We start from the raw sequence: 234716 nt of genomic DNA on the forward strand, positions 1-234716 counted from the left end.
GTTGTGCAGTCCCGTGAAGAAGTTTGTGCTGTTAATGCGTAAGTTACATCAAACGATGTGTAGAAAGCGTCAGCGAACAGATGGTTATGTTTCTTTCTTTCTGCAAATTTCAATGTCCAGGACACTCCTCACAGTGGGCGACTACAACAAAATGGTTGATATTCTGCAAGTGTCGAGTAAGGTCAGCCTGTAAGCAGTTATGGTGTCGACACCACTTAAAACAAACATCCATCACATAACAGTACTAAACCATTTTAAGAAAGCTGGATCCAAATAAAATCTAGAGGTTTGTGTGTCCACAATCACATTGAGAATTATTTACTCTATCAAATATCTGTCCGCGAATCTTTACTCTAAAACGTAGCGGATTCAAGTCATTTTTCAAAGGGTTTAGCACGATTAATTAAAAGTGGATAATTTATTACAACAATTCGCTAAAAAGATTGTAAAAGCAAGAAGAAGCTCCACAGTCTGTGATAAAGCGCACATTGACACACAGGAATCTTACGCTGTACGATCGGTCAGATCAAAATGGAATTAAAATTCAGAAAATGCAGCTGCTGTGCAGAATGACAAACTCGGGTCTGTACTATTGTGGTCAATTAGTGCAAACCTTAGCCCTATGTCAACAGAAAGATTATCGCGTGCCACACTAGCAACGTCAGATCGCATACATTTTTAACGATTGTTCAGAAATTGAGAGGATTTGCCTGGAAGGTTTAATTACACCCACTGTACGTTCTACGCCTGTACGTACTGTCACACTATCATTTGTTTCGATCTCTACAGAACTTATATAAATAATTTTAAGGTTGTTCCAAACGAATCTTGTGGAAACCACGTGTCGTTACTTTTGATCAGAAACCGCAGAAGTTTTTTTAGACACAGAGCTATCCTGCTGCCGAAAGAATAGTAAAGCGTCATCGAAAAATTGTATATACGTGGTTTTAAAATTAAATTATTGTATCATAAATATATTTTTAATTTTGTCCTCCAGGGGTTCAATATGTTTTAGATAAATATAAAATTATGTACCTAGGTATATACTGTAGTTTTCACTGTGTACTTCATTCGAGATCAACGTTCTATTTCAGTACGAAAGCTCTGCGAGACGAATTTCATTATTTGCGAGTTTGACACACATCAATTAATGATGATGTTACTGTAAACTTACTGCAACTTTTTCGTTCTGCAGGGGAAGGCATCCTTCATTCCAAAATTTAAGCTTCTTAACCCAGTATAATTTCATATATTATTCATTGGCTGTTATGCTTCTGAACTCAAAGTTTGGATCATCCTGAACTCTTATTTGCAGGTGGCTATACATCTAAACCCAGTGGTTTCTTTATAAAATATATGTGAAATTTCTAATTTCACATAGCACAATTATGTGTCACTAGCAGAATATCCGTTCTTTGCGTGGGGAAAATAAGTTTCACTTTGAATATTAAGTACTAATGGGGCTGAATTTGTACTTAAAAGGGGAGGGGAAGCTTCACTGTTCGTCTCAGTGACCCCGAAAACTATGGATTTGACACAAATATTTGTCATTTTAGATCATTTTTATATACTTCCCTTCCCCTCTGTCAAGTTGCGGGGTTATATTTGGATTTGAATGGCACCGAAATTGTCACTGTGCATCTCAGGGACCGCAGAAACTACGGAGTAGGCACTAATATAGGTCATTTTCGATCATTTCTAAATATCTACCCGCCTCCCCTAACCAAAGTTACGCCGTTAAAGTAAAATAATGAAAAACGTCCCCGACCTGGATCTCATCCATGTTGAAAATTTGATCGTGATTGATATGGTGCTTCAAGAGTTATGAAATCACGAACATAGTCACGTTCATTTTATATATCTCTCCCTCACCTTCCCCTAAGTTGTACCGTCAAAGGGAAATGAGAAGAACCATCCCAGACGTAAACTTCATCTATGTAGAAAATTTGATCGAGATTGGTTGAGTGGTTCAAGAGTTATTAAGTTTTATTTATCTCCCCGTAAGACAGAACTTAAGTTCTACCACCAAAGTGAAATGATAAAAAATCATCCCAGGCCCGAAACTCAACTATGTTGAAAATTTGATCAACATCGGTGGTTCGAGTGTTATGAAGTCACAGACATACTTACTTTCAATTTTATATATTAGATTGGAATGCTGGAGAAAACAGGAGTGTCAGGAGAAGACCCACGGGTCTATCATAAACTTGCCTTACCAAGAATCAAACTAGGGATCTCTCTCACGACAGATAAAATTTGTCTATTGTTACAACTTACAGATGATCCTGTTGATAGAAGTTTGAAAGAAAGGAACAAATCTTGCTACAATTTATTTCATCTTTGGTTCATTTACTAGATATTTCCTGTGTGATAGACCAATTTCGATTACAAAAATCAAGGATTCATTGCCATCTGTCCTCCAGGATGACTTCACGTACTTTAACGGTTGATTCCTTCACACTAGATATTTTCGAATTCGCAAACACAGAGTACGATGTGTAACGAAACCAGCAAAAACTACGCAAAACGCGTGACTTACACCGCGGGCACACTATTCGAATAGTGCCATTTTCTGAAAAGTTGGAAGTAGGAGGCATTTGTAGTAAAAAGCAGGTAAAGTGTTTTTTTGCAATTGATTTTGGTGTGTTCATCTAGAATATGTTGTTCACCACGCTGCTGTGTGCCGTTTTCATACTGTGGTGAGAAAAACAAAATGACAGCTAAAATGTGAGAAATTTTATTATGTGCGCATATGAAGAACTTAATTACTTTTGATTTACCCAAACAACGTTGTTGCGTTAATTATGTAGTTATTTCTTACATTGTAATAAATATGGAAATAAGGTTTTCCAATATACAAAGTTCTCGGAGTAGATATGAGTATCCTGCAGATACATTTTAGGTTATGAAGATGTAAACAGTTACAACCATGAACTGTTAATAAGTTGTTTAATTCCCAAGCAATTTCATTACGTCTTCTTAACACTTTCAATCCATAACCATCATTGCAGATTAATTTAGTGTTCGAAGATTTACATTAATCATTCATACAATCGCTTTCAGTTATTCTACATTTACATATTAAGATAAACTTCAATTTTCCTTTCTTGCAACTGCAATTATAAGATTTACATCCAGTAGACCAACCACATGCAATTATTTCTACAGAGGAACTTGGTATTGAAGGTAAGTACAGTAATCTTGGCCCAAGTTTTCCACTTTCCTTGGTCCAGCCCATTTCTTTAGGTGAAGCCAAGTTGAGGATGTTGGATGTCGCCTGTCTCCAAACCATAACTTTGTAATGTGCTCTTTGTATGTGGAATGTTATGGCGTCAATTGTTGGAGAAAGGGCTTCAGGAGCTTGGTATTCATGAAACGAAGTTACTATTGCCTCATCTCAAGTCTCTTCTTTTTTAAGGCTACAAATTCTACATACAAACTTTTCAGTTGATTTGATTGTTTTTGCTTCAAGTGCAGCTTTGGCAAGTTTTTTCAGAAGCTGGTAAATTTAACAGAATGTTATCCACGTTTTCTTCTTACCATGACCAACTATATGGGAGACAGTAATGCTATGAAATGGCATGAAGTGAAATTATAAAACACAAATCTTTTACTACAATAGATAACTTCTCACAAAATGTAAGATTAGGTATGTATTTTGGTGTTGCTGCTCTGCCCATTTTCAGCCATAGTTCTTCGCAATCTAGTTGACTTAATGTGCTATTAAAAGTAACAGAACATCAGCATCTCGTGCTAAAACAAGAACATTATCAGCTTGAGTATGTAAACAATGTAATTCTCGTATCTGCTTCTTCATGTTTGGTAACTAAGGAACTTTGTATCCGAACACGTGTCTGAAGATCTCATCATGCCTTCTTTCTCGAATCCTCCAGAAACAATAATGGTTTGTTTCCATAAGTTTGTATAATTAGCTCCTCTGAAAGCAAGCGGACAAGGTTTTCTTTATTTTCTGAAAGCGCAAATAATCTTCCCCAATAATTTGGTAAACGAACGCCTTTGTTTTCAACGTTCTTTGAAACGTTTCTATCCTGTTTTTTCTTTTATGGATTGTGATCTATGAAATTATCTCTCATTTGCTTTGCTTTAGTCAATTCGTTTGTAGTCACTTCATCATCAAGTCCAAGAGAAAACATTTCTCTTGTCTGAGATGCAATTTGTGCACGTAAATTATACGATAGAAACCAACTTAAACTGTGCTGAATACACTGAGGTGTCGTACTCATGGCGTACTTCGGTGGCGTACTTAAAAGGTAGGTCACACGCGTAATTCCTGTAGTTTTTGGACTTAACGTACAGTAGACGTATAACTGAAAACGCATGTTGTATAATACTTTCCGTATAACTGTTCCATCTATACGTACTTTCCGTATGTAACAATGTAGGCAGTCAGGATTTCACATACAAATGGACGTACATAACATATAGCTGAGGAATGTAACATAAGTATAAGCATGTGATATACGGAAAACTGTTAGATGTCCGACATCCTGCAACGACATGATGTAACACCTAACGGCAGTGCGTATGTAGCATATGGATAACGTATGCTTCATATTGATTTCTGTAGTACGCAAGAGGATTCTGTATATTTGTGCAATATACCGCTGTCCATAGAACGGATTTTTCTCAGTATATGATTTTGTGATTCCAATAATGCCTCCTCCACTCTTCCCTGTTGCATTAAGCCATTTTTTGCTTGATCTGGATCCACTTCATTGAAGATTCCATTTGAACCTTTAATGACCCAATTTCTAAGTTTAAAGTCTTGCAATACATCAGGAGGAAGATTATCCATCTCTGTAAAATATATGGCACCCCACCTTGCATAGTTAGTGTGGTCGTATCTGAAGAAATATGGTAATCTGTTCTTAAATGCATATATGTGCAAATCCCATATTCCATAAGATGCAGCTCTTATAAAAAGTTCAAGACTACAAACCATGTTGAAATATTTACACCAGAAACGAAAGATCGGTTTCTCACTTGTGAAGAATTTAAACAGTATGGTTTGAACATTTATTGTTCCTAATGATTTTATAAAAGTAAGACTATTACAATCATGATGCATGCAATTTAAGAAATACTGACCGATCTCGTTCTCATGTTCTTTGATGTAACTAAGAAGTTTAGTAAGGAGGAGTTTCCATCAGCTTGCAATTTAACTTTGTAAGCTCTAATTGCTTTGGCATAATCTTTTGCCAGTAGCACATTTCTAGCTATTAATTTCACTAGAAATATTGCTTTCTACCCACACTAGGGACAATCCAGAATCACGCATATGCTGTCCTATCCCTTTCAAGAAGTTCATACAAATATGCAAGCCTTCTAGTTGGAGAATTTATATATTTCTGCATTCCTCCTTCTCTTACTTCAATTCCATAAGATGAGCAAGAAGTGCTTGAACAACAGTAAATACTATATATTTCTGTTGTTCGACGGAAAGAAAATGAATGTCTTCGAGACTGTCATCAATCATCTTAGCAACCCCGAAAACTGTGGATTTGATACTAACATCAGTCGATGTATATTATTTGTACTTGTCACCCCTTCCCCCTGCTTCTCTCACCACCCTAGAAGATGCAGGTTGAACTTAAACTTGAAAGGCATAGGGAGTTTCACTATTTATCTCAACGATCTCGAAAACTATGGGTTCGACACTAAATGTCAATTCTTTCACTTATTTTTACTTGAAACCCCCTTCTTTTACAACCCATCGGGGTGCTAGGATCTTACTAGGTGTCTTACAGTATATGTTTTCAGATTGTAAGTCACTTTTGTATCAATTGTAGTTGTAATTACACCATGTGTTCCATAGTTAAGTTGGAACATACAAACTCTTCCTGCTGTTTTATTACCATTATAATAGCATTGTTTTCTCCTTCCACCCATTCTTCTGTAGGAAGGGAATTAGGTAGGGATGACTAAACCATACAGGATTCATTGCCTGGTAGTAATGAATTCTTATGCAAATTTTAATCAAAATTGGTCCTGTAGTTTAGGGAGAAATGTAGAACATACACACATACATATATCTAACATTGATTTCATGTTTGTTACCCATTTATCTGAACCTTTTAAATACAATTTACAGGGTGGCCACCAAGTCCCGTTTTCCATTGTTTCAGATTGTGAACGATGACTGATATTTCCAGTTGCAGTATTGATGAACTTGTTATCCAAACTCTTGGGTGCATGGGAGAAACCACATAGTAAGACACAGGCAGAAGTGCGTGCATATTTTCGGACAAGGTTTGAACGAGATCCTCCTCCGAAACAAACACTTTTACAATGGGAACAGAAACTGTTCGCCACAGAAAGCAAAGAAATAGCAGACCGTTCACACAGCAGTAGAAACATGTCGTTTTCTTGCGGTGTCCGTGGAGAGCTAGCCGTAGCATTCGATGCGTAAGCGAACTGGGTACAGCCCATTCAATCATGGAAAAGCACATGAAACAAGACTTAGGCCTGTACCCATACCGACCTACCCCCCTGCAAGAATTATTGGACGTAGATATGGATCAGAGAGTGAGGCATGTGCGGCACTCCCTCAGACGTTCGACACAATACCAAAACGCGGCAAAGTGATCGTTGCCGCTGAGTGTGCAATTTACAGAGGTTCTCGCACACGTAGTATGGTCTTTTGGTTCAAAAACAATCTACTTTTTTATGAAGACTTTGGACCAGAATCCCCCGAATGTGATGATGTGGGCAGGCATGGAAAGCAGACTCGTGTTTGGGCCTTTCTTTTTCGACAGTGTTGTGAATCACCAGCAGTACCTGGACATGTTGCAAAACTAGTTTGTTCCTCTCTGGATGAGCACGAAATCAAACAGATATGTTGGTGTCAGCATGATGGTGCGCCTGCTCATTATGCCCTAAACCGTACACGAATACCTTACGGAGGTCTTTCCTGAGCGTTGGATTGGCCGTGGTAGTCCGGATCTGCCAGCATCACATGCCTAACCACCATGAAGCCCAGACCTCACCGTCTGTGATAATGTACTATGAGGGTTCATAACGTGCATAGTTGTACAAAACCGTTACAATACCACTGCCGAACTGACAGAAGCTGTGAAACAAGCTTTCATTCAAGATACACCTGCAATACTCCGCAAAACGTAGCACAGAACCTGGAGGCGTATTATCCATTGTCATGTGAATGACGGTCGACACGTCTTGAAAGCATTGCTATTCATATCATTCAGTTCTTTCCATGTAGTTATTTACGTGCGTTTAGTGGTTTGTGTTTGGGAGGTAACGGAACTTTGTGGCTACCCTGTAGAAGGTTTCAGATTAAAATTTCAGCTTGGTAAACAAACTATTTGAATTCATCATGTGCAATTATGTTTTTTTTTTAAAAAAAACTATTTACCTGCTTTTCACCAAAAATGCCTCTTGGTCGATTAATATGCATCATTTTGAAAAATGACACGAGTCTCTATGCATAGTAATACGCAACGAGGAAAAATAATAACCCAAGATTTCTGGTAGATATGATCCAACCACTTGTCTTTGTATTCAAGAAAAGTACTAGGAAATTCAGCAAAAACAAGAATAGGGTGAGTGTTTGATTATAATTAATAACTGTTGGCATTGTCCGAAATGAAATTAATTTAAATCTTTTAGATTAACGTGTCACGTTCTATGGCATTTACGCTAAACGACACGAGTGTTTAAGACGAGTGAATGATGATGGAAGAATTAGTAGAATATTCGAATAGCCATGACTCCACCAGCAATAACAATGAAATATCAATTACACTTTTGATTTCTGATTTTTTAAAAATCACCTCTGCTTTCGTCACGTATAGCTAAGTTGTTGTATGTGCCACGTATATTGCTTATCGACTATACTAAGAATAAGGTAAGCAAACATGTTGAAAGAAATTAAAATGAAAAGCTGTCACTAAATGACTAAATAGATATATTTAGTAAGAAAAAATTTGACACTGAAAGATATTATAACCACCTGTGTTGTAACTACAATGGAACAAGTAAAGCAGTTGCTCCAGGGTGCACAGTAAAAGGGTACAAGGGCGAAAAAAGGTGTACGGAAATGTGTTCCTTATGCAAAGAACACTTGAAAACACTTCAAAAGGTACGCTATGACTATTAGCAGTTAATTGGCATCAACTGATACCGGGGCAGTTCCAGGAACTTTTTAGCGGGGATGCAAGTCTGAAAAATAAACTTGAGACATTTTTCTATGTTTTGGTTCGCTAACTAAATATGTGTACTACAGTGCTTACTAATACGTATTTATTTCCGCCCTTCTGAAGGCGGCATTGAGGAAAGCCATGTTGTTCAACGCGAGAGAATCTAAGATTACCATGAACTGCAAACGCATACATTATCTTCAATGAGTGGAGAATGTACTCAGAATCTTCCTTTTGAGAGAAACTTTCAAACATTTTTCCACAGCCTTTGAACAAGGGCTTCATTAGGGACTAATTTATATATTTGAGTCCTCTTGGAGGGACGCGCGACCATTTTTATTTAATTTCCTATGATCATAATTCATATTAAGCATGTCGTGATAATTTAGGAAAACGATAAAAAAAACTTCAGGTTTCTTAATAAAAATAACTTTCTGTACTGTTAGTGTATAGATAGATAGATAGATAGATAGATAGATAGATAGATAGATAGATAGATAGATAGATAGATAGATAGATAGATAGATAGATAGATAGATAGATAGATAGATAACGCAGCAGCTGTAATACGTGGAGCAGGGGGCCGGTATGAGAAAATCGATCTACGGCACAGTACAACTAGTTACGCCACTCATCGCCACTTCATTGAAAGAGATCTTGCAATCTATGGAAGACTTTGGAGCTGGTTATTTGTTGAAACTAAAATATATCGCTGTTAATTAAATAAAGACAAAGCAAAAGGATTTTGGATGGACTTTAAGACAGTAATATAGATTTCTTTTGCACAGAAATACAAAACAAATGGTAGTGTATCATTCTTTCACGTATTTCATAATTGCTGAATGTACTTCCCATCAAAGCAAAAGAGTGCTTATATTCATACAACTCAATTTTGCCGCAGGCATGTGGTCCCAACCTTACCAATATTTCGTCATATTATTTCAACAACAAGGAAAGCCATGTTGTTCAACACGAGCGAATCCAGGATTACCATGAACGTGCGATATTACTGGTTTGACATAGATCCGGTATTTACTCATCGGAAAATAACATCATGATTGTGTTAAGGGTCTACAACATTATATAAAGGAACGCGGAAATACAAGCAACCTCCTAATCATTGTTCATTGAACAAACTCTGTGTTGTTAGCTAAATTCGAGTTCGTGTGGTGAATGTAAGACATTATGGCCGTGTCTAACGTTTTGAGCTGAGATCATCAGTCTCTATATAATAACATACTGGACATTTTTCCAAAATATTATGAAAACTATTTGTCTTACGCAGTTCAAACTTTCTCCAGATGTTAACCTACCCCAATACTACACGTTCACTTTTTTATTTTTAAACTAGTTCTTATAGTTCATTAATATTACTTTTTACAAGGAAATGTGACAAAGCTGTACCACTATTTATAACTATTATCAAGCCAAACCCTTCACTTTTAGGAACAAAAATTAAAAAAGTACATAATGACCTCAAATCATATGTACCAAATAAATACAATTTTATTACCATATTTAACGTTTACATTAGTTTACACGAATCTCAGAAATATCTAAATGACTGAGCCTGAAAATTTCTATATTTTGCATGTATCTTTAACTTTAAGCAAAACTTTACGCGGCATATTTTGTACTTACACTAAGTAATGAACGTTTTATATTTTCAGTATTCTTTTACGTAATACTTTTGAAAGTATATGACTTTCGTAGCTAATCAGAGGTCGAGTTAGCCCAACTGTACCCAATACTAATACACAATCGTGCTGCCGCCTCGGCTAAAATACAGTCTCTGATGAATATCTGACGAAGACACTATGTTGTTGAAACTGTTACGCATCATTTCAGTTATAAGAAATAAATGTAACAGTCAGGTCAGAAAGATTTATTTAAGAAGCCCCATCTCGACGAAATTAAAATACCGCTAATTTTACAGAAAATATGTGATATTTTCAAATAGATAAATGATAATCGAAATGTGGAACAAGATCGTCCTAGACAATATTATTTTACATGAGATAACATTATCATCACTCATTTATCTTCATTCAATTTCCAGTCTTTTAGAAAATCGGCATTTATTTTCGCGTTTCTAAATGACTGCAAAGGGAAAGCTACTAGGTGACTCGTGATAACGGGACCTCATGCAAAATAAAATTGTCTAGTTCGATCTTGTTCCACATTTCGATTATCTTTTATCTATTTGAAGATATCAAATAATTACTGTAAAATTAGCGGTATTTTAATTTCACAGTGATTAGACCTCTTAATAATCGTGTAGGTTACAGAGTCATAATGGATAGTGTTAAACATTGCTAAGGTAACCACTTTGATAATCAATTCATTTCAACATAAGCTAGCAACCTGCGATATCAATTCCAAACGCAGAGAAAACAGATTAGAAAACAGTTCGTTTCTTACCAAAAAGTAATTTTAGTGCTTATATAAACGTTTTCATTTACACGGAACGAAGACTTCGATACATAGTTATTAAAACAAAATATTAACTTAGTTGTTTTTTTTTTTTTTTTTTTGCCTACTTTTCTGGCAAAGAAAACGTGTATTACTCTTTAACTGTTATCTTTGATCCTAATTTTATGCACCGTGTGAACAGTTGAAAAGGTAAACTGCATAATTATAAAGTTGTTGGTGGTAATAAAAATCTTTGAAAATCGGTTATGCAAAGTTGTTTTAGTGCTAATGGGATAAATGTACTATGAATTTTGAACCATATCGTGTTTTGTTTGTGAAAAAGAATTGTTAGGTGCGTTCAATTGGAATTGTCGCCTATTTATAAAATAGAAAAAATAACACAGTAAGTATCTTAAAACAAACAAGTAACCACTTGTATTGTCTAATGTTAATGTTTTCTTGTGAATACAATGGATATGCTTTTTACTAAAGTGTTATTTATTTAAGGCTGCTACTTACGTATAACGTATAAATAATACGTTATTTATTGAAATACTAAAAACTTGGCTAACTTCAAAATATACTAAGTAATTTTATTGGTAATGATGGTTTCTTCAAGAATATAGCATGCAGCCAATACATTTTCTGTGCTGCGTTCTGTTTACGCAGGTAAAACATATTTTGGTTTAGTTTATTTACGCTGTAATAGCTAGGTTTAACCTAAACTGCTTGTACTTCGTGTGCAACCCATTTTCATTTCGTTTTGCTATTATTACACTTCTGAAAACAAGCTATAAATGCATATGAAGTACTTTATTTTTTAAAAAGAGAATAAGTGTCTTTTAGTAACATGATTTAAATATTACAAAACAAGTATTAACTATGCGTTCTGAACGACAGCTCATTTGTACATGCATAATGGATGTTTCGAATATGATTAACTCGAGTCCAAACTTAAAAAAAAAATATCGAAGTACTGACCCTGCTAAAAGTACAAATGGTTATTTGTGCAAAGTAATTCTATTACTATGAGTTGATATCGTTATATAGTGTTGCTTGTGTATTTGTTTGGAAAAATTTAGCACCCCTTCAGCACCGAGATTATGTAAGACATTGATCTAAAATTTAAGAGACAATTGAAACCACTGAAATGCGTTCAAATTTCTTCCTCTTCCACAAGAATTTGAATATGAGATCCCGTTCACCAAAAACGCGGTGAATAGCTATTGGAGCTCTCCCGTTTCTTCCCACTTTATTCCTTCCACCATTGCATTCATTTCTCGTCATCACCGTCTCCTTTAACTTAGCCGGCATAAACGTGGGACGTAAAACTTAAAATATTTCATTTCAATATTAAACTGATTTAACATTTACAGTATAATGGAAGCTGATCCCTAAATACTGATTGCATAATGCTCGTTGAAAACTTTTAAGTCTCTCCAAGGATGAGGAAGACTGCAAGTTAGGCTAATCGTGTGGACAATACAAAATCAAAAACAAAAGTATACGAAGTGATCATTTGTTTGCGTAGAAAACAATTTATATACACATCGGTTTAGATTTGCATCTGTTTATCTGCCTATTTGCATATTTTAGTTTTCTACTTTTACTTTCTAATTTGTAGAAACAAGCTTGGGTGCCTTTTCTTTTAGATACTAAAGAACACATTTACACTAAAAGTGTAAAATTTAATATAAAGTTTTAATGTTCATCACACTATATATACACTGACTTCGATGAACTTCAATTTATAATAATGTTTACACTGTTAGGGTTATTATCTTCAGTATAAGGAGCATATTTGTCATTGTTAAGAATATGTGTATCAGTCTTACAAGGTACATTCGCGAAGTGTCCCGTCGGGATTCATGTAAAACTGATTTAAATGCAAAGTTCTCTATGGCTCAATGTGTGTTGTAGTAATTTTAGCGGCCCGGCTCATAATTTGTATATTTATGAGCCTTCATACACCCGGAATTCAATCATACACTACTATAACGCTCGGTCACAAAATTGATTTTAGTTTCTTTAGATGTAACTGAACATGAATGTGGGCATATGCAAAACAAATTGAATCAAGTACTGCTTCTCTGACACGTGTTATCCACACCGGCCGCCATCTTGGATCCGCCATATTGGATTCAAATTTCGGTTGTTCAAATGGAAATAGGTGCAAGTGATACATCAAATTCATTGGTGTAGGGAGTTTTACGGTAGCTTGTACCATTTGCGAGATATTACATGTTAAATCCCTCTAGACACTTTGCGAATAGACATTGCACAATAATATCAGTTACGCTTACGTTTTTGATGTTGACAAATCAAAACAATTTCTAACTGGAAAAGTATTGTAGGTATAAACAAATTCTCTACAACATTAGTGTCATAATCTACATTTCTGTGAGTGATTGTTATTACTTCCATGTTATACTATAACAAGGAAGTATTGTATTACAAAACAAAATGCCTAATGTAAATCTAGGTACGACCAGATTTTGGTGAAGATCTACCATATCCTATTTACGTCTGTGTGTCTTTACGTATGTACCTTCAGAAAACATTTCTTCAACAATAAATCACTACAATATACTTTGAGCCCTAGAGAACTTCGCATTTAAATCAATTTCAGACGAATTCCGAGGGAACACTTCGCGAATGTACCTTGTTAGATAAACCAAAAGCAATAAATACAAACAAATGAATCGGGTTGCAAATAAACGCAATAGCATCCTTCTGTCACCACAAAAATTCGTTTTTCTCGATTTTGTCAATGAGCTACCCTTCATAAATTATTCTCTATTTCGTTGTGTGTGATTACAATATTCAGGGTGTTTCAAAACAACACCGACAACGTTTGGGAGGTGATTCCTGACACCAAAGATAAGACTAAAAGTACAGATCAACCTGGGTGCACAAATTCTTCCTTTCAGAGTTATAGGCTGTCGAAAATGTGAATAAATGAACTTTAAAGGTCCATAGCTCCAAAACTACAAGACCTACCGTGGTCGGATCAAGACTTCATTTAGGAACTGATATGTGCTCTATCCAAAAATACATGCTTCAGAATCCTGCAGTACTTCCGCAACAATTTTTATGGAGGCAGTTAGTGAGTACTTCAGATTATATGCCCGAAACCAAACTACCTGTACAAAAATTGTTGCATGAGTACCTTAGGATTCTAAAACATGTATTTTTGGATAGAGTACATATTTGTTCCTAAGTAAAATCTTGACCCGACTACGGTAGGTCTTATAGTTTTGGAGTTATTAACCTTTAAAGTTCGTTTTTTTTTTCATGTTTTCAGCAGCCAGGTGTGAAATTTGTGAAAGAATTTGTGCACCCAGGAAGCACTTGTACACCCAGGAACTCTGAAAGGAAGCATTTGTGCACCCAGATTGGTCTATACTTTTCGTCCTATTTTGGTGTCAGGAATCACTTCCCAAAAGTTGGTGTTGATTTGAAATATCCTGTATATACAATATTATCAATCCAATATATCAACTTGCGGAAACAATGTATCAATATTTCAACTTTCGGCAATATTATAATCAATTGTCTTTAAAGTTCAAGTGCTAATCACAATTATATATATATATATATATATATATATATATATATATATATATATATATATATATATATATATATATCATTAACCATACAGAGTACGGTCATCATCTAAGTGTCATAATGAAAACCTTGATAGGGGTATACTTTAGTATTAACTTCATTTTATACTTAGCTTGGATATTGTATATCATTACTTTTACGTTTACAAAAAAAATCTTTAATGTTCTATAAAACAACATATGATTGATACTCACCAGTATCATAAACTCAACAATATTACAGAACCTTAAAATGTTTACAGTTGCTCTGACTTAGGACATCTTAACTTCCTACTGGTATGCCATATGAGTTCATTCTGTCCTAGTTTAAAAACTTGTATTCTGCCATTACTCGAAGCTCTAATGATGCTACAAATCATAAACTTCAGCCTAGAGGTATTTTAATTGTATATATCATCTACCATAAACTAATTGTATATTTAATTGATTTTATTAATTATCAATCAAATTTTAACCTAAAATTTGAGTGAAAATTTAATAGGTCTTAGAGCACCAACACGTATTAAGATAGGGTGTCATATTTAAATTCATAGCCTTGTCATAAGAATATTAAATTTTGGGTTTTATATCAGTTTTGCAGCAGTTATTTTTGTATTTTAATATATTCCTTTTTAAATTTTATTTAAGGCAGCCTGTGTTTTTGAGCAGTTATCGTAGTGGGACAAATGCTGACGTCACAATTAAAACTCAACCAATCAAACTAATAAATATCGTAACCGGTACAAACAATCTTGAAGTTGATATCCCAATGAAAATTCAACCAATAAATTAAATTTTGTTCCTAAATTTTGGAAAGTGGTACATTAGCCTTATGTGTATGAAGGACACAAACCCTGTTGATAATATTATAGCTCTCACAGTTATGTTTCAAGATTATTTCAATGAGGTAAATTGTCTTCCAATTGAAGACCTGAATTGCAGAACATCCCAAGTTTATCGGAGTACTTTTTTCATTTTAGAAGGAAGACAAGAAGGTTATACTTGGCATGCTATTCTGTTTAGCTGAAATTATTTTGTATTTTTTAAAGTTTTGATTTGGACTTACCTATTATGCAAGTGTCATCATCATCATAGGTATTCTGCCTTTATTGGCAGGTCACTTGCCGCAGCTGAGAAGCTTCCATGCTCCACGGTCCTCCGCTAACCTCTTCGTCTTCGCGTATGATCTTTCTGTTTTAATATCATCCATTAATTGTAGTCTCCTTCGCCCCCTCCCTCTCTTTCCTGCCACCATACCTTCTAGGACGTCCCTCATGATACAATCTCTTCTTAGACAATGTCCCAACCAGTTTCTCTTCCTCTTCCTAATAATATCTAAATGTGTTCTATTCTCATCCACCATTTCTAACACTCTCTCATTCGTTTTCCGCTCGACCCAACTAAATCTTTCCATTCTTCTCCACACCCACATTTCGAAGGCTTCCAGTCGATTTTCGTCAACTTTACGTAATGTCCACGTTTCCGCCCCATACAGTACAACACTCCACACGAAGCATTTTATGAGACTTTTTTCTCAACTCTTTATTCAAGGTCCCACAAAACAGATTTTTCTTCCTCCTAAAAGCTTCTTTCGCCATTCCTATCCTTGCTTTTATTTCACGTTCGGACTTCATGTCATTACTTAGAATACTACCCAAATATCGAAAACTATTCACTTGTTCTATTTTCTCCCCTCCTACTTTTATATTTGACACAGACCCCTTCGTTCCAATCACCATGGCTTTTGTCTTTCTAACATTTATTTTCATCCCATATTCTTCAAAGCCCTTTCTCATTTTTTCTAACATTTTATTGATTTTCTTTTCAGATTCTGCAAGAAGCGCCATATTTTCTGCAAATCTTATGCATCTAATCATTTTACCTCCTACCGAAACGCCATCATCATCATGTAGGCTCTTTTTCACTATCTTTTCTAGATAGACATTAAATAGTGTTTGCGAGAGGCAGCATCCATGTCGAATTTCCATGCCAATTGCACTCTCTTCCGTCAGTTCTTCCCCTATTCTAACACTTACTTGTTGGTTCATGTATAAGTTTCTTATGAGTTTTCTATCTTTCCATTCCAACCATATCTTCGTTAGAACTCCCAACAAAAGCAAGTGAATAGCCCTTAAAACATATATGCCAACATGAAAAAAAAAAACACAAAATACGAAAAAAGAATGAACTTAGGATGTTTAGCAATTCCGGGTTTTAATTTCAAATTCATATTTACCAATTTTTGTTCCTAAATTTTGAAAGTTTACGATAGCCTAAAGCTCCAACCATGAATTTGATGAAGTTTTCGAACTTCATATATTCCAGGGATTTAAAACTTCACCTATTATACGCTAAACTACATATCCTAATTATGAAGTAAATCATAATAATTTTGTTCAAATGTAATTTTCAACGGGTTTCTACTCTGGTACGAACTCGCATTGAATATTTTAAAATAAAACAAAATATTTTAAATATTTTAAAATAAAAAGAAATTTGTTAAAAAGGTTTTGTCTTCAAATACTCACACTTAATCAAATATAACTTTCCACAAATGACATTTAACTATAAATCATGACTGGAAAATCTATGATTTAAAGTGTTTGTTGATGAACAATCAAATTTTGCCAAAAATACTGTATGTGATCATGTTCCCAAAACTAGCTAAATTCCACAAATTGCCTAAAAAAAGATTTGAAAGTGATTAGCCAATAATATTGCACGAGCATAGCGTTCTACCAATGCCTTGCCTGTGAGTTATGACTAAAGTTCAAATTGCGAAATTATTGTTGTAGCATATCAATAGGTTTCAATAGTTACATACCGGTTTTCAGTTCAATATTTGAAGATAATCAGAACCTGGGATAAGCCAATCAGATTTCACCAAAAATTATTTTCCATCCATGAAATTAAACTTTGTATGAATCATGGCTACAAGACGTTAAATTCAAAGTGTAAAAATTATTGTTGTGTATTCATTTGGTTAATTATTTCCTACCGTGTTTCGTACTCTAAATTTCGAATTCAAGTCCAAATTTTGGAGATAATCAAAGGTAGTTACTTTAGTCAATGTGATTGCAAAAAGAGTACAACTTCCAACTAATGACTTACTGTTAGACTATTATCCCTAATGCTCGAAGTGTTAATCAGAGGCAGGGGGATCAATCAATTGTATTGCGCAAATAACCATAGACTACGAGATATCCCTAAGGTTCAAAGTTTTAAGATGACAACTTAGGTAAAAATCTTACAATTTGAATGTCTTATGGGTATTTTTTAACCATGGAAGGACATGTTGAACCATCCAAAGTTATAAGAAGTGTGGACTGGAGTTCAAGAGAACATTTACCATTTTTTTTAGTTTTCGATAATAGCGAAATTCAAGAGTGATCAAAATGTGCCCCTTTTAAAATTTAAATAAGCCCATTCGCCTATTCATAAGACAATATAAGTATAAAAAGTATCATCATAAAATGTAAACAAAAATGAAATGAAATATTTAAGTTTTACGTCCCACAATAATGCCAGGCAGTCTAAAGCAGACGGTGGTGATGAGAAATGAGTAAAATGGTGGAATGAAGAAAGTGGGAGGAAACGGGAAACTCTGTCAACACCCATGCACATAGTGTTTGTTTACCACAAAGTTCACTTGGCACGAACAGGGATCAAACCAGGGATCCTATGTACCAGAGGTGAACGCTCTACCACTAAGCCTACGCGGATCACAAACAGTTTTCAAAAGATTATGAATATATTTAACTGGAATACCTTCTTTACTCAGAAATTCAATGACGATTCTTTCTTACAACTTCACATTCATGGTTCTAATCAATTAGTAAAAGAAATTACACTAGTACAGTAAGATTACCTCTATAATATCACGCATAGACAGTTCAGTAGCTGTAATAAAAACCAAATTGTTCGATTCCCGAAGGGAGCTCATCTGGTTCGGATTCCACCTTAATCAGTAGGTCCGGTCTCATATAGTCTCGCTGCTGAAAGGGCTATTAAATTCAAAATCAACTCAAAAAACGAAATTGTAGCGAGAGTCGTATTACTTTTCTCATCCACTGTCGTATAATACATTAAAAAGTATATGTTAGATATTTTCATTTTCTATTAATAACATGAGTACTTCCATGTACGTTTTGTCTAGTATACAATAAAATATCCTAATTACACTAGAAATATATTTTCTTTGCAGTCGTATGCACTATTTGTGATAGACACAAGATCCAATAGCAGAAATGTTACATCGGGGAACAATTTTATTGTCGACGATCCATTATTTGCGGCTCATAAAGGAATCCAAACAACCGACGGTTAGTATTTTTTATATATTTAATAGTTTCATTTTTATTAATAAATAAGAAACATATTTACTTGTTGACAAAGATTTACTCATTCCGAGTATAGCTCAAAAGGAACCCTTAGAGATATCACACATATCTGCCTATTTGTGTCCTTAATTTGTTTTCTCTGGGAAATCAAAAACACAATATATCGTACAAATTCAACCGAACAATTCAAGATTAAGCATTGAGTGACGATAGGCTTTTACGTACTATATTAACATATTAAATATATTGTTCTTTAGGCTTTTGATTTTCGAGTAACGGATGCTTAATATTAGTGGCATATTCTTGAAAATCGGAAAAACATACACCGAATGCAACGGATTGGAATCAAGTTTCATAATGTGGTAGGACTTGACTTGCTATAAACTGATCACCAGTTGAACTAGAGACAGCAGGACAGCTGCAGAAACCGCCCTACAGTGGCTCTACAAGTGCATGTGAATGAAACGCATCGCGCGCGTACTGCTGTCGTGTGCTTCCTCTCTCGGTATCCGTGTCAGCCAACAAAGGACCTGAGTGCATTTGATCATGGTCAAATCGTAAGAGCCAGACGACTGGGTGGCTCGATTTCGGAAGTGGCTTCGGCACTCGAATGTTTAATGGCAATTGTCTCAAGGGTGTATCGTGGGTACCTGGCTTCCGGTAAAACCTCACCCGCAACGACAATCTGCCGCAGTCAGAGGCGTGTCGACGACAGGGGTAGACGCTGACTGGTTTGCATCGTAACAGCCGATAGACGGGCCACAGTGCGTTAAGTCACAGACAGCTTCGATGCAGGACAGTAACGCCGTGTTAGCAACCACACAATCCAAAATCACCTTCTCGTCATGAAGTACAGAAGACATCGGCCCACGCGAGTACCACTTCTAACCGCACAACACAGGAAACAACATCTAGCATGAGCAAAGGAATAAAGCCAGTGGAGCATGAAAATGTGCAAAAGGTTACCTGGAGAGAAGAGTCACGTTTCACGTTGGTGCATGCCAATGGACGGGTACGAATGCGGCGCCAACTGCACGGAGCAATAGATCCATCGTGTCAGCAGCGGTTTTTCTAGGGTTCTGATGGCAAAGAAGTAGCAAACTGTGATCCACACGTAACGGAATCTCATACTCAACTACATTCGTGGTGTTATCTGATAACCTTAAAACTACTTCCAGCATGTCCTATACTGACTTAGAAGTAATCTTTCTCATAAGGTGTCTATTATGCTAGGACTTTCAAGCAAAGATCAATATGTCTACTACTCTCAACGAGACAGAACTTTTTTCAATTTGCATGATGTGTACCATTTATTCCAAGATGCATTTTCGTCAGTGTATATTACTTTCTCAGCACTCGTAGAGACGTGTAGCATTTATTCAGCCTCGGAACACCAAAATGGTGCCAAAGTGACTATTATTCTTTAAAAAAAACCCTTATGTTTTATGTGTCATTCACATGTCTGAAATCCTATGAATCCTTAAGAATATTTAAGAATAATACATGCGGTCTGTTACTATTAGTAGAGAACTATCATATGTTTCATGAAATATTCATAGGATAAAATGACAACCTCGGTATTCCGTAGGATGTAAACTATGTTTTCTTTCCGAGAATTTATAATGTCTTAAACGAATAGCGCAAATAACTAAAAAACTATTTTTTCTCTTAGGTTGGAATGTAATTAAAAGAATTTTACATTTCTACTCGCTATTTCTTAAAAATGTTTCTGCACATTTACTGAAAATAACTTACCACACACTGTCAACTAGAATTAATTTACATAAAATATTATGATGTTCAGTGGCGTATTTAGGATTTTGTTTCGGGTGGGAGCTATGCACACACATGAACAAGCGTTTATATTTTTCCTTTTAGGTACAGTAAATTTTAATGAAGTTTTGCATATAACAAATTTATTTCGAGAGGAGCTTAAGCCCGATAGCCACCCCCTTAAATACTACACTGATGAAATAACTAGTTGTTTTAAAGTGGATGTTAATACTTCACCATCTCTGACTGTCACTGTCGTACGCAAGGATTGGTTAACAGATTCTAACCTACTTTTCCTCTACAATACATAAATACATAAATAAGGAACAGTGTAACGTTTACACCGCGTGTAACAGTATGGCTTGTGCTTCGCTTAGTGCATACTTTTACTTAGTTAGGGCATAAACACATCTTTTACTACTAATGCTTTAATATTAGTATGTAGATGTCGAAAATGTAGGCGTCGAATTTGTACGTGAAACAAAGAAAATGTGAATGCAATCAACTGTTTCAATTATGATTAACCCTTTCCCCTCGAATGCGGCGAGAGCCCCGACATTCGAAATTTTCCTTTCCGCTCGTATGTCGGGGCTATCCTGCACTATTTTGACGCTTTAATTGCTCACATGTTGACAGAGCCCCGATTATATGATTTAGTTGACAACTTCTGCCATCTTTTGGCCGTCTATTCCACTTCTTACTCGGCCGTTCCTTAGTCAACAACTGCTGCCAGTTTTATGCGTAAATCGGTGAAATGGTGGAGAAAGTTATTCAACACACAGAGACAAATGAATCAAAATTCAAGAGTTGTCCATATTGACTACAGAAAAAAGTTGATTACTCAGCTGGTAGGCAATGTCCGAAATACACAACGCAAGCGAGGGAGGCTGTCGTCTACAGATACGGAAGAAAGACTGAATGGTGCACCACATTTTATATATTCCAATCCAAAGAGCAATTCCAAAGACTATGTGCAGTGTGCAGTGATAGAATAGTAAAAGCTGGGAGGGGAGAGACTGTGTATTTTTGTAATACGTGCTCCAGAAAACCTGGATTGCATCCAGGTGAATGTTTCGAAAAATATCACACACAGCGCAAATATAGGTAACAGATATGTAAAAGGGCAGTTTATGCTTAATTTCTGATGTATTTTTAAATAAAACAAAGGTATTGTCTGTAATGTGGTTGTTTATTTGTATTGAAATGGTATTAAGCAGAAATCACTGAAATTATCTCAAAATAAATCCGAGCAGTACAGCTTGCTGTGTCAAAACAAATTCGAGGGAAAAGGGTTAAGGTTTGGTTGGGAAACATAAGCTGGTCATAAATTACTGTGTAGTAATGTTTATTTATGAATAAGATTTTTGAAAAAATAAATTCTACTAGACGAAGCAAAATTTATTAGAGAAATAATAAGAGAAAAGTAAAATGATTTTACATCTTTCATTTTAACATCTCCCCATTATGTCCTTTAGCCTAAGAAACACTATGATTAAAGCAAACAAATTATGGTGGAGAAATTGGTGGAATAAGAAAGTGGGAGGAAACGGAAGTACCCCGTGAAAACCCACGGATAAGATGTTGTTCAATACAAACTTATTTTTGACAGGAAATCGAACCAGGGGCCCCAGACACCGGAGGCAAGCTTCCTTCCACTGAGCCACTCTGCCCCTAATAAGAGAAGAAAAGTTTCAGCTGCTGTGGCTCAGTGGTAGAGCATTCACCTCTGGTACATGGGGTCCCTGGTTCGATTCCAGCTCGCGCCAAGTGAACTTTGTTGTGGACAAACACGTGTGCGTGGGTTTTCTCGTGGTTTTTCCGTTTACTCTCACTTTCTTCATTCCTTTTTATTCATTTCTCATCACCACTGTCTCCTTTAACCTAGTCGGTATAACTGTGGGATGTAAAACTCAAAAGATGTTAAGAGAAAAGTAGCTTATTAGAAACATTTAGTAAATAATATGTTTAGTAGAACATTTAACCTAAGTAAAGTAACGTATGCTTATCTAACATTACTTAACTAATTCCTAAGCATGTAGAACAAATTAACATTGGTGTATGTTCTCATTTCTTGCCACAACCTAGATAAAACTTTATTTATTTGATGACGTTACTTACTTATCCCACTCTAACGTTAACGTAACAGTTTGATCTTTGGCGTGCGAAGGTTAAACACTCCTGTAATCTAAAGCACCTTCTCCTTGCCAATGGATGGAATATTCTCTGCATGTACCGCAAAGCAACTACTCATTATTGGAAAATACATTAGGTAGCATTGTATAAAAGTACTCTCAAATTTTGTGTTCAGTCAGTGTTACGCCTGCTTTGGGTCGCTGTTGCAAAAAAGAGAAAGTGTATGTCAATTTCAGATTACTTAAGACAAATTCGATAATAATGTTCAAGAACCATTTCTTCTTCCACTTTTTTCTCGATAATGCATCCAGGTTGAAAGAATATCTGCCGTAGGCACAGACAGTTTGAAGAGATCGGTACTGAGGTATCTTGAATGAGTATCTGTCTTTCCACTGATGGTACTGTTGACAATAATGAACCATATTGAAATGGCTACGTAAGCCATCGGATATTACCCTGAAGATATTCTCTATTGTGGGAAGTAAATGATGTTATCTTTTTAACACCAATGACGAAAATGTACGAGTTAAACTATATAACACGTCACTCAATAGGTTCGTAAGATGACTAACAAAACAACTTTTAGACAACTAACCAGACTTTGTTCATCAAGACAGTCCCCATCAAGACCGATACATTTACCCCAATGCTTCTCTAGCATTTTGATGTCTCTTTATAGAATTACTTATCTTTGGCTTCAAAATAGATTTCAGTTCCGGCAATCAATTTTTTATCCGACCATGTCTCTTTCCCTGCACTATTTGTTTTAGGCGCGCAAATAGGAAGTGGTCGCTGGGAGCCAGATCCTAAGAGTACGGTGCATTGGAAAGCAATTCAAAGTGCAATTTGTTCAATTTTGCCATTGTTGCGTTTGACATGTGGCAAGGTGCATTGGCTTGGTCCAAAAACACTTTTTTCTTCTTCATTTGAGATCGTTTTTTCGCAAATCCTTCGTTCATACGCACCAATAGCGCCATGTAATATTAGGTATTGATACTTCTTCATTTTGCACAGTGCGAATCCCAAGATACGAAAGTCAAAACCTTTGTGTTTTTGGTCGCTTTTGGGCAGCATTCACCGGTTTATCCATTTAGTTGACTGACGATTTTACTTGATAGTACAGTGATGAATCCATGTTTTATTCATTGTTACATACCATTCGAAAATCTTTTCTTATTGCGCTGAAACAGCACTAAACAGCGCTCTGAATCGTCGATGAATTGTAGCCTTTTTCAACTGTAAGCAAACGCTGTACCCACTTCGAACGGAACTTTCTCGTGGACACATGTTCATCCAAAATGTTCTGCACTGTTGGAATTGAAGAGTGGCACGAAGTGCTTATTAATGTAACAGTAACCGTTGTTAGAAAAGGAGACGTTGGTGTGTGAATACAAAAAGAGAATTGTTACGATTATGTTTAGATTATAGATTGACTTTAATCAAGATTTCAAGGAATAGTATGAGATTATGAAAATGAGATTCAGTTGGTGAACTTGTTATACAATGGAGTTATATGCTGATAAATAGTAATAAAGAAAGAGACAAGTCCATGCATAGATTGATAATAAGCTATTCAGGGAGATATGTTGTGTTAATGTCAACATAACTCTGAAGTTACCTAGTTTCACACGCTCTTGTGGGAAAGTCAAATAAAACAATTTGACTGACATAATCTTTTGATTAACAAACGCACTGCCTTCTGATATCGTTAAGGTGTCAGCTATCTCACAAAAGTTCAAGTCACGATTGTCGAAAACTATTTACTGGCCATCTTTATGTTTTCTGGAACAACTGCAGAATTTGGGCGACCAGAGCCTTCAGCCTCATCGGCGTTTGTAGCTCCGTGTTCAAAATCAGCAAACCATTTCTCTACCATTCAGTGGCGGCGATTGGACGATGGAAGTGGGGGGGGCAAGATATGATCTGAATATTTGTATATCAATATTAGTTTTCCTGGTTGTTTCTAACACTTTGTTTGACGAAAGGTTCTATAACTGATAGGATACTATCTTTTTCAGTTAAAATACCGTATAACGTGTTTCATATTTAATTAAGTAAATTGATAAGAGCAACGCATATTAGGTACTAACCCTTGATTCCTTGCTCATGAACATCATAAAATTCTGTCTGGAAAATTGTGTGATCAGATTATTTAATAACTTCTTTGCAAAACAAATAAATAGAAAGGATAATATTAATCATACTACTGAATAATGAGGCTTGTTTTGTAGAAGTTAAATTCAAACTTACGATTAATGAACAACTTATATTTTTAATTCCACACTTGCCACTAAATGTATGTCATTACTTTTAGAAAATGAAAGACAGTGAATACTACAGGCATATGCTACGACCCAATTGTAATATTAATTCCTTTGAATTGCAATTAAAACGCAATTCCTGTAGCTGTCTTAACTCCACGGGAAGAAAAATAACCAATATCCACTTACGCAACGACAAATATTATGTGGTACAATTTTTTTTAATTAACCAGTAATATCTTTACATTTCCAAATTAAACTATATACATTAACCATTTTAAATTATAGCTTTTTAAAGCTAAATTATTGAATTTCAGTCAATCAGCTACAGCATCATCCCTATTTATCCTAGGATCATAGTCAGTACCTCATTGTCTTCAGAATAGAACAACCTTTCAAACGGTTCCATTTACGTTTTCCTATCACGTCCCTAAGGCGGGAAATTTTGAGGGAAATATGGATTTTTGTGATTTTTCTCAAGCTTTGATCCCCTCTGGACCCCCTATGTTAACGCACGGATCTAAAAATCAACTGAAAAATTTGAAGGGGTGTACTAAATGTGTATAAAAAATTTCAAGCTTCTATCTTGAAAACTAAGTGCGGGAAAATGTTTACCAATGAGCTAAGAACATTCCCACAATGCCCCAGATGACCCAGATGTAATATAAAATTTTCCTGAGACATCCCTATTTATCCTAGGATCATTGCTCGTACATCACTCCCTTCAGAATACAACATACTTTCAAACGGTACCACTCACATGTCTCCATCTTGTACCTGAGGTGGGAAAATCATGAAAAAATGGATTATTCGTTTTAAAACTATTCCTTCTTTGTATTTTTTTGCCCCTCTGTACCCCCTGTTTTAACGCAGAGATCTGAAACAAATCTGAAAAATACTAAATGGTGTACTAAATGTGTGTGCAAAATTTAAATCTTCGAGGTGCAAAAGTAAGCCCGCCAAAAATAATATCTCCACAATACTCCAGATTCTCGTATAAAAAGGGATGTCAGGTAAAAATTCCCTGAGACATCCCTATTTATACTAGGATCGTGGTTCGTACATCATTCTTTTTAGAAGAGAACAGCCTTCCAAACGGTACCACTCACATGTCTTCATCATGTATCTGAGGAGGAAAAATCGCGAAAAAAAGGGATCTTTGTTAAAAAGATAACTTTTTTTTTACCTTTTTGCCCCTCTGGATCCCCCTATTTTACCGCAGAAATCTGAAAAGAACGTGGAAAATATTAAGGGGTGCACTGAATGTGTGTGCAAAATTTCAATCTTTTAGGTGCAAAAGTAAGCCCTGCAAAAAGTAATAAAAAAGTCATAATAAAAATATTTTTTAAGTTATGACGTCATCACACTACATCTCGACGCAGAAAGGCGAGAAAAGATATGTAACGTGTTTTCAATGCCTCCAGGCTTGAGAAAAACAGAAGTAAAAAGCTTTTTTGGAACTTTTTAAATCGAATAATGAAGATTCTAGCCTATCACAGAAAAATAGATGATATAATTTAAAAGACTTAAGTGGTCACTTCAAAAAAGTGGAGGGGGGCAACTGCCCCCTCTTGCCCCCCCTAATCGCCGCCCATGCTACCATTTGTCCCGATGGAGTAGAGTTCAAATAACACTTGTCAGGCCATTGCTTGCTTGAACGGTACTTTCTCCCATTAAAAAGAAATACTTTATGAACACATTAAATTCAAATTTTCCTATTGTTTCAAAAATTACACAAGTAGCGTCACTTAAACCACTAGAATTTCTGAATTAAACGTCAGATTGTTACGAACTTTTGACACATATCATTTGAATGTTAATACTTCCTAAACATCATATGGATTTGTAAATAGTAGTGACATCTATATGTCATCCTTCGAACTTATTTGAGTGATGTGTCAGCTCTGCCATTGAATTCCAGGATCCTAAAATCATGGCCCGTGTGTAGGAATAATTCCTTGGTTGGATTAGAGTTTATAATTCCTTTCAGTATTGATACTCTTAGAGAGAGGATTCTACAGTTTAATGTGAGATCCGAACTACATGAGGTCTCCTGATAGCCTAGGGAACCTGGTTTTGCCGCATTAACATTAGTCCTGGTAGAGTTCATCAGGAATAACTTTAGCCTCGTCTATATTAATGTCACGATTGAATGTTTGTGATTTGTTGTAATGTATGCAAACGTGAGAGTTGTCCTTGCTATTGGGTGTCTTTTACATATTTCGAAGATAAATTATTTCCTTATAGCCGATGATCAAAAATTATTCGTTTCATTGTTATTACCGTGTAGATTACTGTAAACTTACATTTGACACTTTTTTAATATTTATATTATCTCTGTTAACTAGTGTTCTAAATCATTTTTTTTTTAAATTCTAGATCTGGCATGGAAAGACCTAAATCAAAACTCCTTGCTAGAAATACCTAAATCGCTTCCGAATCAAGATGCAAATCAATACATTTACAATCTTCTTGGGAAAAACTACTTTGTTCCGCAGAAACTGCAACCCTTACCTGAGGAGGGTAGAAACGAAAAGGTGAAGATGCTTTTGAAATACTTGAGTGATTTCAATATTAATCCAAATCTGCAGGATTCTCTTAAATCAAATAAGCATGGATTGGAAGGTTCGTCTCAGAATCGAATCAAAAGAAGCACTTCGCTAAGTGATTTGACAGAAAATGGTTATTCTGAGCCTGTAACAAATGCTAGGATAAGAAGAAGTAATAGTGAAGATCAAGGACAGAATGAGTCGAGCAGCTCAAAGAAGAGGACACGACGAAGTATCAATGCGTTGCCGAGCGACTTAACTAATGTAGACAATGCTGATGTAATAATTGCAAACGATAATTCCCGTGTCAGTGAAAAGAAAAGATCTCGGCGAAGCATTGTACCCAATAACGCCAATCAACTCGGATTTAGCCCTAATAACCGTTATATTAGTAATTCCAGACCTTCATATAATAGTCCTTACAGAGGATCATACAATGGTAGATCTTTTGTAAAGTATGATTCTAACCCAATCCAAAGGCGCCCAAGAATTCAGGGAGGCTACGTAAATCCCTTGGCCCAGGATGGGACTTCAGAGAGGATCAGAAAAAGATATCAAAACACAGGAGGCTACTGGGTACCTCCAGGATATGGGGCAGGCGTGGGAGCTGCACAAGGAACGTCTGCTGGGCTTGGAGCTGGTTGGGGCGCTTCTGCTCCTGGTGCTGGTTCATTTGCTGGTGCTGGAGCAGGAGTCGGAGCATCTGCAGCAGGAGCAGGGAAAGGTGCTGGGGCAGGAGCAGGCGCTGGCGCTGGCGTAGATGAAGGGGCAGACTATAGTGCAGAGAACGAAGGGCATACTGCTTCAACCTCTTATGGTGCCAGTAACGTAAACTTCGTGAATCCAGGTAAGGATTTACATTAATTTTTAATGTATTTTAATGGCATTTTAGTAAGACGTTAATATTTTCTAAGAGAACGTGTCTCTAAAACAGCGATGCTGGTTTTGTTTGCACTGGTAATTGAAGTAACGTAAGTTAAGATGAAAAAGATGGTAGTAATAGAGTAAGAAAGGAAAATTTAATGAAGTCAATGACATATAAATTTTTTAGCAAAATAAAGAGAGAAAGGATTTGTTTCGTTTCAGAAGGGGTAGGTTTTAGAGGATTAATTGTACGTTGACAATAATATTTTGCTTTTGAAGCAGAGTAGTTTTTGTTTTCTTACTCGGTTTGGATTGGTATAAATTATTGGCTACAATTATTTCTCTTAGAAAAATATTACAACCAACCATCGGCCAAAATACTGAAGGATTGGTTCTAGATTAGCGGTTAGCGTTTCGTTCAGCTGCGAGGCTATATAGGACGTTGATCTATTTTGTTTATGCTCACTCGTATGATGAAGCTATCTATAAGTATACTACCCCATACTTTACGAATTATTGTGAATGTAGTTGTCTCAGCATGTGGCTCGCATGCTTTTCTCGCATAAGAAATGACATAACTACGCATATATCCATATAACTCAAATGTATATATGCCACTTATAAGAACAAAAAATTGAAACACTTTTTCGGCCTCCAAGGGAAAAGAATATTTAAATGAGTTGTGTTTACCTTGATTTACTTTAACATATGAATAATTTAGCTTTATTCCTTCAACACTAACTCAGTATTAGCGATTGAAACTATTACTGATCCATACGAAAATATTTTTAAAAAATTCTTCATTCACATCACAACGAAACCGCCATTTTAATTTCTAAATGGCTTAATTTGCATTGTAACACTAAATGTGAGAAAGCAACTCTAAAGATTGACGCATTTTCCACTTGTTAAAATATAAATTATGCTTTATTTCTGATAGGCTACGAGCATTAATGTTTACCTGCAGTGTTAACACTTATTATCGATTAAATCAGTTTCGTTCTGTCCGTTTTTTAGAACTGCCGTTTTCTACTTGACGAAGATCTTGTGATAGATTATTGGTTACAACATGGTGTGATCAAAAAAATGGTGAATGATTTTTTGCAGCAACTACTGACGCTACAATCTCTTGATTGTAACTTGTCCGATAGCCTGATTCGTTGAGACAGGTAGCGTGCAGAGCCGCTAGAGTGAGGTTGTGTGTACCGTGTCTGTTGCGCATAAACAACGTGTGAACATTAAGTTCTGTTTCAAAGAAAGTAAGAAACTAATGAAATATTGAAATTATTGTATGGCGATAACGCTGTAACTCTGAAGACTGCATACAAGTGGTATGAGCGATTTTAAAGCGGAAATGAAATAAAAAATGAAATGAAATCTTTGGGTTTTACGTCCCGTGGTCATGCCGGTTAGGCTAAAGGAGACGATGATGATGAGTAATGAATGAAATGGTGGAATGAAGAAAGTTGGAGGAAACGGGAGAACCCCGAGAAAACCCACGCACACGGTGTTTGTCCACACAAAGTTCACTTGGCGGGAACTGGGATTGAACCCGGGACCTCAAGTACCAGAGGTGAACGCTCTACCACTGAGCCACCGCGGCCCCAGAAATGAGTTGGTAGAAGACAAGCAACGTAAGGGACGTCCACGAACATCAAAAAACTGAAGAAAACGTGGTAAAAGGCGAATTGTACGAGCCTGCAAAAATTGTACGTTCAAACAGGCGAATTACTAACTATTTGAAAGCTTACCCAAGAACTTACTATCTCGTACAGGACCGTGCAAAGCATTTTAACCGCCGATTTGCAAATGAGAAGAGTGGATGCCAAATTCCTTCCCCGACTTTTGACTGATGAATACAAGTTTTTAGTCGATAAAAATATTGGTGTTTGTCCGCATCCACAGTATTCTCCGAATATAGCACCATCCAACATCTGGCTTTTACTCAAAATTAAAACTGAGTTTAAATGGGGATGTTTTGACAATATTCCTGACATTGAAAGGGGAACAACTGAATATCTGAACGCCATTCCAAAAGATGCCTTTCACAAGTGCTTCCAGTCATGGAGTCAACGTTCGGATAAGAGCACTGTTAGCCAAGGACTAAATCAGTGAAGGAGATTAAATCAAACTCTATGTAATCTTATTACTTTGGAGTAGATAGTTAGAGAAAGAGATAGCTACTTTGAAGGAGATTAAATCAGACTCTATGTAATCTTATTACTTTGGAGGAGATAGTTAGAGAAAGAGATAGTTACTTTGAAGGAGACTACATCAAACTCCATGTAATCTTATTACTTTGGAGTAGATAGTTAGAGAAAGAGATAGTTACTTTGAAGGAGATTAAAACAAACTCTATGTAATCTTATTATTTTGGAGTAGATAGTTAGAGAAAGAGATAGCTACTTTGAAGAAGATTAAATCAAACTCTATGTAATCTTATTACTTTGAAGTAGATAGCTAGAGAAAGAGATAGCTACTTTGAAGGAGATTAAATCAAACTCTATGTAATATTATTACTTTGGAGGAGATAGTTAGAGAAAGAGATAGTTACTTTGAAGAAGATTAAATCAAACTCTATGTAGTATTATTACTTTGGAGGAGATAGTTAGAGAAAGAGATAGTTACTTTGAAGAAGATTAAATCAAACTCTATGTAATCTTATTACTTTGGAGGAGATAGTTAGAGAAAGAGATAGTTACTTTGAAGAAGATTAAATCAAACTCTATGTAATCTTATTACTTTGGAGGAGATAGCTAGAGAAAGAGATAGCTACTTTGAAGGAGATTAAATCAAACTCTATGTAATCTTATTACTTTGAAGTAGATAGCTAGAGAAAGAGATAGTTACTTTGAAGAAGATTAAATCAAACTCTATGTAATCTTATTACTTTGGAGGAGATAGTTAGAGAAAGAGATAGTTACTTTGAAGAAGATTAAATCAAACTCTATGTAATCTTATTACTTTGGAGGAGATAGTTAGAGAAAGAGATAGTTACCTTCAAGTAGATTAAATCAAACTCCATGTAATCATAATACTTTGTTTTTAATAAAATTAATCACCGTATTTTTTGGTCACACTTCGTGTATTCTAAATGTAGGTTAAAATAAAGTATTCGACTTAATGTACGTTAATATAAATCATTCCACATCCGTTGCCAAGTCATATTATCATTAACATTGTCATTTTGTTCTTTTCTCAGCACGATACAACATGCTTCACCCCGATCTGTATGCGTCGCAAATGAGAGGTCCGTTCAAAGGTACGTTTTGATTGTTATGTCCAAAACTTGTTGCTCAACATGATTTATAATACATGATGATTGATGCTCTACATGATTCATGAATGAACAAAACTAATTTTAAATTCTGAGCGATTTGTCAGAATCTTTGTCAGAATGCGTTTTTCGTTCATAAACGCATATTACCAGCAATTAAACGGGTTGAATTTGTTACTGACAGACTTTCTCTTATTACTCTTAAGGGTCGGTGGTGTGATATTATTGTTTTAAATGTACATGCTCCAACTGAAGATAAGGGTGACGATATAAAAGATAGTTTTTACGAAGAAGTGGAACGGATATTTGACCAACTCCCGCGATACCATATGAAAATTCTATTAGGGGATTTCAATGCGAAGGTAGGACGAGAGGATGTTTTCAAACCGATTATAGGGAATGAAAGTCTGCATAAGGAAAGTAATGACAACGGTGTCAGACTCGTGAACTTTGCAACATCCAAAAACCTAATCGTGAAAGAGTACAAAATTCCCACATCGCGACGTTTATAACGACTCACCAAAGGTAGTCGTCAACCTTGGTTCGGCTAATAATATCAGTAAATCTTGAATGGTATTATTTGTTTACACATTAAAATATCTTCCGTGATTACATTTACTAGTATTCTCACCTTTTATATTGAAATTACAAAACGATGATACGTTTTAAACAATTTTATTCGTTGATTCTTGTTGAACGAATATGCACATAGACTGTATTACAATCGTACATGTTAGTTAGGTATTTATCAACAACAACATAGCAACCAACTATATAATAATGTCTATATCTTATATATTAAAAACATTCTTCTTTTGTTATTTTTAAATTAACATTATATCTGGTATAGTGCTTATGTAGAAGCACTTTCTGCCCAAAAATACAAGTAATTATCAATTTATACAAAGTATCTCGTTGTATAAAAATGTCGCCCGACGATGGGACTGAATATAAAAGTTACAAGGGAGCTTGGTTTTTATGTTTAAGAACCACTGGTCCGTTTATAAGAACAATATTCCATTAATTATATTCTATACATTTTGATCGACCCTCGTATGTATATATAATATTATTTATTTTCATTCATATAAATATATTTATAATAAATCTTTCATTTCATTATCATTTATCTTTTATTACAATAATATATATATTTTATTATTAAAACGTCGTCGCTTATTTATATAATTAACGAAGGGTACGAATTCAAAATAGTAAGAAGCAATTACATTTAAAACATGAGTCATCATGATCAAGGGCGTATTATATATTAATTACTTTAGATGCTATTCAACAGTATGCATTGTATCAATTAGGCGTCAGAATATAGAAGAATCTTATTCAAGTAACATATAAGATGGTACATGAAGACAGTCGTCGAATAATTAGCTTAATAGAATGAATCATATACTTAACATAATCTTTGACAAGTAAGTTTCAACACACAATCAAATATACTATAAATAACCTTTGCTTTTAATGAATCGAACTATAACTCTTTCATATTAACAAGAAAGAATTAAAATCATTTGAAAATTATCATTTGTTGAAACAAATGTGATAAAATATTTATGAGTTCATTAACTAATCCTATCAAGTATAGTGCTTGTATATCGAAGTCATAAAAATTGTTTTCATTATTGATATTAATACATAAACTTAAAAATAAATGTTCACAAGAATCTATAGTTGGTATGGGTTTAACCCTTACTTCATTAACTAGAGTCAGTTTAAATTTGTACTAGCATATGATTCTAATAGAGTACATTGTACTGCACTATCCTGATTAGGTTCCGCAATATTTTGTACATGTATTGCGTCGTGAATCTGATTTTGATATGAAGTGCCATCTCTTGAACAACGATTATGTCTATACATAGAATTTGTAGCGTTTCTAGAATTTTGCCATGTATTTCGATTGCTTTTATGCCTACTTCGGTTGAGTGATCTGACATAATTATTGTCACGATTGGTTAGGTTAGGCGGATTCACAACATAGCTTTGCCTATTTTGCTCATTCTGCTGGCTTGAATTTACTCGGTTTAGGTTGTGTTCCGTATCGTTCACACTACGGATATTTAGATTCCGAACAGGTACAAAATGATCTGAATTATTTTTACTTTTACCTACTCCAGCTTGTTGATTCAGAGCTTGGTATTGAGTTTCATAGCATTGAACAAGCATTAATAAATGGTTAAAACTCATACATTGGGTAGAAAACAGGATCTGTTGTAACTTAAACGGTAGCAAATTTCGAATTGATGCTATGATTCTAGAGTCTGATTGCAATGGATTTACGACTTTTAATTCATTGTATGTATTTACAACAAACTCGACAACAGATTTGTGTAAACGAGGATTGAAATGTTGATTTCTAATCGTGGCATCTCTATTTGCGAGCAAAAAGTCATTTTCGTAATTTGCGATTAGCGCTGCTTTGAACTCGTCATACGTATTGACGTGATCTCGCACTGCTTTAAACCATAACGAACATGGTGGGAGTAATAAATGAGGGATTAATTTCATATATTGTGATTTATCTATACACATTATATTGCACTCATCCTGAAATTTTTCTAGGAAAGAAGTAGCATTCTCATTACATTTACCACTGAACTTACTCATAGCACGTATTTCACTCATCTTTACGCTTAACTTTACCTTCCGTTTATCATTCCGTGTTCTTGTTGAGTGACAATTCCTACCTATGGCGTGATGTGTAGTTGCACCATCTCTTTTCTGCACATCGGTACTCCTCGGATGAATTTCTTCCAAAATAATGTCCTCATCAGATACGGGTGAAGGCGAAATCATCTCTTGTGAACAAGGGAATTCTACACGATCGTTAACCATGTTGTTACAGTATGTGTTGTCCTTGATCTGTAGTGTCCTGATTTTCTCTTGTAAGGTAGCTATCAACTGAGTATTCGCGCGTATCTGGTTGGAGTTATCCGTGACCTGAATCTTTTGTTGCTGTACAGTAGATTCTATTACTTCCAAATCCCTTTTTACACCACTGACTTCTTGGATTAGATGGTTTTGATTATCCTGGCAATCCTCAGATATTCTTTTTAACTTTTCATCAAACTGCGCGGTGATGTCATTCATCGCCTGTATAATAAATTGTTTCGTCTCTTCTGACTTCTGCTCCAATCGTCTGTTGGATTCCTCGGACTTCTGCTCCATCGTCTGCTTTAATTCTTCATATTGTCTGTTGGATTCCTCGGACTTCTGCTCCATCGTCTGCTTTAATTCTTCATATTGTCTGTTGGATTCCTTGGACATCTGAACCAAATTTTGTTCTAATCGCTTCATGGCTTCCGAATCATCTTTTCGACATTGTTCTTGCCGCTGTAAGGCTAGCAAAATTCGGTCTTCTAATGTCATTCCTGGTGCTGCACTTTGTTCACCGTTATCACAATCACTGGTTTCTTTCTCCATGGCCTCACCGTTCATTTTTCGTGTGATTATTCTACCACTTCTAAGTCTTGTCAAGTTCGTAATCATTAACCTTATTACAGAAGTAAATTCACCCTTACTTTACTTCGGGATATGAATTTACAAGATCCCGAGTTCCGGCACCAAAATTTTTATAACGCCTCACCAAAGGTAGTCGTCAACCCTGGTTCGGCTAATAATATCAGTAAATCTTGAATGGTATTATTTGTTTACACATTAAAATATCTTCCGTGATTACATTTACTAGTATTCTCACCTTTTATATTGAAATTACAAAACGATGATACGTTTTAAACAATTTTATTCGTTGATTCTTGTTGAACGAATATGCACATAGACTGTGTTACAATCGTACATGTTAGTTAGGTATTTATCAACAACAACATAGCAACCAACTATATAATAATGTCTATATCTTATATATTAAAAACATTCTTCTTTTGTTATTTTTAAATTAACATTATATCTGGTATAGTGCTTATGTAGAAGCACTTTCTGCCCAAAAATACAAGTAATTATCAATTTATACAAAGTATCTCGTTGTACGTTCATTACTACACTTGGACATCACCAGACGGAAAAACACATAATCAAATTGATCACGTTTTAGTAGATAGAAGAAGGCAATCTAGCATAATTGATGTCCGATGGTTTAGAGGGGCTGATTGTGACACTGACCACTACCTGGTAGCAGCGATAATACGAGAGAGGTTATCGTTGAATAAAGGTAATATTCATTGTCCGTAAACGGAGAGATTTAATTTAAAGAAATTAGAAGAGAGCCAGGTAAGAGAGGAATACCAGATTGAAGTTTCGAATAGATTCGCGGTTTTAGAAGACTCGGAGTGCACTAGTGTTGAGGATACCTGGATTGAAATTAGAGATAGCATTAAAATTTCAGCAAAAGAAAAATTGGGACATGCGGAAATACGTAGGAACAAACCATGGTTCGACCAGGAATGCATAAAACTAGCAGAGAAGAAAAAACAGGCAAAATTACGCTGGCTACAAAATCCAAATGAAATGACTACACAAAATTTCGCAGATATCAGGCGGGAAACTTCCAAAACTTTTAGAACAAAGAAACGCGATTTTCTGAAAGCTAAAATTAAGGCACTTGAAGATAATAGTAAAAATAAAAACATACGGGACATGTATAAGGGAATCAACGAATTTAAGAAAGGCTATCAACCTCGTGCTTATATATTAAAGAAATCTGACGGTACAGTTCTCACTGACGGATAGCATCTTAAATAGATGGTAAGATTTCTTGGACGATTTGCTTAACACGCAACCAAAAACTAGTGTTCGTGGAGAAAAGGAGATACACACCGCAGAACCGTATATTCCAGAACCCAACCGAATAGAAGTAGAAACCGCTATAAAGAAATTAAAGAAACATAAGTCTCCGGGTGTAGATGAAATTCCGGCTGAGTTAATTTTAGCTGGAGGCGAAAAATTGTGGAACAAGATACACAAACTCATTCTCCTTATCTGGAACAAGGAAGAATTGCCACAAGAGTGGAAAGAATAAATCATTGTTCCAATCCACAAGAAAGGCGACAACTGTAATAATTATCGAGGCATTTCTATTCTGTCAACATCCTATAAAATCCTTTCAAATATTCTGTTAGCAAGATTGACCCCATACGCAGATGAAATTATTGGAGATTATCAGTGCGAATTTAGACGAAATCGATCAACTATCGACCAAATATTTACCATTCGCCAAATACTCGAAAAAAAGTGGGAATATAATACCACGGTACATCAACTATTTATTGATTTTAGAAAGGCGTACGACTCGGTTAGGAGAGAAACATTATACAACGTTCTTGCAGAACTTGGAATACCGAGAAAGCTAATTAGATTAATTAAGATATGTTTAAATGAATCTCAAAGTAAAGTCCGGGAAGGAAAATTTTTGTCCACGAGCTTTCACGTCGAAAATGGCCTGAAACAAGGAGATGTGTTGTCGCCATTATTATTTAACATCGTTCTGGAATACGCTATAAGGAAAATCAAAGATAGCAACCAGGGCTTACAGTTGAACGGTATTCACGAGGTTATGGCATATGCTGATGATGTAAATTTAATAGGAGATGATAGGAGAACAATAGAAAGAAATGCAGACATCTTATTAAACGCTTGCAGGGACATGGGTTTAGAAGTAAATGCAGAGAAAACTAAATACATGGAAGTGCGTCGGGAACGGAATACAGCAAATTATGGATCCGTTAAAATACTAAATAATACTTTTGATAAAGTGAATACTTTCAAATATCTAGGATCAATACTAGCAGGGAATTCTTGTTACTATTCGGTTCAAAATCTCTTGTCGTCGCGAATTCTGTCGAGGAATTTAAAACTTAAAATATACAAAACGATAATCATGCCTGTTGTCCTGTATGGCTGAGAAACATGGTCACTTACTCTGAGGGAAGAACTAGACTGAAAGTATTTGAGAACAAAATCCTGAGAAGAATATTCGGATCCAAGAGGAACGGGAATATGAAATGGCGGAAACTTCATAACGAGGAACTACATAATTTATATGGTTTACCCAACATTGTTAGGGTCGTCAAGTCTAGGAGGCTTAGATGGGCGAGTCATGTAGCTAGAAGGGAAGAAAGTAGAGACGCTTTCAAAGTCTTGACTGGAAGACCAATCGGAAAACGACCATTAGGAAGACCTAGGCGCAGATGGGAGGACAATATTAAGATGGATCTCGCATAGATTGGAATACAGAGTAGAAACTGGATGCAGTTAGCTAAGGATAGAAGTCAGTGGAGAGCTTTTGTGAACGCGGCATTGAACCTCCGGGTTTCATAGGCCATAGAGTTAGTTAGTTGGTTTTAGTTAGAGCGATTTGTCAGAAATATATATGTACGGAATAAGGCCGTTAATTTGTATCAGGCCTCTGACTTGGTTCGTATTCAGTAAAGAAAGGAAACAAGAATGTCATTATATTCGACAATGGTATTGTTCAAAGCAATAAAGAGTAATATCTGTATATCTAACTAAACTAACTAACTCCTTTGCCTATGGAACCCGGAGGTTCAATGCCGTATTCACAAAAGCTGTCCACCGACTTCTACCCTTAGCCATCGGATCCAGTTTCTTCCTTGTATTCCTATTTTTGTAAGACCCATCTTAATATTGCCCTCCTATCTGCACCTAGGTCTTCCTAATGGTCGTTTTCCGATTGGATGTCCAGTAAAGACTTCGAAAGCGTTCCTACTTTCCTCAATACTGGCTACATGATTTCGCCACTTGAGCCTCCTAATAATGTTCTTCGTTATGAAGTTTCCGCTATTATCCATTTCGGTTCCTCTTGGGTCAGAATATTCGTCATAGGATCGTGTTCTCAAATAATTTCAGCCTATGTTCTTTCCCCAAAGTAAGCGAACATATGTCACAACTATATAGAACAGCAGGCATGATTTTTGTTTTATATATTTTAACATTCAAATCCCTCGACAGAATTCGCGTCGGCAAGAAATTTTGAACTGAATAATAACACGAATTCCCTGCCTTTAGTTCGTATTTACATTTCACTATCCTTTGACACCAAATCCCGTTAAGTTTTTTCATGTACCTTATAACGTAATTTTTAGCCCTTTGTTTTAAAACAAATCTTGTCTTAAGGGAGTTTGGCCCCACTTTTTTTGACTAACGAAGTGTTTTGGTGATAGGTACATGGAAAGAAACAAGACGGTGAAAGAAATTTTCTTGTACTTTATGGCGTAATTTTTGGCTCTTTTTCGAATATTGAATTTTGTCTTATGGGGCTAAAGTTCCCGAAAATCTCTTTTACGAACCACTTTTTAGTTTTGAGCATCCTTCCACACCAAACATCGTTAAGTTTCTTCTTGTGCCATAAGACGTAATTTCTAGCCTTTTTTTAAAAATCTTGTCTTAAGGGGATTTGAACCATAATTATTTTGTCTTTCGAAGTGTCTTGGTGATTGGCACACGGAAAGGAACAAAATGATGAAAGAATTTTCTGGTACCTTATGGCGTAAATTTTGATCCTTTTTCGAATTTTGAATTTTGTCCTATGGGACTAAAGCCCCCGAAAATCTTCTTACGGACCAGTTTTTAGTTTTAGGCATCCTTCCGCACCAAATCCCGTTAAGTTTCTTCTTGTACCTTATGACGTAAATGTTGTCTCTTTTTCAAAAATTCGGGGCTTACTGTAGCCAAACGCCCCCGGTTTGGCGCGCAAGACAAAGTTTTTCTTACGTTTCCGGCCGAGCCGCACAAGATGTGGGGGTGAAACAATTTGTACCTTATGACGTGATTTTTCAGGTGCTAGTTCCCTCTCAATATATATATATATATATATATATATATATATATATATGTGTGTGTGTGTGTGTGTGTGTGTGTGTGTGTGTGTGTGTGTGTGTGTAGTTCTTTCATGAGTGTGTAAGCGATTACTATTTCAATGATCAAGAACTTCTCCAATGGGTATCAGGGGGAAATAGAAGCAGCAGTAAAGAACTTAGTCTGGTCGTATGAGTCAGTTGTGAAGCGTGAGAGAGTGAGTTCGCATAGTACAGGAAGGTCAAGAAACATATATAATGTGTTTTCACCGTATTACACAGCATTGTCTGCATTTTGATGGGCCTTGAAATGGGACCAAATGGTGGAGTTGCGCCAGACCAGCTTGAGGTTTCGTACGATTGCCAGACACTTCACCGATTCACTTTAACCCGATGTTAGGGCGTGTATATGAGAATGCACCAACGCACGGAGTGAAGGTTCCGGTCTATTACGGCAGCCCACAATACTGGATGACCGTCTCATTGTTGGTTAAATATTACATAACTGTGACGTATGCATCTGCCATCCATACTCATGTAGTGGACTCTTTACAACATCCTATATCGTCTCGCACAGTGTCTCGACTAGTATCAGCTGGATTGCGGATGCACTGTCTCCTGCATAGCTTGCCGTTATAAAGATGTATAAGCGACAGTTTGTGGTCTCGTGTTCCACTCCAGTAGCATGAAGTCATCATGAACGGCAACGGATCGTGTTAAGTAATGGAGTCTCGAGACTACATAACGGCAGATAAACACCTTGAGCATGATTGGTGGTGTCGCGAGGTAGACCATATACAGCCAATATTGTTGAATGAAACACCGGCGTTAGTCCAGGCTTAATGATGTGGGAAGCCATTGCCTATAACTTTCCGTTAACTCTAGTAGCAATGTCAGGGACCTTGATGGCACAGCGATACGTAGGTAAGATTCTGTGTTCTCATGTTGTATTGCTCCTAAAGAGCACTGATACAGTCAGCCACAAAACTTGAAGCCCAGACTGCTATAACTCCATTAGCACTTCTGCTAGCATCACAAACACCTAGACAGATGAAACCCAACCCTCACGTAAGTTTTCAAGCAATTGATAATACTATAGAGCACTAAAACCGTATTCATTTTGTTCTGTTCGATGAAGTGTTAAGATGGATGTTCTAGTGCAATGGAAATAAGGATCAAAAACGAAATTCATTCTTCAGAACTACGTTGTGTGGACAAAAGGAAACGTAATTTCACAACTGGATTATTACTGAAAATGTAGTATGACAGCAAATGGTATTACGAACATGTGTTGGACACTACTACAGCCACAAATTCTTTGCAAAAGTCGTGTGAACCAGAATCCCAAGGCAGTTTAAGTTCGTAATTATCTGCAGATGATCTTCCATTGATTCTAACTAAAGCTCTCTAATGTAGTGATGCGTTTCTGTTTCCACATCAAGGAAAGGATTAAGAAAGCCCAACAACATGTTCAAAACTCTGTACGTTATCAACAGTTGTTACTACATCTGAGTCTCAGTTAGCTGCTATTTCAAGGAGTTGTTGTAACCCTAGAAATATAACACGAAAACTTTACAGAAAAGAAATCGGAAGCATATGAAGATAGTTGGTGTGAAACTGGTGATGATGAATATAAAGACCAATCTTAAATTTGAACTTGTAGTGCGAAAATGTGCGATGAAGATGCTGTAGGCACCTGCTAGCAGAGTAAAAACATGTTTGCCACTTACATCTACAGAGAAGCTTTGCCCTCCACTTCAATCAATCACCTATAAAGCTCACAAAACAAATCCAAAAAGAACAAGCAAATGTACCAAGAAGAGATCAGAATCATTGGGATCAACTTCTACTCAAGTATCAGCAGTATTTAGAACGAGTACTTCGTTGAAGGTTCACCCTGAAAAAAAAACAAAAGGAGAACAAGAAGACGGTAAATAATTAATTGCTAAGCAATGCAGATTAACTGGGAAACCATTCATAAAACTAATACAATGAATTTAGTGCCGTCATGCATAGTTGGCACTCCATGCATTGGAACATTTTTCCAGAGAAGTGGGACTAGATGTTCTGCTTTCAGTGATAAAGAAACACAGGAATACATCATTTTAGTGTCTGGAGAATCTCTAACTTCAAAGGGAATGCATCGCCAGACATGTTTCTTCTAATCTCAAACGGAAGAGAACAAAACATGAAACTTAACGGCAAATGGAAAAGTAATCCCTTTTATCGTCTTGTTTTGTGATCTGATGCAGTGCACAAAATAAAATTCAATTGTAGCTGGAATGCTTTTCTACGCATTGCAAAACTTCACCAATGTGGAGGAAATTACTCTTCATTTTTTGAGGCGTTCCATGGACAGAACGAGGAAGATTCAGCACACAGTACTATTTCAACGGCTATTAAAAAGTCGGACGTCCTCTTTGTACCTTCACAGTTTGTCCCTATCTTCAGACTATCTACACGTAAACAGCCATACAATGTTAAGTCTATAGAGTACAATGATTTCATGGACTTCAAGCGCTTGTTGTTCCAAAGACATGCGAATCCTTGTGAGCAGGAAGGACGACGAAGAAGATGTTAACTGGACTGAAATAGTGGAATTACATTTTTCATAAGGAGGCAACTGAAAATATCTCATTCAAGACTAGTCCAATGAAGGTGTCTTACAAAACGATTACTTTGAAACGCCGACAGGTTCCAGGTGAAAGCAGTAGGATCAACCTTCAACATCTTAATAATGAAGTTCCGAAGATATCAGAAGCAAAATATCAAGACTTACTCTCACTGTTTTCGGGTCCAGTATCTATTATCACGTCACCAGAATTTGTAGTATTTTACCTGTCTCTTCATTCCTAGAAAATTAGTTGGAGACATTATTGAGGTTTCAATATTTCTTATAAATTGAGACACTTTGCTTTATAACATCAGAGTATAACTGTTTTTACTTGCATAAGTAAAGTATGTAGCTAAGGCAAATTTTCTTTCCATGTTAAATTCTTGTATTAAAAAGCATTATCAAAGCTGTACTTTTGAATTTCTGTAGTGTGAAATTATAGATTACTGTAAAATAATAATAATAATAATAATAATAATAATAATAATAATAATAATAATAATAAGAGGAAGAAGAAGAAGAAGAAGAATATGATACTTTAACCGCGTACACCGTGGACGTGTGGCTTTTTCTGGGGACTTCCTTTTCCTTCCACTCTGCTCATATCATCAATTATCAATCATCTCATTATCCATCCATCCTGGCAGTTTTCAATCCTTTAAAAGATTAAATTTTAAATTCAAAAAATCTAAAATAAAAGTTGTCGTTAATTTCTGTGAGCAAAGTTAGATAATTACATCAATATTTGTGCATTCTTCATTATCTTACGCTACATAAATCACACAAAATTAAATGTATATTGTCTCGTATGTAAGTGTATTCTATGGAAACTCCGTGCTTTACTTAGGCGTAACTTGATAATGCGTAAACTGAGTTAGGATTAAGAAGTTTACAAATGGGCGTATCTCAAATAAAAGCCATTTTTTCAGAAAGCTGAATAATTATAATGAAAAGTATATTGTAGTATTGAGGGGATTATTTCTTAAGTATCCAAGCCAATTTTGGACGAAAAAAGTGGGATAAGGAATTAATGAGAAACTTTTGAATTACCGCAAAAAATTTTCTCGTGCTCTCCTGAATAAGTGCTAAAACTGAGTTACGCTCTTTCGTGATCTTGACGACGATATGAGAAGAACGGAAGATCTAATAAACTAAATATAAGATAGACTAAAAATATTAAATTCGAAACAATTGATGAAGTAATATTTTAATTCTTTGTCTCCATTCATGGTTCAAATCAAATTTCATGGCATTCTCGTTATTCCAACTTCTCTTTTCCTCTCTACAGACGAGCACCTTGCTTGTCACACTGAGCATAAATCCAAATTGAAATCGAATCATGTTAAAAAGTTTCGGGCCTGCTGGGATGAAAAACCGGTTCTGCTTGCAAATCCATTGCCCTAACCAATCACATATGCTGATCAATTCCTTGAAATTACATAAAAATTCTTAGCTAGTTAATATCCTTTCATGTAAATTTAGATAAGCCACTAAAAGTCTATGAAGACGTGGACACTAGTTGAGGTAATAAACTTTTCTCATCAAGTTTTGTTGTTTAACGAATTGTTATTGCAATTATATTTTTGCTTTATTAACGATCATTGCAACCCCTATCTTTTCACAGATTATACATGTTTTACATCGGGAATTCAAGCGTGAAACGAGATGTGACTTGCGTGATTTCCAATTAATCGACGAAAACTCAGTCGCATCTGAATGTAATCAAGCCTAATGTGGAACAGGAAACGATTTTACAGTACACAAGTTTGAAGTATCGTACGAAATAGTAGAGCAGTTTGGGTGAATATTTTTAATCATGTATTCGTGTGTTCAAATTCTGTAGTAGTTCAATTTCTCTTTTTGACCTTAACCTAATGATCTAATTCTGGTAGGTTTAGGGAAGGAAATATATCTAATGGCACAATTCTTTTATAAGCCAAGGAAGGAAAACTTACCCAATGTCGTAATTGTTTTATGCAAAAGGAAAACACTTAACTAATTGCACAATTCTTATAAACTAAAGGAGGAAAGCTTAACCAATACTATAATTATTGTATGCTGATGATAAAAAAAACTACCTAATGATCTAAGTTGTGTAAATAAAGGGAAGAACTTACTAATGATTTAATTCTTGCAAGAAAAGAAGAAAAAATTTACATATTGCCCAAATTCTTTTAACTTGAGGTAATAAAATTTGTGTCCCATTTCTTGTAAGCTAAGGGAAGAGAATTTAAGTAAATAATTAATTGTAGTAAGATAAGAGAAATAAAATTGCCTAATATCAAAATTATTGTATGCTAAGAGAAGAAAACTTGCCTAATGTCCAGATTCATCTAAGATAAGGGTAGGAAACTGACCTAATATCCTAATTATGTAAGTTAATAAAAGAAAACTTTATAACATCTAATTTTTGTAATTTTTTATACCCGCCCATACCGTCGCGGCCCGTATAGGAGACGGAGCGCGGATCTATGGTTACCATCCATAGTTCTTACCGGGATGGGGCTTTAACGCGAAGTGAGGGCCCCCTTATCCCACTCCGACACGTCGAATCGGCTTCCCAAAAGACAGCATCATACTAATAAAACTTCTGAATATCCTTACCGAGCCACGGAGAGCGAGGATGGTAATGCGGGACGAATGAGAACGGACAGCTCGGTTAAGGCGCGAGCAGACCATATATCCCTACACGAAAGCGTACAAGTCGTCACCCGGGGCCAGTGTCCTGAAAAGTCTCTTACATACTCCCAGATCTGAGCGTTCCGAGAGTATTTGAGACGTTTCTAATGGTGTCGCCAGTGATGATGCATCCAGGCCAGTGGCTCCGGAGACGACCTGCACGTCAATAAGTGTCGCTTGAGACGGAGTAAAAGCGACTATAACAGGCTTCCGCAATCCTCTGAGGTTGGTATGTGGGGCTCCCGTACTACAGTCCATCCCTGCCCCTTAAGATCTTCGCACACTGCATCACAGATGACATCGTGATGCCTGATTTGAACTCCGTGAGTCCTGCCACAATTCTGGATGATGTGGGTGGCTGTATCACTGATACCACAACTGGTTCGGCAGTCAGTGCTCCGAGATCCATAGGAAGTTCGAACCCTACTTGGTAAAAAGTTGACTCTCGTATGGATAAAGTCCAGATAGTCCGCACCGGAAAGGCTTAATGCACCTCTCAGTGAGAGGGGGCAGATGACTCACCCGCTCGGGAACACTCCCAAAGCTCATAACCGTCGGTCGAACCATGCAGCTTAATAGCCATATGTTTACTAATTGTACGAGTATCACTCACGCCCTGGCTGATAGCCTCAACTCGGGCACGTGTCCACTCAACTTCCCTCTGGATGGAAGGAGAGAAGAAGGCGGCATGGTAAACATCCAGCAATGAGTTTTGGAGCTTACTGAAACGCCTCAACTTCAGAACCTTGATGGTCAACCTCAAAGAGGGAATACCAAGTCCACCCTCTCTTACTGGTGCATGGAAGAAGGCCTTCGAGACATCATGAGGCAGACGAAACCAACGGCGTACCGCAGCACGCACTTGTCGATGAAGTGCTTCTAATCGACCTGTTGTCGTATGGCCCAACACCAGTGCCTAGTAAGCCCTCTTCAACAAGAAATGGACCAACAACAACGGACTCTGCTGCGGCTTCCAATGGTGCTTTCCTAACGCGTTCTAAATGAAGCGCCAGAGAAGTCTTGGTCGTCTATCGTCCCCGAGCTGTAAATTGTACTCCTAAATAGCGCCAATGAGAGATAACTCCCGTTTGGGGAAGAGGGTCGGATCCCACGTGAAACCGTGGCTCCGTCATGTTCTTCATCTTCTTCCCTTTACCATCTGGCATTATCGAGAATACTGAGGTTTTCTTAAGTTGAGGTCAAGGTCATTCCTCCTAAGCACCTCCACTGTAGGGTCGAGCAGTAGTTGCATGCATGGTGCTGTAGATGGAATTAGTACCAAATCATCCGCAAATGCTAGGGAGTTAACACTTGCGAATGCATCAAGGTCAAAGTCAACCTTGGAAGGCAGAGCATGCAGCACACTATCACCAGATTGAAAAGCAGTGGAGAGAGAGGATCACCCTCTCGAACACCTCGAATGACCAAAACAGTTTCAGTGGCCTCCCGAAGCACCAAGATGCTCTCAGAGTTGGTGTATAGCCCATCGACGTTATCCACAAAAGGCAGTGGAGTGCCGATGCGTTCAATAGCGGCTAGGATAGCGTGCCTCGACACAGAGTCAAAAGCCTTGGAGACGTCCAATATGGCAAGGTAACATTGCCGTAGACGCTGGTTTGCAGTAGAAATCACTGCGTCGATGACTGAGACGTTCTCCAAGATGCTATCCACGGGCAAAAGCGCTCTTTGCCGACTATCGAATACTGGGGACTTCACTAGCCGGGCAGCTAGTATTTTATGAAACTGTCTGGTAATTACAGACCCGATGGAAATTGGTCTGTAGTCGGACGGCGCCAAAGGTCGCTCTGTATTCGGAAAGACCGTCCGCGACAACCTGAGGTGATCAGGCAGAGTTCCAACCAAGAGGAACAAGTTATACAGCTTCAGGGGGTGTCGGACCGGAAATTCTAACAAATCGTTCACGGTCAAACCGTCAGGTCCAGGGTCAGTGCCAAGACTAAGCCGAACTCCAGTAACTTTCTCGCCAGTTACAGGAGACCAAAAGTGGCTTAGAAGGGGGCTGTCTGGAGAAGCCGGCTCCTCAGGATAAGGAACCGACTCCTTACCGAACAAACCACGCCAAAAGAAAACCTCATGGCTTCCGGTAAGGGACATCTTGAGGGGTCTTTGGGGCCGTCCAACACCTTCTTAGCGGCCAGGTGTCGTCGCTCACGAAAGATTCTGAACCCGCGTGTACCCATGCCTGCGCTGCTTTCTCCTGGATAGGACTTGGTCATGAGAATCGTCACCGCAGCCAAAGTTCGTTGGAGACCTGGATGATTAAAGAAGCTTTAAGATATGAGAAAAGTCTAAGCAAAACTTCCTCATCACCCAGGGCCGCTTCTGTGATGTCATCGAGGCGACGCTTCTGGTTCTTCTCTACATCAAGCCGTTGCGGCTGGGTGGTCTTCCCAAGCACCCCTCTTAACTTTCCCTTAACCACCTCCCTCCAACCAAGAGAATCCCCTGTCGAACGGGATGAAGGTGCTGGAGGGGAGGGAGAGGTAAAGAAGAATCGGATATAGGCACATCATCGCCGGACATCATCGCGGCGCCCGAAGAGACGGGAGATGGGCTACGTGCAGTACAAGGGCTCAGCTGGGAACCCTCGATATATTCCTCACGGACAGCGGGTAGACCTGAATAATCAGGCACCTCTATCCGGAGGATGGCTTCTTCAGGGGCCGTTTCGAGCATCTCGCGGACGAGCCGTTGATAAGCCTGTGGATTGCGATGGCTCTTGATGGAATCAAACGAGCGCCCTGAGATGACATCAGCCAAGGTTTGATTAAGGAATCGGCATCCGGCTCGGATAAGGCGAACCTCCTCACGAGCCATAAGCCGTTCCTCACTTGGTGTCCACCTTGCTTTGACACGTTCGGTGCCGACTCTCCGGTTATCCTCTTCCGGGTGCGCATGTCTAACGTGCACACCCAGGCCTGTTGTGGTGGAGAAGGTTTTCGTACATCCCAACACAGTGCATCGATATTTAGAAGCAGGGGGCTCCGTGTATTTTTGCCGGCCCTCATCGGCTGCGGCCGATAAGTGGGGGCCTTACGCTTTTTTTCTTCAGGAGCGGCTGATGTTTCAGTGACAAGGGGTGATAGCCCCTGCCCCGGATCTCTAATACGTTAGCTACCCGAATACAGCGGCGGACACCGCCCGTCGCCGCGTAAGGTCAGCGAGCGCACCATGGCAAAGAATTGTAGCAAGCTACGTAAAAGAAATCCGTTGAGCGTGCATGCAGGTTTGGTCACCGAGAAGGGTAGTTGGGGTCAGCAGATGTTCCCTGAATATGGGGAGCACAGCAAGGTCGGCACGTCTCCCATCTGCCAAAGGGGCGGCTACCTGGCTTCAGAGCAACGAAGTTTCAACCAAGAATGTGCCACCATTCGCCCACCAAAGTGTCCCGGCAAAAGAAGAAGCATTACACTTGCACTAGCTGTGCTGGGGCGTCAAATGTTCAATAGTTTTTACAGGAGAGCTAAGGAGCGCCCAACGCCGGAACCACACCTGGATTACCCCAATAATCCAGGAGCGGTCCTAGGGCCGAACACGCCTCAGCCCGCTACTAGCGATATCTTAGCTTCAACCCTCGCCCAAACGGGCAAGCGGGAAAACAGTAGCTCCTGGGGGACTGGTCTGGGAGACAACGAGGCATCCAGCCACCGCTGCTCCTACGAGTTCAGCTACACCCTCATGAGAAAAACTCGGCGGAGGGTTGCTATCGCACGCCACTCACCCGAGGCCCTGATTAGGGGACCACTATCCACCTGCTGCCTGACCTGCTGGATACTTAACCTGCCCCTCTATGTCGAATCCCACATCCTCCCCTAGATGTTTACACCAACTAGGCACGAGGAAAGAACCCTGCACGCACGCTCAAAGGGTTAGATTATCAACCCACGGTATGCACTGCACTAGCCCGTCGCGGGGACGGGCGGAGCTCCGCCGATGTGATCGGAGTATCCCGCCTGTCACCACGTGGAGGTGTACATAGGGCACTTGCCGCGTCTTGTCCTACCCACCCCGATGACTCCCTCGCCCCCAAACGGGGGTTAAGGCGCCAGCGGGGCAAATAGTAGAAGAGCGCAGCTTCGACTGGCAATTTAACGTCCTAATTTTTGTAAATTAAGGAAGGAAGATTTACTATCAGTCTTAATTCTAATAAGGTACAAGAAGAAGATTTACTTAGTTTACCACTTCTTGTAATCTATGAATAGGAGACTTACGTACGGTCTTAATTCTTATAAAGGAAGAAAATTTCATTAATGGACTAATTCTTGTTAAATAACACAAGGAAACTTAAATAATATCCTAATTCCTATAAGATAAGTGAATTCATTATTCTTGTAAGATAAAGGAGAAAAACTTATCAATGTTCTAATATTCCTAACTTAAGGGGAGAATTTTGTACTCTAATTTACCTTAAGTCCTAATTCTAGTAAGAGAAAGGAAGAAAATTTATTTATTTTCTTAATTCTTGGAGCCTAAGAGAAAAGACTTAAGTAATGTCCTAATTCCATGAATATAAGAGAAGGAAACTTACCTTATGCCTTAATTCTTTAACTTAATGAATGAAAATTACCTAATATCCTAATTCTTGTATGCTAAGAAAAAGAAACTTACGTAATGCACTAATTTTTTGAGCACTAAGGAAAAAATTTACTAAATATCCTAACCTTAATAAGATAAGGGACGAATATTTAATAAATACCCTCATTCTTGGAATCTAAGAGAAAGAAACAACATATTGTGGTTCTAATACGATAACAGAAGAAAACGTGCCTAATATCCTAACTGATGTAAGATAATGGAATGATACCTACCTGGTGTCCTAATTGTTGTAAGATAATGCATAATTCTTTTCATCTAAAGAGAACACTTATTTTATATCCTTATTGTAGTAAGATAAGGGAAAATAATGTACTTAGTATCCTAATTCTTGGAAGTTAAGAAAAGAAAATTTTCCTAATTATATAATTCTAGTAAGTGAAGAGAAAATCTTGCCTAATGATCTATTTCTTGAAACTAAAGGAAGGAATTACCTCATGTTTTACTTCTTGTAGGCTGATGAAGGAAAATTTACCTCATGATACAATTCTTTTAAGTTAAGGGGGAAATTTTCAGGTGGCTAATTCTTATAACATAAGGGAAAAACTAACCTAATGTTCTCAATCTTGTAAGTTATGGGAAGAATTTTTCCTAATGTTCTATCGTTGTAAGGTAAAGGAAGAAAAGTTACCTAATGTTCTAGCTAATTATATAATTATTATAAGGTTAAATAAACATTTACCTCATGTCTTGATTCCTTATGCTAAGGCAAAATAAGCTAAGGCAAAATATCCTAATTTTTTAATCTAATGTAAAGAAAATTTGCGAAATATCCTAATTCATCCTAATAGGAAAGGTCTTATTCCTTGCAAACAAAGGAAATAAAACTTCTATGTTCTAATTGTATAAAGTTAAGGGAAAGAAATTCACTTAATGTCCCACTTTTTGTAAGCAAAGAAAAGAAAACTTACCAAATGTTCTAATTTTTGAAGGATAAGTGAATAATATTAAACCTAATGTTCTAATTAGTGTAAGATAAGGGAACAAACTTACCTATTCTAATTCTTGTATAATAAAGGAATAAACTAACCTAATATCCTAATTTTTGTAAGATAAGGGTATAAACTTACCTAATGTTCTAGTTCTTGTAAGATAAGTGAATACTTACCTCAGGCCCTAATTCTTCCACGATAAGGGAATAAACTTACCTAATGCTCTAATTATTGTAATCTAAGGGGGAAATGAACCGTATTTCCTAATTCTAGTAAAGTAAATGAAAATAATGAACTTAGTATCCTAGTTCTTGGAAACTAAAGAAAAAGAATTTACTTAATTACCTAAATCTAGTGAGATAAGAGAAGACAAGTTACCTACTGATCTAATTCTTGTAAGATAAAGGAATAAGCTTACCTAATGTTCTAATTCTTGTAATCTAAGAGGGAAATTTAGCATATTTACTAATTGTAGAAAGATAAGTGAAAATTATGACCTTAGTATCCCAATTCTTGGAAGCTAAAGGAAGGAAATTTACTTAATTACCTAACTCTAAAGGGGAAGAAACTTACCTACTGATCTAATTCTTGTAAGATAAGGGAATAAATTTACCTAATGTTATAATTCTTTTATTCTAATGGGAGAAATTATCATATTTACTAATTCTAGTAATTAACTTAGTTTTCTAGTTCTTTTAAGATAAAGAAACATAATTTACATAATTACCTAAATTATAGTAAGAAAACAGAAGGAAACTTACCTAATGATCTAATTCTTGCAAGATAAGAGAATAAGCTTACCTGATGTTTTAATTCTTGTAAAATAAAGGAATAAACTTATCTAATGCTCTAATTCTTTAAAAGATAAGGAATATACATATCTAATGTTTTAATTCTTCTAATCTAAGGGGGAAATTTACCTTATTTCCTAATTCTAGTAATAAGGGAAAATAATAAATTTAGTATCCTAATTCTTGGAAGTTAAAGAAAGATAATATACTTATTTAAGATTAAAGTATTAAAGATAATTACGTAATTATAGTAAGGGAAGAGAAGAGAACTTACCTAATGTTCTAATTCTTCAGAGATAAGGGAATAAACTAACCTAATGTTATAATTCTTGTGAGAAAAAGTGTAAACTTACTCTATTTCCTCACTCTAGTAAGACAAGGGAAGATAATGAGCTTAGTATCCTAGTTATTGGAAGCTATAGAAAGAGAATATACTTAATTACCTAATTCAGGTAATAGAAGAGAAGAACACTTACCTAGTGATCTAATTCTCTGTGTCAGGGGAAGAAAACATACCTAATGCCCTAAACCTTTCTAAAGTAAGGGAAGACACTCTACTTAGTGTCTTAATTCTTGTATCAAAGGGAGGACAAATTACTCATGTGCCTCTTCGTTTAAGCCAATTAAAGAAATCCTACCTAATGTTCTCATTCTAGTTGAATAAAGGAAGAAAATTTCCTTTGTGTGTTAATTCTTGGAGGTTAAGGTAAGGCAATTTATCTAGTGTCCTAATTCTAATAAAATAAGAAAAAAATACCTAATAATCTAATTCCTTTAAGCTATGGTTGGAAATAGGAAATCTTACCTGATATCAATTGTTACATACGTGAAGTAGAATACATTAGGTTAGTTCTCTGTCCCAGTTTGTAGCGATAAGATTGTAATATTTATCACCATAACTACTCTCAAGTCTCCCATTAGTTTTGTGGCAATAAATGTAATAGTAAGTAAATAAATAAAAGGTTGTTAGCAGCGTGAGATGTTCGCGAAACTGCAATCTTTAGTGCCAATTTAAAAAGATTGTTAAATGTAACTGTGCATGCAAAAAGTTCAAAGCAAGCAAATGAGAACCTACCACTTTTTTTAATGCTCATCTCATTTTCAGCAGTTCCGGACTACGAAAGCCCGGACTATAACGAGGTAGAATATTACGCCTACCCAGAAACTACTGCGATGGACTACGCGCCCTACTATTCTCAACCCAGCTATCAACCATCTCTAGGATATCAGCAAAAATCATATCGGCGAAATAATCAAGGAACCTTCAACTCCATGGCAGCAGTGAAAGACCCAAACATCCTTTACAAAGGTGGGAATGAGGTGGATAAGCGACTACTTTTTCCAAGAAAGAAGTCATATGTTAGGATGGGTGGAAGGAGAGCTGCTAAATCTCGATACTTTTAGAGGGGCTTTCAAAAGTTTTCAAACCCGTAACTTTGAAACACTATAATACTAAATAATGCAATATTACGTATGTCGTAGTTCAATTTTGAATTGGTAATTACTTATAAAATTTAAAAACTGGGATTCGATTCAATTTTCATATTAATAATTTATCAAACATTTTATATTAATTGTTAAAGTAAGATGTTAAAGCAAAAATTAAAAAACTGACACACAAAAGATTCTACAAATGTACAATCATGTCTAAAATGATTGTTTCATATCTATAACTGTCTTGTTGTGGGAATATAATTTCATAATGATTTTGCAGTGTTTTTTTTAATACTGTTACTGTGTGTATAATCGGGAAATGTATATTTGTGATAAATTTCATAGGAAAAGAATTGTAAATACGAAAATTAGAATGAGTAAAACAAAATGTTGCTAAACAAACAAGAAGGGTTTTTTTCGTAATATTGTTCTTATTTACTGCTCTTTTAACATGAAATTTTCCTCATACATATCTTTGTTTATTATATGCATACTAACATTATAAGAAATGCCGGGCAAAAATGTTATCAAATTATAATCCTACAACAATCTTTTTATAGACATGGGACAATCATTTTTGGACATGTCCGCACCTATCTATAGGAAAATTCCGCGAGTCAAACCAGGCAATACTTTAGAACTGTTTAACTTTAGACTCCTACAGATGAAAAATGAGATTCTAGTTTTCAGGAAATATTGTTCAAAATACGATACGGTCCATATTAAGTGATGCCCCACTACAGGGATTTTACAGTGTAAATGATAATTTGACTCTAATAAAATTACAATTTACAAGTTCCCCATAGTTTTATATAAAAAAGATCCATTAAAGTATTTCAAATAAGTATGTATCACTTTTTGAGGAACCTTTTAAAAGATTGAAATTAATAGAATTTTCAAAGTATATTTCTGTTAGTTTCCGACAATATTAGATAACAATTTCACTTAAAGAGATTCACATATAATTTAATTTATTCCCAATACATGGAATTTATTGAAGTAATTAGTTAGTTTTTTAATATTTACTCAATTTTCATCATTTAAAAAATACGAGATTTGAAATATTTAAATGATATGTTAATAATACAAAACTTCTTTCTAAATGTTATGCTTACACTATGAGAATCTTTTGAGTAATTTCTTATTACTTTATAAAAAAAATTAATTATCATTGAACGAAGAACATAAATTTTTCACGTATTTTGAAAGTTTATCATGTGGTGTAAATTTAATTTAGATGTTAAGATAATCTCAGCAAATTCTCTAAGTTGGTTAGTAAAGATTTTACCTAATTTAGAAAGCTTAATTTTCGAAACTATTTTTAAATAATTATTTTGGGTATATAGTACAAACAAAATGTCAGATGACAAGTCCTCAAAATTAATTGTTTCTTTAAGTAAATTTCATAATTTTTGTTATTAACAGTCATACATTTTGAGAAATTTCATAACTTTCTAATAAATCTCGATCCAATTTTGGTTAACAAAACTCCAAATGATCTTTGAAAAAATACACTTAAGAATATATATACACAAAAAAGTCAATTTTATTTCTTCCAAATTTAGGAAAGTTTAACTTACGTTGTACTGTTTATTCAGAAAATTGTAAATATTCTAATTCTAATTCTAACTAATTGTAAATATTTCTGAAAACTTTGCTACAACGTTAAAATTTATCCCTATTTTCTGATACAATTTAACGTCATTTTGAACGGTACTGACAGTATACATTGTATAGAGTCCATTTTGGCTGGTTATTAAGGAAACTTGTATATTTACGATCTATCCAAAATATGTTATAGATATTTTTTTTTTTATAAATTCAAGTTGGTTTCGATGAAATTTTGTTCCAGGTTGGAGGGTTTCCACATGAACTGCTTACTGCAGAAAGGAAACATGTCCAACATTTACACGTATCCTTTTGTGTAACGATAATGGTTTGTAATAGGTCAATGAATTGGTTAGCACAGAAATGACAATTATCCACTCAATAACAATGGGCATAGCGACGCCTACAATTTTCCATGTTATGGTAGAAATAACGTAAACACAGTTTTATTCTTTTTTTTTTTTTTTTGCCTCTCCTGCAACATTACGAAATGTGGACATGTTTGCTTTCTGCAGTGGACATGTTCATATGTATTAAAATGTAATATGTTTATTATATCCTAACGAAACTTGAGTAACATTAATCCACATATTTGATGTAACACTTAAATGCCATTTTAAAAACATTAAACTTTTACATTAAAAATATTAATAATTTATAAATAGTGAAATTAAAAGAACTTTGAATAGGAAAATCTTCAATCAAACCTTCAAAACTTCCATTCATTAAAAAAATAGAAAAATGATTTCCTCAATGAAGCTATGAAATAGAAAGAAGATAAGTGATCCAAGCGTTTGACCACCTTAAGAGTAAGAGGTACATCGAAGATAATTGGAGCAAAAAGAACGTGAAGATTTGGAGATGAAATTGAAGTACCATTTAATACTAACAATAAAAAAAGAGAACATTTGGACAAAGTGTCAACATACAGACACCTGGAGTAAATGTGTAATAGAAAAATGGCATAAGATATATATGAGTTGTTCATATTTTGGAAACAACTTCATTTAAGTACTGTAAGAACATACCAAAAATATTTCCAAACATTGAAGCAAAAATGCCGATCTATAGATTAATTTGTTATTATTTGAATGAAATCAATAGGTTCGTGTCTATTGCAACAATCTGTAGAAAATTTACCTTATTTTATTGTTATAGAAATATTGTTCCTCGTTTAAAATTGAATCTTTTGTGTTAATAATTGAATATTTTTTCTAAAAGACAGATGACACGACAGATATGACAGGACACGACAGAATCACATTTCTTTTTAGATATTTGCACCTGTCAAGCTCTTGCTTACGTTTGGTATATAAAAAATGAATACACGCTTTTGGATATACTATAGTGTGTAGTATACTTTTTTTCTCAAAACTGAAGACGATTCAATTGTCATTAAGGTACTTCTAATTGATAAAAAGAAAGAAACATGAAAATTCGATGCAAAATAGCAATTTGTCTTAACGTAGCCTTATTAAGAAAGCAGTCAAGTTTCTTTGTAAGTTTATTTTACCGTCAAAATAACCAAATTCCTAAATGTTTGATTCTTAATTTAGAAGCAATATTATTGATAACAAAATTTGTCATTGAGAACTAAGTTGAAGTGTTATTAAGAGTGTCGCGAGGGATGTAAGGGAGTGTATACGAGACTATATGGCATATACCCTCCTAATATTTTTTAGACTGGGGTATACTCACTTTATCCTTGCGAAGGATCGACCTTACACTTAATGAGTATAAGCTATATTTATTGAAAGCGGTCAAGTGTATACCTATTAAAACTCCTAGCATTACATTACTGTATTTCGAGTGCCTATGTTGTCTTTGTTTCCCAGTTGATTTAAATAGGGAAATATGACTTAGAAAGAACCAGAATATCAATTGTTTAATTTTACTGAAATCTTCTTGTAATGTATTTAAAAGTCAATTTTTGCATAAATTGAATTCCGTAATGAATAATTTAATATTTGTAAATTAAATATAACTTAGGTAATGTTAAATTTATATATAAAGCAAATACTTTTTAATTAAATATCACACATTGAATTAGCCTTGAAAAAATCAGTAAGATTTCAATTCATTTCTAAGTAAAATCGCTTAATTTCCTATATAAATCAATGGAAAAATAAAGATTTAGTAGTTACTGAATAAGCGTAGCAGAGAAGTTACGGTATTATTGGAATTTGAAATATAAATTTGTATCTGAGCTAAAAATTTTAATCTTGATCTGAAAACAAAATTACATTTTAGTAACTTTCTTTTGACATCAAAAATGTACTGTTCCGTCAACACATGAAATATTAATTGAAATATAAATTAAAAACAGTAAAGTTATTTTTAATTTCTGAAATACAATGTTGTGTGCCTGTTGTGTTACCATATAAGAAATATAAACAAAGGTATAATTGTAATCAATAATTCATTATTATTTACTCACTACATAACAATTATAAACTATAACTAAAATTAAGTTCTTTTTAGTTACTAATAAACAATTCCTATATTATTCGCTTAGGAACATAAATGTGCTGATTTGTAAATTTAATACTTCTTGAAATATATTTACTCGTTTTCTATTGCATCGTTTAAAAAGTAAAGTACTATATCAAAGTACGTTAGAATTTAGATTTTTAGTTCTACGTACTCCACGAAAGAGGATTACTCATTACAAACAAACCATAAAACAAGTCAATGCAATGTTTATTTCATTTTTAATTTTATTATTTTTTGTTCAATACTTCCTTCTTGCATTCATGCTATACAAGATCTGAATTCATTGTTTAGTGAAGTACCAAAATCACAAGCGCTAGTACCGGTAATCGAACTTAATGTCGGTATTGTTTTGTTTTATTTGTATTCTCAAAATCACTAGCAAACTGAATCACTTTAAGTTTTAAATAAACGTATTTTATTTACTTTGTAGTGTGTAAATTATTTATGCATATCGTTAAAATTCTACACTCTCACACATATGTTTATATAATACATTTTTACGTAATAATACATTTTTATACATATGTTTATATAATAAATATAAAAATTATATTTATTCAAGTTTTGAATTTAATAAGACATCACCTACCACAGAAATAAAATTTAGAAAAAAATCATCCGGGCACTACAAGAAGATAAGTGCTAATAATTCTTTAAGTTTCGATAGTGTAGTTGAAATTTACAGGAAGAACGGGAGATAAACACGAAAACATGAGAAGATTATATATTAATATTTCGATCCTAAACCCGAGTCAAACTCGGGTTATGTGTGTATTCCAGAACGCCGGAGTCTGTGTCTAACTCGTTTTTTACGTAACAGCCACTATATAACTTATTATGGGTTGCGGTTTGTTGTTGGCAGTGTTAAATACTGAGCTTCAATCCTTGCAGAAATATTATCCACCTGACATCTAGCGAAGAGTTATTCACATTTCTTCAATGTGTGTTACTAACTCTTTCACACTGTATAGGTACACACGTATTAAAAGCAAAAGAAACTGCACTCTGAAGAATTTTATCGTTAATTTTGCTGAGGCTTTTGCAAAGAAATGAGATGATTCGCTTAAACAAACTACATCTTCTGCTCTAGGTAACACGGACACATTTTCCACAAAAAATTCCATCTACAACAACGAAGGCACAATCTGCAAGGTGTGTAGTGAGAAGGTCAAGAAAGATACTGGTAAACCGGGAAGAAATATCTTGGTGGTGCAAGGACTGTGGAGTTGCTGTTTGTGTTCGACCAGTATTTCAAACTCTACCATACTAAAGCTAACCACCTGTTGAAAAAGTAAAGAACGTTATAAAGATTATCACTCCTGCTGAAAACATAGGTACTTGTAGAAAACAGCATATCCATCTCACATTCCATTGCCGTGTAGATCACTTATTAGTCAAAAAGCATATATTTGAAAATATATTGTTAATAAAAAGTACAAAAATATCCACAATATAAACATTAGCAGTATATGTTAGGACTGTTTCATATAGTAGGGTATTTTATTTTACGATTTTTCAAAAAGCACATATTTCAAACAGCAGTATAGCAAACTACTCCTTCTTATATCACCAAATGACATATTCCTAATAAAACCTAAACTCCAAAAATTTGTTTGCAATGCTTTTACTGTGTCTATCATTATTTAACAATGTGCTATAAATTTCTTAAAAAGACCTAAAAACCCCATGATACTGAAATAAACAAGGTCAGATTTGCCCAGGGTCGAAAGTGTTAACATAGTTGCATGAATGCATCATTCCGTAGCTATACCCTACTAAAAATTGGTACAAAAGAAAGAGTTATAGTCCAAGAAATAAATGTCAAATGAACGACTTATAAAAGAACATAGTGATTGCTTGAAGTTTAGATTCCATTAGTCCACCAGAAGATATGAGATAGGGTGTGAAAGGGTTGGCCTTAAAGCACTAAATTATTTAGGTATTCTAGAACAAAAAATATAAACTAGAATCTGGAAAAGTGGTCAACATTCCATATACATCCGTATATTACAGTTAATAGTCGCTAATAATGCCGGCAATGAACCCGACACTGTTCCCTGTTGTTCAAACCAATATTCTAACAACTCCCAAATTGAAGCATTTGTGCTCCCGTTTGGTCTTTTATTTTTCAAGTTTTCGTGTGAGGCTTTAGAACTGAAATCTTTCAAATACCCTATACATGCATACACTAGCAGTCACATTGGCTTACTGGTAGTGCTTTTACTTCTAATGAGCGGGGTCCCTGGTTCTATCCCAGGTCACGCCAAGTAAACTTCGTGATGGTCACACACCATGTGATTGTTTCTGTCGTTGTATCTCACTTCCTTCATTCCAATTGGAGATTCATTCTCATCATCAGCCATTCATTCCATTTGGTCACAGTATTAGCGTCGGACATAAAGTTTGAAGATTTCATTTCCACAAACATGGTGTACCTTTCACGTTGTAAACTTTCAGGTTCTCCTTATTAATTATCTAATTTATTATGATCTCATTAATTATCTTCAATGCACTATAAAAATATCCTTGTTGAACATATTCATAAAACAGGGTGAGATTTACTTGTTGTATAGCAATTGTAAATGCATTACTTAATTTTTACCTTAAAAACTTTAAAAAGCACTGTATTATATTCCGAAACATTTTATTCATAATAATAACGATGTTTATCATGATAAAAATTTAATCAACGGTAAATGAAATATATATATATATATATATATATATATATATATATATATATATATATATATATATATATATATATATATATATATAGGATGTTAATGAACTATGCCGACAAACTGTAAAAGGTGATTCCTCGCATCAAAATAAGAGAAAAAGTTCATATGGACCTGTGGGGAAAGGTGCATAGTTTCAGAGCTAGGACTGTCCAAAATCAAGAAAAAGCCAAATTTCAAGAGGCTCTGTTTAGAATTCGAGAAACTGTGGATGGTGGTCCTTATCAGCGTAAAGGAAGTCATCCTAATTCAGTCCAAAAATGCACATTTCATTAATGTTCAACGGATGTACAGAGTACTCTCTGCAGGGTGAAATTTCCAAACATGCCATCAACCGAATTTTGAGATGTACTCTGACTTTATGATTGGTCCAGAGTAGGCAAACGATAAGTTTTAATAGCAGTGAACACGGAATCCTTTGGGGCGATGTAGGAAGTGTTAAGGATCAGCAGCAGCACGGGTTCTCGTACTCGGGAAGACGCATGTGGCGATGTTTTCTTTCACGCTTATAAGTGAAGAAAACGTGAAATATGCCGTAACGAAATACACGCAACAAACATTATTCTAAACACAAAAAACGTGAAGCTGCCGGTTCCAAACACTTCCGCCTTGCCTCCGAAGCATTGGATGTCGATTGTTGTCAAGGTTTACCTCCTGCCTACTTTGGACCCTTCTTGAAATCACGGTATATCTGAAAACTGTGTTGAGTGCATACCTGAGACTTACACCCTATAGGGATAAGGAATACTCTGTACAGCTATTGAAAATGAAAGAAATATGCACTTTTGGATTGTGTATGCGTGGCTTCCTTTAAGCTGATAAGGATCATCATCCACAGCTTCTGGAATTCGAAATAGGGCCTGTTGAAACTTAGCTTTTTCGCGATATTGGACAGTCCTAGCTCTGAAACTATGCACTTTTCGCCATAGGTCCATTTGAACATTTTCTTTTATTTTGATGTAAGGAGTCATCTCTTACAGTTTGTCGGTATAGTTCATTAACACCCTATATATATATATGTGTGTGTGTGTGTGTCCAAATATGGATGAACATTTTATTTATAATTATACAAAATTCCTATATTATAGAGCTTAAAAATATTTTTCTTTTTTTTAGTTTCGGAGAAATTATCTCACCTGTTTATTGATTAATTTTTGTTTTAGTTTATATTTTTAGTTAGAAAAACAAAATCAAGAATTTATGTTTATCACTTATCTCTCAATTTTCAGTAAAATGTATGTAAAATCTTGCACCATAGATAAGGATTTATGATGTTAATTGTTCTGAGTACGCTATCATATTTAACACTAAATATCTCAGTGGCTTAGAAAACTAAAAGGTTTATAGCCACGGAAACACTAACTCCCAATTTGATTATACTGCTTGCAAACCTACCAAGTTTAGGCTGTTGTTAATTTATTTCTCCAAGATACTGCTAATATATCATTCTCTAGACTTCTCTTTGGTTTCAAACAAAATACCACCCCGTCAGGATTAAAGAGTAGGACTTAATTTCAATTGCTCTGAATTCTCAAAATATTAATTTTTAGCTGTTAATACAAAATATGCAATGAAATTCCTTAAGTATTGTATTGTCACCTGAAATATGCATCCGTATAATATTTGAACTAATTCTGTTGGGTAGAGTAAGATACAAATGATTGATCGAAGCATTTGATCAAATGAAAGACATAAAAATGTTTTGTAAAATTGTGTAACAACACATTTTCATAGTTGGATTTTCATAATAAAAAAATGATAATATAAGATTTTACATTGGTATTACCATTTTGTTAAAAGAATACAGAAGATTTCCATTTTTAAATGATTACAATGTCTTTACTATTAATTATTCTATCGTGTCCTTCATTCTATTTCTTTAGTCAGTTAGGTTACACTAGAACATCATAAAAATTTTATTTCTTAAAGTAGGAATTATTGTTGTTAAAACTCACAGAAAAGCAATATGTTTCTACAGTTAATTTTAAATTAGAATTCTTTTTTCGAGAATAGACAGTTCAACCGTGTAAAATATTGTTGAAATTTGTTTTATACTTACAATTTTTGTCCAGAAAGGTTCAAATAAAATTAACGTTATTTAATATTAGTTTATTTAAAATTGTCAATTAACTTTGACATTGTTACTTATAGTTTGAAACCATGTTTTTATTCTGTTTACAAATAACATATTTGCATATAATGTTCATTTCCATTAACAATCGTTTCATAGCTAGTGTTGCAACAAGTTTTCTTATAGCATTCTTTCAAACGTTCACATTCCGCTTAGTGTCTCATAACGAAAACAATTTCGTTCGTCGTAAAAACTCTGAATTATGTGTTAACAACATTTCAATGAAACAAAACATTACTCCCAGCAAAACTCATTTGTTGCTATAAGCGTTGTTCGTAGAAGACGCTATCTGATTAACAGTCATCTTCATTTGCAAAAATCCGTGAAGATTAACAGATGAACACGAAAGACTAAAATTGGGAATTTGTAACGTATAGTAACAATTACCCACAAGTGTTGCTCTTTAATACCTTTGCGTTATCAGCCGTATTGTGGGAGTCGTAAAAAAATGGTCGCTATATAAACAGTGACCTCACCATAAACGTTCCACACTTGGCTGCCTATCGACAATATAAAGGTCTTTCAGCTGAGTCAATATATGTGTTGAAATATTTTTTGACAATCGCACTGAGATGTCATAAATCAAGGTTTTAGTGCTGACTAACAATTCTGCAACTCATTGTTCTGTTGCACAATACTCCAAAGAATTATAATAAATGTTAAAAGCAAGCCCATTGTGCGTGAAGTGTTTATGTAGACTGGCATCCACTACAAAACTCATTCAACTATTCAACGAGTTGATCATGTAAAAACAAACTGAAAGAACATGTTTTCTACAAGATTTTAAGATGAAGCTAGCATTCCTCTTGTATTTTTCTACAGTAGTCCAGGTAATATCGTGTTATTGTCGTGTGATGTCATTTATTATTCAATGACTAGTGGTGCTTATGTTCATATGTGATAAAGGTAGATGAGTGTTAACGTTGTCATAATGGACAAATGCCTTGTCGCTATGTGTTTTTAGGTTTGGAAATTATTATCGAAATACTTTTTTTTTCAATTCTAAACCACTTGGATCATCGATGTAAGGTAAAATAGTTAATATAATCACCATTATTAAACATCTCATTTCACCCAGAAGCCATCTTAGAAGGTAAGTAATGTAAATAAATATAATATTAGTATATTTTTGTACATAATACTTATCTTAAAATTTCAAAAAGAACATTGCTTTATAGATATTCGTTTTTTAAAAACATTGAAACATTTTAGTAATTTCATAAATTACTTTTGTGATAGTAAAATAAATTACAATGTTAATATGGAAATGGTATAGCAGTTGAACACACAGTATATGACTTGCAGAGAGTATATTACACAAAAATCACAGTATATTACTTCAAAGTGTTATTAATTCATGTCAAAAATTGTTTCCAGTCTTTTACCAAATATTTATGTAACTTTTATGCAAATTTAGATTTCAAACCAACATCACAGCTTTCAATTCGATTTATTGTAAATTAACAAAAGCATGTGTTCTGAGATTAGGATTCTTAGAACTGATAAAACATTTATGTAGCTTGAACTTTGCTGATCTTTATACGACATGAAAGTTTTTCAATGTTGAGTTTAAGATACGTAAAAGTAAGATTGCTTATTTTGTGATCATCTCTGTATGAGCTAATAAAAAAATGTTTATGCGAACTCAAGGTTTATGATTGCAGAGCAGTAAAAAAATATTTTAAAATTATTTGAGTTTGTTGATATATTGAAAAATAAGATCAACGAGTTTATTCGTTTTTCTAATTGTTTTAAATATGCACGTAGTTCCTATATATCGTTTAGATTGTTCATTTCACAAGCTTTGCTATTGACTTTCTAAGTTGTAAATAACATTTTTTTTCGTTTATGTTATTTATCCTGAATATAACGTTGTCTATATGATAAAAATATATTTGCACGGTAAATTACGAGAAAATATTTGCACAAGAATAATCACCCAAGTGATACGTTCAAATGAAATATTTGCTGAGTATTATTGAAAATAATGACCATAATTAGCCTCAGTGATGAACGTCAAAATGAAAGTTTTACTAACACAAAGGCCCACTATAAGATGACTTTAACAAAAACTGATCAACCTATTCATAAATTTTGAAAATAAATTTGAATATGTTTAAAATTATTACGTAATTTACACAATGATGCATTAACTTCTTTACTTAGTTGAATGTTACAAATATGTATACGGAACGTTCATATCACAAAGATACGTCATGGAAAACCTGAGGGATCAAGGAAATAATTATTTTTAATTAGTTAGCATCACGATATGAACGAAAACCAAGAGGAACGAGAATGAGAAAGGGCGGAAACTTCACAATCAGTAACTGCATAATTTAAACCGTTTACTAAACATTGTTAGGATCATCAAGTGTAGGAGGCTCAGGTGCGGAGATCATGTAGCCAGAATGGAAGAAAGTAAGAACGCTTCCAAAGTTTTAACTGGGCTTTCAAAGTCTTAACTAGAAGTCAAATCGAAAACGACCATTAGGGAGACCTAGGCGTAGATGGGAGGACAATATTAAGATGGATCTCGCAAAACAGGAATAAAAGTAGAAAGTAATGATAGAAGTGAATCGAGAGCTCTTGTTAACGCGGCACTAAATCTCCGGGTTCCATAAGGCATAGAGTTAGCAACATAGTATTTTAATAAAATATCTGAGTGCATCGCGAACATAAGCGGGACTTGTACCTTTGAGTATCCTGGTATATCATTTCCTGAAACTTTTTCGTTGTTCCTTTGGTCCTGAAATATCAAGGACATTTTATTTCGTACGAGTTCAGCCGAACTCAAACGATGTGGATCAAACTTGGCTTGGTGGTATACGTTGGTCTTTAGTATTACTGTGCTAAATATTATACCTTGTAGGGTTTTCGGTTCCAACGTTATGAGTGGTCAAATTTGACTCAAACTTTCGTAAACAAAATGCATCAACGGAACTCAACCAATGTGGGTAGAACTTGGCATTGTAGTGTACCTTGATCTGTCATATAAAAATGTGAACTACAAAGTTGTGAAAACTTTTGTTTCTTGAGTTATTGTCGTAAGAAAATTAATGTAATTTTCGGAAGCAAAAGAACATCAAAGGAACTAAAATTAATTAAACCAAACTTGGTGTAGTGGTAGACCTTAACATTCTACATGAGTCGTCCAGTTCCAAAACGGCTCTTGCCCATTTATAGAAAACCCCAGAAAACTGAAACAACCTCGGATTGGTGTATTTTCTAGAACCGGAAATATTTGAATATGTTCAAGTTTTTCATATGAACACACTGAAGTATTCCTAGTTCTACAAAACATGCAGATCGTAGAGTTTTTCTAAGTTTCCTGGGATTTTACTCAAATGGACAAGAGCCGTTCTGGAACTGAACTACTCATATAATCTATACAAGTGTGTTAAATATTATATGAAGACTTGATATTATGATGTGCGTTTTCTACGTTATGTACAATCAAGATTCTAAATCAATTCAATATTGTTTAAATAGCAACTAAAGGTCAGGTTTGGAGAGACAAAAATAAGCTTTGAATAAACTACTATGTTTTACGCCTATGCGTTTCTCATTTGCCAAATTGCCTATGCGTATCTCATTTGCCTTCGTTCACTAGAAACAAATCACCTCCTCACTTTGGTTATGTAATTGATAAATATGTATTGTCCGTTTACTGTAGCTTGGCGATGTGTTTTGACACAAAACCTGGCCAGCGAATCTTAGCAGTCCTCCCCTAACTTTCCCCTCATAGCAGTGAAAACAGATTCACTAACTCATCAATTTTAGCACTAGTAGGGATTGGTATTTGCAAGTTGCGTAAATTTCGAAAGAGTTTACTTTTTCTCTAATCAGGACCGTAACTTGTGTGGGGCAGGGAAGGGGCAAGTGCCCCACAGGGAGGTTCCCCGCCGTTCGAAGGGGCCCATTTGGAGACAAAATTTTCTTAATCCATATACAATACGAACATGAAATTATAAATGGAGCATCAAACAGTTTCACTACATTACATAAAGCAGCGCACAAAAGGTAAATAAAACAAAAGTGAGCCGTGGGCCCAATTCAGTAAGACACGTCTATTATTAGGAGCCCTAAAAATAAAATTTATTCGCATGGTTTTGAGATTTGTCAATATTGTCCCCTTATTTAATTTGTCATGTATGGAACGGGCCCAGGGGCATAAATAGTAAGAGAAAGATAGAAAGAGGGGGCCCAAGAATGAGAAAAACAACTTTTTCTAGGAGGCCCAAGTACACGTATTAGTGCTTGCCCTTCAGAAAAAATCTAAGTTACGGCGCTGTCTCTACTGTGAATTTATTGGTACAGTTCTGCTAATAGTTAACTATATCAGGTTGGTCTCTTTAAACCCTGGGCCGTGGAGGGAAACAATCTTACAGGAGGATAGTATTCAAATTTTAAGAAGGTGCCGAAAGGAGAGCGAGGATGAGAAACATGAGAAAAAAGATAGAAAAAGAATGAAAGAAACACATCTACATTTACTTCATAATGAATTTAGGCACATATAAACGAAAAAGGGACATCGGAACCCACCACCATATTTGTGGCAGCGTTGGCAACATAATATTCTGAAGGAATATACTTCCCGCCAATTCTGGGGCCTCAGAATTCAGCCCAATTCTGGCCTTACAGCAGTGGCGGATCCAGGGGGGCGATCGTGGCGATTGCAACCCCAGGAAAGGAAACTTACTCATTTTATATATTAAAAAAAAAAAACAATCCCAGAGTTTGGAGCTCTTAAAAGTAGCTCTAAGTAGCAGTATTAAAACCCACCGCCCCCCAGGAGTCCGTCCTGGATCCGCCCCTGCTTTACAGAAGCTACCATCTAGGCATTCACCTCGTGGTACTGAGGAAAACCTTAATAAGGAATAGCGGCTAGAGCCGAGTTCATGCCCACGCTCGATCTACCTATTTTAATGCCTTTTTTTTGTTTACACAGTGTCTGGTAAGGGCACCCAAACAGGGCAAATGTGTACAGCTTTAAAATGTTTAAATGTTAAAATTCGCTTTATATTGTACTTTGAACACGTAATTCAATGTGTATTATATTCTTACAGCAGCATGGTTTATTTCCTAATACCTTAAGTCTATGGTTGTTAGTGTTTATAATTATTGCATCATACTAATCCTTCTCAAAGCTCGTTCAATTAGTATGAAATTCTAGACTTACCAGTTTGCAACATTGCAAACCTTCACCAACAGGCAATATGTGACGAGAATATTTCCATCTATACTCGCATCGAAATTTCCAGCCCTTGTTTACAATCAGTACAATATGTTTCTGTCGCCTTATCCTGAAAACAATGCTGTCCAGCGAACTTAACGGTCTTCGTTTTCTCTGTTTATTCTTTATAACAAAAACTGCCATCTTCCAATATTGCCAGGCGTAAAAGGTTTTCGCACACTTTCGAACAAGAACACTTGTACAAAATTGAGTGTGCATTATATGTAAGATTGTATTACATAATAACTAACTCGATTTGTTATAACGTTAATATCTCAGTCATCTCAAAAGCAGCAATTTATGTAGTAATAGACTTGGTCCATGACTGTGCAGAAGTAGGTACATTCGGTTCGGTGATTCATGTGCCTGACAACCTGAATTAACCATGTAGGGGTGAGAAGCAAGGTTTTGACGCTCGCACTACAATTGTTGTTTGTAAACAATTTTCCATCCTAGAGTGAACGGACAATAGTAAATACATTTTCAGTTAAGTATCTTGGTGTTGCGTTTGATACTAAATTAACGTTTGACAGTCACATTGTAACTATAACAAGTGAAACATTCAAACTATTAGGATTCATAATTAAAACAGGAAAAGAAATTAAGAACTGTTCAGCATTATGAAAGTTATACAATGCACATGCTCGTTCAAAGTTAAAGTATGCGTATACTATTTGGAATCCGTTTCAATTTAAAAATCGTAAACAATTAGAAAGAATACAGACCTTTTTAAAAAATCTAACGTACAAAGAAACTCACATTTATCCTACGTATGACTGTTAGAAAACCATCCTTGAAAACTTTCATTTTCCAACACTAGAACAAATACGTCATATAATTTATTTAATATTCATTCAGAAAGTAACTCAAAATATTTTGGACTGTCCTGACTTAGTTTCTTCATTGAATGTTAATGTTCCTTCATTAAAAACATGTAAAAACACTGGCCTCTATTACTGTAAAAAAAAATCGAAAACTAATACATTGATGAAATCACAATCTCGAGAACAACAACTTTGTGTAAAAGAATGTGTCTAAATAACAATGCATTGGGTATATATGATATGTAGCATATCCAGTTCACTGTTATTTACGGCATTTAGAAATGCCGTTATGAATATGTAATTGAGTCAATCCATTCTAAGTGATCAAGCATGTGCCGCTCGATCATCTCCAAAAGATCTAATTTTTTCATGAAAGTTTATGCTATATCAGGGTACTTCAAAACCACCATTAATTATTTTTTTACAACATCCCATCGTGACAGGTGCTGGCGCCTTTTTTCGATTTTAGGCGTTTACGTTGTTTCGGATGTATCAGCATGCATTTGTCCTAAGAAATTGACAATTGAGGGGGTTAGCGTAACAGTGGTCTAACCCACATTTTTAAAAATGGACAAAAATCAAGTTAAATTTAAACACATATGGTTTTTTGTACAAACACATATGGTTTTTTGTACAATATATGAATGTACAATGTATGACACATTCAGCCACTTGTGCTTGCTTTTGGTATATTGTACAAAAAAAACACATGTGTTTAAGTTTAACTTGATTTTTCTCCATTTTTAAAAATGTGAGTTAGACCACTGTTGCGCTAACCCCCTCAATTGCTGGATGTCTCCAACTCGTGCAGAGCTAAAACTTTGATTTCTTAACATTTTTGCCTAAAACCACTTGAAGGGGGTGAAATCAGGATCTGCAGTAGCAACATTTTTGGACAAAAAACATGTTTGGGAAGAGGAAACAACTGACGTAGGGGTCTGAATTTGTATGTGCATGTAGTCCGGGAACATAAGTTAATACACAATAATTGAGAACAATATCAAAGAGAACAATACACAATATCAAAGAGAACATCATCATCATCATCATACTTATTCTGCCAGTATTGTCAGGTCACTGCCGAAACTGAGATGCTTTAATGCACCATTGTGTTCCTCTAACCACTTCGTCTTCACGTACGATTTTTCTGTTCCTTCGCCCCCTCCCTCTCTTTCTTGTCACTATACCCTCTAACACGTCGCTCATGATAGAGTTCCTTCTTAGACAATGTCCCAACCAGTTTCTCTATGTCTTCTTAATAATGTCTAAGCTTGTTCTTTTCTCTGAATCATTTTTAATACTCTCTCATTCGTTTTCCGCTCGACCCAGCTATTTCTCTCCATTCTTCTCCACACCCACATTTCGAAAGCCTGCAGTTGTTTTTCATAATTTTTTGCGTATTGTCCATGTTTCTGACTTATACAATACAATACTCCACACGGAACATTTTATGAGCCTTTTTCTCCACTCTTTATTCAAGGTTCTATAAAATAGACTTTTCTTCACAAGAAAATGGCTGAACCATTTGAAATGCATTTCACGCTTAGCTATAGTTATCATCCATCTTGAACCAGGACTTTATCAAATCGCTTTTATTCAAATGCATATGGTAAACGGGATACTGAGGGTATAATTTATCCCAGAAATTAAGTATTTCACGAGCAAGTCGAGTCGGAAAGAAGAAATTTGGCACGAGATCTCATAAAAAAAATAAGAAGAACACATATCTCCCAGCCTTTTCAAAATATTTTCTGTTTAGCGGAGCAGACACGAGGATATTTTTATAGATGTGAAAATGAAATGTAAGAATGGTTGACTGCCAACTGCCCCTAGATCGTTGCACCAAATTTGACGATTTTTGATACATGAGTGGGTCATGTTGTACAGCAGCGGAAATCTGTCTTCAACATTCGGGGACGGGTAGGACTGTTCCCATAATCTTTTTTTAAGCGATGTTCAAAATATGTATGTAGTTGAAAAATAATGCTGTGGAGGATCAGGGGAGCAGAGTTGTCTTTAACATTGCGAGGAGGGCAGATTTGAGACTTATCCTGTGGGACATAAATTTCATCTGACTTTCCTTTGTGGCAATCGTTCACAAATCATCACATTTCTCCCAAAACAAATCGGATTATTGGGGGAACAGTCCCCCTATTTGCAACATTAGAACGGATTTGTCCCCCTCTTCCCTCCGGGATTTGCGCCAGTGATGTTGTAACTTATGTTTTTATCCCATGATCGTCATGCGTGGTGCGAAGGGGTGAGGGACGGAGTATGCAGAGAGAATGACATGCAGGAATAAAAAAAATTACCTATATTTACATTTAATACATGATTTCCAAGGTTGTTTAGATTAATAGTGAAAATCCTGATGCTCTTTAAGTTTAAATTCAACCTCCATGAGTCAGGGGTTGAGAAGGGGAGGATTAGTATTTTTAATTGTTACATTTTCACTGCGGAAGGGGGTTGAAATCCTTTCCACAAACCTATTTTCCCCGTGCGAAGAACAAGCATGTCAATTAATGTAATATACAAAAGAGAAATTAGTTTGTATATGCTCTAATCAAGGGAAAACGCTCAACAGTCTGAAATGAATTTTTGGATATACAGGGTGAGTCAAAAGTCCTTGGACATCTGAATAAGCTTTAAAATCGACGGGAAAAGTAAAAAGTGATGATGGGAACAGAGGTTTGATGAGGGGGCGAAACTTTTGGAGTATATGTCATTCATGGCCGCCATCTTGAAATCCGCCATTTTGAATTCAAATCATTATTTTAAATAGGAAAGGGGGTGTATGACACATCAAATAACACTAGCTTGAGCTCAAGAATTTCGTGGTGTAATTTTTTTTAATCTTGTACAGTTTAGAAGTTATTAAAGTTCAAAGGTGGGAAGTTACCTTGATACTGACCCAGTTTTCTCTTTGTTCCAGATGATCTATTATATTTATCAACTACTTTGCATAGTTACTTTCATTCGAATTCATATCATAAGAGGGAAATGGGGCTCAAGATTATGCCAAAAAACTTAGCGTTTAATGAGATCATTAAGCTTGGAAAATAAACTTTTGAATAGAAAACTCATAATTAGAAGTAAACGGGATGTGTTCCAGCGTTTTTGAATATCTTGGTTTGAGGGAAGAAAAGGGAAACATTTTCGATAATTTCTTTGAAAAAGATGCCTGTTGTTTAGGATAGCATCACGGGGAAACGGAATAACAGTTTGATATGAATTTTGAGACATAATTATTATCTACTTTATGATATTTGTAATCACGTTGCTTTGATTAAAGTGTGTATATTAAAGTAGTAGAAAGGATTCAAACATTTAAGGCTAAAGCACAGTATATCACAACTCTGTCAGAATGATGGAACTCGGCATATAAGCTGCTAATTTAAAATAATTGGATATGTATCTTAGGTTTTCTTTTTAAAAAAATCGTCCGTAAATCCGACTCTTTCTCTATTATCTTCAATCACATACAAAGTGGACTAGTTTCCAGTGCTGCAAACTATTATGTTAACTCCGACGCGATTACCTATCCTGCAAGAGAAAACTCACCACGTAGAGCGTCGCGGTGAATTTTCTGGTTTTCTTAAATGGGCCGCCATATAATTTTGTAGATGAAAAAAATAAATAAAATGCAATGTTACTGGACCGTTCACACAAAACCCTTCGAAGGGGCTGCGTCGGTCCCTTCTAATGGCGAAGTCTCAACAAGATCGGACTTACGGCCTCCTAAGAAAATAACGAAACAAAGTAGACATGTCGGTCCCATGGGGCGTCCATGGCGCTTAACGTGTTAAAAAAAAAAAAAAAAAAAAAAAAAGCTGCTACAAATGTTTAATGATACATTGCAGAAAATTTCCTCGGTAAATTTCTAGATCTCCGAACAATGATACGCGTATATTATTACGACAAGTCTCAAAGATTGCTTATGACCCTATGTTCCTCTTTTGATATAAGTAAAAATTCTTACAAAATCTATATTATAAAATTGAAAGTAACTGTCTTTGTGACTTTATCTCTTGAACCACCTCGACCGATCTCAATCAAATTTTCAACATAGATGAGGTTCAAACCTGGCAAGTTGTTGTTGTTGTTGTTGTTGTTGTTTTAATTTCACTTTGACGGTAGAAATTAGGAGATTGGAAGAGGAGGAGGGGAAATATATTAAAATGAAAAGAACTTAATAACCCTTGAACCACCCGACTGATCTCCATGATTTTTTTTTAAAAAATAGATGAGTTTCGGAACTGAGATGTTTTTTTTAATCATTTTACTGTGGGCGAAACTTAGGCGAAGAGGATCGGAGGGGGATATATATATATATATATATATATATATATATATATATATATATATATATATATATATAGGCTAATTAAATAAAACTTAATAACTCTTGTAAAACCCAACCGATCTCGATTAAATTTTCAAACTAGATGGAGTTCGAACCAGAGATTTTTGTCATATGACTTTGACGTTGTAACTTAAGGGAGAGGAGGAGGAGAAACATTTTAATATAATCGAAAATCAGCGATATTAATGTCGAATCTATAGCTTTCGGTGTCGCTGAGATGAACAGGTACACTTCTAATGCCATTTAAATCCAGGGAGAGTATATATATATATATATATATATATATATATATATATATATATATATATATATATATATATATATATATATATATATGATCGAAATTACTAACATAATTGTCGAATTGATCATTTTCTGGTCGCTGAAATGAGGAATAACACTTCCGATGCCGTACAGCGCAACATGGAGAGAAGAGGGGCATATAGACCTATAAAATCAACGAAAATGACCGATATCAAAGAGCGCTTTACTAGTAGCAAAAAGTGAGTGACTAATTTAATATCTTACTACTTTTTCTTAATTTAACCCAGATCAACGGGTAATTGATACTAGTTAAAAATAAAAACAGCACTGAAAAATATTTTCTGAAGGAAATTTAGCGCCTCAAGAATAGACTGGGATTGCCATATTTATAAAATAAAAAATTGGACATACTATTATAATTCGACAATCAACGTAGTCATAGTCATTGTCAGGCGCGTATCCAGAAATTTTCAATGTGGGGGGCTGAAAATTTTGGGGCCAAACTGAATACAACATAGGTCTATTTTATGTTGAGCATGAATCCAGATATGCAAGTATGGGTATTACAAACACAAACACACACACATATGGATAAGTTTCAAGGCTGAGTGTTACCTGAGTAGGGACGCACGCGTAGACCCGTTCCACTGACATGATGTGGTAGTGCAGGGTGTCAGCTAACCGACCGCACGAACGTCAGTTGCCTCCTGTGTTGCCACACTTGGTACAATTGTACCAAATTCAGCCCTTTTTGTCATTCATCGGCCCGTTGGTACCACGCGGGCATTTTCAGCCCTTTTTGTGAAAAAGTTGGTACCATTCTACCCAATTCAGCACCATTTAACAAATATAGTCATATTTTGAAAAGTTCACGTTACTTATACTGTGTTGGACTCTTAAGAAATGCTGGTGAACATTCATTCTGTGACGTTGCACCGCATAACGCTGCAAACTTCATGTGGAAAATTCGTAATTCGAACTATACCTGGAAACAAATGACGCTAGATTGGCGCATCCGCGCCGCGCAGGAAGGAGACGAGAAAGAAGCAGTGTGGTGGAAATTTCAGCTTGATTTTTGCGTGAAGACGAGGCATAACATAATATATGTTCATCTTGGAATATTGTAGACCAGAAAATGGTGGATTTTATTTGTCCTTTCTGTCTTTGCCGTTTTTTTTTTAATTGTCATTTTTTAAAGCTCTTCATAGGTCTTAACGTCTTTTTTTGCACTTCATCTTTCCACAATAAATTTACTGCCCATTAACTCGAATCACCACCTCCTCTTATACATCTTTTCTTTAGTAAAGAAAATTCCAAAAAATAGGACATCCTTCAATAATTGGAATGATAAGACCAGATCTGCAACAATCACAAGTCAGCTAAGGAGGCGTAACAATGTCCTCCAGCAAGAAAGGTTGAAAGTGGGGAAGTTTTCTTATTTTAGTTTGTACTTCATCTTGTGGAAGAAGGACAGACTGTTAACCTACCAGAACCGTGAATTTTTTGAGCTTTATATTGATTAAATATGTAATGCTAATTAAATTGGTTCATATTTTTACGTCCTTTTTTCCACTTTTGGGTCCTTTTTTTAGATATTTTTAGGTCTTTTTATAGATCCTTTTTAGGTAATTTTTAGTTCTTCAACTTCTGAGCCCTAGCGATAAGTTAATTTTCTTATACTAAAGAAATTGCCAACTACATTTGTTTTATTCGTTTACGTCTGCTCCTATCTTTTGCATTTCCTTCACCTTTTTTATTTAAAAAATACTCACAAATACACTCAGTCAACAATGGTTGCATATTATACTACTTTGAACACCCACTTACATACATACACACAAACAAACTATTGGAATTGTATTGATTTTATTTTCGAAGAACAAAAAAATGTAAGAATTTATATTGGTCAAGTAGTCTGCGCGAAAATTTTCCTGGATTATCAAGTTTTATTGAAAAATTCCCTTTTCCCTCTTTTGCTAAATTTACCTACGACGGTTCCCTAGATTAGAGAAATTTCTCTTAAAATACCGCGTAAGGTTATCGAATATCAAAATAAGGAGTTTTAACTACGGACCCACCTGTTCGAAAACCTTTTTTTTTTTTTTTTTTTTTTTTTTTTACAAATTTTGGAAATCTTTTCAAAACGAAGATTCAGGCAGTAATCAAAGTACATACCCAAAAAATTTTCTTTTTAAAATAAAAGGACATTTTGGGTTCGGTTGTATTTTTCACGGGACGCCGGGTGACCTTCTGAAAAAAGAAAATAGTCCTGTTAGATATCCAGCATCACTGAAGTAGACTCCATTCGTTATCCGAAAGCAGTTCAAATCTACTAAAACTTCCACTTTCAACGTTGATCCCACATTGGATTTGTCAACCTAACCACAAGGAAAATACATGAAGGTCATAAAAGGAGATAAGAAAAATGTAACAATGATGTAGTGGCACATACTATTGAATATTGAAGTAACTAAGTCTAGTTTCTCAAATGAACTTCAATCTTTTTAATCGTCTAATGTATACTATAGGAAGGAAGGTTTCTACAACAGCTACAATAGACTGTTTTTTATCAATCGATATGTATCAAACAAAAACTGTAAAAGGGAGCCGCGGTGGCTTCAGTGGTAGAGCGTTCACCTCTGGTGCATGGGGTCTCGGGTTCAAACCCTGCTTCTGCCAAGTGAACTTTGTGGTGGACAAACGCCGTGTGCGTGGGTTTCCGCGGGATTCTCCCACTTTCTTCATTCCACCATTTCATTAATATCCCATTATCACCGTCTACTTTAGCCTAACCGGCATATCCGTGGGACGTAAAACTCAAAAATTTCATTTCATTTTCAAAACTGTAAAAGAAAAATGCGCGAAAAGATGTTCTATTATGAATCGAAGTTCAAAGTCTAGGTTCCATCTTCTTTCTTACTCCTGTATTACAATCTGAAGCTGTAGTAGTAATATACAATTGAAGGGCCCTCTGCAATAACAAGGTCACAAATATGAGGGAGGACTTGCACACTATCCGAGGAAAGGAAAGGAATTAAGGATTGAGGAAGAATGGAAGCTGGCTGGGACTGCATGTTAAGTATGAATGAGGAAAGCCCAACACAATCTCACTCAGAATGGCTGGCCTAAAAACCTTTTGCACTTTGTTGAACGAGTGTCCCCACAGGGAATCGAACCCGGAACCGCGCGCACCGAACTCCAAAGCGTTAGCGACTATGCTACATTGGTCACTACAGTAACAATTGTAAAGGAAAGTAAAAAAATATAGTATAAATAGACTCGCAGGCGGAACAACGAATTTCTATTGAACCCGAAATGGTACTAATTTATTAGAACTTTGAGTTTCTACATTCGTCGTCAGAGAGTGGAAACAGTAGCAGTTTTCGTTCAAAATATGTATTTAGAATACCAAATGCCAAAAATGTGTATTTAGAATTTACGTATGTACTAACACAGAAAGTGATAAGGAGTCTTCCACAATTTGTGGTCTCGATATTCATTACATACGAGCGAGAAAGCATACAACATTGTACAAAATGGTTCTTAATATGCATTCAGAGTCCTTAGAGCTGTTTCCAGCTTCGCCTGCATCGCTCTCTTGAAATTCATTTAATTTGATTTTGAGTTTAATGTCCCTTTCAGCAACGAGGCTATATGCGAGCTCCCGCCGGGAACCAGATCCAAGTCTCCCACGCTAAAGGCGTGTACGCTAACCTCTTAACCATCAGGGCTCTCTCACTACTTCTGGTTTCAATTCTAAATCCTTACAGTTTAGAACTATACCGTAGCTTCACAATATTGAACAAAATCCAGTTCTTTAGATATAACAACAAATTAATGAACGATTTGTTGAAAATACTTTACTTTCCTTAGGATGTACAGTTGGTGAGGATTTCTTGAGGTCCTTGCTTATTTAAATTCGACTTTAGCGTCCCTTTTAGCATCGAACATTTGACAGAGGATCAAATGGAAACCTTAAAATTGCAATACATTTTAGAATGTAACAACGAAAAGGAAATCTTACCTCTTATTTTTCAACGTAGTCCCCTTGATGTTTAATCCAAGTATTCCACCGCTTCGGAAGTGCATGGATACCACATTGGAAGAATTCTTTTGGTCGATATTGTAGCCACTCGTGCACCGCATTTTTTCACTTCTTCATTACTATTGAAATAATTGCCTCCTATCACTTCTTTGAGTGGTTCAAACACGTGAAAGTGGCTGGCGGCAAAATCTGGTGAATATGGTGAATGAGCTTGGGTCTCCCGGACTCAAGATGAGTATGCTAATCATATATACATATTATGATGAAATACACAAAAGTGTAGCCAACTAACAAGATAAGCCAACGTGTAGTTGTGTGATAGGAATATTACAATTCTTCCTTTTTTTTCTACAAGAATGAGTTGATATCTAAACAATGGTTTGTTAAATCGAAGTGCTAAAGTCACCAGCCAAGTCTATAAATCTGTACTTCCTCACTGTAAGCTGGAAGATGCTATTGTAGCCAAAGTGGCCCCGCGTAGCGTAATCCCTAACGCTGTCGTCTTCGGTGCGAGCGGTCCCGGGTTCAATTCCCGGTGGGGGCATTCGATCGAAAAAGTGTAAAAAGCTTTTTCATGTCAGCAATTCTGAAAGAAGTTTTCCTAGGTTTCCCTCATTCACATCAGGCAAATGTGGGGTAGTACATAACATATAGGTCGCAGGCCGCTTCCTCCCTTCCCCAATTCTTTCTTCTTTCCCTTTCATATAATAGTATGATCGTCGAGGCAAGTCATCCCTCATACGTGATGGGTTAAATTGCCTTAGATGCCGAAAGCCCAGAAATCTAAATCATAAATCCTTGTTCTAGGCAGTTAACAAACATAACTAATGTATTCAAAATTTAGTTAATGAATATAATTTCATTTAATTATATATATATATATATATATATATATATATATATATATATATATATATATATATATATATATATATATATACCTATATATATATTTAATTCTTAATAATGCAGCCAACACTGCCCTCTTGATGTTCTTTCGTGGCATAATTGCCAACGAGGTGCTTTATGTGCAAGTACTCTTGGGTTCTGTTCCTGATATAAGTACTTGCCTCACAACACAAACTCGAGTAGAACTCCTTCGTGCACTGAAAACAATAATCCAGATTTACAGAAATGAAAAATGGAATCTTTCGATTTAACGTCCCACGATTATGCCCTTTAAACTAAGGGACACAGTCATTAAAGCAAGTGAATTGTTATGAAAGTGTTGGTGGAATGAGAAAGTCGGAGGAAGCGGCAATAGCTCGAGAAACCCGTGAACACAATGTTGTCCACCACTTCCGGGCCGGGGATCGAACAAGGACCGGGGAAATGAATGAAAACTTACATCAATGAGTACATATCATGAAAGAGAATGCCTTCAAGTTTTGTTTAATGTTGGTAGACCTCAATGTGGGATCCATTTGTGGCCCTGCAGACGTCGAGGCGATATTCCACTTCTCGCCAAGTATTCACCAACATTACAAATGTAACTGTCCCAACCGCCGGGACGATTGTTTCCTGTTGATCTTTTCACTGTACACAACGTTTTTTATGTGGCCCTAAAAGAAAAAGTCCAGTGGCGTTAGGTCTGGGCTTCGTGGTAGCCAAGGTATTGGGCCAGCCCTGCCTATCCACCTTCCTGGAAAGCGAGTGTCAAGAGCCGCACGTACATGGCTACTGTAATGAGGTGGGGCGCCATCTTGTTGGAAAAACACAAGCCTTTTTCCGGCACAATATCGTCCATTTGGGGAAAGACGTACTCTGTCAGCATGTCATAGTAAACGTCACAGTTTATTGTTTTTTCTACAAAAATGAAAGGACCAATCACACGATCTTGCATCAAACCGCATCAGACATTAAGTTTGGGAGAGTCACGTTGATGCTGAATAACTTCATGTGGTTGGTATGCCCCCAAATTCTGCAGTTATGACGATTAACTGTTCCACTGACATGAAATGTAGCCTCATCAGTAAAGAGAATCTTTTTTTTTTTTTTTTTAAAGTGACATCATCATCAATTCTGTGTAGAAAGTCAGCAGCAAACTCATACCTTTTGATCTTATCAGTTGGTTTAATTGCATGTAACAGTTGCAATTTGTAGGCGCGCAACTTAAGTTTATTACGCACAACATCATACACAGTACCTTTAGGCACTCCTAATTGTAGACTACGTCTGGTCAAAGACTTCTTCGGGCTCCGAACACAAGAAACACTGATCTGTTCAACATCATCTTCAGAAGTTCTCGGTCTACCTGGTGATTTTGCTTTTAAAACACTACCGGTTTCCTTGAAAGGCTTAGCCAATGACAAATAGGTTTTGCTGTAGGTGGTTCACCACCATACTGACGTCTAAAATTACGTTACACTATTATAACTGACTCAGTTTTCACAAGTTAAATAACACACTGCGCTTTCTGTTGCGGAGTACACATTGCTGCTGAGTTGCTCTGCACTGCACGCCTGCCTGGACTGAACTGAGGAAACAGCGAGAAAAAGCACCACTGGTGCCGTCTCAAGGTCAAGCAGACCTGACAACTGCACGGGAGCCAAACTTGGAGAATTCATGAATCAAATACCACAAGCTAGAATAGTGTGTGTCACTTTGTACAGATTCTAGGACACATTAAAACTAGGGAGTTCTTTTTCAAACATGCTGTATTTTGCTTAAAGAGAGTAAAAAGCCCCATTTCGTCTTGCTTCCACCACTGCTATAGTTAACCTGAGCGCTCGTTCAGTGAAATAGTAAAATTATTTGGAATTTACGAATTACATATGGAGAAACTAGATTCGAAGCCAAGCCCGAAATCGTTTCTCTCTCTGAGGAACGGAATATTTACTCGCTTCTGAAAAGTATTCAACTTTACTCATTTCTAGAAATGATTTCACGATTACCAGTATTATCACCCTCACAGTTTGAAAACAAAAGTTCTCTGAAAGGATAAACTTAGACCATTAACAAAAATATTCAACTAAGTTACATTAAATAAGTTACGTTATACTAATTTATGTTAACATTTAAAAAATCCGTAAATTGATAATACTAGTCAACAAGATTTTGGCACAGAAATGAAAATATCTGATTCTAATAGAAATTCTCTCATACAAAAATGGCGACATGGTGTACACATCATTGAAAATATGCTTTATTGGAAGTACAATGAGGTATAAACCGTGCTTATATTGTAATTTTCGTGGAAGTTATATGTGATTTTATCTGCACTAATGAATATTGTAAAATGAACAGTACACATAGCATATTTTTATATAAATATGTTTATTTCTCTAGAAAGAGTAATGCGATTCTTATGAAACTTAGAGGGCTTACTAAGTATAAATTAAGCTAACATACAATATAATTTGTGTGTTTATATATCTAAGGGTACCCGAGCTACAGGTATAAAAATGGTAAAAAAAAAGGGGGGGGAATTTGAGGGGAAATTTCCCGAAAATTCCTCTGTCACAGGAAAACTGAGGGTGATGGAGAAAAACTGATTGCAGATTCGAATTCTACGTGAAGAGTTCTATTAGAATCAGATATTTTCTTCCGTGTGCCGGAGATAAAGTTTTTTTTTTTTTTTTTTTTTTTTTTTTTTTTTTTTTTTTGTCGACTAGTGTAATCAGTCTAATTACTGAGTTGATGCACTACTATTTTCTGGAAATTCTGTTTTGTTGATGCTATAATATTCCTTGGTTAACTGATTTAGTAGTAGTTAGTGAACATTAATATTTCGTTTCCTTTTCACTTAGTGTTTAATTTTCTTTATTTAAAACACTCTACAGATACTCGTTATCTGCTAAATACAGAGAGCATTTATAACCATTCAAAATCTGGCACGTTCAGGTCCCGCGCTTACCTGTTTTTGAATGTCAATCTGTATATATTGAACGACAAAAGTAGTAACTTCAGTACAGAAAAGAAACTCGTTCCTAAGTACGGACCATCTGACAGATCCGAGTAAATCTGTTTGAATACAAGGACAGTATATTAAAAAAAAAAAAAAAAAAAAAAAAAAAAAAAAAAAAACTGAAACCTCGCCTTAAAATCAATGAAAATAATTTTGTTGTCTAATTCTTAAAACATTTCGTTTCGTGACGTTATGAAAACCGATTTTTAAAACCCCAGTTTTAAAAATCGATAAAGTATAAATTTTAATCTCTTTTGTAGATGAGGTTGAAGTTCCAAAGCTCACAAGGAAACCGATTCAAGTGTGACATGAAATTGTGGACAAGTTTATGCGCAAACGAAGTGTTTCTGAGTACAATTAAACCTATCACAGAGAAAAACCCTCGATCTCAATCGTTCCGGAGATATACAGGGTTAAGTAGAAAGTTGGTGCTCTGATACTTTGTGGATTTTCGGCTATGTTGCGAGTGAATATTTCTTGAAAATTGCATTGAAACGTCAAGAAACATGCATTAGAGCGAATAAAAGTCATGTTGAATGTTGAGGTGAGTGGCGTGGCTTTTACCCGGGGCCGGATAAAGAAAGGGCTATGATGAACAACAAACGCCATTGACACGAAGAACAAAATTGTATGATATTAGTTGCTAATATATCATGTCTTTAGTTCGTAGAAAATGAGAAAGGATTATATGAAAATATATTAATTATATTGCCAAAGGAACAGAGAAGTTATTATGTGAACAAAAATACAAGGTCATATACTGTGCAAAAGTTCTATAGAAAAACAAATCAAATAATATGAAACATGAACACATATTGTTGCAAACGTAAGTACGACAGTGTGTAGTTCTGTCTCATATAATAGAACGCAAAGTATGAATCAATAAAAAAAATATCTTCCACTTTAAAAAAACGAAAACCCGTACGCCTTATATACTGTATATCACATACAGTTCCGATCGGTTAATAATTGTAGAAATTATAAATGTTTGCAAAGTTCGGACGGCCACCATTTTTTACATTTTTAACTTATTTCACTGATGATGCTTTTATTCGATTCAGCGTACCAAGAATCTTACACATAGACACCTTACACGCAACAATGGAACTCCGGTATTTTCGTCTTCCTTCTCGAAAACATTCTTCCCCAAGAATTTTTATGAACTGTTAGATTTTGTAACCCTCATGTCTAAGGCGACGTACTACTACAGTTTCGTGGATGAAGGAATTCTTCATTTTTAAAAGTTTCTTTTACTTGTACTATCGCTACATATTCAAACATTGGCCAAATATCGGAGCACCAGCCTCCCTGTATTCTTCTATATTTCCGGAACGGTTGGGATCAAGGTTTTTTCCTTGTAATGGATTTATTTCTACACAAAAGCACTTCGTTTGCCCATAACTTCGTCTACAATTTCGTGTCACATTTGGATCGGTTTCCTTGTCAGTTTATATTCGTCTGCTACAATCACAAAATGGTATGGAATGGTCTAAGAATTGGAATAGAGTAATCTGTCTCGACTAACAACACAATTTCTGAGGAAAGCAAGCAATATGAAAATGTTATGCGGTGTTTAAGAATTTGGTTTCTATATGCAGACTACAAAGTGAGCCAATGTAATTTGATACGCCCATGTAACTTTAAAGTAACACATAAAAAATATAGAAATTTCGTGCAATGTAAATATCGAAAGGAAAGATTGTTTGTCATATTTTACAATACTACTAGATTAACAGTGATCCCAAGCCAACAGATTTTTTTAGATAGCACTACGTCAGTTTATTACACATTCCAAATCTAGCTACGTATCAAACAAAAACTTACGATACCACCGTATGATTTAGTGCTGGAAACTAACGACTTTACAGTCTTACAAAACATTCAAAGTTTTGAAGTCGCTATAACACTAACAGCGGAAGTAAGGCAAGTGGGACATTGTACATCTATAGTACTTTCGTGCCAAATACCACGATTGTGACATAACGTACTTTATAGAAATACAAGAGAAAGTTGCATTTGGCTTTATACAAAGGATATTATTTGTCTTTTTATTTTATAAACATCAAATTCAATCATGTATATGGTTTTCAATAGACATAAACAATATAATGCTGTTTACAGCAATTTAGTATCTCAAACAGTATTGTAGATATGGAAAACATGCGTAACGATTGCTACGCTATTTATAATTATGTATTTGTGAAATCTTTTCGAAACAGTTATTTGCTACTAGCATCAATTACCCACTTTGCTGGGTTAAATTAAGAAAAATAGTTACATCTTCCGTTAGTCAATCACTTTTTACTATTACTAAAGTGTTCTTTAATATCGGTCATTTTCGATGACTTTTATATATTCCCCTCCCCTCTCCATGTTGCGGGGCATGGCATCGGAAGTGTCATTGCTCATTTCAAAGACTCCGACCTCGACGATTATGAATTCGACAATGATATTATTCATTTCGATCATTTATATATAGCCTATATATATATATATATCATCCATCCCCTCCCCTCCCCCTCTCCCAAGTTGCGAGGCTGAATTTGGATTTAAATGACATCAGAAGTGTCACTGCTTATCTCAGAGATCCCGAAAACTATGGATGCGACACTAATATAGGTCACTTTCGATCATTTTTAAATGTCTCTCCCTTCTCCCACTTTTAAATTACACCGTCAAAGTGATGTGATAAAATCCATCTCCGGTTTAAACTTCATCTAGGTTGTAAATTTGATCGAGATCGGTGAGATGGTTCAAGAGTTATTAAGTTTTATTTGTTTTTATAGATCTCTCCCCTCCCCTCCTCCTTCCCTAAGTTCTACCGTCAAAGGGATATGATAAAAACCACGCCACATCCGAACCTTGTCTATGTTGAAAATTTGGTTAAGATCCGCCGGGTGGTTTAAGCGTGATAAAGTCACAAAGACAGTCACTTTTATTTTTATTTTTTACGTATACATTTCGCTTCCCCCTCCCCTACGTAGCACCGTAAAAGTGAAATGAGAAAAATATCGCAGATCCAAACTTTATATATGTTGAAAATTTGATCGAGATCGGTCAGGTGGTTCAAGAGTTATTAAGTTTTATTCATATCCGTATATCTCCCCTGCTCCTCTCACCCATCTCTAAGATGCACCGTTAAAGTGAAATGATAAAAAAAAACTTCCCAGGTTTGAACCTCATCTATGTTGAAAATTTGATTAAAATCGATCAGATGTTGTCACTTTTATCTTTATATATATATTGATTTTAGTATATCTCCCCCTCCTCTCCCTCCCATATGTTGCTCCGTCAAAGTGAAATGTTCACAAACACACTAGGCACGAACCTCACCTATGTTGAAAATTTGATCGAGATTGGTCGTTTGGTTCAAGAGTTATTAAGTATTATTTCTCTTTTTATAACTCCTCCTCTTTCCCCTCCCCCTACGTTCTACTGTCAAATTGAATAACTAAAAGCATTCTCATTCCCAAACCTCATGAATGTTGAAAACTTGATTGAGATTGGTCTGGCGGTTCAAGAGATTAAAAGTCACAAACATAGTCACTTTCAATTTTATAATATAGATTTTTGCTTCTATATGATTCCGTAATGTATTTTGGTAGTTGTAATTAGGACAAGTTCTCAAAATCTTATTATTTTTAGCAGAGTTGCAAACTTTATCAATGTTTATCATATCTACGGGATAGTTTCAGGTATCTAACTGATGTTAACAATATTATGGTCTTTACATCTATTGAAAAAACCTACATGATTGAATGCTGTACTTGTTTAAGCAGTTTTTCAAAAATAAAGCCTTTTGAAAAAAGTCAAATGTTCAGTCTCTTCGAACTGTGTTCCTATTTATGAGAAATACATCACATCATGATCGTAGTATTCGACACTAAATTATTTTGCACAATCATTGCCCATCCATATTGTTATTCGCGTCCTAAAAGTTTGATTGTTTATCGATATTTGAGGTACATAATGTCCTTAGTTTATAAATGTATGATATGTAAAATTGGAATATGTAATAAATTGACCTAGTGCTACTTAACAAATTCAAATTTACAAATTCATGCTGAGAGAGTAGACCTGTTAATCTGCTGTTTTTGCAAAGTGTGTCAAACAATGTCCCCTACCAATATTTGCATGCTACGAAATTTGAGTTATTTTTACCTATTTAATAGTTTAAAGTTCACAAGACTTATCAAAATAAATGGCCAAGAATGTTACCCTGTATAACGACCAAGGATGTTACAATGCAATCTTTATTTGAATAACTAGATATAAAAACAAATTTCGAAAGAAATTCAGTAAAATAGCAATGTTAACTATACTTTTGTTCAAAACATATGAGAATTGTTACTCTTATTTTAATGGCCGTTTATCTTAATTAGGTTCAAATTTACTTTTTAAAAATTAATAAAATTGGTTTGTTTACTCTAAATTGTATTTTGTGTACGCAGCAATTTCCTTTTTTAAATGAACGTCATGGTTTCAAAGTTTACGGTATTAGTTTGCATTCATATCCAAGTAAATAGGAGAATTTAAAGCCAAATATTTACGTATTTATTTCTTTATTAATCATGACTACACTATGAAACATGTATGTAGAATTTGCCATTAAGTAAAACACTGAAGCAAGAATATAAAAAATATGTCGCTCGTTAACAGAATTCAATATATTGTATTAAAAATTTTAATCATCTGTATAAAAAACAAATGTGAATTTAATTAGCACTTTATTATTTAAATTTTATATTGATAAGAACAAATGCTTCACCGATTATGGTAAAATGTTATGAAGCGGATATAAACACATTCTGATAGGAAAGAAGTTATATTTTCAAGCATTTATTAAAGAAAAATAAGTTCTGGCTCATAAGACACACATTTGCATTTAGGACGAACAAGGCCATAGTATTTGAAATTAAAATCAAGGTACAGCTTTTATATCTACTAAAGATTGTTTAACAACAAAAATATGACTAATTATAGATGTCCTAATGGTCTGAAAATGATACGAATATATGATGATAACGTATATATTGCATTCATAAAAGATGTTTTAATGTATGGAAGAAAATACTTACAATATTATTAGGTCAGAATTTTAGAGTTTAATTTTAACTATAAAGTCCTTGTACAGTAATTCAGTTAAGGTTATTTGATCAGATTTATTCGTCAGAAATCTCGGTTATTGAATTAACAACTAACAATTAATTAACAACAATAAAATTGGAAACACATAGGTCGAATATATTTTCTTATTATATAGTCAATTTAACTTTTAACTTACTATATAGTCATTTTATACATGTATAAGTGCTTCTTTGTACAACGCATGAAGAAGTTTGGTTTGTATTTCGTAAACAAAACTTTGTAATGACCTGCATTTTGCCAAAACTAGGCTAAAATATAGCATTTTACCTCATTTTAAGATTAATGAATACGAGGAAATAGAAAACATATCAATCTTTAGATTTCTGAAGCGAGGCATTAGTTCTACTTTAGCACTGTACTCTCCGAAAAAAGAATAGTATTTTGCATCCTGAGCATTATAGAGACCTGCAAGGGCCGGGCTTGGGCGGGCCGACACTGATTTCTCTTCAGGTTGGGCCGGGCTGGGGCCGATTAATTGCAATTCTTTAACAATTATTGACTTTCGTTAAACGATAATTGGAATAAAGTCAAACGTTGAAGAAGTGTGCCCGTGAAAAATGTTACAAAGAATGCAATAGCTATTTACAGTTTGTGTTGCTTAGCAGCTCCACTTTCACTATAGAGAATTGCAGTCATTGCACCGTAAATTGAGCTCTGACCTTGACTTTCACTGAACCCAAAATATAACAAGAAAGGGTGGGAAAGTTTCGCCTGTCGCTAAACAATATTGCCATTTTCACTTTATGCTAAAAATCAATTGAGTTAGATTTTTGTTATACTACAGGAAATTAAGTTTTTGTTCTCTCGATGACAGCGAAAGTTCTAGGAGGCAATGGTACCATTCGGGAGGCAAGCATCAAGTTTTGAACCAGAGTTTAGAAAATGTTTCTAAAGGTTAGGTCAAGTTTAATACTAAGTTTTGAGAAAGATTCGGGTTCGAGCTATTTTTTTTAAAATTATCGGGCCGGGGTCGGGCCAAAAACTTTTAAAATTTATCAGGCCAGGCCGGGCTCGGGCCGCAAATCTCCAAAACTTTTCAGGCCCAAGCTGGGCCGGGCCTAGGTACATTCGGGCTGGATTAGGCTCGGGCCGAAAAATTCGGCCCGTGCAGGTCTCTAGAGCATTATACTACCCTACTAATTTCAACAGTACTGCTGGTAGACTATCAACCCAATAATGATATCCAGGAATACATGGGGAAACGAACTTGAATTGTCCATATCTTGGCATCACCTGAATATATTACCCCCATCAACGAATTCTACACCCTGGCTAAAATAACGGTGATCTATCAAGTCGTTTCGAGATTTTGTGTCACCAAACGGACACAAAGACAGACACAATAAATACATAAGGATTTTTCTTTTGTAAACCCAATTCCTTACAAACATGCTCCAATTCACATGTAATATGATCAGCTCCTGTATTGGTCCCTTATACCATTGTTGACTTTTAAAAGCTTTACCCAAATCTTCAAGGCCAACTCCATAGGCTTGCCCGAGTTTGCATTTACATGGCTGCAGACCTAACCAAGGCTATATCAAACTTGCTAGTACCTAGACTGCAAGCTTGTTTTCAGACTTCACAATAATACGTAATACAAGGCTAGACTTAAAATTCCTTTAAATTGACATGCCTGTCAAGCATGACTTAAAATTTACACTTGGCAAAGCCATGCACAGAGAGAACCTCTAAGGTTAAGTCCATTGTTGCGCAGGTTTTATTCTTACATCCGGTCTAAGAATGCACAGGTTTATCCATCAAAGTTATCTGGACTCTAAGCGTGACTTAAAATTTACACTTGGCAAAGCCATACGTAGAGAGGATCTCTAAGACTAAGTCTATCAAGGAAAATTAGAGGAAAACTTAGACTTATTATAGACGTGGTTACTTACTACGGTGTCTCCTGCACAACTCCTTTTCGAACATATTGTGCATTAATGTTTCCTCAGTTCTTGAAGCTCGAAGTAACACAAGTAAAATTAAGACGTTGGAGATTTAGAACTGGAAAGCTATCCCAAGATTTTTTAAATTAAAATCTTCATAGCAAATGTAATGGATTTAGAATTGGGTTACTTTACAAATGAAATCGAATACTTTTCAATTGGAAACAAGGAATTCAGGGCTAAAATGAAGCCAATTGCTCTTCTACTCAATAAATGTAAAGAATTAAGTATTTTCCATTTTCAAATACGCATGCATCTTATTAAAAATTTTCAATGTGAAAATGAGGGTGAGGGAAATACAAACAATTAATTTTAACATAGTGTACACCCTATATCCTACATCTTACATTTGAATACTGTAACACTCCTACGTACAAGATAAAGCTAGCCTAACGGCTATATTCTATGCGTAAAACGATATCTCAGTACTCATAGTTCTGAAATTAAATAGAATCTTGAATTTAATGACCCAGAACTATGTCTTGCTGTTGCACCACTGAAAGTAGTGTCTGATAAAGCCAAAGTAGATAGTTAGCAAAACTGTTACACGTTAATAATGCTTACAATAGACGTATTGTTTTGGTCAGTGAGCAGTTTATATCAAATTTAGACCGAAGAGTGGAAATTAATCGGCTAGCCAACGGCCATCATTGGCCCCATGTCGTAATTAGCTCCACTGCTGAGCAGTTACCAACCAATTTAATTACAATTGAAAAATATGAAACTGTGATTACAAGTGAAAAATCAAAACTGTTCGATAAACGACGCCAAATTGTTGCTTGGCCGATATACATTTTAAACTAGTAGTTCCCAATCGGTGTAACGCGATACACTGGTATATCACACTGTCTCATAGGATATACTATGTCGCGTTTTTTATTTTTAATTTAAAAAAGCTTTGAGATATTTAATAATAAATTAAAAACGATTCTGAAACAGTGTATAACACTGAAAATATACTGTATACAGGGCTGGATTAACCCATCTTGGAGACCCGGGGCTAGAAAAAAATATGTGGCCCCTGCTGACTTCATTTAATACATTCCTATGAAAGTAAGGTAGGAAAGTTAAGGGAATATGTTTCATATTTTTGGTTATGGGTTATTTTATGATTGTATCTTCATGATTCTTTTTAGATAGCAAGTGGAGATTTTGATGAGAGTGGAGGCCCGGGGCTATAGCCCCCTAAGCCCCTACATTAATCCGGCCCTGCATATATAGCAGCAGTAACAGTGTTCAATATTACATTGACTCACTACTTCATAAAAACTTATAATTGTATTTATTATAATTCATTTTATTGTTAATAAAAGAATGAAACTAGGTATCGCAATGTTCTAAGTGTACAACAAAGCGTGTTGTCAGTCAAAAAAGGTTGGGAACCATTTTTTAAAATTACATTGGGTCAAAATGTTCTTCAACTTACTTTCTACAAATGCTAATTCTCGATCATAACGGCCTTTAGCCTGCTTATGGGTTACCAAGTGCACTACACTAAGATATGTTTAACTAAAGGAGATTAATGAAAGGAGATGACAAGAAAAAAAATGGTGGATTGACAATGTAGGAGAAAACTTGAGAACTTAAAGAAAGCTCAAGGATACAATATTCTCCACCACCAACGCATATGGACTTGTATTAAACTAATTACTTCTCGTACTTGGAGTGATGGTACTTCCCAGGGTTGTGAAAAACAGAACAGCACACTTGATTTTATTGGATAACACTAGGCTTTATAGGGCAAATTCGTGGTTCACTGGGTAAAGTTGGGTTTAATTGGATAACATTGGTTCTCTTTTAAATTTCGTACTTACATTTAAAGATATATTAATTCTTAAAACATCATTTAGGCATTAATATTCTATTCCACTCATTAAAATATGAAATATCTATCATGCGATGTTGATGATATAAGCATATATTTCATTAATATCCTAATAGAGGCATAGACCGTTTCTCATTATAAAGTTCACAAAGAGAGCTTATTTTTAGGGCTGGGTTTTATTCGAAAAAATGTTTTCCGAAATTATAATTTTATCTGTTTTTCATAACTAAATCTTTTAATAATAGCAGCAGCATACCATGATTCAGTTTGAGAAATTGGTGCGGTGACTCGTGCAAGATTAGTACGGTGAAAGATTAGTCGTGTAGTGAAAGCTTAGTGCGGTGACTCGTGCAAGATTACTGCTGTGAAAGATTAATGATGTTGTGAAAGATTAGTGCGGTGACCCGTGCAAGATTAGTGCGGTGAAAGATTAATGAAATAAAATGAAATCTTTGAGTTTTACGTCCCACGTAATATGTACTAATGTGTTACTGAATATAGCAACAATCAATTGTCACGTTAAGTAATTAAAATGTTAATAAAAGGAAAAGTGTCATTCATTTGGGTATTTATTAAAACCGTCACCTTAAATGATAATAATATAGAAACGAATAATATTACAAGATCATGATATAAGACATAAGAAGTATAGTGGTTGGAGTCATATCAAGGAGAAAACCCTGGTTCTCTCGTGTGCTTTTAAATGTTACGTACTCCTCCTTTCACAACAATATGTCATGCAAAAGTTCATCAGCACAGCGCATACTCACAAACTCAGGCCTCCCTTCACCACTGTCAGTTCTGGTTGGTTCATCCTGGATGCAGATTGAATATACCAAACTACACTATTAGCGGGTGCAGGTCGAATGATCCCTCCTGTTTTAAAACGCCAGGTTTTATATTATCACAAAAACTATTTTGGATTTAGAAAGGCACTGTTTATGCTGGTTTCTTTTTATTATATGGAAAAAACGTTTTTTTCAATTTCTTTCAAAATATTCACCTTGAAAGTTTTTATCTAATATATTTTGATACCATCACCTTGAATATACTTTGATACCATCACTTTGGAAGTTTTTATCTAATATATTTTGATACCATCACCTTGAATATACTTTGATACCATCACTTTGAAAGTTTTTATCTAATATATTTTGATGCCACTGGAAAATCCGTTTGCGTACTAGTTCTTTTGTAACAATGTCATAGGACGTGTTGTTTTTTTTTTCTTTTCCGTGGTTGGATCATATTGTTAATCTTGTTCTTTAATTTCGAACTTTCACAAAGGAGACATCATAAAGTATATGCGTGTATAATAATTTTAAACTTTTCATCGTTTAATGATTTTGGGAATATAATAATCCCCCTTTTAATAAAGTACAATGGTCAACTGTTCATGAGAACCAGTGACATAGAATCCCTTAAAAATTTTCATTGTTTAAGACCTTTATAACCATGGGGCTGGTGCACAAAAGAAAGAAAAAAAACACTAGAGGAAGGAGACACTAGAAAACACACACATGAGAAAAAAAATCACTAAAAACTGCTGGGTCCGTGTAGATGTCTAGCGTGATCCCAATGGCTATATCCGGGAAGGCTGGAAGTCGGGAAATCCTGAGCGTGGTGGTGCGGCACGTCGAGAGTCGTCGCTATATTCTATCATAGCAGAATTAAAATAATAATAATAATTAATAAGGATTGTCTTTTACTTATAGAAACAAATTTAATAAGGATTGTCCAGTAGGGTAATTTGCCAATAAAAATCCTACTCATAAATATATTCTTCTAACTAATAAACCATTAATTTTTAAATGTAATGGTAGAAAAATACAACTGACATTAGAGAAAATTAGTCATTTCAGAGTAGTTCTCCCTAGGATGCCATTAATATTAAGCATAATATTCTTTTACGTACGACTCACTCTTCATTATTTCTAATTGAATGATTAATAGGTCCCGCAAACCCCGTCTCTCTTAAATCAAATCTAGCAATGGGAAAGCAGACTTTGGTAAATGAACTTCTGGGCCATCTTTCGCGACAGATAAAAGCCGGACCACCGAGGGACCCAGCATCAGTCGACCAACTGATTGCTTAACCTTTACCTTGCTATGTCGCTGTGGACTAGGAGTACCTCTTCCTTACCTTATGTCGCACTGGACTAGGGATCCCATCTGGAAACTGTCATGAGTAGAAGGGGGATCTGGCAAAAAAATTAGTATTCCTTCACTTGGTCATTGAGGAAGAGACATTTAATTAGAGACACTTGTATTTATTATATTTTGTAATAAAACTTGGTGAAGGGAAGACACCCGGACCACCATTTGACTCTACCTATAAAGAACATTGCGCTGTGTAGGCACCGGAGTTTTGTACGTGGTGCCCTCTTTTTATTAACTTCTTTATCTAAGCACTGATGAGTTTAGTATCAAAATTCAACTAAATTTCAAATAATCTCCCTCCCTCTCTTCTTACCTTCCCGGAATGCGATTTATGCCGGAAACTAGGTCAGGTAAACGAACATACAGATCAGGAGAGGATAACACAAATATGACGGAGGGTACATCTAACATATCTTTTAGAATATCACATTTAATGAAGTATACGGGACACGTGCACGAAGACCCGGACAGGTTTTTCATGCTATTCGACCATATGGCAACCATGCAATCAATGTCACCAGCTAAGAAGAAGGAAATTTTACCGATATATCTACAAGACACAGCACTGGATCTCGTGTTGCAGCTTAAAAACCAAAACCAATTTGGTACGATGTCCTATGACGATTTAAAATCTAAATTAAGTAGGCTAAATGTACCATCTTATCAAGCAGAACAGAAATTATTCCAGGTTCAACAGGGAATGGATGACTTCATAGACTCATACTTTTTACGTAAACTCCGAACAATCAGGCAGTTACTACCGGAAGCGACAGAAGAGCAAAAAATTCATCTTTTATCCTTGGGACTACAGAGAAATTTCCTTACTAAGATAGCATTGGAAAGGTTTGCGACAATAGACGCCCTGCAAACTAAATTAAACCTTTTGGAAGCCGCTAATGACCTAATAAAAAAAGGGAGCATGTAAAGCTATCACAAAAACTGCACATGTTATACGGCCAGTATCATATACCCAACCCACAGAATCCCACCTAATCCTATGGATTACCAATCGAACCAAAGACAAAATATCCTGTATAACAATTATATCACCATACATATCTTGTACAAACGCAACCTGTTACACAACCGATGAATAGCTATGCACCTACATATGAATAGCAAATTAATCCTTCCATGGCGATTTCTCAACCTAACACTCAAGAATTTCAAATCTCAAGTCAAGAACCTAAGACCGTTCCCCACAAATAGCAAAATCCTCCACAAAATGACCTCTCTACATTGGCCAATAAAATGACAGAATTGTTGCTGGTGATAGCACAGAATAGAGACCAGGGAACAGAAGGAGGAATAACAATAATAACGGGAAGAAAAGGCGGGAACCAGTCCAGAATAATCAGCAGGCTACACTCACTGAAGATCAAATTTTGGTATGCGCGATATGCCGGAAGCGGGGGTATGGTGCATCTACTTGTTACAAGCATCAAAACAATGTGTGAGGCAGCCCCTTGACAAGGGGACCGACAGTCAATATCACCCGGAACAGGAAAACCAAAGGGAAACTAACAAGTACAAGAGCCTAAATTACGAAATTCCTATGATAAAAGAACAATCAGGACAATTGGCAGAAAAACAGGAAAACATTGCATTAGAGGACGAAAATAACAGGTCGCATTTAACCATTAAAATTTAATCAGACCCTCAGAATGCGATAATTGACACAGGAAGTACGGTATCCATCTGGCCAGCCAACGCCGTACCCCCTGGGACAAGTCTAATTCCTTTCCAGACAATAGTGAAAGGAATTTCAGGAAATAATATTTGTTTGAACCAAATAGCATTAATAAAATTTAAAATAGGTCAAACAACATTTACTTATTACTTTAGAGTAACTGACAGGACAATGCCAATAATTACAGGGATTGACTTTCTCCAACGTTCATATTCCACCATCGATTTAAACAAGAATACAATCTCCTTCTTTAAACGTCCAAGGAACCAACAGCTACCACTTGAGAGTAAAGAAAATACGCTGTCAGCTTTTACGACTCAGATAGCATCGCAGACAGACCAGAACTGTTTATACATGACTAAGCAAGTAACATTACCTCCTTCGTCTCATACATTCATACAAGTGGCAAGAAAGAAAAAATAGCTGACAAAGAATTCCTGTATGTATCATTGCTTCGTGGAATACGCGAAAAACATAGGTTAAATGTTTTCGGCCAGAAGGTAGAAGTAAACAAAATCACAATTTTAATTTCAAATCCCAATGGCAATAGCGTCACTTTGAAAAGGAATACACCAGTGGCGGTTCTAGAGGAAGGGCACGAAGTCACTTTCAACGCATTAGAGGGACATTTTTTAGAAAAATCATATCAGTTTAAGACAAAAGGAAACAGAAGAACGCCTAAAATATACAAAAACACTTTTTAATAAAGACCTCTTTGACGTTAACCCCGACCTGGACACAAAACAAAAACAAGCAGATTATGACTTATTGTTTAAATATAGAGACGTTTTTACGTATGCCCCTGATGATATCGGATATTTTAGGGGATACATTCATAAAATTAGGATTTCTAAGTCTGCCGTATTCCACGACCGTTCCCCACCAATTCCACTAAACATCAGAAACGAGGTAGACAAACAGATTCAAGACCTTATCAAGGCAAAGCTAATCAGGACTACTGACAATAATGAATTTTCTTCTCCACTTCTTGTGCTCAGGAAACTAATACGAAAGAATTTCGGAAAGTTCTTAATCTACAGAAGTATAACAGTTAGACCAAGTACTTATCGTTGCCATTTCAATCAACAGAGGACGTTCTAAACTCTGTAAAGGGGACACCTTTATAACAACTATCGATCTTTCGAATTTGTATTTCCAAATTTTGTTGCATCCTAAGAGCCAAAAATAAGGTAAGACCTTCGAGCTTCAAGCTCAATTATAGCAAAAGATCATACGAATTTTTAAGATGCGAAATGGAGCGCAAGATGAGTTCCCAAAGCCTCAGTGTGGCCACGAGGATGATTTTGGAAGGACTATCCGATAAAATTGCAAATTTAGCCAATGACCTTGTCACCAATTCATATAATTTTCCACAGCACCTGCAGGATTTAGATTTACTATTTCAGAAGCTTAAGAAACACGATTTCCGGGCATCACCCAAGAAGACTCACCTTGGCTACCAGGGGCATAACGTATTAGGACACCTTGTTAGGAGGGAATCCATTAAAATATCTCCAAAAATAGCTAAGAAGATACGGAAGTTTAAGAGACCGACTACAAAGCGCATTCTCAATAGCTTTATCGGACTATGTTCATACCTTAGAGCACACATCAAAGACTTTACAATAAAATTGGGCCTTTCCAGCAATTGGTAACATCTAAATCTAAATTTAAATGGACAGAGAAGCCCCATCATTTGCTCATTTTGACGCCTCGCTCGACATCCGCGTCCATAGCGATAGTAGTAAAATGCAGTTAGGGGTGTACTCGCTTGCTATGACCCAAAAACCGACACTGAGAAGGTTGTTGCTTATTCTTCTCGAAAACTGACAAGAGGTGAAGAGAAAGCTAGCATATGGCAAAAAGAGTTGTACTCTCTCATATACACATTGCGCAAATTTCGCTACTTTCTACTAAATGGAAAATTTAATCTATACGTAGACGCAAAGAGTATAGCGATGGTGAACACGCAACCTGACAAAGTCGGGAAATACACAAGATATAAGGTATTCTTAGCTGATTATGACTTTGATATACAGTATTTACCTGGGTCCAAACAACTAGCAGACATCATCAGTAGGCTCGAACAAACCCAAGATATAAGGAAAAATCAGGAAAAAGATGACAAGACGAAAAAAAGGGTGAAGACTAAAATGCTTTTAAATCAAATAGTCTTCAAGTTAATATTGTAGAAATAGGAGATAACAATCTTTTATCAAACATCGCAAGAGAGCAGCGTAAAGATGACAATTACAAAGACATCATTTCCATTTTATAAGGAAAGGAACCGGACAAGATCTCCACGGTTAGATCAGCAAGATTTTTTGGCTCAAAAACGGCTTCTTATATAGAAAACAAAATCACCCTGCTTACTATACCTTCTATGTATACCGAAGTCGCTAGCCAATTTGTGGTTCACAACCTTCCACCGCCAGGCGAAAACCCGCATTTTGAGTTTTCAAAATCGTAAAAAAACGCCATAAAGAAATGTTATATACCGTATCTCAAAACCTATCTTGCTCACAAAATACGTACGTGCGAGGATTGCCAACGTTTAAAGAAACTACCACAAAAGAAGCAGGCCGAATTACTACATCATCTGGTAGGAGAGATAGCAACAACATGGGTCTATGACGAACTCGGACCTTCCCAAGTAAAGAAGGAAGAAATGAATACATACTAATAGTTACAGAATTAGCTACACGATATGTAATTGCAAAAACAGTAGACGCCATAAACGCGGAAAATATAGAGAAATTCTTGGAACATGATATTACCCTCAAATTTGTAGCATTTACAACGCTGTATTGGGACCGATATCCAGTACACGGAGCAACTCGATTACAATAGTTAGTACAGAGTACGATTTCGCCTATAAGTACTCACCTGCATATAATCATGCTTCCATAGGGTTAGTAGAACAGACCAACAAAACCTTACAGAATTGTCAAGTTTTTCGTACAAGAACACCATATGGACTGGGAAAGATGGACCGCACGTTACTTTTGGCATCAATACTTACGTACAAGGAGGGACCAAATATTCAGCAAGCTTCTTATTATTTGGTTACGAACCTAGGATCCCGACAGGATGTACACTCGCATCAAGACAACATATACAAATTGACAGATATAAACTAGCGGCCAGCAGGAAGAAAGTACGAAGTAACCTGGAACAGGCATATAACAAACAAAAGCAGTTTACGATAAGCGCCATAGAGAGACAACTTATAATCCAGGGGACCTTGTTTTGGTATATTATCCCACAAGAAAGATTGGTTTACCTGAACATTTTACCGTTCACTACGAAGGCCCGGCATGAATCTTGGAGAAGCTTAATTCAAACTTATATACCGTCTAAATTTAATTACAGAATTCAAGAAATTGCGATCGACCGCTTGAAGCCATACTAAGCGGACCAAACTGAGGGAATACAAAATTAAGAGAAAGAGGCACAAATCCAAGTAGAAGAATTTAACAAAATTCCACGTACTCACGGGGAACAGAAGAGGAACCAACAACAAAAGATCCACTGACATAAATCTGGACTTCTTTATTTCAATTATAAGCTCTATCTCATTCTGTTATTTAACTTCGCTACATTAGTATTTTCGTTCTACTTGCAAACTGGAAGATCGACATTTTTTCGGTTTCTTTTCTAGTCTCAAAAGTTATTAATCTTTGTAAGGTCGAAATACAATACTTTCTTGTTTCCAACATCGCTTCTTCAATACGAAGTACTTGAATGTTGATTATGTCATTTTTCTTCTTATACATGATGTTCATAAAATCAGGACCTTGCTAACATTATACAGTGACCAGAAATTTACATTCTCTATTTTATCTTTTTTTAACTTAACCAGTCATCGCCTACTACTACTAAAGTGAGACTTAACCGATATAGACTACCAATAACAGGCATCACACCTTACCCACAATTAGTGAACTAGTGTATATTTACTAATCACAGTGATATCACTTCTGCCCACGTCGAGGGAAATGATAAACTGCTTTGATTCTGCTTAGCTGGGACGGAACTAAAAGTGTTATTGCCATTATATGTATATTTCGCAACAAATGTTCTCATAGTGATTTTTCAATATTTTACAGTGTTCGTAAGTGTTTTCTAGTGTCTAAAACAATATCTCCAAGTGTGTCAATGTTGTGGTGCAGTTACCCTTCACTAATAACAAGCTCGAAAATAATATCAATACAACAAGTGCTATTGTTTGAAAAACAGCATAGCAGACGAGAGGCCGACACGAAAAACTCCGAGGAACGCCGCAAGAAGACGGACCTTACGGAAGGACCCGAAGAGGGCAGATAAAAGCCGGACCACCGAGGGACCCAGCATCAGTCGACCATCTGATTGCTTAACCATTAGCTTCCTATGTCGCTGTGGACTAGGACTACCTCTTCCTTTACCCCATCTCACACTGGAATTAGGGATCCCATCTTAAACTTATAATCCTAATCTAACCTACAACCTGCTAAGTGTTCTGGAAACTGCCATGAGTGGAAGGAGCACCCGGCAAAACATTTAACATTCCTTCACTTGGTCATTGAGGAAGAGACATTGAATTAGAGACACTTGTATTTATTATATTTTGTAATAAAACTTGGTGAAGGAAAAAAGTCACTCGGACCATCATTTGGCTCTACCTATAAACTCATTGCGATAATGTTAAAGCTGGTAATGAAAATAGAATTTCTCTACCCTAAACACCTGTTAAAACATCTCTAAAACGAATCAATAAATAAACTCCCACAGTTACAAGCGTAGAAAAAGGAACCAATGCAGATTCTAATGGAACTGTTATTACAGTCGGTAAAAAAGCAGAAAAAGGGATTTGAGCTCTTGTTATAACAGCCAGAATAATTAAACAAGAAATTATAACTATTTCACTGTTATTTAAAACTTACTTTAAATAAAGAAAAAACAATTTAATATTCATGCTACAGCTAATAAAATTGCAACATTACCAACTCGATTAGAAAAGGCAGTTAACATTCAAGCATAATATGATCTCACATTCTGATCATAAATAACCAAACATTGTGAAAGTGGAACTAAACATTCCCAATCAAACAACATTTTAATGAGATTAGAAAAAAATAATATTTATATTATTGAGAAAACAAATTAACACTAATATAATAAAACTATTAACATAATGATGAGAGAATATATACTGATGACTATAATAAATTACTATACTACTAAAGATATATTGTCGTATAAGAGCCAGAGAAATATAACTCCAATAATAGGATTTTTGTTTGCTTGGACTATGAACATAACTCTGAAAGCCCCACTTGATGTAATTTGAATGTTATTAAACCTGACTTTGTCATGTATTGTTTGCTATGCAATAATGTTTTCCATCTTATTTAAACAACATTTGTTTCAGAAAAAATAGCTTTTCGCTCTCTCTCTCCTGTAAACCTACGAAAACGGAGTTACGTTCCTCTGGTTCTCATTAGGCGATATATAGTGTAAGTCTTATAAATATAGATGATATTTAATCAAACAAGAATAGTAAATACAATTATATTTCTATTGAGTGTTACATTGTCTTACTCAATAGAGACACTATAATGATCAACTAAAACATCTAATTTCATCACAAACAAAAAATATTCTAAGACTTAAAAATACAAATCTAAGTATGCAAATAGAAAAAGATCAAACCACGGCCTGAGGATAATACTTAATCTTCTTCGGTACTACAAACCAAACTTCTAAAGAAAATACTCAAGCGTTTATAATAATATAAATCTTGGAGTGGCAAAAAAATTTTAAAAAATACCCAATTTAGAGGCAATCAGTGCAAATATAATAGCAAATACTATCTCATATTCCCCCTTGTAACTTGGAACTCCTAAGTGGCTAAGCGGTTAGCGTACGCGCCTTTGGAGCTCATGTGGTTAGGATTCCACGTTAATCAGTAGGTCCACGTCTCATATAACCTCGCTGCTGAACGGGACGTTAAACTCAAAATCAACTCCACCCCCCCTTGTAACAAGGATAAACGTTAAGAGAATACTAGCTCTATAAATGTTAGAATAAGAACCAGAATAGAATGTAAATCGAGAACTTCAACCTTTTGAGGTAAGCTATTTTCTAGGAAGCAAACGCTTCTTGTAATATCTAATTACTATCTTTAACTTAATGTACTTACCACTTGTTTTTAATTTATTTTTGTCCTTGTTAATGTGACTAATAATACCTTATGTACGTATTTTGGTGATTTTTTCCTTGCGTTTACGTTTTCTTCTTTACGTTTTCTTGTGTTGTACTGTGATATCTGCGGGTTGATATAGAATTCTAACTACTAACTCTACGGCCTATGGAACCCGGAGTTTCAACGCTCGCAAAAGCTCTCCATTGATTTCTGTCCTTAGCTAACTGGAACATTTCTACTTTGTATTCTTATTTCTGCTAGATCCATCTTAATATTGTCCTCTCATCTGCAATTAGGTTTTCCTAGTGGTCGTTAACCGATGGATTTCCAGTAAAACTTTGGATATCTAATTCTACCTACTCTTTATTCGGTGGTTTGCAGACTTTTGCATATCTTATGACTTAGATTAGCTTTAATTTTATTATTATTTTTATTTTTTCTATCTGAAAGATATAAAGAAGGTCGATCCGCGTATATGTGTCCAATTTTGAAATAGCATTAACCGTATGAAAATCCATGGGACCACCATCGGTTGGCCTCAATGTGATGGCCATGTGTTCTGGCAATAGCCCTGCACCGTAACTTCCACTGTAGAAGACTACGACGAAGTACAGGAAGTGGAATCTTCTCCCATTCCTCCTGGCAGGCTTTCCACAGGCCCCCGAGAGTAGTGACACGACGAGAAGGAAGTGCCCTTTTCAGTAGACCAAACCCACAGAAACCCATGGGACTGGCATCTGGTGATTTCACTGGTATATCATGAAATGGAATAGCACGAATACCGGTGTCTGTCTCCATCTGCTTCAGAAAGTTCTGGGTAGAACTAGATGTATGTGAGGAGACCTTATCCATATGCACAGACACTTGCTTTATGGCATGCCCATACAAACGAGGCAGATCTTCTGTATAAATTGGGGTCAGTATATGTTGCTGAAAGAATGCAGAGTTGATTTTACAGTTTTTAGGGACCTGACGAATTGTTAACTTGCCCTGATAAGAGTAACCGGCGACAACCATAAATCATTTTGAGAAAGTTGCTTTGCAATGACGGATGAACGCAGGACGGCCTTTTGCATCTCGCGAAGTGTAAGTTATCGAGCGAATTTTGCCACAATCTGATAGATACACCCATACTTCATCTAGTGTGGCCACAAACTTCCACTTTTCCCCAGATAGATGGCGTTCATAGAGGCGTCTGCTGTTGGTCTTTCTCTCACGGCGATGGGCCGCACTTAGGTAATGTCCATGACTTTTAAAGACTCTCCGGAGGTTTAATTTCCCACTCAGGGAGCAGTTAATAGTTAACTGTGGTGTGTGGAGTCGAGCTGCCATCACACGTTGTGGAGGGGGATTTTCTTGTAAGGCCATTCGCCGCAACTTCTGAGCTACTTGTGGAGTCACTGTGGTACACGCTCGCTTCCCCGACCCCTTAGTGGGTGAATGCTTACCTGGTATGTCTTTTTTTATATACTGCTTGATTATGTTCTTGATAGTCGTCAAACCCAATGCACAACCATTTTCTTTGCACTGCTTTTGAATTTTAGAAACCGAATATTTGGCGTGGGAAAGTCCAATTACGTAGCCCTTCTAAAAACGGTTCATCTTTGGAGCCATGATGCACAGGATACACAGTTTCGCTTGGCAGACGATAGAATGGAAAATTCAGGTATAGAATGGGACCTCCAGGTATAGCACACGTTTTAACCTCTTGGTTCGGTCGCTTCTGTGGTCAGGGGTACGGGTGTAAAATTGGACACATATACGCGGATCGACCTTCTGTAGATTATTGGTCTTTGTTCGTTTTCAGGTAGAAGTAACATTTTTATTAATTAGATTTCCTTTGTCTCGCCTTTTGATTTCACTTCAGATATATATGAAGGGGAAAAAGCTTATTTCAAGCTTTTGTATTGAGTATAGAGCTGGGAATTTACTCCTATTTTCATAGCTAAATATGCTAATATTTTATTTATGTGTTATATTTAGTGTTATATTTTTGGGGTATGGCATGTTTTTCTATACTATCTTTTTTTTCAAAATAGTATCTATTTCTTTTCCATTCATTTGAGGGCGAGGGACTTCCCCGGGATTTAGTTACGATAAATTAATGTATCTTCTTATATCTTGCTTTCAACTATATTCTATTTTGTTCAAAGGAACGGAAATAAAGGTTCCATTTATTTCTTTTTTGATTTAAATGTATTAAACTTAGTATGTAGTTTTTTTTTATATATAGCATTATCTCTGTGGTACATTTTCAAAACAAATGCTTAGCTACAGCTAAAGAACTAAATTTGATTTAATAATAGCAGATTGCCAACTCTTCGAACATAGAGAATATATTTCATGTTGAACATAAAGGGCCATGAGGGCTGAATTTGGATTTAAACAGAAACGAAAATGTCATTGTTCGTGTCAGCGACTCCAAAAGCTATGGATTCGACACTAATATTGATCATTTTTAAATATCCCCCCTCCTTCTCCCCTAAGTGGCACTGTTAAAGTGAAATAATAAAAATAACCGCAGGCTCGAAGCTCATCTATGATGAAAATTTTATTGAGATTGGTCCTGTGTTTTAAGAGTTATGAAGTCATAAATATAGCCACTTTCAATCTTATATATTAATTTATATCTTATGTTCCATAAACTAGCCAGATAAGAAATAAATAGAAAATAGACAAAATAAATAGTAGTGGGAACTTGCACATAAGGATTGTCTACAGGGTGAGCATCAATTCAAATTAAAAGAATAGGAACACATACTAAAATTCAGAGTATAATTTGATTCAAGGGGAAAGAATTCTAAATTCAGAGTATAATTTGATTCAAGGGGAAAGAATTCTAAATTCAGAGTATAATTTGATTTAAGGGGAAAGAATTCTAAATTCAGAGTATAATTTGATTTAAGAGGAAAGAATTCTAAATTCAGAGTATAATTTGATTCAAGGGGAAAGAATACTAAATTCAGAGTATAATTTGATTCAAGGGGAAAGAATTCTAAATTCAGAGTATAATTTGATTCAAGGGGAAAGAATTCTAAATTCAGAGTATAATTTGATTCAAGGGGAAAGAATTCTAAATTCAGAGTATAATTTGATTCAAGGGGAAAGAATTCTAAATTCAGAGTATAATTTGATTTAAGGGGAAAGAATTCTAAATTCAGAGTATAATTTGATTCAAGGGGAAAGAATTCTAAATTCAGAGTATAATTTGATTCAAGGGGAAAGAATTCTAAATTCAGAGTATAATTTGATTCAAGGGGAAAGAATTCTAAATTCAGAGTATAATTTGATTCAAGGGGAAAGAATTCTAAATTCAGAGTATAATTTGATTCAAGGGGAAAGAATTCTAAATTCAGAGTATAATTTGATTGAAGGGGAAAGAATTCTAAATTCAGAGTATAATTTGATTTAAGGGGAAAGAATTCTAAATTCAGAGTATAATTTGATTGAAGGGGAAAGAATTCTAAATTCAGAGTATAATTTGATTCAAGGAGAAAGAATTCTAAATTCAGAGTATAATTTGATTTAAGGGGAAAGAATTCTAAACCTCGTATTAGTTTTCGGTTGTGAAAGAAGGGCTAATTATTATTAGAATAACAACAGATATTACAGAACCTTATTTGTTAGTAACAGTGTGTAAGATAACGTGTCCAAATAGGAAGTATCATTATGGTTTAATATGTACTGGAGTTACTATTAGATTTGCAGAAGTGAAGATTCCAGGGTTTCCTAATATCTAAGTATTTCACAGTGTAAGTACGGGGTAGCTCATATGATATTTCAAAGACTGCGGTAAAGGAAAACTAACATAACTCGAACTTAAAATTAAACATAAACACATTACTCTTGTAAGGTTCCTTACAAGAATTTTTATCTCTGTTCTTCATGGTATGGTTCACCAATGCACCATCGAAATCATTACATGCCAGAAGACGAAGAGCATTGTTGTCATAAGCAGCTTCATAAACCCGTCCTGGTATTCTGTGGAATTCTTCTGTGATATCGTCGTGTAGTTTGACCAAATTACTTAGGTGATGTTGATACACTGTAATTTAAAACACTTCATAATAAAAGTCAGGTTCTGACAATTTGGGTGATCGACCTGGCCACTGGACAAACTCACGTCGTCCGATCCAGTGGTTCAAGATTTTTTCGGTCAACCACTCTCGCACTGGTATGGTATAGTGTGGCGGTGCTCCATCTTACTGCCATCACAGGTTATCCCCATTCTCAGGCTACACAGTGTTGCCACAACGAAACTTTTTGTCCAGAATTACAAATACTGCAATCAGTCAAACATCATATACATAGTTATAAACAATCCTTTAATGTAAATGCTATTATTATTATTATTATTATTATTATTATTATTATTATTATTATTATTATTATTATTATTATTATTATTATTACAAAACCTACATTATGCTTCATTGAAAAGTAAGGGAGGAATGTTCTGTTTAGACCTAAGGGATTATTAAAGCCTATTTGATGAAGAAACAATAGAGGTATAATTGATATTGCGGGAATAATAAAGGTTAGAAGAAAGAATCGGTTTGGTGTTGCATGATCAACTGCAAATTCCCCTCAAATTCACTGTAATATTATTGTGCTTAACTGAAGAATAGCATATAGGTGATTTGTAATAACTGTTGTTTCTCATAATGGCGTATGTCCTCGTGGTAATACCTAACTAATAAATGCAATTTTTATAACTAACTAGCATCAATTACCCGCTTCGCTGGGTTAAATTAAGAAAAAATAGTATGTTCTGTTAGTCAATCACTTATTACTATTACTATTACACCTATTACACTCTCTGATATCGGTCATTTTCGACCATTTTTATATTTCTCTCCCCTCCTCTTCCCCCATGTTGCGTGGCTGAATTTAGATTCAAGAGGCATCGGAAGTGTCACTGTTCATAACAGAGAAACCGGAAACTAAGGATTCGGAACTAATATCGGTCATTTTTGATCATTTTATGTATCTCCTTCCCCCCCCTCCTCCAAGTTGCGAGGCTGAATTTGGATTTAAACAGCACCGGAAGTGCGACTGTTCATCTCAGTCATCCCTAAAACGATGGATTCGACACTAAAAATGGTCATTTTCGATCATTTTTATATATCTCCTCCCCTCCCCCAATTTGCGGCGCTGCATTTGGATTTAAACGGGATCGGAAGTGTCATTGTTCATCTTAGCAATCCCAAAAACTATGGTTGCCGCACTAACATTGGTCATTTTTTTTTATCACTTTTATGTATCTCCCCTCTCCTCCGTCAAGTTAACTGGACTGAATGTGGATACAAAAGAGATCTGAAGTGACACTGTTCATCTCAGTGACCCCGAAAACTATGGATTCGACAATAATATATCATTTTCGATCAGTTATATATATATCCCCCTCCCATCCCCAAGCTACGGAGCTGAATTTGGATTTAAGCAGCATCGGAAATGTCACTGTTCTCAGCGACATCAACTCTCCAACTGTAGAGATATATGTTAGCAAGGATTCAAGTAGATTGAATATAGCCTTTCTTTCTCGTTACTTCTTCACAGGAGAAAAAAAGGTTAATCTTATCTGCTTTTATGTGTATGCGTGTGGATTTTGGCACGCGTTAAACACAGACGAATATAGATACACATTAAGAGAATTTAACATTATATTTGATTATTAATTTTCTTGATTTGAATGGTATTTAAAAGAGTGTTTCATACTTTAAATAAATTGTGCGTCGTAAAGATAGAATAATAGTGTGTTATAATTTTCAGAGTTTTTCTGTTTGTTTATGAGCTCTAAATTTTTAGGAGCTGTTCAAGATTTAAACTCATCTATTCAATAATAAACTAAAGATGTGTAGAAAATATTTAATCAGAAAGTGTTATAATCAGTCATAACCAGGGCCGGATTTAAGGAGTGCAAAGGTGCATGTGCACCCCCTTCTTTGTAAATATACACTACCTAAAGTAAAAAGCTAGCTTTTGCAAAATCAATAGTTTCTGTCAATTTTCTGAAGGTTGAAGGAAGAGGATTCATCGAGAGCAGACACTGAGCATTTCCCGGGCAATTCCTAATTCACACTACAGATGCCTAAAGGCATTTTTTAAAAAACTCAAATTTAATTCAAATGTACTGGCTGTTATTTGGTGCACCCCCTTCAGAAAATCCTGGATCCGGCCTTGGTCATAACTTAATTTAATTTAATAATATATTATTTTTCGCAATATTTTTTGTAATGTAATTATACGAGGGTGGGCTGATAAGTTCTCGGCCCGACCCAGAAGGACTTGACCTGCAGACATGAAAGTGTGAGGCTATTCAACATAGTCCCCTCGAAGGTCAACACACCTGGCACTTCGATGCTGCAACTTCTCCAACCCCTCCAAAAAAAATAGAAAGATTTCTCAAGAACTGCAAAAAACTGTTCCGCAGTTGTTATCACCTCTTCATCACTGTGAAATTCCTATCCTTTCACTGCTGTTTTGAGTTTTGGAAACAGATAATAATCAGAAGGGGCAAGATCTGGCGAGTAAGGTGGGTGGTCAATGCACTGAAACCCTAGGTCCCTCAGAAAATCTATTGTTCTGCCAGCCTTGTGGACGGGAGCATTGTCCTGCAAGAACAAGACACCTCGTGTCAACTTTCCCCGGCGCTTTTCTTTAATAGCGTCCTTTATCTTAGCCAGCAGACTGCAGTAATACTCTGATGTTATGGTTTGGCCCTTTGGAAGATAGTCTGAGAGCAAAATATCATCCTTATCCCAGAATATTGAGGCAAGCACCTTCCCTGCGGACTTTTGTGCTTTGAAGTTTTTGGGCCTTGGAGATCCTGAGTGGCGCCACTCGCATGACTGCTATTTGGTTTCCGGATCAAAATAATGCAACCACGTTTCATCCTGGGTAACAAGTCGATTCAAAAAATCGTCCTTGGAGTTCGCAAAATGCCGTAAATCACCTGCGATGATCTCACACGTTCGCGTTTCTGATCCGCGTTCAAACATTTCGGAATCCATTTCGCAGAAAGCTTGCGCATGTCCAACTGATCATGGATTATTGACCCAACACGTTCTTTGGATATGTGCACTTTGTCAGCTATCTTCTGAAGCGAAATCCGTATGTTGTTCAAAATCAGGTCATGAATCTGGTCCACTTTTCCGGAGTTGACACTGACACTGGCCTGCCACAGCTGTCACCATCTTCTGTTGAAAATTCACCACGCTTGAAGTTCGCACACCATTTCTTCACAGTGGAGTATGAAGGGCACTGTCCACCCAATGTGTCTAGCATGTAACCGTGGTTTCCTGGGGCGACTTCTGTTGCAGGAAGACGAACTTCATTACACCTCACAACTTCTCTTTGGTGAATTTGACATCTGGCTCCGCTATGGTTCATTCAATTACCTGTAAAAAAAACCGTTCATGGTAGAATCGTGAAATTTGGTACTTAAACATATTAAAGATCAACATTTCACATGGCATCAATTACATCAGGGTAGCACATTCGAAAGGGTGTCGGGCCGAGAACTTATCAGCCGACCCTCGTATATGTAAACTAGCTTTTGGTAAGCTGAGAGCTCAGCCCCAACTCCCCGCGTTTGCTCGGTCAATGGCCTCGTACCTCTTAAATCCACAATTCTACCGAATTACAAGTTTCTTATCGCATTTCAACAACCTAAAGAAAAGGTGTTGTACCCCAAACAAACGTCCATTTAAGTAACATAGATATTTCATTTTTCCTTTAGACCCCCCCCCCTAGAAACGACAAATATTCAGATTGGCAATTTTCCTGTGGGTTACTCCCGGAAGGACACAATTATGTCAAATTTCCTCATTGTAGTCCTACAGGAAGTGCCTAAACATTTTAGGAAATAAAAGATGTACTTTATAAATAACATGGAAATATTTTTCAGTTCCCCATGAAACCACTTTAAAGTTGTTGTTTTTTCGGTTTTTGTTAAATAATCCTGTCGGAACGTACAAACATTACCGAATTTCAAGTTTTTATTTCCGTTTCAAGTTCTTAAAATATGAGATTATAAGTCCAAAAAGGGCCCCTTTTAAATAACATGGGGAATTTCTTCGTCCCACTTCAGATCCTCTAAAAATTAAAAATATTCACTCCCAAAAAGCTATAATCATGCCAAATTTCAATTTTCCATGTCAACCGGAAGTATTTGTTATTTTATGTCAGTGAGTTCATGTAGTTCTAGGATTCAATAGAGATAAGTTCTAGGATAGAGAGAGAGTTAGGATTCAATTGAAAAATAGTGTTTACTAAAGTTTTAGCGAGTATCTCCAAGTTCTATCTACTCTCCTAAGATTATTTTCTTTTTTTTAATTTCCTACAAGTTTGTAGTTCTCTCGCACTTATTGGAAAGTGTTCTAGGGTTTAATATATCGGTACCTGATACTATTGATACCGTAATCTTCTCTTTTTAGGTTATTTGCTTGTCTTTGCGCGTGTATTGGTTTTGCACTTCATTCCAACAAAATGTGACGAAAATATAATTACAACTTTCTGTACATTAGCCAATTTAACCTATAAAAAATAAAGTTTACCTAATTTTTATATGTTCAATTTATAAAATAGTGGTTTTGATTGCGACATGTAGAATGAGAAAGAGAATAGGGTAATGTGTAAAAATAACACTACTCAACAGTGACTTTTTTGCAGCAAACTTGGTGTTCTATACAGTTTCCGGCTTGCTGAAAACAAATCTCAGCTTAATATAATTTTCAGGCAGCGTCCAATAGTCAAACTTGGATTGAATAAACTTTTGGTATAACAGAAACGATCTATACAATCCGCGCTCCAATTGCAGAGGAAAATAACTCAAAGTTCAAAAATCATAGACAAGAATACTTAAGATTTCAAATGTGGGTGCCCATATTAAGCGACGATCAAAAGTTAAACCTAAAAATCGAACTGTCATAACGAATAGAGACGAGAGTCACTGAAGTACAAGTCCGGAACAAGTGCGGAAGAAGTGCACATACTGACTTTTTACCAGAAAAGCGAAACCCTGTTTAGTTCGATCACCACACAAGAGGATTTAAGGTAAGCTGAAGCCGTACTGTGTACTGAAGTCTGAGTAATACTTCGAATATATCTGTAACGGTAATTAAAAGAAAAACTAGATCGACAACATTAATTAGCAAACTATAAAGAAAAGCCTGGATGTGAGAAACAAAAGCATTGACAACGACAGCAGAGTGACACTAAGCACATTACCTTGAGGGCACTATTTTCTTGCACAAATAACTCTGAGAGATTAAAGCCCACATACATTCTAAAATATCACAGATTCATTCATATACACCGAAATAAGAAAATATCCTTATGCCGGGCTCTGAACCTGTAGTGGCCGAACAGTCATAATTCGATGGTTGTGTCCATTAATACTCTTTCTCATGATGAGAATATTTTCAACATATCTTAGTTTTACTCGATCTTACCGAAATCCAGAACATCGTTATACTCGGCTGTTTTCAAGAAAGTAGCCAAACGATCAGTGGTTAGTGGCCAAACGATCAGTGGTTAGTGGTTGTGCCCATTAAGACCTTTCCTCAGAATCACAATATCTACAATATATCACGGTTTCAGTTATTTTTCCGAAATTCAGAATGTTCTTGTCTTCGAGTGTTTTGAAAAAAAGTGGCACTGTGGTGGCCAGAAGGTCAGTGATTTATGGTTATACCCATTGAGACTTTTTCTTAGAAACACAATATCTACACGGTTTCAAGCAATTCCACCAAAATCCAGAATAACGTTACCTTCTGTTTCCAAAAAAAAAGCGACCCTGTAGTGGCCAAACGGTAAGTGATTCGCGGTTGTGCTCATTGAGACTTTTTCTCAGGATCACTACATCTACAACATGTCACAGTTTCAGTTATTTTCAGTGAAATCCAGAATATCATAATCTTCGGTTGCTTTCAAAAAAGTGGCCTTGTAGTGGTCAAAGTGTCAGCAATTTGTGATTGTGCCCTTTGAGACTTTTTCTTAGGAACACAATATCTACAACATATCACGGTTTCAAGCAATTCCACCGAAATCTAATTTCCATAAGGATTATGTGGAATTACTTGAAACTATGACATGTTGTAGATATTGTGATCCTGAAAAAGAAAGTCTCATCAGGCGCAGCCACCAATCAATTACTGTTTAGCCACTACAGAACCACAAAGGAGGATATTGCCCCCTACAACCCTTTTCTCGCAAAAACTACAAAATTCGTATTTCCTACTTTGAAGTCATCTTTGCATCGGCAGAGTTTCGTTTCTTTAAAGTGGTTGTTTTAACCTAGGGGACCCTTTTCTGAAAAGGGGCCCTTTGCTCCCCTTATCCTATTTTCCGAAAGAAACAAAAAATACGTGTCTATTTATTTTCGGTCTGGTATATATGTACGAACTTTGAAGAAAATCGTATGAAGAGAAACCCTTGTAAAACTATCTCCTTTACACTTTCACTTTTTGAACTTGGCCGGGTTTTACCCCAAAGTCTTCAACTGGTGTGTATCTCGTGACTTTCGTTATGGCTTTCTCTGGTTGTAAGATCGAAAGGACCGAGATTGAAATCGAGAGTCGTGAACGGTGAGTTGTAATATTCCGAATTATAGCTATGGAGATTTAATAGTTCGCTTGATATAAATGCGGTAACTAGTGTGAACTCAAGAAAATAGTGTGCAGAGTCAGAGATAAACGAAAACTATAGGACCAATATGTAGGGTATATGGTTAAGCTTCAGAATCCCGTTTACTGATAAAGTGAGCACACTAGAAGAAGAGCATTAACCATTCATGGAGCGACACGATGGCAAACAGTAGTCATAGAAGTTCAGCTACTGAATAACTTTACATAGTTTTTAAATTTGAAGCTTTTAAGATTGAATCAAGTATTTGGTACGGGCAAGATAATGTGAAATTGTTGCAGATCCTCGTTAGTTATAAGCCTATTAAGAGTTAATTGATTTCCGAAAACTACTAAGATAATCACTGTTATGAACCATTGACTCCACATTCTGCTATAGAGCCATATGCAGTGTCGCTCACAGGTTGCTTACATAGATCTACAGTTTCAGAAACGGGTAATTCTTCACCGGACCAAAACTCGCTGAGTTCGAGAAACATTGTCCAATCAGCACACTTGGTGTTGAAGTGTCGAAGATGGCATGAATTGGTAATATGGAAACATTCTCTGATAACTGAAAAGTAATCACAATCTCGGAGCTCACGATATGCTCTCCGTATGACGGGGACTGCCAGGGGAATGCTAGAGAGTGAGAAGTCAATGCGTGAGTATGTATCGGATCCAATAGAATACTGAATAGGACTACCACAATGAAGAAGGACCATCTCACTTTTACCAAATTTCCCCTCACCTGAAGGGCACGATCATCAGATCGAATGACATTCCTTAAAGATCAGACTACGACTAACCTTATGTCGCAACAGGTCACATAATTTCACAACCATATCATTTTGTTATTAATTATGCTATATATACTTTACGTGATATATACCTAATACAGCATAGGATCCCCAGGCATCCTGGTGTAGCTGGAAAAGTCCCAGATTTACATATTATGTGTCCAAAAAATTGTTCAAAATTCCAAATGTATCGGGTTGTCCAGAGAGCAAAAGTTGATATCATTTATAGCGATATTGAAAATCTGTCGCTTTTATTAGTCGCTGATACTCAACACCCATTTCTACCAAGAACTTTTGGTGAGTGTTTACCCATTACTTATGTAGCAAGGCTCAAAACTTTATGACATGTCATATTTATATTGTGGCACTTCTTTACATGTCTAATTAAATATAAACACATTTCTTACTTTTGTGAACATAAAAATATGATTATTTTGCTCATATAAATGCATATTTGACGCATATTGTGGATTTAGACTATATATTAAACTCAAAATTATATAAAACATGTTTTTAAAATGTTTTAGATCAATTTCACATACTGTCCAGAAATGCATTTGCTAATATTCGCAACGAGGTTACTTAAACCATCACTTCTTAGTAATCCTGAATAAAATGATTTGCAAAAGAATCTTTTCCTCTGTGTCTCGTCCCCTTGAAGTCCTATTTCTTCACCGCTTATAGGTGGAAAATTTTTCCATGCGCATTCGGATAAGATTTTCAATACATAGTGGTTGAAAATAGTACTGTCAAAATACTGGTAATCCAGATTGGGTATTGCTCGAAACCATTATTGTCTAAGTCAGAAGTGATAAATAATTTATCATAGATAGCTTTGAGGTGGCCCATATGATTGATCAAGAATAAAATATTAAGGAAGTCCAGTATTAATCAGCCTAACAAGAATGAATTAATATTATCATTTTGAGAAACACACTGGTGCAGTTTACGAACCTAAATCTATATTATAACGAGGGACACAACTCGGACAGAGGTACAGTACATCAAAGGCCACATATTTTATGGTGTTGCAAACATCAGCTCTAGAACAGAAAGCAATCATTCTCTAGTTGCAGCAACTTAAAATATTTCATAAACCAACCACAACATTAAAAACCGTAAGAAAATAGTGAAGTCTTTCACATTGTTTGCTAGATGTAAGCTACAAACGTGACATAACGTGATTGTTCTGCAAAATACCGGAAATTTTATTCTTATATACAATATGGACATTATTCTTCGGCGTGCAAGGTACACAGGTCTTCAAAAACATCAATCTAATACAACATTCTACGGTTTCTGAAGAAACCAAGTACAACAATCGGCCAACGTTATTTCGAAAATTAACCATTGTTACAAGGGCTTTTTTTTTTTTTTTTTTTTTTTTGCATGATGGGAAGTAGTGTTCAGCACTACAAGTTATCTTTGTCATATATAACTGCTAAGGTTCCATCATCAACCTGCTTTTAAGCGAAATTTGCAAACTGTCAAGCAGTGTTGCCACAGTCCTATCTCTGGAGTGGGCTGAAAAATAGTACCAAATTGAAACAAAAAGGGCTGAATTCATTATTTTATACCAATGTAATACATGGCTCTATAACAGGAAACCAAAAGAGGTAAAGGTCTAGAAAAGTCACGCCCCTCCCCCTTCCAAGACTAGGGTTTCCACTCGTCCCGGAAAATCCGGGGTCATCACCAGGGGTGTCATTTCAGACTTCGCTTGGGAGGGGCAAGAGCGCCACCGATATAAGACTTTCACGTTTTGTACTAGTATATTAGTAGGCAACCTATTAAAGTATATATAGCCTATATTCCTCAAAGTCTTGGGGGGCAATTGTCCCCTCCTGCCCCCCTAAATGACGCCCCTGGTCGTCACAGGATAGAGATCTGCGTCCGGCGTCCCGAAAATATTTCTCAGGACGAATAAGTGTCCCGGATTTTAGCGAAGAAGAAAAGAAGGGAATATTATAAAAATTTAATCGACCTGAGAAATATTACAGTTTGCATACAAGGGAATATAATATAACAAACGCCGCCAGAACATATTTCCAATGAATTAACCGTTCAATATGTATATATAAAAAAGTATATAACGTGTGAAACGAAACGTCATACCTTGAATGAGCTGAAACAGACTCTGAAAACCACGAAATATAACAGATCCTGAGGATAAAAAACAATTTTCCTTATCAAGGGGAGGGAGTAAATCATCTGCTTACGTTTGCTTAACTAGGGCGAAGGTCTAGTGAAATTACTAAAAATGTGATAACGTAATACTTGAACAACTCTATCTAATGGAAAAAAGTCAATTAGTATATAACACTTCTTTTCATTTTAAACATTTCAAATACTCTCGTAAATTAGTAGCGTGTCGGATTTGCATTTTTGAAATATGGCAACCCTATCCAAGACTCCAAATCAAGGAAGGCTCTTTAAAAAAAAAAAAAAAAAAAAAAACATCCAAGTAAGAGAACGCCGAAAAAACCGTGGAAGTAAATGAAACTTTTCTCACACGTAGAAAGAACAACAGAGGCCGCAAATTAAAAGGGAAAACAGTTATCATCTTTGGTATGTATTGTAAGGAAACCAAACGCGCCTCTATTTCAAAGTAACCAATAAACCAAAACGATATTATAGCTATATATGAAAAAAAATATATGAGGAACAAATCAATCATCTCTGAGATCGTATTTGAACAGTGCATTATAATATTAAAATATAAATTGTTGCACCTTATTCCAATAATTGCACACCAATTTCCACCACACAGCTTCTTTCTCATCTCCTCTATGCGCGGCTCAGACGCGCGCATCTAGCGTCATTTGCAGTGATTACAATTTAACCTATTTTTGGCTAAATCTAGCCTATTTGAAGAGGCATTTAGCCATACGAATCTACGAAATACTTCTAGCCTTAAATATAGCTTATTTTATGAAACTATTTTGCATTTTTGCCTTTTTTTATTAGCCGTTAAATTAATTCTAAAAATACTTATTCTTTGAAAAAAGTGTATTTTTTTAATTAGCCTATTTGTCATTATATATTATCGTATTAATTGATTTTTCTAGATAGAGGGTGTTCTATTATGCAACAAACACTTGTTTTTCATAATGTCATTCCCGTAACGGCCTCGTTTCCGACTTTTTAATTATTTTAATTTTCACATTTCATTGCAAGAATGAAAGTTTTCTAAAACAAATTTAATAAACTGTTCGGTTCTTCAAATCACAGAGATTTTTTGTTTGTTTGTTTGTTTGTTTATTAAAGTAAACAAAGAGGATATCTAATTAGCTTGAAAACTCTTAATGCAATCATGATGATTAATGTGGGTGTACGGGGAAATAAGGGGTGTTTGTAAGAACTATCACCTGCCGAAAAAAAGTAAATTGGGACAATGGCAGCAAGGACACCCATCTGGGGGGCAAGGTGGGGCGCCCGCCCCCTAAGAGGAAATTGTACTAGGGAATATCGAAAACGCAATAGAATTTTTACATTAGTTACAGCAAAATTTGAAACTATATTTGAAACGTCGCTTACACTTGCCCCCCTTGGAAATAACAACATGAGCGCCCTTGAATGGCAGTCTACACAAACACAGCCAATCCACAATCCAACGATCGTGTATCCAGTTCCAGTGTCTCGGCTAGCTACGTCGTCATCGATGATAACTTATTTCAATTCTACTGGTAAAATGGCTCATGACTTTCACAAATCAGATGAATTGTTGATGGATTTTGTTCTAATTTAAAGTCATGTATGTTGCTTGTTAGTCTTCAGGGAATTAGTAAATTCAACATCTCAAATTTTATTATAACTCACTTATCATACACATAAAAAAGAGGTTTAAAATCTACAATGTGGGTTGTAGGTTAACAGTTCAAAGTCTAGCCATTTTTGGCGTAAAAAAGCTTATTTCTGAGTCCGATTTAGCTTATTTTTTTGAGAGGTTGTTGGCTGGTCATTTGTTTCCTTATATAGTTCGAATTACGAATTTTCCACACGAAGTTTGTAGCGTTATACGGTGCAATATCACAGATCGAATGTTCAACAGCATTCCAACACACAGTATGAGTAACGTGAGATGTAGGAAAAGTCGTACCGACACTTTTGAAAACGTGACTAGTGTTTGTTAAATAGTGCTGAATTGGGTAGAATTGTACCAGCGTTTTCACAAAAGAGGCTGAAAATGCCAGCGTGGTACCAACGGACCGATTAATGCGAAAAGGGCTGAATTTGGTACAATTGTACCAAATGTGGCAACACTGCTGTCAAGTATATGCAAGATATGAACAACATTGATATATTTCAATTCAACAGCAAACGATTTGAAAAGAATTGACAATTTCACATTTCCATCAACATCTCTGTTACCGTTAGAAAAGTATCATTTTTAACCCGACCTAAAACGATGAATAGCTCGTGAGCCAGGGGCGGATCGAGGACCGATTTCTTGGGGGGGGGTTGTTATACTGTCAGTTAGAGCTACTTTTAAGAGCTCCAAACACTGGGATGGATTTTATATATATAAATAAGTTTCCTCTTCTTATAAGTTTCCTCTTTTGGGGGGCAATCGACCCCCTTGATCCGCCCCTGTCGTGAGCTCGAAGAAACAATAAAGATGCACTTGCTATTAATGGATATTTGTTATGTAAATAGAAAGTTACGGTAAGGATCAGGAAGTAAGAGAATCTCGTAAAATCAATTCTAACACAACAAATTTGTTGAGTTCCTCGGAGTATTATTGAATCATTAAGTACACACGAGATGATTTCAAAAAGCAGAGAGGTATATATTACGGAGAAACCTAAAGCTCAGAAAGGTGGAGCAGTGAGTAGACTGATAGCTTAAGTGTGTAGACATTTATTTAAGAAAAAGAAGAGGAAGCAACATAATACTTATTTTCCTTTGAAGAAAGAGGAGATGGAGTTGGGATGAAATATCATGATAATTGATTTATAGACCAGAAGTGCTAAAGAATTGATCATAGACAACTTTGAGCTGGTCCAAATGATTGGTCGAGAGTAAGGTGCTCCATAAATAAGACATTTTATGCTCTAAGTAGGTTTAAAGACTAAAGAGTATTAAGATGTATTGTGTAATAAATGAAGTGTTATGCAAGACAGTTCTCTGAAGTGAGAAATAGTCTAATATGAAGTTAGAATAAAGAATAATAGATTTATCAAGCTTTTCTATTTCTAATAATAGATTAGGTCTAACACATCCTGCACATCGTTAATTAAGATAGCTGTTTTCTCTCTTCCAAAAGAAGTCTGATAGCGATGAATTAATGTTTTCACTTTAACAAATAACAGGTACATATGTGATTCGCTGGGAATTTTTCCCTGGGTCACCTCTTGAAATCATATCCACTGGAACTTATGAGAAAACCACCCATTTTTTACACTGAACATACGAATATTTTCTTTTAGTGTCAGAGCTATTTGACATTCGTTATAGGCCTTTATTACCGTATTTGGCATAATTGAATATACTTGTAAGATGTTCAAAGTCAATTGCCCTAGCGATGTCAAGCTGTGTGGTATTGGTTTATATTTTAGATCGAATTTTGTCATTCTTTAGAACATATTTCTAAAGATTTATGTCATAGAAATAAGTGCACTACTTATTAGCATCATGCAAGTAGGACTTATAATGTTGTAATGTTACTTCGTCCTCCGTTACTTCGCACGATAACTTGAACAGAAGTGAATTTTCAAATTCTTTTTTCGGAATACATAGTTTGAGTGGCTATTTCGGCCGAGTTAGTTAATAGAGTAAATCCGTTAATATCTTAACGGATAACGGTAAAATATCCATCCGTTAGTTTACACGTTAATTCATGAATAAAATCGAATTTTTGAACTCTGGCTATTGCAATAGATAGCTAGAGTGACTATCTTGGCCGAGTTCGTTAATGAATTATATCCGTTACCACCGTAACGGGTAACAAAGATTTAGCTCCGTCCATTAGTCTCACGATAATTCTTGAATGAAACTAATTTTTCTGAATTGTTCCTTCTGCAATAGGTAGCTGGAGTGATCATATCAGGCCGAGTTCATTAACGGAGTAAATCCCTTAAACTTTAATGGATAACGGAGATTTAAGTCCGTCCATTAGTCTTCATGATAATTTATGAACAAAAGTAAATTTTTGGATTCTGGTTTCTGGAATAGGTAGCTGAATGATTATGTCCACCGAGTTCGTTAATAGACTAAATCTCTTAACATTTAGCTGCTAACGGCGACTTACGATCACACATTACTTCACACGTTTTAAAAACATCTAAATTTTGCAATAAGTATCTACAGTGGTTATCACGGCGATTTCGTTAATGGACGTAATCTGTTAACTACTTCACGTGTAATCTTGAAAAAATGAAATGAAATCTTTGAGTTTTACGTCCCACGATTATGCCGGTTAGGCTAAAGGAGACGGTGATGATGAGTAATGAATGAAATGGTGGAATGAAGAAAGTGGGAGGAAACGGGAGAACAACGAGAAAACTCACGCACACGGTGTTTGTCCACCACAAAGTTCACTTGGCGGGGGATGGGATCGAACCCGGGAACCCAAGCACCAGAGGTAAACGCTCTACCACTGAGCCACCGCGGCCCCACACGTGTAATCTTGACTTCAACGGTAGCCTTTGCTAGTCCCATTTTCCACTATTAAAACGGGTTAAGTTCCAACGTTAGGCGTCCGTTTCCAGCAAACTTTTTAAAATTTATAGGAAAGATATGAATAATTTGATCGTTTGTGTGCTTGATAATATATAAGTTTCTCGAAAAATCTGTTTATTTGTTATATATAAGCGGTTATAAACATGGGACTATACAGCGAGTGGAGGGAACTACTTGGCGCAAGGTAACCAAACAGTTGCATTGTGGGAAAATAACGAGCATTTATGTTATCAACATGGCAAATGTACAAGGGCAATGAACTAACAGTTTTAACATTTGTGAAGCAATACACTGATAACGAGCAAAATCTTTTAAAAGTTTGTGAAGAGCATGGATTAATGAACCTAATAACAAATTGCAGCAAGTGTGGAAAGGAGATGACAGCGAAAAAACGTGGCGAAAGCGGACGCCCAACTTCGGAATAAATGCCATTAAAACAATCGTAGCAGAGGTTATAGACCTCGCCGTGAACACCAGCAAATGTCAATCGGCAGTTGACATCTACCAGACGAAATTGAAATTTCTACTCCATGATCCTGTTTGTTGTCTCTCAGAGTTTATTGCATTATGATATTTCTTGAGAAAGCAAATGCGTAACTGTGATTGTACTATAATTTGTTATTATGTATCCTGGTTTCTAGTGTGGAACGATTGGCTTTATTCTGCAAATCTGAGACCCCTATACGTATATGAACAATTGGGCATTTTTCGCATAATATATTTTTATTACTCTCTAGCAGATTGCCTGTTCTTCGTATTGGGAAAAGAAGACTGTTTCCTTCTAGACACAATCGAAATGCCACTCAATTTGGATTTAAAGAACATTGGAAATATCACTGTTCATCTCAGCGACCCCGGCAACTATGGATTCGACACTAATATCAGTCATTTTCGATTTTTTTTAGGTTATACTTAAGGAGCCGCGCTTCCCATTTAGGAAAGGACGAGAAACGCCATACTTTTAGGAATTATTCATTAAATATCTAGCATGTTAAAAAGTAGGTAACAGAGTGAGTTGTAATTAGTTAATGAGTGATTCGAAATAAAAGAAGATGTGTGTGTATTCCGCTCTCGTTGTGTTTTGAAGTTTGTTTTGCCCTTGTACTTAATGTATAAGTATGTGTGGGGGCAATTGAACGCATATCGCATGTTCCGTGCACGTGGATACTTCTTACTGTTGCACTAGCTACAAAATTGATTCTATTTGATGTTCAAGTGGTAATACAACACATAAGAAACCCAGATCACGCTGTATTCTCACTCCATATTGGAGTGTGAACAACATGATCTGGGTTTCTTATGTGTTGTATTACCACTTGTACATCAAATAGAATCAATTTTGTAGCTAGTGCAACAGTAAGAAGTATCCTCGTGCACCGGAGATGAGAAGTAGCTGTTCTTAAGAATTACCCATTCTTATATATCTCCCTGTTAGATAGTTAAAAATTCAACTGTGCCAATGAGGATTTATTATGTGTTAGGCGTAACAAGCACTACTTAATTAACCATTTGTATCTATCTAAAATATAATGTAGAAGCAAAATATATGTAAAACATTACGTATTCTTGTCACAATATATTTCTTCTATTTCAAAAGTTAAAAAAATATACAAATAAACGAATACATATAAATTATACAGAAACTCATTCTAGCCCAAGCCCAAGATGTAACCACAGTGTGTTTTTTCTTCTTCTTCTTCTAATCTTAACCATCTTAGACATGGCCATTACTTATGGAACTTGCTTTTCATCCTAGCACTCCCTCTTCCCAAGTAGCAGGTCTGAATTTGAATTTAAACGACATCGGAAGTATCCCTGTTCATAAAACTATGGACTCGACATTAATATCGGTCATTTCTGATGATTTTTATGTATCTCCTCTGCCCCTTCCCAAGTTGTGGGGCAGAATTTGGATTTAAACGGCATCGGAAGTATCAGTGTTCATTTCAGTGACCCTGAAAACTATGGTTTCGACACTAAAATCAGTCATTTTCGATCATTATCTTTCCTCTCCCCTAAGTTTCACCGTCAAAATGAAATAATAAAAAAAAAAATCCAGACCATAACCTCATCTATGTGGCAAAATTTGATCGAGATCAGTTCTGTGATTCAACAGTTATTAAATTACAAACATAGTGATTTCAGTTTTATTTATTAGATTATTATTAAATGAACGTAACTCGTACCAAGATAAACTATTGGAAAGTAATAAGCCTCATTAAATACATTTTAAGCAATACCGCATAAAAGAGAACTGTGTACAGTTAATGACACAAACAATGCAAAACTCATACAAATAACACCAAGCCTGCCTACATGACAGATCAGGTGAGAAATGACGAAATTCTCTGACATAATTGTCTGTCTTTTCATAGCCCACTACCACCTTCACCGCACAGAACTTTCAAATACCATAGCTATAACTGTAAATACAGTAGAGGTAAACCTCTATGTAAGATTTACTTGTGAAGTCTGAGAAGGTGAACCACTCACTACTTCAATGATCACCACTTAGCTTAACCAGACTACAGCCTCTTCTTCACCTAGCACAGTACTAAATGTTCTAATAATAATTTTAAATGCTGTTTCTCCCTCCTGTAAACGGTTAGCGTACGCGCCTCTGGCACGGGAGACCCGGGTTTGATTCCCGGCGGGAGCTCAAGTGGTTCGGATTTCACGTTAATCAGTAGGTCCACGTCTCATATAAGCTCACTGCTGAACGGGACATTAAACTTAACTCAACCTTGTCTCTCTCTCTCTCTCTCTCTCTCTCTCTCTTCTAAACATCAAATGTGATTTTAAAATTATATACGCTGCACATATGCCAAACTATACCAAAATTGCAATGAGTAAAAAAAAAATGGTAACGGTTCTTCTCTCCGGCGTCTTACCTAGAAGAACTGGGACGATTGGAATAAAACTTGTAGGAACCACCTACTGTTATTCGCCTTTCTCTCCTCAGCCATAGGTCGGTGAGCAACTTTTCTCTCCCTTGGAAGAGCTGTTTTATACTTTGATAAGTCTCTTCGTAACAGCATCTAAATATTCTATCCTTGACCTTCCTCTTCCTGATTTTCCTTCTGCCTTTCCCTCTATGAACACGGTGATCCAATCGGAGCGCCGAATAACATGGCCAAGCATCCTGTTTCTTCTTTTTCCTATTATCTTCATGATCTGTCGTCTTTCATTAGCTTCCTTCAATAGGTCTTCATTCCTTTTCCTTTCGGTCCCTGATATGATTAGCATTCTGAGCCAACACCACATTTCAAATGTTTCTAGCTTGGACATTTCAGTTTTTCTCAATGTCCGCGTCCCTGATCCGTAAAGCGCTACGCTACATATCAGTCTTAATAAATCGTTTCCAACAGTCGACTATTAAAAACCGAAAAAAAAAAACTAACATTTTCTATTTGCACATACAAGAGGAGACAGAGAGCGTACCCATGTCCGTATTGGATAAAGCTTACAAACTTTAATCTCCCTTGCATGAGTAGGTAAATAGAAAATGTTACTTTTAATCGTAGGCCGAAGAGCTATGAATCTTCCAATCTCATTCCAATCTTACCATTTCCTCTAAGTTACGCCCAAGAGCTCAACATTTATTCCTTATCCATTTCTCATCTCCATTTGCACAAAAACGATTTAATAAACGAAATGTATGCTATAAAACTTCGGTTCTGCGCTTCAGATCCTAACATGCTGGAAAAATTGCAGCACTTGTTGTATTTTGTCTAGTTTCATAGAAATCATCTAGATAATACAGAAGGAATATACAGCGCTGTTATAAAGTACTTGCTGTAAAACAAATACTTATAACATTTTTTTAAAAAAATAATGATATTGCAGTGAAATAAATGTTAAGATCTTTAGTAAGATTTACATTTTGTATTGTCATCCACAGGTACATTGCCACCACCATCGCCACATCTCCAGCTAGCATCCGTTGACATCCATACATTCCTGCAACTTCCGGCGAAATCCGTGAATGCTATTCCTTCTGGCGTAGTCAGAAATGTCATGGATCACTTCACTAATCTTAGCTTTCAGGTCCTTGACTTTTTTTTTTTTTTTTTTTTTTTTTTTGCATATATCTGTGTCTTAACGAGATCCCATAACCAAAAATCACAGGGTGCCAAATCGGGGGACTTGGGGCCTCTGTGTCCAATCCACCTGCCAGGTAGTTCAGACCAAGGTAATTCCTGACGACTTGTGCAAAATTTGGGGGACTCCGTCTTGCTGATAGTGGACTCGATCTTTCATTCCTAACCTAACTAATTCGGGCATCAGGAAATTTTTAAGCATTTGAAGGTAGGTCTCTCCGCTCACAGTGTTTTCGTCGATGAAAAACGGGCCTCTGAGGTGGTCCATTAATACGGCACAACATCATACATTCACTTTTGGGCTGTTTCTTTCGTGAGTTTCATATTCATGAGGGTTTTCAGTTTCCCTAACAAGATAGTTGTGCCTGTTAACCCATCATAAAATATGGAAAGTTGGCGTATCTGAGAAGATGGGTAACTGTAGAAGTTCCCTGTCATCATCCAGTCGTTTCACCATCAGTTCACACAATTCCAGTCTCATGTCTTGATCTTCTGTCCTGATCCTGATTCCAAGGGTTCCGCTTTCTCTGTAAATTTGGAGGGCCCCATTCAGATGCAGATATATGAAGATTTTAAGACAAATTGCATTCAAATTATGCCAAATATTGTATATTCAAAAATACAATAGGGACCCCACTGAGCTTTAGGGGGACCCGGGCTCCCCATCCCCCCAGTATCGCTGCCCTTTCCTGATTCAGTCTCGTGTCCTGATCTTCTACAATTTAAAATGTATTTCACTGCAATATCGTTATTTTTAAAGAAAGTTACAAGCATTTGTTTCATAACAAGGACTTTCAACAGCTCTGTATCCCTTAGTAAGCAATACCTCTCAACTATCAGTGATGACAAATACCGTACTTCCAGAATGTTTCATAAATTCGTATTATTTCATTTTATGACAAATTGTGAAATTAAAAAGTATGCGAAATTTATTATATTTATTCTATGTATCATACTGTATTTAGAATTTTCTCGTTAAACAATAGTAATATAATGTTGTAAGTTTAGTGAAATGTATTTTAATGTGAAGATAGATTACACTAAATCCTAATTGAGCCTGTTTATTTGTGTCGTAGGCCAAAGCACTGTATGAAGAGTATATGTTCCCCATTCCCCACGTCAGTGACTTCAAAGAGTACATCCAAGGAGACTTCGCATCCAAAGAACAACTCAATGATAAGAGTAGAAATCAGCGCGGTAAGTTACACGTACGTATTTCTATCCATATTCTTCTATACCTAAGTCATAGTTAATTATAAAAAGTAAAATAATCAAATATTTTGTACCAAATTTATATACTGGGTAGTCATAACCTTTCAACATAAGTAAGCTCTTTTGTTTTTAATATGATGAATACTCAAGTCAAACTAGGACTTTCAAGTTTACATGCATAAAAGTAAATGGTTATTAAGACCTTCCATACACTATGAGATAAATCCTAGGAAATATCTTAGGATTTATCTGAGGAAATATGTTACGAAATATCTCGTAGAAAAATCCTACCCTTTTGTGCCATACACGTAACTACACTGCACATTCTACTGATATTGATACCATGCGCTTTATTGTTAACCCTTGAATTGGCAAGCTTTGATAGCATTACCATCAAAATATTTAGTTTGATTTTATGGTTGAACCATATCTTCCTGATCATAATTTCGTAATTTTTGAAGTATTTTTGTACTTTGGTTACAAAATACAGGGTGTTTATTTCAAAGCAACATTGCCATAAAATAGGTCTTATGTGTAGCTACTCAGCAGCATTGCCCTATTACGATCAAATATCGTAAGAATTCTTTCAGTAATTACCAACAATTTTGTTGAAGTATTTTCGTACAGAGCAAGAAACCACAAATAAAAAAATGAAAAAAAAAGAACTTTCGCGTAAAGTAGGAGATAAAGGTTCTACAATACTAAATTTGACTGTCCCCTATTGACCACGGTTAGAAATATCTAAAGAAGCTACCCGCAAATCATGTATATGAATATTGTATGAAAGCAATAATGCCAATTAAATGATCCCTGAAGTTATAATTCGTGCGGGTAACGCAATATAATGCGATTTGCTTGAGAACAACAGTGCCAAATAAAGGGTTAAATAGTACACCTCTAAACATAAATATCGGATGATAGATTTGCAAAACGTGCCACATCAGTCTTTGCACTACTCTTCATACGACAGGCGGGGAGATAACAAACTGTTTTCACTTTTTCTCGCCTGATGTTTAAATCGAAATCTTACGAATTTTCTTTCCGAAATAGAGCGTGGTCTAAGCAAGAGAAATCTTATAGGATCATTCAGAATATAGGAAATGACATGCGATCTGATGTCAAACACGTTGAGATTTTGACTCTAGGAGAAATCGTGAAAAATTTCGTAGGATCCATTCTATAGTGTATAGCAGGCCTAAGTGTCATATCATCTATAGGTAGTGCTCATATCAAGGTCCACTCCACTGATTGGTAATTAAGATGACAAATATCAGTGTTAGTGCGTGCATTAAATAGGACGTGTTGGTGAAGTTTCTTGAACGAACACGTACTTCCCACAAATATCTCCAGAAATTTTTTTATGCACGGAATAGTGATCAGACATTCAGTCAAAGTAAGATGTTTGAATCGTGTATGTTTGTAAGATTTCCGTCACATTCAAATCAGTGTTGCCTTTCTCGTCACTTCAGAGAAAAGGCAGAACTGTTTAAATTGAATTTCTAACCTAGGTTGACCTGGCTTTTTGGTGTTTCACTTTGAAATTTGTATCGTAAGAAACAAGAGATAAATTTTTTGCGCATAATTTTGAAATAAATTTTTGAACGTAATTTGAAATTGTTTTTTACTTGTTTTATATATGCCTTTTTCAAATATTTCTCATAATCGTATTCTTCTAGTGTAAGTAACGGACATTTCATCTAGTGATTTATATTTTTAAAAATTTAATATGTACTGCAAATCTTTATAAACTATCTTTAACCGAGGTTATTACTTTTAATGATATGAAATATTAAGAAATTCTATATTTAAATTGCAAGCTTGACGTTTGTTTAAAATACCGTATAGACGTTAAATACACCTCGTGTGGAAAATTGGAACCATATCTATTCTGAGGTCAGTTAAAGGGAAACCTATAAGGAAGGCGAACAAGACGACGGAAGTGTTGAAATTTAATTAATATATTCTCTTTAACCCTTTATTTGACACTGTTGCTCTCAAACAACATCACATTCTATTGCGTTATACGCACGAATTAAAACTTCAGTAATGTACGGTATTTTAAACAAACGTCAAGCTTGCAATTTAAATATAGAATTTCTTAATATTTCATATCATTAAAAGTTGAGTTAAATTAATTGGCATCATTGCTTTCATACAATATTCATATACATGATTTGCGGGTCGCTTCTTTATATATTTCTAATCTTCGTCAACAGGGGACAGTCAAATTTAGTATTGCAGAAGCTCTATCTCTTACGTTCCGCGAAAGTTCTTTTTTTAGTTTCTTTTTTATTTTATTTTATTTTTATTTTATTTTATTTTTATTTTTATTTTATTTTATTTTATTTCTGGTTTCTTGCTCTGTAGGAAAATATTTCAACAAAACTGCTGCTAATTACTGAGACTATTATTATGATATTTGGTCATAATAGAGCAATGCTGCTCAGTAACTACTCATAAGACCTATTTTATGTATGGTAATGTTGCTTTGAAATAAACACCCTGTATTTTATCACCAAAGTAAAAAGTACTTTAAAAATTACGAAATTATGATCAGGAAGACATAGTTCAATCATTAAAGCAAACTAAATATTTTAATGGTAATGCTATCAATGTTTGCCAATTAAAGGATTAATTATGACTAAAGTGTTAAATAATTCAGTGAATTGTGCTTTATGTATTTACAAGTGATAACGACATATACTGAGTTAAAGTGAGTTTAAGCATTATTATAATATTAGTAGATTTTTTAGGGTTAAGTTCCGCAGATGACTGGAAAGAAGTATTAAATTTACGGACGAATCAGCACAGTTACAAAAAACGCCATAACAGGACTATCAAACGATGTAACCGAGGTCATCTGCAGAAAAGAAGTGATCAGAAAGTTTCTGTGAATGATTTTAAAAGTGAATGAATCAGTAAAAAGAAAAGTACAGTTGAAGAAAGTGAAATACGAAGTGATGTAATTCTTTTTACTACTTGAATGATAGGTTTACTATTAAGTGTAAAGAAAAGGTCAAAAAAAATTGAATTTGCAAGTTTTAGTTTTATACTCGGAATTTCTTCTCGAAGGAAGGAAGCAGATCAGAGTCCCTCAATCGTACGTACAAATTAAAGCAATGCAAAAAAGCCTCTGTTGCCAAACCGAACATCTCCCTGCCCAAACTCAGCTGCCAACTATAATGGCCTTTTTTTCCCTTAGAACAGTGATGGGCAAACTATGGCCCGCGAGTCAGATGAAGACCCTTCAAAGGTTCTATCCGGCCTGCAAGTGGTTCCTGATTGACGAATGAAAAAAAAACAAGGTTAATTCGTATGAGTTTTATGACAAACACAATAACAGACAAGGATTTAACTTCCATCTCAGAATTATGCATCCAAAGTCGAACCAGATTGTGATAAACTTCAATCGTTAATGCGTCTTCGTATTACAAGAATTTTGTATTCTTGTTTTTCTCTTTTTTCTTTTTTTGCTTTTGTCTCTCTTTTGAAAACAAGTTGGCCTATCACTACCTTAGACGTTGTACTCTTTACCCACTAAATTTCGTATAGATCCACGAAGTAGTTACCGAAATATAAAGTACCGCATAAAAGGCTACTTTAGCCTGTTCATGACAGAGTTCCGAGTTCAGACGCCAAATATGGTAACCTTTATTCCTTAAGAAATGAACTATTTGCTCGGCAAATTTCGTTTATATCCGGCCAGTAGTTACGGAGATATAAAGTATCACATACAAAGCGAGTCGAGCAGAGCCGAGGCTGTTCTTGACCACACCGACCACTAAATCTAGCGATCTTTATTCTTTATAAAATGGACTATATGCCCACCGAATTAGGTTTAGATCCTACCAGCAGTTACAAATAAGATACCATATACATCAAACAGATAAACTTAACTAATTATATTGCCTATGGAACTCGAACGTTCAAATAGTCTCACCATAACGTAGTTACTCATTCTCCTCATTGGTTAGATCGGTGCAAAAAGTATAAAAAGCTTCTAGAGAAGAGTTATCCTGAATCAGGCCTTTCTGAGGTCTCCTCAATCGCACTGCCTAATGGTACCTAACAGAATGACCTCGGGCTGCTTGTTACCTTCAAGATTTCAGGCAGTGTTATCGCCCAGGGACTCATCCGTCATATGTGAAGAGCTAACATGACCATGGTGCCAAAGGCCCCGTACGTCATCCGTCCTATGTGAAGATCTAACATGACTATGGGTGCCAAAAGCCCAGTACGTCATCCGTCATATGTGAAGACCTAACATGACCATGTGCCAAAAGCCCGGTACGTCAACCGTCATATGTGAAGAGCTAACATGACTATGGGTGCCAAAAGCCCAGTACGTCATCCGTCATATGTGAAGACCTAACATGACCATGTGCCAAAAGCCCGGTACGTCATCCGTCATATGTGAAGAGCTAACATGACCATGGGTGCCAAAAGCCCAATACATCATCCGTCATATGTGAAGAGCTAACATGACCATGGTGCCAAAGGCCCGGTACGTCATCCGTCCTATGTGAAGATCTAACATGACTATGGGTGCCAAAAGCCCAGTACGTCATCCGTCATATATGAAGACCTAACATGACCATGTGCCAAAAGCCCGGTACGTCAACCGTCATATGTGAAGAGCTAACATGACCATGGTACCAAAGGCCCGGTACGTCATCCGTCCTATGTGAAGATCTAACATGACTATGGGTGCCAAAAGCCCAGTACGTCATCCGTCATATATGAAGACCTAACATGACCATGTGCCAAAAGCCCGGTACGTCAACCGTCATATGTGAAGAGCTAACAAGACCATGGATGCCAAAAGCCCGGTACGTCAACCGTCATATGTGAAGAGCTAACATGACCATGGGTGCCAAAAGCCCAATACATCATCCGTCATATGTGAAGAGCTAACATGACCATGGTGCCAAAGGCCCGGTACATCATCCGTCCTATGTGAAGATCTAACATGACTATGGGTGCCAAAAGCCCAATACGTCATCCGTCATATGTGAAGACCAAACATGACCATGTGCCAAAAGCCCGGTACGTCAACCGTCATATGTGAAGAGCTAACATGACCATGGGTGCCAAAAGCCCAGCACGTCATCCGTCATATGTGAAGACCTAACATGACCATGTGCCAAAAGCCCGGTACGTCAACCGTCATATGTGAACAGCTAAAATGACCATGGGTGCCAAAAGCCCAATACATCATCCGTCATATGTGAAGAGCTAACATGACCATGGTGCCAAAGGCCCGGTACGTCATCCGTCTTATGTGAAGATCTAACATGACTATGGGTGCCAAAAGCCCAGTACGTCATCCGTCATATATGAAGACCTAACATGACCATGTGCCAAAAGCCCGGTACGTCAACCGTCATATGTGAAGAGCTAACATGACCATGGGTGCCAAAAGCCCAATACATCATCCGTCATATGTGAAGAGCTAACATGACCATGGTGCCAAAGGCCCGGTACGTCATCCGTCCTATGTGAAGATCTAACATAACTATGGGTGCCAAAAGCCCAGTACGTCATCCGTCATATATGAAGACCTAACATGACCATGTGCCAAAAGCCCGGTACGTCAACCGTCATATATGAAGAGCTAACATGACCATGGGTGCCAAAAGCCCAATACATCATCCGTCATATGTGAAGAGTTAACATGACCATGGTGCCAAAGGCCCGGTACGTCATCCGTCCTATGTGAAGATCTAACATGACTATGGGTGCCAAAAGCCCAGTACGTCATCCGTCATATGTGAAGACCTAACATGACCATGTGCCAAAAGCCCGGTACGTCAACCGTCATATGTGAAGAGCTAATATGACATGGGTGCCAAAAGCCCAGTACGTCATCCGTCACATGTGAAGACCTAACATGACTATGGGTGCCAAAAGCCCAGTACGTCATCCGTCATATATGAAGACCTAACATGACCATGTGCCAAAAGCCCAATACATCATCCGTCATATGTGAAGAGCTAACATGACCATGGTACCAAAGGCCCGGTACGTCATCCGTCCTATGTGAAGATCTAACATGACTATGGGTGCCAAAAGCCCAGTACGTCATCCGTCATATGTGAAGAGCTAACATGACCATGGTGCCAAAGGCCCGGTACGTCATCCGTCCTATGTGAAGATCTAACATGACTATGGGTGCCAAAAGCCCAGTACGTCATCCGTCATATGTGAAGACCTAACATGACCATGTGCCAAAAGCCCGGTACGTCAACCGTCATATGCGAATAGCTAACATGACCATGGGTGCCAAAAGCCCAGTACGTCATCCGTCATATGTGAAGACCTAACATGACCATGTGCCAAAAGCTCGGTACGTCAACCGTCATATGTGACGAGCTAACATGACCATGGGTGCCAAAAGCCCAATACATCATCCGTCATATGTGAAGAGCTAACATGACCATGGTTCCAAAGGTCCGGTACGTCATCCGTCCTATGTGAAGATCTAACATGACTATGGGTGCCAAAAGCCCAGTACGTCATTCGTCATATGTGAAGAGCTAACATGTCCATGGTACCAAAAGCCCGGTACGCCAACCGTCATATGTAAAGAGCTAACATGACCATGGTGCCAAAAGCCCAGTACGTCATCCGTCATATGTGAAGAGCTAACATGACCATGAGTCCCAAAAGCCCAATACATCATCCGTCATATGTAAAGAGCTAACATGACCATGGTGCCAAAGGCCCGGTACGTCATCCGTCATATGCGAAGAGCTAACATGACTATGGGTGCCAAAAGCCCAGTACGTCAACCGTCATATGTGAAGAGCTAACATGACCATGTGCCAAAAGCTCGGTACGTCAACCGTCATATGCGAAGAGCTAACATGACCATGGGTGCCAAAAGCCCAGTACGTCATCCGTCATATGTGAAGAGCTAACATGACCATGGGTGCCAAAATCCCGGTACGTCATCCGTCATATGTGAAGAGCTAACATGACCATGGGTCCCAAAAGCCCAATACATCATCCGTCATATGTGAAGAGCTAACATGACCATGGTGCCAAAGGCCCGGTACGTCATCCGTCATATGTGAAGATCTAACATGACCATGGCTGGCAAAAGCCCAGTACGTCATCCGTCATATGTGAAGACCTAACATGACCATGGATGCCAAAAGCCCGGTACGTCAACCGTCATATGCGAAGAGCTAACATGACCATAGGTGCCAAAAGCCCAGTACGTCATCCGTCATATGTGAAGACCTAACATGACCATGTGCCAAAAGCCCGGTACGTCAACCGTCATATGTGAAGAGCTAACATGACTATGGGTGCCAAAAGCCCAATACATCATCCGTCATATGTGAAGAGCTAACATGACCATGGTGCCAAAGGCCCGGTACGTCATCCGTCCTATGGGAAGATCTAACATGACTATGGGTGCCAAAAGCCCAGTACGTCATCCGTCATATGTGAAGAGCTAACATGTCCATGGTACCAAAAGCCCGGTACGCCAACCGTCATATGTGAAGAGCTAACATGACCATGGTGCCAAAAGCCCAGTACGTCATCCGTCATATGTGAAGAGCTAACATGACCATGAGTCCCAAAAGCCCAATACATCATCCGTCATATGTGAAGAGCTAACATGACCATGGTGCCAAAGGCCCGGTACGTCATCCGTCATATGTGAAGATCTAACATGACCATGGGTGGCAAAAGCCCAGTACGTCATCCGTCATATGTGAAGAGCTAACATGACCATGGTGCCAAAAGCCCAATACATCATCCGTCATATGTGAAGATCTAACATGACCATGGGTGGCAAAAGCCCAGTACGTCATCCGTCATATGTGAAGAGCTAACATGACCATGGGTGCCAAAAGCCCGGTACGTCATCCGTCATATGTGAAGAGCTAACATGACCATGGTGCCAAAGGCCCGGTACGTCATCCGTCATATGTGAAGAGCTAATATGACTATGGGTGCCAAAAGCCCAGTACGTCATCCGTCATATGTGAAGAGCTAACATGTCCATGGTACCAAAAGCCCGGTACGCCAACCGTCATATGTGAAGAGCTAACATGACCATGGTGCCAAAAGCCCAGTACGTCATCCGTCATATGTGAAGAGCTAATATGACTATGGGTGCCAAAAGCCCAGAATCTAATTTCTAACTCTACTTGAAATTTCAATGCAGCGTTCCCGTAAGTTCTTCAATGAGTTCTGTTCATAGTCACTTGGATTCATTTTCTCCTTTGAGTTCCTGTTTCTGCAAGATTCATCGTAATATTGTCATTCCATCTCCTGCTAAATCTTTATAATTTTCCTTATCCGATTAGACATCAGTTAACATTTTTAAAACACTTACTTTCTTTCGTTCTGACTAAATTTTCTCTTCAGTTGAGCCTCCTAAACTTAAAATCCCCAAAAGCAATGTCAGTAAACACTACAAGTTACCCATTATCTCGTTATGAAGTTTTCGCCATTTTCCATTCTCATCCCTCTCGGGTCCTAATATTAGTCTCAGAATGTTTTAAACAGGGTTGATATGTTTAAAACATGTTTAAAACGAGGGCTGTTGTTTTATTCAGTCTGTTTTAAACGTTTTAAACAAATTGTTTTAAACGTGTTTTTTTTCGATGGTGGTTGAACATGTTTAAAACAACTAAAATATCAGATTGAATAAGTTAATTTAATTTTCTAACAAACAACCCATCCTCCGTAGGATTTATGCATGGAGTAAATTACAAGCAGAGTTATATTCTTATTATAACAGCAATTACTGAACTAAATTCTGCACATCAAGGTGCGTATAACTAAACCAACATAAATTCAAATGAAGTATTTCAACATATCTTAATTTCGAGGAATAACGGAGGTTAAACACACTATACACTATTCTAAGATCCAAATTCACGAATTCAAAAGTTGAGTATTTTTTGATCACTATCATTTCTATAATAATGAAGAGTTCTTACATCATAAGCTAGAAGAAATGCTCTGACAAATACAATACAACTCATAGAAAAGAGCAGTGACTAGCCTACAATGAGCAAATGACATATTTTAACTAAACAGTTTTCAAGATACATCTCTATCTGCAACATGGGTAGCTAATAATGATTAATGTCTACGATATAACAACACAATTAACTCTAGACGCCCGCCAGGGATTCTAAAAAAATGGTAGACTCTCACGTTCGGGGCTATGGTGACCCCCCTAATTATCACAGAGTCATGAGTTATACACCATTGGAAAGCTTATAGTCCACAAATTCCAATGAGGAAATTCGTGAAATTCCCGCCGTATTCGTAGAAAAAGAACAGATATAAAAAAATCATTTAAAATATGAAAATATTTACTATGCGGGGCCCTGGCAACCCTTGCAGTCACCCTACTCTGACAAAATGATGAATGTGTAGGCCACATACTTGTGACAATAATATAAGAAATTGTAGCCATTGCTGCCATTGCGTAATGAATTCGTTTTATGTAGGAAATATTTTCAAAAAAAATATGCGCAGAAAAAATTAATTGAATTAGACATTCTCTCCCCCCCCCCCGCTATAGTACCACGTCCATATGCAAATCATTTTTGCTGCACACATCATGTATACGAACAAGAATTATGCTTCTAGACCACTTCAGTGAAATACGAGTATATCTTGTGTTATATGGGACCGTCCCGAAAATAAATATAAATTAACCAAATTTGACCCCTTCTTCCTCTATAAACAACAAGTACACATACAGGTTACTATCATGTAGAGGACTACTTCATTGCTTCACGTAACAATTTTTATGAATCTATACCCCAAGAGTGGGAATGGCCCCCCAAAAAACTGTAAAAAAAAAAAAAAAAAAAAAAAAAAGATATTTACCCTCCTTCCATATACATAAAATGCACACCAGCAAAGCTTCATCTTTCAGGAGTAAGTTGGTACCAAAACCATCTTCCAGCCTTAATTTGAGGTTTAAGACTGAGCCATTGAGGTTTAAAGCCCTGACACAGCAGTTGCGTCAATGGGCGTCTAAAGATTAAGAATGCAGACGACCAGCAGAACGTAACACAAAGAAACTAAATTACATATTCTGTGAATGGAGATCGGGAAAATCCCGATTTCTTTCTCGGAATTGAACATTTGGGCGAATCGAGATTAGGGAAGTTCCCGAAATTTGATCTAGCGGTTGAATATAGATGGCACGCAATACCTAAGAGTGTAAAAATGTAATATATATGCCTATTTAGATTATTGTTTTAAACAAAATAAACATTTTAAATATGTTTTTTTTAACAAAGTACTTTGTTTTAAACGTTTAAAATGTTTTAAACAAAACAAACATGTTTTAAACATAAAAAACGTTTTTTTTTAAAAAAAAAACGTTTTTTTCAACCCTTGTTTTAAAATACTTTGAATCTGTGTTGTTTCCTCGAAGTATATGTTTTGCAACCATACACCACAACACGTATAATTATCGTCTCACAGTTTCTAAAATTCCACTTTTTCGACAAAATTCGCGAAGAAAGTGAAATTTGGACTGAATAATAATAAGTCGATATTTAATTTCTTCGTGGGTATTGTTTTGGTCTGCTAATATTGATTTGAAAATGTTGAAACATGTTGAACTCTAAACAAATAAGAAGTTCATTCTTTATGCTAATTTGCTACCTAGCTCTTATTTACTAATTTATTTTTATAGCTATAGTCATTTTTTTAAAATATTTTCTAGTTTTTCATAGATTTTATTGAGGTCAGTTCGTTAATGTGTTCTTATTTATTTGCTGTTGTGTTAATAGAACAATTTTATTTATAGAAGGTGAAACTCTGAGAAGTGGTAACACGTCAGGAAATAACACTACCCCTTCGAGCACAACAAAACCACCTGCAGGAGCCCTAGGCTCAAGGGGAAATGTTTCAGAGGACAGACCTACCATTAGTGTAAGAAGTAATTTAAATAGTGGTAATTCAAACACTTTTAGAAGTGGCAGTGTGACACAAGGCGAGGGGAATGACTCTCAGCCGAGGACAGGTAGGAATTCGGACACGTTTGATGATCATATGAGAGGTGGAAGGAGGTTCTTCGGTTTACCTCCGGCAGGGTTTCTAGCTGGGTGGGGAGCAGGGTTGGGGGCAGCACCTGGGGCTGGAGCTGGGGCAGGGTTTGGCGCCGGCTTCGGAGCTGGCATAGGAGGAGCTCCCTTCGCAGGCTTCGGTGCCGGAGCTGGTGCTGGACTTGGAGGAGCACCATTTGCTGGTTTCGGTGCCGGAGCCGGTGCTGGACTTGGAGGAGCACCATTTGCTGGTTTTGGTGCAGGAGCCGGAGCTGGTATGGGAGGAGCTCCGGGAGCGGGAGCTGGAGCTGGAATGGGAGCAGGAGCAGGTGCATCAGCTCTTGGAGCTGGATTCGGTGCCGGTGCTGGAGCAGGAATGGGAGCAAGTGCTTTTGGTGCGGGAGTTGGAGCCGGTGCGGGTGCCGGGGCTTCAATGGATCCAACGACGAATGCTTTCCTCAACAACCTCTTCACCGGTATTTTCGGAGGACCTCATCGTCCTGTTCCTCCGGTGGCGCCGTTTCGACCTCAACCACAACTCAACAAGCCAGCATTGCTCTCGTCTGTGTTTGGTGGACTTCCTCCGAGAACGAGGCTCAAAGGAAATCAGAGGAAAAGTAAGTTATTATTTTCTTCTAATTGCTTAAACGAAGATTTGTTTCTCAAAAAAAAAGTAAAACATGACCATATTTAAAGCACAAAATATTTCTTCAAGCGAGAGGTATATTTATGAAAACTTTTATCCTAGAAACATTTGCTTCTCCAAATGAAGAAAAGAATTTTTTTTGGTCAAAAATGGAATGAATTATATTGTTAACTATCATAAATATAAATCGTATTATTAAGAATGTTTATGTTATAATCTACCTAATTTATTTGGAAAATAACTTACTTTTTGTACTTTTAATTTACAATGCACATTGTCATTTCCTATTACAAACCGAAACAATAATTATTTCTAGTAACTTGCTATTATTTTGCAAAATTGACATACCTGTATAGCCAATTCCTTTAAAGTGTTCGTTTATTCTTTTAAACACGATACGTTTATGTACCGATACAGTGGCGTACACAAAGAGGAAATTACAGGGATTCATTCTCCGCAGTGACGTAATTATGGGGGGAAACGGGGCTTGCGTCCCGGGCGCCGGATTGGAAGGGCGCAAAATTGGACAAATATTTAGGGGAGGGTTTTGGTTTGGTTGGTCAGGGGGTCGCTAAGTCGAGTTCTTACTCCGGGAAACAATTAGCGTATTTACGTCGTATCAATTAGCGTATCAACTGCATCAGTTTTGAAGCTTGGATACTCCTTAGTGGTATTCTGTCTACGCCACTATACCAATAATTAACTATGAATTTAAAGGGTTTCAAATTTATAAATTTGAACGTAATAAAATGTTGAGAGTTGAGTTTTGAGTGGCTGAGTACATTGTTGTCAATTGTTACACTCTGTACTCAACGATTAAAGATTGCAAAGAAAGAAAGCTGTAAGTCCGGACATTATCAAAGAACAAATATCCATGACAGATAAAGACAAGAATCTAAAGTTATAAGAAACGATCAATTTACTTCCAGGCCCGTAGCCAGCCCAAAAACTTAGAGGGGGGCTGAAGTTAGGGGAGGGCCGATCCAACCATATGATAGTTCATCACTATATTATAGTTCTTTTGCAAGCCTACTGTAAAACTTTTAGGGGGGACAGTAAAAATTTAGGAGGGGCCCGGCCCCCCTAGACCCCCCTGGATACGGGCCTGTTTACTTCTTATATCTTATTCTGACGAAATAAGGATTTAATTTATTCTTGTTTCTTCAAAGAGCATATTGAACGGTATGCAGAAGAATTTATAGGCAGGTACGTGTCGAAGCTCTACTTTGCTATGTGACATTGTTTCTGCAAGTCAAACACAGATGACCAAGTATAAAACAATTTCGAGACTTTTGCTTACCTTCACCGTAATGAAAGGAAAGAAAAAGAAAGAAAGAAAATGAAATCTTTAAGTTTTACGTCCCACGTTTATGCCCGGCAAGACTAAAGGAGACAGTGGTTATGAGATATGAAGGAAATGACGGAATGAATATATTAGGAGGAAACGGGAGAACCGCAAAAAAAACCTACGCACACGATGTTTGTCCACCACAAAGTTCACTTGGCACGAACTGGGATCAGACCAAGGACCCCCATGCAACAGAAGTGAGCCCCCTATCACTGAGCCACCGCGGCCCCCGGAAAGGAAAGGAGAAAGAAAAATATATCAGAAAACTTTTTCGAAGATAACAAAACTTTTATCTGTCACTTGATGTTAACCGTTTCAAATTCTAAATAATGTTTAGGAACACCCATTTTTTAAATCCCCATAAAAGACTAAGTGAGTTGTGAAATATTTATTTCACGAAAAAGAGCAAAATATTTTACTCCGGCTTGAATGTTTAGATTTTTTTTTTTTTTTTTTTGCGCGTTCTACTGGTAAATATTTTTTATCTTCTGATAGTATTAGCTTTGTACAAAAAACATTTCATATAAATTTTTTTTTATGTTTTTTGTACATCATGATTATTGATCACCGGCGCCTTGTGAATATGTATGTGAGCTGTGTGTAAGAATCACTATTATCTACGGGAAAATATAGAATTTATTTAATAGATTAGATACGAGTCTTCGAGACGAAACTGTATTTTCACCATGTTTTCTGAGTTGAGACTGTCTCAAATCACTAAGTTTACACCCTGACTACCCTAAGAAAGGTGTGAAGGTTCAATGATAAAATGCCCTTACCTCAGGCAACCAAGGTTCACTCTTTCGATTCTAGTTCATGACATGTAAATTTGTGGGGGGAAGATTCTCTAAACGTTCCTCCTTTTGTTTCCAGCTTCTCACTATACACTCTGTTACACCATCTCTTTTCTCACTTACATCCAGTGGAATATTTAAGGGGGGGGGGCCTGAAATTTTATTTACTATTTTAAAGTAAGTGAAATATGTTGCAGAATTTTCACATTTCCAGGAATAAAGTTAGCAAAGACCTCCCCAAAACAAAATCGTAAATATACCACTGATACATCTGTGTTTCCTTTAATCTTTAGGGAATATTTTTTAGAGGTTAAATTAAATATTTCGTTTTATTTCACTGCAATAAACCTATAATGCAGTCTATTGAATTCCAAAATCACGTTTCACTGGTTACACTTTGGGCACTGATTGAACCCATTTTTGAGTAGAATATGAAAATTCATTGTAACAAGCAATTCAATCACTTGTAAACCACTGCGTATGAATTCGTTTGCCTATTTCCCTGTTTCCCTCTTTATGTGAAAGCACTAAGCTTATGGTCGAATACAAGATTTTTTTTTTCAACCAGCAGTGATTTGCTTAGAACAGTAGTCTGCCTGCAGATATTCAATCTGCAAGTTTTTTCCCAAGAAGTTAAATTACTCAGCAGGGTTGGATGCATTTTCTTCCTTTCGTATGACTACATGAAAGAATTCTTTCTTTCATCTCCGTACTTCCACTACAGGTGTATTCAATCTGTTTCCTTAACATATTTTCATAACCATTGCTCTCTTTCACATCTTCCAAAGGGTTATAATTTACCCTCTTTGTCATTCATACCAATACTGCGTTACAAGGACTTGTTTAAGGTTGCTTTTAGTCAGTACCGTGCCGTGAGGGGGCAAATAGGGCAACGGCCCCGATCGGCTGAAGTAAGGGAGCGCAAAATTCGGGATGAGAAAAGAAAGTGCTTCAATAATCTATTAAAATGCTTCAATAGCAACAAAAGCGCCTGATCTCCAACCTATAACTTTGGATTTCAAACCTTTGATTTACGGTTATTTGTGATTTCACGTTTAATAAAGACAGTACTTTAAAGTATTTGTAAATGCAAATGAGCTGTGCTGCCATCTCTGGAGATCTTTTAAACTATACGTTAGTGGGCGTTTATATGTTTGTGGTCAATCCTTTTGACAATGAGATCTCGGAAACTACAGGCTCTAGAAAGATGACGTTTCCACTGATCGATTGCAAATTTTATGTAGATTGTCCAGTTCTAATTGAATATTTAAAAAACGTGACCATTATTTCTTTATTACATTTGTACGGGTACACTGGAACTGTTGAAATTAGAAAAAAAATAAAGCATCATATTCTACACGTTATACATTCCAACACCACATAATTGTGTATAGTGTTGCATACCCCTCAGGCACTTGTTTCATGGCCAAATTATAATGAAAAACGAACGATAACCATTTCTCCAATCTAAATTGAATCTTTATTGTTTGGAGTGTTTTGCCCAATGAACACCATATATCACTGACATTATAATTAATTGTATATTTAATGTATTTGCTTATTACATACTGCATGCAAGAAGAAAAAAAAATACTGATCATGCATGAATTAAAAACTCCAACCGGAAGTAGGCTCAAATCTTGGAAACGGTGCGAGATATTGAAAAAGTAATCGAAAATATTTCCCCTTTATGGTATATCTCGTCAATTTTTATCAAGACGTCTTTCACTTGTGTTTGTAAAGGGACGTGTACAGATGTGAGGAATAATAAGGAGATTCATGCTCATATGTGAATGATGCGCTGTGTAGAGAGCGCAGGTTCTGCTAGTATATATATATATATATAATAAAAGTAATAAAAAGCGCTCAAAATCAAGGATTTATTTTTAATTTTTGATTTTTTCTTTCTTTCTTTCTTTCTTTTCTTTTCTTTCTTTCTTTTTTTTTACGTTTCGCGCCAACCATGTTTATGGAGAGCGCCATCGTATACTCTCGCCCCAGGCGCTGATTTTCCACGGCGCGGTATTGCTTTTAGTTAACATTTTGTATTACAGCGTTACTTGTTTGCAATGACCCAGCAATTCTTATTATAATATCTTTGATCTACTGAAGCACCATTTCAAATTATATTCTGTTTTTTGTATACTTTTGGAACATTCTCAAGTGTTGTTGAAGAAGAAAAAAGTAAAATTTAGAACTTCAGTTCTTATCTTTAAATCTAAAACTATCACAATTTAATTAGTCATATTTAAACCTAAATACAGTGAAACCTGTCTTTAGCGGAATCGAGCGGGACTAGCAAAAATTCCCGTTAAAGTCAGGTTTCCGCTTAATAGAGGTAGACGTTTATTTTAAAAAATACATGCTTATAACGGACATACTGAGAAAACATATTGTTCTACGTAGCTTGTACAGTACTTCTTTCTTCTACTAACTAATACACACACAAACACACACACACAAAACTTAAAATGAACACAAAATATGCTATGTACACGTTTACTGTATTTTTCCAATAGTCAAACAGGGTTTTCTGTATGCATTGCTGCTTGGCTGCTTGACTGTTCGCATATGCTGTAGCCTGAGAAACTACACTAAGTAAATCAGTCGTTATTCCCTAAGGCAAATTGTTCAGAAGGTTTAACAAAAGAACGAAGGATTTATCGCAGACAGTGTAATATAAATGTTTGCCCCTCATACAATAGGGTCTATCTAAAAATTTTCTAAACGCTGTAGTCCGGAACTCAGAATTTTCCGTTATTAGGTTTATTTTGCTTTCCGTTGTCCGCGTAACACAGTTTACGCTTAATGAAGTGACTTTTACATGTTTTTTTACTCCAAAATTCATGGGACCGTGAAATATTTCCGTTTAAGACAGTTTTCCGTTTAATAAAGGGTCCGTTGAAGCCAGGTTTTACTGTAATAATATCGATAATAAAATAAAATGATTTAGTAAGTGGGAACAAGCGTTGTTATCAATTTAAAAAACGCTATCCCAGTGTTAAAAGTTTACAGCTATTGTTAGGAGTGATTTTGAAATATAAAATTACACTGTCTTGCAAAGATTACGGTAGGTTTCTAAGATGAAACCAGTAACTGTAAATTCAAATCTGAAATCAAAATTTTGCTGTCAAAGATAGCCTTCTAGCAATTTCCAAATTATATTGAATTTGGATATATATTAGATAATATAAATGGATAGTAATGAATTTTCAGTGGTAATTCGAAATCTCAAATTATAATTAATCTCGCTGTCAGGTAGAGTTTACCAGTAAATTCCAGTAATTGCGGAAACTCTACAATTATAATTTATACATATGGTAATTTGAGTTTGTAATAAGATAATTACAGCATTAAATTCAAACCTGAAATTTGAATTTCACTGCGAGGATAGTTGACAATAAATTTCGGTATCTCTAGTGATTTATACGAGTAATTTGAATATACGGATAACATTAGCCATCATTATTTGCACCTATAGTGGAATTGTGGGAAAAGTTGGTGGCATTACTTTTGCATTTCTGATTCTTTCTTAGATGTTAGCATTAGTGTTCAGATAGTAGGATTTAGGATTTAGATTTCTGGGCTCTCGGCATCTAAGGCCATTTAGCCCTTCACGTTTGAGGGATGACGTCCCTCGGCGAGCACACAATCCGGGGAAAGGAAAGGAAGAAAGGATTGGGGAAGGAAGGAAGCGGCCTGGGACCTATAAGTTAGGTACCACCCCGGCATTTGCCTGCTGTGAATAAGGAAAACCCAGGAAAAACATCATTCAGGGTGGGTGGCCTGAAAAAGCTGTTACACTTTTTCGACCGAGTGCCCCCAACCGAGTGTTCAGATAGTGTAGGGTGTGGGACTTGTGTTATGAGGTCTGACAATTAAGTTCGTAAACTGCTTAACTTGAGAGCATCACCATACTAGCAGTTTTGTGTTTTTCCTAAAGTCTATTATTTCAGAGTTGGCTTTGACGCATGATCGGTTTCGTACTGAATGCCGTGGACTCTTTTTTGTGCTTCAGCTTGTTTTCTGTCGTGAAAATATCTAAGCTGAAATTGGAGCAACTAACAAATCTGGAATTTTTGGTGCAGCTGGGAAAGAAGGGCACTGAAATACATGAAATGTTAGAGCAAGTGTACGGCGAGAATGATAAGAAGAAACCAGTACGTGTAAATGGATTAACAATTTTCGGAAGAGAGGCAAAAAAGTGTTCGAACATAGTTCACATTTCGTAATTTTGTAGCATATTGACTCTTTCTTAACTTCAATTTTGTTCAATGTAATTCTTAGTAATTAATTATTCCAGCGGCTAAAAATCTTCTTAATCCCAGAAGAGTACAAGTCTTTAGTCGGAATCTGGAAATTCTTTCTCTTCCTCTTTTCCGATGTAATTTTATGCAACTGCTATTCATTTGTTCCAGCTCTGAGAAACTTTCTTAAGGGTCTTCACTACAGCGAAATTAAACTACCGCTAATTTAAGAATTTTTCTGTAATATCTTCAAAACAAATAAAAAAATATGCGAAAAGTAGAAACGTAGTGAACTAGACAATACGATTTTATATGTGATACTTTTACCACAATTCACCTATCTGCTTTTAGTATACCGCTATTTACAGAACCCGCAAAAAATTCTAAATCTATCTACAGTTGCAAATTGAAAGCAGATGGATGAGCCGTGATAATGGTATCACATGTAAAATCGTATTGTCTAGTTCACTACGTTTCTGCTTTTCGCATATTTTTATTTGTTTTGAAGATATTGGAGAAAAACTCTAAAATTGGCGGTAGTTTAATTTCGCTGTAGTGAAGATCCTTAATTCCAGAGTAGAAGTCTTCCAACTATACGTACAAACTTTCTCACTTGTACTTTTTCTCCAAATAACAATTTGTAACTTCAATTTGTACTTCTTCTCCAAGTAACCATTTGTAACTTCAATTTGTACTTTCTCTGCAAGTAACCATTTGTAACTTCAATTTGTACTTTTCTCCAAGTAACCATTTGTAACTTCAGTTTGTACTTTTTCTCCAAGTAACCATTTGTAACTTCAATTTGTACTTTTTCTCCAAGTAACCATTTGTAACTTCAATTTCTACTTTTTTCTCCAAGTAACCATTTGTAACTTCAATTTGTACTTTTTCTCCAAGTTATAACTTCAATAAACTTATTCAATCACTTGAAATGCTTCTTAAACCAAGAAGAGAAGAAGTAGTTTTTTTTCTGTATTTGACACTTTCTTAAATTTACTTTCTTTATCTATCTATATATATAAAAGAGAACGTACAAAATCCTTTGTCCGCTCATCACGCTAATACGGCTGAACCAATTTCTTTCATTTTTGGGGGGTTATTAGGATTTGGACCCTAGATGGTTTTTATCATATCACTTTAATTTTTAATTACCAGTGTCTTGAGATAATTGACCATTCAAGTGTCCATAACGTACAAATCCTTTGTTATTAGTTCATCATAGGTAAAAATAAACGTATTTATATGCAACCCGCATGACCGTGTCACTCGGCGGGTTAACATAAATGACAGGCGATATACAGCGGAAAATAGCTTGAATCTTCTGTTTAAAATTTTTTAATTGATTTGCTTATTTTTACAGACACTTTTACAATATGCCAGCACCGGGATGACCGCAGCGAAGCGGGGCGGGTTAACATAAATGACAGGCGATATAATGTTAAGATTTACTGCAATCTTCTATGGTTTTTATCATATCACTTGAAAGCGAAAAAGTAAAAATTATCTAAGTAACAAAGTTTATTGCGTTCCGGGGTGACCGCAGCGAAGCGGGGTGAACGCTGCTAGTATGGAATACGCTGCAAATAGTATACACTTATTCCAAACGTTGAATAAACTTCTTAATCTCAGAAAAGTAAAAATATTTTGCCTGCATGTTGACTCATTTGTTATTTTTACTGTTTCCGTTGAATCCCTAACTACTTGAGTCCACTTGTTCCAGTTCTAACGGAGCTTCTTAATCCCAGACAAGGGAAAGGTTTTTGCCTGCAAGTTTACCAGTTTCTGCATAATATCAATAATCTCCTTCTCGGAATTGAATTTCTACACTCGTAAGTAGCCATTACAGTGAAACAGGTCACTCGTTTTTCATAACGTGTGCGCGGGTTTTCCCGGAGTACACCCGTTTCCTCCCACTTCATTCCACCATGTCATTCATTACTCATCATCACCGTCTCCTTTAGCCTAACCGGCATAACTGTGGGACGTAAAACTCAAAGATTTCATTTTTCATAACAGGGTAGTCGAATAATATCGCCTTTGCTCGTGTGGCTGCCACTAATATTTTTCTTTGTAGCTAGATTTTAAAAGGTCTCCTCTAGCCCTCACTAAATTTAATATGATCTCTCGCTATCATTTCAACAGATCTAGTACTATTTCTAAGTTTCCTAGTAGATTCTTTAGCAGCAATCCTCTCACCTTCTCCAGTAAATACACCAACAATAGTCTGTATGGCTTCATTGGTTTGAACATTTTGGCATAATGTTGCTCAATTTGAGTTATTTTCAGATCTTTTCTGAATTACTAGCATCAATCACACACTGTAGACTGTGTGAAACAGCTATTTTCAAAATTATTTTGTTTTATTTGTGTTGTAAATCTGAAAATTTTTCCATTCAACTATCAAAATTTCATAGTTCCTTACATAACACGAAGCATTTTATGAAAAGTTAAACAATCTGTCAGTCACTTCTACGTTCAAAGTAGAACCAATGTTCAGTTACTGTTTCATTAGTTCTATCTCCGCTAATTTGAAAGTTGTTTCTGAAACAAAGTTAGTGGGTCTCCACCAAAATAAAACAAAAATAGCTTATTCTCAACTTTTAAATTATATATCATGCAAAGTGAGAGAATTCACCCAAACAACAATTTTAAATTTGGTTTAATTCAAAATAGGAAACATGCTTTCGTAAAAGCAGCAAATGTATAAACAATCAACATGGTTCCCACCAGCCAAATTTTATTACGCAAGATTTCTATTTCTAATTAAAGGAAATGTATATTTATAGGTAGGTTATAGTCTCAGTTATCGAGGATATTAAAACGATAACACGTGTTAATGAAAATAAAACAAACAGTGCACTTTTAACTACTCACGAATTACCACACCAGTTATGTCATATATTAATTAATAAAGAAAGTAGTAAAATTCTAATAATTGTAACCAATTTTTGTTTACAGGTAATTAAATGTAATTGAACTCACTTTGGTAAGAGTATAATTATCATTCGCCTATGTTGAGGAACAGGCCGGTAGCCAGCCCAAAAATGTAGGGGGGCCCGGCTGAAGTTAGGAGGGGCCGACCCAATCATATTATAGTTCATCACCATATTATAGTTAATTTGCAAGTCTACCGTGAAAATTTTAGGGGGTCAGCGAAAATTTAGGGGCCCTCCTAGACCCTCTGGATTCCCCTAGGCCTGTTGAGGAACTCTCTGCTCCTATATATCTAAAAATGTAATTATCACATTATAGTGCTGCCAAAATGTCTTGATCCGTGGCAAAAGTGCGAACTAAAACTCACACCCATGCGTTCAGCCAATAAGGGTTCAGCTGTTGCTAAGCGAGAGAGCGGATGACGAAACGGAGTGGAATTCCTTCAGCCGATAGCAGCGCTTGGAACGAAAGACTAGGTGTCAAGTCAATGTGATATATCTTTAGTAATGAAGGGAAAATTTGGACATATTAACAAATTTGTAAAATATTAATATAATATTGAACAACCATACATACAATAATTATACGCAACACAAAATTGATAATAAGCTCATCATCATCATCATCATTAGTGGCAAATCACTTGCTGCAACTGAAAAGCTTTCATGCTCCACTGTCTTCTACTAACCTCTTCGTCTTCAAGTACGATTTCTCTGTTTTGCTATCATCCATTAATTGTAGCCTTATTCTCCCCCTCCCTCTTTTTCCTGCAACCATACTCTCTAGCACGTCCCACCTAAATAATACCTTCTTAGCCAATGTCCCAAACAGTTCCTCTTCTTAATAATGTTTAAAATTGTTCTTTTTTTTCCCTTATCGTTACTAACATCCTTCCATTCATTTTCCGCTCGACCCAACTAATTATTTCAATTCTTCCTACACCCACATTTCGAAAGCTTGCAGTCATTTTTCATCATTTTCGCGTAATATCCGTGTTTCTGTCCCATACAGTACAACACCCCACACGAATCAGTTTATGAGTCTTGCTCTCAGCTCTTTATTCAAGCTCCCACAAAATAGTATTTTTTTCCTCCTAAAGCCCTCTTTTGCTATCCCTATCCTTGCTTTTATTTCACCTTCACATTTCATATCATTACTAATAATATACCCAGGTATCGAAAACTAGTCACCTGTTTTATTTTTCCCCTGCTACTTCTATATTTGACACCGACACCTTCGTTCCAATCACCATGGCTTTTGTCTTTCTAATAGTTATTTCCATAAAATATTCTTTAAGCCCTTCCTCTAACGTCTAATTAATAAGCTACTAAAAGCTTTAATTCTATGTTAATAATTTATTTTAACAAAAGAAACACTGGCCAAAACTTAAAACACACTTTAAAAAAAATTATAATAAAAAAATAAATAAAAAAGTACAACAAAAACTATATATATGTCTGTTAAAAGAATTTAAATGTTTTGATAACAATGACTATATATATGACTGTTAAAGAATTTAAACTTTGCCATAACAATGACTATATATATATATATCTGTATTTTCATTTATTTTCTATATTGTCTGAAGAAGGATATTTTAGATATATGCGAAACCGTTATTATTATATATATATATATATATATATATATATATATATATATATATATATATATATATATATATATATATATATATTTAAAAAAGTGTGTTTTAAGCTTTGGCAGTGTTTCTTTTGTTAAAATAATCAAATCCAAATCCATGGATAGTCTTAATAATTTATATTGCGAAGAAGCTACATGCGAAGAAGCTATTGGCAAACTAACCATTTGCAATCATCCAGCTGGAATGCACTTCGCACTTGGTTACGGTCAAAAATCATGTTATATTATAGACTTCGTTTCAACACTGTAATTACTCCATATCATCTCATATTTCAATGTCCTTTGTTATCTAAAAATAGAACTCAAGTTATGGAAGAGCTAAATAAACGCTATGGTTATGGACCCTTCACCATCAAACAAATTTTGACGCACAATGATTTGGATATCCTGAAACATTTAATAATTTTTTTTTCAAGATAATGGACTTGTCCTTTAATTTACTTTAATCATTACCTGGTTAATAATATCATTTATTCTTTTACATTTCATCTTCCGGTGGAAAAAAAAAAAGAACTTCACTAGAAAATTATAAATCTGTATTTCCCACATAGGCAACGGAATTAACACCACTCATATATTCCAACAAGAGGGAATGACTATTCCAGTTCTCATTTTTCAATTTCCACCGGAAAAGGTCAAAGCACACCTATTAAGCAACAAACACAATGTTACTCCGCTTACAATTCCAAGGATATGGGTGGAACAGACTATGTCTGCACTCCGATAATGCAACACCTCTCGATAGGTGAAGGTGAAGGTGAAGCTACATACGTGTCGAAAGGATAGAAGTAGCATCATATGATGCAATTATCATGTAATATTTATAAATAACCTTTTAAAGTTTCATAGTCGTTTTTTTTCAATAATGGTTGTAATGAACAGGAAGTTCTATAAAAGAACACGTAGTACGGTATTCTACGTAATAAACATACTATAACACATGAAAACACAATCTACAGCTGGGACTACGCTACAGTTCAATTACATCTACTTACTTGTCATATGTTTAGCCATGTTAATGATACTCGCCTTTGTTAATTTTGCGATTTGTATTTTATTTCATATGTTACAACACATAGGTCATAATCTTGAATTTTTTAAAACATTTTTGTGTTATTCGCATTGTAATTTGTCTAAACTTCTTTCTACTTCAATGTATTATCGCCATTCATTGAAACGCCCTGCATTCCTGTTTCGCTTGTCAAATCAATTTTTAACCTAACTTTTCTAAGTTATCTAGATTTCGATGGTGATTCTTTATATTTCACCATTAATCTTAATTGTTACGAGCTGGTCATTGGATAAGGAAATTTCGACTTCACTTTCAACTAATGCCTGCGTTGCTCTAAGTGGAGGTCCAAGAAAAATGTAACACATTACCTTACGTATTTTCTACATATGAAGATCCTATTTTCGCTTAAAATAATCCAAAAAATAATGAACGAACGGATATAATTAAGCATTAAGAAATACATATTTCTACTCCATAATGTTTTAAAAGCATGATATAAATTCAAGTCCTAAAAATATTCAATGCACTGTGGACAATTTTGCTTGGTTGTCATATAACAATATAAGTTGATAAATATTTTCTTTCGCAATTTCAATATTTTCAGGACCTCCATGTTCTTTCGTAGCAGCACGTTTCCCATTTTAAAGAATAGAGTCTTATGACATTAATTTTTTCTAGCCTGTACATGAATCAATTATAAACTTTTCTCCTTATCTTTCTAGTACTATTTCAACAAATGCATAGAAATTACTTATATATATATATATATATATATATATATATATATATATAGACACACACAGAGAGAGAGAGACGTATAGTTCTATTTTTGTGTCGCTGACAAAGCTCTTTTTTTGTTAAATGTATTTCACACTTTATAATATTATAATATATGTATTGTGTCAGGCAATTTATTAAGTAATTTCTCTGTTGGTAGATCCTAGGGCTAACACGAAATTCTGTCAACTTGAATTAGGGACTGAAATGTGTTTTCCATGTTTCTCGATCTTCAGCTTTCTCTTTTAACTTCCAATGTTTTCTTCTATTTTTTCAAATCACCTATTATCTGTGTTCTTCTTCTTCCTATTCCTCGCTTTACATCCCTCTGTCTCTCTGTGGCGGTATGAACAAGGCAACTCAGTATGCCACTATACCCTTCTATGTTCTATACCAGTGGTTCTCAGCATAATTCATATCACGACGCCATTTTATCACATCCTCTTGCCAGAGACCCTCTTATAATTTATGTCTTGTATAACCTTATGTAGGATTGTCAATATACCAATTGCGGAGACCACACGATATCCATCTATTTCTATAATAGTAGAATCCATTTCTTGTTTCTGGATACAATAACTTCCCAAAAAGCGAATCCATTAAAACAAGATTTCGTCAGTCTATTCATATCACAAATAACGAATCCGATCCGTTATACTGCTTCAAAATGGAAGCCGTAAAACCTCATGCTGATTTTCTCCCTTAATTTGGGGTCATATGATAAAACAATAACGTGATTTCTAATTTTAGTTAATAAGAAACTTGGACAGTTGTTAGAAAACTTATTGAGTATTTTAAATAACTTGAAGATGTGCATCACGACGATTGAACCGGACAGTGCCGCACTATGAAATCACACCATGCTCAGGTATATCATTAGCTTTCAATTTTAATTGTATTTCAATATGCACGTTTTGTTGTATTTGTATTTTTCTGATATTTCAATAATAAGTTTTCATGAATTTCATATCTTACCTCTTTCACTTAAATTGATTTTTAAACAACTCTTCACCTGTTGAAAATGTTTAGTAGACCTACTTTGTTGTTCTTAATAGTATGTACAAAAATAAAAATATGCTATCAGAACAAAATTCAAAATAATATTTAAAAATATTTTCCCGCATTAGATTCTAATTTTATTTATCTCTTCTGCTTACCTTTGCGACCTCATGAAACCCTCTCACGACTCCTCTAGAGGTCACGACCCCCACGTTGAGAAATCCTGCTCTATACTATGCTTTTCTGATTAACACTATGCAATGCTAGGCTGCTCCTGCCTTACCTTACCTTACAATACTCTGCTACTCCATTTTCCTGAACATTACTATACTCTTTATTGTTCTTTACTCTTCTATTCCAACAATGTTATTCGTGGATAATTCCCTTACCATACGCTCATTTTCTTCGTTAATCTATCCTACTTTACTACTGTCTATTCTACGCTACCCATGCTATGTTAACCCTAATCTATTACAATAGGGAAAGTCAAGTTTAATTCTAGTAAATAATATTTTTTAAACTTGAAACAAAAATGTTTTGTAAGGAAATAAATATAATCCTTACCTTGCTAATTACTCCTTTAAGTTTTATAACGATATATTTGTTTGCTCACATCGTTAATTATCTTCACTCTTGGAATGTGTTAATATTAACTATACAATGTATAAATAATGACACATTAGCTGGAGTATCATAAGTAGCTTATATATTATAAATATTAGCTTGATATACATCAGCAAACTTACATAGATCCTTGTAGTTCGAAGATCTAACTTATTATATCGTCTCTATATTAAACAAACAAGTATCTAGATACCGTCCATTGCCATAACAAAGAGTAAACCCAAGGATCTTATAAAATAGAGGATCTGTCCTTACAACAAAATCTTGAAGCCATACGTCACAGTTTCGCCACCCCTACTCTGCCTACTCCACCCAATAGGAAAGCAATATTTTGAGCCAATAATCATGGCGGAAACGAAAGTAGCCAATCAGACGATGGCAGAAACGAGAGTAGCCAATCACACGTGCCGATGCTCGATTGCTTTTTGGCTTCACCGATTTAATAGGATGAAGATACATATGGGCAGATCCTCTATTTATAACATCCTTGAGTAAACCACATAAATCAACATACATACTTGAAATAATCAACAAAGAAATTAACCAATACATTTTAAACTAACTTTCTTTTTCTTTTTCTTTTTCTTCTTCTAGTTAATGCGATATTTAAAAGCACTTTTGACATAAAGCTGGTTATACACAAACATTATAGAAAAGACGTTAAGCTAGATACACACAAACATTACATAAACGTTAAGCTATATATACACAAACATTATACAAACATTAAGCTAGATACACACAAACATTACATAAACGTTAAGCTATATATACACAAACATTATACAAACAGTAAGCTAGATATACACAAACATTATACAAACGTTACCGTTTCACTTTCAGCGTGCAGTTTCAATCACTTACCTGGGCCTTCTTCACTGGTTGAAGTGACTCACATTAACACCAAATTACTCACTGAAAGCATTTTGTAATTAGATAAAGTGATTTTAAAATTGAAATAGAACCTCTTGATAAACTCAATGTTATGCATATATATTGACTCCTAGACATTGATTCAATTTCCATGTAAATGATTGGTGTAAGAAAAAAAGAACAAATAGTTGCAATTGCTCTGAAACTGTCTGAAAGACGCAAATTTCAAGATATGTTACACTTAACCCCGTTAAAAGATTATATTTTTAAAAAAATCCCTGTTACACCTCTAAATCAATTAATTATTTCAAAAAAGTTAAATCGTGTGTCAGCAAACAATTATCAGAGTAGAACATTACAAATCAAGTGAAGTAAGAAATTATTTTAAATTAGAAGTCAAAATTTCAAAGCAGAACAATACGAGACGCAAGCCAAATAATTGTAAATTGTTTAAATTGAAAAAAAAGTAAAGTTTATTGTTACTTATATACAAGTGCATAGAAACTTGACTTCTTCTCCTACATTGTCACCATGAAGCTCCTAGTATTTTTGGCAGCGTACCGCAGGATTTCATAGATCTTCTGTGTAGAAATCTACCGCCTTCAGCCAGTCGAAAATCGATTTTAAAGATCTTCACTTCCATCGTTGCAAAGCAACCCCACCTTTTGAAATAAACGAAAAAATCACTAGAACCAAGGTCGAGACTATAACGGGATGATAGAAATGTTTCTACCGGACTTTTCGATTTGTCTCAATAATACGGGTAATTGTGTGTGGGTGCACATTGTCAGCTGTTAGAAAAATTGTTGACAACATCAAAAAGTACTTTATCTTACTTGGCTTCACTCATTAATGTTGATCCTTATACCGTACATAATTGCCAAAGAATGTTAGCTGCATTCTGTCCTCTCTGTGTTGAGGAATCGGATCAGTGTCTCAACTCATTTGTGGGATTTTCTTTGACAGTAGTCGATTCAACTTCCTGATACTCACATATACGCAATTCCACATTGAGAATTATACATGTTTTTGTCGGTACAGAATACCAGAGCGTGCTTCCACGCACACATAGGTTCGACAGAGGTGCCAGTTCCAAGTTTAAAATAATTGTCCTTTTCCTCTGACATGAGTTTTGAATTTTTATATATCTACAATATTGAAACTTACACTTTCTAATTTAACGTTAAATTTCCTAAGTAGTTTCTAGCGAATATGACTTTGCAATTAAATTAAATGTATTGTAATGTTGTATGATCATGCCAATGGAGACGGTGATATTTTTTTTTTCAAGTGAATAATAATAAAAAAAATGATGGGGCGAGAAAAATGGGTCAAATGGGTCAAAATGGGAGAATGCCGAAAAAGTATCATGATATCATTCGCCGAAGTTCACATGGCCGAAATCGAATTAATATTCATCCGTAGCAGAAGTAAAGCTCTATTAGTATGTTACCACATTTTCAAAAAAATATTACTTTCACAAATTGCAAATCTAGCTCACCGATTTCATTTAATTATGTATTGCATATATTACAAAGTAAATTCTTTTTACAAATGAAAATTTATATTTTTGTTGAGAATATATCATATACAAATTTATCCATTGAGCAGTGCCAATATTTTGTTAATATGTGGCATTTATTCGGATTTATTTATCCCATTTATTCTGTTACTTCAATTTCTTATTTCACCTTCAGAGTAAATATAGAGACAATAAATTTATAAAAGCACATACTTCATCAGATAATAAAGATTCTCATATGTATCACAATATTGCGAGCGGTGATGATATTTAGTAAGAAAGAAGTAAAAAGGCTAATACTTACCACAAAACAGCAGTTTTCTTCTACGTGTAAGAAGTGCTTCGGAGGAAACTTCTTCCATCTTCAGCTTACTTAAAATTCAAAGAAGATTTAAAAACATAAAGAAAAATATGGAAAGGTGAAAAAAAAACTTAAAAGGATTAAGAAATGTAAAATACAAATCTTCTGTCAGAAATTAAACACATGCAAATAGGCACTCACAATCATTATTCACTGCTGTTCACTGTTTTCTTTTCTTGTTTTCCAGATGGCGAAGGTATGTATTAAAAGATTACTCCAAATCATATTTATTTCTCCTTTATCTAAATTAAGTATTGGTTTCTCTTTATGGATGTGATATGATTCTTCCATTTTTCGTTCCGTTCCTGTTCTCGCCTTCTCTATTAAACATGAATCTGCAATGTTATCGTTATAACCTTTAGGATGCGTTGCTAGACCAGATAACTGTTGCAGGCCACGGGATTTCGATGTACGAATGTTTTCAATTGTTCTAGTGCAAATATTCCTTTTTGTTTGACCTATATATACTTTATCACACTGACATTTAACCGATAGACGCCACTGTTTTGTAGGGGGCCACTAAAAATGCCTTAAAATTTGTTATGTATTTGTCTATGGATTTAGAAGGAACTTCTAAAAATTTTATGTTGTGTTTTTGCAGGATCTTCTTAATTTTTTGCTGGGAAACGTGGAACCAGAGGAACTCCAATCAATTTGTCAGTTGCTGCATCTGTTATTTTTTGCTGGTTGGTGCCGACGATCATCCTAGAATCAAATTTACGATGAACTTGAAGAAAATGATGCTCTTAATTTCCTTAATATTACCATTAAAAGACATGCCAACAAGTTTGTCACTTCAGTATATCGCCAACTTTCTGCTGGTACAAAATATATCAACTTTAAATCATCATATTTGTAGCTTCAGAGATTGAATGTTTGGAAAAACTCTTTTAGGAGAGCTCTTTTAACTTTCAGACTTCCCTGGAGATCTCAATAAGGAAATAAAATATTTAATAGAAACTGGACAAGAAAATGGTTTTCAAAACTCTTTATTACTGAAATGGTACACAGGGACAACAGGAGATCGTCGCCACCCACCAGCAACCAACAACATATGCTGCAACTGACAAATGAATTGGTATTCCTCTGGTTCCACGTTTCCCGGCAAAAATTAAGAAGATTTTGCATAAACACATCATCAAAATTTCAGAAATTCCTTCTAAATCCATAAACAAATACATAACAAATTTTAAGGCACTTTTACTGATCCTCTACAAAGCAGTGGCGTCTATCGGGTTAAATGTCAGTGTGATAAATATACATATATAGGTCAAACCAAAACGAATATTTGCACTAGAACAACTGGAAACATTCATACATCGAAATCCCGTGGCCTACAACAGTTATCTGGTCCAGCAACGTATCTTAAAGATTATAATCATAACATCGCAGATTCATGTTTAATAGAGAAGGTGAAAGCAGAAACGGAACGAAAAATCGAAGAATCATATTACATTCATAAAGAGAAACCAATACTTAATTTAGATAAAGGAGAAATAAATACGATTTGGAGTAATCTTTAGCTACATACTTTCGCCATCTGGAAAGCAAGAAAAGAAAACAGTGAACAGCAGTGAACAGTGACAGTGAGTGCCTATTTGCATGTGTTTAATTTTTGACAGAACATTTGTTTTAGATTTCTTAATCCTTCTAAGTTTTTTTTTTATTTTATTTTTTTTTTATTTTTTTTATTTTTTATTTATTTATTTATTTTTTTTTTTTATCTTTCCATATTTGTCTTTATGTTTTGAAATCCTTTTCGAATTTTAAGTAAGCTGAAAATATAAGAAGTTCTTCCGAAGCGCTTCTTACATATAGAAGAAAACTGCTTTTTTGTGGTGAGTAATAGTCTTTTGACTTGTTTCTTATATTCTCATACTTTTTGAATGAACTTCAACTTATATTCTCATACTTTTTGAATAGGGCCGCAGCTGATTTTCATCCATATAGTGTAAAAATTTAAATTTGCATTTTAATCACTGAGAAATTAAACAGTTCAATCACGTAATTAGAAGTGTGACGTGAAAATTTGCAATAATTCCAATATGTGTTGCTTAGTAACCAAAGAAAATATGTGATCATTTTAATACAACAATTAAACATTGATTTTTCAATACTAAGGTGCCTAATCCGAGATTAGGAACGCTCAGATGATTTGTTCTCTGCCTTTAATCTATCCTTACGTAGTTCTTGGAATACTATCAAGGCGCCTATTAAAGGGAGCGAGGGAGCCGCTCGCATCTTCTAGACAAATTGTACTTCGGAAGATCAAAAGCTCAATAGAAATTTTAGAATAGTTACCGTAAAATTTGAAAATATATTTGAAATGTCGCTTATACTTGCCCCCCTCCTGGAAACAACAACATGAGCGCCCTTGCATACTACCCATAAGAAATAAGTCGTTGCCAGACAGGTTACACATTCATTAATTGACATTCTGGGTAAATTTCCAGGCTGTGTGCATTATGAGGTAAAGGATGAAGGACGTGCATATCAGAAATATTTTATATTAATTACTATAATTAATTCATAATGTACTTGATATCTGAATAGGATTAGGCCTCTCTTCTCGAACAGTTGTTATATCACAAAGGATGTCATTCACGGAATTTGCATTATAGATGTTCCAGTTGTCACCTATAAGGATGAAAAATAATTCAAAAATACAGTACAAGGGATGTGTTGAAACTATAAACTGAAAAATGCTGCTTTTGGGCTATAGACATATTGTTCTGACCAGAGTAACCGGAAGGGGGTAATTTCATGTAAAACCAGTCTAAAGTTTTAGTTCATCACCGTGTCTGACACATCCAACATTTTGAGATAACATTCAAATACGTTGCCAGAGTTCTCTTGTGGCTAAACGGTTAACCTACGAGCCTTTCGCGTGGCAGATCCAGATTCAATTCCCAACAGGTGCTCATGTGGTTCAGATTTCATGTTAAGCGGTGTGTCCACGTCTCATATACAATTGCTGTTCAGAGGGACGCTAAACTCAAAATCAAACCAAAACAAATCAGAAATCATTAGAAAACTAACAGGTCAGGTACTCGTCGTAAAGCAAAACTTTGCACCAATTTTGAATGATCCCGTAGAGATGAAACACTATCCATGATGTTAAGATATAATAAGTGGGCATTACTACGGAAGTTTAGAGCCAAGATTGTATCATGTAATCTAGTTTTATTGATTCGTAAGATATACAGCTCTTATAGTAGTTAAACAGTAATCATTCAGCATAAATGCAATGACGATGAATTTATTCCGAGCTGAATGGGACAGAAGTTGCAATTTTAGTGCGTGGATGATCTTGTGGCGATAAGTCTTCAACATTATCTTTTATTTTATTCATGGTGTCATCATGTCTTTACGGAATCGCTTTGATTAGTCTGACAGGTCTGGTAACTTTCATCGCTGATTTTACTTCCTCGCTTAATGTGAACATTGAAACATGTTTTAAAGTATAATTTCCAGACATAGTAATGTATCGATAAACAAGCAAGAACTATGCTACCTATCTGTTCACTCTACTTTGCTTTCGGTAGTCAAGGCTTCGCTCAAGTTAATTTATAATCATAGTTTAAGGGTCTGCTATGCTGACTTAACGTTTCGTACAAGAATCTTAATGGAAACTACAAATTTGTTGCAAAATATCTTTCTTACTATATCGTGAAATAGGAATTGTCACCTTTTCATGTACATTTCTTACATTTACATGTTAGTTTTCTTCTTTGTCTTCTCTATTCGAGGGCCGCGGTGGCTCAGTGGTAGAGCGTTCACCTCTGGTGCTTGGGGTCTCGGGTTCGAACCCAGCCCCCGCCAAGTGAACTTTGTAGTGGACAAACACCGCGTGCGTGAGTTTCCTCAGGGTTCTATTTCCTCCCACTTTCTTCATTCCACCATTTCATTCATTGCTCATCATCACCGTCTCCTTTAGCCTAACCGGCATAACCGTGGGACGTAAAACTCAAAGATTTCATTTCATTTCTCTGTTCGATGATAAATTTGTGGATTGTGATAAGGTTGTGCATTATGTACGGAAATAACGGTAATCAGAAACATTTCGAAACAGATATCTACAGAATAAAACAATCACATGCTGATTTTACTATATCAATTAAGATAGTTTATTCATTTCTTTATAGCATACATATATAAAACTTACCCGTAAATATAAAGGGGGAAAATACGGTGATGTACAATACATTGAACAATACTTAACCCTGTTCTTGGCAATGTATTCTTTGGGTTAGATAATGTTTTTGAATATTTTTTGATTACTTTGTGACTACCAATTCTTGGCAATGTATCCTATGGGATACATTACGTCACAGCCTTGTCTAAATAAAACATGTAACTAAAATGTGCAATTATGTCTTATTTGACAACTACTTGACACGGAAATCGCATGCAGTATTTTTCTGAACAACGCAAGTCTTCTTACCAAGAAAAGGGTTAAAGAATTATCACTATTATTATCTTTTCTTAAAGATATTAAAAGTACCAAGTTAAAAATGCATGAATCAAGTACTTATTTTAAACAATTATACCTTTTAAGTTTGTAAGAAACGAACATAGGTATTAAAATATTTTGCAGTATAATAACCAGTATTCAATATAGACCAATAAGAAGCAAGCATTTCTCCAATTTCAATAAATTACACAATTTACAGAAGATCATATGCCACATCCACCATTTTGTACACTTGTAATATACTATATATATTTACTTAACTCTCTTTAACACTAACTTAAATGAGGAAATGTATACTTGTAACTTTTAAGCTTTTAAATACAATTGTAGCATTTCAGTACAATTCTATAACGTTTCGATAAGATATCAAAGTTTGTAAAAGAGTGCAAGAAAGGTTTGTATAGTACTTTAAAGTTTCCTTTTCAAGCCTCTTCCCGCATCACCATCAACAAAATTAAAAAAAAAAAAAAAAAAAAAAAACTTTATATTGCTAATTCAGGTAGTTAGACAAATCAATATTGCTTTGATAATAAGAATTACTATCAATCACATTTCTTGGTTTTATATATTCGCGAGAAATGCTGTAAGTATAGATAAGTTGCCTCCTATAAATAACGGTTTATAGCAAGTAAAATTTACGTTTCAGTTTTAAAGCACGATTATTAAGGATATTCAAACTTAAAACTGACTTTTAAAAGGTTTATTTAACTACAATAAACACTTTATATTCCTATTACTATTTTACTTTACTGAAATCGTGTTAATCAGTCTTCGTCCGATTCTTCTGCAAATATTTCAAATAAGTCCATTTTATACCGGATGACGTTGTTAGCCTCACACGAAGCTTGAAAGCTCAAGGACTGTTAGTCTGTTCGAGACTGCGTATTTGTTTCCAGCTAACTTCCATATTCAGAAACTTTTCCGTAACCTAAGAACATGCTACGTCGCCTCACATAGCATACGGACGCTCACGAGACTGATCCGCAATGAACAATGGGACATCCCGGATCATTCGAATTTCCTCCCGGCACATCCATTAGACCTCCGCTGCATATCCAGATTTCCGCTAACGGGACCTCAAGGGATGTCCGCTCGTAAATCGTGGGATAATGTGGTCCTAGGTATGTCCGGCGTGGAATTTCCCTGAGATTTCCTACTCCATCCGGGACGTTCCGTGAACATCCTACATGGAAATCCTTCAGGCACTGTTGCCAACACTTATTGGCAAAATGTCACTAAATTTAGCTCCTAAAATCGCTAGAAAGCCACTAAAACAGTTATTTGTGAATTTAGCCTTAAAACATATCTTTTTTCTTTATATTTATCTTTCTTTTCCTTTTTTCTTTTTTCGAAACATAAAGTAAGTATGTACAAACACATAAATAAACATAATCAACAAAATCAGAAACCAAGTAAAATCATTTACTTATTAGCAAAGAGACACTGTCTTCTCCTCCATCTTTGAGGTTTACCCATGCTTAAGTTAAAAAAAAAAACGTTTAATGCGTAATGAAAACAGACACATCGCATACGTTAGTAATTTAATTTATCAGTTGCATAGCAATATACACTACACAGTACATACTGTAACTAGATATAGTAAAAAAAAAAAATCATTTGCAAGGTCCTAATTCAATGATTGGGAAACTACTGCCTGTGGGCCAGATATGACCCCTGAAAGGTTTTATCCGGCTAGCGACATGATACCTAATCTGACGAATAAGAAGTATCTTCGAAAGAGTTGTATTAGAGAAACACCGACAGATGAACATTTAACTTCAGTTCTAAGAATCACTGCATCTCAATTTAAACCAGATTATGGAAAACTTCAATGGCTCAGTATTACAAACATTATGTCAAATGTACCATTCTTATTTCCATAAATTATGTTAGTGGGCTAAGGAATTTTCCTTATTCTCTGGCCCTCCTAGAAAAAGTTTGACCATCACTGCTCTAGTTGGTTCTGTTTGAATACCCGCAATAAAACACCCGCAAATAATCTTTTCCTCGTTTTGTTCCGACTTGTCAACTGACCTGACGCACTACTACCGTTGCCAAAAGGTCGTGATGTCAGTTGTGTATAACAAGCCATAAGGGAACTTCCACATGGTGTATTCAGCTAGCGATTCAGCTAGCGACGTCATGAACCACATAAGAGCGCCCGAATTGAGCCCAGCAACACTCACATAATGATATGTGTTCGTTTTATTCAACAATCTCTTGACAATTGCTGAGAAACTATTGTGCTGCCAAAATGTCTTGAGCCGTGGCAAAAATGCAAACTAAAGCTCACACCCTCGACACACCCACGCGTTGAGCCAATAAGGGTTCATCTGTTGCTAAGCGAAAGAGTCCTAGCGAAAGGGAGTGGAATTCCTTCAGCCGATAGCAGCGCCTGGAACGGAAGACTAGGTGTCAAGTCAATGTGGTATATCTATAATATAGAAAATTTTAAAAAGCAACGCACTAAAAGAAAAATCGCCAGTTTTGTCGCCAAGACACTTCAAAAGTCGCTAAAAGAAAGTCGTTAGTCACTTTTGTAAAACTTTTGTCGTTACCTGCCTCTCCGAATCCGCTAGATTTAGCGACTTGTCGCTAACTTTGACAACAGTGCCGTTAGGATGTCCCCCACAGGACACCCATGGGATGTCTACTTATTGTCCCGATAATCCCGGGGATAATTGGGATCAAAATGAGACGTCCTAGTGCCATCGTGTGCTATGTGGGGTGGGGAGATGAAGATACTTTCGAAGTTTCGTAAAACACCGAATGATTAATAGGAAAACAAAGTAGAAACTAAATCCAGTCGGGTAAGGACAGGACTTTCGTGTATGCAATATTGAACCTTCGGGTTCCATAGGCCATAGAGTTAGTTACTTTAATTTTATCAATACATATTATCTTGACATTTTTCTTACATTTTCTTTCAATACACAGTGGAGAGAACGTTTCAAGATCTCCCAAAAACAAGAGGAACAGATTGTAACTGAAATTCACGTACTGGTGCAAAATAATATTAAGGGAAATCAACTGTTCATTCAGACTGCATATGGAAAAATTGTATGTATGAATCACATTGTATTTAACCCATACTAAGTTCTTTGGTTTAAAACTAACGTTTTGTACATTAAAGATTATTAATGCATCTAAATATTCCTTAAGAAATAAATTGGAATCAACATTTAGTTCAATCTCTCTAAGATGCCAACATCATATTTCAAACTTTGATGAAGTTCTTCGCAAAATGTTACAAAAGAGAGGTAAACTTGATGGTGTAAGTAATTTCAAAGGGGGAAAAATACAGAAAACACTGGCGCTCAAACACTGTGGCCACTGACATACCTCTTTGTTTACTTCATACACCTCGTTGTTCAACTCAACGTAGTGATTCAAAGGGAAATTTAAATGTAAATATATTTAGAAAACTCCCGTTTACAGTCTTCGCTGCTTTTATCGGTTATTCATTTACCTTCAACATGAATTTGACCAAACAATTTGTAGTCTTTGACCAGTATCGGCTCTTGAGGGAAGTTGCAAAATTAAAAATTATACTTTTATTTTTTAAATAAGACAAGAAAGATTATCTAATCTTCTAATTCTACGTGGTATACAATAATTGGTATGTTAGGTAATTTTTTTCTTGTTTGAACAGGTAAAAGTTTAATTTTTAAAAATGTCACTTCCCTCAAATATTTTCGATAAAGTAACTATGCCACACTTCGAAATATAAAAGTAGAGCCATGAAGATCAAAAACCATGTTTTTTTTTTTTTTTTTTTTTTTTTTTTTTAAGCATACTCAATGCTGCTCAAGCATAATATAGAAAAATAGAAATTTATACTTGTTGCATTTCTGCCAAACTTATGGCATCCTAATAGAACATAAATCTAATCTTATCTTTTTATTTTTGAATCAAAAGATCCAACACATTTCAATCAAAAATTTTCTTGTACACCTTATATTTGGAGACCTACATATAGTGTAGCCAAACCCAAAGTATAAGTTAACTCAAGATGCTGTGCTTGCTCCGTAGAAAATACGAAAACTCGATTTAGAGACAGTTCAAAAATTTTGTGGCCTCTGATCTAATTGGCCAAAGGATCCAATATATTTCAACAAAAAATTTTCTTGTATGCATTATATCTGGAAAACTACATATAATATAGCCAAGCCCCAAACGATCACTTATCTCAGTGTGATATGCTTTATTCCGTTAAAGAAAGAAAAAAAGTGAAAACTTTATTTACTGGCCGTTCAAGAATTTTATGGCCCCTGACCCAACAACTAATTATTGGCCAAGATGCAATCTTTTGATGTACTTTTGGGATCATTCCTAAAATTCTTGGTCAAAATAACAATCTTTTGATCCATTTTTTGGGATCATTCCTGAAATTTTTGTTCTTTTATGCTTGTATTTTTCCGTAATTATTTTTTTAATAGTAAAGTTGATACTACAAGTTTTCTTACAGTTCCATTGCAATGAACAAGTGTAGTTTCCCTTTCTAAAATAAAATACTATATACAACAAAAATATAGAAAATGAAACCTAACCATAGGAAGGAGAAAGAATTGTTACCATCTAATGGAATGAATCAGAAAAGAAATAATGTTTCAATATTGTTGCAAAGAATGTTCAGTGAAAAAGTTCTGAATTGTTTTGAAACATTGTCAGTGAGAGAATATGAAGTTCTTTTCTTAATTTTATTTAATCCTTTTTTTTTTAAAAAAAAAAAGAAAAGTTCTTGATCAGTATTTAATCTGAGTTTCCCTAATGTTATTAAGAAAAACTTGATTTAGTCGTCAAATTATTAGAAAAGGTTACAACGCTTCTTTTCTACGTAAATTTTTCATTGGTATCAGTGGTAGATCGTTGACCTCTGGTGCTTGGGGTCCCGGGTTCAATCCCAGCCCCGGCCAATTGAACTTTGTGGTGGACAAACACCGTGTGCGTGAGTCTTCTCGGGGTTCTCCCGTTTCCTCCCACTTTCTTCATTCCACCATTTCATTCATTACTCATCATCACCGTTTCCTTTAGCCTAACCGGCATAACCGTGGGACGTATAACTCAAAGATTTCATTTCCATTTTTTTTTTTCATTGGTAACTCATCTTTTACTGAAATTCTATCTTCGTCTCTTTTTACTTTATTTTTGTTATTCTTTCAAATAACAAAATGAAATCTATCATTTTCCTTAAAAAGTTACAAATATTTGCAAGCGCAGATGTAGTAAATGGTTAATTTTGGTGGCAAATATCTTCTGACAAATCTTTTAAAGCATAATTATCTAGGTAGTTTTAAAGAGTTAAGAACTTTAGTCAAAGTTGATAGAAACCTGAATACCTAAAAGTGCTGAGAGGCTGAATTTATTATTTGAAAAAAAAAGAAAAAAAAGAAAGAAATGAATGGCGTGAATTGACGTTGAGTGGGATTTCAAGATAATTTCAATTTCTCTGATAAGTAACTCAATGTATAAAGTATTTCTTACACAACTACAGTATGCTCGCTCACGAAGAATATGTAAATAGAGACCTCGCATAGGATGCAACTTCTCTTCTGTTTGTATATTCGGCAAACAAAAGCACCCGCTTCAAGAGAGGTGAATTATATGTTTTAGATTTGAAATTATCAAAATAAACTGAACATTTTAAACGGAATAGACACTGAATAAGATATAATAATCATTGGTGTCAGCAACACATAAACGTTTAAGAGACTGACGTGTAAGGAATACTCCCAGTAAAGCGGGAATCCTTCCCCGGGAAATTAAAAAATATAATTTTCGCACATTGCATTTTAAAGCATTTTTGACTTAAAAAGCAAACTTTCTTCAACCCACCATTTCACTCATTTCTCATCATCACCGTCTCCTTTAGTCTAACCATCATAACCATAGGATGTAAAACTTAAAGATTCCATTTCATTTTCAAATACTTGAAACATTTGTGTTTTATTTTTAGTACATATATTTAATAGTCTAGTTTTTGGGAAATGTGGTACTAAAAAAACACACACACACTTTATAGATTGTTTATTTAAACAGTAAAATACAACCTAGTTTTACAACTTCAGTTAAACTTAAACGTACCAAGTGTATCTCAAAAGCAAAATGATGAAAGGTAATGTGAAATGAATACTCAGAAACAATTAAGGTTTGAAAACAGGTTTTAGGTCTACAAGCCTACAACTAATGTAAATGACACACCAACAATGTATAGTTAAAAATTATATTTTTTTTAGCAAAACTAAACTCGCTTTGCTGCTCACAGTATATGCAAAAACAACATAAAAACCACTACCATGTTTGTTACTTAGAAGTTTACTCCACCTTGGCCTTCGTATGGCCGAAAGCTGACTGTCTTTTTCCATAATTGGAAACAAATTTTGTGCTACTTTTCTCATATCTACTTCGTCGAACGTTCTTTTGTGAACGTAGCAAACTGCTACATGATTTAGCCTCTTTTCGGTCATAGTTGACCTGAGATACTTAAAAGATTGGGGAAGACAAAAACCGTTTTACAAATACTGGGGGACACGTGACCGGTGAGATTAACGCCCGTGATAATAATCAAGATGTGGATAATGAGAATAAAGCAGAAAATTACAAGAAAATATCAAGATAATAATAACTGTATTAATAATAATGAGACAAATAATAATTATAAGGATAACAAGATAATAAAAATATCAAGATAATAATAACTGTATTAATAATAATCAATGAGACAAATAATAATAAGGATGACAAGATAATAAAAATATCAAGATAATAATAATCAATAAGACAAATAATAATAATAATAATAATAATAATAATAATAATAATAATAATAATAATAATAATAATAATAATAATAATAATAATAATAATAAGGATAACAAGATAATAAAAATATCAAGATAATAATAACTGTATTAATAATAATCAATAAGACAAATAATAATAAGGACAACAAGATGATAATAAAAATATTAGTAATAATCTATAAAACAGGAAGATTTCAATACAATAATCATTAATATGAATGATATCAAGATAATATAAAGGTATTAATAATAATGAATAATAACAAAGTTATTAACAAAATAATGAAGGTGTTAATAATCAATAAAAAGACGGATGATAGTAAGAAAGATATCAATAATAAAGTTATAATAATAATTAACGACAGGATAAAGAATAACAATAAAAATATTAGGATAATAGTAAATACACCAATAAAATCAATAATAAAAATAGAAAATATTATTGAAGATGTCAAGATAAGAATAAAGATACCAATATCAGCAAACAAAATGACAGTCAAGTACTGTAGTCACTTCACCTTTGCTTGCTGGTGTCTTCCCGTTCTGCCTAAAGGCACTACAGTAATTTGTAGAAAATATTTTGAATGATCTTATGTTAGAAAGACAAAAGCTATGGTGATTTGAACGAAGCAGTCTGTGTCAAGTGGGAGGAGAGAAAATAAAACAAATGAATAGTTTTCGATATTTGAATAGTTTTCGAATGAATAGTACTCTTAGTAGTGTCATGAAGTGCGAACGTGAAGTAAAAGGAAGAACAGGAATTGCGAAAGAAGCCATTAGAAGGAAGAAAAGTTTGTTTTGTGGTATCTTGAATAAAGAGTTGAGAAAAAACTTACAAAATTCTTCATGTGGAGTGTTTTATTGTATGGGAGCGGAAACATGGACATTACGTAATAGTGATGAAAAACGACTGGAAGCCTTCGAAATATGAGTGTGGAGAAGAATGGAAAGAATTAGTTGGATCGAGTGGAAGACGAATGAGAGGGTGTTAGAAATCGTGGGGCAGAAAAGAACACTTTTAGGTATTACTGAGTAGAGGAAGAGAAACTGGTTGGAACATTGCCTGAGAAGAAAATGTATCATGAGGGACGTGCTAGAAGGTATGGCGGCAGGAAAGACAGGGAGAGGGCAAAGGAGGCTACAATTAATGAACGATATAAAAACAGAAAAATCATACATGAAGACGAAGATGTTAGGAGAGGACCGTGGAGCATGGAAACTTCTCAGCTGCATCAAATGATCTGCTGATAATGGCAGAACACCTATGATGATTATCTTTAGGCAGAACGAGGATTCCCATTCTGCCTAATCTTTCGCGATGAGGAATTCTGTGCAGGTGGATATTTTTCTAGGAAATTTTTCTTCAGTGAATCTAACAGATTCTGTAAGAAGAACAAGTAAATCTTTAAGTTTCGTCATAAATTTTACATACTGTTCTATCTCTTCTCCTCAAAAAAATGACTAGGTACAGTTCTCTTATTAGCAGCGTTTATTCACATTTACTTTCGTAAAGATGAATGTATGTCTTTCAAAAATGTTTGCAGGGAAATGCAAAATTGATTGACTCAGTTGCAAGAAAGCTGTTTGGCATTGTGTCTGAAACAAACATAAAATAAACTTACTTCGGTCTAATATCAAGTCATTTCACAACAGAATTTTATTCGGGTTTTCAGTAGTTCATCTCCAGCAGTACTTAAAAATGTACCACAGTACACATCGTCAAGACATGTTTCACCATATATTAAACAAAAATGTAAGAGGATGCATAAGGCGGACCTTTAAAAAAAGAGCCTTTATCTCCTACAGCACAATTCCTTTTTCGGCATCACCTGATCAGGTGATTTGTCTTCTATACATGATTCTATATTACATGCACTATGTTATATATACTTATGTTGTCAATATAAATACTAGCAATACTAAGTACCACGTATCATCAATATAGCCAACAGCGGCGCAAATCTGTCTTCAACATGGGGGTACGGGTAAGACCGTCCCCATAATATTTTTTAAGCAATGTTCAAAAATATTTATGAAGTTGAAAACAGTGCTGTGGAGTATCAGGATTGCAGAGTTGTCTTCAACATTGGAAGCCGGGCAGATTTGGGGCTTATTCTCGAGGAACATCAATTTCATCTCACTTTCCTTGTGTGGCAATCGGACACAGATCATCACATTTCTCCCAAAAAATCACATTTCAAATCGGATTATTAAGAGAGACAGTCTCACCAGTCCCAAGATTGGAGGGGACGTGTCTCCTTCCTCCCTATGTGATTTGCGCCAGTGATAGCCAATACAATTTAAACAAGATCTCATCATCACTGTTCTAAATGTAAACTGTATGCAACCAAGGTGTCATTTCAGACTTCGCTTCATGGGGGGCAAGAGCACCACCGACATAAAACTATCACGTTTTGTACTAGTATATTAGTGGATAATCGGTTAAAATATATGTATTCTTCAAACTTTTGCGGGAGGGGCAATTGCCCCTTAAATGATACCCCTGTATGCAACCACATCTATGTAAGTCACCAAGTCTATTACATGTGATTCCAGCCTTCTCAATGATTTGATTTTCTATTCAACTCGCCTATATTTAAGTTTTGGTTTCTTCGGCTTCTTCCCTACTTTCAACATTAACATAGAAGCGTCATGTTCTGAATACTGATAGGCTACTGGTGAATCCAGTAGGCGATCACATTCAAAAGTAACAAACTGAAACGTCTTACAAATCCCTTTCTTCCCCTATTATCAGACATTTGATTTGATTGAAACTCTACAAAAACATACAAATTTTTCAATATGTGATATTGCTATTTTGTATTGCTGCCATTTAAAGAAGACAAATGAGTTGATAACGTGGTGCCGAAAAAGGAATTGTGATGTAGAACTCTATGACTATTTCTTAAGGCCCGCCTTATGTATCCTCTTGCATTGTTTGCTTTAATATATGACCAAACTTATCTTGAGCATGTTAACTGTAGTACCTTTTAAATACTGCGAGCCCTAGCATGCTTGAAATAAATTACTAGAAGTCTGCATAAATTTTTGTTGGGAAATGATTGATATTATTTATTTATTTATTTATTATAACACAACAGACTGTAGTTCAATTAAAGTGTTGAAGATTACATAATCACATATTCAGAACTCATGATAACGACATCTCTAAATTTCTTAGGGGATATATTACGCTTATCCAATTCATTTATATTTGAACACATTGTATTATACAAAGCTGTAGTTTTCCATATTGGTGATTTCATCAACATATTAGTTTTTGACTTTTTACATTAAAAGAGACCAGTATTTTTATGTGCTCTTAATGAAGGAACATGAAAATTCAATGAAGAAACTAAGTGAAAACAGTCCAAAATATTTTGGTTTATTTTCTGAATGAATAAAAATCAATCATATGACGTCTTTGTTCTAGTGTTGGAAGATGAAAGTTCTCAAGGATGGTTTTGTAGCTGTCATACGTAGGATAAATCTCAGTTTCTTTGTACGTTAGAATTTTTTTTAAAGGGCATGTATTCTTTCTAATTGTTTACGATTTTTAAATTGAAACGGATTCCAAATAGTATACGCATACTTTAACTTTGAACGAGCATGTGCATTGTACAACTTTTATAATGCTGAACAGTTCTTAAATTCTTTTCCTGTTCTAATTATGAATCCTAATAGCTTGAATGCTTCACTTGTTATATTTGCAACGTGACTGTCAAACGTTAAGTCACATCAAATGTAACACCAAGATCCTTAACTAAATTATGTCTATTTACTACATATTTATTAATTACATAATCAAAGTGAGAAGGTGATTTGCTCCTAGTGAACGATAATACTTTGAACTTGCTTGCATTGACCCCAAGTTGATTAGAAGAACACCAACACCAGTTACTAATATGATCTTAACTTTGCTGCAGTTTTATGTTATCGTTCAGAGAATTGATTTGAGCATATATCTTCAGATCATCCGCATATAGTAATTTTTCATGGTCATGGTAATTTTTCAGTCAGGTTAGTCATTAATAAACAAGAGAAATAACAATTGTCCTAGGTATGTGAAATAAAAATGAGGAACTCCTGAGAAAGCAATATTTGTTTAGATTTGTATGCATTAAAAAAGAACGGATTGTCTACGATCAGATAACTATGACCAGAAGAATTTAATCAAAGGTGGGTAAAAGTCAAGAGGCTTTAATTTTTCTAGTAATATGTTGTGATTAGTTTTATCAGAGGCCTTTTCAAAGTCAATTTTGGATACCTATATCTAATGTATTTGCTATAAAATCTCTGATAATTGCAAGATTCGTTACTGTGGATTTTGTGAAATAAACTCATGCTGTTTAACTGAGTTAACCGGTTTGACATGATTAAAGATTCACAGATACAAGATATGCTCAAATACTTTAGCAAAAGCAGGCAATAGAGCTATGGGTCGAAAGTTGCTAATATCTTGACTGTTGTTAGACTTTGGAATTGGACAAATTAAAGCTGTTTTCCATTTGTCTGGGAAAGTGTTAGTTCTTAGTGATAAATGTAATTAATAGGGGATATTTGGATATTTAAATATATCAGCACAACACTTCACAATGTAGAAGGGAAGTCCGCCAGAACCAACTGCCGTTTTGGACTTATGATTCTTTAGACAGAAATAAGTTTTTTTTTTTTTTTTTTGTTCGTTTCAGTTATAATATCAAATGGTTTTCTTACAACAGAGTCAATCAATTTTCCATTTCCTTTCAAGTATAAAAAAATAACATTCATCTTTACTAAAGTAGGTGCAAATAACACTGCTAATAACAGAACTGTATCTTAGTCATTTTTCCGAGAATGACAAGTGGTATACATAACATCTAAAATTTATGATGAAACTTGAATGTATAGTTATTCTTCTTACAGAATCTGTTAGAATTCCTGAACAAATGCAGGACAAAATTCAAGAAAACTTCTGACAAAACGAACAAAATTCAACGGACAGAATTATAGACGCAGCCTAATAAAAGGATGATATTTTTTTCTTCAACTGTCATGGATCTAAAATATTATATGTAATTCTTCACTTTATTGAAATAACATTTTTTTAGCATATGAAAACCCAATAAAACACGTAAGACTGTTATAGTAAGTATTTATTTTGCATTTTGATCTTTGCTAAAAAAAAAAAAATATCAATATTTCAAAATTCAAATAAATAAATAAATAAATATTTACACAACACTCAAAATAAAAGACTGTTATTGCTACCTCATAACGATGAATTTAAAAAGAATCAAATAACATCAGAGTTACTTTTTGTAATTAAAATGAATGGTCTTACAGTAATATCCTGGACGTACTTTAAATGTATTAAATATATAAGAAATAGGAGTACCCAGAACTTTTCATATGGGTGTGCATCAAACTAATTAAAGAAAATCTGCCCTTTTATTAAAACATTTTTACGTTTTATTGGGTTTGGAGTATTTAAAAAGCATTTCAATACATGGGAAAATTACATATAACATTATAGAATATATAATAATTGAAGGAAAACAAATAGTCATATAGGGTGTGCACTGGTACATCCAATATACTTAGGTACACTCCTATGATTCTGTCACTTGGATTTTGTCCGTCTCCTCAGAATTTTCCTTTGATTTTGACCGCTTAGATTTTGTTCACACCCTTTTTACTACAGCCATTAATTTCGGTCTGCATAAAATCACACTTGGAGTCAAACATTTCGGTGCTACATTTCCCTAAAACATCCCTCCCTGCAGGGGCGGATCCAGGACCGACTTCTGGGGGGGGCGGTGGGTTGTCATACTGCTACTTTTAAGGGTTTCAAACTTTGGGATGGGTTTTATTTATATATATAAAATAAGAAAGTTTCTTCTTCTGGGGGGGGCGATCGCCCCGATCGCCCCCCCCCCTGGATCCGCCCCTGCCTCCCTGCATAAAATTCCTTGTCTCCAAAGATTAGGCAGAATAGGAATTTCCGTTTTGCCTAAAGATAAGATCATTAAAAATGATCATTTTCTATAAAGTGCTAGAGGGTCTTTAGGCAGAACGTTAGTGAATCTGTTTGCTTTATAACAAATTATAGATATTGGCACTTACTCTAATACTTAAATGAGGAAAAAGATGTTTTTCTTAGATCCCAGTTTCTGTCAGTAAGAAAATAACATACTTTCAAGCGTGAACCTTGCTCTTTGTAAGAAAGAAGTAATCAATTACCTTGTATGCAACAAAAACCTGGATTTTAAGGGAAAAGAACAAAATAAAGGGGTAAGTGATATGTAATAACACAGGGCTGCAACCAAAAAGCTGTTTGCATAAGTTTAGCTGATTTTTACGCTTCTGTGTGCACCGAAGTCGAAAATGACCTCCGTTTCTTCCTGGGATGTCAAGCTTTTGCACAATTGAAATGTAACGTGGTCAAACAGGTAGCTGCAAATCGCTGAATTGCAAATGCATTACACGAAAATAAAAATGAGCATGGAAGATTAAATGTATTTGTGCTCCCCGAAACATGAAAATACATGTATATTGGTCCGGATGGGAATCACTGGTACATATCGTAAAGTGTCCTGAATTAGAGTACGAGATTACAAAGATAAACCAGAAACAATAAATCTATTCATAAAACAAATTTAGTAAGATTACATCTTAGATTTGTAAAACGTTGGTAAGTAGTTCTGGCTACACTATTTGTTTGTTTCTCAAATACTACAAGTACGCGAGTATGCGGGGTTTTGTTGGCCCTGATATTAGAAAACTCATATTCGACAAAAACTTCATCAGTTCAATGACTCCATCCCAAAAAACATGCTTGGGTTGCCCTTATTGTGGTCATATTTTTTTTTTTTTTTTTAATCGAAAGTACGCACGAAACATTAGAAGAAAATGGTGGAAAAAGTGTTGCACGCGTTCCGAAAGCTTGGTTGAACTTAATAGTCCATTTTCTCAACTCTCACCTTGACTACTTTCCTGACAATGTGGGAGCAGTGAGTGAAGAGCAGGGGGAGGTTTCCATCAAGATATCAAAGAAATGGAATGACGGTATCAGTGGAACTGGAGTGTTACAATGATGGCAGATTACTTCTGGATCTTGTTTATGGATCTTCAGGCAGCCACGTACAAAAGGACAAAGTCCAAACGAAGTTTGACCTTTAAAAAAAAGACGATTTCACAAGCAATCTAATCGAGGGTGGTATTACTTTTTTGTCTTCACGTGTGTGCGTGTTTCTGTACATTAATTTGTGTTACGCTGTTAATGGTGTTTCTGTAAATCGCATATTTGTGTTCATATTTTTGATCAACAATGACCACCCGTTTGTTTGAAACCTAGACGTCCCAGGACAAAACCGTTGTCATTCCTGGATTCAGCGCACCCCAACACATACGAATCAGTTAACTAAACCGAAACAGCTTAGCACTGTTTTATTTTTGCAGACCTGTGTAATTATGTCAAGTAGAGCAAAATTATAGACGTTACAACTATTTTTCGTTTTCTAATCAGAAGTAAACTAAGGGAAAACAATTTAAGTACATTTCTCACGTTTACGTTTCGTATAACACAATTCTTTCCCATAAATTACAATGCTCACTATATTGTAAAATGTCAAATATAGATAGATAGATAGATAGATAGATAGATAGATAGATAGATAGATATAAAGGTGTTACAGATAATTTGGAAACTCAAGAGTTTCAACACGACCCAACCACACATTCCCATAAAAAAGAACATTTTACATAAATGCTTTTCATATTCAACAAAAGTAATGTTTCTATTGTAATCTAAGCTTTGTTTTATGTTGAAGTAATAACAAATGTAAAAATCAAACACTGAAAGTTATCAGCTAAAAAAATTTTTTACCATACTTGTGCGATAATACTTCTCATGAAGTAGAGATCTTAGTATAGCGAGATTAGGTATACATAACAATATTTATACAACTATTACTTTTATAATCTTCTGTACTCACCTCAATGCCCAATGATAACAAGCTTTAAGATAATATATTTATGAACGTAACAATTGCATTCATACAACATGCATTCATAATTACATAACCACACAACGCACTGGCATACGATTTTCGTGTATGCTGGCTTAAGCACTTACTAGGAATGATTGCAAAGCTAAACCTTGAATCTGAGAATAGCTTATATTATTTCCTGAAAGTGTTTGTAGAGCAAGTTGCAAAATAGATTTCAATTTCTTGCCCGGAAGTGACGTCATCCCTTTAGAGCTGGAAATATATAGAATAAGCTGATCTATATGTCCTAAATATCGAAGTGCTCACATGACTAGTAGATTAAAAATGTAATATACACTACCCAATTACATCCTATATCAAGATAATAAAACCCAAAAATAATTATTTCACTTAAATATTCTATATTAGTGAATCTCATTATTGCATCGTAAAGTGATCGTGAGGAAGTGTGAGTTACGTGTCTCTCACATCTCAAAAACAAAGACGAAGTCCTGGTATAACCAAAAACGAAAGCCAAGGGTCTTGTCATGGTTAGTACACTTAAACTCTGAAGGGTGACCAATCACTTTTATACAGTTACAAAGAAAGAGCAGTTCGGATCGAGTAAATGAGCTCAAATTACCACCAAGACTAGTTTTCACCTAATTAGTAACTCAAAATCTATAGAACGTTTCCGTAGCATATCAAACAATTCATCTAGATACACAGTGAACGTACTAATCTGCCAACGTATACAGGTGAATATATAAATTAAAATACACCGTGCTCAGCTTTCTAGGTCCACTAATATAAGATATTTATAGTGAAATAATCAATATTTTTTTGGTTTTATTACCTTGATATAGGATGTAACTGACTAGTGCATATTATATTCTTAATCTACTAGCCATGCGGATCACTTTGATATATAGGACATGCGTAAAGTTGTTTTATATATTTCCATTCCTGAAGGGGTGGAGTCACTTCCGGGCAAGGAATCGAGACCTGTTTTGGAACTTGCTCGACAAACCCCTTCAGGAAATATATAGTTTGTCTCCAGATTCCAAGTTCAATTTTGGACTCATTCCTAGTTAGTACAATACTACTATAGGAATCTCCAGCGCAGTTTTCACTGATTAAAAAACGGAGAATCCAAACAACTTAATATAATTAGTTTGTCTGATTTTCCATCATTTTCAAGAATTGATGACAATTTACACGTTTTAATCACGATATTCATTACTAACTCCTCAATCGTTGCATTTTTGGTCGTGAAATCTTATACAGCAATACTTCTAGGAGTACAAATCCACATTACACATTGAATTCGGAATTTCATTAATCATTAAGTGTTACGTTTATGATAGTGAGTTGTGAAATCATATTAAACTACAATGTGATTCATATATATAATTTTCTTGTATATTATTGGATTGAAATTGTCATTCTAAAGTGATTTAATGTACTACGAATTAACTAGTGTTATCATACGTTAAAGATGTTAACCCTAAATTTCACTCTATCCGATTGATTAGACATTCCTAACAAAACCAATTATCTACGTAGTTAATAAAAGATATCAAAATTATTCAGATATATTGCTTGTACTATATTATCTGTTTGTACCATATTGAGTCTCTAATGTAACAAAGATGCAGAAATACTGTAAGTACAAATCATAGCGCAAGTTTAAAGAGTGTGAGCTACGAAAAATAATGCAAAATTTTCTATTTTCCTTTTACTTGTTTTTCATAAATGAAAAGAGATAATGAAATGCGACTTAGCACAATCATAGATAATGTTATTTTACAACAGAAAATATAAACCTGAAGCATTTTCAGTGCTGCCATCCATACAAATTACAGTGTTGCCAGAATAACATTTCCCAAAAAATCTAAGTTAAAGCAGCGACTAGAGGAACGAGCTCAACTGCATTTGATTACGTATCATGTTGTCTTGGAATCCTGTGAACTAGTTTTTAAATAATAACTGTATTTAGTTTATGATGAACAAAATAGTTAAAAATACAGTTATTAAAATTAAATAGCAATGTTATTTTAATTCCATTGAATGTCCATTAATATATATCCAGACAATATAATATGGAATTCCAGGAAGTGTCTAGTACATCGTGCAACGCTCCAAGAGATGTGCAGCGTAGCCATAATAGAAAAGTTTTCATCACAACAATATAATTTTAACATCATCTCAGAAGTTCAAATATTCCAGATTCTTTTACATATTACACGTATTGACTTCATTGCTTTTAGTTTAATTTACAATTTTTCATTCACTTCCCTAACAAATTCCACTAGTTTACATATTATATTTCTTGGGACTTTAAAATACTTTTGTGATTTTAAAGTACTTTTGTGATTTTAAAATACTTTTGTGATTTTAAATTACTTTTGTGGTTTTAAAATACTTTTGTGATTTTAAATTACTTTTGTGATTTTAAAATACTTTTGTGATTTTAAAATACTTCTTGTGATTTTAAAATACATTACTCCTCGAAAGATAAATTCATTCAGTTTTATTTGACTAAAAAGATTCAAGAAGTTTCGTATTGTTATGCTACTATAAACCTTTAGTGGACATGTGATCTATATTGTACCACACATAGTTTTTGCACAAAAAAGGCACTTATTTTTGATTCGTTCACATACAAAATTAGTATTCAAAAAGACGAACTTTCCTATTGTAACCATTATGATCAAAGCTTAACCTCTATGCTTCCCTTAGGTACATCCTCTTCGAAATTGCACAATATATTTCCGTCAATTGAAACCAACATCTTTCCCATTGAAAATAGGAAATCACATGTACATTATACAATAACATACAAATTTAAAATTGATCATGATCAATGAACAATTATGATATTGAAGTTACATATCTTAATTATAATATTAGGTATTTTTACAAGAATAACTAAAACTTTTCTGACCATAATATACAGGGTGTAACATAAATGCATGGTCAAAAGTGACGAGATGATTGCGGACATCCAAATAAGTAATAATGTTCCTATAAACATGGGTCCGATGACGCTTTGTTTCCGAGATACAGGGTGTTCAAATGTCCAATCCGTTCAATGGCTCACTACTTGAAAGTGAATGGAAATGTTCAATATTACAGGAATAATACAATAAAGTCGAATTATGCCTATGCAAATACATTTACACTACCATAGAGAATGAAACTAAACATTTGAGGTTATTGGATTGTCAGTGTTGCCCATCTGGTACAAACTGTTATGTTTTCAAATAGCACTAGACGTCTACACGTTAGCATATGATTGCTAACATGAAAACGTTCCTAAACATAGGACACTGTCTTTCGAAGTTTGTGTGGTATAAACGAACGCTGTTGCCTCCATCGAATACTTTTCTCAATTACTTATCTTTGGAAACATGCAATAGTTGTGATCTATGAACCGTTGTTTACTATTATTAGCCATTAATTCACATCACACTTGGACGCTTTGTCTTTCGTAAATGAAGCAAAATTTACCCCATGTTTAGGAACGTTTTAATGTCAGCAATCATATGCTAACGTGTGGACGTCTAGTGGTATTTGTAAACATAACATTTTGTACCAGGTTGGCAATACTGACAATCCAATAACCTCAAATGTTGATTAGTTTAATTCTCTATGTTAGAGTAAATGTATTTGCATAGGTATGATTCCACTTGATTATATTATTCCTGTAATATTGAACATTTCCATTCACTTTCCCATAGTGAGCTATTTAAGGGGTTCGACATTTGAACACCTTATATCTCGGAAACGAAGCGTCATCGGACCCATGTTTATAGGAACATTTTTACTTATTTGAATGTCCGCAATCACCTCGTCACTTTTGGCCATGCATTTATGTTACACCCTGTATATACACTTATTTATTAAAACTAAAATACAGTGTTGTGGTTTCGACAACTTAACGTTATTTTCATCAGACTCTTCACACTTTTCTTCTTCATCATCAATTCTTTTGGTGCAATATTCACTTTCTCAGAAGCACTATCTGCTGTTCCTTTGATATCTCTTTCCTACTGTCCTTCCATTTATTTATCCTCATTTTGTTCATCATCAATTCTTTTGGTGTAATATTCACTTTCTCAGAAACATTATCTGCTGTTCCTTAGATATCTATTTCCTACTGTCCTTTCATTTATTTATCCTCATTTTGTTCATCATCAATTCTTTTGGTGTAATATTCACTTTCTCAGAAACACTATCTGCTGTTCCTTTGATATCTCTTTCCTACTGTCCTTCCATTTATTTATCCTCATTTTGTTCATCATCAATTCTTTTGGTGTAATATTCACTTCTAAGCATTTTCTCAGAAACACTATCTGCTGTTCCTTTGCTATCTCTTTCCTACTGTCCTTCCATTTATTTATCCTCTTTTTCAGACTCAGAAGAATCTTACATGTAGTTATGTTCATCATAATTCTGGAACTTACTACAAGAATAACTAAAAATTTCTCACAGAGTATATACATTTATTTATTAAAACTAAAATGCAGTATTACGGTTTCGGCAACTTATGTTATCTTCATCAGACTAACTGTCAGTATAGTTATACCGTATATAAAAGTCATTCCGTAACATTCATCAGTATCTGTCGTTCAGGGAAAGTCTAACAATCTGTACCTTACGAGTATTTGCATTGCGTGTAGTTGCTTTTGTTCATTGTGCACTATCTGGTAATGACGTTGGGATTACTTATGCAATTTCTATCTTATCAAATTACCTAGAGATGTGTCCCTGTAGAAAAAGATTCCTTATATGTTAATACAATTTGTCAAATCTACAGAATTTAACCCATTGAATCCCGGCAATTCTAAAGTACAAAGGTTCATGTTAAGCACTAATTCGAATGTTATCATTTAACAGTCATATTTATTACATAATTAGGAAGAAGGCAACTGGACCTAAACGGTCGTGCCTATGAAGAAGGTGTCCAATTGGAGGCCGAAATGAAATAAAATGAAATACTTCGTTAATTACTAGATTTCACTCATAAATTTTCTAAATAGTGGACCCATATTCTTAATCTGTATTTTTTCCTGTCGACTTTACTTTGCCCTCAAAATATTCTAAAATTATTATTAAATGTGTGTTCCTATTAACAGTATACTTCATAGTATTCCTATGGCTTTATGCGTTTGTTTAGAAAACAACATGGCGATAACCATTGTAACGAAGAGGAAATGACGACATCACTATTTCAGTCTATTTTCACTTCTTCTCACACTCATGAAGATAGGGTCTGAACTTAAACGGTATCAAGAGTAGTACTATTCATCTCAGCAAACGTGTAAACAATGAATTCAACATTAATATCTTTTTATATCATTTTTTAAAATGTCAACAGTTCTCACCCCTAGGAGTGCTAGATACGTCTTGTTTACTTTGGGAAGTTGCTCCAGGCATTTCACAGTTATGTCGAAACATATATACATACATTTATAAATAACTTCCATACATAAATACAGTTTTTTGTGTCTTACCAACCACCTCTTAGACTATATTTAATATAATTCTTTACACCTCACACTTTGCAGTCTGCTTCTGTGTACAAAATTTCAGATCGATTTTAGTAGTTTTTGCTACAGCGAAGTGCAATTAGTACATTCATTTCCTGCGAAGATTCTCATTGCGATAGTAGAATCAATCAATGATCGATGCCATATGATATGATAAATTTCGTGTTAATGTTTTAAGAAAGAGCCACTGAGAAACAAAGAATTTCCCGTTGAAAATTTTGGAAATTACTCAATGACAGACGTATACCAAGATTAATCAAAATGAAAATTTGAAATTATGCGTCAGTTTAGTTTCTTAAGATGTTAGCAGCTATTAATATTTAGATATTTTTGTTTCACATCCTTAACAAATAATTCTATTTAGACTAGAGGCAGATTGGATAAATACATTACTGACAACAGCTATTAATGCTAAGATTCTTCTTGTTTCACATCCTTGAGAAATAATTTATTCTAGATTAGACACAGATTAAATAAATACGTTTTTAATAAGTGCTAATAATGCTACGATACCTCTTGTTCATTATTTTCCACAAACAATTCCGTCTAGATATGAGACAGATTAGATAAATACATTATTGGCGACAGCTACTAGTGCTAAGATCCTTCTTGTTCGATATCCTTAACCCTCGTAGCACCAAGGTTAGCAAGTTACGTTAAGCTCCAAGGAGGGTGCATGGAAATAGTTTAATAGTTATGTAACACTGTGTTTATGCTTTATAATTACGCTTGAAATTAACAAATAAATGCATTAAATGTATTTTAACCTATTTTTTATTGTATTTAGGCGCTTGCATTGTATAAATTTATGCACAAAAAGTACGGGAACAGTGCATGAAAAAATTGAAGCTGGAGTGCATGTGCACCTCCTCTTGGTGCTACGAGGGTTAACGAACAATTTATCTATATTAGAGATAGATTAGATAAATACATCACTGGCAATAGCTACTAATGCTAAGATTCTTCTTGCTCCATATCCTTAAGAAATAATTCATTCTATATTAGATTCAGATTAGATAAATACATCATAAATAACAGCTAATAATGCTATAATACTTCTTGTTCAATATCTTTAACAAACAATTCCATCTAGATTAGAGACAGATTAGATAAATATATGATTGACAATAGTTAAGAATGTTTAAATACTTTTCATTCCACGTCCTTAACAAACAATTCCATCTTGATTAGAACAAAGATTGGATAAATACATTATTAATAAGAGCTAATAATGGTACGGTATTCCTTGTTTACAATCCTTAACATACAATTCCATCTAAATTAAAGACAGATTAGATAAATACATTATTGACAGAAAAATTATATAAATACATTATTGACAACAGCTAATAATACTTAGATACTTTTTGTTCCACATCCTTAACAACTAATTAAGTCCCGACTGGATATATATAGTATCGTGCAAATTATTCCGATCAAGATTAATACTTTTTCAGAAGAACGTTGCAGTTTTAAGCTTTAGTTACACTTTTTTTAGTAACTGCAAATTCTCTCTCGATAAAGCTCTGTGCTATGAACCACAATTCATTGTCACTCAATAGTTCATTGTTGAAGTCCCTAAGTTGACATGGTTTCAAGGGTCTATTGTTGAAGTGCTTTTTTTTTTTTTTTTTTTTTATCATCGACAGACGAAGAGTCACTTGTGTGGCCAGTTATGTACTACTCGGAAGGTTAGTTCTTTGTGTGAGTAGTTCTGATTTCGGCTGCCACTTTAATGAATACAACGCCAAGGAAATGGTCGAAAATTGTTATGTGGTCAAAGCATAATACAATGATACAGAAACAAATAGCTAAGAATGTGGTGTCGGATTGAGTAGGGTTAATTCAAGTGTGAAATAATACCCTGTGACTGGACCCATCGAGCCTAAAAGAAAGAGAAAATATGGTCACAAACGACGACTTGTTGAAGAATGACCAAATTCTTACTTAAAGAAAGCAAATAAAACCCGAGATTGACTGCCTACATATCAAGAAACCTTTTACTGCTGGTAATGATGTTTTCCAACAGGACCTAGCAAAATGTCATCCTTACCTGACTTAAATAGAAAATTTATGGTCAAATTAAGTAAAAGTAGGATATGAAAAGTGGATTGGCCAACCACTTAGAAAATGATTTGTGCAAATTTAGTGTAATCCATGCCTTAACGTATTACAGTTATTACAAAGAAGAAAAGTCACATAAAGTACTAAGGGTGTTTTTAAATACATGTAGTTATGTTTAATGCAGCAATTGCATTAAATGACAAAATGTGCATCTTGTTTGGATGAACTTGTACACTACTTACATCATTATTAACAGCAGCTAAAAACACTAATTTGCACTCGAAACAAATTGCAATTAAAAGACAACACTAACTTGCACTCAAACAAATTGCAATTAAGAGGTACGGACTATCAGCTAACATATTGTTTCACTTTCCTTTCTCTCGTGTTTCTTCACTAAATTTATATCCATATTTTCCTTCTTTCTAACCCTCTTTCTTCCTTCTTTCATTTCGTTACTTGTAAATTCACTTAAAATTTTCTTTACAACAATGTGTCATTCACTTCAGATTCCTCATATTGATCTTTCATCCTTGAAAATGTGTCCCTTCGCAAAGTTTCAGCTACTGATGACAATAAAAAAAATGGTGCATTGGAAATTAATGACTCTTGTAAGCAAACTGAAGTTACAATAGTTGCATTTGAGGATTGAGAATGCAGAAGGTGCTCTAATAATTGAACTGCCTTCAAATGAGCATAGGGCAACAATGAAAAAGTAGTAACGTAGAAACGTAGTATATACTATACCAGTTGACCACAGTCATCACCAGTAATATGACAGGTACTATAGTGCTTGCAGCTTAATCAAATTCTGTTTTTCTAAACTGTAATAACAAATACATATTCGTTACTTGTATTTTATTCCGTTCTAACTCTTCAAGGAGTATTTTGTTATGACCATCATGCAGTGTTGTTTTATAATGCTGTTTTGTATTATTTTTGGATCAAAAAATCCAACATATGTCAATCAAAAATTTTCTTGTAGACCTTATATCTGAAGAACTACATTTAGTGTAGCCAAACCCAAGCTATCAGTTAACTCAGTATGATGTGCTTATTCCATAGAAAACACGGAAACTCGATTTAGGAGCCGATCAAAAATTTTGTGGCTCCTGATTCTAAAACTAATTATTGGCCCACAAAAATGTTCTTGTAGGCACTACATCTGGAGAAGTACATAGTGTTGCCAAATCCAAACTTTCAGTTAACTCAGTATGATGTGCTTATTCCGTAGAAAACACGGAAACTTGATTTAGAGACCGTTCAAAAATTGTGTGTCCGCTGATCCAAAAACTAACTATTGGCCAAGTTGCAATGTTTTGATCCATTTTTGGTTTTAGTAATTCTTGTTTCACATATTTTTTCAACACTTTTTCTAGCTCATGTATTGTTATTGTAACTTTGATCATGTTCGAACTACTTACACCAAAATCAATTATCTTTCTTATATTTCGTCACATTTGAAAACAACTGAAGTTTTCAACTATCTGACAATATGCAGTGTTTAACATATAGTCTAGTTGATAACATTTGTGAATATTTTTGTAATATAAGCTTCAATACAAGTTTTTTGTTGATACGTATAACTATATTGAAAGTATTTAGTTTTATCCCAAACTAATCTATAGTCTTCATGACAAGTTTCAAATATTTATCACTTCTCTCGGGTAATTAGTAACTACAACTACGGAAAGAGTCAGATCATAAATGAATCTTCTATAATACCTTTTCAGAATATTGAAAACCAATTTACAAGTGGAAGACATTCCTTGTTAGTACAGTAAAATCTAGTAATTTTAACAAGAAATAAAATATAATATCATTTACTCTTATTCGTTTACACTGCACAAAATTATATCTTGCAACCAAAGAACAATCCAAATAAGAATATTATACCTAGGTATTCTATTATTCTTATTGCTACTATTCTACAGGGTATTACCAAAATTCGTCACAATATTTTGGAAATAAATTCTTCACAGCAAAATAAGAGAAAAAGTTCATATGGACATGTGGTCGGAAGTGCATAGTTTTGCAGTTATAGGGTACCGAAAACTTGAAAAAGTGAAATTTAAAAGTCCATAGTTCCACTACTATAGGACCGACCGTAGGCGGGTTAAGACATCACTGAGGAAATAGTATGTGAATTATCCAAATATCCATCTTTCAGACCTTCGGTACTTGCACAATCATATTTAGAGATGCTATTTGTGAGTACTTGATCACTCTCCACCTACCTCTCTAAAAATTGGTGTGGATGTATTGGAGCATTCTTAAATATAAATATTTGGATACTTCATATACCAGTTTCTCAGTGATGTCTTGACCCGACTACGGTACGTCCCATAGTAATGGAACAATGAAGTTTTAAAGTTCACTTATTTCACATTTTCGGCCCTCTAAAACTCCGAAACTATCCACTTTTGAGCACAGGTCCTTATAAACTTTCTTTCTTATTTTGATGTAAGGAACCTGTTCTCAAAATTCTGACACATTTTTGAAACACCCTGTATAACTATTCTTCTCATAAAACAAGAATAAACCCTTCTGACGAAACTTCGGATAGCTTATAGAACTTTACGAAATCTTACATCATATGTAAATAATATTTAACCCTTTTCTTGACAATGTATCCTTTGGGATACATAATTTTTATGAACATTTTTCGTTCTTTGACTACCTATTTTGGCAATGTATCCTATGGGATACATTACATCGCAGCCTTGTCTAAATAAAACATGTAACTAAAATGTGCAATTATCTATTATTTTATAATGGCACGGAAGTCGCATCCAGTATTTTTTCTGAGCAACACAAGTCTCCTTGCCAAGAAAAGGGTTAAATAGGTTTAATGCATCTGTTTTCTTCGACATTTCATTTAAATACACATATGAAGAATTAGTATGAAGCATATTCTACTGTAATACAGATACGTATCTCAATTTTACACTTTTCATGCAGCAATACATTTGCAATCAATTTTAAATGTTCTTAAAAATCATAAACATTTGAGTAATCAAAACTTTTCAGCGTTCGTCTTAGTAAACTATATGTACACAGAAACTTCACATTTACTTGAAAATAAATATGCAAATATATCTTACTGGAACAGCAATTGTTCGTTTTTCTGCATCAAACGACACTGGATTAAAAAAAAAACGTAGTTTGATCACAACCGTAGTTTCAAATTATAGAAAATTTTAAATTACCACTTTCGTTTTTGAGTATACAATGTATGCTTCCAATAATCTTTGCTGCTTTTTTTATTCACAGTCTCATTATAATTTGCTTTATGTGCATAGTATAAAATTAATGTCAATCACTCAGAAAGAATAGAATCGTACAATTATCAACCATGCAAAATCTAGATGTAAACAAAAAATATTTATCGTTAATGTGGAATTAAAGCCACAATAAATCATTTTCTTGAACATCTTGCTTACAAACAGAAATTTAGTAAAAGTTGTAGCAACGGCCATTAAACTCTATGTTGCTATATGCAAATTCTTCCTTTTATGACTTTTTTTTATTGGTTTTCATTTATAAATATTAATAAAGCAAATCAAACTCATACTTAATACCGAACACCAAGAATGTTTCCTTACTCAAGAGGAATATTGCAAGTAGCAGTTATTAAATCTAATTATATATACCACAGAGTTCAACAATAAATCTTTGTTAAAATAAATCATGAAGACATGTTTAAATATGTACAGGATAGACCATTAACCTTGATACGCTATTGTAACTTTTAAACTAATTAGCAAATAAATTATAATATTTGGTACCATACAAAGAGCAACAAAGGAACTTTTTTTTTTTTTTGAATATTCTGTGAGTAGGGGCCTATATAAAATTTAAAGTCACTATGTTCGTGATTAAATAAATTTTGTACCACCTAACCAAGCTCGATTAAATTTTCAACATAGAAGAGGTTCAGGTCTGGGATGCTTTTTATCATTTTACTTTGACGGTACAATGTAGGAGTCGAGGAGGAAATATATATACATAAAACTTAACTCTTGAACCACGAGACCGATCCGATCAAAGAGCTTATCCGGTAGCAATGATGGGAACAGACTTTAGGGAAGAAATTCTGCTCAAATGTAAAAGACACTATGTAGATTCCATATTCTAAAAGCAAATTATCCTAAAATGGATGGAACATAGTAAAAAAATCACAAATCATAAACATTAATGCCAATTGAAAATCAACAAAAAACAAATAATTTCTCCACTTATCTCAGAAACCAAAACATGGAGATGGCTGAAATTTAGTTTAAATATAGAAGAGACCATTTAGATTCTATATTCAGAAAAGAAATTGTCCTAAAGTGGATCGAACATAGTCAAAAAAAATCACGAAACATGAACGTTAAAGTCAATGTAAAATCAATCAAAAAGAAATAAAGTCGTTCAAATATCTCAAAAATTATAATAAGAAGATGGCTAAATGGCTAATTGAAAGCTTATTGCAAAGACATAATGCAGAACTTAAAAACGATATATATAACACAAGGTAAATATGGAAAGAACAGTGTCAAAAGTCAAGTTATTTGAGTAAAATCAATAATAATGATAAAGTATATGCATCTTCTGCGAATTACTTAGGGTGACCCACGCGGACGTTACGTGGTTGAAATATTTGACATCTTGATTTGGATTCTCCAGACTTTGCAAACTTTAACCGTTTTTGCCATGTTTCCAGAACGGATTGAGACATCTAATTCCTATAAAGATCATTGTAATCTTCGCTTTTATTCAGAAGCCTCTATGCAATTGAATGAGCTACTTATTTTAGCAGCTTTTCCAAATAAACGCTTTCGAAAAAGTCAAATTTTCAATGTTTTGTAACTTTGTTCGTATTCATTCGAAATCCGTCACGTCATAATCATAGTATTATATACTAAAGAAGGGGAAGGAACTGTATCTACGGCCAAAATTTGGATTTGAATGTTTTCTGATCACTGTAATACATTTTTTTAAATATATAATTTAGGCACATAGTTTGGGGTCTCTTGAATACACAAAATCTGTGTCTAGTTCAAAATGTTGTCGTTGAATAAGAATTATTTTTATTTTCCCAAGGCCCTGTTTTTGGCCGTAGGTACAACAGTCACCTATTATTTGTACCCACGAACAGGTTGAAATTGGAAAAAATAGGCAAGGATAGGCCACGAATAACGCTTTATTTTTGTTAATAAACAGGTAGTAAAGGAAACACATCTTTGAGCAAAGGTTATCAAGGGTTATGCTAGTTAGAGGCACACATTTGTCTGAAAGATGTAATTTTCATTTTTAACCCAAGTTGAAATCGCTGAAACCAACTGAAAATGAGAGAAGATGGAATTGACGTGCAGTGGCTCCAACTTTTGGTTATTACAGCTTTCTTAAGATTTCAATTCGTGAATGTCAAGGTCCGTTTAGTCATCTTCTGTTTATTTATTAGTTTTGGTGGTGCTCCTTTTGAAGTTCTCTTCAGAAACTTTTCCTGTTTATTTCTGATAGGCTTTTTCTAGCTTCCTAATCTTTGGCGAGCTTGCCAGAATCATTGAACTGTCCTTCTGTCGCCTCCACAATTTTTTATTCGGGGAGGGGCCTTGGGATAAGGCCTCAGAACTTCCAGCGATATCAGCAAGGATTCTGATGGACCTCCAGGCATGATGGTAGCTTCCGAAATATGATCTTCTTACTGATTTATGCTTATTGTTGGCTCTAAATGCTGTTCATCCCTGTTCCTCGAGGATGGTTCTGCTTCACTGTCATCTGCTACTTGTTCACAGGCCTTAGTATTGTGGCCATAGGTAAAACTGATTCGATGGCCATTGGTACAACACTCTGCCTTCTTCATTTTACCGGTTGTCGGTAGCAAACCCAGCGTTGCTTCATCGAAATAAAAATCGGGAATCAATCAATAGAATCACTACCAATAGTTATAACTAGGGTCCGGAAGTTGAGGAAAAATCCTTCTTGGGAAAATAAAAATAATTCTTACCGTCAAATGGGGCTACTTTGATACAAAAAAAAAAAAATGTTCTTAAATATTTTGTAAACAACATACTGTAAGCCCAATGTTATATTTTTAAAACAATGGCACAAAAGAGTACTATCACTCTGTTGATAACCATTGTTGTCAGATAATGTCTTCATCTAGAAAAAAATGAAATACGAGTGTGTGAAATGGGGCTACTTTGAACATAATGTTAATTATTATAAAATTCTGCCTATAAGCTCTATGGTATTCTTTGATATTGAGTTTAAAAGAAGCGAGTTTTATGAACATTTTGGTATATATTACATAGTTGTGCGATTTTTCTAACGGTCTACAGAAAATATTTTTAAAATGTACTTACCCAATATTTCTTAAAGGTTGATGTCCATCGTATCACTATTGCAACTTGAATATTTAAAACTTTAAAAGGTCTCTCTTGTAGTAAGAGGTCCGTATGTTCATATGAATCTAACAGAGACGTTTTTAAAGATACGCAAATATTTTTTCGGTACGATGGATAAGCACTATTTACACTATACAGGATGGTAAGAAACTATTTGTATACGATTGGAACATGCTTGACCTTATTGCAAATTGAGACCTTCAAAAGAGATGGCACCAAACTTAAGAAGCCCTCGATTGCTAAGAATGGGCTCTGGTAACATCGGAACAATGTGTTTTGCACAAACCATATCACTGTCTACATTTTCGGGTCAGTAGAATGTCATACTGGTACCTGTTTTATTAATGCGCGTAAACTTGACTTTCCAATTGCAGCTCTCTTTGTCTATGACTTGCCCAGTATAATGCCATTTACCTTTCTTTAGAATATACCGTACTATTACCCACGAACTGATTTTTAGACCCACCAAAATCAGCTGTTCATAGTAGCCCCATTTCTTACCTAAAATGACATGTGGTTTTCAAAAATTCACCAAAATTTGAATATAGGATAGACAACAATAGAACCTATTGGAATCGGTAGATAATGGCTGAGATTTCATCAGTAACACTGATTTAGGCAGTTACTGCTTTAAACCAGAGTTCCAGAGACACAATTTTCTGGTCGACGAAAAATTAGAAAAAACATCGCTTCATATTTAATTTTTTTTCTCGTACATCATTGTTAGTAAAGTTTATAGATTTATCATGGTTGAATTCAGAACATTCCAAACTACTACTAGCAATATTCAAATGAGCCGCAAATGACTTTTCAGGGCATGAAAATTTTGATTGAAACATTTTCCCAGTTTTGTTCAAAGAAGCCCCCATGTTCATAGTAGCCCCATTTGACGGTATTTAACGACAACATTTTGAACTAGACACAGATTTTATGTATTCAAGAGACCCCAAACTATGTGCCTAAATTATATATTTAAAAAAAATGCATTACAGTGATCAGAAAACATTCAAATCCAAATTTTGGTCGTAGGTACAGTTCCTTCCCCTTCTTTAGTATATAATACTATGATCATGATGTGACGGATTTCGAATGAATACGAACAAAGTTTTTACGAATACCCGAAGATAAGGCTTAACATAATATATGTTCATTTTGGGTCATTGTGGGCCAGTAAATGGTAGATTTTGTTTGTCCTTTTTGTCTTTTTCGGCGTTATTGATCTTTCTAGAAGCTTTTTATAGGTCTTAACGTATTTTTATTGGCACTTCATCTTTCGACAATAAATTTACTAGTCATTAACTTAAATCACCATCACCTCTTGAACATCTTTTCTTTAGTAAAGAAAATTCAAAAGATTCATTCTTCAACGACTGGACTGATAAGACCAGATCTGTAACAATCACAAGTCAGATAAGGAGGCGTAACAATGTTCTCCATCAAGGGAAGTGAGGGTGGGGAAGTTTTCTTATTTTAGTTTGTACTTCAGTTTGTGGAAGGACAGACCGTTAACCTACCAGAACCTTGTATTTCTTGAGCATTATATTCATTAAATATGTAATTCTAATGAAATTGAGTCTTATTTTTACGCCTTTTTTCCAGTTTTTAGATCCTTTTTTAAAGATATTTTTAGGTCTTTTCATAGATCCTTTTTAGGCAATTTTTAGGTCTTCAACTTCCGATCCCTAATTATAACGAATTGTTGGTACTTTTGCGCGCACTATAGGGAAAAGAAAAATTAAAGTTTGTGTCCACTTTTTCTTTTTTTCTTTTCTTTTTTTTAACTTTGACCACTCGAAAATATACACACAAAGAAAAAAAAACAACTACTTACCAGACCAAGGTCTCGGAACATGGATACGTAAGGAACTGAAGGGTTCGGAATAGAGTATTCTTTGGCCTCTTCCCGATCTTTTCCGGAAAACACAACTTTCAGTGAGCACTGGTCGAAGTACAACCAACCGTAGGTACAGCACCCTTCCCTGCTTTAGATGTACATTGCCCTGTTTGTCTCATTTGAGTTGTTACATCTGTACAAGTCACCAAAATTTGGATGTTTGTGATACTGTAGCATCGTTAGTTTGCAACACTAAATGACGAATGTGATATTGCATGTTTTCATTTCACATGTAGATTTGAAATATATCTAACCTAGCGTGGTGTTATTTGAAAAAATAAATCTTTATGTTGGGTTAACAACACTGTTAATCATGTAGCGTCACAGAATATGCCGAACGATGTTCCCCTGCCGATATTTGCATCGTACAAAACGGGGTGTAGTACATCCAAAAAGAAGCAAAAAAGTCCTAGTGAACATGGGGAAAATTCTGTCTTGTTTAGGAGTGACAGCGTGTCGAAACTGTGGAAACATGAACTTCAGAGGCCAATACCTCAAAAACAATACACCGTAGAGAGTTTGGTTAAAAACGTCACTTAAGAAGTCATACCTACTACACTGAAAAATGAATATTTGGAAACGCCGCCATGCATGCGCACGGGATTCCCCAAAAGAACGGAGGGATTCCCGGACATGCTGCACAGGAAACAAGTGTCACACGTTGTTAATCCGTACGCACTCATAGCTGTGTTTACAAACATGCATTTTTGAATATAGCAGGTATGATTTCCTAAGTGAAGTTTTCAACCACATTCTTTACGATGTATTGTTTTTGAACTGTTGGCCTCTGAAGTCCATGTTTCCACGCACAATAGGAAACAACGGCAGCAGGTTGTACTAGGTTGGCAACACTGCAAAACCAATTAACCTCAAATGTTGATTAGTTTCATTCTCTATGTTAGTGTAAAATCTGCACAGGTATAATTCCACTAGAGTGCATTATTCCTGTAGTATTGAACATTTCCATACCCTTCCGTATAGTGAACCATTGCAGAGACCCGATATTTGAACACCCTGTATCTTGGAAACGAAGTGCCATCAGGCCCATGTTTATAGGAACATTTTTACTTATTTGGATTCCGCAATTCACTTTTGGACATGCATTAATGTTACACCCTGTATCTATTTATCTATCTATCTATCTATCTATCTATCAATCTATATCTATATATATATATATATATATATATATATATATATATAATTTAAAAAACCTTATTAAAATTTCAGAAACAACTAAAATTAGGAATACAGTAATTATTGGAAAATCGTAGATAACACTTTCAGAGGTTGATGTTGTGTATAAAGTTTAAGAGCTAAAATGTGCATTTTCATTATTATAAAGTTAATTTTTGTATTCATATAGCAAACACGATTTGACTGAAATTAAAACACGATTTGGGTCGTATCGATTCCCCCCCCCCCCGCTTGATCTAGTGTCTAGCACGCTTGACTTCGGATCGTATGGTCCCGGGTTCGATTCCCGGTGGAGTATAGTTGAACGACCAAGGTGGTTCGGATTCCACTATAATCAGTAACTCCAAGTCTCCTATAGCCTATACGCGTGATCGCGGGACGTTAAACTAAATCAAACCAAACCAAATTATCGTATTTAATATACTGAAAATATATTTTATTGCATACAACATTGTATATTAAGCATGTAACCAATGTATATTTCGAAGAAATTCTCAAATCGAGAAAAAAAAATAAGATTCGGCTTTCAATGCATGATTTGTTACATTTAAATCCCAAATTTCAAAGACAACAAAGGGGATTCATCTTTAGAGATCAACTAATAAAAAGTATTAACTTTAATTATCTGCTTCACCAAGCTAAAATAAAGTTGAATTTTAAATAATGTATGTTCATTCGGTGATTCTTATGTTTGTACTTATTAATATTGTCATCAGAATAAAAAGTTTGAAAGGAATTATTATCTATGGTTATAAAAAGAAAAGTGCAATGTCTTCGAAATGAAATGAAATCTTTGAGTTTTACGTCCCACGGTTATGCCAAAGGAGACGATGATGATGAGAGATGAATGAAATGGTGGAATGAAGAAAGTAGGAGGAAACGGGAGAACCCCGAGAAAACCCATGCACACGGTGTTTGTCCACCACAAAGTTCACTTGGCGGGAGCAGGGTTTGAACTCAGGACTCCAAGCACCAGAGACGAACGCTCTACCACTGAGCCACCGCTTCCCCTAACAATGTCTTCGAGAAAGAATGGTAGGATCTGTGGAGTTACTGTGGAGGAGTGGATATTTGAATGATACACTAGTTTGTTTGGTCATGAAATAATTTTATTTAATGCAGAAACAAAGTCAGTATGCCAAAATTCAATATACTGTCCATTTATAGCACGACACATATCTAGGTGATATAATGACAACGGACTAAGCCCGAGCCTAGCTCAAGCTTCACGTATGAGTCTCTCACATCCCTCCTCTTTGTTTGAATTCGTATTCGTGTTTAAAAAAAAAAAAAAAAAAAAAAAAAACATTATTTCTTTGATATTTAGCGATGAAATTGTGAATATTTTATACACTGTAAGCTGTCAGTTTTCTTGTTTTGCAATACTTTAGAGACGAATATGGGTGAATTATTTCTTAAGCTAGTTTTTACCTTTTCTTTAGTAACTTATTACATGAAAGAATATAAGTAGTTACCAGAGTATAAGGTAAGTGCACCAGTAGCTGACACTGCTCCAAAAGCTGACACTTTTATCTTAAATTGAACATAATAAGGTTATTTGTGATCATTAACAGATTTCTCAAGGCACACACTTTTCTTGGTGGTTTAGCAACATTTTGCTTAGTCGTGGTTAATTTGCGTGCCAACTGATAGAAGTATGACGAAGTTGAATTACGTGCTATGAAGAAATATGCAAAAATGAGAAGAATTCTTAAGAAATACGGTAAGCCTATTTACCTTGTTACTCTTATCTTAATTTATGATTTTTTTCTAGTTCAGTAGCATGTCGAATATGTATTCTGTTGGTGAAACAGTATAGTGAATTGCGGGAGGAAAATTTTGTTAAATTTCAAATTCTAAAACTTCAGGAGGGGGTGTGTCAGGTATTGGTGTCCCTTTGTGTAGAGTTATTCCATTAGCTGACACTGCATGTAAGGCATTGGTAAACAGCATAACGGCATTAATTTATGAATTTCATACATAATTTACACGAGAAGGTAACACTTGTCTTCTATTATCAATTTCACTAAATTTGGATGTCTCGGTCCAAAAGCTGACAGGGGTTGTCACTTATTAGAGCAGCAAAATACTGTTTTGTACCAAGACCTGACATAAAAATTTTCAATAGATTTGAGCAACGCAATGATGCAAACATCATTTTACAGAAAAAACATTTTGTGGTTGCCCTGAAACAGATTTAAGACAAAATAAAAGTTCGTGATCTGCTTCTTTTTAACTTTTCATTGATTAGAAAGATAGATAGTGTCACTTTCTCCTGTAGTTGGAAACTAGATGAGCCGAGGTGTGTGAACTTCTTGGAACAGCCGAGAGTGCGGTATTTTATCCAGGCACCTTAAGATCCATCCAGAATTCTTAACGCAGACGAGACTGCATTCTTTTTGTTTCCGAAAGGAAATAAGGTGTTAGTTCGTAAGGAAGAAAAAACTATATACACATATGCAAGCAATGATGAAAAAGAATGTATGACAATGCTGATTACAACTAGTGCATGTATTTTGGCACCCCCAATGGTTGTATAGAGTTGCAAACGAATACCAGCTTTTGTAGCTAATTCAATGCCTAAGAATTGGGGTATTGGTAGATCTGAGTAGGTTGGATGACACTAGAGACATTTTATGAATATATAACTAATGTGTTTCAACCATGGCTTGAAAAGTCAAATATCAAAAATCTTGTGTTGGTTTTCCTTGATGGTCATGCATCGCATCTCACTGAGTCTCTAAGCACTTTTTGTAGTAACAATTGTATTGTGCTTGCAGCTTTGTATCCGAATTCCACTCATGTTCTTTAACCGATGGATGTTTCAGTTTTCCATCCACTCAAGAGCGCTTGGAAATGTGGTGTGCATCAGTGGAGAATCAAACATGACGGTAGAAAGCTAAGAAATAAAGACTTTGCACCTCTTTTGAAAAAAAAAGAAAAAAAGAAAGAAAATGTCAATAACTCCAACTGCAATACAAAATGGATTCAGAGCATGTGGTCTCTACCCATTCAGCGCTTATAATGTAGACTATCAAAAGTTCAGGAAAGGAGGAACAACTTTAGAGAGATCTTCCGGAAATCTCTCCAATGAAACTCATCACGGCCAAATAAATTAATTCTTGCGTTTCCAAGAACAAACAATTTGTACTGAGAAAGTTAAAAAAAAATCTCCGATTGTGATGGCACGCTTTTAGGCAACATGGAAGATAAAAATATTTTCCTCCTATGGATGCAGAGAAGTGTAGCAGACATGATCCTCCACTCAGAATAGACAACAAACAAGTTACGGATGAAATATCTACTCAACAAAATACGAATGACACTACTATTATATCAATTTCAAGCATTTCGGAAATTACAGGAACTCACGTTTCTACGCAAGAACAAGTTGCAGAAGTAACTAAAATTTCTACTCATCAAAAGAGAAGTGAAACTATGTTTTCAATTCCAAGGACTTCGAAAACTACAGAAACTGGCGTTCCTACCTATGAACAGGGAGTAAAGGAAAGTAATGATACTATTAATTCCCTCACCATTTAAAAGAACTTTATTTTGGCTGCACCGAGAGAAAATAGCTTCAGTCGCAACATCGGCAGAGTGGAAGAAATATAATGAAAATAAGCGAAAGGAAAAGGAATGTATTCAGGAAGAAAAGGGAGAAAGGAGGAAACAAAGAGAACTAGTGAAGAAGGCAAGGAAGAGAAGAAACTAAAAGTTCGACGAAAGAGAAAACGTGACATTTTCTTCGAGGAATCATCCGACTCTTCCATTGAGGTTCAACTTGAATCTGACAAGAGACAGTGGCGATTGGTATCAGGGAAGGATGTCAACTTGTGCAAGTGAGCCCGAGGGCAATCTTCACGTCAATGTTTATGTAAATGTTCAATATAAAATTGAATATTTTCCAGGAAGGGTTTTGGAGACTAAGCAAAACGAAGCTTTCGTCAAAGTTACGCTAAAGACTAGATATGGCTGGTGTTGGCCGGAAGTTGAAGACAAGCTATGGTATGCATATGAAAACATATTGGAAAAGAATCAATTCACCTAAATATAATTTGATTCCAAGGTGGAATCAATTCACCTAAATATCTGATAGAAGAAATTGAGAATTATCGCGTTAACAAAAGGTAAGAAATGTCTTGAAATTTTAAATGGATATATTTGAATAAGTACTAAACAAAGAGCAGATTCTACCTATTATAAATCTGTTACTTCTTTTTAACCTATATTTTAAAAGAATACGTGAAGTTATTCTTACTAATAAATGATTTCATTATATATACATTCTTTAAAGTAAAACTGTCAGCTTTTGGTACATTACTACGTCAGGTATTGGTTCATTGGTATTTTCTGTGTGTCAGCAACTGGTACAAGTGGGTTATGTTCCATACAAATTTCAGTAACTCACATATGTTTATCTGAAGGTCTTATATGGATTGAAAACCTTTCCTTAAACTTAAACCTTTCAGTTACTAAAGCCATAATCTTCCTATGTTGCTTCATTTACAAACCAAAGCATTAGATTTAGAAATGCATCCTTAAAGTGTCAGCTATTGGTGCACTTACCTTATACTTATTTGTTAAAATTAAAATGTCTTAAAAGTTTCAATAACTTCAGATTATCTTCATCAGACGTTAAGTCCTGATGAAGATAACGTTAAGCTTTGAAACAGTTACGACTTATTTTAATTTTAATAAACAAGTATATACTCGGGTCAGAAAAGTATTAATTATTTAAGTAATAGTTTCGGAGTCAATATGGATGAAGTAGATGAATAGAAAACAGCAAACTTATAGTAGATTCACTTAATTATAAGAATAATAAAAAAAGTTCTATATGTTTTCCACATGAAGTTCGTTTTTTATGTAAGATAAAGAGCATTTGTTTGAAGTAATACTACAGGAAATCTGCTTCTAACTATCAATTGTTGCTGTATTGATCTTAAAACAGAATCTTTAAAGATTTATTTCCATTTAATTAGAATGAATACCTTTTTTGTACAACTTCATATACATCTTTTAAAAATACATTAAGTTAACAGAAAGCTGAAATTTAGTGGATATAAATGCCTAGGAGTGAAAATGTTGTTTTAAAAAATAATAAACGTAAGCCAATTAGAAGAAAGAATTGATTTTTATTCCTGGCGAAGTAGTTTCCAGAAAGTCTTAGAGTTATCAGCCAGATAAAGATATTGATATCCGATATTTCGAATGCAGACATTGCCTTCATCTTCAGGGATTGTGATGAAGAGAAAAGAGATGTTGACATGCATATATAGGGGGAAGGTATGAATAGAGGTTTGTGATTGGCTGAGGGAAATGCTAGCTCCTGATTGGCTGTTGTTGTGACTATGAGAAATGGCTTTGTTGAATGTTTCTTTCTTGTTCCTGAAAAGAGCCGACCATATAGAGCGAGTTGAAACCCATTGTCCTTATTCAGACTGTTAACATCCCGTGCGATAGCTATGGCTTATTTTATTATTCTGTCCCAAAAATTGCTACACTTGGCTATTACGGTGGTATGTGTAAAATCAATTCTGTAGAGAATGGCCATAGAATTGATTTTACAAATACTGCTATAGTAGCCAAGTGAAGCTATTCTTTGAACAGAATAATAAAGGAAGTCATACCTATCACACGTGAAACGAACATTCTTAACAGAGACAACGAGTTTCAACTCAGCACTATATGGTCGGCCCTTTTCAGGAACAGAAAACAGACATTCAACAAAGTCATTTCTCGTGGCCGCAACAACAGCCAATCAGGAGCCATCATTTTCCTCAGCCAATCACAAGCTTCCATTCATACCTTCTTCTCTAAATAGTCACAATATATACATGCCAACGTCTCCGGTCTCTTCATCACAATCTCTGAAGATGAAGGCGATGTCTGCATTCGAAACATCGGATATCACTATCTTCAGCTGCCTGTTAGCCCGAGAAGAATTATTGTAAACCAATTGTCTTATTTCTTTCATTATAGACAAAAAATCTGAACTCACTATTAATACAGGGTTTATCTCAATTTTGAACAAGGGGGGCGAGGTGGCTTAGTAGGAGAGCGTTCACCTCCGGTGCTTGCGGTCCCTGGTTCGATCCCAGCTCGCGCCGTGTGGACTTTGTGGTGAACAATCACCGCGCTCGTGGGTTTCCTCGGGGTTCTCCCGTTTCCTCCCACTTTTCATGCCACCATTTCACTCATTTCTCATAATCACCGTCTCCTTTGGCCTAACCTAACCGGCATAACCGTGGGATGAAAAACTTAATGATTTCGTTTCATTTTCAAATTTGAACGAACAAATAGTCCTGCTCTATCCTTCGAACCTTATATTACAAACAAAAAACAAATTGATTTTCTTAACAGGATGCAACAGTTCGTTCTTACTTTTAAAAATAATTTTTACTATTATTTTCATAGTTATAAGCTTGTGTTTGTAATTTTAATTACTGCTTTTGTAATTTCTTTCTTAAATCTTAAACTGTTGGGTTCTTAAAATATATTCATCATGATCTGAGATTTCATTACCACCTTATACACTTGTTCATACTAGTTTTTGATCTATCCGTAACTGATAATAAGTAACTAAACTTGATCATAATAGTAACTATTGATAACAACTGTTACTTTCAGGTAATTTTTCATAAAGTTCATCAGATGCATTATCATTTAACACCGTCTTCATTAGAAATATTTTCTTTTATGATCTAACGTAAGACATTAGCCTTTTTCTTCTATTAGTTTTTCTTCACCATCTATATCAGTATTATTACCTTACTATTTTCTTCTTTTCCTCTCTTTACGTATGTCTCTCTAATCTTTTCTCTGCCATTCTTCCAATCCAGTCTTTTACGAATTTAAATATTTTATTTTCAATCTCTTCTGTCATCTTCATTGTCGCTTTCTTCACTAACTTCTATACCTCTTGCCATTGTCTCAATAGAGCCGAAATGTATGTCAAGAAATGTGTCTGATAAATGTAATGATAAATTACCGAAACTGGAACATAAATTGTTATTAATACTCAATTAGATCATGTCTTGTTATTTGAGCTCTTCAACTATCATATTGACTATCCTGCATAGCAGTTTTTATAAATTATCCTAGAAGCTACACTGTACTTTTATATAAATTTAACATTTAAAATACAAAACTGTCACAGTATTCGCTCCAAGAGTAAACTACTCCTTGTAAATATTTTCACGCAAGTTATTTATGCAACATTATAGGAATATTAATTAACTCTTATAAGGTCCACGGTATCTTTTCGCACCATAATGCAGTGTTGTCTTTAACCGCTTATGTCGTATAACAGTGTTTCCTATTACAAGCATTTAAGGCGGGGTTTCTAAGTATCACGTCAGACATGGACCGAAGAACACCCCAGGTGCATTTTGGAACTAGATGGTCAACTTGGTGGCGCCAAATGGGGGCGGGGAGCGTGACATCACATTTCTAAAGCAATTTTCAAAAAAAAAAAAAAAAATCAAGACATCATACAGAAATTTTGCATTGTGTACATCTCTAACTATTTATCAAATTTATTGAGATCTCTACGTCAACCCGGGCCGAACCCAAGGAGCCCAAAGGTTTCAAAAAGGAGATTTTTTTGGAAAACTTTCCGGTTTTCCCGTTTCTGGTGTATGATACGGACAAGCGAGTGGCACCGCTGGAAAGGTTGCTCTATTGTGAAAAAAAATGAGGTGTGAACCATGATCCTGCAATAAATAGCAACAAAGCAATGACTGTTTGACTGAAAGTCTAAAATTTACGTTAAAAAGCAAGGAATTTATAAGGGTTAAATTATATATTTATGAAATACGAATAAAATCATTGAGTCATTTTTGAGAAAGCAGTCTGAAAAGACTCTTATCCCAAGACTAAACTACTTCTAATGAATATAGTCCTAAGGAGTAATTTATACAACATTATACAGTTACTAACGAAATATTCATGTATGGAATATGAACAAAATTCTCTAAATTGTTTCTGAAAAAATCGTCCGAAAAATAAACTAACCCTCCTACATTTTTCAAGGTAAATTAGTTATGCCATATTGCCACGTTATATTAACGAAATGTGTATTTATCAGGTATAAACCGTTTTGCAGTCATTTTTGAGAAAATCGTCAGAAAAACTCATCCTAAGAGTAAACAACCTCTTCTCGAGTTTTCCCAACGACTTACATAACAGTATGGAGTTGCTCTTGAAAAATTGATTTAAAAAAATATAAACAAAATCGTTAGAGCCATTTTCCAGAAAATTGCAAATATTCATTTTTGGCCTTTCAGTAAACTACCCTTATTTCAGGAGTAAGAAGAAAATTCTAAAATTCCCCTTGGAGAATTACATAAAAACCTTAAGTTTAAAATATGGTCTTGATACTTGGAACGGTATGGACTCTAGCCCTTATAAGATCCTCGCTTTTTGAGGTAAATTTTGGACTTTAGGTCAAGCAGGTACTGTTTCATTGCTATTTATCGCAGGATCATGGTTCATACCTCATTCTCTTTAGAATAAAGCAAACTTTCAAAGAGTACCACTTGTATGTCCATATCGTACATCAGAAATGGGAAATTAAGGAAATTCCGGGAATTTTTCCGGAAGAAATCCTTTTTTGAAAACTTTGAGCCCCTTGGGCTCAAGCTCGGGTTGACGTAGAGATCCCCCCAAAAATTTGATAAATAGTTAGATGTGTACACAATGCGTATGCAAAATTACAAAATATCTTGAAAATTAAGGGCAGGAATTTTTTTGGGAAATTGTCTCAAGAAATAAATGTGGTGTCACGCCCCAAGTTGACCATCTGATTCCAAAACGCATCTGGAGTGTTCTTTGGTCCAAGTATGACTTGACCAATAAAACAAACTCTCTTAAATGCTAGTTATATGACCTAAATAGGCAGTTAAACACAACACTGCATTTTTTTACGAAAACGTATCATGGATCTTACAAGAGCTAGGCGAATGTACATCAGGAGAACCGATGAAAAGACTTACAGATGTGGAAAAGTCACTGTTTTTTCAGTGTGTATGGGTCACGAAACGTGTAAATTCGTTGAAGTCTCGAATTCAATTTTTATAACGTTCAACATATTTTCTTATCTCCTTTCATCGCTCGAAAGAGAATGTAATATTCATTTCAAAAGTTAATATTGATATCAAATAATTCACAGTCAGTTGAGTGGCAAAAATAAAATAAAAATAGAATTATTTTACTGAATTTATTTTTTACTGTAAGATTTTTTTTTCTTGTAATTTTCTGCATGATTAAGTTTTAAGTTCACCAATGCTGTAGCAAGATATGGAAGAAATAAAATGAATCCAAGCAAACTTTTTTCTCTTTGAAATTCCTGCCTTACAGTTCCAATTTTCGCCATTTGACCATACAAATTTAAATAACCAATTAAAAAAGCGCTTATTTTTCGAGATTGTATTCAATTAGCAACTTCTTTAGATGATTTCTATCTGTTTGCAGTTGTTTTTTCTTTTTATGAAAAGAAGGATTTGAGTTGTAACAAGGAATGGGTTTTCTTATAGAATATTTTGTTGTTCAACTATGTATTTGTGTATAGGGTATAATTCATTCCGTTGGTATTAGTTATCCATTAGTTACATATTGAACTGACACTAGAGGATTACGGCCTCTCTCTCGGTAATTGATCTGCTGAAAACAAGTGCAAATATAAATAAAATTAGTTGGACAATGTGATCTAAACAAAATCACTCTGGCAAAATAGAGCAATTATATTCAAAAATGCTGAAATAGATCAATGTGCGTGAACATAAACTAACTAATTCTATGTGCTATGGAACTCAAAGTTTCAATGCCGCGTTCACATAAGCTCTCTACTGACTTCTATCCTTAGCCAACTGCATCCAGTTTCTACTTTGTATTCCTATCTCTGCGAGATCCATCTTAATATTATCCTCCCATCTGCTCCTAGGTCTTCCTAATGGTCTTTCCTTGATTGGTCTTCCAGTTAATACATTGAAAGCGTACCTACCTTCTTCCATCCTAGCTACATGACCTGCCCACCTGAGCCTCCTAGACTTGATGATCCTAACAATGTTTGGTAAACCGTATAAATTATGTAGTTCCTCGTTATGAAGTTTCCGCCATTCCCCATTCCCGTTCCTCTTGGGTCCGAATATTCGTCTCAGGATCTTGTTCCCAAATACTTTCAGTCTATGTTCTTCCCTCAGAGTAAGGGACCATGTTTCGCAACCATACAGAACAACAGGCATGATTATCGTTTTGTATATTTTAAGCTTCAAATTTTTCTACAGAATTCGGGATGACAAGGGATTTTGAACTGAATAATAACACAAATCCCCTGCTTTTAGTCGACATTTAATTTCTTCGTGAATATGGTTTTCGTCTGTTAATATTGATCCCAGATATTTGAAAGTATCCACTTTATCTAAAGTATTATTCGATATTTTCACGCATCCATAATTTGTCGTATTACGTTCCCGACGAATTTCCATGTATTTAGTTTTCTCTGCATTTACTTCTAAACCCTTGTCCCTGCAAGCGTTTAATAAGACCTCTGCATTTCTTTCTATTGTTCTCCTATCATCCCCTATTAAATTTTCATCAGCATACGCCATAACCTGGTGAATACCATTCAACTCTAGGCCCTGGTTGTTACCTTTGATTTTCCTTAAAGCGTATTACAGGACAAAGCTGAATAATAATGGCGACAACGCATCTCCTTGTTTCAGGCCATTCGTGTTTCAGACCATATTTTTTATATGTGTGTGAACATATATAATAAATAAACACTGTATGATATTGAACTATGGAAAAGATATATATCATAAGGAAATTATTAACGAGAAATAACCGAAAAAGATGAAAGAAAGTATACATTGAAAAAAGGTATATAAGAGTACATGGTGAATATAATTAGAATTTTAATAATTACTCTTGCATGATTGATGAGATGAAAGTACATTATACGCTACAACACAGTAAAATGGTTCATAGTAACGAATGCATGTTATTCTTCTGTCTTGGGGCGTTTCAAGACGGATGTAGACATAGGGAGCGTAGATTATTGGTGGGAAAGAATAGTGCAGCCATAGAAAAAATTAGGAACGGCTTGATGACCGATTTGGCGTTGAAAGAATCTGAAATGAAAGTGATCCATAGGAAGGTTGTTTACGTGAAGTGTGATCAAGATACTTAACGGTGTATGACCATATTTGAAAGAGGAATCCCGCTCAGAGTCTATGAAGATTGTGTTCAGAAAAATATCTTTATGAGATTATAGGCATTTGGCTATGTATCGTTTACGTAAGAGTGAGATATGTTCTACAAGTGGTGGAAAGTCTATTCGATTGTATAGTTCTCAGGATATGGTAATTTGATGCGGTATGTTAAGCGTACTGCATAGCGCTCCATAATCGACGTGAACCCTGAAACTTTCTTTAAAAACAAAATCGGTTAGCATTTATCCTGAAGAAGGTAGCCGAAATTAAAAAGCATGTTGACTAAGAAAGCTACTTCTAGCAAAGAAATAAGCCTTATCTTATGACAATATGATATTTATTTAAATTTCTCTAGTTCCACATTATTCCCTTACGGTAAAGGAGATGGATGATTAATTAATGTAAATTATTCTAAAATTATTACCTTTGTACTCTCCTGCCGGGAATCGAATGCGGGATCACATGTAAGAAAGGCACATACAGTAGCCAGTAGCGTAGCCAGATTTGTGTTTAGGGGGCCTTAGTGTTTATATATATAATATGTGTGTATGTGTTTGCCAAGGGAGATATTATTATTATTATTATTATTATTATTAATAATAATAATAATAATAATAATAATAATAATAATAATAATAATAATAATAATAATAATAATGATAATGATAATAATAATATTTACGTCTTTCTCTGAATAGTAATACATATATGTTACTTCTTTGGATATTTCTTTGTTGTCTTTCGATTGCTGCTTTTGCACATTTTCTTCTCTAAAATTAACACCACTGCTGTCTTTTTAAATTCTATCCACTTTTTAAAAACTTTTTTTCTAGTATTTCTCTGAATTAATGTCTTGTTTATTATTTTCGCTGTTGGTTTTTGGTTTCTTTGCAAATTTTCCTTACTGATATTAGCACAATTGTCATTTTTTCCGCTTTAATCACGATTTAAAACATTTTCCGACATTTTGCAATTGCAAAATAAGTTCTTATTTCAACACCCTAAACACGTCGACAAGCATATCTTGTGAACTTCTCCACCTTATCAAACATCAGAGATTGCTGTGACATAGTTACACGCTACAAGACTTTACTATTGTTTTCCAACTTTTCCTGTTAAAAATTTTTCGTCAAATATTTTTCATCTGACTGAAAAATAAACAACAAAGGAAAATCTTATTTTTTTACCCCTTCTTTCTTTCTCTCTTTCACCTTGTAAGTTAAGAAAATTATAAATTTCTGCTCAGCATTTATCGAAATCAACTGATTGCCTCTTTCTTTGATGCCAATTGCGGCTAGAAGTGAGTGGTATTAAAGAGAGTTTTCATGTTGTAGTTAATCGTATTGGGAACGGTGGGGAATGACTCAAAATAGACGATGACAGATCAAGTGGTTTATTATTTGTATCGTAGTCAATGATTTCTTCGGCTCAAATATGTCCATTCTCTCTTAACCCCTAAACAAAGGTAAAGATTAATTTTTTTTTCGGAACCTCCTTTTAGAAAGGAACTTATTATTTTCAGTATTGCCTGGCTCTGTCTACAAACTTTGGCTTTGGGCCAAAGAAGACACATGAAAACTGTGGTCAATTGTTATGTCAGAAAGTAGAATAATAACTTCATGGTCATCATATGCATATAGACCCTCCTCCTGTCTTTTCTCTCTTGTCTTTAAGTTGTAACGTTGTCTTCTCTTTGAGTTGTTTTTTCTCTTTGTTCGACTAGAGTGCATCGTCTGCTACTAGTAGTAGCTAAGTGTATCATTGGCTAATTTTATCAGACTCACGCGCTCTGAATGATTTGCTTCGTTCTTGTTTTTAGTAGTTCGTAGTATCCAACTCCTTTGAGCGACGGCGCCACAGTCTCCATTCACGTAACTTAGTTTCAGCGGGAAGAGCAGCTGAAACTCTTATCCTTACTCTATGTCTTTAGCAGCATAAATAAAACAAGTCTTGCCACAAATTTTGTTATCATAAGGTACCGCACTATTGTCTTTAATGCCCTATAACTAAATATACATACACATTATTATTGCACAGTTGATAAGCATATATGCTTTATATTAGCACAAACCTTGGTTTAACTATAGTCAACACGAACTTTCGTATTTTGTAATTATTGCACCAAAAAAGACATAAAATTTATTCTTTTCCAACTTTCCAAGTAAACATATTGTTTCGGGTTGCAATACATGAAGGATAAGGAAGCAAGTGGTCAAATTTACCCCATGTTGCATGTTTAAACATAGGTATACAAAGCAATTTTGCAGGATAATATGTGTAAAATTTTTCGATGTGACAAAACATAGTGCATAGTTTCTTTACCCTCCTTCTTGTAGTTGGAAATTCCAATGATTCTTGTTGGTGGAATTAGAATTGTCCAAGAACTGTCCAAGAAGTACAGGGCTAATTAAGCCCCCAATTCAAAAATAAGATTCCATGATAATTTTTGTAAAAGAAAATAATTTGGTTGTAATGTAATATTGTTTTATAACTTTTAATTGAATAGGTTATTTATTAACTATGTGTATACGATTTTATTAGAAGCTTATGAATATGCATTAATAATAATTGTATGCTCGTTGAATTCTCGGTAGTAAACGGAAACAACATAAATTCAAATTGCATCTTTAAGAGGCCTAATCACTGCGAAATTAAAATACCGCTAATTTTACAGTAATTATATGATATCTTCAAATAGATAAAAGATAATCGATATGTGGTACAGAAGAAAATATTATTTTGCATGAGCTACCGTTATCAGGGGTCAGCTAGTAGATTTCCGTTTGCAACCATTTATAAACGCGAAAATAAATTCCGAATTTCTAAATTTCTGGAAATCGAAAGCAGATAAGTGAGTCATGAAAACAAATCACATGTTAATTGACGGTTGAGTAGCAGACTTCTGTAATGAAAATTCAAATTTTTCCAGCACGAGAGCCGACGTAGGAGGACTTGTTGCTGTGTTCGTACTTTCCGATATTCCGTTGTGAATATCGCAATTCGTCCCATGGGCCTCAAACTTGTCAAGAATGCGTTTGATTGTCCAGGCGGGTTGGTGTTTCAGTACTAAAGTCCCTTCTCCACTAACGCTGCACTTCGATGGTATTCTCAAACCTGATAAAACACATTAGATTCTACGCTGCTCGAACTTCAGACGTGTTCCTGCCATTTTCTTATCTCATTAACCGTGTCGACAGTAGCGGAATCTGTTGAGCAAGAAACCGTACTACAACATACCTAAATTTCAGAACAATTGTCCTGATACTGGATAACAAATATATACATTTTTCTGGCAGACTCTGTATTCTTCAGGCCTACTTTTCACCTGTATGTTGCTTATGTTCCATGTATTGTTTTTACACTTTCACTTTTGGTTTTAACTTTCTGCTTATAACTTCCTTGGAAACGAACTTTGTTATTGCTTCTCTGGAAACTGATATCTTTACACCATATTTACAATAAATCTAAAATTTTAATACATAGGTTTTTTTCATTATCTTATATCACAATACTGCTTATATTCTTTGAGGTTTCCGAATTATGTACGGTGATCTACCCTTTCCTCCAATTTGAAAAATAAGTCTCGTGATAACTTCGGTATTAGAATTTGATGCAATATAGCGCATATTGTATGGTTTCATTAGCAGCTCCACTCATTGGATGTAAAACCAATTGACAGCGAGGGAGCTAACTTACGTTTTAATCTATTCCCCGGTTTACAAAACACGTTCACGGTATAGTTAATAGAAATTATGAAAAGGCCTATCCGATTCCGATGATCTGAACAGACCTTAGGGGGAGATGGCTGAATTTCAGCTCACATGTAGAAGAGACTATGTAGAGTCTAGATTCCAATCTCAACAAAATACAAAAAAAAAAAAATCCTCTACTTATCTCAAAACCCGAAAGAGGGAGATGCCTCAAATTCAGCTTAAATATAGAAGAGACTATGCAGATTCCATATTCCGAAAGCAAATTGTCTTAAATGGACGGAACATAGTCAAAAAGCACGAAACATTATGATTAATGTCAATGGAAAATCAATGAAAAATAAATTATTTCTCCACTTTTCTCAAAAACGAAAACAGGGAAATGACTAAAATTCAGCTCAAACGTAGAAAAGATTATGTAAAATCTATATTCCAAAAGAAAATACTCCTAAAATGGATGGAATATAGTCCCCCCCCCCCAAAAAAAAAAAACACGACACATTAGCAGTAATGTCAATGGAAAAAGAATGAAAAACAAATTATTTCTCCACTTATCTCAAAAACGAAAAGACAGAAATGACTGAAATTCAGGTCAAATGTACAAGACACTTTGTAGATTCAATATTCTAAAAGCAAATTGTGCTAAAATGGATGGAACATAGTCAAAAAGCACAACACCTTGACAGTAACGTCAATGAAAAATCAATGAAAAACAAATAATATCTCCACTTATCTCAAAAACAAAAAGAGGGAAATTATTGAAATTCAGCTCAAACGTAGATAAGATTATGTAAAATCTATATTTCTAAAGAACATCCTCCTAAAATGAATGCAATATAGTCAAAAAAGCACGACACATTAACAGTAATGTCAATGGAAAATCAGTGAAAAACAAATAATTTCTCCATTTATCTCAAAAACGAAAAGAGGGAAATGACTGAAATTCAGCTCAAACGTAGAAAAAATTATGTAAAATCTATATTTACAACGATAGTGTCTATTTTTGCATGTACTTTCTAAGTATTGTTTATATTTACGGGCAAAAATGCTAATTTAAAGGCAGAAGCACTTAAGAAGAAGAAGAAAAATATAAAGAAATAATTTAAATATTTGTACCAAATCGAAATATTTCTTACTTTCGTTGCTATGATGACTTGTTTATCTGTTTGATGTCGTTGTTATGGTAACTAAGAAAGAAAAAAAGAACGAAGAGCCATCTTGTAAAGAATGAATGTATAATACTGTAATGTGGCAAACACTATATATGTTGAAAGGTAATATATATATTTAAAAGTGCATAACTGTGTTGTGTGATTCATGATAATCTCGTGAACTGTATAAATATTGAATATAAACATTTGGAATCAGGAAATGTAACGTAGCAGAAGAAATAACGTTACATATTTATATGGTGCCGAAACCGTGGAACTTTGAGATTAGTCAAAAGTATCAATAAACTATCTCACTCAGCATCACGGAATATCTATTACTACGTAATAAAAGAAAAATATACCGAAGACCTAAAATGGATACCAATACAGGAGTTGAAGATGTCGATATTCCACCAATTGAGACTTCAACGGATGTAATTAATCTTTTACGATAGCTAGGACAGCAAATGAGTTCTATGTCACAAGAGATGGATTCCAAATTGGATACCAAATTGGAACGACTGGCACAACAAATAGGACAGCAGATGGATTCCAAATTCGAACAAGTAACGTAGCAGATAAATACCAAATTGGAAATAACCGACAACAGTATGGAACAAATTAATCATAGCTTTGCAGTGATGAGAAGTACTGTTAATGTAGTCGAAACGCAAGTCAAGGAAAATACAAACCAAATTTGAAGACTGCAAGAAGAGATTCATACCATCAGAGAGAAAATCAGTACGGCCCAGTGTAATCCTGATCCTGCCCTCAACGTTGTGTATGAAGAACATAGGAGAAATGAATCAAGACCATGTGAATAAGACAACTCATCGGAAGTCTATTCTGAAAGGGGAGTTACCATCACAAATACTGACGACAAAGAAAGAAGACCACGTCGCAAGAACCGTACACACTTGAAACCTCGGCATCCAAGGTATTTTAGTAATAATAATAGTCGCGTGAAATTCAGTGAAATAACACCATTAACTAAATTCAGCGGTAGATCGGAGGACATCCAAGCGAGTACATTTTTAGACAAATTTGAGAAAGAGTGTGAATTAATTGGAATAGATAAGGCTAACTTTCTCAAAATCTTACCGCATATTTTGTTACCTTCTTGTTCGGTATGGTACAAAGCAATCAGAGGCAATCTGCTTAATTATTCCGATTTTAAAAATGCGCTGTTAGCAAATTTCGAGAACGATTTTATGTTAGACCGGGATGTCAAATTAGAAACAGACGTTTTGATCCGAAAGTGGACAAAAGCCTTACAGATTTTGTAATCTCTGCGTATAATGACTTAAAACAGATCAATCTATATCAGCAGGAATCACGTATTATCGCATCAATAAGAATATAATTACCGTTTAGGCTGCAGCAAGTATTGATCTCTTCGCAATGTATTAATTTTAATCACTTAATAATGATAGTCCAAAATTATGGAAGTCAGACTAGATTGCAAGGTAATAATAACAGAAATCAAGCTAACAATATTCCTGATCGAAATATCAATGTTAGAGAAGATTGTAGTCATACTACGAGAGGCAATGTTAGATTTTCACGTAATGGCAATACGACCGAACATAATTTCAGAAGAAATAGAAATAATAATTATACTGTTTTTAGGAATAATGTAAATAATCGAACTAATTTCTCACGAAGTCCCAGATTTCGTAGTAGTTACATAGGTGGCCGAAATTTTTGAAATAGAAACCAAAGAATTGGTGAAGTAAATAACATACCGGACTGTACTCAAGATTGTGTCATTCAATGCAACCTAATCGAATCTCTTGACAATGCTAATTTAAACTAGATCCGGCTGACGTGGAACGGGTTAAATCCACGTCAGCAATTTATTCGCAAGAATATAAAAACAGTGATTTAAACTTATAGGACAATGCTTCAAATCATTTAAATGACAGCAACCAACAACATAGTGATTTAAATTCATATGGAAATTCAGTGATTAGCTATTTTATACATGAAACTATTCCTAAAGCTTTAGATTATAGTAATGCGCTTCAGTATATTCCTGTAAGCAATTGCCTATAGATATTTGATGATGATGTAGAAGATATGTGTTTACCCGATAATGATTTTGTATAGCTAAAATACCTACTAAGATTAATGATATCCCCATTCAAGCTCTGATTGACACTGGCGCTTCTGTATCACTTCTTTCATATTCATTTTGGTGTGAATTCACAAAAGAATATTCTAACCCTAGACTGCAAAAGGTAGACAATTTAATTTTAATTTATTATACCGGTAAACATAAGAAAAGAGTTATGGGAAAGACACAAGTCATACTTACTATACAAGATTACGAAATTTCGGTTCCTATGTTGGTTATAAAAGAATTGAATGAAAAGGTATTAATAAGCCTCGATTTACATAATTACGAGCAGTTTTGGATTTTAAAAACAGGACTTTATCTATACAAAATCTTAATGATAAAATTATTCAAGATTTGATTCCTGCTAGTGATAGTTTCGCTTGCCAATGTCAACCTCTTATGCATAATGTTGTTTTAAGTGTAAGTAATTGCAGTGATAATAAAACAGATAGCAGGAAACATAGGAATGAAGAGGCTATTATGGACAATAGAGATCGCCAATTTGATAATTGTGTAGATGTAATTGCATAGGCTATTGATAAAACACATGGAAATTTCGTATCCCAATTCAAAGAAATTCTTTATAATCATAGAAATGTATTTTCTAAAAGACATGGATGTTGTAAAAATGTTGTGTATGATATTGAAGTGGATACCGAAACTCCTATTTTATCGAAACTGTATATCATACCATATAGATTTAGAGAGGAAGTGAAAACCAAATCAGTGAAATGTTGCAAGATGATATAATAAGTCGCTCTCAGAGTGTTCATTTAAATCCCTTACATGTAGTGCCTAAGAAGGATGGCAAACGACTGAGAATAGTACTGGACCTGAGACAATTGAATAATTATATAAAATTACAACAAGTTAGATATCCTCCTGTTGAAGAAATTCTTAGTTCCTTGCAGGGACATACTATATTTGGAAACTTGAACTTAGTAATGGCGTATAACCAAATATTATTAGGAGAATGTTCTAGACCATTTACAGCTTTTTCATTTGAGGGACAATTGTATGAATACAACCGAGTAGTCTTTGGTTTGATTAATGGAAGTGCTGCTTTAGCTTCATGTCTAAATAAAGTGTTAGGACAAGATCTACGAGCAAACGTAATTTTTTATGCAGATGATATCTTAATTATAGGAAAACACATGAGGACTATCTGAAAAATTTAGATATTGTCTTGGAGCGTTTGGGAAATGCTGGTCTAACTGTTAATTTAGAAAAATCATTTTTTTAAAGAATTCTATTGAATTTCTAGAGTATACAATAGACGCTGAGGGAATGTGCTTCAGTGAATCAAAAATTCAAGCTAGAAAGTACCTGCCAGCTCCAACAAATTTGAAAGAAACTCGACAAGTTTTATGGATATTCAATTGGTTCAGAAAATCCATACCTCGGTATGCAGATTTAGCTCAGCCTTTATTCTCTTTGACTAAAAAGGGGATTACATGGCAATGGGGTGTTCTACAAGAAAGGAGTTTTTACAAACTGAAAACTTGAATTATGGAAAATATTCGTTTGAATCACCCTAGGTTTGATCATCCTTTTTATATACAATGCGACGGATCGTTGTCCGGTATTTCTGGTATTTTGTAGCAACCTAACCCTACTGTAGATGAACCAGCTGTCATACATTGCGTTAGTCGTACACTGAAAAGTTCAGAGAAAGAGTATACGACGACTGAAATTGAATTACTTGCAGTACGCTTTGCACTCCAAAAGTTTGCTCCATATGTAAGTGGTTGTCATTTTATAGTTTTGACTGACCATAGTTCTTTACGACATCTTAAGAAAGTTCAAGGGTACAACAATCGTTTATTGCGATGGTCACTGGAACTTCAATCTTTTGACTTTGAAGTACAACATATTAAAGGTGTGACTAATGTTGTTGTCAAGATTGTTTCCAGACGATAATCACCGAGTGTTATCTATAAATGCCTTTAAATTTTACAAGACGAGATAGCCAAAATATCCATAGATGAATTGAAAGAACACCAAAAGAATTATGAAGATTATTCCAAAATCATGTATCATTTAACTTCTTGAATTCAGGATTGTGGTTGTCCTCGTAATTGGAATTCGCTGTATCAAATGTCTAATGAAGTACTTTTGATTAAAGATTTCAAATTTAAAAATAGGAAGAAAATTTGCATTCCCCCGACATTAATGCCTCGTATGTTAAAAGCATATCATGACGATTTTGGTCACTTTAGATACTTAAAGGTATATTCACAAATTAGTAAATCCTTTTATTGGAAGTCACTGAGGACGCAAATTAAGAGTTATATTAATGATTGCGAGGAATGCATGAGAATTAAGCATCATTTCCAATCTATATACAAACCAATGATGTCAATCATGCCTGAAAGACCTCATTCTTTCATTTCTATCAACTTGTACGGACCTCTTCCTCGAGCGATATTTTTCTTTTGTCTGTCATGGATGTTTTTACAAGATATTTAGTGGGCGTATCCTTTACGAAAACCAACTTCTTCTGCAATTGTGCATCGTATCTTAAATGTGTGCATACCACATTGTGGCAGAATTTAACGTATTTTGTGCGATAATGGTAGACAATTTAGCAGTAATGTATTTATCCGTGCGATGAATAATGCCAATATTAAAGTACATTTTGTTACTCCCTACCATCCAAGTAGTTCGTTTGTTGAAAATGTTCATAGAAATCTCGGTATGTTATTTCGACACTGTTGCGAAAATAAACACACAGACTGGATTAAGTACGTCACGGAAATTGCCTACTTTTTTAAATTATTCAGTTTCCGATACCTTGGGAGTTGCTCCGTCGAATATTCATAATGCAACTGATTCAATAAAATTCATAGAATAGCATTTTAATATCAAACTTAATGAGAATGATGAATTGGATTATTCACACCTTGTCATTATGGTATGTCTTCGTAGAACACGGAAATTTCTCCCGAGGAATCAAAAGATCGAACATCAACAGACAAGTAGATCCAAAATTCAAATCAATGACCTGTTTTTTTGTGATGTTACACCCTCAAAGTGATGCGTCATTGAAGAGAATTTATAAGTTCTGTGATTTATATGCTGGACCTTATTTATGTATTAGAGAAGTTAACCCTAAGGTTTTCGAATTAAAGGATGTAAAGACTGATAAACTTTTGGGTTTACGAAATATTGACGAATTAAAGGTATCGCGCCCGTCAAAGCATACCAAAAATAAATGGATGCAATTAGTTGAAAAGTTAGTTCCTACAGAAGTTTTATTTAAGATTAATATAGATAATATCGAAGTTTCACATTAATTCTTTATTGTGTGATTATTTTTATGATATCAATAGGTTTTTGTTTTGTTTCACTTTGAATATTATTATGATTTCATTGTAATTTTTACTTTGTTCACATTTTATGCAATCATATCTATGCATCGATACAAATATTGTCTATCAAGTTTATGTTAAATATGCCCGAATAAATGAAACATGATACGTTGTATTTCAACTCACACCAACTTTATTGTTAATGAGTATAAATGGCATTGAATTACAGAATCTAAAATCTATTAGGACCTAAAAATAACCAACAAACTTGCCACATTTTGAATATGTCCTTCTCATCGATAATTTTATAGAATTAAAATAAAATTGATTATTGAATAAATATAAGAATAATATTGAGATAAAATGAAAATATTATATTATTTTATGAAATGTAATTTTTATATATATGAAGTCTATTCAAAAAGTAAGGTCACTAATGTATACGAAATGTTTAACGGTCCAAGATGCTTTCTTTAATTGTGATCAATTTAAAGAAGTCCCATAGTTTGGGAGTCATTATACAACAATATTGTCTAGTTTTGTATGTACTTTCTAAGTAATGTTTATTGTTTACGGGCAAAGGTGCTATTTTAAAGGTACAAGCACTTAAGAAGAAGAAGAAAAATATAAAGAAATAATTTAAATATTTGTATAATGTCGAAATATTTCTTGATTTCTTTGCTATGACAACTCGTTTATCTATTTGATGTCGTTGTTATGGTAACTAAGAAAGAAAAAAAGAACGAAGAGTCAATCTTGTAAAGAATGAATGTAATATTGTAATGTGACAAACATCACATATGTTGAAAGGTAATATATATATTTAAAAGTGCATAACTGTGTTGTGTGATTCATGATAATCTCGTGAACTGCATATTCAATATATACATTTGGAATCAGGGAATGTAACGTAGCAGAAGAAATAACGTTACATATTCCAAAAGAAAATCCTCCTAACATGGATGGAATATAGTCAGAAAAGCACTGCACATTAACAGTAATGTCAATGGAAAGTCAATGAAAAACAAATTATTTCTCCACTTATCTCGAAAACGAAAAAAAGGAAAATGACTGAAATTCAGCTTAAACGTAGAAACGATTATGTAAATTCTATATTCCAAAAAAAAAATCCTCCTAAAATGAATGGAACTGTCAAAAAAGCACGAAATATTAACATTAATATCAATGAAATATCAATTAAAAACAAATAATTTTACCACTTCTCAAATACGAAACAGTGAGATTCAGCTTAAATATAGAAGAAACTATGTAAATTATATATTATAAAAGCAAATTGTGCTAAAATGGATGGATCACAGTAAAAAATAACGAAACAAGAACATTAAAGTGAATGAAAAATCGAAGAAACAAAGAGGTCGTCCACATACCTCAAGAACTATAATAGTTTTTGAGATCACTAATTAAAAGCTTATTGCAAAGACATAATGAAGAGATTAAAAGCGATATATAGGACATAAGGTAAACATGAATAGAATATTGCCAAAAGTCAAGTTATTTGAGTAAAATCAATAATAATAATTGAGTATATGCATCTTTTTCAAATTACCTAGGATGCCCCACGCGAAAATGACGTGCTTGAAATATCTCACATGTGGATTTGGAATCTCCAGACCCGATTTAGCACGCAACGTGACTTTTGATCTGATCACGTGACACAATGTGGTCCTTTTGGTAAAGCGGATAGGTCCTTTTACATAATATTGTAGTATACCAAATTTTTAAAACCCCAAAAGTATTGTAAATATTTAAACTTTTGTACAAATTTATGTAAATAATTCAAAGCTGAATTAAGTACAAAGTATTAACTGTTGAAATTAAATAAATTAAGTGAAGGTTGTTTCCAAAATCTAGTCCGTTTTATTAAAATAAGCCCAAAACTTATTTTATTCTATCAAACATACACGTAAAGCTCCCAAACAAAAAATATAAAAGGCATGCAAAATGCATTCCATAGTTTTATATAAAAAAACGTCAACATTTACTTAACACCATATTTTAGGTCTATACTTCAGTTTTAAACTTATCATTCACCTAAAAAATTAGATAAGCTACAAAAAAACAAGTTTTCAAGGTTTAGTACAGCTACCACAAGGATCAAAATGTAAGTGAATTTCCATATTATCTTATCTATTAGTTTCAAATTCCTTAATTTGTATGAAAGCACAGCCTGTATGCTCATTATGAAAGCAAATAATAAAATTAAAACCTGCTTGTCACCCAATTATAAGTTTCCTATTCTCTTCAATCCATGTTTGTCTTTATCTCTCGCAACATTCTGTAAAAAATCATCTTAAAATTAAACCTAACAAAAAAAACTATAGTCAAAGGCTCAATTCTCAATTTACTTCCCAATATTAAATATTCTTCACAAAATAACATGTTGGATTCGCCGAGTAAAAGCGTCTACATGAACCTGTAAAATTCTGGGTTCAATTCTCACTAAAACATTTTTTCAGTAGTTTTTCTTTCTATTTCCCTGTGTTTTTTCTGGTCATGGCAGTAAGCTATAAAAGTATATAATTTTAATATGTTTGGTATTAAAAATTATTAAACAATTTTCATGCCTGTTAATGAATAAGAAAATTAATAATTAATTAGGTCAATTAACAACATTAAACTCAAAATTTTAAAAATGAAATAAAAAACTCTAAAACACGCTCTTACACAAACACATGTTGCACACTCATACAGCACGCCTTAAAACATAATAATAACTTGAAATGCTACGTGAGAGCAATGTCAAACAACTAACGGTCAAAAAAGTTCTAACATAGCAATAAACATTCAAATACAAATATCTACAAACACGTATGCATTCCTTCGCTATAATATAAAAACAAGAAAAATATCAGAAACTATCTTAATAAGTGTAATAATATTTCCAATATCAATTCGTAAAATAATAAAAAAAGTATATAACTTTTAGCTTTTAAAAAACTTACAAATATGGTTTAAAATATTTTTAAGCGTAAAAACATTTCTCAGTTATCATATAGTCAGCTAAGAGGTTATATCATTTAAAAGTTTAAAAAACCACTCTTTACTTAAATATTAAAAAAATAATATTAAAAAAACGTGTTCAACGTCCAAATAAATCGGTAACTAATTTCGTTTACAATATGGAAGTCTGACGATGCTGCATCCCAGTTCACTTTCACCAGTTGTTCTTGGATCTCCTTTGGCCCCTTCTTTGGTGAGAAAGTTGATGACCGAGCAATGCTCCAACTCCTGTAAATCAATTTTTCGCGGTGTAACACAAACACTCTGCTCAAGTTCAGTACGTTAATGCAACTGACCTCAAATTGCGTAGCGAGGTTTCCCACAGTGGTCTTGGCGTGCATGTCAGAGGTTTTTATGCTCCGCCCCTCCCTTCCTGTCTAGGTAGATAACATATTGGATGCTCCTCGTATCTTTGTTATTTGAGTATGCAGTTGATAAGTACATAAAAATGAATATTAGTTTAACATAATATTAATATAGTTGTATATGTTGTATTAAGTTGTATATTTTGTAATTATTGCATGATTATGGAAATATGTTGCTCTCCTTAGCTGATGAGGGGAGTGAAGAACTAAGAACTTCTTCATTGGAACATGAACAACAATATCACCAGACAGATGACAGCTACGACGCGCATGAGGATTTCAATTAAACATACACCATCCAACACAATGGGTCCTGCGAAACTTTACGCTTGAAACCTTATGCTTCGATGAAAGCAACATCGGATCACTTTCTAACACCAAAACGGAAAAACATTCAATACAACATTTCACTCTAAATTCAGAAGATAGAACTGGTTCCAGAAAACTTCAACAGATTATATAATTTTTATCTATCCTGTAATCCACTTTCTCTTTAATATTGTGTACATTGCGCATTAATTTTCAGAATTAAATTAATTTCTTTTGCAGTGATATATGTTGTAAGTAAAGCAAATTACCATATGTTTATTTCTATTTTTAGATTTTTTTAGTCGTGACGTGTAAAGGAGACATAAAAATTTTTTCACGCGAAAATGTCTTTCCTATTGCAGTATTTACAATTTAAAATACTTAGTTCTCATAGTCAGTAGTACATTTTTATTATAATGTGACTCGTTTTTATATTATTTTGTTACATTTGTTTCAAACATTAATTGACATACATATCACAATCTATCTGTAATATTACGAGAGCCGTTCGGAAACTAACCTCCAATTAGCTTTAAAAAAAACACCAAAGTAAATAAGAATAATTGATTATATGCATTTGGAAACTATTTCTTTGCTTTATTTTCAGCGTAGTTTCCATAAACATTCAAACACTTATCGTATCTTTGTACTAGCTCAGAAATTCCAACAGCATAAAAATCTCTCCCCTGTGCCTTGAGCATGCCTGAGACCCAATCATTCAGCTCCTCATCATCATCAAAGCATATCACACTCCTGGAAATTTGTGGAAATTCATTGGAAAGCTCCGAGATTTTGAAACGTAGATTTTCACGAACTTTTCCATCAATTTTCTGAGCGAGTTCATCAGTGACCGCTGATGGCCTGTCACGCCTCTCTTCGTCATGAATGTATCTTTGTGTTCGTCCACTTTTAAATGAAAGAACCCATTCAAGGAACAACTTCTTCACTCAACAGACTTTGTCCATACACGGCACAAATTTTCCGATGAATATTGTTGTTGCCGAATATTGTTTTGCCATAAGAAAACGTATAAGAGCTCGCACCTCGCACTTGGTGGGGTTTTCTATTGCAGCACACATTTTAAGACTACAAAAGTAGAACTAAGGATCAGACAACCTTCAGTCTACAACAACTGGATGCAGACTGATGTATCGCGCACGTCTGTGCAAAAATATTAGCGCTGCCCCACCACTTCACGCACAGTAACCAATCGGAGGTTACTTTCCGAACGCGCATCGTACAATTCCATTCTGAAGTAATAAGAATAGCATTTTTTTAATATAACAAGATTAATTAATTAGTCTTTCCTTGTAAATGATACAAATGACAAATGTACATAAGACTAAAATGATTAACGTAGTGTTGTCCAAATTTATGTTCCGTAACCAATCATAATTTAGGAAATATTACCGTGAGGATAGCATACAGATCCAGTGGTGCACGTGGAGGGAAGGTTTCCAGATTTCAAGTCACATCTTCTACAATATATTACGTCAAAATAAGCATTATCATGGAGTTGCATGACAATTTTCGCAACATATGATTGCCTTCACTAGATGCATTATCCTGATGAAGTCGATGAGACGTTGCCGAAATTGTTAAACAAGTGTTTTTCACTAGTTTAGTGCTTTGTGATCAGTGTCTGTATTATGAATACATACGGAATATATTCAATGCTATAATAAACACTTACGAAGCTACCATATTAAAATTCTATACAAAAATGATTCATGTTCTGAAACGACATGAGTTACGGTCATTAAGAAGGGGGGTTCTTAATGAATTTTTGTATACGTCACTAATAGTTAATGTTTACCTCCTCTTTATCAAACATTATTAATGTACAAGAGAAATTCTCAAATTAATTACATAGCAAACTCAATGGTTATGGAATCCCAAAGTTCAATGCTATAGAAACAAAATCCTGTAATCCGGTTCTATATTGGTATACAAATTTTGACAACAAAGTTCCAGGACTGATGCTGGAACTCTGTAATCGTTAAATGCAGATTTTTTTCATGTGACACTAATGCTACCAAGGATGTTATAAATAGAGGATCTGCCCATATGTATCGTCTCCTATTAAATCGATGAAGCCAAAAAACAACCGAACATCGGCACGTCTGATTGGCTACTCTCGTTTCCACCATCGTCTGATTGGCTACTTTCGTTTGCGCCATGATTGTTGGTTCAAAACATTGCGATCCTATTGCACATGACCACAATACAAAATAAAGCATTCTTACAGTAGACAGTTCTGATCATGTCTTTGGCCTCTGTTACTAGTTTCTCAAACTTACAGCAAAGCTTAATATTCATTCTCTTCCATATGAGAATTCATGATAATGGGAACCAGAGAGTCTTCGACGACTGATGTTTGTACAGCACATGTGGTCTCTAAATCTTCATATGCGTGTCAAAGAAAAATATCCGAGCATTAGTCTTATATCAGAAACAATTTTGTGTTATAAAGCAATTACAGAGTATTTCTTGTGCTTGCATAAATCCTGAGACTTTATTCTGAAAGCTTGTAACTTTATTTTATGTATTTACCTCTTCTTGGTCTCCCAATCGTCTCTTTCCAAGGATCTAAACTCTCCATGGACGGTCAATCTATCTTAGATCTCTCGATTAAATTAATCTGTATTATATTCGATGACTTAACTTATGTAGGTATAACTTTCTTCATTCAGCTATTTCTTGTTGTCTTCGTGCACCATCTATTTCCCATTGGTTATTTATTTCCCATACAAATCTATTTGTATTTATTCCTACAAGTTAGCTCGCACTATTCACAACCATATAATGGATAAGAAAAAACATTATCCATATAATTCCATTGAAAGCGAATTCTCTATCCAACAAAAAGTCTTCAATCTAGTACATAGATGACTTATAGACAGATAACCCATAACTGTAATTGTCAAAGAAGATTTAAGAAATATTGCTCATTATTAATTATTAGAATGAATGATTTCTGTTTGTTTGTTGAAATTTAATGGCCATTTTTAGCACCGAGTCTGTATAAGACGTGGAATCCGGACCACCAATATATGTTCAATCTATTTGTTCCACTTTGTTCCTTTATTCATTCAAAATACATTACACCATAGTATTTGACACCAAGATACAATTGCTGCGCATTGCACCATCTATGCCATTTGAGTTATTAGAGATTTCCAAAATGTTGATGTTGGTGATAATGCATTGTCCATTGTTACACTGAATAATGTATGCGGTATTGTGGTTTTAATTAATATCTAAATTAGAAATATGTAATACCATACGTAGTGCAATTTGAGAAAATACAATTTTATATTGCGTTAGCAACACTGCTTGTTTATCTAGTGATATTGCAGAGTATCTTGAAGAATTTCCCCTTCAATATTTCACACAACTAGGTACAAAATTTCAGCATTATATATATATATATATATATATATATATATATATATATATATATATATATATATATATATATATATATATATATATATATCGCGGATTCAAGGGGAGGGCTATAAGGGATCTAGCCCCCCTTGACGCTCAGATATACACTCGATAAAATTGACTTCAATCATACTTTCTTTACTCTGGATAATGCGGCAAACTATGGTTTAGCCCCTTCCTTGATCATATCCGGGATCCACGTCTCTCTCTCTCTCTCTCTCTCTCTCTATATATATATATATATATATATATATATATATATATATATATATATAACCAGTCCCTAAATCCCTAATAATCAGTCAACCGTTCTCATATTATCTAACATAGTAACGAAACAAGTTTTGAGTAAATGCAATTTTAATACTTATCAATATCAATATTCGAAACGAGACCGAGACTTTCGAGACTGACGTAAATCTCGTCTCGGTCTCGTCTCGATTTATAGAGGTCTGTCTCTGTCTCGTCTCGTCTCGATAATTCGATACGAAACCGAGACGAGGCCGAGACTAGTCTCGGTCTTGGAACCATCCCTATTTGAAACAGCACACCTGAATTCACTTTTCACTTTCAAACGGTTTCGATACTTTGATTTTATTGTGGTCAACGTCGAAAATCCTTGTTCGAGAACTGAACAAGAGCTTTTAAACCTTTTTTTTTTTTTTGTTACTCTTGGGTAAACAGGCAGGAAACAAACCCAAAATTTTTCCAGACGTTGACTGAGACACTTCTTTGGCACGTGAATCGGATATCAATTCAATTGGTTTCTTTCTCACCATATGACAGGTGTCTAGTATTACTGCTTTTTTTATAGATTTATTAGGAGATGTTTCGCGTTTATCTGTCCAAGTTATGTCATAGTACTTTCAGGGAACTAATACTGTAGTTCAGGTAATCATTGGTCTTACTGTAACTTTCTGACATTTCCATTACTTTTTGATTTCGTCAGCCAGATCTTTATATTTGCTCACTTTCGTACTGAATGTTGTACGTATGTTGAGTCAGTGGTACTGCTATATCTATGAGGGATATTATTATTATATTATTATTATTATTATTATTATTATTATTATTATTATTATTATTATTATTATTATTATTATTATTATTATTATTGTGAGAATTCGAAGCTAAAGTCGCAGAAGGGGTCAGCCAAAGACAATGCATGTTCAACGAGCAAAAAGAACAGGAAAAAGGGCGTGAAGTACGCAAGGTTTATGAAGGGGGCGCCAAGTATTTTGGTCTAGGAATTAATTCGTGCGGTTGGTACGCACACATTGAAGCTGTAGTACAAACACAAAATACATAAATACCTTAAGAAAAATATTGTCCATCGCTAGCCACCACTTTCGCCCATCTGTCAGGCAATGTACGGATTCCGTGGCGAAAGAAGTCCTCATCCTTGGAAGCGATCCAGTCAGAGACCCATGTTTCGATATCTTCTGAAGAAGTAAACCGCTGTCCAATCAAATCGTTGTTCATGCAATCGAACAAGTAGTAGTCCGAAGGAGCAACGTCTTGTGAATACGGCGGGTGGGGTAAAACTTCCCATCCGACATTTTCTAAATAGGTTTTGACCGGTTTTGCGACATGTGGGCGAGCGTTATCATGTTGAACAATAAGTTTATCATGTCTGTTCTCCCATTCTGGTCGTGTTCTGGCCAGAGCTTGCTTCAAACGCATTAATTGTCGTCGATAACGTTCTCCATTCATAGTTTCACCCGGTTGCAGCAGCTCATAGTACACCACACCTTTCATATCCCACCATATGCACAGCATAACCTTTGCACAGTGAATATCTCGTTTTGGTTGTGATGGACCTGGTTCACCTGGTTTCACCCAGGCCTTTTTTCGTTTAGAGTTTTCGTAATGGATCCACTTCTCATCACCCGTAATAATTCGATGCAGAAACCCCTTTCTGCTCTGTCGTTGAAGCAGCAATTCGCAAATGGTTTTTCGTCTTTCAACGACTCTGTCTTTCAATTCATGTGGAACCCAATGTGACATCTTTTGAATCATTCCCATGGCTTTCAAGCGTTTGGAGACTGTTGTTTGATCAACGCCTAATGCTGCTGCAAATTGTTCCTGCGTTTGACACGAATCCTGCTCGAGCAATGCTGTCAATTCTTCGTCTTGAAATTTTTTTGGCTGTCCAGCTCGCTCTTGGTCTGCCAAGCCGAAATCACCACTTCTAAACCGTGCAAACCACTTCTGACACGTTCGCTCAGCTAGAGCATGGTCACCATACACTTCCACCAAAATACGATGACTTTCAGTCGCACTTTTCTGCATGTTAAAGTAATGCAGCAGGACACCCCGCAAAAACACTATCAGGCACAAATTGTGCCATGTTCACTTAACTACAAACTGGTGTTGTTGACGCTTTAATCCACTGCCCTATACTACGAACGATACGCGATGACAGGGGTTTGCAACATATGTGTGGATACACGGAACTGTGGGACGCTCCGTTCGTTGCGCCATCTCTTGTCCACCCGCACGAATTAATTCCTAGACCAAATAGATAAGGTTGGGAACTACAGATTTAAAATAATGACTCGTTGGATTGAAGTTTTGCTTTTGTTGCTTTGCGTCCCTTTTCAGCGATAGCTGTTGGACAAAATAATGGATTAACCACATTGTAATATGAAGAATATTTTGAAAATTGATGTCTACACTCAGGAGCGTATTAAGGGCAGAGCCAGTGAAGCCCAGGCTCAGGGGGTCCCAAAATCCCTCTCTTTAACACTAAAATATAGCAATCAGCTTATTATACTATAGGCTTCAGACACATGTTATTTTTTTCCGCCCGGCAAATTTAAAATACCGCTAATTTTACAGTAATTATGTGATATCTTCAAATAGATAAAAGATAATCGAAATGTGGAACAAGAGCGCCCTAGACAATATCATTTTACATGAGATACCGTTATCACGACTCACTTATCTGCTTTCGATTTCGAGCCATTTGGAAAATCGGCATTTATTTTCGCGTTTATAAACGGCTGAAAACGGAAAGCCACTAGATGAGTTGTGATAACGGTACTTCAAGCAAAATAATATTGTCTAAGGCGCTCTTGTTCCACATTTCAATTAACTTTTATCTATTTGAAGATATCACATAATTACTGTAAAATTAGCGGTATTTTAATTTCGCCGGGATGAGACCTCTTAAGTCTTCTTACACTAACGTCTTCACGATACGTATTTTGAGACGGACTAAGCTATTTTGGGCCTCTATTACAAACTGAAATATTAGCTTGTGACAATTCCTTTGAAATATCTCTGTCATTACTTACAGCATATCTAGGAGGTTTTCCAAATCTTCTTTACCCTATTAGTGTTTTTACAGGCACTGATAACCATTTGGCTTGTATTTGGCATTTATGTGTTACACTGCAGTATATGAGCATTTAACTGTTAACAATGAATGTAATTAAACTAATTATTGTAAACTTGGAGCGCATTAAAATATTACAGCATAGTTCTCAGTGTTTGGATAAGCCTATGAGGTTGTGGAAGGCAGCAAAAAAAATATGCGCTGAAATTATTCGTAATATAGGGCCCCCTTGAAATAGTCGGCTCCAGGGCCCCAAAAACCTTAATCCGCCTCTGTCTAAACTGTACATTTGCTGGAAAATGTTTTATTGCTCTAACTAAAATATGCTTGAACTCTTCATTGAAAAGCTGTAGCTTTCTGCTTCAAGTCTATCCAAGATATTTCTGCCTCTTAGAATATTACATTCTTACGCTGCAAGTTGTTAGAAGTTTTATGACTTGTTGTCCCCATTTTAAATAAAAAATACTGTTTTTCTTTCAGTATTTACATAATAAAAGTGGAAATTTTATCGTAGCTTGTCGAAACAGTCTTCATACGTACGTGGAAGTCATGAAAATGCGAATCATATATGTTGTATAGAGCACAAATAAATTTAACATTACTAATACTTACATGATATGACAACATAACAATCCAAATTGAAATTGATCACAAAATGTAACAATTTGAAAACTATAGTATAAATCGACAGCTTAGTGTCAAAGAAATATATCTACAAAAATTACTTTTTTGAGATACGAACATTTCTGACATTATCAGAGCTCGAATGTTTCTTTCTGTGAAATGATTAAAAGTCAAACTTCCTTGTAAAATATGGTTGATCAAATAAAAAGCACCTTGGATTATCAAAAACTAAAATCAAATACGAATACACACACAATTCCTTTTCACGATTCTGAAAAGCTAAGTTTTAGTAGTTATATTCCTATGACACTAATCCGTCGAAATAATCTTTGAATAAACATCAGGAAAAATAAATCAAACCACAGATATTTTCCACAGATGTATTTTTTTTTTCTTATTTTTCTTCGAGAAGTCGTTTATTCTTTTATAGTTTTTAGAGAAGTTCATTACATTGAAGCTTTTATGGATAAATAACGTAAGTTATTATTGTTTTAGTACAATTTACCCAGTTTAGTTTTTTTTTAATATTAGCATCAATGTGTAGTTGTCGATTAGGGCTAGCGGTCCGCGTAGTCCAGTGATAGAGCGTTCACCTCTGGTGCTTGGGGTCCCGGGTTCGATCCCGAAGCCCCCAGCAAGTGAACTTTGTAGTGGACAAACACCGTGTGCGTGAGTTTCCTCGGGGTTCTCCCGGGGGCGCGGTAGCTCAGTGATAGAGCATTCACCTCCGGTGCTTGGGGTCCCTGGTTCGATTCCAGCTTGCGCCATGTGGACTTTGTGGTGAACAAACGCCGTACTCGTGGGTTTTCTCGGGGTTCTCCAGTTTCCTGCCACTTTCATCATTCCACCATTTCATTCATTACTCATCATCACCGTCTCCTTTAGCCTAACCGGCATAACTGTGGGACGTAAAACTCAAAGATTTCATTTTTTTTTCGATTAGGGCAAGTATGAAGTGGAAACATATAACTAACATTATGACCTATGGAACCTGGAGGTTCAATGCCGCCTTCTCCATTCACTTCTGTGCTTGGAGGTATGATGGCTAGTGGTTAAGCGCTTACCTCTGGAGCGTACGGTCTCTCGTTCGATCCTTAGCCAAGTAAGTTTGTGGTGGACAACTTTATGTCCGTGGTTTTCTTCCGCATTCTCATCCCACCATTTTTCCATTATTATTCACTTTCCTTAATTATCGTTTCATTTAGCCTAAAGGGCATAATCGTGGAAGGTTAAATTGAAAAAAAAAAACTTCTGCCTTAGCCAACTGGATCCAGATATTACTTCGTGCTCTTATTTTTACGAGATTCATCTTAATATTCTTGTACTCTGTGTCTTGGTCTTCCTAATAGTCTTTTTTCAATTAAATTTACAATTAAAACTTGGGAAGTGATTTTACATTCTTCCATTCAGGAAACATGATCTGCCATTTTAGCCTCCTAGACTTTATGGCGCTAACGATATTGGGTAAGCCATATAAACTATGCAATTCTTTGTTATGAAGTTTCCGCCATTTTCATTCACGTTGCTTTCAGGATATATATATTTTTTAAATACCTTCAGTGTGTGTGTTCCTCCTTCGAAGTAAGTAAATGTAGTTTGCAACCATACTGCACAACCGGCGTAATTATCGTTTTAGGTATTTTTTAGCTTGAAATCCTTCGACAAAATTCGCAAGGACAATAACACGAATTCCCTTACTTCAGATGACATTTATGGATATGGTTTTGATATGCTGGTAGTAAATTGAGATCCAGAAATCACACCACACTGAGAAAAAAAATAATTGTAGGTGGCGTACTTAAAAAGATAGGTTACATGAGTAATTCCTGTCGTGTTTGGACTTAACATACAGCAGACGTATAACTGAAAACGCATGTTTTATAATACTTTCTGTATAAGTGTTCCATCTATACGTACTTTCTGTGTGAAACAATGTAGGCGGTCAGGATCTCACATGCAAATGGACGTATATAACATATAGCTGACGAAGGTAACATAAGTATATGCATGTGATATACGGAAAACTGTTAGATGTCAGACATCCTGCAACGGCATGATGTAACATCTAAGGGCAGTGCCTATGTAGCATACGGATAACGTATGCTTCGTACTGATTTCTATAGTAAGCAAGAAGATACCGTATATTTGTACAATATACCGCTGTCCGGAGAATGGATTTTTCTCTATGCACGTGTAAACATCTAATATAACTTCTGCTATACTTACGCAAGCGCCGCAGGCATTTTTATGACCTTTGCATACCTATAGTAATTCATTTCCAATTCGAGCAATGCTAATTTGCAGAAAAGTTGCTAGATATATTGAACATTTGTTGTAGTTAATAGATTATAGTTACATTCCTGAAATCTTCATTACTGACAGATTATATAATCCCACAAAGTCAAAGCTTAAATAAATACGCGCAGGCCCGCAACCAGGCACAAAGGTTTGGGGGGGAGCATGAATATGTTAAGGGGGGCCAAGTCATTAAAAATTCTCTTATAAGTAGCTAAATTGTGTTTTTTTTTTTTTTGTATTAATAATAGCAGTTTGTGTTAAGGTCTGGAGAGGCTACGAAAAGTTTAGGGGGGCTAAGCCCCCTCTAGCCCCCCTCTGGTTGCGAACCTGTACACGTGATGTTATAGTGAAAAACATGTACTATGTGACGTTTCAGCTCATGAACAAAGACTTCGTGACATAGTCCTCCTTTAGAAAAAATTCAGGGATACTCTTTTTGGATCAAAAGATCCAATACATTTCAATCATAAATTTTCTTGTAGACCTTATATCTGGAGAACTCCATACAGTGTAGCCAAACCCAAAACACCATTTAACTCAGTATGATATGCTTATTCCGTAGAAAATATGAAAACTCGATTTAGGGGCCGTTTTAAAATTTTGTGGCCCCTGATTCAAAAAGTAATTATTGGCCAGGATCTCAATCTTTTGATCTTTTTTTTTTTTATCATTCCTAAAATTCTTCTACCTTTGCTTCTGTGGCCTCATCTCTTTACCTCTGATGTCAACCCCTGGGAAAAGTTCCATTTTGTAATATTTTCTGACTAACTTCTTGGAAAGAAATAAAGGGATTTTTTTTTTTACTGGTGACATCTACGGGATTTTTCATATTTATATTTATAAGTATATTAATATTGATATATTTCTATGCTTCAAGTGTCGCTGTTCATGATTTTTACGTAACTTCTATGCTCCTGCCATCCAGGAGCGGATCCAGGGCGGATTTCTGGGGGGTGGTGGATTGTAAAACTGGTACTTAGAGCTACTTTTAAGAGCGTCGAACTCGGGGATGGGTTTTATTTATATATAAAATAAAAAAAGTTTCCTCTTCTGGGGGACGATGCCCCCCCCTGAATCCACCCCTGTTGCCATCTACACTGATTCAAAATAATCAGAACAAGGTTGAGATATTGTCTATTACCAAATTCATAATATATATCGACTAATAATAGTCTAAGTTGTTTAAATTTTCTATATTTTTATTCTGAACATACACTGCTATTTGTGAAAATTGCAACGTCAAGTTTCAGTGTGGTGGCATCACAAGTCAGACGCTCGGTTCGGTATTTGAAGTAGTATCGTGAAAAGAGTGTGTTTACGTAGCACTTAGGTACTACATAATGAAGCACAAAAAGAGGAAACATTTGGTCCTCCCTAATGATTAAGAGGCTTATGTGCACGGACTCTTGGGTTCGATTTCAGATGAGACTCCTGGAAAATTGAACGCATAACGGTGGTTCGAATGTCACCTTAAACTGAAAGCTTCGGTGTTGAAAAGAGGCGTTAAATTCCGACTAATCAAACGAAGCGTATGACAAGTGTCACTGCATCTCGTGGATATCAGAGAGCGCTAAGCAAATAGACTACTGTATTCACATTGGAACCGCTTGTTCGCTTTATGAAAAGAAACATTCCTGATTGCGATATTGGCGATCGCACAGGGCGTCTCACCGCGTCAATACCGTGTGTAGAAGCAGCCAACACACACACACACGCACAAAAAAAAAAAAGAAAAGAAAACAGTACGCAGTGACCATCAGGAAGTACTCAGAAAAATAAGGCCACCAGGGCAGACATGTCTGCATGGCCGTGACAGCATCGCTCTTACGTTTAGTTCGACGTTTGCGAACGGCAACTGGTATGGACTTGTTTCCGTCGACAGTTATACAGTGTTCCCTGGACTGGCGACAACCATACCTTTGGTCATCTTCCATTTGCCCATAACTACGAATTGTTCAAGCTATAATGGTAAGTAAACACTGTGGCTAATATACTGAGTAGCATATCATCGTGTTTACGAATTATTTCCGTTCCAACCTGTTCTACATTGATGCCCGCTTACTCGTTAGGCATTATCGTGGTTAAAATTAACTAGCTACATTCATAGCGACCAGACGCCGTATTTCAGCACGACAATACAGCCAAATACATTTCAGAATATGTTAGACAGTTATGAGGAGTGACAGGCATTGCTGCGTCTATGGCCTACACGATCCCCTGATATGTCGCCCTTTTAACATGTGTGGAGCTTAGTTGGTCAGAATTTTCCTTGTCACTGTCCTCCATCAGAAACTACCAATGTTCTGTAGACTAGCATGCAAGTAACGAGATCTCATCACCATGGAGTTTTGTAGAAATGTTTATCAACTCATAGACTACAATCGACCACTTGAAAGTTCCTAATAATGACTAAATATGCTATTCTCGGATGAGACATGATTTCTGTGTGGAAATCTAATTTTATTTAGTTATGATACGTATAAATAAGTAAACCGATACAGTTCCTTTAAGCAGATCACTGGAGCGCTGATCAGAAGCAAATGTGTTGGTTACTCTTAGTGAAATTTTAAACTACAATCTAATCGAGATAGGACTCACTCAATATAGATCTTTTTCTTTTAATCAAACGATTTAAGATCTAATTGGATGTGAACGAAGAGCTAAGTAATTCTAATTTCTTCAGGATTTTGTTTTATTATATTTTTGTTACTTCGCTAATTTAAAACTTTCTTTCAAGTTCGTATTTCAAAGAACGTGGTTTACTACAGGGGCGGATCCAAAACCGACTTCTGGGGGGGGGAGGCGGTGGGTTGTCATACTGCTACTTAGAACTACTTTTAACAGTTTCAAACTCTGGGAGGGTTTTATTTATATATATAAAATAAAAAAGTTTCCTCTTCTACACCCCCTGGATCCGCCACTGGTTTATTATTGGATGCTTTATTATCAATCATCCCTCGAATAGTGTCGATCGCAATGCCACACTATTAGTGGAGCTAAAAAAAAAAAAAAAAAACAAGTGTAGTTTTCTAGACATGCTTATTAAAACACATGCTCGAACGCTATGAAACTTCCTAAAATGTGTAATGCATACTAATTTCACTTATGTTTTAATGATTTGGTTACCGAGTGTTAGATACTTTATTAATCTCAAATGTAATACCATTTTCTTGAAACTCATTAGTTAAATCTGTTTTGCGAATGAAGAAATTTTAAAATCTTGCTTTTGAACTTTATTATATTCTGGGAGTATGTTTAGTACAAGGGGTCCAGAAGCACGTAAAAAACACAAAATTTACAGGAGAAATGAATGATGCAAGTACTTCGACGTAACATAATGTAACCAAATCTAACCTAACCTACCATAAACTAACTTAAGCTAACCTTAACTAACCTAAACTTACCTAATATTAGTAGAAATAAGCGAAATTGTATCGTTTTTTGGAAAATTATGCGGGACCCCTACACTAATTTAACATAAACTAACCCAACCTAAACTAAACTAAACTAAACTAACGTAAGCTAGCCTAAACTAACCTAACGTACTCTAAACTAACCTAATGTGAACAGAAATTACAAAAATTGTAACATTTTTTAGAGAAAAGAGCTGGACCCCTTCTGCTAAACATAGGCCATATTCTGTTATACAGATATTTTTTATTTCTTTCAACCTCTTTCTGTATGTTCAAATGAACATTTCATTTATTAAAATATTTAGTGGAATTGGGTTATTTGATTCAACATGTATAAGTAATGGGTAGTGCCTGACTTTTGACTTTAGTGTTTAGGACAATTTAGGAATAGGTAATAAGATAGTCGTGGTGTCATACTAGTAATATATGGCAATCCAACGGAATTACTTTAAACTTGGAAGTCCATAAAGATCATATTTAATATGTGTAGCTGAATGCGGATTATATTTACACTCTTGCAATCGTTATAACATGCACGTAGCCAGGATTTTGTAATAGGGGGGGGGTCCGTGACGAAATACTGTGGTTGTCACACGAGGGGCTCGATCCACTTAAACTATTTTACTGGCAAGATACCCATATTGGTTTAGGACAATAAAATGAGGATGTGTTAATAAGTATTTTAATAACAAACTATGAAGAAATGTCGAGTAAAAAAATATTTAAAATGTATTAAAAAAGATATAGTCTTCCGAGGTCATTCGAACTCGGTTCTTCTTGTCTTCTTCTTCTCCTTATCTTCGTTTAATGCTGTCAAAAATAGCAACGAGATCTCTTTCGGCAGTAAGATATCCCATAAAATGGATTAGTGTTGCCGCGAAATTGAAAATTTCTTTAACAAGTGTAACTGGAATCAATTTTGCCATGCTCATATTATTGGTGATTGGCGGCATTTCTTAAGTTCTACCTGTGGGTCTCTCTGATCGAACCCATTTATCAATTGCCATTTGTAGTCCATAGGATTAGCATGGAACTAGATGGAATTCGGAATGTGCCGTTACAATAATATTCATTTTTAACTTGACCCCCCCCCCTGTTTCCTCCACACACAGCTCTTCATAAGAAAAAGTAACCAAACGCTTGCTGTGGCTTTCTATTTTTAACGATGGTTCTTCTTTTTCTATTTTAATTTTGTTTCATTCTTTCTTATTATTTTTTTTTCAAGGAGGCCGCGGTGGCTCAGTGGTAGAGCGTTCACCTCTGGTGCTTGGAGTCCCGGGTTCGATCCCCGCCCCGCCAAGTGAACTTTGTGGTGGACAAACACTGTGTGGGTGGGTTTTCTCGGGGTTCTCCAGTTTCCTCCCACTTTCTTCATTCCACCATTTCATTAATTACTCATCATCACCGTCTCCTTTAGCCTAACCGCCATAAGCGTGGGACGTAAAACTCAAAGATTTCATGGGGGGCGCGGTGGCTCAGTGGTAGAGCGTTCACCTCTGGTGCTTGGGGTCCCGGGTTCGATTCCAGCCCCCGCCAAGTGAACTTTGTGGTGGACAAACACCGTGCTCGTGGGTTTTCTCGGGGTTCTCCCGTTTCCTCCCACTTTCTTCATTCCACCATTTCACTCATCTCTCATTATCACCGTCTCCTTTAGCCTAACCGGCATAACCGTGGGACGTAAAACTCAAAGATTTCATTTCATTTTTCAAAGATTTCATTTCATTTTTTATTTTTTTTTCATTTCTAGTATCGAAGGGGGGTTCCGGACCCCCCGGGACCCCTCCCTTGGCTACGTGCCTGATTATAACAATAAAGCGTCATAAATATCAACATATAAGAGAGTTACCATCGGAAGCGTAATGAATAAAACATGAGGTGGTGCATTATCATGAAAAAAGAAAATAATGAATATGGTAATTTAAGTTGACAGTACTATTTTAAAGGAATTTACTACTGAAATATGATTAGTACACTCATATCAATTCTCAGTTTACCAAGAAGGGTCCCGATCCGTATTCAATTATTTGGCATAATTGAATATGAATCGGCCAAACACCAGAGTACTGCTAACTTCGAATTTCTGGCACTACAAGCAAACAATAGCATGAAGTTACCTTAGAAAAGGTAATTTCGTGTCTATTTTTATTTATTTATTTATTTATTTATTTATTTATTTATTTATTGAAAACGACTCGTGCTCATTCCTCCATTCTGGACACGGTCATGTATCTAAAAGAAAAGAAAATATAATTTCGGAAGTCCATTGCCTTTAGCATATTAAAATTTTAATACTATTATAAATTATTCAAATCCGTTAGGCTCATTATAATTGCCTTGGTGACCAATCAAAATAAACTATAACCACAATATAGGAGGAGCGGCTTGATGGCGTGTTTCACATGTACTGATTTAAATTAATTCTGATTTGTGATGTTTATTGTAAGAACATACTAGTGCTGTTGAATTTTTGTGACATTTGCGGTTTTCGGTTTTTGAGAAAGCCGGTTTTCTAAAAACCGAAAACCGCAAATGCGGTTTTCAAAACCGAAACCGCAAATGCGGTTTTCAAAACCGAAACCGCAAAAGCGGTTTTCAAAACCGAAACCGCAAATGCGTTTTTCAGAACCGAAAACAATGTTTTTAATTACACCTTTTAACAATTGTGAAAGCATCTATCGATCGAGACAATTGTATTGATTTATGTCTGTGTTTCAACTTTTTTTTATTTGCTCCCGTTTCCTCCCACTTTCTTACGGTTTAGAACTCCGTAAGTACTGATGTGAACTTGTGTGTTACAAATACTGACCTGGGATCATTTGCACTTTTTTTTTAGTTACTTATTTGATGACACTTCCAAGGTACTTTTCGGTTGCAGGGAAGCAAACTGGATCCCATCTGATTTTTATATATTTTGTAAAGTAGAGCACGAGGAACACGAATCTTAAGGAATTTTGACATTCCGACTTCCCGAACTCGAGATACTAGAACTTATACAGTGGTTTTACATAGTATGTATAAAATTAACGAAGAAAGTTCTGTCGCTTTTTGACCTATCACCTTAGAACATCGATATGTCACCTAAGACCAGGGGTGTAGCCAGCAGGTTTCTGTAGGAGGGGCCCGTCGTTTTTGAAGGGGGGCAGCTACAATCTAAAAAAATGTGTTACAGCTAGTGTTTTTGAAGCCTGAAAAAAACTGGAAAATTTTGGTTTCCTTCCGGAAAACTAAAAACACTGTTTCAGCTTATTATTATTATTATTATTATTATTATTATTATTATTATTATTATTATTATTATTATTATTATTATTATTATTATTATTATTATTAATAATAATAATAGTAATTTCATAAATTATATTACAGATAGTTTGTATTATGTTTAACCAAGAACTACTGCCCCCGACCAAACATTATACCTTTGTGCATAACTATTTCAATACACAGAACCGATCTATATAGGTAAACAAGAAAGTTCTAATGCTTTCTCACTCACCACCTCCGGACATTCATATGTCACCTAACACGTATCTGGAAGATCAAGAATAGATCGACAACCTTCTGCAAACGTTCTGGAAGGCCATTTATTCCATCGCGGTAGAGGTTGGTGTTCCGTGAAGTGAAGAAGTTATCAAGTGCATTTTGCACCTCTACTTGGGATTTGAGCTGGCATCCTTTAAAGTGATTGTCCAAGGAAGGGAACAGATGATAATCGGACGGTGCAATGTCCAGGGAGTATGGCGGATGCAATAGTGTTTCCTATCCAAGGCGTAAAATGGTGTCCCGGGTCATCCTAGCCACGAGGGGCTTAGCGTTGTCCTGTAACCTAAGGACCCCTTTGGGAGTTTTGAGTTTCTCTTGAACACGGCTCAACTGCTGACAGTACACAGTTGGATTGATGTGATGACCAGCTGGTAGCAGTTCCCGATGCACGATGCCACGAGCAGTTCATCAACACACAGGAGGACTTTCTTCTGGTGTAGTACTGGTTTCGGCTGTCTTGGAACCGTTCATGGGATGCTAACCAATTATGACGGCGCCGTGGAACTTCGTACAGGACCCATTTCTCATCACATGACAACACCTTGTCCAGAAATGGCTCCTTCCTCAGACGAGACAGCAAAGAAACACAGGTGTCTGCTTGCGTTGCCTTTTGACCCGGAATCAAGTTATGTGGGACCCATCGACCCAACTTCTAGTGTTTCCTCAGTTGAAAGTGCTGCTGAATGATTTCGCCACTCACACTGAATTGTCCCCATGCCGTAAGCGTCGGTGGACCACAAATGGGCAATTAGCGACATCACGCCAAACATTGGCGGCGCCGCAGCGACGATCCCCGGTGGCCCCTCTACCGTTTTGAAAATTATGCCACCAGCGGCAGAGATGCGACAAAACGCCAATGAACCTCAAAATTACTCCCCCAAAATGTTAAATCGGCTATATGTGTTATTTAGTTACATTAAGGTGAGTCTAAAAAACACTTTTAAAAAGTACCAAAAAATCACCCCGAAGGGGACTCAAACCACCAACCTTATGATTACTAGGCAAGTGTTCTTCCTACTTCGCTACGATGGCGATAAAGGAAACGTTGCTTATAAAGGGATAAATCGTTAAGATCTTTTTAATTTGGTCAATCACAGTGCTCCTTTAACCGTGTATATTCGACGATAACTGTTTGGAATTAGAAAAAATGTGTTCGCCATGTAATTTTGTAACAAAATGACGCGTGTCTATTTACTTTATTTCATAGTTCTCGCATACTCACTTTCTAATGATCGACGACAGTTGTCATCTAAATTCATACAATTATCGCACTTATCTCAAGATTTTTCACGTCATGATGTTGAGGCAGAGGTTATTCTTGACCCTCGGAGCTCACTTTAGGAACAATTCGTCAGCAAAAAATAATTATAACCGCATGCACATGACTGGCGACAGTTCGTGTTGGTCTCTTCACGATTCTCCGCGAAGAATTTAAGAAGTGCGGACCAAGACGAAGTTCTCGCTAGTCGCTGCTACGCGGTGGTACTTCAACACCCCGACGCGAGATATATATGTTTCGACTCGACGAAACCCGGCCGCCAGTTAGGGCCAACTATCGCAGACCTACGCAAAAAGCGACAGAACTTTCTTGGTTACTTTTATACATAAGACTGATTTTCTTTGAAATTGCACTTAATTTATTTTAAGATTTTCTGAAAAAATGTTTATTTATTATTCGTGACTAAAAAGACATAATTATTTTATTAACAGCTATATCTCACTTCCTGTTTTACACGAAATAGCATTTTAAAAAGCGAATGAAATCCAAACTGAAAAACTGAATAAAAACGTTGCTTTTCACCAAATTTTCCATCTGATAAAAAGTTTTCTTGAAACACTAATTACAGCATATAAATAATATAATGTACTTACGATTTAGTATAGTACCATTGTTTTATGATAGAATTTATAGTGGGGGGCGCGGTGGCTCAGTGGTAGAGCGTTCACCTCCGGTGCTTGGGGTCCCTGCTTCGATCCCAGCTCGCGCCGTGTGGACTTTGTGGTGGACAAACAACCGTGCTCACGGGTTTTCTCGGGGTTCCGTTTCCTCCCACTTTCTTCATTCCACCATTTCATTCATTTCTCATAATCACCGTCTCCTTTGGCCTAACCGGCATAGGCGTGGGACGTTAAACTCAAAGATTTCATTTCATTTCATAGAATTTATAGTACCTTGTCAAAACGTTTGTCTTCAAACTGTCAAATACAAATCGCCGTAAATTGTGTAATCTACTGTCACAAAAAGTATACCATACTATTTTCGGATCGCTATAAGGAAGAAATACCATACTATTTTGTGATCGGTATGGTAAAATACTATTTTTCCATACTATTTACCGTAAATTATTAATTATATGTAAACATTGTTATTTTTAAATGACTGAAGCGAAGTAATCTCACGATGATGTTTTAACATCTGGTCATTAGGGGGGCCAGGAAATCATTTGGGGAGCCTGGCCCCGTGGCTACACCCCTGCCTAAGACGTACCTGGAAGATCAAAAATAGTACCCATCAGTATCAACGACCTTCTGAAAACGTTCGGGATGGGCATGGATTCCTTCGCGGTAGAACTTGGTTTGCCGTGAAGGAAAGAAGGTATCAAGTGCATTTTGCACCTTTACTACGGAGTTGGACTTTAGTTCTCTAATGTAAGTGTCCAAGAAATGGTTCAGGGATAATTGGACGGTGCATTGTCCAGGGAGTATGGCGGTTGCAATAGTGTTTCCCATTTAAGGCGTAGGATGGTGTCCCGGGTCACTCTAATCATGTGGGGCTTAGCGTTGTCCCGTAACGGTAGAACCCCTTAGCGATTGAGAAGTGCTGGCTCCAGGGTTTTGAGTTTTTCTTGAACACGGCTCAACTGCTGACAGTAGACAGTTGCATTAATGTTCTGCTCTGACCAGCCGGTAGCAGTTCCCGATTTTTCTCCAATCCCAAAAAGCGGGTGGTTTTTCGTGATTAAGATAGCGAGGGACGAATATAGAACCTGACAATCGGGTGGTACCTGCAAAAATCGGGTAATATGACAACACTAAGCTAAATAGAAAATAAGGTATATCCCTATTTAAGATCACTACACCTGCAACCCATGAAATCCAATTTGAAATCTCATCCACTTAGACTGATATCTTTTATATTATCATTACTCTTTCTTTTGTTAACAAAAAACACCACCTCCCTTTCTTAAAAAAAAAAAAAAAAAGAAAAGAAAAAATTTAGATCGCAATACGCAATTTTATTGTTGATTTGTTGCCACTCCGATAAATGTGAATGTTGTGGTTTTGCATGTGTTGACTGGTTTCTTATCGCAAGTCCCAGACACCTGCAATAGTTCATACGTGAAGGGAACACCGATCATATTTTATTCTATATCTTTTTACTTCCCAATAACGATAGCCGTGCCTCTTTGTGAGAAACTGCAACTTATTTTTTTTTATTCTGCCAATTGTAAAAGAATACTAAACAAGAATTTCCCTACACGTTAAGACATTTTAAGAAAAAATATCTTCTTTCACCTCTGCAAATTTTGAGCATTTTTTCCCTACGCCGGGGGAAATTTCCCTCCATCTAGCAACTGTGAGCCGAAGATGGGAAAGATTCTTTGCTGTTTCCTCGTCGTTACTTGATAATAGTGCTTTCGAATTTTTGTGACTTCTGCAGTTTTCGGTTTTTGAGAAAATCGGTTTTCAAAACCGAAACCGCAAATGCGGTTTTCAAAACCGACATTTCGGTTTTATGAAATTTCACTTTTTCAAAAACCGGTTTTCGGTTTTTTCAAAAACCGATTTCGACAGCACTAGAACATACTCTGAATACGTTGGTAGTTAATTTGCATGCTTGTCCCTAGTTAGCGCTGTTACTTGCCGATTCTTTCTGATAGTCTAGGTGCCTTGGCTTCGACTGTCATCTAGTGGCAAAACTGTAAAGGTGCTGTAGTGTACAGCTTGATACGTTAGTTCCTGTGGTTCGGTAAGTACAGGCACATGATAAAAGTTACAAAATGCTTCTTTTATGTAGACAAGTGTTACACAGCGCGTATAATAGAAATTAAATTTGCCTTCATAGAGAAAGAAGGGGGGTTTATTTTGGAAAATACTTCAAAATTTTAGCCTCTTTATTTTTCTTACGATATTAATAGTAAATGTTCCCATGCAGTGGCGGCTTTAGCGGATAGGCCTGTCCAAAAATTTTGAAAAATATATAAACACTAAAAGATACAATAAACAGTAAATATATTTTCCACAATTTATATTAATGGTATATAATTATTTAATAAATAGCATCAACCACTACTGTAAAAGTAATTTCCTACTGTCATTAACAGTGGCGGCTCGTGCTACTTATACTGAGGAGGGCTGCATAAAATAAAACACCTAATTTAGAAATTAATTATTCCATACGATGGTCCTTTCCTTGTAGTAAACTTTTCGATAACTCTATCACTGAAATTAGTGATCTTTTCAACCACTTTCCTTTCTGTTGATAACATGGGAAGTACCCCCATCAGGATTCTGCCGCGTACAGTCGGACAATTTGTCCATGTCGATCAGATGCAGCGGTCAGATTACCAGCGTCTTTCAGCACGATTTTCGACCGCGACGAATAGTTGCCTTGTCGAGCAGTCAGCAAACAGCCGGAAATGAGCATTAAATGCGCCGGCCCCGCCGTTGGAAAGTTGTCTTGCCGAGCAGTCGGCGAACAGCCGTAAAGGCGCAGTAAATGCGCCGGCGCCGCCGTCGAAAAGAGGCCGGCATAAGGAGTCGGCAGAGGGTCGGAAAGAGGCTGACGGTCGGCAACAGTCGGCAAAGGGCATTTTATTTTACGATTTTCGACCGCTCGCCGCCTCGGCAAAAGGTCGGCAACTTTGAACAAATAGATCGTTGTGCCGCCGCGGACGGGTGCCGGATGCCTCCAGCGGCAATCCCTCTTTCCAGCCGCGACTTCCTGACGGGGACCGTTAACCATTCTTCTCCCATTTATTTCTTAGAAAAGTTTTCACTCTTTTAAGCGTAGAAGAGCAACATTCAGGTTCACTTGTAGTTAGGGGCAGAATTATGAATATTTTCAAAAGTTTTAGCACTTCAGAAAAAGTGGAAGCAAAACTATTGCTCATAATATATATATTGAAGGAAACTCACAGCACCACCCACCAAGTTTCCTGATCTCTTCTCTTGCACCAACTACACTAAGTTCAGTATGAAGTTGACCTTTTTCAAAAACAGAAAAGAGCTCTGTACATTTATTGAAGATTTTTTCGGGAAAGGAAGCACTAAATTGATCAAAATTAGATTTCTGCAGAAGAAAAAATATAGATAAGTGGTCTGTAAAATGGAAGCGCAGGTTTACTTGGTTTAAAATAACATCACACTTCTTTGGCTGCATCTGCTCTTGACTGTGTATTTGAAACAATTTTCATTTGGTTTTGAT

The 234716-nt window shown here is 35.3% G+C and overlaps 2 protein-coding genes across 3 annotated transcripts; both read left to right on the forward strand.

Moving 5' to 3' along the window:
* Window positions 1-11099: 11099 nt before the first annotated feature.
* Window positions 11100-56769, forward strand: LOC145683736 (uncharacterized). 2 transcript variants are annotated; one of them, XM_081755259.1, is made up of 5 exons: window positions 11100-11258; window positions 18402-18519; window positions 27084-28100; window positions 31320-31379; window positions 51917-56769. In XM_081755259.1, exons 1-5 carry the CDS (start codon window positions 11217-11219, stop codon window positions 52213-52215), a joined length of 1536 nt encoding a protein of 511 aa, XP_081611385.1. In that variant the 5' UTR covers window positions 11100-11216; the 3' UTR covers window positions 52216-56769. The 2 variants fall into 2 exon arrangements, with proteins under 2 accessions (XP_081611385.1, XP_081611386.1); XM_081755260.1 differs by having other exon boundaries at window positions 51920-56769.
* Window positions 56770-59136: 2367 nt separating this feature from the next.
* LOC145683632 (uncharacterized) lies at window positions 59137-212691 on the forward strand. The gene is made up of 4 exons (XM_081754970.1): window positions 59137-62048; window positions 122093-122213; window positions 133030-133884; window positions 212498-212691. Exons 1-4 carry the CDS (start codon window positions 62007-62009, stop codon window positions 212596-212598), a joined length of 1119 nt encoding a protein of 372 aa, XP_081611096.1. The 5' UTR covers window positions 59137-62006; the 3' UTR covers window positions 212599-212691.
* The last annotated feature ends 22025 nt before the right edge of the window (window positions 212692-234716 follow it).

Source organism: Thermobia domestica, chromosome 4 (genome assembly GCF_964235325.1).
Source record: "Thermobia domestica chromosome 4, izTheDome1.hap1.1, whole genome shotgun sequence".
NCBI lineage: Eukaryota > Metazoa > Arthropoda > Insecta > Zygentoma > Lepismatidae > Thermobia > Thermobia domestica.

Excerpts from the sequence above, each read along its gene's own strand:
- LOC145683736 (XM_081755259.1), top strand. The coding sequence starts at position 11,217 with ATGCAGCCAATACATTTTCTGTGCTGCGTTCTGTTTACGCAG. Across the intron at positions 11,259-18,401 it reads GCTGCGTTCTGTTTACGCAG|TCGTATGCACTATTTGTGAT; the intron begins GTAAAACATATT and ends TTTTCTTTGCAG. Across the intron at positions 28,101-31,319 it reads CGTAAACTTCGTGAATCCAG|CACGATACAACATGCTTCAC; the intron begins GTAAGGATTTAC and ends TTCTTTTCTCAG.
- LOC145683632 (XM_081754970.1), top strand. The coding sequence starts at position 62,007 with ATGAAGCTAGCATTCCTCTTGTATTTTTCTACAGTAGTCCAG. Across the intron at positions 62,049-122,092 it reads ATTTTTCTACAGTAGTCCAG|GCCAAAGCACTGTATGAAGA; the intron begins GTAATATCGTGT and ends TTTGTGTCGTAG. Across the intron at positions 133,885-212,497 it reads CAAAGGAAATCAGAGGAAAA|CTGATGAGGGGAGTGAAGAA; the intron begins GTAAGTTATTAT and ends TGCTCTCCTTAG.